The 232,338-nt window shown below is 34.1% G+C and overlaps 31 protein-coding genes, 3 long non-coding RNA genes, 1 other non-coding gene and 1 pseudogene across 56 annotated transcripts; 16 read left to right on the top strand and 20 right to left on the bottom strand.

The window, feature by feature from the left end:
- Nucleotides 1-6,379: 6,379 nt before the first annotated feature.
- Nucleotides 6,380-14,303, bottom strand: LOC105160535 (MADS-box protein AGL42). 5 transcript variants are annotated; one of them, XM_011077960.3, is made up of 9 exons: nt 14,036-14,303; nt 13,784-13,894; nt 13,021-13,212; nt 9,119-9,197; nt 8,532-8,593; nt 8,318-8,417; nt 7,827-7,868; nt 7,703-7,744; nt 6,380-6,702 (listed from the first exon to the last, which is right to left on the bottom strand). In XM_011077960.3, the coding sequence occupies exons 3-9, from the start codon at nt 13,200-13,202 to the stop codon at nt 6,580-6,582; spliced, it is 630 nt and encodes a 209-aa protein (XP_011076262.1). In that variant the 5' UTR covers nt 13,203-13,212; nt 13,784-13,894; nt 14,036-14,303; the 3' UTR covers nt 6,380-6,579. The 5 variants fall into 5 exon arrangements, with proteins under 5 accessions (XP_011076262.1, XP_088735971.1, XP_020548859.1 ...); XM_088879845.1 differs by having other exon boundaries at nt 14,143-14,303; XM_020693200.2 differs by lacking the exon at nt 14,036-14,303 and having other exon boundaries at nt 13,784-14,023.
- Nucleotides 14,304-29,258: 14,955 nt separating this feature from the next.
- LOC105160534 (TCP family transcription factor) lies at nt 29,259-30,793 on the bottom strand. The gene has a single exon (XM_011077959.3). It carries the CDS (start codon nt 30,567-30,569, stop codon nt 29,520-29,522), a length of 1,050 nt encoding a protein of 349 aa, XP_011076261.1. The 5' UTR covers nt 30,570-30,793; the 3' UTR covers nt 29,259-29,519.
- A 5,801-nt stretch (nt 30,794-36,594) lies between these two features.
- LOC105160713 (uncharacterized) lies at nt 36,595-37,658 on the bottom strand. The gene has a single exon (XM_011078192.2). The coding sequence runs from the start codon at nt 37,596-37,598 to the stop codon at nt 36,690-36,692; it is 909 nt and encodes a 302-aa protein (XP_011076494.1). The 5' UTR covers nt 37,599-37,658; the 3' UTR covers nt 36,595-36,689.
- A 2,770-nt stretch (nt 37,659-40,428) lies between these two features.
- On the bottom strand, nt 40,429-42,834 carry UREF (urease accessory protein F). Of its 5 annotated transcripts, none has more exons than XM_020693363.2 (3): nt 42,186-42,834; nt 41,962-42,036; nt 40,429-41,421 (listed from the first exon to the last, which is right to left on the bottom strand). In XM_020693363.2, coding segments are annotated over exons 2-3 (750 nt in total). In that variant the 5' UTR covers nt 41,963-42,036; nt 42,186-42,834; the 3' UTR covers nt 40,429-40,672. The 5 variants fall into 5 exon arrangements, with proteins under 5 accessions (XP_020549022.1, XP_011076254.1, XP_088735644.1 ...); XM_011077952.3 differs by lacking the exon at nt 41,962-42,036 and having other exon boundaries at nt 42,186-42,271; nt 42,361-42,834; XM_088879518.1 differs by having other exon boundaries at nt 42,361-42,834.
- A 150-nt stretch (nt 42,835-42,984) lies between these two features.
- LOC105160533 (Pyridoxal phosphate (PLP)-dependent transferases superfamily protein) lies at nt 42,985-45,091 on the bottom strand. Of its 2 annotated transcripts, XM_011077958.3 has the most exons (2): nt 44,687-44,926; nt 42,985-44,555 (listed from the first exon to the last, which is right to left on the bottom strand). In XM_011077958.3, exons 1-2 carry the CDS (start codon nt 44,789-44,791, stop codon nt 43,068-43,070), a joined length of 1,593 nt encoding a protein of 530 aa, XP_011076260.1. In that variant the 5' UTR covers nt 44,792-44,926; the 3' UTR covers nt 42,985-43,067. The 2 variants fall into 2 exon arrangements, with proteins under 2 accessions (XP_011076260.1, XP_011076259.1); XM_011077957.3 differs by having other exon boundaries at nt 42,985-45,091.
- A 4,344-nt stretch (nt 45,092-49,435) lies between these two features.
- On the bottom strand, nt 49,436-53,427 carry LOC105160712 (Glucose-methanol-choline (GMC) oxidoreductase family protein). The gene is made up of 5 exons (XM_011078191.3): nt 53,183-53,427; nt 51,868-52,512; nt 50,793-51,184; nt 49,930-50,483; nt 49,436-49,842 (listed from the first exon to the last, which is right to left on the bottom strand). The coding sequence occupies exons 1-5, from the start codon at nt 53,271-53,273 to the stop codon at nt 49,800-49,802; spliced, it is 1,725 nt and encodes a 574-aa protein (XP_011076493.1). The 5' UTR covers nt 53,274-53,427; the 3' UTR covers nt 49,436-49,799.
- A 2,950-nt stretch (nt 53,428-56,377) lies between these two features.
- LOC105160530 (uncharacterized) lies at nt 56,378-56,743 on the bottom strand. The gene has a single exon (XM_011077948.3). The coding sequence runs from the start codon at nt 56,741-56,743 to the stop codon at nt 56,378-56,380; it is 366 nt and encodes a 121-aa protein (XP_011076250.1).
- Nucleotides 56,744-63,948: 7,205 nt separating this feature from the next.
- On the top strand, nt 63,949-66,837 carry LOC105160529 (GroES-like zinc-binding alcohol dehydrogenase family protein). Its single transcript, XM_011077947.3, has 6 exons — nt 63,949-64,261; nt 64,404-64,471; nt 64,704-64,940; nt 65,373-65,663; nt 66,123-66,310; nt 66,420-66,837. Exons 1-6 carry the CDS (start codon nt 64,135-64,137, stop codon nt 66,610-66,612), a joined length of 1,104 nt encoding a protein of 367 aa, XP_011076249.1. The 5' UTR covers nt 63,949-64,134; the 3' UTR covers nt 66,613-66,837.
- A 428-nt stretch (nt 66,838-67,265) lies between these two features.
- Nucleotides 67,266-72,896, bottom strand: LOC105160528 (zinc finger CCCH domain-containing protein 48). Its single transcript, XM_011077946.3, has 9 exons — nt 72,134-72,896; nt 71,470-71,565; nt 70,962-71,051; nt 68,960-69,061; nt 68,483-68,629; nt 68,236-68,355; nt 68,073-68,132; nt 67,766-67,863; nt 67,266-67,668 (listed from the first exon to the last, which is right to left on the bottom strand). Exons 1-9 carry the CDS (start codon nt 72,584-72,586, stop codon nt 67,527-67,529), a joined length of 1,308 nt encoding a protein of 435 aa, XP_011076248.1. The 5' UTR covers nt 72,587-72,896; the 3' UTR covers nt 67,266-67,526.
- An 827-nt stretch (nt 72,897-73,723) lies between these two features.
- Nucleotides 73,724-77,681, top strand: LOC105160527 (calcium-dependent protein kinase 26). 2 transcript variants are annotated; one of them, XM_011077945.3, is made up of 5 exons: nt 73,724-73,982; nt 74,462-75,402; nt 75,484-75,780; nt 76,524-76,928; nt 77,025-77,681. In XM_011077945.3, exons 2-5 carry the CDS (start codon nt 74,814-74,816, stop codon nt 77,216-77,218), a joined length of 1,485 nt encoding a protein of 494 aa, XP_011076247.1. In that variant the 5' UTR covers nt 73,724-73,982; nt 74,462-74,813; the 3' UTR covers nt 77,219-77,681. The 2 variants fall into 2 exon arrangements, with proteins under 2 accessions (XP_011076247.1, XP_011076246.1); XM_011077944.3 differs by having other exon boundaries at nt 77,022-77,681.
- A 1,456-nt stretch (nt 77,682-79,137) lies between these two features.
- On the top strand, nt 79,138-80,361 carry LOC105160525 (ATP-dependent Clp protease ATP-binding subunit). The gene is made up of 2 exons (XM_011077941.3): nt 79,138-79,762; nt 79,926-80,361. The coding sequence occupies exons 1-2, from the start codon at nt 79,283-79,285 to the stop codon at nt 80,199-80,201; spliced, it is 756 nt and encodes a 251-aa protein (XP_011076243.1). The 5' UTR covers nt 79,138-79,282; the 3' UTR covers nt 80,202-80,361.
- ABCB28 (non-intrinsic ABC protein 8) lies at nt 80,281-86,574 on the bottom strand. 2 transcript variants are annotated; one of them, XM_011077943.3, is made up of 16 exons: nt 86,138-86,574; nt 85,823-86,010; nt 85,304-85,327; nt 84,501-84,602; nt 84,183-84,273; nt 83,589-83,689; nt 83,432-83,482; nt 83,187-83,315; nt 82,906-82,968; nt 82,548-82,827; nt 82,070-82,218; nt 81,897-81,986; nt 81,478-81,612; nt 81,344-81,400; nt 81,205-81,261; nt 80,281-80,826 (listed from the first exon to the last, which is right to left on the bottom strand). In XM_011077943.3, exons 1-16 carry the CDS (start codon nt 86,547-86,549, stop codon nt 80,590-80,592), a joined length of 2,166 nt encoding a protein of 721 aa, XP_011076245.2. In that variant the 5' UTR covers nt 86,550-86,574; the 3' UTR covers nt 80,281-80,589. The 2 variants fall into 2 exon arrangements, with proteins under 2 accessions (XP_011076245.2, XP_011076244.2); XM_011077942.3 differs by having other exon boundaries at nt 80,688-80,826; nt 81,348-81,400.
- A 2,070-nt stretch (nt 86,575-88,644) lies between these two features.
- On the top strand, nt 88,645-93,035 carry LOC105160524 (uncharacterized). The gene is made up of 5 exons (XM_011077939.3): nt 88,645-89,164; nt 90,902-91,163; nt 91,269-91,465; nt 91,887-92,074; nt 92,447-93,035. Exons 1-5 carry the CDS (start codon nt 89,070-89,072, stop codon nt 92,731-92,733), a joined length of 1,029 nt encoding a protein of 342 aa, XP_011076241.1. The 5' UTR covers nt 88,645-89,069; the 3' UTR covers nt 92,734-93,035.
- A 980-nt stretch (nt 93,036-94,015) lies between these two features.
- On the bottom strand, nt 94,016-95,023 carry LOC105160523 (dehydration-responsive element-binding protein 1D). The gene has a single exon (XM_011077938.3). The coding sequence runs from the start codon at nt 94,857-94,859 to the stop codon at nt 94,182-94,184; it is 678 nt and encodes a 225-aa protein (XP_011076240.1). The 5' UTR covers nt 94,860-95,023; the 3' UTR covers nt 94,016-94,181.
- Nucleotides 95,024-105,420: 10,397 nt separating this feature from the next.
- On the bottom strand, nt 105,421-106,449 carry LOC105160522 (Integrase-type DNA-binding superfamily protein). The gene has a single exon (XM_011077937.3). The coding sequence runs from the start codon at nt 106,371-106,373 to the stop codon at nt 105,777-105,779; it is 597 nt and encodes a 198-aa protein (XP_011076239.3). The 5' UTR covers nt 106,374-106,449; the 3' UTR covers nt 105,421-105,776.
- A 5,315-nt stretch (nt 106,450-111,764) lies between these two features.
- LOC105160521 (TraB family protein) lies at nt 111,765-114,697 on the top strand. Its single transcript, XM_011077936.3, has 7 exons — nt 111,765-112,284; nt 113,190-113,305; nt 113,387-113,475; nt 113,577-113,651; nt 113,761-113,865; nt 114,069-114,164; nt 114,318-114,697. The coding sequence occupies exons 1-7, from the start codon at nt 111,866-111,868 to the stop codon at nt 114,576-114,578; spliced, it is 1,161 nt and encodes a 386-aa protein (XP_011076238.1). The 5' UTR covers nt 111,765-111,865; the 3' UTR covers nt 114,579-114,697.
- Nucleotides 114,698-117,805: 3,108 nt separating this feature from the next.
- On the top strand, nt 117,806-121,686 carry LOC105160711 (uncharacterized). The gene is made up of 7 exons (XM_011078190.3): nt 117,806-117,958; nt 118,548-118,700; nt 118,804-119,211; nt 119,610-119,686; nt 120,009-121,028; nt 121,270-121,365; nt 121,567-121,686. The coding sequence occupies exons 1-7, from the start codon at nt 117,817-117,819 to the stop codon at nt 121,684-121,686; spliced, it is 2,016 nt and encodes a 671-aa protein (XP_011076492.3). The 5' UTR covers nt 117,806-117,816.
- A 141-nt stretch (nt 121,687-121,827) lies between these two features.
- Nucleotides 121,828-122,374, top strand: LOC148788479 (uncharacterized). Its single transcript, XR_016065057.1, has 2 exons — nt 121,828-121,896; nt 122,021-122,374. It is a non-coding gene; the product is annotated as an uncharacterized LOC148788479 (long non-coding RNA).
- A 1,059-nt stretch (nt 122,375-123,433) lies between these two features.
- LOC105160520 (serine/arginine-rich splicing factor RS31) lies at nt 123,434-128,013 on the top strand. 5 transcript variants are annotated; one of them, XM_020693213.2, is made up of 7 exons: nt 123,533-123,570; nt 124,495-125,304; nt 125,698-126,025; nt 126,245-126,357; nt 126,456-126,691; nt 126,821-127,360; nt 127,666-128,013. In XM_020693213.2, exons 4-7 carry the CDS (start codon nt 126,262-126,264, stop codon nt 127,700-127,702), a joined length of 909 nt encoding a protein of 302 aa, XP_020548872.1. In that variant the 5' UTR covers nt 123,533-123,570; nt 124,495-125,304; nt 125,698-126,025; nt 126,245-126,261; the 3' UTR covers nt 127,703-128,013. The 5 variants fall into 5 exon arrangements, with proteins under 5 accessions (XP_011076231.1, XP_020548872.1, XP_088735827.1 ...); XM_011077929.3 differs by lacking the exon at nt 125,698-126,025 and having other exon boundaries at nt 123,434-123,570; nt 124,495-124,620; XM_088879701.1 differs by having other exon boundaries at nt 124,495-126,025.
- A 10,315-nt stretch (nt 128,014-138,328) lies between these two features.
- On the top strand, nt 138,329-140,437 carry LOC105160519 (MATE efflux family protein). The gene has a single exon (XM_011077928.3). It carries the CDS (start codon nt 138,452-138,454, stop codon nt 140,072-140,074), a length of 1,623 nt encoding a protein of 540 aa, XP_011076230.1. The 5' UTR covers nt 138,329-138,451; the 3' UTR covers nt 140,075-140,437.
- Nucleotides 140,438-144,829: 4,392 nt separating this feature from the next.
- Nucleotides 144,830-148,720, bottom strand: LOC110011920 (uncharacterized). Its single transcript, XR_002287017.2, has 3 exons — nt 148,281-148,720; nt 148,136-148,193; nt 144,830-145,074 (listed from the first exon to the last, which is right to left on the bottom strand). It is a non-coding gene; the product is annotated as an uncharacterized LOC110011920 (long non-coding RNA).
- A 9,461-nt stretch (nt 148,721-158,181) lies between these two features.
- BAG1 (BCL-2-associated athanogene 1) lies at nt 158,182-160,522 on the bottom strand. Its single transcript, XM_011077927.3, has 4 exons — nt 159,454-160,522; nt 159,110-159,366; nt 158,851-158,997; nt 158,182-158,758 (listed from the first exon to the last, which is right to left on the bottom strand). Exons 1-4 carry the CDS (start codon nt 159,710-159,712, stop codon nt 158,339-158,341), a joined length of 1,083 nt encoding a protein of 360 aa, XP_011076229.2. The 5' UTR covers nt 159,713-160,522; the 3' UTR covers nt 158,182-158,338.
- A 10,170-nt stretch (nt 160,523-170,692) lies between these two features.
- CRR1 (Dihydrodipicolinate reductase, bacterial/plant) lies at nt 170,693-174,728 on the top strand. 2 transcript variants are annotated; one of them, XM_011077921.3, is made up of 10 exons: nt 170,694-170,956; nt 171,070-171,192; nt 171,477-171,551; nt 171,710-171,775; nt 171,884-171,979; nt 172,125-172,244; nt 173,880-173,972; nt 174,102-174,203; nt 174,283-174,369; nt 174,455-174,728. In XM_011077921.3, the coding sequence occupies exons 1-10, from the start codon at nt 170,849-170,851 to the stop codon at nt 174,485-174,487; spliced, it is 903 nt and encodes a 300-aa protein (XP_011076223.1). In that variant the 5' UTR covers nt 170,694-170,848; the 3' UTR covers nt 174,488-174,728. The 2 variants fall into 2 exon arrangements, with proteins under 2 accessions (XP_011076222.1, XP_011076223.1); XM_011077920.3 differs by lacking the exon at nt 174,455-174,728 and having other exon boundaries at nt 170,693-170,956; nt 174,283-174,423.
- Nucleotides 173,266-177,749, bottom strand: HCF208 (chaperone (DUF2930)). 5 transcript variants are annotated; one of them, XM_011077924.3, is made up of 8 exons: nt 177,313-177,745; nt 177,100-177,218; nt 176,861-176,932; nt 176,251-176,394; nt 175,950-176,103; nt 175,271-175,462; nt 174,777-174,838; nt 173,826-174,566 (listed from the first exon to the last, which is right to left on the bottom strand). In XM_011077924.3, exons 1-7 carry the CDS (start codon nt 177,491-177,493, stop codon nt 174,804-174,806), a joined length of 897 nt encoding a protein of 298 aa, XP_011076226.1. In that variant the 5' UTR covers nt 177,494-177,745; the 3' UTR covers nt 173,826-174,566; nt 174,777-174,803. The 5 variants fall into 5 exon arrangements, with proteins under 5 accessions (XP_011076225.1, XP_011076226.1, XP_011076228.1 ...); XM_011077923.3 differs by lacking the exons at nt 173,826-174,566; nt 174,777-174,838 and adding an exon at nt 173,266-173,494 and having other exon boundaries at nt 177,313-177,749; XM_011077926.3 differs by lacking the exon at nt 174,777-174,838 and having other exon boundaries at nt 173,826-174,227; nt 177,313-177,741.
- A 2,749-nt stretch (nt 177,750-180,498) lies between these two features.
- LOC105160514 (putative transcriptional regulator SLK2) lies at nt 180,499-187,149 on the top strand. The gene is made up of 10 exons (XM_088879484.1): nt 180,499-180,657; nt 181,316-182,519; nt 182,726-182,857; nt 183,052-183,100; nt 183,567-183,781; nt 183,873-183,941; nt 184,389-184,489; nt 185,620-185,713; nt 185,793-185,862; nt 186,027-187,149. Exons 2-10 carry the CDS (start codon nt 181,581-181,583, stop codon nt 186,905-186,907), a joined length of 2,550 nt encoding a protein of 849 aa, XP_088735610.1. The 5' UTR covers nt 180,499-180,657; nt 181,316-181,580; the 3' UTR covers nt 186,908-187,149.
- Nucleotides 187,150-187,832: 683 nt separating this feature from the next.
- Nucleotides 187,833-194,815, bottom strand: LOC105160513 (Threonyl-tRNA synthetase). The gene is made up of 20 exons (XM_011077917.3): nt 194,508-194,815; nt 194,172-194,409; nt 194,019-194,078; nt 193,698-193,787; nt 193,373-193,447; nt 193,132-193,260; nt 192,962-193,051; nt 192,754-192,842; nt 192,577-192,673; nt 192,412-192,498; nt 192,196-192,280; nt 191,887-191,981; nt 191,560-191,592; nt 191,394-191,480; nt 190,978-191,070; nt 190,723-190,815; nt 189,854-190,075; nt 189,091-189,162; nt 188,579-188,650; nt 187,833-188,134 (listed from the first exon to the last, which is right to left on the bottom strand). Exons 1-20 carry the CDS (start codon nt 194,771-194,773, stop codon nt 188,039-188,041), a joined length of 2,169 nt encoding a protein of 722 aa, XP_011076219.1. The 5' UTR covers nt 194,774-194,815; the 3' UTR covers nt 187,833-188,038.
- A 584-nt stretch (nt 194,816-195,399) lies between these two features.
- LOC105160512 (F-box protein At4g00755) lies at nt 195,400-198,422 on the bottom strand. 2 transcript variants are annotated; one of them, XM_011077915.3, is made up of 6 exons: nt 198,264-198,422; nt 197,844-198,040; nt 196,806-197,222; nt 196,554-196,732; nt 196,052-196,170; nt 195,400-195,910 (listed from the first exon to the last, which is right to left on the bottom strand). In XM_011077915.3, exons 2-6 carry the CDS (start codon nt 198,019-198,021, stop codon nt 195,637-195,639), a joined length of 1,167 nt encoding a protein of 388 aa, XP_011076217.1. In that variant the 5' UTR covers nt 198,022-198,040; nt 198,264-198,422; the 3' UTR covers nt 195,400-195,636. The 2 variants fall into 2 exon arrangements, with proteins under 2 accessions (XP_011076217.1, XP_011076218.1); XM_011077916.3 differs by having other exon boundaries at nt 197,844-197,992; nt 198,264-198,420.
- Nucleotides 198,423-199,730: 1,308 nt separating this feature from the next.
- Nucleotides 199,731-201,181, bottom strand: LOC105160710 (uncharacterized). The gene is made up of 7 exons (XM_011078189.1): nt 201,041-201,181; nt 200,731-200,950; nt 200,605-200,642; nt 200,460-200,516; nt 200,256-200,386; nt 199,918-200,026; nt 199,731-199,769 (listed from the first exon to the last, which is right to left on the bottom strand). Exons 1-7 carry the CDS (start codon nt 201,179-201,181, stop codon nt 199,731-199,733), a joined length of 735 nt encoding a protein of 244 aa, XP_011076491.1.
- Nucleotides 201,182-203,037: 1,856 nt separating this feature from the next.
- NRPB6A (RNA polymerase Rpb6) lies at nt 203,038-204,896 on the bottom strand. Its single transcript, XM_011077913.3, has 6 exons — nt 204,749-204,896; nt 204,553-204,586; nt 204,286-204,461; nt 204,115-204,166; nt 203,433-203,500; nt 203,038-203,350 (listed from the first exon to the last, which is right to left on the bottom strand). The coding sequence occupies exons 1-6, from the start codon at nt 204,778-204,780 to the stop codon at nt 203,281-203,283; spliced, it is 432 nt and encodes a 143-aa protein (XP_011076215.1). The 5' UTR covers nt 204,781-204,896; the 3' UTR covers nt 203,038-203,280.
- A 4,669-nt stretch (nt 204,897-209,565) lies between these two features.
- LOC105160509 (putative methyltransferase PMT15) lies at nt 209,566-213,342 on the top strand. The gene is made up of 6 exons (XM_011077912.3): nt 209,566-210,516; nt 211,477-211,687; nt 211,791-212,088; nt 212,202-212,594; nt 212,695-212,772; nt 212,871-213,342. The coding sequence occupies exons 1-6, from the start codon at nt 209,770-209,772 to the stop codon at nt 213,118-213,120; spliced, it is 1,977 nt and encodes a 658-aa protein (XP_011076214.1). The 5' UTR covers nt 209,566-209,769; the 3' UTR covers nt 213,121-213,342.
- A 1,898-nt stretch (nt 213,343-215,240) lies between these two features.
- Nucleotides 215,241-215,557, top strand: LOC148788478 (stamen-specific protein FIL1 pseudogene; annotated as a pseudogene).
- A 3,218-nt stretch (nt 215,558-218,775) lies between these two features.
- On the bottom strand, nt 218,776-219,548 carry LOC110011919 (uncharacterized). Its single transcript, XR_002287013.2, has 2 exons — nt 219,413-219,548; nt 218,776-218,988 (listed from the first exon to the last, which is right to left on the bottom strand). It is a non-coding gene; the product is annotated as an uncharacterized LOC110011919 (long non-coding RNA).
- Nucleotides 219,430-222,590, top strand: IQD24 (IQ-domain 24). Its single transcript, XM_011077911.3, has 4 exons — nt 219,430-219,949; nt 221,150-221,341; nt 221,424-221,492; nt 221,591-222,590. The coding sequence occupies exons 1-4, from the start codon at nt 219,587-219,589 to the stop codon at nt 222,347-222,349; spliced, it is 1,383 nt and encodes a 460-aa protein (XP_011076213.1). The 5' UTR covers nt 219,430-219,586; the 3' UTR covers nt 222,350-222,590.
- A 452-nt stretch (nt 222,591-223,042) lies between these two features.
- On the top strand, nt 223,043-223,116 carry TRNAV-AAC (transfer RNA valine (anticodon AAC)). The gene has a single exon. It is a non-coding gene; the product is annotated as a tRNA-Val (tRNA).
- Nucleotides 223,117-223,984: 868 nt separating this feature from the next.
- On the bottom strand, nt 223,985-226,637 carry LOC105160507 (RHOMBOID-like protein 3). Its single transcript, XM_011077909.3, has 5 exons — nt 226,140-226,637; nt 224,994-225,157; nt 224,738-224,901; nt 224,409-224,659; nt 223,985-224,281 (listed from the first exon to the last, which is right to left on the bottom strand). The coding sequence occupies exons 1-5, from the start codon at nt 226,433-226,435 to the stop codon at nt 224,167-224,169; spliced, it is 990 nt and encodes a 329-aa protein (XP_011076211.1). The 5' UTR covers nt 226,436-226,637; the 3' UTR covers nt 223,985-224,166.
- Nucleotides 226,638-228,492: 1,855 nt separating this feature from the next.
- Nucleotides 228,493-229,680, top strand: LOC105160709 (uncharacterized). The gene has a single exon (XM_011078188.2). It carries the CDS (start codon nt 228,598-228,600, stop codon nt 229,678-229,680), a length of 1,083 nt encoding a protein of 360 aa, XP_011076490.2. The 5' UTR covers nt 228,493-228,597.
- Nucleotides 229,681-232,338: the final 2,658 nt, after the last annotated feature.

Here is a 232,338-nt window from a genome sequence, read left to right as displayed (position 1 = left end):
AACAAAAAGTATCAACTTAGACACGTTGTTGATGTAGATATGCGTGCTCAGCTCATCGATGCCTCCCACGTTGAGATGGACCAAAATTGAAGCCAAACATCCCTTTGACGGTACATTTTCATTCACATCGATTAATACATGTAGAAAAGTCTTTTATATTTCTCATAAACATCCCATTTACCTGAAACAATCTTCACCATGCTGAATATACATTTGCAGCCACTATTGAGCTTTGAAAGACGGATAATTAGGAATGATAATGGACCGGATTTTATTGGATTCAAGATTCGTTCGTGTTTAACTGTAACAACTGTGCATCACTTGCATTTGAACCCAACCCGCCTCTACTTGGATCCAAAACCCGTTCCACCCCATCTCCAACCTGCTTATATACATCCCTCCCAGGCTTTGAATCATCAAAGTATCTATCTCCAACATCCAAACCAATAATTTGATTCCTGCTCTGTCTATTCCATTTGTCATGTCCGTAGAACAAATTTACTTAAAAGAAATAAAAATTGTGCAAGACCCAAGAATCCACAGGTGAGGGTTAAAGTTTAATATTACGAGGTATGCCTGATTCCAACTTGAAAAAATCTCAGTTGTTTAAGTAGCAGTAGCAGTGGCAGTGACCACCACTTTTGTGTCGGTATGGGGCGTCCGTCTGGATGCCCCCAGTCCCACTCCCACTCCCACTATCATTCACAATTTCTCTGGGACCACTGTTCATTTTTTTTCTTTTCTTCTCACTTTAATATCAACATTATCTTTTTTATTTAGATAATTATTTGAAAATATATGTAAGAAAATTTGGTGTTAGATCGATTATTTATTAATTAATTATACTTAAGTAAGATAGTTTAATATATATATAAATTTTAAAATAGATTTTCTTTTTTTCAGTTGGATTTTTTTATCCAGCTTTTTTTTATATTTGGTTCATGATAGTGTTTGCATCCTGAGTTTTTCTTAAATATTTAGTTCGTGCAAATATAATAATATACTAACGGTTGAATTACTGTGAATGCGTATGTATAATTTTTTTTTCTTATACTTATTTAATTAAATAAAAAAAATTAAAATAATAACTTATAGAAGTATTAAAATATTTTAGCTTTAAATATGCAGTAAGAAAACAAAAGTGAGTTAGTAAAGAGATTGTTATTTCAGATAATTACCTCCAATTTTAGTCTAATCATGCATAAATTCTCTGTGTTTTGAAAAATTATATGTAATGCCTTCGAGGTTTTGCTTCCATCTAACAATCATGTCCCTTTATTAGTCAAAATTAACTGAATTTGATGATTTTAACAAAACAACTGAATGAAAATTGATATTTATCGATTGACTTATTACTGACTCATTGCAAATCAAATAATTTTTTTCAAACTAAACTACCTTTATAACAGTAAAATACACCTCCTCGCATGCATTAACGTGTGAAGATGTAAGAGGGAATTGAAAGAAATAGTCAACTCAGTCAAAAAAAAAATTAATAAAAATTTAAAATATAAATAAAATTATAATTCATAAGTCTATAAGTGCATTTTAATTAATTGATTATAGAAAAAATAGATAAAAATTTAAAGAAGACTAACGGATTAGTTTAGTTATATTAATAATTTTTAAAATAATAAAGAATATATATGATTATGTTAAATTTTAAAAAAGTTGATTGTAATTTAGGGGGAAAAAGAAAAGGCACAAAGGGCACTATTGGGCGATTTGTGAGCATTATCTGCTTTGATGATTGTACGTGGTCCGTACATTGTTTAGTGCTTTGATTGGGAGTAGCATAAAACGGTGTAACATCAGAACCGCAAACAGAAAAAGGACTTCGTTTCCTTTGTCCCAATCTACCACTCGTCTTCGTTTTTATGATTTTCAAATTGGGAAAAAATGCAATTTAAACCTCTGATATGATAAATAAGTAAAAAAAAAAATTATAAAAAATAAAATGATAAATTATTTGTTTTTAAAAAATGAAGCAAATTACCTTCTATCAAAATCATTAATAAGTGGATAATCTGCTAATTCTTTTTTAATAAGAGTTTATATGCTCATTTCATATATCACAAAAGGTAAATTGCATTTAATCCTTTTCAAACTACATCAAATCCAAATTGTCAAAGAACATTAGAAAGCGTTGAGTTCCAATTATGGCAATCGACGTATTTTTGGTTCCTATAAATTGAGTTATTACGTAGTTGGGTGTTTGAGATATATGTATGTCGGTGTATTTTATTCATATTTTGTTGGTGGACGAACGGGAGAAAAATAATTGAAAAAAATATATTACTTAAATACATATATATATATATATATTAAATTTAACTGTGTAATTTTCTTGATTAAAATGTTACAATAACTGAAGGATATTAAGTGAAGCGTAATTGTAATCAAATCTATTGATGTGCACTGTAGTCGTAGGAGCACTTGAGAACTCGATAATCATTTCAGGGACTGACCTATAAAATAAGGATCAATATTTTTCAATGTTTAAGTTAGTAAAAAATTTGATAAGGATTAAAGCAAGAATATAGGAAAAACAATTGAGAAGCAGTAGGTTAAATGAATAAATTGATGAAAGACATGTGGAATGCTATGAAAATAAAAGATTTGATAGGTTTGGGAGCTAAATGGATTGAGTAAGTAAAGTGAAGTGAAGTTATGAAGCTCCATTACCTCCTTTAATTTACCTAGATGAGATAATTGGGGGGTTGATTGAGCATTTTTTTTGCATTTTTGAAAAAATTGGGGAAGTCTATTTTCATGAAATTATATTAGTCCAACTCTATGCTATATATATCATCTATGTTTCATGCAAGCAAAAATCGGAATTACCATCAATAGCAAAATCACGTATTAAGACAGAAATCTGTTATTATGTGATGAGGGCGCTTGTATATTATGTGATGAGGATGCTTGTATATTATGTGATGAGGTTGCAATGGAGACACATACTCATCTATTCTTTTGATGCCGTTATGCCATAAGCTGCCTGACAGCGATGCGACAGATTGTTTGATTTGAATGGCTAATAGAGAGTGGTCACGGGACGTTGAGTGAGCTGCAAGGAAATGGAGAGGAAAACATATGATTAACTTGACTTATCGTGCACTCTTGGCTACTTGCATTTACCACATTTGGAGGGAACGAAATTTGAGACGCTTTGAGCATACAGAGCGACCATCGAATATAATAGCCACCATTATTGTGGAAGATATTAGACAGAGGATTATCAATGTTAATTTATCTCGTTCTGTTAGTTCATATGCGTTATATAGATTATGGTGTATCATTTGGCCTATCGAGGGAGAAAACACCAGTTGAGTTTTCTTGTACTGTACGATCTTATTTTATAAATAAAATTTACATTTTACCCAAAAAAAATTATTAATTATTACCTAAACTATGTCCAACTAACTGATCTTCTTCCATTAAACAAAATTATTCACTAGAAAAAGCAAAAATAATTAAGTTTATAATATATTGGAAATGATTATATTGACGAAAATCAATTTGGACCAGACATAGAATTGATATATTTCAAGAAACTTTAGAATCCATCCCACAAAAAGAAAAAATAAAAAATTCATAATAAGCTGAAAAAACATCTCAAAATCATTTTTTTCTACTAAAAAGGGCCAATTCAATTTGTGCGGTTAAGACCTCATGAATATAAAATTGTGTTAGAATTTGACCTGTATGTGGGCGTTAGTCAATTTTATGATAATTATTTATTTACCGTAAAAGTAAATAATTTTGGAATTATTACTTTTATCATAAAAATAATAGCATATGTTAATCATTATTGATATGTTGACTTGTATATTTATTGACAGAAAAAATTTATAATTTATTTATTTATTTTTTTTTTAAAAAAAAATCTTTTATTTTTCCTCAGCCAAAGACCCAATTTTCGTGGTGGGTATAATTGTATTGAGGTTTGGGGGTATGAATTGCAGGATAATGACCCCATGAAAAGCCTACAATTATTAAAATGGTTACACAAACAAATTGTAAAGGTCCGAATCTCACGGTGCTCTATGTCAGTCCTATCACAAGCCCCTTTTTGCAAAATAGGGTACATTATCATTGTGCTCAGACCCTAATATTCAATCAATTTCAGATTTTATTTATTAGTCATTTGAACTTTTAGTTTTCCTTTCCCTTTCTTCTTATTATTTTTTTTCTTTTATAAATTTGAAATTGAATATTTTTATTTTTCAAAAGAATAAAAACTAATTCCCCAATTTTCGTCTTAGAATTTCAACCCATGACATATATTTCACAAGTGCTACCGATAAGTTATTTAAAAAGGGTGTGTGTGTGTGTGTGAGAGAGAGAGAGAGAGAGGAGAGTGTGTGAGCTAATGAATTGAGGATATTTTTGTCTCATAACATATTAATTCAATATAATTTATAAGATTTTATAAAAAAATTAGAAAAATTAATTTTTTTGTAAAAAGTTTATAAGATTCAAAATATCTTATTTTGAAATCTTATAAGTTCTTTAAAAATAAAAATAGTCAAATAAATATTTAAAACTTATAAGCTCTAAAACAACTTATAAGTTGAAGATTTAGGTCTCTTAATTCAATTTTCTTGAAATCGAACTATTTATTTCTAATTGTGCACTAGACAAAATATGATTTTTTGTTACAATTAATTACTATAGTCAAACGAAAAAAATCATTGCAAATACCAATCAACCACAACTCCACATTGGCCTAGCCGTTGATTCTACAAGTGAGCCCACAACATTAGCTTCGGCTTAAACCATTACAAATATTTTGATCATAACTAATAAAAAATCATTGCAAATACTGATTAATCGTAGTAAAAATTTAAATTTTCATATTACTTTATTTAACGTGGTTAATAATATTAATTTATCATAGTGTTTAAGTTGTGAATATAATATGCAAAATTTGAAATAAAAAACCCAATCTAAAATGTTTCATGATTTTTGTTGCATGAATAAGACAGTTGACGAGGTACTATACGATGGTCTGGATTCATGAACAGTCCAAGTTGCATTAGTTTCTATTGAAGACATGTATTTTTTCCATTGTAAATTTATGATAAAATATCATTTTTGTTTTTTTGGTGATAATACAAGTCTAAACGTTTGAATGTAAATTGTAATTTTAGTCCTGCAATTAAAGAAGTATGGTATTTTTTATCCTGTCTGAATCGATTTTTGCAATTTAGACTTTAGTCTTTTTGGTAGAAAATTTGCATGTGACTTGCACATAACCCAATTAAATTTTAATTTTTGTCCTGCATATTAATTCGTGCAGGATAAAAATATCATCTCTTATAAATTACAGGACTAAAATTGTCAATGCCTCCTAAGTTACAAGACTAAAATTATAATTTAATTGGATCCTACGCAAGTCACATGCAATTTTCAAACCAATTATAACAAAATTTAAAATTACAAAACTACACTATCAAAATCAATTCATGCAGGACCAAAAATATATGTCACCTCTATATATTACAAGACTAAAATTACAATTTTTGGAAACCTTTGGCAGCTTGCTACTGTTTGCTGCCTACCCTCCTCCTAAGTTATTTTGTAGGACAATAAAATATTTCAAAACAAACAACGTTTGAATTTTTGATCCCGAAGGATACTACTTACAACCCTAGTGCTATATACTTAATAAAAAAAAAAAAAACAACCCTAGTGCTATATATTTTGTAATTTCTAGCTATCTATGGTTTATATAAAGTATTTCGTAACGAACAACGTTCTATGTATTTTATTTACATCCTATATATTTTATTAAATAAGGGACCATAATTTTCATCATTTTAGCCAAATTTGAAGAATAGTTTAACTCTTAAAATTGCAACACAAGATTTATGTTTAACTGATGTAATTATGTAGTTCGGTTACTAGTAATATTGCATACCTCATTCGATGTGATTTTATTGTAATATCAGTTTATTGTAATGTGAGGTTATTGATCGAATAATGTATTGCTTATTTTTTTGATATTTATTTAATTATGTAGTCATCATTTTTATTCAAAACAAGTCCGATAAAAATAATAATACGTTAACTCCAATTTTCCCTTTTTTCAGGAAATTTTAGTTGAGATAGCATGTGCTCAGCTCAGCCATCAACTCAAATCTAAATCCGGACCTCCTCTTTTTAGGAAAACTAATTTTAGTTAAGATCGTATATGCTCAGTCAACATAGATCTAAATCAATCAAGTGAAAAGTATATCATGTAATTGGCATATATAATTCAAATAAAATAATCGTTCACAAGGCAGCCATAATTTTATGAATAATGTGATTCATTCTACCCTACCAAAATTTATCATTTTCTGAATTACAGTCTACATTTGAAGCTGCGAAATTAAGTAGTGTTAGGCAACCAATCTCTGTAATAACATGAATCTGTCCACAAGTTGTTTCCAACACACAGATATGGAAGGCATATATAAATTAACATATTCCGCTGGTACTGCATTTTATTTATTAATATATATGGACTATCTGTACCAAATTAATAATAATAATAATTACTATATGAAACTTTTGTGTAAGAAAAAGACATCAAGAGGCATTTCTCGTGGTTGGTAGGCCGATAAACAATTCAGTGACCACCTCTGAGCTCTGTGTACTTTGGCTGCAACTCCCAATTACTTTCCCTTTTTCATGCCTTTGCTTCAAACCCATCTGCACACCATTTTCACAATATATCAGAGGGAGTCTGTAGGTATATTATTGGAGTAGGAAGTCTGATTCAACCACTTGCCCCAGCCAACCCACATTCTTGACAAAATTGAAATTATGGTCCCAAAGTTTGTTTAGGATGATTTGTAATATTAATTCCATACTTTTTAAATAATTAATATTAGTCTAATTGATTAGAAAAATATTACAAAATTAGTCACACTGTTGCAATATTAGTCCCACGTTGTATGAGAACGTCGCAAAATTAGTTCAAGACATTGCAATTCTTTTTTATGGTGGGGACTAATTTGTTAATTTTTTTTTAAAATGTAGGACTAATATTAGTTATTTTAGAAGATGTGGAACTATATTGCAAACCACCACATACTTTGAGATAAAATTGCAACTTTCTCCATATTCTTTTCTTTGTTTTTCCTGCACATTTCACAATCTATCAAAAACAATTTCTTGACAATGTCTCCCCGTTAATCACTACAAAATAAAATTGGATAGTTCCCTATATTGTAAATGAATACTATGTGCTATCCACTATAGTTAAACAAACGAGTGGCAAATCGAAATATTGAACATACACAACTATTGTGGTCTTAGTTATAATTAACTAAAGTATATATTTGTTATAGTTCGTAGCTACGTCTAAAGCATTTGTGATGGTTTTTAATTATAACTAGTTTTTTGGTTTCATTTGTTGAAACAACGGCTAATTATGTTTAATTATTCGTCCACATAAGGTCATATGTCTTGCAGTGAATCTTGGATGATAGTTTTATATTTTTCCTGGAATGCTCGCTACTAGTTATGTCCCGGAAGTTAAATGCTCTAAGGTGAGAACAAATGTATTGTAAGAACCAACAGGATATGTCTCATCGTTATGACTAATCATTTGAACAAGACTTCAAGTAGATACGATGTAGAAGAATGTCAAGCTAGTTCGACATATTAAGCTTTTCCAAAGAAAAGGAAGCCTGAATTTAAATTTTACCTTTTCACATAGTCTTTCATTTTCTTCTAACAGACGCTTCTCCTGAAATTGTGATAGAAATTCAGGTAACAGAAATTTCGTAAACAGTATATAAATCAGTGATCAGTCAATAGTTTGATCGCACCTTTGCTTGTAATTTTGTTATTTCCTCCTTGTAAAGTTGAGCCTGGAATATAAATAAGAAAATATTAGATTTCAATTCAGTTTCAAAAATCTGTATAGTATATATGTGGGAAAATAACACTTTTCCGTCATGCACCCTAGGGCCTTAACACTTTTGGCCTTCTCATACACTTAACGGTCACATGGCATTTTTCGATAAATATCCAACATGAATGTGTCATGAGACCAAAATTGTTATAAGGTGGAAGATCCCAAATTACAGAACAAAAAGTATTATTTTCTATATGTAAGCCTGGTATAGTTAGCTTCATCAAACTTAACATTTGAATTAAATACGGTTTGCTAGAAATCTTATACATCTCAAGACTGCCAAGAGTAGTTACATCATAAGTAACCTTGTAATGATCATCATATTAATCATCAAAATTTAAGGAAACTGAAGTTTATCCTCAAGGATCAAACAGTAGGTAGAAAGATCATATATATACGTACCTTTCTCGACCTTATGTTGTTTAAGCTTCTTTCGAGCTGATTGTCAATTTCTTGAAGCTCCTCCAACGAACACGAGCCCAGATTATGCCCTAAAAGCTTTCTGATCATACGCCCAAAATTCATTTCATAAGTTACAATATTGCTCCACTTAGGAAAACTTTGAAACTATGTGCATTATGCGTATTTAAAAGGATAAGTAAGACTAATTAAGAACCGGTGGCAATTCTCTAGTAGCTCTATCTTCTTCGCCATGACTGCTGCTTCATGCCTTAAATGCTGCAACTCGGATATCAAACAACTGTTAGGAAGGGAAAAAATCGAGGTTTTCGTGGAAATATATGTATATATAGGGCTGATATCAATGGGGTAGTTTAAGAATCACACAAAGCCAGGAAATGGAAAACTGCAGGAACAAGATAAAACAAAGAGTATATTAGCATAAAAAAATTAGGTGATGATATTCTTGTCACATAATGATATTTATGGTTTTAATAGTGACAATTATTGTGTAAAACTTTATTATTTACAACAATTAGTACTCAAAAAAATGGTGCGTATAATTGTCACCGTAAATAATTAATAAAACATATGTATAATAACAACCCAATAAATATAAATATAAGTATTGTTATCTTTTTATTGTAACAATAAATGTGTCGCCAACTACCTACAGTACTTACAACTTATACATTATTGTCACTAACAAGATTTTGAAAATAAAGTTGGAGTGGTGAATGTATAAAATAATTAGTCTGATGTCTGAAATGAGATCAAGTTTTTACTAGGAAGTAAGCAGAGAACCTGTGTGTGATGTTCAACTTCTATGCCTGTATTTCGTTCTCTGGTGACTTCCAGATATCTCTGTACTGTCTTCTGCATGCTGAAAATTGCATGCATAAGAAGCCATGATGAATCAAATGCGAGCAATAACAGGAATGACATTCATCAAGTATGTATATAGGTCTATATATATGTTGTAAAGCGTAAAACTGCTAAATTTTGGTACTAATTGAGACAAGCTGCAAAAAAAGCAAAAGAAACATGCATAATATAATCCTAAAAGATCTGATATGTACTAAACACGGGTTGTTTTAAAGTGAGAAAAAAGAGAAAAATATAATCAGCATTCTTGTTCATGGGATTGATTAAGAATGCAATTTTCGTCTTGTAAATAATGGGTGTCATTTTTCATCTACTGAATATCAACACGCAGTTTTAAAAAAAAACATCTTTTAGTTAAGGCTTTCTTGATCTAAAAGCACATTTATATATGCTTTTCATTTTGAATCCCCGTAGAACACAAATATAGGTACACACACACACAAACATATATATATATATATATAGAGAGAGAGAGAGAGAGATGGAGAGAGATTTCTTATATTAATTCTTGACCCTTTAACATTTTATAAAATGGAGTCTTAGGGTTCTGAAGAGAGTTGGTTGACAAAAGTTGGAAGGTTTTAGGTTATATTGGCATTCATTTCAGGCTCACTGTAGCCTTTTCCTCTATAATCCTAACTCCAACTTAACTACCATTAGTCCGTTCAAACATTTTTCTTCATATCTGTTATTATTAGTTAAATATGTGACTAGATCATTAAATCAATTATTAATTTCAAAAGTGCAACATTAGGAAAGAGACATAGTATGTTTGACAAAGTTGTTGTCCGCAAAGGATAGGATTAAATGTATTTTTTGTGCTGTAATTTAGATTATTTGATATTTTCATCCTTTAATTTTTTAAGTTAGCATTTTGGTTCTGCGTCTTCTTAACTTTCATGGTTTTAATCATTTTTTTTGTCAAAGTTCAACTTCATTGGCGAAAAGAGTGAATTTCAGCGAAAAAAATAATTGAAATCACAAAAATTAAAAAGATGAAAGATCAAAATGCTATCTTAGAAAGTTAAAAGACAAAAATACTAGCAAGAATGAGCCAATAAAAATAGTAGTCCAATTTTAAAAAGCCTCGTGTGATGTACATGTATTTTCTCAGCGATGAGGGTGAGCTCCAGTGAAAAAATAACTGAAATTATAAAAATTTAAAAGATGCAAACCAAAATGCTACCCTTAAAAGTTAAAAAGACAAAACGCCAAATAACCTGAAATACTCGATCAAAGATGCATCTAAGTTGCGAAGGATATATATGCCTAGTATTGTCTTGCATTATATCATGTGCAAACACTAGAGTGTGGTTTATGACATTATATATGTGGTGATAAAAGTACAATCGTTTTTCCATAAAGGTACAAGAAACATGGTGGTCTCTTCAAATAGAAAATTTGAAAGGTCACATGTTGTTCAAGTAACTCCTTGGGCAAGTTTAAAAATTTTGCAGTCTCCATAGTTGTTCTTATGTGAAAGGAAAATCAAACACATGTTTGTCTAAAATTGTGACCTAGAGATAATTTGATGTTTAAAAAGGCCACAATCCTTAACTTGGAGGACAAAGGGGTGCAACTAATTTGCTGTTCATAATTCAATATTATATGATATTATACACTCTGCACATTTAATCTTCATGAGATTGTATAATACCTCTAGAAAATAAATCTCATCTAAATATAATCTTAATATTGAGTACCATTTTAACCAACCTTCATCCAATCCTCAATCAAAAGGCAAGAATTCAACATGTCATACCTCATTACATGTATATATAGGTAGCAATACGGAACAATTATTGAGAAGAAGAAAAAGAACAAGGAAGAAACGGAAATTTCCGATACAATTTCAAAGTAAATTGAAAACTTGATAGGATAAAATAATTTTTGAAGAAAATTTAGCCTATGGAAGTGAAACTAAGGGATTATTTGCGAATCCTTCTGCTTTTAGATAAGTAATTTTTATAAATAAAGTTGAAAGTTGTAGTTGAATCAAAAGCGAATAGCATTTTGTAAAAAAAAATTAAAAAAAAAATAAAAGGTACATTTGGTAGTGTTTGGAGGATAGAACGCTCTTCAAACAAGAGTTTAATTGTTAATAGTGTTTTTTTCCAAAAAATAATAATTCTTTTTCAATTAGTATATTTCATATTTAATTTTCTAGAGATATTTATCATTTATATTATTAAAATATTGAATACTTATAGAAAAACTGAATGATTAATTCAATAATGCATCCACTAAGTAATAAAATTATCCATTCATACACATTAAATAAACTTGCATGATTGCTAAAAAATTACTTGCATAGTTTGAATGACAAAATATAATTTACTCTAATTACAATGGTAAAGTGACATCCCAAATACTTAGAAGGTATTTTTAAACATTAGAAGTTGAAGAATGCTTTTTCAAAGCACTCGCAATCACTGCCTAAGACATCCAAGTTAGTTTGAGATAGTTGCAATTATTCACCTTCACTATGGAGCACATATGCATTAATTTTCCACCAAAATTCAAAGTTCCCAACTTTAGTGCAGAAGAAACCACCAAACCTACCTACATGATCAAGCATACTTAATTCAATAACCCTATGAATATTACAAAAAGTAAACTAGACGCCTACAAGAAAAAAATATCTAATGAAAAGAAATCCAACTAGTCTTTAAATGGTTAAGAATATTAATTTCCAAGGTTCAATCCCCTTCCTATGAACCACTTTCATTAATGGAATTCCTAGTATTAAAATTGAATATTTAATTGAAGGACTGAAATGCATTTAATATTTAATACCTCTACTATACGTCAAACGATATAATAGTATATAGTTCCTATATAAACACGATGATAATTGATATATGTCACGTAATTATTATAAGGTTCGTGGCATATATATAGTATTTTTTTAAATTTTCATCTTGTATATCTAAAATATTAAACTGTCAGAGAGAAGAAACGTTTAATATTTAATATCTTAGATATACAAAAGATAATACAACATTATTTCTCAGAAAAGGGTGTTATGTGTGATGTAATAATGGTTCAAAGAGTATAGAATATTTAATTTGTTTAAAGCAAAATTAATCATAAATTTCAGACAGAAAAAGTTTGCATGAAAATAATTGGACAAAAAGTAAAGGGATTTAGGGACATGAATTGCTCAATTCCCATGAGAAAATTGAGCTGTATGGGATACTACTAACAATATTGTCAACGAGGTTAAAAATATTAGTGAAATCTTATTAATTAAGAATTCTATTAGATATCAAGTATGTAAGACTTACATTAATTCCAAAACAGAAGTACCATATAATATATATACTCATAAATTAGTGTAATATTACTACACAAATACTTGCACAAAACCCCCCATCTAAGTCCAGACAACCTTTGTAAAAAGAAGAAATACGTATACATACATACATATATATACTTGGAATATCAAAGTACAATAAATTACCACAGTACAATAAAGAACAAGAATGGGATCGAAAATGAGATGATGGTTTGCATGTACATACATATACTAACATAATATGCATCAGACCTGTGGAGAACATATATATATGTATATAATCCTGAACTGACTAAGAAATGACTATACATACACACATGTACTGTAGTTGCTTCATCAAGCACAATAACACCACCATGCTCCTACCTCCTACCTCCTACCTCCTACCTCCATACATAGTACGTACAATTAGAGCAATTCAAGAAAGCACGAAAACAAACACGGTACATATGTACAAACATTGAACAAAGTGAATAAGTAGTACACTGCTGCAATAAAATTACAAGTAAAAATTATGACTTACTTGGAGCTTGAGAACTCATAGAGTCTTCCCTTTTGAGAGAAGATGATCAGAGCTACTTCAGCATCGCAAAGGACTGAGAGCTCATACGCCTTCTTCAACAGCCCATTTCTGCGCTTGGAGAACGTCACCTGCCGGCTCGATGCATTCTCGATTCGCTTCATCTGAACCTTCCCTCTCACCATTTTTAATTCTCTACATATATAGAAATATCATTCAAGAACTCATGATTATCATGCTAAGTAAAAATATTGAAAAAAGAAAAACAAATTTGGAATGATATGACCCTCAAGAACTCCAATCTCTCACCACAAAATAGCAACCCAAAGAAGTGGGGTGATGGAGAAACTTGTGCACAATTTAAGAAAGTTTGGTACTCAAAAACACCCTAGTAATTTTACATACCAAAATTTCTGATGCTGCTCAGTTAAAACGTGGTAAAAGCTACAGCGCCTGTGAAGTGAACCCTAGAGTTTAGGGTTAATTTTGAATAATTGTTTCAGGGAAATGGAAAGATGAACCCTAAAGCTGGAATGAGGTAAGAAACCCCAGAAGAGGAAAAATTATAAGGGGGAAATGGGGTGAGTGTATGGATTATTCTCTCAAGAGCATAAAAAGTAGGAGTCGGGAGACTTAGTTGAGAATGGGATTCAGAAAAGGGAATAATACTAATAAGAAGAATAGCATGAAACTTTTTCAAGATTATTTTTTTTTCACTTTAATGGCAAAAAATATATGAGGGGGAAAGGATGGAAGGATCTTTCACCTAAAATGCGATAGTAATTGATGCAGCAATCTCTTTATTTTCAGACCACAGGACCCAACATTTCCGTATTCGTCATATATCTGTTATTCTCCTTGTCTTTCTCCATCAAGCCTTACCCACAAAACAGGCAATACCCACAAAAAAAGGTAAACCCAAAAATGTAAAAAACAAGAAAGAGAGAGAGAGAGAGAGAGAAGAGAGAGAAAAGGGGTGAATTTGAAGAAGAAGAAGAAGAAGAAGAAGAGTTCTTACAGTAGTAGTATCTTGTTTTAGTAAATGATAAAGAATGATGTCCAAGAAAACAGTAGATTTTTAACAGCTATTATAGAAATTTTTGAAAATTGGACGCAACTACATACAGGGGCCTGGGTGGGGGGGTTCAACATCATCGTACTATGACGTGATGAGCCCACGAATTGCATGGCGACAACGCATACGGTGATAAAACGTTGTTGAGTGGACCAGTATTGTTGGATTCAAGCTTGCAAATTAATGGTAAGAGTTGGCAGCAGTAGTAGTACTCATGTTAGCTTGTTCCGTTGTGTATATATGCAGCGTCGTTACCTAGTACTTATATAATTCTACAAGTGGGCAACACTACTATAATGTTATAATTTTAATTCATTTAATGCACCCTACTTGTAAACCACGTTTTTTTTTAATAAAATTGAGTTTAACTTCAATACAGGAAAATTTTCATCCAATACGTCGAGTTTAGTTGAACTAAATTAATATATAACAAACTTACTATGTGATTTGTCACTATTTTTGTACGGTATATTAATAACAATATAAGTGTATTATTTTTGTTATACAATTGATTTAAATTCAATTAAACTTGGTCCAAATTAAAAGAAGTATACATATATATGTAACATCTCAGATATAATATGTATTTCCACAAGTTGATACCTAATTCAAGTACAACCTATATATCTTGGCTTACATCCAAACCTACACCCTAATCTCATTCTGCTGATTCGTAGATAATCGAAACAAAATTCCAACTACTACCTAACTTTAGCTAGTTGACAACATCAATTATTTAGCTTGTAAATTATAAGTCCAAGGTTAATTGGGTCATTATATATATACGACCCTTGGTAATGGATACTTGAAATTAATGATTGAGGCTGCCCTTTCTTGATCTCTTCGTTTGGTTTCTGCGGGAAGTTTCTACTAAAAATATTAGGATAGAAATCAATCACATCGCGACTATAAGTGGAAATTGTAATTTTTTTGGCGGTGTATTTAAAATCAGTATATATTTTATTCTATTAATTATGGGGTTTTCATTAATAATCTAATAAGTTTGAAAAGTAATCACTTTAGTTATTTTATCTGATTTTGTTAGTATTATGATAGAAAAAGCATGTGAGTGTTATCCAGAATCTAACAAAACGATTAAAAGTGATTTTTTTTAAACTTATAATACTATTAATAAAAACCCCGTAACTAGGAACTAAAAGAACTATGCGCATGACTAAAGTGGCTGAAGAGTTAACTAACATGTGCTTAGCACGGTCCTTGTCCACAATGATCAGATTATTATGAGAATTTGATGCAATAACTAAACGCAAGATTCTTTTTAAATTTATGAGACCATTAAAGAGAATTTCTTAACTAATGCGACTAAAAATGTACTAATCGTAAAATATAAGAGGAAAAAAGCTATTTTCCCCCAACTATATATAATATTTATCCTTAAATTACACACTAACCACAACCATGGACAATTAAATCGAGTCATAGACCTAATTTGGATTATAATTCGGCTGCTTCTTGGGTGTGTGCAAGTGGGTCTGATCACCTGCCCGGTTTGGTTATGGCCTTATCGATAGTCCCATGATTTAGGACCTTGACATGATCGAGTCTGGTGATGGTAGGGTCACTTTGGCCCTGTCGTCTCTTTTGTTGTTTGGCCAAATATTAGGTTGTCATGAGGAAGAAGGAATTTGAGACTCCACACCCACTTGACTTGTTTCATATCTTCCTACGATAGTACGTACATGGAAGTAAAAAGGTAAAGCGTGCCAACCTAACTCCATTAAATATTAATTAATTGGTACCTCTTATCTAACCTATTAAATGCATACTACCAAATTTTATACTAAGTTTTGTGTTAATTAACCTCGTAAATAGCAATAATGCTTATTATCCATAATTAATGCTAACTAGGGTAGTATTGCAATTGATGGAACTTAATTGGGCCTTCAACCTATCTAATTGCACTATGCTAAAGTCTTAATTACTTTTGCAAGGCTAGCACCTTTAGATTGAGTGGCAAATTCAGGGTCAGGGCATATTTATCTATTTATTTGGATAAATGCAGCTCGTTACATTATTTAATTAAGTAATAATTAAATATGATGATAAATTTTGAATTGAAGAATATATATTTAAAATAAAGAGAAATTACTATAAAGTAGATAATAATCACGTTTTTTTAACTCAAATTTAGAATCTCTTAGTCGTGTGATCTCAATTTACCATATGAATATAAAAGATTACATTTAGTAAAGTTAATGCATGTTTAAGGAATAATGATAGGGTGTAATTCATGCATGTGAAAGTCAAGAAGAACGACTTGGTGCGGAGAGCTTTATAGCAAATCTAAATTTTTTCTCGGCAACCCTAGTAATATTATAGTCCGCTATTAGATTTATCAAGGGACGAGCAACATTTAGACTCGGATTCATTAATAGCTACTATCCAAGTTCAAATTAATAGTTTTATATTAGACTTAGAGTCGAACTCATACTAATTGGAATAAGAGGGTATGGATAGAGTTTAAATCTTAAAATGAGAAAATTAAGTTTTTAATTAGATTAAACTGAATGAAATATGATGGTTTAGAAAATGAAAAATTCGTAAGAAATTTAAATTTGATTAATCATAGACTCGATACAGGTCAAGTTTCAAATTTATAGAAACTATGATAGTTTGATCTTCCATTTAAGCGCTCCAAATACAACTCGGTGCTATTTCCACACCTCAGCAAAAATTTGTTTAAAAGATTTAGAATAATACAACACATAGAAGATAGCATGAACTATAAGCATAAATCGAGAAATGGTCCAGTTCCCGTGCCTAGTGGAGACTAGAGGTAGAAAGTGTAAAAGATGAGAACTCTTGAATCCCAAAGTATTCTCAACCCGACATTCCCTTGCCAAATTCTAACAGCTAAACGACAGATGAATTGGGTCCATTGAGGCCCACGCAGCCCGTTGAAATCAAAGATGAACTCTTTCCTTTAAGGCCCATAGCAGAGAGAAAATATGGGGGACAGGAAAAAAGCAAACAAGAAAGCCGAAACAGAGTAGACGTCCATCCATCAAAACCAACTTTGATGATCTTTAAATCACTCGCCTTAAAGATCATCATCTGTTTGCTGTACGGCCCGTTCACTTTTCTGTATAGTGTATTGTTGCCTGTTCGATATGAATTCTTTTGGATGAAATTTATTTTGCACTTGATTGAGATTGGCCAAGACTATTGTTTCCGTGATCCTTTAATGGGTTCTTTTTTTTCAGTAGAATTTGGATGGTTCCTGTCATTGTGTTTGTGTGTTTCAAAATGCATGTTTTTGCCAAAATTTTGGTTGTAAGAAGTGTAACTTGTTTATGCAATGTGCATAAGATCAAGAATGCTTTAGTTTTAGCAGTAATTTCTGGTTCTGAGCTACCAGCTCTGGAATTGTGTTATTTCGTGGGGATACATTCTCTGTCTTCTGTAATTGTCTTACCTTTCATGGTTTCAACTGCAATGACTGAAATGGTTTGTGTGTGTGTGTGTGTGTGTGTGTTAAAATTGCATCATGGAGCATGACATTTTTTCTAAGCTAAAGTTCGACGTGACAGATAATCCGTTAACCTTTTGGTTTAAGGTGATCAGATTCAGAACTACTTTAGTTCTGCTGAATCAAAGGCATTTATCCATTTGTTGGGGAAAAATCAATATATTCCTAACGTGGAATTAGGATCAACTAGGACAGAACCAAAGCATTTGGTCGAACTCCTTTGGTGTCAACTGTCAAGGTAATAGCCATACGACTTCCAGCAAAGGGTAGTAGAATGAGACCTATTACAGGACATACAGTGCATTATGTCAGATCATTACGTTTCAACCGGGTTATTCTATTCCACCTCTTAGAAAGCTGCTGAGGCAAGCTGTTTTGTTCACCAAAGCAGCTTGGGTCCTAGGACAGGAGAAACTTACAGAGACAACGATCGAATATCTATTAATGATCCTGTTCTTGCACATGCAATATGGGAGTCTGGGCTCAACAATTCCTTTCCGGGCTGCAAGATCAGAGGAAAGTTACAGACGGGTGAATCCAAATGTTAGATTTTACAGGTCTGTGGAGTTTTTGCTTCTAATACACCACTATTTCCCTTTATATGACTTTATAGGCTTCGATTACATTCCAAATTTAGTTGCATTTACAGAAATGTGGTCTCTTCTGATGCTAAACATCACTGCTTGTTGTGCATAGCTAATCTAATTTAACAGTTTGTTCTTTGTTCGTTTACGTCGTATGTGAAAACGAAGTATATATATTTTCTTTTAGTGGACAAATAATGGGCCTCTTCAGGGGAGAAGAATGTTGCTCATCTTTCATTTGCACCGAAAAAGGCCTGTTTTCTCGTTGTTAATTTGATGAAAGTGTTGATGTTGGTGAATGGTAATGACAGCCATACATCTGGTGGTATTCGAATTTATGACTGCCCATCAGCTGGTTGGAGGAGAGACTGTAGTTTATGATCCAAGAAATGCTCTGGTTGCTGAGGTTCATTCTTGTCTGTTATTGATATTGTAACCGTGCTCTCTCTCTCTCCACAGACACATATATATAAACATATACCCTATGGATGTCGGTGTATCTTCCTATAGTTAATGTTTTGAGTACCTTTCACTTCACAACCTCACAGTCGAAGAGATATATCCAGGAAGGAGATCAGCAGACATGTCATAGATTTTGAAATATAGTTAAGCAATAAACAATATGACAAGAGGGAATTCACTTTGATTGAAGTGTTTGAACTAAGATCAAAGCCATAATAGCAAATTCATGTGACTTCTTGGATGGTTCCAACTTGTGCGTTGTTCTGAAATTTTAGCAAGAATTTTGAGCTCACTTTTAGATCACTGATGTATTTGAATTCCCCGACACAAGAACAACAAAATGAATCTCTTCACAGTTGTTTGAGCAAGCACCAATCCATGCACCAGAAACACCTCGTTTGATAAACGACCATGATGTTTTTTCTTGGTTCAATACTAAATGCTCGTAGTTGTACATGTACTGTGCTTATGTTACCTACTTTTCTGAGTTCTCTAGGTACCTCCTACTAAAGGAACGTCTGAATTGCATGTTCATGGCGACAAGTGCATGCTGCACGGAGTTAGGAATGTGAGTTAAAGACGTCAAGTATGTCTTACGAACTGATGTAGCATCCGTTTATGGATCATCAAGCAAGCTATAAATTTGAATAAGTTAGTAATAAGTCAATTAGAGGTATATAAGGAATTTTATTCACTTTTTTTTTTTTTTGCTTATATCGTCAAGTTCAGTGAATTTGACGAATTGAAGGATATATTTGTTAGACGAAAACAAATAGCATGAGTACTAAATATACTTTTTCAAACCACAGAGAGTTTTCGTATAATTGCACAAAACTTTAAAAATGAAGTCTAATTGTCCCTATTTATAAACATTCTTGAATTATAATTAGACGTGAATTATCAATCTCAAAATGACTATGTGGTCATCAAAACTCCGTACATACCCCAATTTAGAATAAGTCGAAGCAAAATCGATACAATCTGAATAAAATAGGTATAGATCTTTGACCATTATTACTATTTATAAGAATTTTGATTGCATTTATGTAATTCCAAGATAGCATCACAACTCTTAATTCATGGTTCACATAAGATTAACAAGACGAGGAGTGTGGATTGAGACCCTAATTAATATAATTACATTTTTTGATTAACTTCAAGTGCATGTATCTAAGGTTTACAAAAAAAAAAAAAAAGAAAGAGGGAGAGAGAATTTCAAGTTCATGCATCTTCAAATAAAGAAAAAGGGAAAATTCTCTATTTCCAACTTTTTTTTTTTTTTTTTTTTTGGGGTTGAGTCCGTCGCAATAAGAGTGGCGCGTGGTTGAAAAACACAGTAAAAGCAAGTGATGAGAAGATATTTTGAGGCAAAGAGAAGGAGGGTTCAAATTTGAATCCTCAGGAAGGGGCACATGATGAATGCGGTGACGCGCTGCCAAATCCAGTCGACATCTCTTGACCCCAATCTCTTTGTTCAGGTGCGAGTGCATGCACGCTTGTATGATTTTATCGACCACAAACTTGCGAAGTTTTGTTTAATGATGCCCCCTCCTTGTTTCGATTTTTTCATTTCCTTGTCTGTGCGTCTTTTTTTTTTTTGTGTGTGTGTGGTGTGTGGGTGTGTGGGTGTCACGGTAGAACATGTTTTATTTTCATTTTGAACATAGAAGAAGTGAGGTGTTGCTTTTATCTTCTATGTCAACGAATGCCATCTGCGTCTTGTTACATTTGTCATTCTCCTTCAATTTCTAAGTCTTCATTTCTATCTACACAACCATTTTTCTCGTGCAGGATGTCACCATAATTTCACAATATTTTATGCTCATTACGGGTATTGTGTGTCTTTATGGTCTATTTATGTCCTTTGTAACATTTTTGTGTACTTGCATATATGTGTATTCTCATTTTTATTTACCTGATATGAAAGAGTATTTATTGGAATAAGAGCAATAACAGGAGAGGAGAGAGTGCATTGTCCCTCTTCTTTTTTTCTTTCAATATATCTCGTTAGCAAGAGTGGTCTTCGATTGATTTACTTTACTAGAGGGGATATAGTGAGAGAAAATGAGTGGAGGATTGATAAAATCAGATAAATGCTTTGGGAAGAATCATCATCTGAATGATGGTGACTCCTCCTCGTCCTTTTCTCCTTCCTACTCTTCCTCTTTCTTCACCTTCGCTTCAATTCCTGCAATTTATACCTACAATTTACCTGATTCAGAAAAGTGCCTTTAAATCCTTAAAAAAAAAAACAAAAAAGAAATAGAAAAGTACCTTCAAGGTAATCCAACTACCCATACTGCTCAAAAGTAACATGAGATCAGAAAATAAACCAAAATCCAAAATGCTATAAATAAATGAGACGGTTAACAGAAAGCAATTAGCACCGGGTTAGCTATGTATTTACTAACGCATTTCAACAAATCCCAAGCGACAAGAAACATAAATCACATAAGACGTCTCAACCTTTAACAAAGTTAGCATAAAAACTAGTAATGGATTTTGATTACTTAATGAAACTTACCTCTCTTCCAAAAAGTTAAAGCTAGTGTCTCCTTCAGTAAAGGAATCATTCACTTTCTAATGAAGAGCCACACGAACAGCTGTGCCATTTATCGAGCAACACCACAGATTCAACAACTTATAGGCCTAATCTTCTAGTTTCTGCAATACCAAAACTACATTACTTGGAAACTGTTACCAATCAAATATGTATGAAACTGCCCATAAGCACCTGAAGGCAGAAAAATAACAGAAACTTGGGCAGGTGAAGATCATTACCTGATAAACAGTAAACCACATGTAAGCACAAGCATGAGTCAAGCATCAGCTACAACAAATATAACTGATTAATTGTTCCTGAGCAAAATGACCATTTTCTCTCTTCCATGCGAGTACCCAAAAATCAAGGTGATGCTACAGAAACTACCATTGATTCAAGGGTGAAAACTATACAGACCGCTATTAGCAAGAAGGAAATTAAAATGGCTAAACACACCAAGTCAGGGTTCAAAACTACAACATTTTGTATTGCTCACTGGCAACCAATTCAAGAATTGGTTAGCAGATCATAACCACCCAAGGCATTTATCTGATTTTATCAATCCTCCACTCATTTTCTCTAACTATATCCCCTCTAGTAAAGTAAATCAGTCCAAGACCACTCTTGTTAATGATATATATTGAAAGTAAAAAAAGAAGAGGAACAAGGCATACTCTCATATCCTGTTATTCCTCTTCATTTCAATAAGTAGTCTTTTATATCAGAAATAAGTAGTCTTTGATAAAATTAAAAAAGAAATGCAGTAGCTGATTAGAACATATAAAAATATATTCATTGACATCATGATCTCAACAGAAACCTGCTACACCAGATCATGATTTTCAGAGAGGTTGATCCAGAAACTAAACAATATTAATCACAAAATCATTAACCTAATACAATTACATATATAAAACACATTGGGAAATGCTGCAATCTTCTATACTCCAATAATAGCACTGGGTTCAAAAGAGCAAGCAATAATTAAGCTCGTCTTGATGCCCACCGGCAGGCTTCCCCCAAAGCATCGAACAGCAACCAACAAGCAAAACAACTTTAAACTCAATTAAATTCCAAAGCATTACTGCAATATTTCAACTAATAGAACCGATCACATGTGGGAATCACACATAGCATAGTTAGTAAATATCAGAATTCTTACAACCAGAAGAACAAAACAATTAAAATGATACATTATATCAAACTGAAAAACAGCAAATGCACCAAACTAATGCATTGTCCACTAAGCTAAAGTGGTTTTCATCAAGAAGCTTATGAACCACCAGATTAAAGATTGAATAGGGCACACTTAGCAGCAGTTTAGAGGAGCATTAAAAGCACATGACATATCACCCACTATAGAAGCTAGTCCTCTTCATGGCGATGTTTCCTGCTCTTCTTCTCAGATCGCTTCTTGCCCCTACCCAATCGCGAATTATCTGAAGTACTGACGTCGAAATCAGAGTCTGAATATGCCTTCCTACTCCTCCTTTTATGCCGCAGATCAGCAGAATCATCAGAAGAATCATCATCTGAATGATGGTGACTCCTCCTCGTCCTTTTCTCCTTCCTACTCTTCCTCTTTCTTCGCCTGCGCTTCAATTCCTGCAATTTATACCTGCAATTTACCTGATTCAGAAAAGTGCTTTCAATTCCCTAAAAGGAAAAACAAAAAATAAATAGAAAAGTACCTTCAAGGTAATCAAACTACCCATACTGCTCAAAAGTAACATGAGATCAAAAAGTAAATCAAAATCCAAAATGCTATAACTACATGAGACGGTTAACAGAAAGTAATTAGCACTGGGTTAGCTTTGTATTTACTAAGGCATTTCAGCAAATGCCCAAGCGACAAGAAACATAAATCACATAAGACGCCTCAACCTTTAACAAAGTTAGCATAAAAACTTATAATGGATTTTGATTACTTAATGAAACTTACCTCTCTTCCAAAAAGTTAAAGCTAGTGTCTCCTTCTAGTAAAGGAATCATTCACTTTCTAATGAAGAGCCACACGAACAGCTGTGCCATTTATCGAGCAACACCACATATTCAACAACTTATAGGCCTAATATTCTAGTTTCTGCAATACCAAAACTACATTACTTGGAAACTGTTACCAATCAAATATGTATGAAACTGCCCATAAGTACCTGAAGGCAGAAAAATAACAGAAACTTGGGCAGGTGAAGATCATTACCTGATAAACAGTAAGTCACATGTAAGCACAAGCATGAGTCAAGCATCAGCTACATCATATATAATTGATTAACTGTTCCTGAGCAAAATGACCATTCTCCCTCTTCCATGCAAGTACCCAAAAATCAAGGTGATGCTACAGAAACTACCATGTGATTCAAGGGTGAAAACTATAGAGACCGTTATTAGCAGGAACGAAATCAAAATGGCTAAACACACAAAAGTCAGGGTTCAAAACTACAATATTTTGAATTGCTCGCTGGCAACCAATACAAGAATAGGCTAGCAAATCATAACCACCCAAGTCATTTATCAGATTTTATCAATTCTCCACTCATTTTCTCTCACTATATCCCCTCTAGTAAAGTAAATCAATCCAATACCACTCTTGCTAATGATATATATTGAAAGAAAAAAAGAAGAGGGACAAGGCACACTCTTCTGCCCTGTTATTGCTCTTCATTTCAATAAGTACTCTTTCATATGAGGTAAATAAAAATGAGAATACACATCCATGCAATCACATAAAATGTTAAAAAAGGACATAAATAGACCACAAAGACACACAATACCCGTAATGAAGATAAAATATTGCGAAACTATGGTGATATCCTGTACGAGAAAAAGGGTTGTGTAGATGGAAATGAAGACTGAGAAATTGAAGAAGAAAGGCAAATATAACAAGATGCAGATGGCATTCGTTGGAGCAAAAGATAAAAGCAACACCTCATTTATACTATGTTCAAAATGGAAGTAAAATATGTTCTGTCGTGACACACACACACACACCGCACACGCACACACACACACACACACACACACCCGTAAATAAGCATAAAATGTGGCGAAACTAAGGTGACATCCTGCACGAGAAAAAGGGTTGTATCGATATAAATGAAGACTTACAAATTGAAGTACAACGGCAAATGTAACAATTCGCAGATGGCATTCGTTCGCGCAGAAGATAAAAGCAACACCTCACTTCTTCTATGTTCAAAATGGAAGTAAAACATGTTCTACCGTGAAACAAACACACACACCCTACACACTCACACAGAAAAAATGATGCACAAACAAGGAAATGGAAAAGCCGGAACCAGAATGGGGCATCATTTAGCAAAACTTCTCAAGTTTGTGGTCGATAAAATTGAAAAAGAAATACAGTAGCTGATTAGAACATATAAAAATATATTCCTTGACATCATGATTTCAACATAAACCTGCTACACCAGATCATAATTTTCAGAAAGGTTGATCCAGAAACTAGATAATATTAATCATAAATTATTGCCCTAATACAATTATATATATAAAACACACTGGGAAATGCTGCAACCTTCTTTGCTCCAATAATAGCATTGGGTTCAAAAGAGCAGCAATAGTTAAGCTCTTCTTGATGCCCAGAGGCAGGCTTCCCCCAAAGCATCGAATAACAACCAACAGGCAAAACAACTTTAGACCACAAAGACACACAATACCCGTAATAAACATAAAATATTACGAAACTATAATGACATCCTGCACGAGAAAAAGGGTTGTATAGATAGAAATGAATTTCTAAAAGAAAAAGGCAAATGTAACAAGACGCAGATGGCATTCGTTGAAGCAGAAGATAAAAGCAACACCTCACTTCTTCTATGTTCAAAATGTAAGTAAAACATATTCTACCGTAATACACACACACACATGCACACACACACACACACACACACATACCCCACGCTCACACACCCCACACACGCACACACACACATACACCCCACACGCACACACCCCACACACGCACACACACACATACACCCCACGCACGCACACATACACACCCGTAAATAAGCATAAAATATGGCGAAACAAAGGTGACATCCTGCACGAGAAAAAGAGTTGTGCAGATAGAAATGAGGACATAGAAATTAAAGTACAATGGCAAATGTAACAAGACGCAAATGGCATTCGTTGGCATAGAAGATAAAAGCAACACCTCACTTCTTTTATGTTCAAAATGGAAGTAAAACATGTTCTACCGTGACACACACCCCACCCACCCACACACACACACACACACACAAAAGATGCATAGACAAGGAAATGAAAAAGTCGGAACAAGGATGGGGCATCATTCAGCAAAACTTCTCAAGTTTTTGGTCGATAAAATTGAAAAAAAAAATGCAGTAGCTGATTAGAAAATATAAAAATATATACCTTGACATCATGATCTCAACAAAAACCTACTACACCAGATCATGATTTTCAGAGAGGTTGATTCAGAAACTAGATAATATTAATCACAAAATCATTGCCCTAATACATTTACATATATAAAACACACTGGGAAATGCTGCAACCTTCTTTGCTCCAATTAATAGCACTGGGTTAAAAAAAGTAGCAATAGTTAAGCTCTTCTTGATGGCCAAAGGCAGGCTTCTCCCAAAGCATTGAATAACAACCAACAAGTAAAACAACTTTAAACTCAATAAAATTCAAAAGCATTATTGCAATATTTCAACTAATAGGACCCATCACATGTGGGAATCACACATAGCATACTCAATAAATATAATAATTCTTACAACCAGAAGAACAAAGTAATTAAAATGATACATTACATCAAACTGAAAAACAGAAAATGCACCAAACTAATGTATTGTCCACTAAGCTAAAGTGGTTTTCATAAGAAGCTCATCAACCACCAGATTAAAGATTGAATAGGGCACACTTAACAGCAATTTAGAGGAACCTTAAAAGCACATATCACCCACTGTAGAAGTTAGTCCTCTTCATGGTGATGTTTCCTGCTCTTCTTCTCAAACTGCTTCTTGCCCCTACACACTCGCGAATCATCTGAAGCACTGACGTCAGAATCAGAGTCTGAATATGCCTTCCTACTCCTCCTTTTATGCCGCAGATCAGCAGAATCATCAGAAGAATCATCATCTAAATTATGGTGACTCCTCCTCATCCTCATCCTCATCCTCATCTCCTTCCTACTCTTCCTCTTTCTTCGCCTGCACTTCAATTCCTGCAATCGATACCTGCAATTTACCTAATTCAGAAAAGTGCATTCAATTCCTTAAAATAAAAAACAAAAAAAAAAAGAAAAGAAAAGTACCTTTAAGTAATCCAACTACTCATACTGCTCAAAAGTAACATGAGATTAGAAAGTAAACCAAAATTCAAAATGCTATGAATACATGGGACGGCTAACAGAAAGCAATTAGCACTAGGTTAGTTTTGTATTTACTAAGGCATTTCAGCAAATGCCCAAACGACAAGAAACATAAATCATATAAGACGTCTCAACCTTTAACAAAGTTAGCATATAAACTTGTAATAGATTTTGATTACTTTCATAAAACTTACCTCTCTTACGAAAAGTTAAAGCTAGTGTCTCCTTCCATTAAAAGAATCATTCACTTTTTAAAGAAGAGTCACAGGAACAGTTGTGCTATTTATCGAGCAACACCACAAATTCAACAACTTATAGGCCTAATATCCTTGTTTCTGCAATACCAAAATCACATTACTAAGAAACTGTTACCACTCAAATATGTATAAAACTGCTCATAAGTACCTTAAGTCAGAAAAATAACAAAAACTTGGGCAGGTGAATGATTAGTTCTTTACCTGATAAATAATAAACCACATGTAAGCACAAGTATGAGTCAAGCATCAATTGCCATTATTAAGTTTTGAGTGCAACAAATATTATTTTTGAGTTATTTCGCTCAAATTAAAGTAGATATATTTTACATCAATTTTTAGTTATATATTTTTAAAAAATCTGCTAAATTCAATAAACCAAAAGTATCTATACTATATTATAATTGGTAAGTTAAAAATTGTTGACGTGTATTTTCATAATTATCTTTTGGTAGTTCTTCTTTTTGTTTTCAATTTTCTCATATATCTTTATTTTCGTCTCCGGTCTTATATTTTAATCTTTTTTAATATTAAATTATCATTTTGTATGTAAAGTTAAATATTTTTTTATTTATAAGGTTTTTTTTAAGAATTATGTACACATGTAACGTGTGCCACATGTTACTAGTCTTAATCATGAATATCAAAAGTCATATATTAAAATGAAAAACTAAAATGTTCAATCCCTACGCACTAGCAAAAGTTGGCAATGTGTCGCCATCCAATGGGAAGACGATTACCCCCAATGACAGATAAGGAGAGGACGCGTGTCAGGACCTCGTCGTTCCTGATTTCTGAGTCCCCCGCGCATGGGGACCCCACCTACCTCCAAAAAGCAGCAGCAGCAAAGGGACCACCACGCGCCTGCCTCGAGAGTCGCACACGATTCCGACCCATGGCTATAAAACTGGTGGCCCCCATTGAACTCGGATAAAACTTTTTTTCTGCAATGACTCCCCACCCTAAGCGGTGGACCACGCGCACGTGCATCGCCTCTACTCACGTGCACTTAAATCTATTTGGAGTGCACGAGGCCATGACTCACCGCATTGCTATCTTTCTATGAATATCTTTTCATATTATGCTTTTTAGTAAAAGTTATTTTATAAAAATAATATCTTTGTATAGAAGAATCGATATGGACGAAAGTATTTTTTTAATTGAACTTTAATATTTTATTTCTTGCATATTAGTTTTTAAATTATTTATTTATTTTTTTCATTATAAAATATTCAGTTCGAACTATAATTACTGTCTCGTAATAATTTTTGCAACCTTCATAACTCATACGAATATTTTGTCTCAATCATAATTAATAATTGTGCCTTACTATTGACATTGTGTTGTTGTTTTTCCAACCCCCTAATAATAAGAGTTTTTGACTGATATGATTTTTCATTAACAATTATAATTTTATTTATTTTTAGTATTGTTTTACTAGTTTTGAAATAATATCAAATTCTCTATATTTTTAAGTAAATTAATTATAATTATGAATATAAATATTTATATTTAATAACAACCACTAATTTTAGTAATTATATACCAATCATCAATATCAAATAAATATTCAAATCAACAACTATTATTAAAATATAATAGTATCTAGCGTTAAAACTAACTCCAAATATTGGGAAATGGGATTGAAAGTCATATACCTCAAAACAAATTTGAATTTGGCATTCACATAATAATTGTTAGCAAATAAAATTATTATTATAATTCGTAAGAATTTAATTATTGAGGTGATGAAATAACTGTGTGACTAATGATGGTTTATCCTAGTATTGATGTTTTATAAATAAGTTTAAAATTGTAAATTTAAAATTCAGAAATATATAAATATTTATTTTATTTTATGTGAATATTATTATAATTTATTTATTATCGTATTAATACATTAGTTAAATAAAAAATTATTATAATTTTTGATTAATGGTGTTGGTCATAATATATTGATTGAATTAATATAATAAAAAAAACATAATAAGCATGGGAGGGGGGCCCACACGTGTGAATTCCCATTGCAGTGGAAAGCAGTGAGTTACAATGTACATTACATTAATGTATCGCCCAATATTATAATTGAAACTCCATTTCACCGTCTCTCTTTTCATAGGTCTTTCTCTCTCTAAACCTACAGCTAAGGAATGAGGCAGCCACGGCCACCACCACCAATATCATTAATGAATTCTCACCATCAATTTAAATTACTCTTTATTAGTGACCCTGTGATGCGAATTGATTATTAATTTTGCCATTTTCTGCATTACCATTTTCGAGTTTGAATTTCGACAAAAGTTGGATCTCCCCAATTTCAATTTTATGCATTATCAACCCACTAAAACTCTGCGATTCAGTGAGAGTTGAGATTGATTATTAAATCGCAATATTTGGAGGAATTTCTGAGTTGGGGATAATACTCATTTTGCAATAAGATTCTTCTTTACTAGTTGTGAAAGACACAAAGAATTAAATCCGACCTCATCTTTTTATAATTATCCAAAACCAAAAAAGAAAAGAAAAAAACAGAAACAGAAAAATGAAGTTATTTACAGAAGCATAGGTGGAGGAGGGAGGGAGTCGTAAACAGGCTAACTAAAAGTAGTTGGAAGAAGAAGCAGAAAAGGATGAAAACAGAAAAAAAAAGGGTGGGTTCTCTGTTTCACAATCACAACTCAGGAATTCCCTAAAACCCTAATCTCTCTCTCTCTCAGCCCCCCATTCTTTTCTTCAGGATTTAGGCGATGGGGTTTGATTGTTATTCCCTGAAGCAGAACCCACCATAAACTGAAGCTCCCTCTTGTCGTAAATCTCCAAGGAGAAGTCCCTCAGCATTTGTGTTGCGCTTGTGCTTGTGCTCATCGATGAACTTGAACTGCTTGCTGCTCCTCCCATCGTCCTCGACCCTTTCTTTTCGCCGCTCCCACTATTGCTGTTCGTCCCCACTTCACTCTCCGACACGCCGCCGTTCCCACCCCCGAAACTCACGAAATTAGATATCGGTCGCCCGGCGACGTTGAAAACTGGTGTTGCTGTGGCGGGTATGGCCCAGAACTGAGGCTGACTCGACGGGCCCGCGGCGCCTCCACCAGTAGGAGGGATCATGAAAAATGTCCCGCTAGGAAATACCGGGACTAGCCCTTGAGGTGCAATGGGTGCGACGGGGGCAAAACTGGAAGCATCATTAACCTCATAGAACTCGCTGTTGGAAGCCCTTTTTCTCCGCTTTCTAGGAGTTTCAGGAGCGGAGGCGGTGGCGGAAGTAGGAGTTGTCGGGATTTTCAGCGTACCGTTCACGGAGACAGCGATGGCGGGTACGGTGCCGGTGCCGGTGGCCTCGATGATGGCTGGCTCAGCCCTCTCTAGTAGCCAGCGAATGGTCTCGCCATCGGACTTGTGGCCGAGCTCCCGCGTCAGTTGGAATATACGAGCCGCGCACGCCGCCGGCATCCGGATTCTCCGGCCGCGCCCTTCCACCTTCGTGTGCCGGTCCTTGCTCGACCTCTTCGGGGGAGGCGCCGCCACCAGCGCTGTCTCCGGAGCCCGGCTCACTCCATCCTGAACGGACCCCTCCATATCCGACGGCTCCTCCTTCAAAAGGGGCGCACCATCAGAGGGCGGCGGCGGCGGTGATGGGTCAGTTTCGACCGCGTCAACAGCCGCGATTGTGTATTCATTGGGGAGGAGAGGGTCGGCGGAGGAGACATCGTCTTCTCGGGGTTCAAGATTTTGGTGGTGCGTGGGGTGGTGGTGGCGGTGTTGGGGGAGAATTGAGGCCATGTGTATAATTTTCTTGGAGGAGAAAAATTTGGACCCACTTTTATCTAACGGGTGATGGGAGCAAAAGAGGGACCCCCCAAGAAAACCTATATAGTGTGGGGGAACAAGAATCGACGGTCATTCGTGCTGGTGAGCTCAAGGGGGGCCGTAGGATGGTGACACGTCGTGGGCCCCACCTATTTAGGGGTTAGAATAGTTACCAGATTATATGTAGGGATTTTGGGTGGGTTTTTGCTAGGGTTATCTTATAGTGGGGAGAGTTGCACCATTATAAATGTGGGTGGTCCAACAACCCAATTAATGGGTGCGGGTTGCCCACTTATTATAATCATGGCCCATATTTGGACAAATGTTGAACAAGAATCATATAAATACTTCATTGGTTTCAAATTTATTTTTAAATACTTTGGTAAATTTCATATCACAAATCCAAATCTTTTATTTGCATTTGTAACAAATATTTATTATAAAGTTACTAATTAGCCAATGTGATATGAAAATACTTATTATATATTTCATGGGTCAACAATAGTACTTTTGATAATTGGATTGCAATGTTAATTAATTTAAAACAATTATTTAATTTTTGATTGAATGCAGCATGCGGCACTCACTTACAGCCAATTATATATTTCTTTAAGTTATATAATAGTGTGAATTAAAATGAGTTCTCTTGATATGTGCCATAATTATAAATTTTTCATTAATATTTAAAAAATTATAAATATTTTTTTAAAACAAATAATTATCTAATAAATATCCAATGTAATAGACTGTCATAAAAAGATATTGTTAGACGATCATAAATTATAAAAAAAAATATTTATAATCATATCAAAACTGTAATATATCCTGTACAGTAAGAAATATTTTAGATTTATAAGATCCATGCGACTTCCATTTGGTCACGGAAAGTTATGTACTATGTGAACTTTTTATTGTCTCTTTTTCTTTCTCTAAGGAATCGTCTCTCTCCTCTCTCTCTCTCTCTCTCTCTCTTCTATAGTTGGTCAACTGTTGATAGTCTCAACGAGAGAATATTCTTATTACATAAAAGTAAATAAACTAGTAAAAAAAAAGGATATATTTTACTTTTAGTGATGATCCAATAATTTGGCAAATATGTGAATGAAAGATTTATAAACGGAATTTTGTAGTAGAAAGGTATGTGTATAAATGTATTTTGAGTGAATTGACTATAATATTATCAATAATATTATGAATTATAATTATCAATAATTAATATGCACTAATTATTAGTATTATTTTTTTATTAATGAAAATGTAAGAAAAAGGAAAAGGAATGTTTGAATTGATTTATAGAAATAATATTACAATTGAGATGGAGAGGAAATGTAATGAGATTGGTCAAAATTAATTGCATTTAAAGCCACAAAACACAAGGCAATGAGCTTTATTTTTCAAGTGGTCAAAATTACCAATTCACAGGATGAAATTTACCTAATTTTGGACCTGATCTTGTATTTATTTTTATTTTCTTCCTCAACACATGCTATAAATGTATTATCCCTCTCGAAAAATTCGAATTCAGGCCTTATTTGGCTGAACTTGAATCAATTAAAAAGTAAGCATAATATATTTATTATGTGATTGGTTTACACTTCAAGAAAAGTGATCAATCACATAACAAGTACGAATACTTACTGTGTGATTGACTTAGTTCGATCAAACTTGATTCGGATAAGAATTTTCCTTCCCCTAAATTAGATTGAACCTAGCATTACATTCATGCAATCATTGAAATAATATACAGATTATATATATACATTATTTTTTCTAATTTATTATCGTACTATAATTATAATCTAAATTGGACGGATCATTTCAAATACCATTTCTAAAACCATCTCAAACAGGTACTCCAAACTAGTAGATAATCGTTCTAAATACCATTGTTATTCCAGTCTCTAATATGTCTTCCAAATTAAGAATGATTGTTCCTAATACCAATACTAAAACAGTTTTACAAACACGTTCCTAATTAAGCAAAATAGTTCCTAAACCCGTGTTAGATTATAATTTCAAAATCCGTTCCTAAATTTATCCCATTTTACAAATAAAAACAGTTTCAAAATTCAGGCATGAGTATTACAAAGCTCGTTCCAAAGTTCCCCGAGAAAATAATTTATTCATTCCAAAACCTGCCATAACCATTTCAACTCAAAAACAAATCTTTTTTGGATAAATTCAACATTAGGAACGATTTTTGGGGACAGTTACAATTGCCTTCCCAACTGGGAATGGTTTTTTTATAACAATTTATATATTTTTGTAACACCAATTGTAAGGATGGATTTCTATTCGTTCCAAAACCATTTCAAAATCCACTCCAAATAAGTTTTGTGTCCTGAAAATCGTTCTAAAGACAAAAAAAGAAAAAAAAAGAAAAAGAAAAAAATCATTCCAAAATCCCATATTTTTTTGTAGTATAATATACCTCCTTCGATAAGGCAAAACTACAACTTTTGGCTAGCATCCGCATCCAGTAGGGTCCAGCTATAACCCATTTTGCCTAACCTAGCTACGTTGACTCCCGATTGTTAATCAGTTTTGTACTTTGGAGCTCTAAATCACGTCACGTTGCTCTCTAGTAATACAGACATTTGACTCCATAAATATCCCAACACTTTTCAATTAACGGACATTATTTATTGCTTTCATATCACTTTATAAGATTTTCTTTGATTTTTCAAATTGACTTAAACATCGAAAATACTTAGTTTGGGACTTCCAACAAGCCTAATGTACTTATTTTTTTCAAATTCAGAACACCCGATCCAGACTACTCTCACAAAAACCTCGAATTTAAGTGGGATCATTTACATTCTTGAAATACGAGATAAATATAAACCTAAACCAACAAAGCCATCTTTAACATATTTACTATTATGAAATAACAGCTTCCAAAAATAATACATCAAATCTCTTTATTGAAATAAATAATTTCTTGGGAGTGAAAAGTATCTATTGTTGTGTAAGGACATCCTCGACAACAAAGCTTTGGTTATATACGATCTAAGTTCATGTATTTATCACAATCCATGGTCAGATATATGCATAGATTAGGAAATTATGATCACTTTTGGGAGCTACTTGTAATTTATCTTAATTTAAATGAAATTCTGTGAATTGCTTGCCAAAGTCAGGACACAACCAACATCTCCACCAAAACTCAAATTATATTGAAGGCGAAAACATTGGATGACCCACGACAGTTAACATCATATGTACTTAGTCTACCACTATTTTGGTGGGTTGTTGTGCGCCACCATTAAGTCAGAAGATGGGCTGGGGCCCAATTTCTCACAAATTAAAGATAAATTTTGGGGAGAAATGTCTTTCTCGTATGAAGCACTAATTTATTTTTGACGTATAATTGAATTAAAAAATTATTTAAATTAAGAACAGAAGCTGTTGGCTTTTTTTTTTTTTTTTCCTGAAAATTGGCAAGAACTAAAGTTCGAGAATTCAAATTGGCATGCTTTAGAATTTTTATCATTCATTCTCATCGAATTCAAAAATTCTTTTTGGGAGTTTGGTGTTACCCATCAACCTACTAACAATGGGGGAGAAAACATAGCATATCGCAATAAGAGCTTGATTCTTGCAAAAAAAACCTCTACTACCTATTTTGGTTTACATGTGCCGTTATGACTAGTGATCGAGAGGGTAGAAAATGATAGGGAGATTCGGCGTGGGATTCACTAAACCTCCGTAAATCTTATAAGTCGAGTCTTATGTTGGTCATATAGGTCACCGACGCATAGAAAAAGGGCTTAAGAAGCCAGTCCATTCACCCTCGTCTGCTAGCAAGATTAGCAAAGCGAGAAAAGACAGAGGGAGGGATGTTCTACCGAACTGAACTAATAATACTTTTTCATTTAAAAAGAATGGTGAAAGAGGCCTCCTTGCATTGCCCAACTAGAGCGAAAAACCTTATTCTGTTAGGTATCTTCGCCTTTTCGTCTAAGATTCCTTATTTCGCTCAATTGGCATTACCTAAGACAGAACGAATTGATGGAGAATCCACCATATTTCACTTAAAATGAAAGTAATTCGACGAATAGGTTTAGAGTAGTCAATTCAAGACTTATAGTAGGACTTTCTCTTTCGGGAGATTACCACTCTAACTAATAAATCTTACATATATATATTTCTTAAATTATGCAATTTATTACATCATAATGAATGAGTAAATACATCAATAATTTAAATAAAAAAATACGTTCAAACGAAACAATTGAACAACAAATCATTATAAAAGTAAGCATACACCTACATTAATTGAAATAGAACTCACGACTTTTCGATTGCGATGCATCAACCTAACCAATCAAATAATATCTTGTGGACGTAAATCATACAGATTAACTCCTCACTTGATAATAACATTTTGGAGTTTTACTAGCATGAAATAAAACTCAAAACAAAAATGTAGTTTTTAAAATTTGGGATATTTTATATCTACAGTTAGAGAGATATCATGTAAGTAGCACATATCAAGGTATCAATATTCATAAAAGACAAAATATATAAAGTGGACCACAACTATGATCCACCAACAATATTGTAACATAAGCAAACCATGATCAAATTAAGAAAAATATAAGAATATATGATTTTCTGGACATTTTTCTAAATAATTAATAATAATTCCAGAAAATAAATATTTTATCTAATTTTTATTAGAACCACTGCATAGAAGTAGTTTTATTACTAAACGTTGTGGCACGTCGTTCCTACATCTATATAATAAATATTTTTTTATATTTTAAATTATATTATAAATAAGAGCAAAATATATAAGCCAGTACATTATATTAATAAAAATAAATAAATAAATAAATAGTATTTGATCAATTAATATAAATTTTAAAAAGTTGAATAAATTAATTATTTTATTATGAAGAGTATTTTTTACTTAAAAAAAGATAGTGTGGTGTTATTAACAGCCGTTTGTGAGTGTAAAAGTGCATATCTTTTTACATTAGTATAAATATAAATAATTTTTATGCAACCTTATAAATATACATTTTTAAATATTTATTATTATAGTCAATATTAAAATTGAAAATATTTCCCATGCCTTGGCACGGACTTTATACTAGTAGAGATATAGTTTAGAAACCTATGTAAAAATATTGTACTTTCAATTGTAGTATTTAGCATTGTTCCCTACTAAATTTTGGTTTTGGCATCCAAATGTATAGTTGTGAGAAAATCTAAATAAAAAAGTAGTGAATCATGACTTGTATCATTGGTTTGGTGAACAATTGTGACTTTTGCATTGGTTCAAACCGCTAATAGTGTGTGTCTGAACTTGCCACCGCTGACAATATGACAGGTGCAACTCAACTTTAATACCCTGACAAAGACAAATAGCAACCTTTTCCAAAAATTCAACCACCTAGCAGTACCTAAACTAATTATTAATTATATATTTTATTTATTATATAATTGGTGTATAATTCAAAATTTTAATTATTATAATTTAATAAATTATTTTAAAATAAGAATTTTTCATTACGTAATGATGTCATTTTGACTAGCTTTATACTTTTAGGCGCATTCTACATTTCTTTTGGTCTACTATCTCAAAATCTTGAGTCTGAATTTTCTAGGAAAATGAATGTTCCAGATTGCATGAAAAATTCTATAAGAAAAGAAAAGAAGATATGTCTTGACTCAATTAATAAAAATTAAATATGTTCTACTAAAATTTTATGTATTTGAAATTCGTGAATTATATATACGTTATGTCTATGATCCTAAACCTATTCTAATTTTGAAAATATGTTACATATATTGTATTTTAATTATATAATCTATCTTTTGCGTTTATGAAATTTTGATGAAAAATACATGTTAAATTTTCGGAACGGAGATATTCGTACTTTTTTGCTACCACTCATTTCTTGATTTAGAAAAATAAAGTATTATCTCAAATAAAATATATTTCAAAATTATGCTAATTTTTTATACGTATAGTGATTATATACATTAATTAAATGAAATAAAAATGATCAAATTTTATTTAAAACTAGTGTTACTAATCAATGGTGAAAATGCTAATGAAATAGTACAAGAATATCATCATCCTCACCACCATTGATGAACAGCACAACCCTTGTTCCTCAGTTGCAAGAACAGATCATAACACTGAGCATACGAGTAATTAAACCTGTTAATCCTCTCACCCGAACAACACTTCACATACCGATCGAAATGGCACTCCATGAACAGCTCGTCGATCAAGCACATCGCCCCCCTCTCCACCAACTCCTTCACTAATCTGATCTCTGTCCCCTCTATATCCATCTTCACCACCACAAAATCCCTCTCCCGCACCGTCCTCTTTAGCCAATCCACGAAATCAAACGCCGGAACTCTCGTCACCGCCGAAAGCCCATCTGCCTCCGCTGTCTGCCCTTCGATTCGGCCGAACGGCCGCATTCTCCACACTTTGTCCTTCACGATTATGGGCTTGCTGCCGAAGACCACCGTCTCGTTCTTCACCCAGGCCGCGTAGGGCAAGAGGGTGACCCCTTCTCTTGATTCGTACTGTTTGTGGAAGGCTTTGTCGGCTTCGACGGCGTAGATTTCGAAGGTTTTGTTCTGTTTTGGGTATTGTTTGAGGAACCAGCTGCCGATGCTGGAGTCGTAGTCGCGGGCGCCGAGGTCGATATAGATGAATCGTGAGTTGGTGCTCAAGTCGACCATGGATGGGAGGTATTTGACGTTCTTCTCTTGCTTGCCGAGTCCCTCCCATATCTCCAATGGCTCCTCTGATATCAAGGGCTCCAGCTGGGGGATGAGTTTTCGCCTATACTCAGGAACACGGCATTCTTCCACCTGTTGCCGGCCCAGGGCGGCCGTGCTAAGGTTCGGGTAGGATTTGTTCCAGATCACGGCGAGGCAGGTGAGGAGAAGAAAGGCGAGGAGCATGCCGTAGATAATGAGCTTGAGGGGAGGGGCATATTTGGAAAAGACTGGTTTTCTTGAGTTCATGGCTGAATATACTGTAGGCAAGAAGAAGATGGGATGGGGGGGGGGGGGGGTACGAAAAGAGAGTAAGGAATGGCTGTCATTTATAACTGGTAGGCGTGATACATCGTTTCAATATGTATATGATAAGTATCATAATATAAATTATACTAGTGTTTGTGGGCAATTTGAGGATTTAGAAGAGTGGGAGGATGGAAAATAAATAAATAAAATTAATTAACTAAATTAAATATTAAAAATATATAAATTAGCAGATAATAAAAAATGAGATACCAAAATAGTGCTCTCACTTAATAATAACATATAAATTATAAATAAAAATAAAATATAAATCAACATATCATATTTTAAAATTAAAAATAAGAATAAAAAATAAAACTAATTTCAAAATATTATTTAATGCAATAAATAAAATTAATATCACATTAGGGAGTATTTGTGAAAATTTTTGCTTTTACAAAAGTGATTTTTATAAAGAAAGTTGAAAGTTGTAGCAGAATCTAAAGTGGCGCAATGTTTGTAGAAAAAATAAAAATAGACAAAAGTTAAATTAGATAGTGTTTGGAAAAAATCACTTTTAAAATAAACTTAATTGATTAAAGACTATTTTGTCACCGTATGTTAAAAAGATATTATTTTTTATTATATTCGCTTTTGCTATTTGTCAATAATACTTATTTTTCCTTAAAAATAATAAATTTTATTTTGCTTGGTATATATCATATTTGATTTTTTCTAAAATATTAATAAAAAAATAAAATTTTAATTTAATAATACTTCCACTAAGTAATATAATTATTGATTCATACACAATAATTAAACCTGCATGAATGAAAAAAAATATTTTATTAATTAATCATAGCCATTTAATTTATATTTTTTATGATAAATGAATAATATAGCAAATAAAATATAAAAATTATAAAATATTTAATTTGTAAAAGTGTAAACTTGATTATTGTTAAATTATTCAAATAATTTAAAAATTTTAATATCAACTTTAAGTATGAAAAAATTAAAAATAAAAAGGTAAAATTAAATTAAGGTTATTATAATGAGGGTAAAGTAATAAAACTAAAGTTGAATTTATTTAAAAAACAAGCCAAACTAGCTCGCGGATGCTTCTAACTTTTGATTTAAAAATGTTTTTCTTAGTAATTTTTAGAGTCAGAAGCTAAAAAGTATTTTTCTGAAACTTGCACAAACACTCCCAATGTCACGTACAATGAAAAATACTTTTTTTTTTTTTTTTATAATTATTTGTATAGAGGATGATGGAATTGAATGAGGTTATTTATTGTATAAGGGTAGGTAGTAGGTGGGGCATGGGTTGTGGGCTGAATTTTCAAGGGTTTAGGGCTGAAATCTCAAGAATTTGGAGATATTATTGTTCACCTAAGAAGAATTCCTGCTTCATTTGATCTTAACAGAATACTCAACTAAACCATAATCAGATTTGGAACTTTTGCCTTGATTTTTCCTTATTTTTTTCAGATTCTAATTCAAAAAAATAAATAAATAATTTGTATAAAATAATCACTTTATATGGTCTCACATACAGTGCCAAAATGAATAATTTAGAAAAAGGGCTAAAGGTATTGAAGGCGGTACTCAAATCAAATTTGATTAAAAAGAATATAATTGTAGAGTAAAATAGCAAAAAATTGCATTAATTTGTAAGAAAAATAACAAATATTTATAGTGTTATTTTTTATATGATTTTACGATTTTATCCATCATTTTCGCTATACTAAATTGTTTAATTTCTATTATTTATTCTAACAAATTGAAATGGATAATAATGTAATTATGCCTGAACCTGTTGTTCCTCCAGATTAAAAAATATTATCCTATTCGTTTTATAATGTATGGTAGCAGCTTGGGAAGAAGTGTGGACGTACAAAATATCTTATTTATTATGGTAAGTTGCTCATGTTTTAGCGTAAAAAACAAATAGCATATATCATTTTTGTTGTTTTTATTTGACAATAGATTCTCTTTTGATATAGAAAATATAAAATTTAATTAAAAGTCATCTTTTTAATTAAGATGTCTATGGGTGTTCGAGCAGGAAAGGGGCGGCAACGGAAATAAAAGATATTTCAAACTAGCCGTCTTCAAATATAATTTCTGAAGCAAGTAAGTTTAATTTAATTGACGAAGTTGATATCTTTATGTATAATTATAAGATTATGTGTTCCAAATTTTGTTGATGTGTGATTTGTTGTTCGATTTTCAATTAAAGGTAGTTGTTGATCAGTTAATAAATATTTTATATTGATTATTATTAATATATTGGTGTTATAGTTTGCAGTGATCGAAATTATGATATAATTGTTATTATTATCTTTTTTGAGAAAAGTAAAATTTCATAGGGTAAAAACTGAAAACAGACAATTTCAGGAGTGTTGACTGTTAGTTCGGTACCATAATATAATTCACATGTCATGAGAATGAAGTAAATTAACATGTGATTGGGCAACTGGTGACCTCACAACAAAAACTACTACCAACATTTACACAACAGACTCTGTATAAGTTTGACATAATTATACGTAATTGTTATAATTTAAAAAATTACAGATATTTTTTATAGTTTTGAAAAATTATAAATACTCTTTATAGTCTTGAAAAATTACAAATAGTCCTATCATGGGTTATTACGAGAGTATTTATTAAACAGTCGTTAATTCCAAATAGCTATTATAATTTTTCATACAACGAGTGGTATTTATAATTAAGTCAAACCTCAAGGGGAGCCTGTTGCAATTTACCCTTAGGTCTACGTAAAAGTTTCTTGTATTTTGCAAGAGAAGAGTAGGACGATGCGATGAAATGCCAACTCAAATGTCTTTACTTCAGAGATGTTTGTTCAGTTTTGTCATATTAATGGTAGAATTGAATGCTTTCCAACTCAAAATATTTGTAGAGCCTGTGAAAGCAAAGGCCTGAAAGATTGGTTTACCAACCTCAAAACTGTATCCTTTTCTTGAGCAGCCTCGGATAATTTTGAAGACTTCCATTCTGCCTAGGCAGCAAGAATGGCCGAACGCTGGTTTTGTTGTGACTTTCAGCCTTCAGGAACAAAACAGTCGGGAAAACAAGTAACTGTGACAGCCCTGCACGGTATCAAGCAAAGGGCATGTCTGACAAGCCTCCTCCACAGCTCGGTTCATCCACTTTGTCGACAAATCCTCAGCAATTGGAGCAACCTGATGTTGTAATACAGCTGCACCTAGAGGTCCAACCAAATTTAGCCTGGTTGCAGCAGATATAACATCTCTCATGGTCACAAACATGTACGCTTTCTGAGTGGTCTCGGCTTCAAATCCAAGAAGTCCACATACAAGCCCAAAAATGGGGGCGTGGTGGAAAGAAACAGCCCCACTGCTCAAAGCTTCACTTCTCATCATTTTGAGCGAGGGAATTTCTGAAAAAACTGAAGCAGCTACTCTCATAAGTGCTGATCCTTGAGCTATTGATGCTTTACGACCAACTTCGTTTGTCAGCATAGCGTTCAACAATCTGTCGAGTTTATGCCATGTTTGTGTATCAGGAGACATGGCTGCGGCATAGACAAATGGTAGAAGCAGGCTTCCGGTATTCTCCAATACATGGATTACATAAGTTCGTAGATCTTCAGGCGAAATGACCAGGCGAGCTTGCATGGCTGCCTCCAGACCAAATGAATGAGCAAAGCCACCAGTAGGGAGTATAGAATCTAACAATTGCCATTGACTCCATAGCCGAAGAGAGCCTGATGATGAAGATTTATCTTTGTTATCGTTTGCCTCCCCCACAAACTCCATACAAGGCACAGTTTGCACTGGCATACAGAAACATCAAACAGCAATTTAAGCAAGAATCTAGCAAACCAAACTATCATAAGCTGCCTTACAAAAGAAGTCACTTAGACCAAAATCTCATGCAAAATCAGAAATGAATTGACAGTCTAACAAAAGCCCACTTGCTAATTCAATTGTGCATCCTAAATTATCCTGAATCCATCCCAATAATAGTTCAGGGAAAGCAAATGTTTTACACATATGAAGAGGCAACTGAAGGATCATAGCCTCCACTGTTTCCTTGTGTTTTAACCTGAATTGCCTGCTTCATCTTATCTTATCAAGATACATCATTTTTTCACTCTGGCACTAAATTCATCACATTTCTCTCACATATTTTGTTATAAGCATTTTCATAAAATATAACTCGGATATAGAACACTCCTTTACAGTAAAATAAATGCTAGACTTATCTGAGTTGATTTCTCTAACTAGAAAACCACATCTTGCCCCCAACTAGTCAGCAGCAATCAAGGCAGTCTAAAGGTATCCCAGAATGTAAAAAACATAATCAATCTTACTGGGAAAGGGGAAAAGTAATCCAATTATCACTGTTCTCTATTGCAGCAAAACAAGGATAAATTTGATTTGCTCTCCTGGAAGGGAAAACAAAGAGAAAGTGAACAGAGGAGAAAGGTAAAAGCATTGGTCCGTCAGATTGTATGCTCAGGCAATCAAACATTAGATACAGAAATCAGGAAAGAAAAATGGGTTCTTGAAATGCTTAAACAGATAATAAATGTACCAAAAGGATCCAGTAAATTTTAACTCCACGGTTGGTAATTGAGTATGAAATCCATGAAAAGTCAAGAATTTATATGCCACAAGAACCTGATATATGGAAGTAAAAGGGGAGATATATCAAATGAATTTGATCGCAGGTATTCAAGTTCTACACCGGTTCAAGCACAGAGGATTACCTGAAAGCAGCTCTTGCTTTTGACGGGACAATTCCCACAGAAAATCACAAACAGAAGGTCAACAAAGAAAGAAAAAGAAGAATAAACAAGAGTGGGAGAAATTATACCGAAGGAAAGAGCGAGGACAAAAGGCGGTGGTTGACCGTGAACGTGAAAGCTCTCTTTATTGGTGTTTGGTAAATTGAGACGTAGTTTTGTTTTGGTGAGTGCAAGCCAAATGAAATTGTTGTTAGCTTTGGCTTGTTGAAGGTAAAACTAAACTGAGTTATGTAGTTAAATTTCTTGAAATGCTTTTTGTTTAGTTTGTCTCTTTAACTTAAAAGAAATTTGATTATTCTAAATCATACATGTTCTTTAGAAAAAAAGCCCTCGAATTTTTTAATTGTTTCGAGGCAAATCGTGGTCTGGAATCAAACCACTGATAATTATATTGTAGCGCTGTACGGTTAAAGTTAGGGAGGGTGATTCCTGATCCCGCTGATCAGGTGTTCGATGATATGCCTGTGCTAGATATGTTACGGATGAAGTCCCCTGCTTCTGTTTGATGCTTTTCCACGTTGTATTTGTGGTTGTCTTAATTTATTGAATGGTGCGTTCATTTATCAACAATGAAAGATAAATATATATGTTGAAACAAAAATTGCATTGTCAACACCTCAAAGATTTGGAAGATTACAGTTTGAGCTGATAGCAATCAGGCTTTGTGTTTACACTTCTATAGTCTTTTGATTCAGGGCTGTGTATCTCCATCTCTCCTTCTCGACAAAGTCCGCATCCAGGAACTGGGCTATGAAAGCCCAGAGCCTATAAATGTCTTCAAAGTTGGCCAAGAAAGTAAGTGCAACAGTAACCACTGCGATTCCCTGATCCGCTTTTCTGCTTTTGCTTCTTGCCACTTCGTTCTCTTTGATGTTTGTCTCTAATATTCTCTGCTTCTCTCCTTCAAACTTTTCAGGGAACCAAATGTGGTGCAACAATCCATGGCTGAGAGAAATATTATTCCGGGCGGCTAGTTTCTGTACTAGAGCGGGTTCAACCTTTTCTCCTTTCCAGTCATATAAATTGAAGGCCAAGGCTGGTCCGCGGTCAAATTTTACCTTTGGCCCATAGATTGTCACCAGGGGAAAATTATCCAATCTATTAGGATGCTGAAGCTTCATCAGTGCACTAACCAGCCAATTGATTAAGTACCTTCCTCTGCTATTGACGAGCATCAATCCCAACGAATCCACATGATCCAAGCATCTGCACTGAATAATTGAGCCTTCATTTTCTGTCAATGTGTGCCTTTCTTGGACTGAAACAATATGTTTCTTCAATTCGACTTGTTCTGGATGTTCCGACCTGTTCTCAGTTGGACAGGATTGCTTTTCACAAACATCACTGGTCTCATTTTCTTCAGATTGTCTATCCGTTGAATCTTGCTCAGTGTATGGAACAGTAGAGTTTGATATATTGTCACATTCTTGCTTTATCCCAAGTCTAGCGATTTGTTCAAGTTCTGTGTCTGTACCTGAAGAATCTTCAGGGAGAAGCAAGTTCTTTGCTGGTGTAATGGATACAATTCCTGCACCTGTTGCATCTTCCAGCATTGGTACAATGGATTTCTTTACAAAGAGGCATCCAAATCCAGTTGGGTTTTCCCCGAAAACTTTGTAGAAAGAGCAAACAAGGAAATCAGGGCGGAAAAGAGAAAGGCCAAAGCTGTCCATGTCTTTTGGTCCCAATGCACAGGCATCCAGCAAGACATGCCAGCCGTGTTCCTCTGCCATTGTCATCCATTGATATGAATAACTGGCTCCCGTCATTCTTGACTGAAGAGGGAACACAAATAGCCCTCTATGTTTCTTCTTCTTCTTCTTCCTCACAATCATCTTCCGCAGTTTTACTGAGTTAATCCTCAGCCTCGGCCACTTGAACTCTGCTGCCATGATACGGGCCCCTCTCTTCTCCGACATACTAATCATGGAGTCCACCGCCTCGCTCTCATGGTCATAAACTGTAAGTAGCTTTCGACTAGATTGGAAGGGGTATGATTCCGCTACAAGTTTGAAAGCCGATGATCTATTCGCTGTGAACACCATACAATAATCATTTTGAGAAATGTTCAGGAAATCCATAATCCTGTTCTTGATTCCAGATTCTAGTTCTGATCCATCTCCACCATGTAGGAGCTGCGACTTGAGACTCGCCGACTTAAAAGTTATGCCAAACAATGGGAAATCAGATGAGGTATCAGAGGCATTCTTGGACTTAACCTGTGATTGTGAAAATAGACCGACGCCAATGTAATCAAGACAAACATGGTTTGAAAGTGAGAGCTCACCATATTCTCGAGCTCGTATCTGATCAACTGGAGCAGTATCCGAGTACTTGGGATAAGTTTTGATGAACTGAACAAATGATTCTTGCAAAGAAGGGATGGATTCATGGTTGGTGAAGTGGGTATTGGGGAAGAACGAGGACGCCGTTGTGATGGCAAAGTTACGACGACAAGCTGCAGATGTGCTTGTCGTCTTTGCAATAGGCTGCTCAGGCTCAGACACTCTCAGGATGGGAGTTGGATAACAACCGTGAAAACACAACTGAGTTGCCTCCTTCACACAAGGTGAGTGCATCTTTCCTATGTTTTAATGCTCAAATACACTCCTGAATTTCTTGGAATCAGTATGCATTGTTTTTTATAGAACACTGATGCTTACTTGTTAAGACAAGTGTGGAAAAAGGTATTGTTTAAAGCATGCTGTCAACACTGAAACTCTTTGTGGAATGGGACAGGGAAAATGATTATATTGAATGAGTTCTTGACCTTTTCCTCGAAATTTATTAAAGTTTCCTTTTTCTTTTTCTCCCACTTTTATTTATATCTTTTTCGTAATTGCTGTCGCATGTTTGCCAAAGTTGACTTAGCATGATGACATTGGCAAAGGGGAAGCGGACTGATTAATGCTTTCCCACCCACCCCTATCTTCCTCTCTACACCCATACAGATATCCTCTGGTACATAAACTCGGCCTGAAATCAGGGTAATCGCTTTCTGATTATATTTTATTATTGGGATAATATTTGTCAATTAAAAGTGAGATTTGCCGTTGAAATTCTTGCTTAAACTAGATTTTAAAACCTTATTAATTTCTTATCAATGTATGTTATGTTATAGTTAACCCCGAAAAGACGGATCTCCACTCCAGATTGGAAACATAACCAAACATGAAGAAGATCAACTCAACCCGAGAATTTCAGCCATTGGTCACACTGTCATCCCACAACTTAAGTTCGTCATACAGTGATTAGTTATAAATATTCACCAGTATGTTCTGTAAAGGTATGCATTTATTAATTTGAAATTCAACTTTTCAACCCTATATTTATTTAAATCAGGAATCTATACGAATTTAAGCATTAAAGAATTATAATTAGAAATCACGCAACCAGTAGTTTAACGAGTTTGTTTGTCTTCATGTTAGTGTTTTATTGTGAATTTTACAACAAATAAAATCTGTACTAAAAAAGAGCTGTCATAAGATTAACTTTCTTCATTTAGAAATAAATAAAATGAAAAATGAATAAAAGCTAAAGGAAGACAGGGATTTCCGTAATGGCCGGCATCAGGACATTGAAGCTGGCCAAAAGAGGCTTATCACTATTACTGCCACAAAGAATTTCTTTTATAAAGTAAGTGTTTTACAGATTTTCAGCCACACCAAAGTTGAGTACGCGGACCATATTTGGTTAAATGCAAATTACTTCCTGCTTTATATAAAATGAGTAAATTAGTTTCTGTAAAAAAGAAATAGCAAATTATTCTCTAAGGAAAAAAAAAAAAAAGGATAATAACCCTTACACGAGTTCATGTAATTCACGTGTTTTTTAAAAAAATTATTTTTTTTTAATTTTTAATTATAAAATTATATTTATAGTCTTATTTAATGACCATTGGATCTTATTTGTATCTAAGGTCTAAATTGAAATAGTAAATCTGCGACCCGAATTTTAATTTATTTTAATCCACGGTTAATATTTAAACAAATATATAAATTTAAACAAAATAAATAAATATATATAAAAATATTATTATATATAATTAATAGCAATATTATATATATATATATATAGAGAGAGAGAGAGAATAGTAACATGAGGGCCGAAGAAGGGGGAGGGTAGCGGGGATGGGAAGAGGAAGGGGAAGGGGCAGGAAACGGAGACGGCACAGAGATGGAAGGGGGATGCGGGCGACGAGGAAGGGCGAGGGACGCGGAGGGAGAAAGGGAGGGGGAGGTGACGGCGACTGCGATGTGGAAGGGAAGACAGAGGGACAGAGGTGGTGGAGGGAGGGTGAAAGGGAGATATTATACAAAATTATATATTAATTATTTAATTAAAATAATATTTTATTTAATATATAATTTTATATGATGAAATAAATATTAATATATATTATATATTTATATTAAAATAATATTTTTAATTTTTAAAAACTATATCCCGTCACACAAGGGACGAGTGTATTACTCCTCCCCCTTTAAGGAAGTGATTGCTCATTTTTTTAAAAAATAGAAAAATAATTTGGTATTTAATTTTTTATAGGCGAACAATTTCCTTATTTTCCATATTACATGGAGGTGACTTGCATCTTTTTCTAGGTAAATAATACAAGTTTTGTTTACGTCTGATTGTATAATTCATGGAAGATTTATTACAAATTTTCTAGTGTGTGATTGCTAAATATATATATATATATATATGACACGTTTGAAACTTTTAATCATGTCATTTCACGCTCCCAGTGTGGCATATGCTTACTGTCTCCTCGAAATTTCATAATTTTGGTGGTTTGAACAAAATTATTTGTCCGAACTCACAAAAAAAAGAAAAGAAAAGTCAATGTAAAATTTCACTATCCTTTTATATTGTGTTTCTTTATCGTTTTTTCATTTTCCGAAAGTTAATTTGGGGATTTGACATGGTATTGATAATCAGTTCAGACAGTGTGAAATTAGTTAGTTTGACATGGTATTAATAATCAGTGCAGACAGTGTGAACTTAGCTATCTCTTAACTTTTCCATGTCTTCATATGAAAAACACACCAGACCTTAACAACCAAAGATATGACTCTTCTAGGCTGTCCGCATCCTTGCCTTCTCAAGAACTTGTTTCAAGAATTCAAATTTAATAAGCAGTAGGTTTCAAAGGTATTATATTTTATGGCATTTTAATTTGGTATTATGTCCCTTTCTTTGAGATAAATCGAGTTAGTTAATCCGTCAGCTGTCATCCTGATTTATTTAACACATTCGACTAACCTGATATTGTCTTCTATGTTTGACAATTAATTTTGACTACAGCTGATGATTTGAGGTACTCTTCACACTCATAATATATTAATCAAAGACATTGATATATGAATTATACAGTGAGAAAATAATATCTCAATGCTGACACTTAGCATTTAAAACTAAAGGTGTTACGTTACTGCAGAGGATTCTGGACTTGCATTATACATGCGTATCCATGAGGCTATAAAATTATTCTCGTTGCGATTATTAAATCTTGTTACTAAAGAAAGTTGAGTTGTTTGATTGATTCAAGTAGAATTTCTTGTCTAGGAAGTAAAACTAGTTTGAGGAAAATGGTTGCCCGAAAGAGTCATCAGTTCGGGATCATGTCGTATTTTTGTATCATACGGAGGGATGAGGTGCTGACTAGTTGAAATCTGTTAATATAATCTCTGTGCAAATGCAAATTGACAGGATACCAACAAAGAAGTTTGATGCACAAGTGTTTATGATACTAGGGTGTAGCCAAAATGATCGACTTCATGAGGGATCTCTTTCTCAACAGAAATCCCAGACATCCCAAAGTCGTTGCAAGAAGAAGGTTTTGAGGAAAATGACTTACATTAGGGACATGATGAATATTGAGTTGAAGTTAGGGAGATGGGACAGGAGAATATTGGAAGGAGATACATGACATTGACCGAAACAGAATGTATATACAGTAGTTGTAAAGAGGTGAATTCAATTGACTCGCCTAGCATCTCTTACAGTCTCCTGCCACACGAACACCTTCTTGAATTGCAGGAAGCGAGAGCAAGAGCAAGCACGCAAGCCATTTATCACCACCGGCAACGCATTTTAGCATCATCTTACTCCTATTACCACTGTGAACTGTTACCTTCTGCCTTTGGAGCAATGATTATTTTCGAGTACTTGGAATTAAGCTGAATCATTCACAGGGCAACTCTCCTTTGGCATGTTATGGGAATCAGAAAAAATACAACTCATCACCATCTGCATTGCAGCAAGAACCATTGCATGCCAAGTAAGAGAAGCCCTATGAATGGTTTGCTTACTGAGCCGTTGTCCTTTCGACTTGACTTCCCTATTTAGTGGCTATAATTATATATATATAGGCATAGATGGAATAAACCAACAGAGAAGCGGCATATGCTTGGAGACTTATGCTATGGATATCCACTGAGAGCTGCTTTTTCTTGGTCATAACATGCATTTGTTATCCATCCGTTGTTGCTGTCAGGAAAGCCCCTTTACTAGCATACCAGATTCCTCACCGTCCTGGCCCGTGAATTTGTTGGTAAAAATGGGAGAAAAGCGGTAGAAAGGAGATGCTGTCTAAAAGACGAAGTGGGCTTATTACCAGACCCATGAAATGGCATATCCTTCATGATATTCCTCCATTTTATTTACTTTGTTGCCTCTTCAGAGATTGGAATTCCACCCTGGCTATAGAAGATTACAGCACTCTTGAGGACAGAAAATCAGGTGCTTTTTTCTTCATCACTCTCTTATTTCTACTACAGCAAAGATTTTACTAATAACCATATGTTGTCTTTCTGTGATTCTTTTGTTTATAATCCTTCACACTTGGTATTTATGTTAAGTCTCGTGGTATATAACCTTATTTCTAGATAAAAGTTGCAATCTAGAAGCAGGATAAATCAAGAAATAGGTTGATTAGGAAACCAGGCTAGCTTCTATTTCAATATCAGGAACTCCCAAGTTCTGGTTTTCCTGATAATCTGCTTGCTTACCTCAAGTTATACTAATTTCAATATTCTTTGAAAATATTTGATCGATTTATAAGGATATGACAATGATTTTATCAATAACACAAATCTTTTTGACATCAAAACTTACAGTAAAATACTGCACAAGCTAAATTATACAGTAGAAAAGCATTTCTTGAGCATGTAAGCATGCTGAAGGTCTTCTAGGTTCTTTCATTTTATTTACATGATGCCCGAATGGTTTTTATTTTCTCCTAGGCTTTGTCACATATGGATATTTCATCATTGGAACTGTAGCAAAACCTCAGAAAATGTAAGAGGCTCCTAGTGCAGTTAACATATGAAAATCCATTATTAATAGCATCTCTTGCTCTTAGGTACAGGAGTGATTGACAAATGTATCTGCTTCAATCATCGAGCATTTCGCTCCTGTAGAATTTTCTGTCCCATATACCTGCACCACAACATATCACAACAACTTAGTAAAAGACTTACCATTATTGAGCATACCAATGACTATCTCAAATCCATTAATAAAGACCTTCCAAGCATCATAACGGTGGCCTGAGGATTAGTTCCCGGTGAGCTGTAAAACGTCGAGCCATCAATCACACGCAATGCATCCATACCAAGCACTCTGTAATCATGATCAACAACTCTATCCACTTGGCACCCTCCATGATAATGCCATATAGTCATCACAGTGTCTAGACAGAACTGCTCCATGGAATAAGCGGCTGTAAAGTGTTTGATCCTCAGGTTGTTGGGAACTGCCAGCATCATATTCATCAGGGACTGAAACGATGTGAAGGGGTATCGGAAGGGAGAGAAGGGCCGAGATTCAACAACCCGTTTGATGATTTCCATGCCTTGGACACACCTCTGGAGGTCCCTGGGGTCCTGGAAGTAGTTGAATGTGACTCTTGGATTGTCATTCGGATCCCTGCTTTGGAGCTCCAGAAACCCGGTGGAGAAAGGCCCCATGATCTTTTCCAAGATGACTCCGGCTTGTACGCCGGGGTTCTGGTATAATTCGGGTACTCCAGTAGCTTCTGGGATGGTTTGGTTGATTGGCATTGTGAAGGTCTGGAGAGTCTGCACATTGTGCAATAACATACTAAGAAATCAAAAATATTTTTACGGATAGTTATGTTCACCTCCCTAAAATATATAGTCTATTTATACAAATCACTCTTATTTTGATTGACTGCAAATTTCTCTCCATGCAGCATTAGGTTGTAATCCACATAATAAGAGAAAGTTTGATGGGAGCCGAAAAATTATACTTATGCATTGAGTTCACATTCCTACGTTATTGGAGGTTAATTAAAACAATCGAGCGGTCAATATATACACATACAATTTCAAAATTGATGCAGGAACAAGGTTGAGTTGAAAATGAACCTGGTTCACTGCCTTGGCAAAGTCTTGAGCCGTCCTCCGGAGCCAAGCGAGGTCCAAGGATCCACTGGCAGCTTCCACGTAGCTACCGACATCGGTTATGCCCACAACCTCAATCAGGGACAGTTCGACTGGCCTAGGAGAGGGAACTAGGACTGCATTCATTGGATTATCAGACATGCCATGACCCACCAATGGATGGTCCAATATCACTCTTAGTCCATGGGCTGTAAGTTCCGGGGCTGGCCCAATACCGCTCAAGAGCAAGAGCTGTGGGCTGCCCAGTGCACCTGCTGAGACAATCACCTCATTCATGGGCCCATTGTTCAAGTAGGCCATGTGCCTCTCGCCCTTTGAGTCTCTGAAGAAAACTCCATACGCCTTTGGTTTTTGCCCTGCACCACCATCGTCATGAATAACAAATAATACCAAAGGAAGACATAGGACTTGAATAACTTAAAAAAGGCAATTTCTACTATTATTGAGAAGAATAATTATATTTACACCTTTAGATTTATAGTTTATTTATATTTTTTTACGTAACATAGATCATTCGTGACACTAAAAAAAAATGAATAGTTTGTATAATAATATTAAAGTTCGAGGGCGTGTATGTGCAATTTTTCAAAAAGCGATGGTTTGTAACTTTGTGTAATAATATTGAAGTTTCAAGAGGTGCATGTGTATACAGGTGGTTTGTGTAATAATATTGAAGTTTTAAGGAGTGTGTATAATTTTTCATAAAGTAAAAATAACATGATGTTGACTTTTCTAACTGAGTATATGTATGACTTTTTAAAAAATAAAAATAATTTATTTAAATAGATCATATGTAAGAGGTGTAGATATAATTATTCCTAAATGAAATTTAGAAAAAGTTGACCCTAAAGAAGAGACAATGACAAGGGCAACAAAGTTGGGCAGTTAAACCTATATCCCTAGTTCAGAAATGAGAAGATTGTGGATAATTAATCTCATAAATGTGAATATATATTCTAATTTCTTAATATTATTCTATTAAAGTGTTGTTTAAATATATATATATATATATATAAAAGATGATGGGAAATGCAGTCACCTGGTGATGTCTTGATCAAGATTTGGTGCGCAACTGCATGCAAATAGACAGTAATGTTGGCGGGATCAGCGTACTCCAACAAATCAGCAGCCGTATGCCTATACCCGTTCTCATCAAAGATCGAACCCCCAATTTTAGTCCCATGCAGATGCGCATACGTTGTTCCCCTGTAGGGGGACACCCCTGCCTCCAGCAGCCCGTCCCGCACCGCCGCCTGCCACGCCTTTACCACCGGCCGGAAAGCCACCTTCCTCTCTACCCACGCGTAAGACTCTTCCACCAGCCGCGGCTCCCATCCCATCTCGTTCACGTACTCGCTGCTGGCGCGGGTGTAAAACCCCGCGTTTATGGCGGAGCCGCCGCCTAACACCCGAGCCCGGTGGTTGAAGACGCCGTCCGTCGAGACGAACAGCTGCGCTGCGGAGGTTGAAGACGTGTCCGACAGTGTCGCTGGGAAACCGTCAATGTGGGTCACGTTGGGGTTGTCGTATGGTAGGCCGCCCCTCTCCAGGAGTAGTACTTTCGCAGAGACGGAGAGCGTCGCCGCCAGCGGGCAGCCGGCGGTTCCGCCTCCGACGATTATGTAGTCGTAGAACCCGGATGACGGAGCTGTTCTTGCATCCTTCGCAAAAGATTTATATGGAGCTGATAATTATTGAATAAAATTAAAAAGTAATCAGCTCCAGTAATAAAATGTCAACTCCGTGTGTATTTTTGCCATAATTAGTTCTTAGGTTTCATAATATAATAATTACTGAAATCAGATTTTTTATGTTAAATTTTATTACATATTTTATTTTATTTAATATATACCAACGTATATAAAATTAAAAATAATCTATTTTATTCAAAAGAATTATATAAATAAAATAATTTAATTGCATTTTTAATTCTACAAGTATAGTTATTTGGTATTTTGGCTATATAACTTACTAGGGCAACAATTCAATACTGTACATTTTTTCTTTTCACAATTTCAAGATAAAATTAGAAGAGATTTCAAAGTTGGTCTAAAAGTAATGCAAATGGGTTGAAAAATGAGTCAATTTTGTCTTAAAATTATAAAAATAAAAAAAATACATAACTAAATTACGACCCTATAGTAAGTGTAGGATCAAAATGTCAAAAGCCCATAATAGGCCTAAATAAAATAAGATAAAAAAAATAGTAAAACATAGGTGAAGACAATTAGCATATTATAAATCAATTCCCGACAACAAATCCATGAAACCAAATTAAGTGCATCATTCATTTGTCACAAAAACACGCACTTTTGCGTGTTTGTATGTGTGTTGAGAGAGAGAGAGAGAGATACCTTTCTCTGCAAAAGAAGAAACAATGAAGAAGCTGAAAATCCCAAGAGAAGCTGCTGCAAGAAAGGAAAAGCACCTTGGAAAAGGCATCATGTTTTATTATAACGTCTTACTTCACTTACTGGAAAAAAGAAGCAAGAGAAGAAGAGATTGGGGTGTGTGTGTGTGTGTGTTTGTGTTTGTGCAAGCACAGAATAATCAAAGACAAGCAACGAACAAACCCCCACCCCGGCGGCCCCCTTTATAGGAAGAAATGATATATGAGAAAACAGCGACTAAGTCGGCCAGACATCTTTTCCACTTTCTTTAATTACAGTTGAACAAATCAGAATTAGCTCATCCTCATTTAAAGATTACAAGAGTTTGTTGGCAGCTGCCCCGGCCCCATGCATATATCTCTTCCTCTCTTACCTCCAACGTAAATGTCATTCCAACACATGATTTAAGGTTGGAACCACACAACACACATCTTCCAGCAACACCCCACAACCCCCATTCTATATCTATATGTTAATGTAACTGTAAATGCATGCTTTTTCATTAAATCATTATTCTTCCCTTCTTCAACCTTTTTCCTACGGAAACACTCCATCCAAAATCTCTAATTGCTACATTTATTAATTCCTTATCTATGTCAGGAATATTTTTATTTAAATTGAGTTTAGTCAATTCAAATTAATTACAATATAATAAGTGTGCTACACTTGCAATGTAAATGATTATTTTGCTTTAATTGTATACTAATCATATAATAATTGTATTACACTTGTCATATAATTGGTTCAGGCTTAATCAAATTTGATGTGGATAAATTTTTTTCTATCTATGTAAATCTACGACCAAAACTAAAGTAGGTCTTTGGGCTTCTACGACAGGTACTTCTAACCGTTTAAAATAAACATGTATCAATTTACTTTTGAATTTTTAATTTTTAATTTTAAACTATTTAAATTAAATTGAATTAAGCCAAATTTATAAATAGTTCACTACCAACTTCTAGTAGATTATTGATAAAATTATAAATATTAAACTGTTTTATCACATACTTCCAACTTAAACCTTCTTTTTCTAAAAAAAAAAAAAAAAAAGACTTTTCGTGTTTGATTTCAGACCCTGACAAACTTTCACTGCCACGATTTATTTTCAGCACAAAAATTAGAAGATATTGCTTAAGTAATTCTGATTCGTATTAAAATTAGATTTTTTGTGCACTAAAGGTTTGAAGATTGACTTATATTTTTATTCTTGAAAATAACAGATCATAGGGGTCGATTATGTATAACTCAGTGTACGAAGTTATAAATAAATAAAATAGAGTAATTTGGGAACTAATAAATCGGTATTTAATAGCATTATTGGAGTATAAGTGTGTCACCTAGTTTATGCGACTTTGTATAATTGGTGTTTAATTTCTATCATTAATTCCACGTTACCACTTACGTATATTTATGACTATCTATGATTGGTGTCTTGTCTGATTAATTCCTATGTACTACTTGAATTGTACCTTTATAATTAATTTCCACATAATAGGTTGGGTCTCCCGTGAGTTTATCAAAATTTTGACATTAAAAATATGAAATTATATTTTTTTTAGAAAAATTTTAAAATTACACGTACATCCTATATTCCCAATTGCCACCAAGGCAGGCTGCGGAGGCCTCTGGACCGAGCTTGATTCTTTGGAGGGGTCTCTTGTCAGGTTGATATTCTGAAGCCTGTGGTGGACTAATAAGCCTAGCCCGCTGGACTTAGACCATATGGACCCCCAAAAAAAATTTAAAAATAAATAACAAAGTAGTGAGGGTTTTGAAAATCTGTTGCATTGTCATTGCATAATTATGAGCGGCATCGAATTTAGGTAATCTCAAATTATAAATAAAATGAGCACTGAACCGACCAACACTGAAATTGAAAAGAAGGCAATAGACATCATCATGTGTTTGTTATATTTAATAAAGAGTGGTCTGAATTTCTACCACAAACATATCTTCAAGTGGGCTGTACCTATACCTATACCTATGCTCACTGTTTCACCACATACTTATCAATTTTAATGAGGGCCACTACTTTCCAGTTTTAGTGTCAGTAATGACCTATAAAATATATGCGAATCCACCTAACCCAACCAAAATCTTATATACTTGATGTTTTGTAAACTTTTAATTAATTGATCTATAATTAATATATTATAATTTTTAATCATTTCATCCCACTATATATATATATATATATAATTTACGGGCACTCCCCCACCTCTAATATTCTCCAAATAAATAAATATATTGTGTTTCATTATATTGAATCTCCATATCACAACTTTCTATAATGAAAATTTCATTTTTGTCTCACTTTATCAAAACTTATGGGGTTAAACACAATATTTTATCCATATAATATAAAAAATGCGCAAAACAAATGCTTTTAAAAAAAATAGCAAATTTATTCTATATGTTTTAAAGAATGAAGCAATTTATCATTTATTTAAATCATTGATATAATGTTGATTTGCTTGAGAGTTTTGCTCATTTTTCATATTATAAGGGTAAAATATATTTAACCCAAAAATTATGTGGAGTGTTAGCAGTTAGCCGCGACTGACATTTTTGTAGTGGATAAAAACTTTTTCTTTTTCTTTTTAATCATAAGTCTTATTAATATATTTATATTCAATTCTTATGGTTTGTATGTTTTTTTAAATAAAATATATAGAACAAATAAGTTTTGTACACACAATTGGCATTTACAAGAATTCGTAATAAACAAACTCCATGTGTATATACAGAGATTTAAATCAGCTTAGAGAAGGAGATGAGTGATCAATCATTGGCGAATTTTAACTCAGTTTGGATTTGATAAAACGTGAATCTATTATACATCAACTATAATATAATTAATGTGATTAATATATAATTTAAAAATAATAATACATATAATGCATATTTTGTAATTAATTTAATTAGGCAAAAACTGTGTTGTGTGAGAATTTTCCCCAATCATTTGAGAAGTCGCCCAATATAAACAGAGAGGTGAGTTTATAAACGCATGCACTATTCACTCTTCAACCACACAGGCATATATAAAGCAAAAGAAGAGGTAATATAGGTATATATATGAGGGTTGTTGTGTAATTTTGTATACATGCATATGATCGAATACTTTTCTTCAAAAAGAAAAAGAAAAAGGCAGGCAGGTAACTAGAGCATGGAAGGATAAGGACTGGGCGTGATCTTTATTACAAGACCAGGGAAGACGTCATCGGGATCGTGGATATGAGGATTCCGCTCCACGATGAAAGGGTCGCCGCACTTATCGCTGATCGTGTGCAGCGTCTCGCCTTCTCCGACTACATATATTTCATCGCAGGGGCGGAGGTGGTTGAGCTTCCCCCGGCTCGCCGCCGCCCCTTCCGCTTCTTCATCGTAGTGATTTTGATCCCCCACTGAACCGCCTATGAGGATGATGAGGGCCAGTAACACGATGGCGCAGTACCATGACGACGCGTCTGCTATCGGAAGACACGATTTTACCAACTTCAATGCGCTGGAGAGATAATTAGCCATATAGGTTACGTTTTTCTATATTCTGAGAGAGAGGAATGATTTGAGGGTTGGTGGTGCGTCTGTTGATATAAGCGTTTGTCTTAGCAAAGGGGTTTATTGCGGGGGTATGGTGTAAGTCTTTTGGACGTATTTATTGCGGGGGGGTAATGGGTTATGGTGTAAGTCTTTTGGACGTATTTATTGGGTGGAAAGTTGATTAATTTCAAATTCAACTATGGATATGTAATAACTATTGTCTACTACTAAATTCAAAAATTAATGATGTCAAAATTATTATTAGTATTTTAAACAAAAAAAATAAAGTGTTGTTGCACAATACCTCGTAGTAGATTCATAGAAGTAGTAGGCCACGAGTCTATTAAGAATCGACACAACTTTAATAAATGACAATAATATTTATAATATATATACTGTTCTCTGAATATTTTAAAAATCAACTTATAATTTAATTATGAAATAAATATTAGTTAGAAGTAGAGTAATCCTTATGTTGTGTTTTACTAATAATTCAGAATGAATGATGATAGAATTTTAAAATTAAATGAAGTATAGGGCGAACATATATATGTACAAATTAAAAAAGATATTATAATAAATAAAAAGTGACCCATACGACAGGAGGAAGAAAAGAAGGTCCGATGATCCCAGTTGACGGGGTTGGCTAAGCCAGACACCCTTTCTCACAATGCAAGTTCCAAAGTTGACTTGCTTTCCCACCTCACTTCCATATATATTAATTTAATTCAAAGCATTGCGTTTCTGAAAACACGTGTTTAGAAGTGGAAGGCAGATGATGGTTGGGTTGGACGGTACGCATTAATAGTCGTGGGCGGGCAACTAAAATGACACGAAGAAAGGCCAACATCGGAACTTCATGTAATAAAAACTATACTTAAATTCACAAAATTTGAATCCTCGATCTCTTATTATTACTTATTTCAGACGTTGCAATATTAGTACTTGATCGGATGTTGGTTCAGATTTACGATTTATATCTTTTATAATTAGTAATTATGTTTTATTAAGCATTTATTAAATTAATCGGAAAAATCAATATAAATTCCCAGAATTATTAAAAAACTTTACACGCCTAATAAAGTTAGAAGGGCATTGTTGTCTTTGTCCAAAAATAATTCTTTGATGCTCCTTTTGTTCCATCCCGGTTGGGTGCACCTTATCTTTTTGACTGCAACAGCACCACCTGCACCTATGTATTTTCTCAATTATATATATGATGTAGGTCACGCGAAATCAGGATCGTCGGGTCGGATCGCTGAGTTTAGGTCGCTGAATCCCTCTTTCGAACTACCTGAAGTGGATCCTGAGAACACAGCAAACATAAAACTAGTCGAGAAGCCCTCGGCGATTGCCCTCCGATACTTAAGTTAGAAAAGTGGGGTGGGTCGAAAATATAGTAATGAGATCGAGTGAGATCACAAATATGGCGGTAAAATGAAGTGGTGAAAACGTATTTGAATAATCATAAATGAGGCTATATATAGTTGTACGGTACCCTCTAGGTATGCGACACGTGGCTCCAATAAGAGCGAGCCACATCACCTTCTGTAAAAGCCTGCTGCCGCCGCTACTGTACCTGCACACTGGGCCCCACGCGCTCAGCGATAAAATGCATGAAAAGGTGAAAAAATATAGGGGTATTTTGGTAATTGTGCAACTTCCATTATCAATATAAGTGCAGAATAATTGTTATCTATCATCTCAATTGTCGCAAACATAATTAGATAGATGCTTACACCTCATTTACGTTCTGGACTTAAGTCTTTCCTTTTTCATTCTACGGATATAAGGGTTGCAAAAATAATAAAATATATTTAAAAATATTAAATTATTCATGTTCGATTCATATTTGACTTAATTAAAATTTTTTATACTCGATTAGATCAATATTCAAACACAATTTTTTAAACTCGATGGTAATTCAAACAAGTTCAAATAATGATGTGTTCAACTCGATTCGAATTGTTATAACCTAACACATAGCGACTCTTTCCTCAAACAAATCTTTTATTGTAAAATAATAATGTTTCTAATTAGTATCACTAAAACAAAATTTCTTATTGCCAGCAGTTTTATTGGTTGTGGATTAAAATGATTGGGGAATAATTATTACTAACTATGGTTAAATAAAATTGATGCAAATATTCAATTTATCCAACATCAAAATTATTTTTTTCATGGCTTTTAGTGATAAAAAATATTTTAGCGACACTTGCAGCAATCATGACTAACAACTATTGAGGTAATCGTGGTTAATGACTATTTATTATGATTATTTATTTTTAACTATGTTAATTAACTATATAGTTAAATTTTACATTTGTTTTAGTGTATATATATACATATATATTATATGTATAAAATATATAATAATGTGAATTTATTATACACGAAAAGGAGAGAAGTAAATTATCTTTTTTTTTATAAATACAGAATAGAGATCAGATGGAAGATGAGAGCAGAAGTGATTAATGATGAGATTATAAGGAAAGAATATCTTAACATCTTTGCAAGAAAAGGGAAGAATGTCATGTTCTTGAAGCGATCAAACATATGTAATTCTTGATTAATGCATGATTTAAGTAATGTTAGGGATATATATATAAGGAGCAGTTGACCCAATTGTATATATGATGAGTGGATAACTGTCTATGTATCTATTTTAATGTTGTTTGTTTTTTGTTAGAATAATGGGTGGATTCACTTAATAGCAACCCTAGCTAGATGATGTTCAGCATGTGTGTACGTGTCAGGTTTAAGAAAAGTTGTAGGAATTTTTTACATTATGGCATTTGATGAATCATTTCGGACATACATGTCAAGTAATTGTTGCTTTCACAAATAATTGTTCCATGCAATTTGTACAAGGACGCCAACCTACCTTCCAGACTGATAACAATTTGATGTTGGAATATTCATATCAGGCCTTCCGAAACCTTCCAAAAGTTATAATCATTTACTTTAGAGTATATCATGTTAAAGGCTCCCAACTTTTTGAAAATTCTTCATTAAGATCTTTGTATTTACGTTGTTCAAATTAAATACGTAAGATTTGAGTCAAATTTTTTATATATTTCATCAATGGATACTTTGTATGTCACTATGAAACACTAATATGTATGAATTATTGTAGCTCGTAAATCTTATCACAGATCAAGAGTGCATTTGAAATCGTACAATTAGATCGACAGCTATAAATATTGGCTCCCCCAATCAAGTGTACGTAGCTTATGCTGCCCTACGTACTGTTTCATTCTCTCTTAAGAACCGACTCCGAACACTGATTTGAGTGTCGGAGGTCCACCCTCAAGAACCTCCTCCACTTAGTCTCTTTGCAGGCTTAGCTATGTTCTTTAAAGAATACTTTTATTTTGGTAGCAAATACACAAAACCCGTCATTAAAATACCTTAAATATACACTATTGTTTTTTTCTGAACAACACAATTAATTTGAGAAATATTTTTTGTCAAAATTAGTCTATAAATTTATGAAATATTTTAAAAATAAATTAAGGACGATCTATTCCTTTTTTTTTTTAAATAAAAATCCTAATATTCTTTGGTACGGGAGTTTGTAAGTTTGTCTATTAAAAGCTAATTTTGATAAAATATTTCATGAAATATTTAATTTAAAAGGTTTGTAAACTGACCAAAGTTACACACTTTTGATAATAACTTGTTATTCACTTATAAATTAGGAGAAAAAGAAAAAAGTGGATAAACATTAAATCACTTTTCTTAAAGTTACATTTCACGTCGGATAGCTTAAGATTGAGTAGTACATAAACCTAAGTTTCGGCCACGTACAATTTGGGTAGCAGAAATAGTAATTGCATTTTGATTCAAGCTTCAATTTTTACAATACAATTATGGGAAAATTATATTTTTGTCTCATATATTAAAGTTTTTTTTCTAATTTAATCCTATTTGTTATAATTTTTATATATTACATTTCATAAATTATTTTTTTTTCAATTTAAATCCTCACGGGTATTTTTCATTAACAAAAAGTGTACAAACATACACATGAGACTGCTGTCGATATTGTTGATCATCGGACAATAATCATTAAAATATCATGAGCAATAATAATTTCTTTTTTTTAGAGACAGTAACCTCTGAACTAGAATACTGTATTTAACCATGTAACTATTTCAAGAAGACAATCATCATTGGAATTCCTAAAAGTATTATTGACAAATTAAGCATACAGTTTGAACGGTATTTTTATGAATACATCTCAACTGCATCTGCATGCTTTATTTTTTAAAATTAAATAATTAAATAAAATACATTATTACGCCATGTATTCATTAGAAGTTATTTAACGTACGATTAATTAATAGTTTATAGGTATACACTATTGCGTAATTAATCAATTAATATAAATACAGACAACTACGAATTATTTTGATAAGATTCGACCTCAGCATCTCAAATTAATTTTGTCTAATTTTATTAATTACATAATAAAAATAAAAAAAAGAAGAGAAAGCCCGTAATAATTATGTTGTATTTTTTTTTTTAAACATGTATGAGAAAATTAATAAAAATATATAAGTTTGCACATATACAAAGTAATCAAGGCGTAGATTTTAATGAGACAATTTTGATGACAAGACCCGGGAAGACATCGTCCGGGTCATGAATATGGGGATTCCTCTCAACAATGTACGGGTCCCCGCATTTCTCACTGATGGTGTGGAGTGTTTCCCTTTCTCCGACGACGTATATCTCGTCGCACGGCCGGTCCAGAAGCTGCCTTCCCCTCAGTGCCGCAGGTTCATCAACGACGCGATCGTTCATGAGGATGAGGGCTAGAAAAAGAATTGCACAACAGAATGAGGCTGCGTCGGCCATTATCATTGATATTCGTATGTATTTGTATTTTGAAGAAATTGCCATCACCGCGGAGGGGGTGGTGGTGCCGGGGGCGGGGTGCCGTGGTGGGAGGAGATGAATGGGCTGCTTGCTGCTGTGTTATATAAGGTTGACATGATGATCTAAGTGTGTTTATATAGATGGGTACTGGGTCCTCAGAATTTTGGTGGGGAGAAGTTTGGAGTGATTATTGGGGCAACTTGTGTTCGAATGCAATTTGCAAGGGGTTGACTCTAATTTTTTTATTTTAGGAAAAATAAATTTGATATTTTTAAAGCAACCTACGTACAATTATTACAATATTCAAGACATAATTTATCAATAATTCTAAATTAACCAACAAATTATAAGTAAACACAAAAAATAACATATATATTATTACTAGACTCGAACTTATAATATGTTGCTTGTGGGATCTAACTTGTCATTTTTTCATTTAGTAAAGTTGATTTTTTTATTATAAAGTAAAATAATATTTTGTATTTTATTTATGTATATATTAAATAAGATATGATACTATTTTGCAATAAAAGATGCAATCACTTATTTATTATTATTATTATTCCCATAAGGGAGTTGGTTTTTGGTTTATTATTGGTAGCACTAGTTGAATATACATGATGTGTGAAATATCTACTAGTAAACAAAGCGTCCAAAATTATGTACATGAAGGAAGTTTGGCCACCATCCCCCTACCCCAAAGATTTCTAACCAAAAATAAAAAAGATACTTTTTTCCATTTGTTGTTTTCTTATGTTTTTAGGTTATAATTACTATACATGTTGTTCAAGAACGAATCAAGGGTTTTAAGTTGACCAATAATTATGGCATTATTCGTCATGAAATGGATGTGAAAACCACTTAATATTTGGTCAAATTCAAAAAAGAAAGGTTTGTAGGTAGGTAATAGATATTTGGTGAAGGCAAATTGCAAGGTAATTATGGGGCTTCCTCACATCCCCCTACCCCAAACTAACTCACATTAATATAACACCTTGAAAACCAAATCAGACAACAACGGGGAGTTGTTTCAACCAAAACTATTATTCAATTATATTTATCTATATGTTTATTACAAGTTAGTTGATTATGTTGTATATTTATGCTAGGTTTACAATTATTTAAAGTTCGCGTGGGCAAATTAGGTGAAGTTACTAAAATATTCATAGACGTAAAGAAAAATTTTAACGGGTTAAAAATTTTATATCTTTGTATAGAGTTCAACTGGCATTTCTTCAACTAGTCGAAATATTAGATCATTGATTGATGGACACATAATAATAGATGCGTGATGAAGTATAGATTTGATACACGTAAAGTTTGATTAGTAAAGCAAATCTTATTGATAATTAATAAGTGATTATATTACTCATAAATCAGATGTTTGTAATAAGAGCACAGAGGATAACATGAATACCTATTTTAACGAGAGTAGTAAGCACAGATTAGATCTCACAACATTTAGGTATCAAGCAATCACCTTAACCTTAACCTTAATAGAAAAACACACTAAAAAGTAGTGGAATTCCATTAACTAGGCAATATATTAAAACTAAAGGAGAATTCGAAGATAAAATCGTTAATGCCATGGAATTGAGAGGTCCTCCTATTTATACTAAAAGCATCATACGAGTCTAGATATATGGGATGGTTAAGTACATAATCGGTTCTGAAAAGTTAATGAATCATTCTTTTACATCAACCAAATATACAAGAGATTCTTTCCAAAATCATAGGACAATCATTTCTTTTTCTTCCGCATAAATCGCATCTTTCTTTTTTTTTTTCTTCAGAGTTGACCGGAGCATTAAGCGTGGGTACGCCTAATCGGATCAGCAAATCTGTCAGGATTTATTCATTCCTTCATAGATGCCTTCCATTTCTGTTTTTAGTTTAATTTTGCCATTTTTACTCCTTATCGAATCTTTTGAGCTGAAAAAGTAATAAATTTATATGGTTAGAAGTATTTTAGCTCAAAAAGAAAGAGATAACTATCATTAAAAGATATAAATCTAGATACGACGTGTAAGTATTAAATAAAATAAAAAATAATATAATAATAATATGAAGAAGAAGGAGAATTGAAATAAAATTGCAATACAAAATTAGATAACATAAAATGAGAACGGAAATGCGAGGAAAGCCGCACAACAAGCGGCATAAATAATCAAGATAAAGATTATATTTTTGGATAGTCATCAAAGTATCATTCAAACTCCACTAAAATACAAATCAAGAAAACAAGAAGCCAACTTCTAATTATTAATAAAAACTCAAGGATGTAAGTTAAATATTCTGTGACTAAAATTTGATGGGCTTTATCCACCACTTGTCTTTTCCTGAAATTTCATCATCATCATCGGAAAGATCTTCACGAATTCACGATTTTTTAATACTTCCCATTAAAATAATAAATGGGAAAAACCCAATCATAGTCTCAAAATCTCACTCTTGATACAAGAGAGAGAGAAGATTACAGTCCTGTACAAGAAATGGGGAAGGGTGGGATGTCCCATGGAAACGTTGGAGAGGGGAAAGATGGAGAAGAAGAGAACATGGCAGCTTGGCTTCTTGGGGTTAACAATCTCAAGATTCTGCCTTTTAAGCTTCCTACTCTTGGTATTGGATTGTTCTTCTGTTCTTGCACTGTTTTCGTTTCTCTTTCTTTGGAGAGCTCAATTGTTTGATTCGGGGAACATAGTAAATAGCTGTATGGTTTTTATATCTGGGCTTTGTGTATTAATTTGATTGCTATTTTTAGGCCCTCATGATGCTAGAATCCGGATGAAGGCTGTGGGTATATGTGGGAGTGATGTTCACTACCTCAAGGTGAAGTCTTTTTCTTATTTTAGGCAATGATAATGTTCATTGACATAGATTACAGCCAGGTGTTTCGTATGTGTTTCTATGTGTATTTTATGTTGAATTTCTATGACATAGAGATTTGAACTTAGGATCTAGGATGCGTTGAGAGGAATTTAGGCTTACTGATAACATGTTTATTTGATTCTACTTAGTCAAATCTAATTGTTATTAAGAGGATGGTGTTCTCGTGTTTCAGGAGATGAAATTGGCAGATTTTGTTGTCACAGAACCGATGGTGATTGGGCATGAGTGTGCTGGTGTCGTTGAGGAAGTTGGGAGTGAAGTGAAGCATCTAGCGCCTGGTGACCGCGTTGCCATTGAACCTGGAATAAGTTGTTGGAGATGTGCTCTTTGCAAGGAAGGCAGATATAACCTTTGCCCGGAGATGAAGTTTTTCGCTACTCCCCCTGTTCATGGTTCCCTTGCAAACCAGGTTTAACCAGAGCTGAACTTTTAAATAGATTATTTGCCTTTATGATTCTATTTGTTTCAGAAGAATGCCCATTGCACAGATTTCAGTTTACTGGTGTTTCTGTAATTCTTGTTTAGGTGCTCTGCATTATACCTCTGTCATTCTGTGAATATGAGCAATTTCTCCCATCCATATAGTATCTTAGTACCTCCGTATTTCACTAGGATGAATGTATGAAAAATTTATTTTGGAGATTAGGTATGTAGATTCATTAGTGGCAGAACGATCATAATGCTCCATATTCGCTTGAATCGGCATCAGTTTATCGCCTGGTTGAGTTTATACGATTCTCAGTAGTTAATATGACCTTGTTTAAGTGAATGCTAATTCAATCATTCTGAAGCATGACTCTGTAATCGATAGTGTAACTTTCTTCTTCAACCGTTGTGGCAGATTGTGCATCCAGCAGACTTATGTTTCAAACTCCCCGACAACGTGAGTTTAGAGGAGGGGGCAATGTGTGAGCCCTTAAGTGTTGGGGTCCATGCGTGTCGCCGTGCCAATGTTGGTCCCGAGACAAATGTTTTGGTGATGGGAGCGGGACCTATAGGACTTGTAACAATGCTTTCAGCTCGAGCTTTTGGATCTCCAAGAGTTGTGATTGTCGATGTAGATGACCACCGTCTATCAGTTGCTAAGGAGCTTGGAGCAGATGAGACCATCAAAGTTTCGACTAATATTAATGTAAGTATCCTTGTCCATCAAAATATCCGAATTTATTGAGTTGAACTATTTATCAATCATTGAAGTTTGCATGTCAAGTCTCTAACTAGATTTTCATCTGCCTTGAATTATAGAAAGGGTGGAGTATATGTTGATTTCATTTACATCGAGTTTTACTTTTCCTCCATTTCTTCCCACTAACCAAACACCAAACTATTTCTTATACATTACTTTTTAACTTCCAGTTCTTTTATACTCCCACTTTTCGCTCCAACAAAACATACTCTTAATCTCTTATATCTGGCACTCTGACTTCTTGACTTCTTACGCAACAGCTACCTGACATCCAACTGTGGTGTTGTATGTCGGTAAACAAATAAAATCTTGGATGAGAAAGTTATAAACGCACACCTTATCTATTCTTCAGTCTACATCATCCATACCACTTTAGTTGCAATATTAGTAACGAATTATATACAGGATGTATCTGCAGAAGTCGAACAAATTAAGAAAGCTATGGGGGCTGGAATTGACATAACTTTTGACTGTGCGGGCTTTACTAAAACGATGTCAACAGCTCTAGGTGCCACTTTGTCAGGTGGAAAAGTTTGCCTTGTCGGGCTGGGTCACACTGAAATGACAGTCCCCCTTGCCCCTGCTGCTGTAAGGTATACAAAGCATCTGAGAAGAATGCTCTTATAATTTTTCTCCCTGTTTTCAACTGCAACGTTTGTTGCGGATTCATAATTAATGTGCTTAAACATGAAAATTCTGCAGAGAGGTCGATGTGGTAGGCGTATTCCGATACAAGAACACATGGCCTTTGTGCATCGAGTTTCTGAGGAGTGGAAAGATAGACGTTAAGCCGTTGATCACCCACAGGTTCGGATTCTCTCAGAAGGAGGTTGAAGAAGCTTTTGAAACCAGTGCACGTGGTGGTAACGCTATCAAGGTCATGTTTAATCTGTAGAAGTATTTCTGTAAAATAGTAAAAATAAAGAACAGAGGAAACCGAATTCAGAGTGAGATGGCTCGTGTTTCTTCTATTTTCTTTTGTTATTTTCCCAAATAACAAAGCTTGAACGAGAGTCAGATGTCTAAGTGAATCTCCCTCGTTTCTGGACCAAATGTTCCATATGTAAAACTGGGCTAACAGTACCAATCTTCTGTATTGGCAATGTTTGAATTTCAGGAAGATGGCGCCAATTAGTACAATTAGCCAAATGCAAAAAAAGGCCTTCACTAGAGCGTCGAATTGTCTAAAACACATGGGACAGTGATGAGAATCTATGGTTCGGTTGATGGGTTTCTGCATGATGGTATATGTTATCACGCATAGTTTATTGTTTGGTCGGTGTCTGATCCTCGATAGAATTATGCCCGTACAAAAAATATCACATTGTTTAATATATTCAAGTGTTCAACCAAACACAGAAACTAGCATGCATGACAATGCGCCGTCCATGCCTTCGAGTCTATCACTCATTATCCTATCCGCCCAACCAAATGGATCCTAATAATAGTGTATGTATTTGCCTCAAGTTACAAGGAAAAGAAGTGTAATTTTATAGATAAACTGCCCAACAAATTTAAAAATGATCAAGAATGTTAACACTTTGGAAGTGCAATGAAATGGCATTTCATTTACCTTAAAATGGCTGAAATGCATAAGAAACTTATTCAGATAACCATTATGATCACATTACATGGAGGCACGATTAGATACTCGATCACCTAACCTGACTACTGAAGGAAAAAGGAAAAGAAGAATGTAAAAAATCAAAACTGGCATTTTCTCATGTTTCATGGTGAGCTTGTACATTGACAAAGAATAAAATGGGGACAACACGGAGGGTTACAAAATGGATGCTATAAGTTTGCTTTCTATGATATGGGGGTTGGTTCGGCTGACCACTTCCATACTTTAACTTGACCGGATCCATCGCCAGTGAAAAATAAGCCACCTGGCCCAATCTGTATGGCGCGAACCTCTTTCTTTGAAAAGATCTTTCCTCTCTCAGAAAATCTAAGAGGAAATAAAGCAAATGTGTAAGGACATCAGATATAATAACAAGATTTCCAGAAACCAGCATTAATCTTTTTAGCAAGAGAAAGAGGCTCACGATGGCAAATCATAGACTCGGATGCAGTGGTCATTGCACGAGCAGAACAGCACAGGTTTGGCTTCTGAATCATGCATCCCACACAGTGTGAGTATGCCCTGCAGGAAACTTTTACATTAGATTTGGTATAACAAGCGATGGAAAGAAATTTGGGCAACTGCTGCTACTAGTACGACCATCTCCAAGTGGCTTAAAAGATTATTGGTGATAACGACAATGCTAGAGTAATATTTGAACATGTATATCTTGTTATTTCGTTCAGCTTAAGAAAGCAACAGTGGAGGTGATGAAAACAACTAGAGCATACATGTTCCTCGTTGTGGGTATATGTTACTTCCAAGTTACCGGTCTCAGTTGCAGCCCAAACCTACACCAAGTAAGGAAATCAGAAAATATTAACTTAACTATCTCATGAAGCAATTATACTGAAGTATACTAGGGGTGGAGCATCAAATTTGTGAAGGAATTACCTTTACAGTTTTATCCAATGAAGCTGACAAAAGGAAATGATCCCAACACAAAATGGACATAACAACATCTGTATGCCCTGACAAAGTTTGAATACACTGCAAAGTTTCAAGGCTCCACACCTGAACACAGATACAAAGAAGCAATAAGAAACCTCATAACAAGCTTACAATGACAGAAATTTGCATAGAAATTCTTCCGAAAAGAAACCATAGATGAATAAGAAACTGTTTCAAGAGACCAACTTACCTTTATAGAGTGGTCCATGGAACCTGAGTACATTCTGTTACCTCCGACAACCAGTGTAACAACAGCAAGACTGTGACCCTTGAGTGATGCAGCCGGTTCAAAGCAGTTGGCTGCTACATTGAATTTCCATGCCAATATTGTCCCCTCCTGCAGTAAATAACAATGATAAGACAAAAAGGTACTTCAATTTTTCAGTGCCCACCAACACAGAACTATTTCTAAAGACAAGAAACTCAATGACACAGAAATTTTAATTACAAAAGATTTTACTTTTGCAGAAATGTGCATTTTCAGAGTCAAACCCCAACAGAACTTAGGTAACTGAATGCAGATTTGCACATGGCAAGTGAAACTGTTGCAAACAATTTATTGACATTAAACAAACTTCTATGGCATACACAAATACAATTTAGCAACTGAGCTGCATTGGGGGAAAAAACCATGTAAATTTGTTAGCTATGCAATAGACTAGTGTACCTGTGTACCAGCAAAGAGTAAATCACCACCAACCACAAGGGAATAGACTTGTCCAACGGGTCCATTTAAACTGAGCTCTGTAGATGTCTGAATGTTCCATGCCTAGTACAGAAATAGAAAATAATTAGTAAAGATGGACTTTGAGGAGCCCATAGGGTAAATTGTGTAAGAGTCCATTTTATTGCAGTGGAATTGCAACAAAGTCCTCTCTTTAGAAAATAACCATAAATCCATCAAGTTAAAAAAAATTCTACACGAAACCCCCACCACCAAAAGCAGCAAACCCATAATATGCATGTGTTGAGCTGTAAATCACATAGTGCTCTAGCATCCTCTGACCCAATATTTACTCTTAATTGATTAATGGACCCTTCCATGAGATACACAGATGGGAAAAGACACAAAATCCACCTACTAAATGGCAAAACCTTCTATCAGAAAACTAGACATAAAACCCCTCGTGTTCACAAATTAACTTGGACAATAACCAAAAATATTAATATTCAGAATTGTATGTCAGGGGAGAACAGGCAAAGATTGGTGACACGACACTAATCTAATTGGGCTGGTTTGTGTTTTGGAGGCAGTGGTTCAGGCTTGCAGTCTGGGTTAGGATGGTGGCTGGTTGGTGGCAGTCTGGAGCAAGGGATGGTGTTACAACAGCTTCTTAGTTGAGGATAGCATGGCTGCAGTGATCTAAGGAAGGGAATTCAGTGGCAGCATGTGCTTGCGAGGCAGGCAGCGGTTGGGAGCAGATGGAATTACTGAGACAGTGAACAATGAACATAGTAGCAGCTAGATGATATAGGGAAGGGACATGGTGGTGCTGAAGGTGGGGTATGGGGGAAACAATGGACCCTGAAAAGAAGAAAAAGAGTAAAATAAGGAATAAAGGAAAAAGGAGGAAGGTGGTTTTGGTTTCCTCATGATCCAAATTAGGATTTTTTATCCAAATGCTACTTGATTTATTCAGAAAGAAATCTTTAATTATTTACAATTATTGGAAAAGAATAAAATGGAAGAAATACCCATGTTGCAAATTGAAAACAAATATCTAGTACCTATATTTTTTTTAATGTTTCCGCAAGAAATGATATTCAAGATATTTTAAATACTTTCTTTTCGAAAAAATAGTAGTACCCTCTAGATCTAAATCCTAATACGAGGTGTTGTTTGGATAAGAATCCAATTGATCACACATTCATACTTTCTACCTTTCTTGCTCAAATTTTTTATTTTCACTTTCTTGTTTTTCTTGAAGTACTGCTACCTTATTGCGAACACCACCTAATTGATCCCCTACCCAAGACTGCCGCCAACACCTTACCCAGACTATTGCCAGCCCCATTCGATAATCCACACTATTGCCATCACTAAACCAGGACCCAAACAACTGCCCACATCCATCCCTTGCACAACTAGCTGCCTGTATTGCAAATGCTACATCCCCTATCTCTAACTGTGGCCATCATCCCCTTTAACTGCAGTGGAAGGGTGTATAGTTAAGTAAGATTTTGTTTTTAAAAAAATAAATAAAAGCAAGCACAATTGACCTTTATTGTTCAGATATGATCTCATGAACTGATGGATGAGATAGAATAGTTAGGTGGTTCGAGGTCAACATATACCTCATAAATGAAGTGGTATAATGGGTATCTCAAAGTAAAAGTGGACAAACCAAGTTTTTTACCAACTGACGAAATATGAATGTACATAAAAATGAGCGCTTTCTACTAAGACTAAAATGAAAAGGAAGCCTCATAAATAAGTGGTATAATGGGCATCTCAAGTTGAAAGTTAATGGATTGAGTTTTTTACCAACTAGATCACTAATGAATGTTAGTACATTTTATAACAATTAGAGGTTTCGAGTCTACCCACAGAGGATACTTCTGTTGCAATTACTATAAAACATGGTAGCCCTTTAAGGCATTTTACAAGACAAAAAAGAAGAGAGTGCTCAATGAAGCAACAAAATCGATGCTTTGATTCTTCACATTACCTTGACAAGATTTGTTAAACCCACGAATACCCATGGACCTTCACTTAACATACAGCCCATAGCACCTCCCAAATTTATCAGGCCTGCCAGCTGTTACCAAAGTACAATCATCAACAAGATAGTTATATTACAACCATTATCAGGGGACAGGCATTAAGACTTGCAATGACAAACATACAATTTCCATATTATGTAAGATGCAGCCACATAAGAGCACTATATAAATGAGGATAAATACCATTAACTAAGCTTTCCTGGTACTAGTAGTATATACAAAGCACATAGGCAGTATAGTAATAAACCACCTTTGTCTCTTTTCTCCAGATTAATCAAAAGTATCAATCATGACATACATTAAACTATTGGCATGTGAGCGTTTGGCTCAAAATGTAATGGATCAAACCAACATGTCCATAAAACTATTCCCGTGTAGATATATAGAATGCACAGGACAATTGACAAGTAGAGAGAAGTAAAGAAAACGCTAAAAAAGAAATATGTAAACAACCTGACCAGATTGGCAGTCCCAAACTCTAACAGTCTCATCTTGACTCCCTGTGTAAAGCTTATCAGACCCCGAAGGCAAAGCAATACCTGTAACAACCTGATAACAAGTTCTTCTATCAGACAAATAATTACAAGAACACAAAAACCGAATTGCAAATTCTAGCCAATTAAATGCTATAACAATAATGCAACCATTACATAACCAAAAGAATTCATCTTTGTCAAATAAAAAGGAATTAGAGGAACTAAAAGTTTTCGCAATTTCTGGTCCTTTATAAAGAAGACATATAATAGATATTTGTAATCAATCATTTATTTATTTCCAACCATTATACAATAAATTACAAAGATAAACTGACGGATGCATCCGGTGATATGACTAGGTTCCTCCAAACAATATAACCGAAAAACCAACAACTTGAAACTAAAACTCCAAACGTGTCACCAAACAGAGTGTAAAATCTTCAACAAGGTGGAACAGCAAACCAAAAATCCGATAAAGGGAAAACTGATACACCATCCCAACTTTACTAAACTACAAAAGTTTGAATTGGATACATCCGTTGCTATAAATTAAACCAATAACCCAATAAGAAAACCATACAGTAACATCAACAACAACACACCCTTCATAAACAAACACGAGGAATCTAATAAAATCCCACCTGCTGGTGTCCCTCAAGCGGCGCCAATAGGGTAAAGCAATCCCCTGTAGACCACTGATGCAAGAATTTACAACTATCCCCGAATTTACAGCTCCCTTGTACCCAATGATTACACAATTTCTCAATCTTCTTCACAGCAGTTCTATTACTACTACCAGGCTGCTGCGATTGCACCCTCCCCCACGTATTACTATTACTAAAATTATAATTCCCACTCCTCCTCAATCCGCCACCTCCGCGATAATTATCCTCCGCCCCAAACCCTTGATGTGCCCTCTTACCACCATTGACCGCTGTGGGCAATTCGCTGTGTAAAAAGGGACACGGATATCTCGTGCACTTCCCTTGTCTCCAATGAAAACACACCTTTTGCTGCTTATTATTGCTGCTGCTATCGCTCGAAGACGATGATCCAAGCCTTTGGAACATTCGTCTTCCCCCATCCACATCCATGATGAATTATTACACTGTAAAACTGCGATAAAAAAAAAAAAAAAGGAAAGAAAGAAACGGAATATTTCTTTTGGGGTATCGATAAATATATGCGTGGGTTTGGGTATGATCATGTGATATTGGGGTAAGGCGACTTAATGACAGTTTGAACCCGAGTAAGAGAAGTGAAGAGTCGATATCTGAGATTTAGGGTTTTGAAGGGGATTTTAAGAACCCTAATTTGGGGATTGCAGACCGCAGGTTGGGGGTGCTGAGTTTGGAGAGAGAGAGAGAGAGGAGGATGTTTTTCTTTTTCTTTTCTTTTTTATATTTATTTTTAAGAAGAAAGCGTAGAATTAACGAGCGCCGGGTGAAGATTTTTCACGTCACCTGTTACGTTAGCTAATTATCCTTCCAGAGTGCACACGGAGTTTTTACGGCGTCGTCTGAACTGATATATTTCTGAAATGGTATATATTAAAGTATTTAACTTATATTATATATAAAAGTATATATTTCGTTTTATTTTTTAAATATATTAATAAATCTAAATCGATGAACATATTGTTATTATAATTCATAGTATGGTGTATCTTTTTTTTCTTTGTTTTCTTGTTTTGAGTGTGGTATAAAGAATTCATTTTCATGTAAATAAAATTCAATTTAAATGGTTTCTCGATAGGTTGGTCGAATGCAATTTGGGAACACAACTCGAAGTTGAATTGAAAATTATTTATATTAAAATAATTTTTTAATTTAATGGCTAAAGTTGAGATTTTATAATTTAAGTGTGCATCGTGAATTTGAATTTTATTGAGTGTATGGATTTTTGTCTTATATAAATACAAGTTTGATGTATTGATTGAACCAATGTATTGCCTAATTACTCAGTTTATTCAAACATTCATGTAATACTATAATTACCTTATACCTAGGAAAAATAGAAAATAGTTTTAAGTCATATTATGATTAATATTATGAAATATTATTATATTTATTTTATAATTGAAGGTCTCTTTAATAAATCATAACTATAATTTCGTTAGTGAAATGATATTTCAAATTAATTTAAATTCAATCTTAAAACAAAAAAGTATTAAGTGAAGTGAGATGAAGAAAGAAATTAGACATGAGAAATCAATTTCCACATCTGTGAAATGGAGAAGAGAAAGAGAGTGAGCAATAGAATTACAAACGTGAGAGCACAAAGGCACAAACAGAATAAGGAAAACAGAGGTGGGGGCTGTGTTCTTGGCGAGCTCAGGAGGAGACCAAAGTGCCCCACTTCAGGTCCCTCTGCCATTCTTTCTTTCTTTGTGGGAGGAGAATTTAATCACAGCTCCCCACATCCGCCTCTCTTCTTCTGTTGCTGATTCTCTCTCTCTCTCTCCTCTTCCCCGCCGCCCCCCCCCCCAAGGTTAGAAATATCCGTACACTGTCCCTCCATTTTCTTTGCATAAACTATGGAAAAAGTTTGCTTCTTTGCATGTTTTTGACAAAATTATGGATCTGGGAGGTGTTTCTTTTAGTCTAAATTTTGGTGGGTTTTCCTTGAGTTTCGTCTTTCTAGGCGGATTTCTTTCTCGGACTTCGTTATTTTGCTGTGCTGTCTGTGCCGTTAATTTTTTGTTTGGGGTTTCTTGTACTCGGTGTAATTGGTTTTGTAGTCTTTGATAGTTGTAAACTCCTGTGCTTTTGCATCTGGGTTTTATGAAGTTGTTGTTTCCATTTGTTTTGAGTGCTCAGTTTGAATTCTTTGTCCTTTGCGTTCATGAACTTTAAGTTTTTAAGTCTGCATCCCTATGTTGTTCAGTTAGAAATTTATGATGCAATGTGAACAAGACTGGAGTTTTCGTGTTTTCTGACAGTGAATTCTTGCACCTGCTGAATTTTCAGATCCAGGTAACTTCGGATGAAGTGAAGATATTTGAAGATATGAGTTACCTCTTATGGTTTCGTGAGGTTGATCTGATGAATACTTGTCTAGGCACATGGTATTACTTTTCCACATGGCTACCATTTTCAAAATCCACCAACTAGCATAAGAAGCTTCTGAGTCTTGTGACCTGGACTACGGTTTTGTATGTGTATATATTTGAGCAGAATCAAATATTTTGACTTGAATATATGCATAGCCTCTTGTGGTAAAGAGATTTTCTACTAATTAGGTTGTGACCGGAGGTTGCGGAACCATAAATCTGAGTTCTTGATAGGTGTTTCTGTATTGCTTGGGGGGCTGAAGCTTCGTATGGCTGTTGCTAAGAGCGGCAGCTATACTGGATTTTCATTTCCTTCTTGCAGTTGTTATGGAGACCCCAGCTTGAGAGAAAGTATTTTAGGTGCTAATGAGACAGGGAATCTGACTGACAAATATGTTCTTGGAGAACAGTTGGGCTGGGGACAATTTGGCATTATAAGGGAATGCATTGATAAGTTCAGTGGTGAAGTTCTAGCTTGCAAATCTATTGCTAAAGATAGGTTAGTCACTCGGGAAGATGTCCGCGGCATCAAGCTTGAGATTGAAATTATGACTCGGCTGTCGGGGCACCCTAACGTGGTAGATCTCAAAGCTGTTTATGAAGAGGAAACTTACGTACATCTAGTGATGGAGCTTTGTGCAGGGGGGGAGCTTTTCCACAAGTTGGAAAAGCATGGAAGGTTCTCTGAGCCTGAGGCCCGGGTTCTTTTCAGACACCTGATGCAAGTGGTGATGTATTGCCACGACAAGGGTGTTGTTCATAGAGATTTGAAGCCTGAAAACATACTCTTGTCCACAAAGTCCTCTTCGTCCCCAATAAAATTGGCTGATTTCGGTCTCGCAACCTACATCAGGCCTGGTAGAGTGCCATGTTCCCTGATATCCCTTGCTATTGTTTAATATGAATCATGGTCCTAATAATTTGCTTTTACCCAAACAGGACAGAGTTTGCATGGCACAGTTGGCAGTCCATTCTATATAGCTCCTGAGGTTCTGGCAGGAGGCTATGATCAGGCTGCCGATGTGTGGAGTGCTGGTGTGATTCTTTACATTCTTCTGAGTGGGATACCACCATTCTGGGGGAAAACAAAGTCACGGATATTTGATGCTGTTAGGGCTGCAGACTTACGGTTTCCATCTAATCCCTGGGATTTTATATCAGATTCAGCAAAGGGATTGATAAAAGGAATGCTTTGTACAGACACTTCCAAAAGGCTTACAGCTCAGCAGGTTCTAGGTAGGTTATATATCCTGTTTTCCCTGAATGATACGTAGCCAGTTGTAGTATCGAAATATTTTTAGTTTCAAAGTTTTATGTGATATTCCTTATTCTCTGGCTAAAAGAAACCAATCAATAGGAATAAGTAATTGTAGCATGAATGTTAATATAAAACGACTTATATATTCCACACAAGCTGTTTTGCAGGTCATGCAAACTAATTAAATCTATCCTCGGAATTCAGTCAGATCTCATGCATACTGACTTGGCACATGCTTAATTTATTTGTAATGACCCATCAAAAAAAGGAAAGAAATTGCCCACGAGAATTCCCAGGCAACAGATATTAACTTCAAACTTCTCTTATTATTCCTTATTTGATCAAACCAAGAAAGATTACACCGCAAAGAAAATGATTAATAAACCGGAGAAATAAAAGAGACAACATAAAATGCGTTTGCCTGAAGATGTTGTGCTTCTTTTAGCAAGTAAATAAAAAGTCTTCAGAGGTTCATTATGTTTGACTTAGATAACACCATAACTTTGTTGATATGAACCACGTGTTCTTCCTTCTAAAACTGTCACTGCATATACTTCATCATTCTTGTCTTTTATTGGATCTATAATACTTTAATGTACATATGACGTATCATTTATTTGGCTCGCAAAGAGACGCTTCATCATAAATGAATCGCTGCTGCATGTGCTTTCCTATTTGCTATTGTCAACACCTCTAGCCTAACGATGGCAACCTTTTACAGATCACTCCTGGGTGAGTGACATGCTGCCACTTTCCAGTGATCCACGTATACCTGGTGACCAAAGTTCTGGATTGGATTTGGGGCAAGCTTGTTTATCCCCCTCTCTAATGGCCAGGAGTCAGGATATTAGCTTTGGAACAGGATCACCCATAAGGAGTGAGGTTCAATCATCACTATTAACTTGCAAATCATCATTTTCTGCTTTCCTGGCGGATCCATCGACACCCTTGTTGGAAGCTGGTGGGTTTTCTTTTCATAGTAGTGCTGGATCAACTACCCTGGAATTTTCCACTCCCGTCCTCGCACTACCAAGTTTTGCATTCTTCAGCTCGGTCTGTGGGGTTGAACCAGAAAATGCTCTGCATCCCCCGACGATTTCATCTAGAATAGACTTAGTTCCTAGAGGTAATTACTTTTGCTCGATATGTCAACTTGGGTAGTCTTTTATTATATACAATAAATAAAAATAACACCAAATTCTCGTAAATCTTTATGCAGCAGGTGACGTAGTTGAGGATAGAAAGGGTGGATCTGGTGATGCTAGATTGTCAGGCATCCACGGTAAGAGGAACCACACCATCGGCCTTGGTGAATTCGAGCACCTTGATCTTGTTGTGACAGAATCAGTGATTCGATGGGCATCGTGCACTCATCTTCCAACAGCTACCTCATTTAGGTCTTCGCTCGTCTGCTAAAAAACAGAAGCAACTAATCTTTGTATCTGCTTTAACCTCGTGATGGGGTTAGATTCGCTCCCCTTTCATCTTGGTGTTCATGAACTAATGTAGAGCACAAAGTTTCAAGGAGCTTGCATGCAGAAACATTCTTAGTCAGGTATGGTTAAGTCTAGAAGCAAGAAGACATCCCCTTCTCCCCTTTTGTGTCTACGTCTTTTCATTGTCAAGAAAAGACGCTCGTCAACAGCCTTTCCACTTGTACAGAATGTGGTCCATCTAGAGTACTTTTCTCCCCCGTGTTAGGTGTCTAAATTCTTACTTGTTCTCATCCCTCGTAATGTGAAACGATGTTGGTTCTTCCCCTACGGTAGTATAATTTCCCCGTTCGTTCTTGAATTTGCAGTTTCATATGTAATGTAGCAAATGACTAAATTCGAGCTCTGTGTATTCATGAGTCGAGCAATCTAGTTTCTTCGCTTCAGTCTCTGAGCTTCATATTGCTGCATATTCCTCAACTGTATCAAGAACAAGGAAACATGGGGAACATCAATGGTGTTTGTTTACTTTTAGGAAAGTAGACATGTCTGTAGAAAGAAGTCATTACCAAAGTTAAATGTGGATTAGAGACAGGATTGTTTGACTTTAGAAAACAGTAGGAACGGCTAGTGGCGGGGCCATACAAGTTGGAGCACAACCTGCCCATCCATCCTCCACAATTATGATGTCTGAAACACTTCTCTCTGTGTCCCCTGCCTACAAAAAAAAATAAAAAAATTAATTGTATCAGAAATAGTCAAAAACATCATGAATGTTTCTCTACTAATTCAGAATTTTTTAAGTTATTTATCATATTTATCGTGTTATTGATTTAATTAAACTACACTTGATTTGGATAAAAAAAGTTCTAGAGTCAGCAAGTGGGTGATGACTGTTAAATTTTCTCAGTGGTTATTTGCTTATCAGTTTTCACCAGCAATCCAATAAAATTTTCAATCTTTGTGCTCTCTGTTTGTGATTAAAAGGCAAAACCACTTACTCCATTACGGCAAAAGGAACCTGCAAGTTGTGATTAACGGTCAAAATTATGCTTAATTGTTCTCCAAGACAAGCAGCAATCCGACATAGCCCCTGCCTGTTCTACCAGACATCCGAACATCTGCAGTTGGTGACGATGTTTTTCCCAAATCAAATTTAAGAATAAATTATATTGATATCTCTTAAAATTCATAATAATTTAAGATGTTTATTGTTAGTAAAAAATTATAATTATCTCCTTTCATTTAGATTTTGGTGAAAATTCTATGTGAACTTTCAATTTATTCTTTCATTAACGAGAAAATTATATTTACCCGAATTTATCAAATTTTTTGAATAAAAATGCCCTTCAAACTTAATTGTAAATTCTTTTCATATTCATTACAAAAATCCATCAATGATGGGACAGTACACATCTTGATGAATTTCTGCAGATTCCATATTTGCATACTCAGATAATTCATAAGTGAAGGGGTATATTATAGCCACATCTAATAAGGCTTAAAATAATTATATATACCTTTTTCATTATTTGAGAAATTAGAAATATTCCTAAATTAACGTCTGTCTAACAATGAGTCCTTATGTTAGCCTCAATTAGATTTCTATCCAACTCTTGTGGTAAATCGGTCAAAATGCCATTTTGGGTTATAAATTATTAGTTTATATTATTTTTTAAAATTATCTGAAATATTTTTATGTACTTATAGTCTTATGGATTATTTACTTTATGGGCTACATAATTATTTTTTATTTGAAGGAATTATTTATAATTTTTTAAATAATAAAGACATATTTATAATTATGACAAATATTAGAAGAGATAACTGCAATTTACCATAAATAAAAAAAGAAATTGTGTAAAGGACAATCTCAAATAGTCCAAGATAAGGACCGAACTCGTGTACTCAAATTGGCCTCATATCGAACTCTCACTTAAATGGAAGCCACAAAAATTCCCAACATTTAACTAAGTTATGAAAATCACTACACTATACTCTTCATATTTGTTACAACGAAACCAACATAAACTACAAGAACCAAATAATGGGGTGCCAAATTCACAGTCTGAATCCTCAACTTCTATCCAACAAGATCAATATTCAATCAAAACAATCGGCACGTTCTTCGTTCCGACCAAATTCTCAACTCCTCAGAACAACCCTTCTCTCGTCTTACAACAATCTAAACGAGCAGCAGCTAGTTTCGACAGCCACAATCAAGCAACCGCAAATCCCAGAATCTGATGTGTACAATGTTAAGTTCCAGACTCTAGGAGCTTGTAAACTCGGTATTTCTAGATACCCTGATTTTGAGTACAATGCTAAAGGAGGTTCAGGGTCTGGGACAGCTGCTAAAATCTTGGATAGTGGTGAAGTTTCTGTTGATTTTGACGTAAAACAACTATATATTCCTCCGTTGTCAGCTGCCACAACTAAGTTCTTGGGGTTGCCATTGCCACCATTTCTGAAGATTGAGATTGTCCCGGAGAATTTTCATGGAAAAATCAACCAAGAATCTGGCAAGGTAGTAGATTAGATAGATATGGTTGATTGATGATTCTGAATTGTATTCTACAACTCTTGGTAAAAAATAAATTAGAGTTATTGTGAACGTAGAGGCAGTTCTTGCATTCGATTATCCTTCTTGATGTCTTATAATTTCTTAACAGCTTGAGCTGTTCTTGTAGGTTGACCTCAAGTTCAGGGCGAAATTCTGCTTTTCAGTGGGGAGCGTGTACAAAGCTCCTGCTCTACTAGTAGAGACAGTATTGACATCCGAAGAATCAAAGGGAAAGATGAGAGGAGGAAGAGGCGACCGACTTGATAAAGACGGTGTTTGCAGGCTGGTTGGAGTGGCAACAGTTGAGCCAATTGATGACTTCTTCATGGATACATTCCTCAGCCTTCCTACTGAGTGCCTTGCAAATCTCAATGCCATAATCTCATTTTCAAGCACTGTATAGATACTTTAGAACCACTGAATTCTCCAAATTTAGATACAATTGAGTTTGTCTCCTTTTGACTCAGAAGGGAGAGAGCATCTGAATGTAGAAGATATATATCAATAAATACTCATGTACCAATATTCATGAAATGATACAAAGATTTGGAATATTTCTCCAACCAAGTGGTCCTTCCATGCCATCTAAGATCCTATGTCTAATCTTTGCAGTACTAAAACAACAGTAACAATAATCTCTGTGGGTAACTCCTTGTCTCCCTGTATGGGTTCAAATTCTCGTTGATATCGAAGCTTTAGCAGTTCTTCAGTCGGCAATAGGCAAAAGAAAAAAAACTTACATCCAGTATGGCAGCATAGGATTTTTGAGATACCGAAGGATATGGTGATTGTCACTCAAATGCAAGTCTTTGGGTGCCAACGAAAGAAGCGTATAGACCCTTCTTTTCTAACAACTCCGAGTGAGTTCCTAGCTCTGAAATCTTCCCATCAGAGCATAGAGCAATCTGATCGGCATTCTGAACCGTACTTAGTCTATGAGCAATCACCAGAGTTGTTCTTCCCTTCATTAGACGATTCAAAGCGTCTTGAACCAGACGTTCACTGACTGTATCCAGAGCACTGGTAGCCTGTAACACAGTCACGGCGAATTAGGCGGACAAGGTCTAAAGCATTTGATTGATATATTGTTAGAACTACCCGAGCTGCTTGAAACTAAAGAGAAGCGAGATAAAGATAAATTGCCCTGACATGGTCCGGATTGAGAAACATTTATAAAATTTAACATGTAACTGGGAACTGTTATCTTCCAGCAGAGACAGCAATAAGTGATCCTCATTGAGAAAAGACCCTTTACCATGATCGTTTGTATCTACTTTTTTTTTTTTGTGGTTGATTGGAAAAAACACACAAAAAGAATATTTAGTTATACCCGCTGACCAAAACCAGTCTGGCCCTGATAGTTTGATACTGAATGAACTCAGATGGGTATGTGGCATGATACATACCTCATCAAGAATCAAGATTGGAGCATTCTTGAGAAGAGCCCTTGCGATGGCAATTCTCTGGAAATGAGAAGATGGGATTAGCATATGAGTCCGAGATAGAGTGTGTGTGTGTGAGAGAGAGCAAATAAGTTGATAGTACCTGCCTCTGTCCTCCACTTAACAACCCTCCACGCTCACCAACTAATGTGTCATAACCCTGTAGAAGGATGAACGATTAGCAGAAACATGAGAAGTGACCATGTAGACTATTGAGAGGTACCAGACATGGCTCACCTGTGGCAAGGAAATTATAAATTCATGAGCATTAGCTGCTTTAGCAGCTTTTATCACATCGTCCTTGGAAACATAATCATCTGGGAGGCCATAAGCAATATTTTCTCCAACAGAAACAGAGAAAAGAACAGGTTCCTACAGCAGTTAGAAAATAGACTCATATCAGTAAAGCAGGAGATATGGTTGTTCTCGATGAAACGATCACTTATATAACTCTTCTCTCTGAATTAGTTAAACTTATCATCCATGAAATTATCCATGAGCGTCTGTGTGGATTTGTGTCCTTAGATTATAGCACTTTCACTTCCTCCACCAAGTTCTGATGGCAGATACGGGAAGTATATCGACAACAGATTCAGATGCATTATGCTTTAAGGTAAAACTTAAAACACCCAATGAGAAAAGATCCAGAGAATTACTTGATTCACTATGGAAACCACCCGAGCCCATTCACTCTTATCAAATGACCGTAGATCCTCTCCAGCAACGGTTATGCGACCTCTGGTTGGCTGCAAAATCGAAATTTGTTCTCCAGTTATTGACCAACGGTAATGTAAATTCTATCCAGCAACTGAAACTGATGGGACATAACCTCATAAAACCGAGCTAACAGCTGAACTACTGTACTTTTGCCGGCACCACTTGGACCAACAAGAGCAGTAACAGTTCCACATTTTAATGTCAGATCAAGACCTTGCAGGATTTCTACATCAGGTCTTAAAGGATATGAGAAATGAACATCTGCAAGACAATAAATTTGTGAAAAGAGTCAAACAAGGTGTGCATTTTTTCAGAAAGAAAATCCATTCTACACTGTGCAACCAAGTGTGATTCTCAAAAGAAATTAAGAGTTCTGCAAAAAATCTGAGATCACACAAAATGTCTCTGTTGATCTGATGAACAAAAAAATTCCAATCATAATCTTATTGTTTCAGCATCACAAGTTACTTTATCAAGTTTGTAAGAAACAGTTTGTCACTTTTGGTCTACCAAGCCAATTATGTCCTTGTTCCAAGCATCATCACTAAATCTCACAGCATGAAATACATCTAAAATGTATCAATGCTTACCTTCAAGGCGAATATCACCAGACCGTGCCAAGCTACGCACATTATTAGCAGATTTTAGGGAAGACATGTACCCTCCACTCTTCGTTTGCGTTCCCCCATTGGAACCGTTGATCAAAAGAGCTTCAAGGTTTGGATCAGGCAACTTCCTTCTCTTCAAGTCTTTTTCTAAAGCATAAGCTAGTGCTTCATCAATTTCAGCACCAGATAAAACAGAGTTAATTCTTTCAGCAGCAGCAAAGGCTCCACGAAGATCTCCAAAGGTGTTAACTACCCCTTGAACCTGGAAGAAATAGTTTATTTTTCAGTATTTGAAGGACCAGTATAAGAACAGATGAATGCAGCACAAAAGAGTACTCACAGCAAATGTTAATGTAAAAGTGTATCCGATAAAGGACACCATAGTTCCAACTGCAAGTTCCCCCTACACACAATAGATCAAAATTTGAATAGCCGCTCAAGCATAAGATAACACATCTAAGCCTGAAGGAGATCCACTGGCTAGCGATTGCACGATCAGGATTCCCCATATAAAAGATCTTAATGGGAATATTTTACATAAAGAATGAACAACATCCGTTCGGCTTCAAGAGAGAACAAGTATTTAAAATTTGGAAAAGTAGAAAATCTATAAATTCTTACAGCTTTTACTTTGCTTCCTCCGAGACAATACAGGGCCATTAAAGACACATAGACAGCAACTCTAGTGAGAGATTCATTGATGGACTTAAACATCCCGAGTGTTATCCCACTACTCTCGTACTCAAGAACCTGACAAGTTCGAATCGCATGCTTAGGCACCTAGAATCTGAACTTTAATAGTAGCATCGAATGTAATCTTATCTTGCTTTAGTAGCATTCAGAAACATATGTCGCAGGTTCTCTACCTGTCGACCAAAGAGAGCCATTTGGCGTTTTTCACCCCCAAATGATCTTACCTGCAAGAATTTGACTAGAATTAGCTGATACAGTATCCTATCAGATGCTATTAAGGGCCAAAAAGAAAGGAGACGTTATGCATGTACAAAGATAAGAGGAGCTTACAGTACGTATAGCAGCGAAAGTTTCAGTAACACAATCAGCTATTGTGGCTTGGGCAGATCCATGAGCTTTGAAGACATTTACAGTTGTTCTCTTATAGATAGCTACAAAATCCATACATGTTAATGGAGTGCTGTGGAAAATGATAAAAATCTAGGGAAACAAAGACCGCACTTCTTTTTAAACTATAACTAGACAGATAAGATCCACTTATTTAAACTTTCAGTTTCTTCTCCGAAGATCACTACAGAACACAAGTACAGGCTTCTGAAATTATGCACAAATGGGAAAATCTGGCCAAGCTGCTCACATGGTAAAAAGATATTTTGTTTAGGGCAAGGGCAGATAACTAGCACTCACTTTTCCCCAGTGGATGTGCAATGAAGCATTAACTTCTTGAACAGAAGTGCGAAAATATTGGTGAGATATTATTTGCTGATAGGAAGAAATGAATGGTGTCCTTTAGTTTATTTTCAGTGCAGGAACAGACAAAAAAACAATGATTCTTAGCATCCACACCAAAAAGATAGTCTGCTAATCACGATTTGAACTTATTCCAGAGAGAGAAAAAGAACACACTCTATGAGAAACATTTACCAACTAGTATAGATACTGTAAGCATAAGTAGGCCTAAAACTGGTGCCAGCTGGACGGAAAGAGCAAAGAGTAAGCACAGAGTGCCAATGACCTGCAAAGGAAAGGATAAACAAGATTCAAGTAAAAAGGTTGGCGCAAAAAGTTTACTAAACAGTATGATACTAGCAGTTGTATTTCGGAACTCAACCTTTCAGAAACTTCCAGAATATATTCAGAAAATAAGTGGTTTTAACAACTTAGTCTCTGATCAAAGAAAAGGTCGGAAATGGTATCAATATTAACATAAAGCTCACTTTTGCTTAATGTAGAGTAGCTTGCCTCAGAAATTGCCCTGAAACCACGATCTCGTGATACATTTTCACTCACAATGTTCTTCAGAGAACCCAAATCAGTTGTCAATAAAGCAGTTAGTTCACCAACCTACAAGAAGTACACTGAAAATCAGTGAACATACTAAGGGGACTGCAGGTATGGAGAGTAGACCATACAAAAGGCGAGACACTAAAGCAAGGAATATATAGATATACCATAGCATTCAAATAAGCAAAGAGATTTTAACTAATCTTTTATGAACGCACCATATAGAGGAATCTAATTTTCTATTTTAGAAATTGAAGTTTATGCTAAGGTTCTCAATTTATCTTGGCATTTATTGTATACGATAACTTGAATCATAAAAATCCTGCTGTATACAATGTTATTTGCAAACTACTTAAAGCATATTTAAGTAACCAAGAACCTGCTCTCTGGTGTTATTTACTAATTAGTAGCTCCACCTGAAGTCCTAACAGACCAGTGAAGTGGTTTCTTCAATTCACAATAACTTAGCCTCCTACCAGAATCCACTGAAGTCACAATGTCGAGACAATATAAGGTGAACACATATGAAAGATCTAAATTTGGTGGTCTAGAAAGTCATTGCATTTGCAATTCAAGTTTTTCAAAAGAGACATTAGCTAAAACGAACCATCGACACTGCCTCTTAAGAATAACAAGGATACTTATCAATCATCTGCCAGAATATATACATTGAGTAAAGAGTCATGTATGGAATAAACCTGTTATGAGATAATGAAGAGATGAATAATTAGACTAGTATAATACAGAAGAATCTTGAGTACCTTGTGCCTGTCAAAAAACTCCACCTGCAAAACAAATTAAAATATTTATCAGAATATGAACAGAAAACAAAATTAGCTGCACTATGTCATATACAAATTATAAGAGAGCAAAAGTATTGAATAATCAAAGCTCATTTCTTCAGTCACTGAATAAGTATAGAAAATTAATTTGTCCAAGAGTCAGAGGCCACTAATACTAAATTAGAAATTCCACGATGGCATCCTGTTGCTATTCTAGTAATGGTTGCTTTAGTATAGATAATGTCTGTTATGCATTTAATAACTCAGACACCTATGCATCTAAGCATCTGAATAGTTAACAGAAAATTCGATTTCGGGGAGAAATGATTTCGGGCAGAATACCAAAACAAAATTTTTACTCAACATAATGAAATTTACAATGTATATACGTGAAGCATGTTTTCATATAATACAAAAATGCTTAAGAGTAGCAAGCTAACATGATCTCAGGTAAAGGAAAATAGATGCATCAGTCATCATAAAAAAAAATGATTGTACCTTCTGAATCAACACCCTTTGAAATATTTGAGCTCTTAAGCTTGACATAACCTTCTCCCATATGCAATTCATGTTTATCACGAAAATAATTGTAAAAATGGGCTCCAACGTATACAGAATTCCCACTTTACTCAGCAGTTGCCACATAGGTTCTGGTCTTGCCCCAATTAGTACTTCGAAAAATCTACCTGTGATAACATTAGGAATTCATCTTCTTCAGTCGCAATGATTACTAGAGCAATAATAAGATGTTAAAAAGTTAAAAAATATGCACACACAATACAAGTTATCCCAGAACGTACAACTCCAACATACCAGAAAATATAGGCATGGCGAGAGTACAAGTGGTACAGCCCAAAAGAGTGAGAACCGAGACCAAGACTCTCCATTTATGCCGCGAAACAAGCTTCCACAACAGCCCCCATCTTATCACATCAATGGGCTGCATCTCCACAACCTCAGAACTGTCGATTTTCGGATCACTCTCCGACACGATAGCGTCGAAAGCGGGGCCCGAGACATAGGCGCGGCTGATGATTCCTGATGCTGTTCTTGATCTCTGTCCAGCTTTCGCCCAAGAAATCGAAGAGGGCAAGAAGGAAACTCTCTGAGCGGTGGGATTGTTGGCTAGTTTGAGCTTCAATCTCTGGGTTCTGCAGTTGGGGAAGTGTTTTGGGGAGTAGAAGTTGAGGGGAGGAGCAACGGGAGTGGCTGAAGCAGCTGCCATTTTCTGGTGGTTGGTGTAGCGCGTACTCCATGGCTTTATATAGGCATCCAAACAGGGGGAGTTGTGAATGCGTGTAAGAGAAAAAAAATTCTTGTTATCTTTAAAATTTTGGATAAATCTTTCATCATCTTTTTCTGATTATTATTATTATTATTGTTATTAATGCATGGGAAATTTAACCAAAATACATTTGAATGCATAAAAAATTGGGTGAATTACAATCAGCTTTTCCATAATTTGATATATTTTTATTTGAAAAATTATAATCACGCTCATATTTGATAAATTTATATAATCATTGAATGGAAGCCTAAAATTATTAATTTTGCTCTTATTATATTTAAAAAAATGAAAATGGATGATGTAGATGGAAATATTTGAAAAAAAATATAAAAATATATTGTCCACTTAGTTCATTTTGATCACAAAAATATTTTGGTCAGTTCATTATAAAATAAAATCTAATGAAGCCCAATAAATTGGGCTAATTATTGGAAGACTGAAAAATCAGAAATATCGATAATTTCTCTAATAATAATGGGTATTAATAATTATGCCAAAAGTCATGGACTTATTGTAATTTACCTGAAAATATTTTATTTATGAGCTTGGGATATTTTATTTAATTTTATTTAAAAACAAGTAATTAATATGGTCAAATGCAATTAATTATGATAAAATAAAATTATTATGTTGTGATTTCATTCTTAAAATATAACTAAAAAATCACATTTCAGTCACATGCAATAAGATGGTCAAAAGTTTGAAAAATATGTAATTAATATGGTTTTTTCTCTAATTAATTATGGGCTATTACATTTTGTGTACTGCAGTCCGTAATGCTTGTAGGTGATTTCCACTATTATTTTTTGGGTTTTAAGTCTTATTTTTTCAGGACTAAAGTATGATTGAGACCACTTGTATGTCCATATATTTAATAATTTAATTAATTAGGTCAGATTCTACCCGTTAAAATTAAAATATTTTAATTTGATGTGTATGTTATGAAGGAGAGGATATGATAAAATGTATTTGAATTACATAAATTAAATAATTAAAAGAATATACATTTATACAAAATATAATTTATTAAATAATCGAGTATCTTCAAATTAAAAGATTGATTTGATTTATTAATATTCTTTTTTCATAGAAAAATGAGAAAATACGCTAAGGGATGGATAAACATGATCTACCATATGTATTATGGGTTGCTCGATCAAATGGAATGGTTTGAATAAAAAACTATATACTTATATTTATAAAATTTAAACTCATAATCTTTTAATTAATTTTTTTTTTCCAAATTAACTGCTGGAGAAAGATGTGGTTGATCCCAGAAAATAATACTTATAAAGGGAAGTTTGAGGAATCTCTATAAATTGTGGTTGTTTGCGCAATTTCCTCTTCTAATTAAACCAAAAAGCAATTATGGAATTGAGGAAGGTCATCCAAGCAAAAGGGAAATACTCTCCACGTGTCTTTCCGGGATTCGTGCCCAAGAATCACGAGATTCCTACAACTTCAATTTCATACATTTCTCTGCGGTGCAAACCTAGCATAATGCCGCTTCTCTTTGATACCCCTCTTCAAGTCAATGAAAACACTCAATTATCCCTACACGTTACAAATATATGCAAACAATATATATATATATATATATATTGTTACTTTACAAATTAAAGTTCCCAACAATTGATTTGATAATTAATCTTTATGAAAATATAGGTACTTATCATCTTATGCCACCTTTCACGTATAGCATTAATATAAATAATTGAACTGTAAAAATCAGTTATATGATTAATATTTTGGCTCTATAGTATTTAATACTTACAACTTTATTGATATAATATGAGTATTCAAAAATTATATTTAAGGTCCATTAATGGTACGGATCATACATTAAATATAAAATTACCGTACATTTGTATGTAATTTGATCAAAGTTTAATCAATTAAAAATAAATATTATATTTAAAATCAAGAACTCAAATTTCCCATTTAATTGAAAATTGTAGGTTTTATGAATATTGTAATACATTGTGTGTGAGTGTCTTGTTGACGAATTCACAAAGCTCTCTCCTCCCACTCCAAAGTTGTTGCTGGCACATCTTAGCGGAAAAGGAAAAGGGAAAGGCTTTTTGCCAATTGTAAAGCATTGGATGGGAATGAACTGGAGAGGAGGAGTTGGGAACAGTTGTACCTGAAAATCTCTCGATCAGTACAACCCTCTCTTCGTTGCCTTCTCGTGCACCATTGTGTTCACACGCCCAAAACAAGAATTAGAAGGAAATACTGCTGTTAGGGACCCCTTTTGAATTATCAACAATCACCCTGGCCTTGATCGTTTTACCTATACATAGTTATTTTTTCCCAGTCAATGGGAAGTTGGTGAATTGAGAATCATATCTTTGTTTGATCAGTAAGTAGAGAAGTTGAAGCTTTCAAAAGCCCATTATTTCTCTGAGTTTTACTTCCTTTTCTTGGTCTCTGGCTCTGATTATAGTCACAAATCTGATGGAACGGAGGCGGTTTCTTCTTTTCTTGGTTGCCCTCCTTTGCTTTGCCGGATTACTCGAAGCGAGCCCCGGTGATGCTGATCCGGTGTATCGGTAAGTTTTTATTTACCAAGTTTTAAGCTGGGAATCTTGAAATTTTTGTTCTCTTCTTTGGACTTTTGGTATCTGAATCTGAATGTTGTTATGGTTTTTGAACTTCCAATAACTTTGGGGTAACTGCTCAGCAAGTGTTTGAAGTTTTGTGTGTGTGGACTGTAGCTTGAAGTAGAATTACTGGGTTGAATAATTTCGTCTGAATTATGTTAAACCAGAAAAGTTGCAAATGATTGAACGTTTTTCCTTTCTTTTCTTTTTTTTTTTTTTTCAATTCTTGTTGTAGATGAGGTGGTAATTATAAGTCTTCACTAATTTCTATATTGAACTTTGATCACATGCAAATAGCAGTAGCAAAACCATCCTAGATTCAAGTATTCGGGATATTGGGATCTGAATGACATTATTTGGTGTCCTAATTCTCTGTGATTGGTGCTGTACATGCTGATGAATCTATGATGCTTTTAGTGCTTCTTTAAGGTTCACCATTAAATCTTCATCTTGGTTTTTGAAATAAAAACAGTTACTATGAAAATAAGAAGGCTGTTGGCAAATGCATTTTTAGAGATTCCTAAGGATAAGTTTGTTGAGTAACTGCTTATGTATTTATAGCATGGTCTTGGATCTAAAAGCCAATAAAGACTTTCTGCTTAACTCCTTAATCAGAGAAGTAGGGACGATGTTTCTTGAAGACTCCATATCCGGAAAGGCCATTCTAGAAGTTGTACATCCCACTGCTTAGGAAGAACCAGTTCTCTGTCAAATTTCACAATGGGACCAACTGATTTGTGTACAATTTGGGACACTGCATCTGCTGACTAATTAATCAGAAAACTAAGATGACAGTTTGAGATTAGCACATTGTACATGAGTTGATTGAATCTTGTCAGTTGTCTACACAAAAACATTGACCCTTTAGCATGAGATGAGTTTCTTTTAAGATAATTAAACTGTCCCTACCCTGCTTCTGATTTTCCTGTCAGTTTTCTCTATTGACTATCCAAGAAGATTTATATGTTTAATGTATAACATGCTCTCAACTTAGGCTTCAATTCTTTGATTGTAAATTTATCAATCTCATCCTGCATTTGATTAGAAATTGGTGTCTTAAATGACTCTTTATCAGCTGTACGAATCATCTGAAGGAACTAGGGGGCGGTGCTGTTATCCTTTAACCTTTATGCGTTTGAAATTTTTTGGTATTAATGATAGAAGGCATATTTTCAATGGAATCTGTGTGAACCCAACCATAGCCTTGGCATTATCATCTTGCCTGTCTTACCCCATGTAACACTTCAAAATCCCCCACAGTAATTAGCCATTGCACGTGTCTTTATAAATTCTATCATTGGTGTCATGGCTCACTGTGCAGGAGTTGGAGGATTTGCCATTGCCTCTTTAGTTAGAATAAACAAATAGCAGCCGTTAGTCTTGTTTCGGTTGCCAGGTTTACTAGCTGCAATATATTGTCATTTAATATTAAAATGCCATTGTGCTCTCACTGGTTTCAAAGCTTTAGTTTGTCATTATTAATACAATCATGAAGCATCTAAAGCATTCCTACTTTCGTGTGCTTCATCGTGCCTTTTATTGTTAACATCTTAATAATATTGCATTACATGATTGTGATAATTGGCTAAATTAGAAGCAAAGGTGGGCTTCCAACAGTAGATATATCTTCATATGGTTCATCAACTCATGCCTCTGTTTATTCTTACTATTTGAATGTTCTCCTAGGGCTTGCGTGGAGCAATGTGAGAAGACTGGATGTGTGGGAGACAAATGCTTTCAACATTGTAATTTTTCCTCTGAGGGAAACCCCATTGATGGCCCATGGTATCTGCAGGAGCCACTTTACTTACAGTGGAAACAATGGGACTGTCGTAGTGATTGCCGTTACCACTGTATGATCTCTAGAGAAGAAGAAAGACAGAAACTTGGTCACAAGCCAGTAAAGTACCATGGGAAGTGGCCATTCAAGCGTAGTTATGGGATCCAGGTAAAATGAGGTGTTTCTTTGAGCACCAAACCCTACACCATGCAGTGTTGGCAATTAGCCACTTTACTGTTTGTGAGCACACTAAAATGTAGTTAATGTGATCAGGAACCAGTTTCCGTGGCTCTCTCTGCACTTAATCTTGCTGTACACTTTCAAGGGTGGGTGTCCTTTTTCATCCTTGTCAACTATAAACTGCCTTTTAGGCCGAACAAGAAGACATATTATGAGTACACAGGCCTGTGGAACATATATGCTATCTTTGCAATGAATGCCTGGTTTTGGAGCGCAGTTTTCCACAGTCGGTGCGTGTTGATTCTTCCATTTCTTTTCTCTCTCCTGTGTATCTGCTTATTCGAAGCATTGACTGAGAGGTTTTATTGAATTGTTCCTCACATTCAATGCTACTACACTACCCTTATATAATATGAACAAGACTTTCTGGTTTACTCATCAATCTTATGTTTAGAAGACACATGCATCTCAATGGAATTACGATGCTCTTGTTTCCCTTTTGTCTCTGTATCTTGAATGGTTGTCTTATACATTTGGCAGGTTGGTGCCTAAAATTGTTATATCTGTGTGATTATTAGGTTCAACTTCAACATGCTACAGCTTATTTGAGCCTTTTCACAGAGTGTGAGAGTGCGATGGTTTATGCAGTTTTCTGATTGAGACCTTGATAGTTTCATTTTTAATCTTTAGATCTTCTGAAATCATATGCAGTGATGTTGATTTGACTGAGAAGCTGGATTACTCATCAGCTGTTGCATTACTTGGATATTCCCTCATTCTAGCTATAATAAGAGCTTTCGATGTGAGGCTTGAGGCTGCCAGGGTCATGGTTGCTGCTCCCTTGATTGCTTTCGTGACTACCCATATCTTGTATTTGAACTTCTATCAGTTTGACTATGGTAAGCCCCGCTAGATATATTTTCTTTCTGGGTTACAGTAAATCTTTTTCCTATTATTCTAAACTTGTAGTCACCTGCAGTCAAGTTTTCTGTTTTTACATAGAGCAATCAATTTATCTATTATTCAGAACAAGATTATTCAGACGAGGATGTCGCTAGAACCAGTTTACATGGATTCATATTTCAACTTCTATTCCATCATAGAAAAATATTATTGTTGCCTTCTTGAGAGCTTCCAATAAAAGACAAGAATAAAAATAAAATAAGGTACACAAATATAAGAACTACTGAAATATGGTTGTATGTTTGTCAAAGTTAAATTCCAAGTCATGTAATATTCTGAGGACCAATCAAGCTATCTGCTTTTTGCAGGATGGAACATGAAAGTTTGTGTGACAATGGGTATACTGCAGCTTGTCGTTTGGGCAGTTTGGGCAGGTGTTACTCGTCACCCATCCCGTTGGAAGCTGTGGGTGGTGGTAATTGGAGGCGCACTTGCCATGCTCTTAGAGATATACGATTTCCCCCCGTACTGGGGCCTTGTTGATGCTCATGCTCTTTGGCACGCAACCACAATCCCTCTTACCTATCTGTGGTGGAGTTTTGTCCGGGATGATACCGAGTTCAGAACCTCAGTTCTCATCAAGAAGAAAAAGTAGCATCTTAGCTAGTGCAATTGTATCCACATATTCAGAGCATCATATCTTTGTCAGTCTTGTTCTTTTTCCCCTCGCAATTGATGCATTCCCTGGAATGCTAGTCATTGCGGGTTTTCTTGTCCAAGTAGATTGAGTTTATGTACTTAATTCCACTTGACTATGAGATAGGGTGTTGTCGTGCTGATAACTGGGAAAGGGTTAGGGGCAACCTTAAGCCCTTCAAAGCTTTGGTCTGTTTCGGATTTCACATTCTGCTGATGATTAGCTATCTGATATCTTTGGCACACAAACAAAGTTTCTAATTTGGGGATTATGTTTGATTCCAAGGTAGCCATATTTGCACAGATTCCACATTATCGCTTCATAAGCTCATGATTTTGTCTCTCATCTTTCTTAAACGTGAAAGCACATCACACTGGAGTAGGATACTTGTTATAACTAAAATAACTCACTGAAGTGAGCATTCTGTAAATATATTAGTTGATTAACACACACACACACACACACACACACACATATATAAATATATTATTTTTGTAATAGTGAAAAGTACACCGTCAGGCTTTGCTTACTAATCAGCACTGGGTTGGATATCCAGCCTTTTCTAAGTGAGTGGCCGTTAGCCTCGTGTTTTCGGCCTCTCTCAATTCACTTCCTCATTTTCCCCGAACCTTTTGGCTGCCAAATGTCAATTTTGTCCTTATCTTTCTCCATTTTTGGGCCAAATCAATCAGAGTACATTCATTGCACTGACACGATAAATAAAATTTTCAAGTGGCCTTATTTGTGGACAACCAAGTAAAAGCACTTTGTAATCCTTGTGGCAAAATGGCTAATAAAATGTTTAACTAGAATCAATATCATTATCCAATTTTAATTAAATATAACATTATTTACCCAATCCCAATCAATATAGGAAGTAATCCCGATTCCATTTAGGCACCTATTAATCTTATCCTGTTAGTAAATAAAGCATTAATGTCAAAATAATGAGTTTTGCATGATTCAATCTTAAACTAGCAAACGTCCTCAATAGCATTCAAGATTCTTAGCAATAAGTACCTACAAAGAAAGACATACTAGACTGAGTCTTTAACATCCATAAAAAGCTTTCACATTTGTACATACGCCTCAAATGTATGTAATATTGTCTAAATATATATTTTAAGAAATGCTTTTATATACTCATCCAGCATATGTATATATAACATAATCTGAAATAAAAGAATCGAATTGAATCATTTCAGTTGTGAACAAAAGGAGTCTTGTGCAAGAGTATATGTATGGGCCAAAAATGGAGGTCAAGATTCAAGATTAAGATGTCCATACACTAATAAATTTCTCTATTCTTATATTTACACTTTAATAAAGCTGAAAGCCGTATCCCCCTTCCGTACTGGCTAGTACAAAAAAGATCCCAAGTACGGTTTAAAAAGATTCGAAAAGATTTAAATTGAATAACTCCATAATGACACGTCAGCCACAGCTTCCACGTCATCAATGTACTGAGGAGGAGGCAGCATCAACCCCTCAGCCATTTCCTCCAGCAACCCATGCATCCCGAACACCGCTTCCTCATCAATAAACCACCCATCATCTTCCCTGCCTCCGCCTCCTTCCTCCCTTGTTTCACCCCTTGACTCCAATGCTTGTGGCCTGAAAGCCTCTGCCGCTTCCGCCGCCGCCTTCCTGATGTCCTTAGCATTCGCAGACGCCGGAACAGGCAGCCGCCACGCTGAATCCGCGAAGTTCAGGCAAGCCGACCGCCCTCTCAATGCCATCGCCGCCACGTCGTGCGCACGCGCCGCCATCTCCACAGTGGGGAAAGTCCCCAGCCAGATTCTTGATTTCTTGTTGGGCTCCCTCACTTCGCACACCCACTTCCCGGAATTCCGCCGCCGCACACCGCGGTACACGGGGTGCCTCGTCTCCCGGAACTTTTTCCGTCCCGCCCGCTTCTTCGGATTGTTAGAAGCTAAAATCACTTCTTCGTCCGAAAAGTTTGTGGCTGTGGTTGTGGGACTCCCACTTTCACACGATGATTCAGCTGACGATGTCGTCGTCGCAGGCCAGAAATCTTGCATACGAGGAAAAGTCTCTGTGTAGTAGCTCGCAACCATCTGCATCCTTGACAAGCTGTTAAATCCAAATAAGTGCTTTTGAGGCAACAATCAGCAGTAGTATAAATTAAGGTAAAAGCGAGTGATCAATATTCTTGAGTTGTGTTTGCTTCTTAGATAAGGAGCAAAAGTGATTATATAGTGATAAGCTGAAGTGATGAGTGAGAGTGAGAAGCAGAAGCTATAAGTAAGCAGGTAGTGAATTATTGATAAGCTGAAAGATTACGCTCCGGACGCGAACATCCACACGGAAAAGTAGTCCATAAGGCTCCAGGCTGGTACGGGAAGGGAGGGAGCTGCCCACGGTTTGTACCTTTTACTTTGAAAGTGATACGTGGAGAAGTTTTAACATACAAGTACCAGCTGTTTTGTGGACCAGGGTACAAGTGTCTAAAGCAGTTGAGTTGAACACGTGGCTAAATCTTGATGGCGCAACTTGTGGTGTTTGACCGTATCTGGGGATTTTGTCATGAATTTTGATTGAAATATCCCACGCAAGCGAAACACCCAGGAAGTCGCTTTTTAGTTCAAGTGTATCAGTTTGCAGCTTGTCAGAATTTTCCTCTTCGGAGACAAACTCCCAAGTGCGTCTCTATTGGACATATTCTTTTCATTGGAAAAAAAAATTATATTATATTTAATATATAGATATCAGGGCGTGTAAAATTTATATCAACCATATCTTTTCAAAGATTATTCACAAAATAAAATTTGAAATTAATTTGTCCAAATAAATTAATCAAACTCCACATGTTAAATATATTTTAATTTCCCACTTGATCATCTAGGTTGAGGTTAATGATGACCTAACAAGTTGAGGCAGATGGAATCCACTTGAGGTCCTCAAATTGAATGGTAGCATCGGTCTGCAATACAAATCGTTAAGCTAGCTGTTGTTCTTAGCTAAAACCCTCAATGTCTAAATTAGAATCTGTTTAAGATTTAATGTAATCGTAGAATTTTATCAAAGTGATTAATACATACCTTCTAAAATGGACCAATTGGTACTTATAGAGAGTTTGATGTACGAAGTCAGGTCTCCCTATGAGAGCCTTTAAATGGTGAGAGCATCAATGATCATCATTTCTAATTTTCGATAAAAGTTGTGGCGAAAAAATTCTCGTTATGTTTGGTGTCCTTGTAATTTTGGAGGGATAAAACTGTTAAGTGAATTTTTTTTGAACTATTTAGCCTCCATCACAACCTCTTTTCTAAGGGAACTTTTTCAAACTGTCTAATAAACACTTAATTGCATTTTAAAGTTAGAGGCGTATCACTTACCCTAAATCTCACTTCCTTCCATATGAACTTTTATTAATAGTAATCCTAAGTAATTCTTCTTAAAAACTACAACACTTGAGTAAGCAATACTACACCATATAATTCAGCCATTAATTCAAAACAAACACCATTTTATTTAATATTAACACACACGAAAATATTATTTTTTTGATTAATTATAATGATTCATGATGCCTCCTCAGATATCTTTTCTCAAGAGTCCGATGATAAGAGTGAGTCCCCATTGAGCAACCTAAATAGATGGTCTTTGCAGGTCCATAAACAAGGTATTAAGCCCATAATATATTTTCATCTTCACTAACTTGATAGGCCCGAAAAATTAGCTTAATCCAACAAGTTGAGTCAGCATACAGTAGGAACGATATGTCACACAAGTTGCTAACATCCTATGACACAACATACTGAAAGATATCCAACTAACTCCAACCTAGTTGGAATTAACTCCTTAACTAGCAAGTAACATATTCCCAGATTAACAGACTGGGCAAGCTTAAATCAAAGTATCGTACCCTTGTCTAAATAAGTTCAAATCACGAACCGTTGTTTTGTTCAGCAGCTAACATGTGTACTTGTCCAAAGGTATATGATTCACCTTAGTCACTCTCAAAATCTTACTCCACGGTCGTCTATAAATTGACTCTTTGTGTAGTCATTTTGGCAACGCATTCTATCACACTTTAACACTTATTCTTTCTCGGTTCCTAAGTTTCTTTTGGCTAACTTTTTGCACTCCACATGAGCTTTGTTACTTTATCGTCATTTTCAATTGTTATTATCACATTGATTCAAGTTTTCTCCTTTATTTCTTCAGTTGAACATTATTGTCTTAAGTATCCAAGTGTTAACTTCTATTTTGCAGGTTGATCTTCTTTAATCTTAAAATTTCTTAAAGATCCTTCGACTCTTGTGATCATGTAATTTGGGTTGAACTCCTCAGTGCCCTAGAGTTGATCCGACAATTATTTGGAACGTAACTTGGATGAGTATCTAGAGCTAGACTAGTAATGATTGGTTTGCACGCAAAAGTTGTTAAGTTAGTTGAGGTGGCCCTCAACTAAAATACTCCAAAGTTTAAGCGAGTTAGGTTCGATGTTATATGGGTCACGTAATACAATCTCGCTACTGAGTGTATTCTCATAGTAATAAATGCATACTTATAAAATAGACCCTTCATGTACTTATAAGCACTTATGTGGCAGAATTCGTACGAACCACATGTCAATAAGGTAGCCGTAAGAAAAGTTCCAAATGAATGACTACTTAGTCAGGTCACTGGGTCAACACCCGACCCACTAAAAAACATTTGAATCTTTGGAGTGTAAGGATATTTCTTTTTTTCCTTGAGTGCATTTTGGTCGGATGTATTTTTCTTATTACCATGGTAAATATTTTGATCATATGTAAAATTATATCAAATACTGATTAATTGTGATAAACAAAAATTAAGTCTTCACACTGATTTTGTTTTGACATAATAGATAATATTTATTTGCAAAAAATTCTAGTGTATGAGATAATATATTTTCTTTTAAAGTAAACCGTCGTAACCAGGTGATATGATAAATTAATTGAACTTACAATAAGTTTTTCTCTTTTCCACTGTATCTTAGATTGAGTATTAAATATATGCTGCTTAAAAGATTCTGAACAGCAATTTGTGATAGTGACCAATTGACATAACAAATGAAGGTCAGAGGAAGCTCCTTATTCTGAGTGTGGTGTGAGGCTACGAAACGGGTTTCGGTTGACAGATATACGTGCAACCCGAAAAACGACAAGGACAAGCTTTTCGGGAGATTTGACCCGATTTTTCTAACACACGGGGTTGACCGTTAATAACTGCCACAGCCTCCCTTGGTTTTCCCGCGGAAACGCGTGCGCACGTGTTAATTTCCTGCTCCTGTGCGCCCAGTAATATGTGTACCAAGGAAAGCAAATCATAGCCTTCCAAGTTCCAACTTCCATTAGCTGGCAATTTTTAAGTAGGTGGCATGTCTAATTATGGCCCTCAACAAAATCAAATATTTGTCGCCGATTAATTGATTGAATTGATATCGCTCTCTCATTAATTGAGAGGGTTCTGACTTCAGATTTAGATATTTCAATCCCCTATCTCAGGCCATTTTAGGGGGAATAGGGGGGGAGAAGTGAGTCTTTGCTTTAGTTTTTCTTTTACAAAAATAATTCTTTTTTTTTTCAAATATTCTTATGAAATTAATCAATGAGCACATCTCTATACTTATTTTACTCAAACGAGAAGAAATTGGTCCAATGGCATATTTAATTGTGAGTGTACAGTAAAACTAAATAATAATCGTATGCAATAATTTTTTATTTGAACAGACAATTCAAACCATTAATAAAAGAAACTATTTTGATTTTTGTGACTTAATTATATAACATCTGCCATTACAAGTGTGAGTATACATTTGTTATATGATTCTATATAACTATGTCATCTATAATAGGACCAAGGTTTCTTTACACAAATGAATTGCTTTTTCGTATAGTATAAGAGTAGGCCGTCATTCAGAGCAAAAGGTGTCTGGCTTGTCTAAAAATATAAATTTATTCTCTTTTTTCGGTAAGCACCCACGCTTAATTTTCATAAAAAAAAAATTCAAATAACTCCATATAAAAAAAATAAAATCTTTTTGAAGAATTTGTAAATATAAAATTATCTGAAGAAATTTGAAAATTTTATTCTAAGGACTCAATATTCTTATTTTTAAATCTATCCATCCAAATATAACGTGAAATTCAAAATCCTCCCATAATTTGTCTTTCTCTCGAGATTTTGACAACAGTCATTCAAAGATCCTGAGCCACAAAAACTCTTACAAATTCCTGTTTTTAGTTCATATGCCACAGGAGGTAAGGCTTTTCGCAGAAACTTAGGACAAGATAATAATGATTGAAGTGGATCAAAACCACACACGTACTCAAGGGACTGTTTGGAGAATGTCTTTTCTGCAATGACGTAGTGATTTGACCCGGTGAGCAAGCACACGGGTTGACAGTTAATAACCGCCAAATACCAGGTTGCTTTCCCACGGAAACGCGTGGACCACGTGCTAAATTGATGGGGATCTTTTCTGGGCCCAATACAAGGCCCAATGGCCCACTTCAAGAATGCCAGACTCTTGTTGGCTTCTGCTTTGAAATTTGAATCAATCATAGAGAGAGAGAGAGAGGGAGGGAAGGAGGATCCGATCCTCCAACTGGATTCTTTGTGATTGCATGATCTGATCATCAGATCTTTGGGCCCTTTTGGGTATGATGTTCAATTGCAGGATTTTGTTTGTTTTAGTGACTAATTCAGAATAATAAATCTTAGAATAATATTTTTAGCGAATATTTTATGTAGTTATCGACAATTGAGAGAGTAGTTTAAGTTCATATATATTATTTTTGGATCAATTATTGAAGAAACAAACTCTTTAAGTGCGATTCACGTTCTTAATATTATTTGGACCAATTATTGCATAAACAAACGCTTGAGGCCTTCTTCTGTTATTTCAAAAAAGTAAGGAATATTTAATTTATTTTTAAAATTTTAATAGACTTTAAAATAAAATTTGAGATCTTATAAGCTTCTAAGATCTTTCACATAAAGAACAACCAAATATCCTCTTAAGTCTATAATTTTGAATTTTGGCATGATACTGAATCACGTTGAATTGGTTGTGATTCATTCAACTCAGCCTGACCCGATAATATTTTACTTCTATCTAAAATACCAGTCTTGACGTTCGAATTTAATGTTCCAATTTCGCTCCAAAGGCAATTGAGTAATCATCCATTATATAATTTTCTTGGTTACCTAATAATTAGGTAAACATGTCAGTATTGATAAATAAACAATTATTGAGCAAAATTTACATTCCAAAAATACAACAAATCATCACTTAATGTGGTAATCATTATTCTTTTGAACAAAGTGTCATGTTTTCATCATTTTGAACATTTCCACGTCTACTAAGAATTAAGACTTGCTTGTCTCATTAATGGCAAGAAAACCTTCTCAACATCATCATAAACCCAAACATCTAATAAATCAACTTTTGGAGAAATGTCCAAATCTGTTGAATCAAAAGCACAAACACCCCTAGATATTCACCAAAAGTGGAAGGTATATATATATATATATATATATATTGTACCTTTTGTTTTGTACAGCAGCTTTTGCAACAGTTTGGCCCAGGTGAATTGAACTTACCCTTTTTAGGTAGGTTCAATATTTAATTATAGGGCAACTTGTGCCTATACAAAAAAAATTGTTGAAATCAGATTTAATCGAACTAAATTAATTAAAAGATAAATATATTACACTTTTTATATGATTAGTTATTTTTTTAAAATTGTACATTAATTACACGACAAGTGTATTGTATTAAGATAATTGATATAGGTTTGACCAAATTGGATTCAAACTAGAATTTTATGTACCGATACACATAATTTTTGGTCACCCTAAATTTTATATTGTAAATTTACCTATAAAGCATATTCATCAAGAAAAGAAAAAGTAAAATTGTATATTTAAGTATATATTTAAAGATCATTTATAGGTAACTTTGAATAAATTATTTTACAGTAAAATGAGTACAAACTAGTGGTGTTTTCTGGTCATCCACTCCTCTCGATTATAGTACGTAGTGGTAACAGTAAATGAAATAAATATTGCATCCAATCAATTCAAGAACTTTACTTTATTTTTTTAAAAAAAAATTATAATCTCGAATTATCCGATATATTACCATATTTCAGAACACATATAATACTTAAAATTTTCAATATAGCACTATAAAAGAAATAATTTTTTCGCTACATTATACATGATTATATGACTTAAAAATTATGAAAAATTAATATTATTAATTATTGTCAAATAAAATTAATACAAAAGATTTAAGTTTTTACCACGATTAATCCATGATTATCATAGTTGGTATTACAGAGCCATGGCTAATTTGTATTTGTCCTAATTTGATTATTTTTTACCAAATTAACTAGTGTAGCAAAAATATCATATTTCTTCTAGTGTAATACAGACTAATTTAATTAGTTAATTTATTTAGCAAGTTACAAGTTAGAACTATGCGATATTAAAATTTAATTAGAAAGTTTATTACTCATAGTAGTAAAATTTCAATCTACAGCCATAGTAAAAATATGGAAAATTCTAATTCGGACCCGATTCGATTGAATTTGAATTAATCATATAGCAAGAGTATAATATACTTGATATGTGATTAGTTGATGTACAGTTCAAGTAACCAATCACACAACAAGTATATCACAGTTGCTATGTGATTAGTTCGGTTCGATCAGACCTGATTCGAACAAGAATTTTTCGTAGAAATTGTACTAATCATGTTTCGTGTTGATATATATTTTTTTCCAGAGCTCTTTTTTTCAAAAGTGAAATCTTGTTTAATTAATAGAACAATATGAAATAACTTGTCAATATTGTTAATTTCAAGAAGAAGAATTATAAATATACAAGAAATTAAAAGGTCATTTATGATTTACGTACACGGACCACAATATGAAACTTCTTTACACTATCTTTATTGGTCCTTCTTTTTGTGGTCTCTAAATATGGACCATCCCCTTTATTATTTATTTTTATAATTAAAAATATTAGGATATAGATAAATGTATAAATAAATAACCCCCACACTCTACAGTATGGTGCATTATTCTCAGGCAGTACTATCACAACAACATCATTAGCTTGTAATCATTAATTTCCATCCTCCTCTTTTATTTTTACTTTTAATTAATGACTACAACATATATAGTATAATATTAGGAATAAAATATTAAATAATAATTTAAAAATATATATTAACTGATAATATATAATTTTGATCTTTTCATAATATAATGTCAGTTTGTCACTAATTATTTTTTAGGGATAATTTTTTGAATATTTTAAAATTAACTCATATTATTAGAATTATAAAATTTATTATTGTAACAAAATAAAATTTTTGTCACCAAATATTTGCACACACTGTTATCTTAATCAACAATTCAGATTTTGATCAAATTGAACATAGATTTCATTTCAATTTGTGTTGTTCGATACGAGAAAATAATATTCCAAAATAATATATATTAAAAGATAAAAGGATATATATTATTAGTTTGATAAAATGGAACGGATAAATTAAATACTTACATAAAAATATTTTTAATTATAATACGAAATGATATTTTGATTAATTTATCATAAAAAAATTGAATGAAAATTTAATAAAATTGACTCGCTATTAAATAAAAATATTTATAATTACACAAAATTTGGCCAGAATGGTATTGTACCACAGCATGTAGAACCACATGATCAGCATCACGCAATATTGATGAGGTACAACTGCAAGTTGATGAAATAATAATAGTATTGTTATATGTATGTATAATAATGTGAATTGGACCATTCATGAATGTGAACTGACAGTGGCAGCAGGACTACTCATAGTCACTGTCACTGTCACTGTCACAAGCTTCAAATTAACCCTACCACCTCAAAACTCCACCCTTTTATTTTATTTCTTTTTTTTTTTTTGGAAAATTACCAAAATCTATTTTTATTTATGTCATTTTAATTCAATTTTATGTTTCCATTTTTGCTCTTCTTTTAACTTTTTTCTACTATAGGATATCTATATATGTAAGAAAATGTAAGTAATTAACATTACGGCTAATTAATTATATTTTTTATGTGACATTATATTTTGTTCTGTCATTGCAATTATTTTAATTTACAGTGACAATTAATTATGTAATAACTGATAATGTCACACTACAAAAATATAACATTTAATTATGGTAATTATTACGATTAATAATAAATATGCGTAGCAAAAAATAGTTGACCACGGACACGTAATAGTTATTGGCCGTAATTTTTCTAAAGGTGGCTAGAACTAGACATAGCAAATATTTTAACACGTCTCTTGCTGTGGCAAATATATATTTTTTATGATGGAAAAAAATTAATTTCTTATATCTATTTTATTTAATCATAGTTAATAATAGTTATTTACACCATGATTTATATTCATAACTATTAATATTACAGCCAATAATAATTTTTTCTACTATTATTAGTTATACATAGTAATAAAAATAATACATAAAATCATCATTATAAACAATTCGTGACACGTATTTAGTAATTATATTCATGTAGTGACAATTTATATATATAAAATTCATGTTACTAATAAATTTATTAAAATAATATAGTCAAAAATAAAAAATATCGTCACTTAATATATATATATATATATATTGTGATAATTTGAAGTTACAGTATAATATACAATTTTTTTTATAAATTTTCAATTTTATTGTAGCGTGAAATTTAATGAAACAACAGTACATATACTTAAATATATATCAATTTAACACTACTAAAAATTAAAAAAAAATATAGTAGCAAAGGAAAATTCAAATATATCAAATTTTTTTTTATACAAGAATAAAATTAAACACATCTTCCCACTTAAAAAATAGAAACAATAGTAATAATATTTTTATAAAAAAAAAAAAAGTACAAGTGAACATTGCTTACCCTAAGGTCTGCAAGAGTCACATAATAATGAGAAATTTTATATCAAATTGAATATGACGATATTAAAATTAATTATATAGTAAGTATAATATATTTATTTTGTAATTAATGTAAAAATGATCAATCATATGATAAATATATTATATTTATTATTCGATTAAAATCTAATTTTGAAGAAGAATTGTGGGACACCAATAGTAACTTAGAAAGTGAAGTTTCTGCGTCCGAAAATGTGTTGGAGCTTATCCTACGTTGCTACCCACAACATCTCAAACTCATGTACAGACGTAGGCACCATATCAGCCATTGATTACTGTACGGACTTGTACGTACTGACCTTAGAATTAGATATTACACCTTTTCTCCTTCAGTACTCTGTCCACTTAGCAACTGTTTTCTAACACTGACCTATGAGTGTACGATTGTTGTTATGTATGTAAGACTTAACTAGAAAAAATAATTCAACAAATTAAATTATAATTTCAAATTATGGCGGTCGGCTAAGAGGGTGCTTGGGTGAATTTATAATTTCTTTAAAATATTATATAAAAAATTTGAGATCGACTTATATGATATTATAAAGAAAAAATATTATAATTTTAGTCATGTAATTAAGGTGTGTTGTCCTTTTTAGTCCTGTATAAATTGATTTTTTTAGCAATTTAATTCTATAACTTTATAATTTGAATAATTTTAGTTATTTTTTTGGCTAATTTGATTGAGAAATTACATATAACTTGTACACTTCACAATTAAATTGCACTTTTAGTCCTGTAAATCAATTTGTATTGAAAAAAAAGTGTCAACTCTCCTAAATTATAGGATTAAAAATATCAGTGTCTCATAAATTACAGAATTAAAATTGTAACTGTAATGTGCATGTGACATACAATTTTTTGGCGAATTTGGTTGGAAATTAAAGGATGAAAATTGGCAAAATTTTAAAGTTAGATAACTAAATTGCGAAAATCAATTCACGTGCCACACTCCATAAATTACAGGACTAGAATTGCTTCTTATTTTTTTTCGTTATAAAGTGTTTGGTAAATATTTTAGGAAAATAGCTTATCAGCTCTCAAAATAAGATCTTAAAAGCTTAGAAAGCTCTTTAAAAAAAAAAAGTAAGGAGTTGTTAACTTCTTTATAAAATGTTAACAAATTCCTTCAAATTTATTACAAATCTGTCATTATTAACATCTTATAAACTCCATAATCTTATTTTATCTAAACAATAATAAAAATTTATTTTTAAAATAAGATATAGCATCTTATAAGCTATAAAAACATCTCATAAAATGATTTAGATATGCTTAGCCAAACACCCTCTAAGATGGACATATACGGTGAACGAATTTACGAGAAAAAATTCTAACTCAAACCAAGTTCAGCCTAATCAAATCGATTATAGAGTAAATGTGATACACTTACTATGTTATTGGTCATTTTTTCTGACTTAATTTAGATCCGATCAAACCCGATTTGAATTAAAAGTTACCCATTTAAAGATGGGATTGTAGCTAGAAGCTAATTAAAATGACTTATGTTAATCACTTAAACTATAGTCCCTGAATTATAATTAGGTAGAATTAATAGCAGACGGGCACGAGCTGTACTAAATTAGCAATTGATTATAGATATAATAAGGTGGTAATTAATATAGTGATGGTAGAAAAAAAGTAGAGAGATGTGGGTATTTATTATAGATGTATACACTAGTAAAAATTGCTTGCTCAAGCGTAAGCAGTTTTCACAGTGGAAGAGTTTCTGATGCCTTGGCAACAGCAGTAGTAATTAACGTGCAGCAGGTCTCTTCAGAAAGCAAGCCAGCTTCCCGATAAGCAGGTAAAAAAGCCACAAGCCAGCTTAAAAAAAGCTGAAAGAGGAAGATAAAACAAGGGTATAAACCAAGGTAGAGGATTTGGTCTTAAAAGGCAGATCCAAACACGCCCTACTACTGTACATATATTTATAAATATTCATCAGGAGATTTTGTTGATCCGCTTAGCTCATCATGATCTTCTCTTGATTCAGGATCAAGGGTAGCTCCAAAGACTATCGTTTCTTGAATAATTCTCCGGCGACTCCTCGTCCTCTGCCCCGGATTTCATCAGCCGCGGCGGGCTGACGAGCATTCCCTCCGCCATGTCCACCAGCAGCTTCGGCATGTCGAACAATGCTTCCTCATCCACAAATTCGTTTCCCGGCGTTTGCGCGCTAGATGAAGCTTCGTTCCCCGGAGGCTGGAATTGAATTTGATCCCCCCCGCTTCGTGGAGCCAGAGCGGCGGCGGCGTTGGCCGCCGCGGCGCGTATGTCTCCAGCAGAGTGGGAAGCGGGCAGAGGATACGAAGAGGCCAAACCAGGGAAGTTTATCAAAGCGTCGGGGCCTTTCAGCGCCAGCGCCGCCACATCATAGGCAGCAGCCGCCATTTCCGGGGTGGGGTAGGTCCCTAGCCATACCCGCGTGGTCTTACGCGGCTCCCGGATTTCCGACACCCATTTCCCACTCCGGCATCGGATGCCGCGGTAGACGGGGTGGCGGCGGGAGGTGGGGGAGGCAATGGCGGGCGGAGGAGAAGAGTATTGCTGATCAGAAGTGTCGTGATTTGTAGACACGTCTTCAGTAGCCATGCATCAAAAATTGGGAGGGAATGATGAGAAGGGTTTAGGGTTGTAATTAATTGGGACATGTGTGTGAGATATTTGGGGAATATAAGAAGGGGAAAGAAAAAGCGCGGGGAAGTCGCGGAGAGCACTCAATTATGTAAGTATGTGTGTGGGGTTAAGTGAAAAGGGGCGGGGACATGAGATAGAAATTTTAAGGAATTAGCTGTTAGCAGGTAAGGTTATGGGTCACAACACCCACAACCTTGTCCGCTCATCTCTTTCCTTCCTATTTCCAAATCAATCTTTCAACTCTACTCACAACCTTCTTATTTCCTTTGTTTTTTTTATCATTACTAAACCTGCTGTGCTCTACTCACTATTCAACTCACACGTGCATGTAACCCCACCCCCAGCTCCAGACCCCCCTCATTTCTAGTCCCCTATTATAAAAAGAAGAGGAGAGGTGTTGTAAACACAAAGTGACGGTTTCCATACATTTTTCATGATTCAAAAAATATCCTTCAATTGATAATTAAGGTAGCTGATTTATTTAGCTTTTCAAGTTTTACATTAACTTAATTGTTCAATTAATATATTTTTTGAAATATAAAAAATTATTTATTATGTTTATGTTTCTACTATGACTATTAAATATTAAAGTTGAAGTCTTATCAAGGAATATAAGATCATGCAACATATGTATATTATTAATTTGTTTAATGTGTGAATTTGATGAGATTTGTTATGCAATTTTATTTTAATTGGGGGGTAATTGTTATTTTCTTGTAATGATATTGGAACGATTTAACTGTTTATTTTTGTTAATTAGACATGCTACTAATTATTCTAGTTGAAAAAGTTAATTACTCCATAGGTTGAGTCAGGAAGAGCGATATATCGATATTAACAAATACGATACCTAAGAAAAATTCAATAGACGAAGTACTATTGATTTTTATGGATAATTACACAGTCCTTTCATGAGGTTTGGTGACATATAATTTTTTTATAATTTAAAAAATTATATTTAGTACTCCTAACTTTTATTTTTGTTTGACAAAAAAAGTGTATTCGTCAGTCAAGATTCACGGAATTTCCTGATATTAGTAAAACAATTCTATGAAAAATTCATATTTTTCCCGATTAACTTACTATAGACTTATTAACAGTCAAATAATTTTTTTTTAATTAAAAGGAATGTATAAGGGAAAAGATGTATCTCCGCACACATGCATTATCGCATCTGAAGATGTATAACGATAGTCTTAATCAAAAAATATTTGTTTGATCTACAATAAATAATTAGTAATAAGTCAATTAGCCAGGTAAATATATATTTATATTCAATTGTTTTACTAAGAAAAAAATTATTTTTTTCGTCCTTTAATTTTACCCTCATTAGATTTAGTCCGGTTTTAGTCCTATAAGTTTGCAAAATGATGAAATTAAGTCCGATTTAGAATTTTCTTGTTAATTTTCTGACAACTTTTAAAATTTATGCCGAAAATTGCACGAGTGGCAAATTTTTGTTGAATTGTCAGGCCACTTATCCAGTTGTATCCTCCACGTGTAATGAGTTTTGGAGGAAAAAGAATGAGGTTTCTCCCCTCCAAAACATGTCCATATGGCTTCCAAGTCAAGTCCAATGCCACATAATATTAAAATTCCTAAATATTTATACAACTCAGCTACCATGTCACTTTTTTTGAGCATAAATACAAATTTCCGACCACGAAAGGATTATTTGCCATTATTTTTCAAATTTATAAGACTAATTAGTTAATTGACATACTTGCATGATTAAATCTAATAGAGGATAAATTAATTAAATAACGAAAAAAATAATTTTTTCTTTTACTAATATCCACAAATTCGATGAAGTTTGACTAGTTGAGGGATCTAATTTGTTGGACGAAAACAAATATTAAGAATACAATATGTAATTTTTCAAATCACAGAAGGTTTACATGTAATTACATTAAACATCATGAAATGACAGTATAATTATCCTTAATTTTTAATAATTGTAATAATTAGCACAACAATAAACATGAATGTGTGCCAATTATTCTACTTTTTTTATTCTTTAATTGATAAAGAACTATAATTTCTAGTGTTAACTGGTTCAAGTTTAGGCCGTGGAATTTAACCTCACCAACCGTGCCTTCTTCTGCATTTTTTTATTTGACATTGGTAATCATGAAATATGTACGGTCAGAGACAACTGATTAATGGCCCTAAAAAGCCAGTTCTGTGTCATAATTCATCCAAACATTAAGAAACTACTTATAATTAGTAATCATATTGTCAGAAGGTGAAAATTGTGGCAATAATGTTAGAATTGGTTTACTTGAGTTGTTTTATTTGAAGAGTAATCAATAGCTGCTAAAATGAGGTTGTACATGTCTACAATAAAAATACAATTTCTAACACATAGAGAGATTTTGGATTAAAATCCAAACACTGTTGATGTTGGTTTCTATGATGTATGGATACGGATACAATAACTATGTAATTATTTTAAAAAGTCTTTGGGTATAATTCGATGCATGGACAAATGGCTGTTTTCACTATAAAAATATGATTTTTTTATTATATTTAATTATTATGATAAAAAAAAATTATGCTTGATACTGACCACCTATAATCGTGCCATGGATTATAATAGTTGTTGTTTTTGCAGTCGGGGTTATAACATTAGTTATAGCTAAAATAATATGAAAAATATTTAGATCATAATTAAAACCATAATATATATACATATTGATTAACTATGATCAAGATTTTCACATTTTGATATGGAATGAAAACAATATGATATGATAGGGAAGAAAAAAAATACAATTTTAGTCCGTAAGTTAGGGAGAATGAAAATTTTGGTCCTATTCAAATTAAACTTCACAATTTGGTTTTGTAACTTTAAAAATGGTAATATTAGTCATTTCAAGTCAATTTGGTCGAAAAATTCAACATCATCAGCCATATCAACACTTAAATTGGGGTTTTGGGTGAATTCAATGACATGGCAGTCTAATATATATATATATTTTAGAAAATGATCTTGCAAAAAGAAAATTACCACTTGATGATATGATAAATTTTTTCAAGTTGGTAATATATTTTTGTTTTGCCGAGTTATTTTGGAAAAAAGAAATAAATATGTTGGACCGATAAAATTCGCCAGAAGCTCCAATTCAAGTGTCGACGTGGTTGATGATGTGGAATTTTTTTCTGATCGAAGGATTAAATACGTGCATACTATATAAATATTTTCTTTTAATTCAATATTTGAAAACACGGTAAATAACATCTAAAAGGGCACCAAAACTTAGACTAATTAGCGCTATATCCTTATTTAAATACTGTCCAAAATAATTTTTTTGAAGTGTTCGGCCATCACAAAATATTGTGATGAACTATTCTTAATATTTAAGAGAAACTATAATATGTGGGTTAACTGGTCCAATATTGGGCTTACAAAACCAACCCCACCAACCATATATATGTGCTTTGCATATTTTTATTAATTTGGAGCAATTATGGAATATGTACGGTCGGATTAGTGCTTAATGGTCCTAATTAAGACAGCCCAATATTGTATTATTATTAGTATGTCAATAATAGCAAGTCTTGTTTGAGGAGTGTATATATAGTTCACCCAATGGGGAAGAAGCATTACCCAACTACTTATTATAAGTAATCGTATTCCCATAAGGTGAAATTGTGGCAACAATATTTTTTATTTGAGTTTTTTTTTTTTAATTTTTTTAAAGTAATTAATCAATTACTATGCTAATAATGAGGTTATACGTACTTAAGTAGTAAGATTAATACCCTATACTTAAGAGCATTTTTGGGTTAAACAATTTCCTACTTGACCAATATGAAATTTGGATAAAATAAAGTAATGATATATAATACCCAATTCGTGGAATCACTCACTGTTCTTTATCTTCCTTTTTTTTTTAATAAAAATTAATAAAATATTTTTAAGTGAAAAAGAAGAAGTTCTCCATCACGTGTAAAATTAGAATTAAAACGAACTTAAATAATTCTTAATAATTATGCTTCTCATATTTAAATTTAATTTCCCGATTGGTTTTCCTAAATTTTGAAGTACGCTGATAGAGTGTTTGCAAAAACTTATGTTTTGAAAAAGTGATAATTTTAGAAGAAAAAAAATTGAAATAAAAGTAAAAAAAATATTTACAATGAAATTAATAAATTTCTTCCTTTATTTAATGCAAATTGAATTATCATAGTTATTATAGAATTCAAGTCCTAATTGTAAACATTAGAATAAATTAGAATAATCCAATCTTATTAATGCGCAAGGGAGTTCATGTTGCATATTGATCGAAAAATTTGAAGAAAATTCTAAAATCAAAGAAGGATTGACATATAAAATAAGAGTTAGCACTTTGATACTTAAGTTAGTAATTGAATTATCGAAAAAAGAATTGGGAAAACTTGAAAATAACATAAGATGTGTAATAATTGATGTGAAGTGATGAAATATCATAGATATCATCCAAGATTAAGTTTCTAGAGTGAAGAAAATGAGCAGGGAGCTTGTATCCTTGCTGTTTACGAGAGAAAGAGAGATGAGTGTAAGTGACTCAAAATGAGTTATTGTTTTAACTACACAATAACCTCTATTTATAGGAGGATTTGGAGCAGAATTCGTGGGTTTTTTTGGGGCAATTTGCATATATTTAGAAAGCTACAGATGTTGACTAATTAACAAAAGAATCGAAACGTGATTTGGACTTATCTAGATTGAGATATGACTGTTTGAGTGAGTCCGTCCAGTCCACCCAAAAATTTAGGAGTTTGTTACTATCTGATTGATAAGTATTGATAAAAGCGGAGTTAGTTGAAGATCTTTTAACATGAAGTGGCCTAAAATATTGAGAGGTTGTTTGTCGTGGAATTCCTATTGTTGGTTGAGTCAATTGGATATGTATTTGGGCTGTATCAGGTTAGTGTAAATAAATGCAAAACATATGAGCTTAATTACTTCATCATGGGCCGATAAGATCAGGCTGTTGGGCTAATCGATGGGAACCCACTTCTTTATTTTAAGCTTCTAGAAAAAAAAAAATACTTGATGGAGGTATCACTTATTTTTTTAAAAATAATTATTATTCATTAATATTTATAAGCATTTAAATAGTAATCCAATCTAAACATATCATCCAGCGTTTAAAAAATCTCAAGCCCAAGACTAGAATCAGTATTTATGAGGTGGGCAAGTTGTTCTGGTTAGTGGGCCGATAGCCCAAGAGAGAATGCTTTAGTGGGGTTACGTTATATTTACTTATTGAGCCCAATCAGCTGGCCCATTAAGTTTTTAATTACGATTATTTTATTTAAATATATTAAATGTGCCAACACAAAAATTGAACTCCCAGTGCCGATATTTGTCCACTAGAGGAGAGGTTCTCGCTTCATATCCCCTCATTGCCTGCAAAACCACTCTCTCTCTCTCTCTCTCACACACACACAGTGTCAGCATGAAAGCTTCGCCGTCTCCGTTTCCAATCTTCAGTCCGCGTCTCAGAACTCTCCAGCTTCCGCTCAAATCCCACCTCCTAAAAGTCACCCCTGTCACTATGTCACCATGCAAAGCGGCCTCCGTGGTGCCTCCGCCACCACCAGACTTCAACTTCAAGAATGAAATTCTTGATCTTTCCACTGCCGCGATAGCTGAAACCCACCCGGAATTACTTGATTTGGCAGAAAATGGGACCCTGGTCCTGATCAAGAAAAGCCAATACGGCCCCGTTCCACCCTGGAGAAGTGAGTTTGTGGAGCCCGAGGCTATTTGGATTATTGGGACTACGCATATTTCCAGGGAATCAGCTTCTGATGTTGAAAGGGTTATCAATGCTGTGAGGCCTGACAATGTTGTTGTGGAGCTTTGTAGAAGCAGGCAAGTCTTGACCTTTTCTTTTTTTTTTGTTCCAGATTCTTGTGGCTTTTAGTTCAGTTTTCTTTATTGTCACTTACAGTTGATTATTAACATTTTTGATTGATTTTGTGCGTAGAATCAATGTGGTGGTTACATTTTAACTACTGGATATTTTCAAGAATTTTACGTTCTGATTTATAGTTTCCATTTTTCAGTTATAAAGTTGAGGAACTTGTTGTGTTGGGGAAGTATTTTTATGTAAATTGAGAAGTCCCTGGTTATAGTGAACGGTGGTGGAAGAAAAGAAATGGGATATGTGACTGAGTAATGCTGTGACTTATCATTAATACATCTGCGATGCACATAGTAGTTGAAATTGAAAATGATCCAAATTTTATTATTCAAATTTTGTGTAAATTTATAGTAACAAGCAGTAGGATTTGTCCCTGCAATTAGATTCAGTTTACCAACATCAACTTATGGAAGGAAGAAACTTTTGGCATATTATAATTGAGCACGCTACTTATTAGTTATTTTGTTGTTGCTCCCAAATAAAGACTATTGAATGATATGGAGCAGTATATTGGTTAGTAGGACTGAATTTAAACCACAGAACTAACCTGAGCTTATGTGATAAAAGATTCTGCACTTAGAAGCACAAATTTGGTAGGAAGGATCTAGTGTATTACGTGATGTTAAAGCAACTATGTCGAAGTTCAGATGGGTTCACAAGGAGATAAGAAACCGTAAACCATAAAGCGTGGATGCAGTAATGGGGGATTTTGTTGGGAAGGGGTGTTTGTGTGTCTTATACTACTTGCCTTTGCAGGATAAAGTTACTTTCATTTGCATAGTAGCTTACGTTTTTACACTATTTGATTTTCAATCTATGGCTTAACTTCACCTGTTGCAGAGTTGTTTTTCAGAGCTGGGATCATGTACATTCCTGAGAACGCTGACCAGAATCCGCAGCTAAGGTCCAGTATGTTCTCTCTGAGTGGAACTGGGTTCTTTGGTGCCATTGGCCGAAGCATCAACCTGGGTTTGTATTAATTACTTTATCAGGTAAATGGACACAGCATTTTTCTGAAGGAAAGTTGTTTATACTTTTCGTGCATCGCAGGCGGTCAAACTGCTTTAGCATTACGGTTGCTCTTGGCAACTTTCTCTTCGAAAGTATCTTCAGATATTAATCGTCCCTTTGGTGATGAGGTAGATTCTTGTAAATAAATTCATATCTTTAGTAATTGGAATTCAAAGTTTAGTTTAATCAAGTAACTCCTAAGCAAGTTTCTGATGCAATTGATTTCCAGTTTCGTGCTGCTCGAAAGGCTTCTGAAGAAATTGGTGCTCAGTTAGTCTTGGGAGACCGCCCAATAGAGATAACTGTAAGCAACTTCTTGGGCCATATAACAGAAAACAACGTTTGTGATACGCAGATAATCTTGACTGATTTGTTCAGAAGGAAACTTAAAATGCATTTCACATTCTTTTCAGCTTGAAAGGGCATGGAGTTCACTGAAGTGGAAGGAGAAACTGAGCCTAGTCTCCTCTGTCATTCGTGGAATAACATCATCTGATCTCTCCAATAAGACGTTGGAGGTTTGTCTCTCAAGTATTTAAAGTCATTTGGAGATTAAACTTGTTTCTGTTACCTCTGTATCCTGTAAAGCATATGTTGGTTAGGTTATACTTTCTCAATAAAATCTTGCGCTGCCACATTTGATGATTCAAAGTTCGCTAGTGACTGTTTATCCTTTCTATCTCTATAGATCTTAATATCAATATGGCCATTCGTGTCTCAGGAATCTAGTTCAGGTGATAGCAGCTTCCAGCTGTATGAGCAGCTGAGTTTTTCATATCCATCGCTTCTGCCTCCTCTCGTACACGAACGAGATACAGTAAGTGTTTCCAACATTTAATTTCAACAGTAACCAAACAGGAGAGACGTATCACACAACAAGAAATGACTAAACTTCTCTTGAACATAACTATTTAGGCTACATCAGGTGACTAATTTTCTTCTCATCTTTCTCGTATCAACGTGCTCTCAGTTTCTTGCCTGGTCCCTGAAAAGGAGCAAAGCTGTGAATAATAGTAAGAAAGTTGTCGGAGTTATTGGAAAAGGCCACATGAACGGAGTCGTATACTCACTTGTCTCCGATACAGGGAACTTGCGCTTCAGAGACCTTGCTGGGAAGAAGCCTGGAAATGACTACGGTTGGGCTGGTTCCATTGCCAAAGACTTGTTGAGAGATACCGTAATTGGCGCTCTACTATGGCTAGCATATGAACAACTGAAGTTAATATTATAGAACACCGAGTTTACAATCCTCGTCTTACCGTTACAATTATGCAGAAAAATCTGAAACTGGAAAGGATTCAGTGATATTTCAGTTGGTTCTCTAATTTGATCATGATCCAATTTTACAAATACTTCACTCACCTACTTTCCAGTATTATCTAAAGTTGCAAAATTCGCTGCTGCTGATGCACAAACCTGAGCACCCGTAAGAAATTACCCTAACCCACTTGTTTAATTACGATTAACATGTATTTAAAAATATCACTAGCACAATGATTTAACAATTAATTAAATTATTGATTCGTTATTTGAATGTCACGATTTTAAATCTCATCGCAACCATATGATTTATAATCCTATAATGTGTACTATGGATTGGAGATGACCGCTTTATCTATAGAGACTAGACTTCATTCTATAGCAGGAATTGAGTTTTTTTGTCAGGGAAGAAACAATTCTGGTTCTATGACTACAGGGAGTGATACTTTTGGTGCTCTTGAATTTTTAGTTTGATAATTAGGATTATGATTAAACAAATAGGATATTTAGTTCAGATGGAGTTGGAAAATGTTAAATTCGTCTGGAATCAGCAAACATTTAAGAATTTCTAATTTTTGATTAGTTTTTCTGATGTGATAATTTTGCCTTAATGATTTTTGGACTAAATGTGCCGCCGACTCTAGGACCAACCTTGTGTTCATTTTTTCTTTCAGTAAAAGTGGCTAAAAAGATTAAAAATTTCAAATTAATTAGATCACGTCCAACGCATATAATAATTTCTGGCCAAACATAGCTTTTCCCACCAAGATGTCAACTAGATATGCCATCTTTTTTTAATTATAATCCTCAATCCCAATTCAAATCGGACAAAATTGAGAGTGCCACAACTCTATAATTAGTGAACCAAAATTGCATTCTTCCTTGTTTGGTCACGGACTAAGAGTGGATTTAATCCATAATAACTTTTAATGATAACTACACCATCCTCTTCTAAAATTTGGTATAATTACATATAGTTAGATCTATTTATTTGTTCAAACTCATCAAATTTGCTGATATTAACAAAAAAAAAATAAATAAAAATTCATATTGTCCTAAATTGACATATTAATGACTTAACAAATCTTTTATGACCAAGCTTGTGAAGATGTATAAGAATAGTTTGATCAGAAAAAAATTGTAAGTCAATCAGGAGTAAATATGAATTTTCATTCAAGTTTTTTATAAAAAATTCAATAAATTTTGATTAACAAAAAAATTATTTATTGTATAAAAACAAATAATAAAATTTCCGTATAATTAGTCCCATTCTTAAAAAATAAAAAAAATACTGCAATTATTCCTAACTTTTAATTCAGCAAAAAAAGAAGAAGAAAAAGAAAAACAAGTACTGTAAGTCTGTACTTGAAAAACATCATATCTGAGTTGTACGACTGAGTTAATTATCGTACATCACAGGTGACATCAGTGAATTCACAAGACATGAGTCAAAATATTCTTTGCACATAACCACCAGTGACGTTGGTGAGTGAATTTTTTACAAGACCAAAAACATTAAAAGCAGGTAATAGGTATTATTATATTATTATAAATTACTTGTGAGAATTTCCCATTGACTTTGTTCTCCTTTGGTGAGTGAGTGAGTGAGGTGGCAGTGGGGATAAGGATGTCTCCTCCTCCTCTGCTCACTCTGTCTTTACACTGACAACATTGTCTTCCCAACCAATTCCTAACTGCACAATCTCTACTTATTACTCACTAATCATCGCATATCTCTAAATTTATTTATCACTCTCATCATTCATACCTCAATTATTACAAAACCCAACAATACTTTCTTGGGATTTCCCTCTTTTTTTGTATAATTCTACACCTTTGTTACCTTTTCTGCCCATTTTCCTACTACTTGACAGCATGTAATTTAGGGTTAGTGTTTTTGCTATTGTACGAATTAATTTTAAAATTGAATAGAAAAGAACTAAGATTATTAAAATCTTAAACTTACATAATTAAATTGTAAAAATTAAGCCACGTCGGACAAAAAACATCATTTTACTAAATTACACGATGAAAAATGTATTTTTTCCCCCTCTACTTAACATCTCTTTGGAGCCAAAAAAAATAGAGTAATTATTTTTGTTGTTAAAAAGTAATTAGTTTTGGCAAAATATATAAATATTTGTGAGCTTATTAGTTGTTTCATTTATTTCCGACATTGTTGATGTTGTCGAGACTCTGATTCAGTGTCCGTACCTCAATTAAATATGTCAACGTACACTATAGTTGTCGCAAATGTTGTTGCTATGCCGATAGGTACTTAATATACACGACGACAAAAATAAAGTCATGGTTCATTTAATAATTCGACTAAATTTATCAGGCAAAAGTGAAAGTTCTTGACAATATTAATCAATTCTCTCAATGAACTTCCTAAGGCATACTAAAGAAGAACAATGTCCTCTTTTTTTAGACTTGGCACGAGGAAATCACGAGTAACTATATTCGTCCAACTCGTATAAATATCTGTCACTAATCTACTTAAAAATTCACAATTAAGAGCCCTTCGTAAATTAATATATCTAAGCAATATTACGATCTGACGAATTTAGGATTTGTTGCAAAATCTTCATTATATATATGGTACATATTTAATTAGAAAAAATATGAAACATTTTAATTTCCACAACCATATAAAAAATCATGATTATGTTCCAAAGAAAATGGATTTATTATATTATACATATATATATATATATGTATAATATACTCACACTTAAGTATGTCAAAATTGAAAAAAAAGAATTCCAAGAAAGGTAAATATTGAAATCCATGACACAATTTCAGCAAATCTTCTCAGAAAAGAAGCCTACATATGAACACGTTATTATTTGGTAAGATGCTTTAAATGTTAATTTTGTATTCAGATCTTCCAGAGTAATAACATCATGAAAAATTAAAAGCCCCACACTGGAAAATAATACTAATCTCCCTCTCAATTTTCAAATTTATTCTGAAAAAATGTAGTTTTATTACAAATGTAACTTCAATAGAGTGGGAAAACAAAAATAAGAATATGAAGAACAAGAGACAAACATCTATAAATTTCCTGTGCATCTCTTTTTTCACAGGCATTTTTTCTTGTATCGCCTTTTCTATATCCACAGGGTTGACCAAACTGCATATATATCCCTCTTTGTATATATCATCCTCGACAAAATTGTCAACCCCTCTTGACAAAAAGGAAGGACATGGAAGGTGAAACATTAATCACTTTAAGCAACTCACCTGAGTCTAGAAAAGCAGTCGACACGATTAGTATTTTGGTCGTGGATGATGATACGACGTGCCTCTCCATCGTTGCTGCTATACTCAAGAAGTTCAAGTATCAAGGTATACATATATATATATATATACACATGCATGAGACTTGTATCCTTTTTTTATAAAAAATTATTCTTTATTATAAGTTTCTTTTGAGTTGTTCAAGGTTTTTGCATGCAAGAATTTTTGTTTTTTGGGTTTTATTTCAGCCCCTTTCTTTTGAAGGGTCTGTTATCTTTCTTATCTCTCTCATTTTTTTTTTAATTTTTTTGTTCGTTTGACTTAATTAGTTTAACAATTATGAATAAAATTAATTAGATCAGTTCGTGTCCTCATCCAGCAGTGTATGCAGATGAGTTGTAATATTTATGACAAAAATTAAATATAGAAACAATTCAAATTTTATTTTCAAGATTGTCCCAAATTGAACAAGCATGCAAGAGAAAATGGCAAGAATACATTAATCAGGTGAAAATAGAAGTACCAATTCACATGATCTATGTTAGATTCTGTTAGAGATGAGTACAATGGTTGTGTTAGTTTCCTTGTACATTTTTCTTCAATATTGTGAATTAAAACTTTTCCTTTTATTCAACAGAATTAATAATTTTTCTTTTGTTCTAATAAATTGTGGTTTTTTCCACACAATTGAGTCCAGTTGTGACAGTGAAACACCCAAACGATGCTCTATGCACGCTCAGAATCAAGGGGGGCGCGTTCGATTTGGTCGTGTCGGATGTCCACATGCCGGATATGAACGGATTTGAATTGCAACGAGCCATTGCACAAGAATTCAACTTACCTGTAGTCTGTGAGTTTCTTTTTTATTTATATTTTTCCATTTTTGCCAAACAATATTTATTGTTTATGAATTTCTTCATAAATTTATCTTTTTATTTTTTGTGTCATTACAGTAATGTCAGCTGACGACAAAGAGAGTGTTGCTTTACAAGGGTTGGAGAGTGGGGCTGCATTTTTCATATATAAGCCGGTGTGTCCGGATGATTTGAGGGATTTATGGCAATTTGCAGCTATGAAAAAGAAAAGTCAGGTTGTGATTGAGGAGACTGGGAACTTCCCTGACGAAAAAACTTCCACAGACAAGAACAGTTCTGATGAAATGGCGATTTCTGCATCGTCGTCTGTCAGTGGAGATGTGGTGAATAAGAAGGAATCGAAGAGAAAATCCCCGCGAAAAGAGGGTTCTAATGAGATAAAAGGAGACAATTCTCAATCATCTTCGCAGAAAAGACCAAAAGTTATTTGGACTAATTCGCTACACAACCGTTTCCTCGAAGCTATTAGGAGCATCGGCCTTGATCGTAAGCATCAAGATCTTTTGCCCTATTTCGATATGTCGTATGCATGTAAACGTAAAGATTTATAGTTTTATTTATGCATGTGTATGTTCATAAGTGCGATACTATCGTAATGTATTAACACTCGTCATAAGTTCACGTATAGATAATCGATCCATGGTTATAGTAGTAAGTTTTGAAGTAAAGTTTTTTCAAATTATTAAATGATAATTTTTCATAAATATATACCAATTTTTATCTTACTATATCATGCATGCTCGATTTCATGTAAATAAGGCGATCGATGTAAACGTTTTATGGAAATAATAATGTTTTCATTGAGCGATTATGTATTTTTGTATCTTGTTGCTAAGTTTTCTTACCTAATCTTATTTATCTCATTTCTTGCAAATTTTATACAGGAGCTGTCCCCAAGAAAATTCTCGAAGTTATGGATGTTCCAGGGTTAACCAGAGAAAATGTTGCAAGTCATTTGCAGGTTCGAATTATCTATTAATTGCAAATATTATCCAATTATTGGGAATTACTTAATTTGCATAAAATCATTGCATAAAAGGAAAAAAAATCAAAATAAAGTAATTAATAAAATTCTAAAATATCTCAATTCAAGAAAAGAAATATTTCTATTGCTTTTCTCATTAAACCATTTTTATACTATTTTTCATACTTTAATATTAAATACCTCTATAGTTTCTGGTAATTTGAATTTTTATACGAGATGATTGTTCAGTACGTTTAGTTTCTGGTAATTTGAATTTTTGGACGAGATGATAGTTGAGGACGTTTCATGACAACTGCAGAAATATAGGATCTTCCTAAGGCGAGTTTCGGACGCAAGCTTCAAGATTCAATATTCATCCGAGAAGGGCTTAAGCAGGAACTACTCAAGTTTTCAGACATCAGCAACAAGCCCTTCAACCCTAATGCTCAACAGATTCAGCAAATTTCACTATCAAAATCCTGTCCAATTTCCTGCTCAAAGTGTTGCTGCCTTGCCAAATCTGGAAACTCCATCTGGTAGTCTTATTAGCCAGTCAGGATTCGGACAATCACGATTGCTTTCCAACAAAGGAAATTTGCTAAAACCCAACATTGGAAACGCAAATCTGATTCATCAGAATGATCGATCATATGTCAGACTCGCGCAGAATGATTACCAGACGGCCCCCTCTAGTACCTCAATCCAGGGGCATCATGCCAATATATCCCTTGACGATCCATCAACTTCCCTGTCAGCCAGTTCTGATTCTCCGTTGGTTGGCTCGACCAGGATGAATCCTTGTACTAGTTATGATCATCCGTCTCGGACAACTATTGGGACGCCAAATAGCGTATCTTTGGCCCCGTCGAAGAATTTCACGTACAGGACGAACTATGTGGGATACAGTATCTCGAACATCAAACACCTTGCTGAATCAGGACACAGTGAGAAATACAAGGATTTGAATTCTTGCACGAGTACGATAAATTTTCCCAGCAATGAGTTCCTGAGCAACAGTAATACTGTTCTTGCTGCAGCAGGGCCAAACAACAACGTTAACTTCAACCAGTTGGCTCATAATCTGGGGGCTTGTAGCACTTTTGTGACTAACAATAATGGTGGAGAACAATTGTCCGATGTCGTTGCTGATTACCTGCCCTCAAATCTACCTTTGGTTTGTGGTACTGTGGGAAATGGAGGGGACATCAATGAGTCTGCTGCTTTTAGTCCAATGTTTGATTTGTCTGAATTCGATATCTTGTCAACTCAACAAGCCCTGGAGGAAACTGATTTTGACACTACTTTCGCCGATCAAGTGAAAATTCAAAATCAGACACAGGTACTTTCTGCGCTTTACCTTAAATTCAACACAGGCCCTTGGAATATTTTTCTTAAATGTGCAGGTCAATTTAGCATTTCTCAACTTTGGATAATTTAATAACTCATAATTCACAGAAGCAATCTTAATTTCTACAATTCAATGTTTTCTTCCAAATGTTATAATTGATACATTTTTTGAAATTATTCATAATTAGCATAAAATACTTAACAATATTTTCTGCTCTTGTTTCATTTGACAGCAGAACGGAGGTGAAACTATTACAAGTTCCAACTTTTATGGCGACATGAGCCTCTGGGACAGCAACATTCGATCTTTTGGTCAAGCTCCGAATCAGGTAATTAAGTACTATATATAACTATTACTAAAGTTCTATTTCACATACTAAAAGTATTTCATTGAACTAAGTTTGCTGCATATGTATAATTTCATATTTTCACTTATTTACAGGTTTCTTTCATGTTTTTGTCTATGTATGTAGCAAACATTAATATAGTATTGCTTGTAAGATTTACTTTCTTTTTGCCTATTTATGCAGCAACAATGCAGCCAAAGTTTGGTTAACTCTCAAGATTTTGGAGCTTCATCTCAACACAATAAGACAGTACTTCTTCCACCCCCTCAGGCATGCTTACTGTACTATACTAATCAAGTTTAAAACCCTAATTACCATTAATCATCATAATTTTTAATTTAATTCTATAATTAAATTTGTCCCTTATATATATATATGATAGCTATTAATTATATTTAAAATATTTTTCTACTTATTCTTCTTTTGACCGATGGAACGTAACATCAGGCGCTAGTCTGTGAAGGTTTCGGCACTTCATCCCATCTCAAAGCCCTTCTATCTCCTGCTCATGAGGTATATGGTTGTCTTTTTACTTTATCATTTTTACATTAATTTAAATCAGTACAAGCTGTAAGAATTTCATTTAATTAAGTAACCGAGATTTGTTTTCTGTTTTTTTTTTTAATTTTTGTTACAGCGCGATGACGATGATTTTCTGGAATCTTTACTTGCTCCATTCGGAGAGGATCATCAAAACCTCGAAGGGATCTAAATACAGAAAAAATTGTATGATTGTACTAAAATAATTAGTGTGCAATTAGTGCAGTTGGGACGTAATTTTACTGTTGAAGCTGATCACCTCAATAGGATGAATTATTCCATAGTACTAATGAAATTAGACTTGTAATATTTTCCATGATAACATATAAATCGTGTAATGTCTATGTTAGTGTTAAGGAGGATGATTTGCTATCACATTTGTATAAATCATATTTGTAGACATTTTCAATTATATAAAATTTTGACTTGAAGAATGTTTTTTTTATTAAAAGGTCCTAAAGTGACTTACTTACTATATTAATGTCGAAGACCATTAATACATTGAGATTTTTGTTCTGCGTACGTATATATGTAGAGTAACTCAACTTATAGCTGCAGTATTATTTATTTAAGTTGCAACGACATGTTGATTTACGAGGAAAACAATCACATAACCGTCTCTTAATTATGAAATGAAATATATATATGCTCAAGAGAAAAGATGATAATAAATTTATGGCTCTAGCACAATCAAATCAATAGATATACACATTATTGATGACTATTTATGAATAACATTTAATATTATGATATATGTTACCAATAATGCGAATATCTTACTCCCATATTCTACATTTTTTTATTGTTATAATATACCTATTTTGGGCTAAATTTAGTAACTTACGGCACACATCAATTACAAGACTGATGCTTGAATGCAAAACTATATCCAATATTATTTTGATTAAAAAATCTAACTTGGAGCGAGCATGCACGTCCAATTCAATTAAAAGAATGTCAGAAAGTAAACAGGAAGACAAACTGTTTCCCTTAGGCCATGTTTACTCTAACGAATAGGTCGAATATTTCAGAATATCTGGTCTTGTTCCTCGTTTACTTGCTAGGTGGCAGGCTTGTGATATCGCCTGATAATTGATGGATTGCCGTCTCACTATAATCAAATCTGGGCAATGTGAGTAGGATTAAATGTTGCTATTCTTAATATATGAAATTGTGTAAGAACAACTTAGGAAAAACAAAAATTGTCACAAATTCACATCCCAATTGAGTCCAAGAAGCAAACATGAGATAATTCAGTTCCCTATAATTTTCCATGCAAATAAACATTCAATTGAATGTGATAAATTAGTTACTTTATCCATTTTTATCCCTTCCCTTTAAATGAAGGCGGGCATAAGTGGTATAGATGGGCTGGGCCAAGAAAACACAACTTAATGAGTCCAAATACCTTTTCTTAGTATACATGGGCTGGGCCGAGATGAACACAATTACCGGGTCCAAATAGGATTATGGTCGGGTAGGATCGGATCCGGTCCGCACATAAGCCATGGTTTCCAATGACCATTTAACCCTCCCTCTAGATATGATTACGTAGTCGTATGTATTTAGCTGACAATCTCATTTGCACAAGAAGATATTTTCTCTACCATCGAGTTCTCAACGGCTAGGGTTTCGACGTTACCGAAGGTATTCTCTTGTCCTTTGAATTCAACTTTTCTGTAGTAAATTAATAGTTTCTTTTTCCGTAAAAATGCTTGTTTTTGACGCCGATCTGTTATTCTGTAACTCTTGGCGTTCTAGTTTTATTTCTTTTTCCAATCATTTGTTAATTCTTTGTGGTTGAAGTGCTGTTTGATTTTGGTTGAAATTAATGGAGGTATCAAATTATTCTGAAGCTCTGAGTATTAGTTAGAGATTTTTTTTTCTTCTTTAGTTTGAATTTTTTGGTATAAATTTATACGTTTTGTTTCTTTTAAGTTTTTGTACTTCATCTCGGGGAAAAATATGTTTTGTTGGTGCTATCGATTTTTTCTCATTTTGATCGCTGAAACTTCGGATATTTTTTGCCTGCGATGTGGAGAAATTGCAAATCTAGATATTATTTGTACTTTAAACTGTAGTGATGGTTGTAAATCTAGAGTTCATTTATATTTTAAACTGTAGTGATGGCAGTGCAGGGAAATTGAGAACTGAGTTCACTTACATAGTTTCCCTTCTGTAATCTTTCCGGAGGTAAAATTTTAAGGAAGATGTGGTTGCTGAAAATTTGAACAAGAAGCAGTTGAGAATATTGCTTGAAATATCAAGTCTTAAGAATAGTAAAGAGCTACTGGTGATTTTTTTTTTGTTTAACTGCTTTCGGATTACTGAAATTACTATAGTTTTCAGCTCTCATTTTACAATGTGCTGTTAAGATATTAGCTGGAAGTCTTCCAAATTGCCAACTGATTTTAGTTGGGCAATTTTTGATAAAATATTTCCCAAAAAAATGAAGTGGGTGGATGAATGCTCCAGGAGATGTTTTACTAGAAAGAATTAGAAATTGATATTATAAAAGATATGGCTTTTGATAATACTGAATTGTGTTCTCTCTGTGAATGTATGTCTTAGTATATCAGAGTTGAAGTGAAATGAGGCCGATTTTCTGTGGGAACTTTGAGTATGATGCCCGACAATCTGACCTCGAGAGGCTATTCAGAAGATATGGAAAGGTTGATAGAGTCGACATGAAGTCTGGTACGTCTGACTGCATTGAAATGTTTGTTCAAGAACATGTAATTTGTTTGCTAATAAACTTGATTTAAGGATCAAATTCAGTCATTTGAATCCTATGCAGTCAAGATTTTCTGAACATCTTGGTCATTTGTTAAGGGAATTATGCAATAATTTTCACATGCTCTTATATATCTATTGGAGACAATGCTCTTATATTTACAAAGTTTGGGAGAGCTTGATGGATTAGATAGACATACTCCTATACGGTATAGGCCTGCAATTTGTCAAATTAATGGAGGTGATATATCTGAAAAGTCAGATTATTAACTATTTCAATGTCATTAAAACTGAACCAGTTACATCAAATACAATGTAGGAGTTGATTATTCTATGTGAGTAGGAATAATACATAAATACGACATATATACATGCACTGTGTTTTGAGGGAGAAGCATCGCTTACCACTGGCTTGAGTCAACATCGCTTTCCACTGTATTGGTCTGCTTGCGTGAAACACTTTCGTGCCACTGCTGCTTCACAAGGTGTTCTATTGGAAAATTGGTTGAGACAGGCTTCTCAGCTGAATGAGAGACTGCAGAGACTGACTAGGTTCCGTGCCAGAAGCAGTATATGCGGCAAACTTACACATTTGATAATAAGAGTGACAGTTCTATTGATTTTGGTGTGGATAGTGACAGAGTGATGGTAAGTGTTTCTAATTCTGTTAGGTTCCATTACTTGTTTTCTTTAGTTATGCGGAAAAATAGTAATTATGCATTCCATAAAGTTTAATGTGCAGTTCTGTAATATAGACGTGCATAAAATACGATTATATCGTGGTTAAAAAAACCAAAAGATTTAGTGGATGCCGAGTATCACCTTCTCAGAGGACAAAGGAGTGCAAGAAGGCTGTCTGACAAGCTTTGGGAGAGTCCTGTGCATACAGGAGCCACCGCAGCAGACCACACATACTGCTTGCATGTTGACGACTTAAGTGTTTCCTTGTTGAGTTTCATGGGGTGTCAGGATGTGTTTAAAGCAAGAAAGTATATCTTTATAAGTGTGAGACCCCCATACTCAACTAATTCTTTGACGCAGGATCTCGTTGCATTGTCCATACGCTCCCTGGCTGATGGAAGGGTTTCTTCTGCATTTCATTTCCTGGCAGTCACAAGCGACCTCTTCTAATTTCCTAGAAGAGCCCTCTGATCATCCATGGCATCACCATCCCACATTTTCCTGAGTCATAATTGAATTCATTCCTCATGACTTTTGCCCATCCTTCATTTTTCCACGTTACACGCAGACCTAGAAGCTGAGGCAGCCGAATAAATTGGAGCAGGAACTCACTTTACATTGTGATGTCATGAGACATCCACCTTTGGATAGTTGTCCTCCATTGACATCACTTAGTTCACTGGCCAAGGTCTGTTACTGATTTAACTGGTCAGTAATTTTTGGATAGACAAGACTGGTCTTTAGTAATGTTACCTGGTGACATGGTATATGGATTTCTCATTGATGGGCTGGAAGAAACATTAATGACGAATGAATAATGTAATGGGATAATGCTTCATGCAGGGCACTATATTGACTTAGAAGAAGTGATTTTGATACATGGATGTTGTTTGTTTTCTGTTGGCAGGTTTTGCTTTTGTTTACATGGAGGATGAAAGAGATGCAGATGATGCAATTCGTGCACTTGACCGAATTGAATTTGGTAGAAAGGGCCGTAGACTCCGAGTTGAGTGGACAAAGGTAATAAAATGTTTCCTTCTGTCACCATAGAGCGGGTCCACTATTTTGAAATTTATGTTCTGAATGCTTCTTACTCGCTCCCTTCTGTTGTGCCACAGCAAGAACGAAGTAGCAGGCGGCCAGAGAGCTCTAGAAAATCTTCATCCAACTTGAGACCCTCAAAGACTCTGTTTGTCATAAATTTTGATCCATATCATACCAGAACAAGAGATTTAGAGAGACATTTTGATCCATATGGGAAAATACTAAATGTAAGGATCAGGCGGAACTTTGCCTTCATACAGTATGAATCTCAAGAAGATGCAACAAAAGCTCTGGATGCGACTAACATGAGGTTAGTTTAACCTTACAGATTTCTCGGAACTGCAGTTATCATGTATTGAACATGGCTTCTTTCCTATTGAATCATCTGCTATTAGACTAGTTGGGAGCTTGACTTTTACTGTTTGGGTATTCTACGCAGCAAATTGTTGGATCGTGTTATCACTGTTGAGTATGCTATCAAGGATGATGATGAGAGGCGGAATGGATATAGCCCTGACCGAATTCGTGACAGATCACCGCGGAGAGGCTATGACAGGGTCAGGTCCCCCAGTCCATACAAGAGAGAGAGAGAAAGTCCTGATTATGGGCATGGTCGTGGCCGTAGCCCGAGTCCGTATCGCCGAGCAAGTCCTGACTATGCTCGTGGGTCTAACCGGAGTCCCAGTAGGAAAGAAAGGGATCCGAGGCGTGGTCATGACCTAAGTGCAAGTCCCAGGAAGGAGAGAGACTCTGATTACAAACATAAACACAGCCCTAGTCCTCAGAGGGAGAGGTCCAATGGTGATATTGGTGCTCACACCAGTCCAGGAAAGAGGGTAAGTCCAGATTATGGCCGCGGTCCCAGTCCAAGCCCTCAAAGAGAGCCAGGAGAGAGGGTACCAAGCCCTGATGATTATGCTCGTGATAGAAGTCCTGCTTACAGTGACGCAGAAAGCCCTAGGCCTGAGCGTTACGGGAGGTAGACCATCAATTTCTGGCTTATATGTTATCTTTAAGATCTGAACAAAGGGATTGCATAATAAACTCATATTGGTTTAAGAATCAAAATTATGATTTTAGTGGAGGTAAGGTAGTTCAAAGTCGAGCTTGAACAAGCTTGTTTTTAGATGAGCTGAGTTCAATCTCGTTTTTAATTAGACTTGACCCTGAGAATTTTTAAAGCTCAAATTGCTTGCTGCCCTAGAAACACCTACATTATTAAGCTATCAAAATGATATATCTATTATGCAAATTATTTACTGGTTCTTTAATTTGGTGATGCAGTCAATCACCCCCAGCACGGGAAAGGTCTCAATCATAATATGCAAGGCTTGCTGTGTCATGGAAGCAGATGCAATGTGCTGCAGTTCACAAACTTCATACAAGCATGGCAACGTAATCATACCCATGACTTAGTCGTTAGCATATTTTAGATCCTCTTTGGTTTTATTTTTGTTAGCTCTGTGTTGTGAACTTTGCTACACTGAATGTAGTTTGTGTGCTGTCTTTGGTCTTTGCAACAAGATTTTGAACTGCCCATACCTTTGCTCGGACATGTGGTGTATGTATCTCTATCGGAGTCTTTGTTAACTGTGTAAACATGTTACCAGTACAATCCCCTAGTTAGCTTAATGATGGGTGGAAGGGCGTAATCGTTACCAATGTCTTATTCGTTTAGGGACAGATCCATTGCGCAGATGATGAATTCAATGCTATCGAGTTCTTACATCATAAGGTGTTGAATTCAATGCTAAAAGAGCTCATATATAATAAGTTCGCATGTGATGCACGTTTCTCGAGTTAATCTTATTATATACAGCTATGGAGGTTGGGTACCAAAAAACTGAAAGCCAAATTTGTTTCCTTCTTATTAGTGTGAAATGCGAACATCTTTCCTGCCAGAGGAAAGCGACTGTTTTGGCGTTCTGGTGGTTTTTTGGACTCTCTTTGCAGTCGACAAGTATCCTATCTGTTAGGAATGTAGTACGGTGCTTATAATCATTTCCAACTGGTGCTCTTTCTTTAACAATCACTATGAGCAACATCCATATTCTCTAGTGTGGTAGCAGTATTATATTTAAGCTGGGCGTTGTTAGAATTTTTTTGATTTCATTCATCATCTTCTTCTTAATGTATTTAGTGAACTGAGAATTTAAAAAAGCTTCACAATTCCCTCCTGCGGCAATATTTTCACATTTATGATGCAGAAGATAGAGGCCCACTCACAATGACACTCGAGACTTTTCTGAAACCCATTTCTCACTTGTGCACTTCTTTTCAGATTTTACGTAGAAACGAGAACCAAAATAGGCCAATCAACATTTACAGATGCAAAAGGATACATGCCAATGGCCCCCCCCTGAAAAGAACTCCTAACCCCTTTCTTTTTTTCCCATTTGAATCGACCACAGGAAAAGTTACGGGGACTGAATGGTACTGATGCTGCTTTCGCAAAAACATAAATGGCGTTTGGCTTTTCAGACGGCATATTGCAGGCTGTGCAAAAGTAGTTCAAATTCATCAAACATACCGCATTGGTGGTGCATTGCATGTAATGAGAGGATAACAGGCTTTGCACCGCACGTATGTCAATCAACCCCCCTGCCCCTGTCCACTCACTATTTATGGTTGTGGTCTGGATTGAGACTCCACTCTCTGCCTCTTGGCTCTCATATCTAAGTCCTACTGCATACTCCATTCTTCTCATGCCATGTTTCACATTTTGCTTTTTGATTTTTTAACAGGAAAAAAAAACATATATTATATAATATATATTTTCAATTGTTTCAATACATCCCAACATTTTTTTACTATAACACTACGTAAGTTGGATGCCATCCAACATACACATGTTTATTTATATACACGTACCCAGTAATTAAGAATATAATTAAACTTCCAAGGCGTGATGCTGATGCATATATGAACAGGAAGCATTTTAATTGTTTTCGATGCACAACAATCGCGATCAAAATGGGGCAGAAGTCGCTGTCTTTTATTGCAGCTGTACAACAGTCTTACATCATTGTCTCAAGACACGTTTCGAAATATGAATAGAGATATACTGTACTTTTTCCGGTTGTAAGGGGGGTAAGAATCTTTGGCAACTGTATGCACCTTATATACCTCTGGTTATATTTTCAGCAACCTCCTAATAATAGTTTGAAATTCTGAGAGCCAAATTGAAAGAAATTTTGCAAACCATAAACATATTATTTGTCTTTAATTTGCATTAAGCATTTAAACTCAAGTATAGTGACTTTTTCAATATGACAAAGAACATCCTAATTCTCTCAGAAAAATGTTATTAGTTTGAAAGGGTGTATGATCATAATAATGCCGCTACTTTCTTGGGTTGGGGGGCGGTGTTGGTGGTCAATATCTCATGATTCAATCTGATTCAAATGTTTGTTTTTGTAGGCAAACACATCCCCCCAAAGCTTCTCACCTGCTACTGTAGGGTTGAGAGAACTCAAGTATACGACAGACGTTGCGTTTCTTATAGGGATAATTATATTGCACTCTTTTAAAGTTTGGTGTAAGTATATGTATATTTCTCGTGGTTTTGGAGGTCACATATAGTATTCGACCCGTTAATTAAATTTACAGAATTTACTAATAGCAGTAAAAAAAATTGACTGATAATTCATATTTACCATCGAGTGACCTATTACAGGTCAAACAAATTTTTTATGACCAAACAAGACTTATAAGGTGAAAATATAGTTCTTACATGCATTAGCGTATAAATATATTTAAGGATAGTATGGTTACAAACAGATCTGCCCGTCTTCAAACAATTATCATAAAAAAGTAATATATTAATTGTTATTAATAGTATGCTAATTTCAAATATTAATTGTTTCCTTTATCCAAATAGTCAATAAATCAAAAAATAAAATAAGAAAAAACAGTGGAAGAAGATACACAAGAATCCACCTTTTTCTGTGATGAGATTTTCAATCTTGATCTCTACATGTGAATGTAATGATCACATTCGACCAACGTATACATATTCCCACTTTTTTTGAAATAACAATAGTATTATCATTATTTAATGTTGCATCCATACTAAAATCCAATGCAGTGTTCCAAAATATTGCAACAGGCGCGGTCTGGTCAGTCATGTATTATTAGAGCTTTATTGGAGTTTGCAGAATTCTTATGATTGTAAAAAATGTCGCATCAAGAAATTTTGCACATCTATTCACCAATCACCCACCTAATCCATACGTCATAATAAGTGCACAACGTTGCTACATTTTCATTTTTATTAATTTATACTCGTCATGTATATAAAATTTATATTAGTTTTAATTAAATTTATAAAAAGACTCAACATACATTACGTACATGTATAAAATAATATATATGGGATAAATTACATTAACGTTGCTTGAGGTTAAATTAAAATATACAAATATTTTGTGTCTTTTATAAAATTATAAATACATGACTTTTGATATTATAGTCGTAATTAAAATACACCCTTTCTTTAGAACCAAAGTTTACACAAAGGCCCCTAAAAAATATTACTAACATTTCTTAACATTTTATAAAGACAGTGTAATTTGCCCTATAATATAACATTTAATATCAATTTATAATAAAATATTCTAATTGGACCTCACATTTTATTTGTAATGTTCAATTATATAAAATTTAAAAAAAAAATTATTTCTTTAAGTCATGAAATTGTGTTTTTCGTATAAGTCGAGGTATATGTTACCTCCCGCGGCCCACGTTAGAAATGCATGAAAAATGAAGGGTTGAATAAGTATAATAAAACGACCACTAAAGTGGTACATAGTCCATTTACTTTGACTTATTTCATTCCACGACAAAGTTTTGATTAATATTTTTTAATAATAAAATTGTGGATTCAATAGTCTCATTGTCTGTACGACCGAATAATTCTGAACCCAACTACTATTTTGAAAAAATGATAATAGCATAATTGATCTGAACTACAGGTGTCGACTGTATTTGCTCGAAAAATCTAGGATCAAGTGTTTTTTTAATACATCATAAATGGTTGTTTTTTAATTAAAATTTTGTTACGTGAAAAGGATCAGACGATATCAAGTTTTCAAATTATGAAGGACAAGGATTTATATATGGTCCAAATTAATACTATATTATAATAGCGTAAATTACAATCGATTCTTTTAAAAGTTGTTATGATTACAAATACATTCTCGTTGTTTGAAAAATTATATATATATACACATATCGATTAAAATTACAAATATTCTAATAAATACTCTTTTTGATAGCCCATTGTAGGCTGTATTTGTTAGGATATTTATAATTTTAAAAAAGTATGTACAATTTTTTAAATAATGAGAAAGTATTTATAATTATGATAAATTTTTAAAAAAATTATGGTAATTTACCTTTTATAATAGGATGACCCTATTTTCCCCAATTGGAAAAAGGAGAAACAAAATTCCAACAATAAGTGCATGGCATGTTTTAGATTCAAGAATCTAGAAAGGGCATCGGACATGTGTACAATTCCCAAACCACAACAAAAAGGCAGTAGCAGCGGGACCAAATTGGTTTCACACTTCTTTTGTTCTCTATTGTGCCGGGGCACGACAGCTATGATATTTATGAATATCAAAATACAATTAAAAATTTTAACATCTCATATTTAGATTTGTTGCCATCTTATTTTGTGTAAATAAATATAAATGTTGAGAAATACACACGTACTCATATATATACATATTTAGCAAATCTATTAACACACTTCTATAATTGTGCTAATCTGTTGGCTCAGTTGGTAAGGATAAATCACACTATTTTACAACATTGGCGTGAATGTGGTATTCTGCACATTTTTTAAAAAGGGCTAATCACGCTCCCTTCTCCTGAGTTTGGTACATATAGACCCTCTGTGGTTTTGAAAATTACATTTAGTATCTTTGAGGTTTGCTTCAATCTAATAAATAAGTCCCTCATTTAGTTAAAATTTGTGCATTTGTTGATATTAACAGAACAATGAAAAAAATTGATATTTACTCTCTATTGATTTATTACCAACTTATTGCAAGTCAAACAAATCTTTAGTGATTATACTACCTTTATAAGGGTGAAGATATCCCTCCTCATATGGATTAATGTGTGAAGATGTATAAAGGTAATTTGGTTATAAAAAGATTTATTTGATCTGGAATAAGTTAGTAATAAGTGAATTGATGGTAAATATGAATTTTTATTCCTTTTCTTTAATACCATCAAATTTAGTGAATTTGACTAACGAAGAGATTTATTTATTAGATAAAAACAAACCTTAGGGAAGCGCGCTAAGTGTAATTTTATATTGAATTTATGTGTAATTACACTAAACTTCACAAAAGCGCAACGCAATTATCCATTTTAAAAGTTGAGGAGGGAGGGGAGGGGTTGTAAATTGGTGTTTTTATTTTTTCACACGAGGTTTTCTGCCTATTTTCCATATCACATATAAACAGACTGTAATTTTTCTTCAATTTTATAGTCGTGTGTTCTTGATTCTCTCTGTCGACGTGAAAAAATACATGTGTGATAATATAGAAGTATTTATTATAAGCAATTTATGATTTAAGGGGCATATCCTAACCCATGACAGTATACAATAAGAAAAAGAAAAAGTGTATTACAAAAAAAAAAAGATAGATTTATATAAAGAAGCATAGTAGCAGAATTAATGTAATCAGTATTATTACATCTTAATTTGCTTGTTTTGTAACGGAAAGATTGATGAATAGCGGCTGCCAACGCCTATCTATTAATGATGTGGATGGGATGATGATGTACAGTACATGTACTGTCTGATCAGTTCACGTTGTGAATCCGTCAAGAATTACCTGTCGTCGAACAGTCCAAAAACGGAAACTCTGCTTGTTACGTGTAGACGACAGCACAAAAGTTGAACTGCAAAATGAAAATCACACATGGGCCTATTCTTTTTTTTAATCTTGTCTTTGTTGTTTGAACAAGAGAGGCCTTGTAGTCTGAAGGCATTTTTGGAGGATTCTCTCTCTTTTTCCAAACTTCTCTCTCCCTCTCTCTTGCACACGCTTTCTAATTCCATCCATTCTGCCCTTGATTTGCTGTTTTATGGAAGACTGATGATGCTACTACTGTATCTTTCTTTCGTATTGATTATAAATGAGTAGCTTGTGGAGCTTCTGTACTCCAAAACTTGGTCTCTATACTCTACGCAATATTTTAATAGATGATAATCGTGAGACTCGTATGAAATTAGAACGAACAATATGTTACTCGATAGGGACCAATTGCATTGCATGCACATTGCATTATTTGGGACTGCTGATGATTCTGTCACGCATCTCACATTGATTGCAGATGAGAAAATTCCAACGACTAATAGGTCTTAATACCTTATTTCCATACGACAAAACTGCAAGACCTAAATATAACTAATTATTGAACATGGCAAAATATACTTTTATTACTACAATCTATTTCCTTATGGTATGCCAGAGCAGTTTACTAGACTTTTTTGGTATAAACAAAAATTGTTCACATGTAATTAGAGGGATATATTGTGATAAGACTAATAATTAGACATCATTTGACCCGTCGGTCCACACAAAGAAGCCCATGACTTAGTCCACTTTTTAACTATATATAAACAAAACCTTAATTAATTCCACATTCTTAATCTTCATCACTGTCTCTTTGATTGGCGTATTTATGGTCTAAGATTGAGCAGAGATCGATCACACATTTTCTTACATTCTCTTCTTGTCGGCTGTTTTGTCATTAAGTTGTGCCCTTTTAAACCCATTTTTAAATCCATGCAATTTTCATTTCTCAAATTTATTATATGGGCAACTATATTATATTTTACCATCAAAATTATATTCATTTTTATATTTTGCTATTTTTTTTTTGTCAACTTATCATTTCATTTTTTGCAAAATTTGCACTTTGCGATATATAACCATTTTTTTGTTGATTTTTTTGCTAAAAAAACATCGCATGCAATGCACATGTGAAAAACATTACATCACATTGTCTTTAAATATCACATATGACTACATATGATTCTTTTTTTTTTGAGCAAAAAGTTTAACTAAAAAACAACTATATATGACAAAATGCAAATTTTAAAAAGTTGAGATAGTAAATTAACATAAAAAAAAAAGATGACAAAATAAAAAAAAACGAATATAGTTCGAATAGCAAAATATAATTATCCTAATAATAATTGTAACTCTGAATGATATCTTTGTTTGGTGACTGAAATTAGTGTCCTGTGAACAAACTTGATATCATCATGAACTCGGGTCACGAGACGTGTGGGTATTCATCTATGAGCTTATTATATTTTATTTTTATTAAGTGCATTAATGTATTGATACCACGTATTCTTATGCTTATTTAAATATTAATATAATCATGTATTTATTTTATAAACAAAAAAAATTGATTATTTCCTGAGTTATAAATTACTACGCCTTAATTCATAATAAATCAATACTATCTACTACAGGCAGATAAAATCAATATCAAAACTTAAGTTTCAACGACGATTAATCAAAATTTGTCATAATTTTACCTATAGCTAAAATATTTTACCATTGCAAGTGTTTTGACCTAAATACTCATTATGCAGTTACGATTAATTAATATTTATCATAATTTTGTATAATAATTAACCATATTGAAAAGGCGCATTTTTCTAGTGACACCATTTCAAAAGGATTGTAATTACTAAAAGAATAATACGGTGAAATCCTTGTAATTGGTTAGAATGTGGTGCAACTGAATTTGGTTCGAATTTTCGAGGTCAATATACTCAGAATTGAAAGTTGAATACTGTAAAATTTAAAATAGTTTCACCAACTTTTCAAATTTTACTTATTGCAATTTGTACCCAAAATGTCATAAAAAGATGGAATAATAAATTTAAAGTACAATTCCGCCGCATTTTATAAAAACTCAAAGTCATACACCAGTAAGGTTGGGACCAAGAATTTGAGGTTAATTCATACGAGATCATAGGAATGAAACCCCCTCAAACCTGTGGATCTTGATCATTTTTTTAATTTTTAGACTTAAACATGACTTGATTTAGTGTTTTTAAGTAAAAATGATCAATATTTTTTTAAATAAATCAATTATAATTATCAATATGAAATATTTTTTTGGATAATTATTTTTAAACGTTATTTCTTACTATTTTTAAATTATAAAGTGGATCTAGCAGATCCAAATCGTGGGATCCGAGTTAATTTTTAGGGGGTCGTTGAACACTAAATTTTGATAAATCCCCCATTTACGAATAATATTCTACTTTATGATAATTTCCTTTGTGTTTCACTTATATAATTATTTTGATTTAAAAACTATTGATATAATTAGTTAATTTTTAAAATACATATCGAATGATCTAAAGAATTATTTCCATTTATAAAAAAAAAAAAAACAAATGGCGAAGTCAACCACTCATAGTCATGACCAAGTTGATTTAGACAAAAATGTTAATTTCAAGAGCACAATGGAAATCAACCACTTTGGACGCTTCCTAATAATGGAAGTAGAGTCTTAATGAATTAGTGGATTTAATTATGTAAAAATATTAAATACTATGAATATTTTTTTTTAATTATTGATATGATGATTTAATTTTTATTATTTAAAATTTCCAAGGTTTGGTGCATATAATTTTTTCTAAAAGTGGTGTGAGAAACCATTTATAATTTAATGGAACCATCTTTTAGTAATTAAATATTTTAGTAGTCAATTTATGTGGTAAAATCGTGAATGTCCTCAGTCGCGCTTTTCTAGATGTTTCAGCTACTTTTCTTTTGATCCTTACTATATTTTTAAAGTGTAATTTTCGTCACTTTGATTCAAGAAAATTGACGAAATAATGCCGTACCAACTGAAAAATTCTTTTATTATTATTATTATTATTATTATTATTATTTATAATATAAAAATAATTTCTTTGAAAATGGTGCTTTTAAATCCTGCCAAATAAATTAGTCATGCATTACGTTACTAAAACAAATTAACTGTTAATTAACTCATTGTGTTTCTTTTCACTATACTATTTTAAAATTTGTTCTTGCATTTAATCAATATTTGAATAATGTACGAAAATACAAATGAGACTGCTAATTAAAGATGTCGTTAATTATTGGACCAAAAATGCATGCGGATTGAAATTGAAAAATATAATAATATAAAAGATGTCGTTAATGGTTTGTAATAATAATAAATAAATAAAATAATGTGGAATGCACCTGAAATAATGTAAAAGGAATATGATTAGTGAGGAAATATGAAGTGATGAAAATCGGTGGGTAAAGTCAACGAAACGAAGGGGAAGTCTTAGGCATGCAAAATTTTTGCTTCTTATTCAAATTTCCACACGCTTTATACGACCAAACCATTGTTGTTACTTGCTAAACCCATAATCTTGTCTGAATCAGCTTCTGTGTTGGTGGGTCCACTGGACCCTGCACGTTAAGGCCAATTGGACTCTCCCACTCAGCGTGGGTGAACCGCGAACTGCCGTCCACTTGCCCCTGGAGTTGGCGCCACTGTTGCGCCGTTGACTGGTTCGACCATATTAGTATAGAAGTACGACTTCATGTGATATTCCCCCACACCTGAAGGTTTACTTCAAATTTTGAATTCGAATCGAATTTGATCATATTAAAATTTCTTATACCGTGTATTTATATGATAATTATATATATCATATTTGTCATATAATTAATTTTATTAAATCAAGTCTGATTTGAATAAAAAAATTTCAGTCTGACTTATCTCTCCTTATCCGTTATTGAAGTTGACAACTTTAATTCCATTGTAACTCCCATTTTAAGCCACATTCCTTTTTCCTTTTTGTTGGGGTTGTGAGTTTATAAAACCCGTACACAATTAACTATCAAATTAAACCTAAAAAAAACTCATATCTTAATCATTGTACGTAAAATACTAATGTTGATACAGTATTTGGAATTTACAAAAAGCACACAATCCAATTATCTTCAATCAATATGGGAAGCGACCACATTATCAAATATCTTTCTAAAATCATGTTATTCATAAATAGGGTACAAACATCAATTCAAAACAATAAGATCAAAGGATCAATAATTGCAATGATTTGAGTTAGAACAAGGTAGAGCTTTCTGAAATGGTTTCAAGAAACCGAAGCAGCAAGCAAGGCATATATAGAGACCTCGACACTTTCGGTGCGCCGTGCCACAACAAAAATGGACTAAATTCCGGCTGCTATATCTAAATGCCAACACTTTCCTTTTGTCCATTGTGTGGATCAAATGTACAGCATGGCTTGGGCCCTTAACAGGCCGCTGCTTTGTTTCCCTTGGGTCCACGTGTGACCGTCCACACACATTTTGTCTCCTCATTCTACTCTTCAAATTGTCTTCTTCATCCCTTCCAACCCTAAACCTTTGACATTATATTTTCTGACTCAAACTATACCGTTTTGTATGTATAATCACTAGCCGTTGCGTTTTTTGAATTGAAATTTTTCTATTATAAATTAATGTTATGTTCGATATATGAATATTATGTTGTATAAAATTTATGTTGTCTGTATGGAATTATCCGTCGTTGGGATTTCTTCTTCGTGTGAAGACAAGAACCATGTAAGAATGAATATAAGTGGTTTAGTGGCTTCACACGGTATGGGGTACCTATGTCGACTGGTGTAAGAATTTAACAGGATTTATGTTGATCATGACTCACTAAAATCCTAATTGCTAAGTGGAGGAGTGACAAAGAATATATATACTACGTAGAATCTTAGTTCGATTAAATATATGGTTTGTGTATCGTAGCGCGTGGCGGCCGGTCAATACAGTACTGAAGACACCCACTACCCACCAAGTGCTCTTTAACACCAACTTTCCCAAGCCGTCCCTCTAAACACTATATATACACCCCTCCCCACCCTTTCTATAACCCCCCAGCAATTCCTCTCTCTCTCTCTCTAGATATAAATATATATATATATATTTATATCACGCATACACATACACACGAAGTGCCCGTAAAAACACACACAAGAATGTGCCAACAGACAAGCAGCACATCGTCACCCGTTATGAAATGCTACACAGCAGATGATGATCATGAACCAAACCATAATGATCATAACCACCCCAAGAAAGCCCAGGACACCGACATGTTTACTTCTTTGATCCCCAAAAGCGCAACAAAACAATCTCAAAAACCCCACAACCCCACAACCCATCTCTCCCTTGTCATCCAAGAAGCCATCTCCTTGTCCGGAATAGCATTCCCCATGATCTTAACCGGTCTACTTCTGTACTCCCGCTCCATGATTTCCATGCTGTTTCTCGGCCGGTTAGGAGACTTAGCCTTAGCCGGTGGCTCCTTAGCCGTTGGCTTCGCCAACATCACCGGCTACTCCATCCTCTCCGGCTTAGCCATGGGAATGGAGCCCATTTGCGGACAAGCTTTTGGAGCTAAAAAGTATACCTTACTCGGGCTTTCTCTACAAAGAACAGTGCTTTTGCTCGTTTTAACTTCGTTTCCAATATCCCTTTTGTGGCTCAACATGAAGAGAATTCTTCTGTTCTGTGGGCAAGACGAAGCCATTGCCACACAAGCTCAAGCTTATTTGTTCTACTCGGTGCCCGATTTATTCGCTCAAGCTCTCTTACATCCGCTGAGAATTTACCTCAGAACGCAGTCAAATACTTTGCCTCTAACTTTCTGCGCCGTTGTTTCAATTCTTGGACACATACCAATCAACTATTTTCTTGTTTCCAAGCTTAGTCTAGGCATAAAGGGTGTGGCACTAAGTGGGGTTTGGACCAACTTCAACCTCGTAGCTTCGTTGATCTTGTACATACTCTTGTCGGGAGTGTACAAAAAGACATGGGGAGGTCTGTCAATGGAGTGCTTAAAGGGCTGGAAATCACTGTTGAATTTAGCCATTCCGAGTTGCATTTCAGTTTGTCTCGAATGGTGGTGGTATGAAATCATGATCTTGCTTTGCGGGCTGCTATTAAACCCCAAAGCTACAGTTGCATCAATGGGGATATTAATCCAAACCACTTCTTTGATCTACATATTCCCATCTTCTCTAAGCTTCAGCGTCTCAACAAGAGTGGGCAATGAAATAGGAGGCCGAAGGCCTGAGAAGGCGAAGCTCGCCGCGGTTGTCGGGCTTTCAGGAAGCTTTGTGCTGGGATTCTCTGCCCTGTTTTTCGCAGTATCAGTTAGGAATATTTGGGCCAGCATGTTCACTCAAGATAAAGAGATTATAGCATTGACGTCCCTTGTTCTGCCCATAATCGGGCTCTGTGAGCTCGGGAACTGCCCGCAGACTACGGGCTGTGGAGTTCTACGAGGCACTGCCCGGCCCAAAGTAGGAGCAAACATCAACCTGGGATGCTTCTATTTGGTGGGAATGCCGGTTGCGGTGGGCTTAGCTTTCTTCTACAAAATGGACTTTGAGGGGCTATGGTTGGGACTCCTGGCGGCGCAAGCATCGTGTATGGTGACGATGATGGTGGTTCTGCTGCGGACGGATTGGGAATTTGAGGCCCGAAGAGCGGAGGAGCTGACCGGAGGATATGAAATTCTTGATGAAAACGAGGGAGTTGATGATGAGAAAGATCAGCCAATTAAAGCAGAAAATAAGGGAGATTGTTTGTGTTAATTTTATTTTTAAATATTTAATTAGGGACTTAATTAGATAGCATAGTGCTTTATAACAGATTTTTTTCTTTCTTTTTTTTGGGGGGGGCAACTATTGAAATGTAAAAAGGGGAGGGAATTAAGGAAATTAAGAGGAGGGGTAGTCTAGGTAAGATATAATTTTGGTAGGGGCAAAGGCGAAATTTCGCTTTCTCCTTAGTGGGATTCAAAAGTTAATTTGACGATGCAATTAATTTTTGAATATCATAATTAATGGGAGTAAACATATTCTTACAGCCTTCAACATTCATTCAACCGCCTATTTGTCTCCTCTACTGCATACCTTATTTGTGTAATAGAATATAAAAGTTCAGCATTTCTTTTATTTTTCGAGATATATACTACTATTTGTCCTGAATTATTTTAACTTTTCTACTGATATCTAAGTTGATTATGTCCAGTTCGATGATAATCTTATAATCTAATTGGAACTATTCCATGACGATCTTGCAATTTAATTGGAATTCATGTGATTTTAGACGTCTAATCTTCAAAATGATTCAACATGTTTATATCTTCGAATTAAATAAATAATCATATTGACCAGCAAAACAACCTAATTATTCCTTCTCATGCACATGAAAAAATGAGGCTAATAATATGCACAATTCATCGTATGTGCCTAGGATATATCATGCATGTATAGTAATAAAATAGAATATTTAAAAGCCTTATCAATATATAAATAATTTCATATCGTATTAATTTGTTTACAGGCGAAAGCATTTTTTTTTAATATTTAAAATGTTCCATGTTTCTATGGAATAAAAAATTTGAAGATTTCAAAGTCCATGGTCCATTTTTGAACTACTTTTCACAAAAATAAAGACAAAAGAAGAAGAAAAATCTGAGACATAATTTTCCTACAATATGAGCCCTATTTTTGGCCCTTCTCCGAGTCATTCAACCACCTTATTTATTATTAATTAATTTTGAATATTATTCTATAATCACTTCCTCATTTTTGGTCAAATCCCTTTACAAACATAATTTTTTCTCACAAAAGAAAAAAAAAAGTTGATCAAAATTGATGCACCCGTCTTCCAATATTACAACAATGATCATGAACGAATATACTTATTAATTTAATTTTAATTACCCGTTGCGGGATCTAATTAAAAATAATAATTAATAAATTGAAGGTAGGAAAAATGATAAATGTTGATGATGTGGAGTGGAAATAAAGAGCAAATTAAGCAGCAGCCATGCAATACGCATATCAATATATATCAATCATTCCTTGGAGTTGGAGGGAGCAACATCTCAAGTCAACTATTTCTTACTATTCTGGGCAACATTTTTTGCTACAATTGTGATTTTCTACACCTCTTACATACCTTAAAATACTTTGATTTTCGTGCATTTTACTACAAATATTATGGCTCTCACGGTAAGAGAAAACCCATCCAACTTGCCAAAATTAACTCTGCCATTTGAAGTCAACCAGATTCCACACACCCAAAAATTAGATTCCTTCCTTTTTTTTTTAATTTTATTTTCGTACTGTTGGGAAAATAATAAATTTATAGTTAACTGATCTTTATTTTTTAAATAAAAAAATAAATTATGTATAAGGGGTTGTTTGGTCAACGGTGGAAGTGGGGGGATTACGAGAGCTGGAACCCGTGCATCAATTAGGGTGCGTATCTGGTGAAAATCCGCGTACGTGTGTCCTAAACTACTGCGTGCAGGCGCGCAATAATACACGCGGAGTGATTTGGGGTTGTCTTTTTTCATGTTAAACATGTTGACTGCTTTTTTCCTCCACAACACTTTGAATTTTTCTCCATGTATTATAGTCTGAGTGTATATTCAAAAGAAATTAACAGAGTATTAGTATAAATGTAATAATATTAAAATGAATTTATTTGAGTGTAATATTTGATGTCTTTTATTTCATTAGTAAGTGTAGCATAAATTCACAATAATTAAAAAAATAAAAAAAGCAAGTATGCAATTATACTGGCTCTGTGTCAAGCTTATTAATACAATGAATAAATGGTCTCGGAGGACAAATTTGCACTGCGAAAAAAGAGAAAAATACTAAACACTCTTGAGATCCACGTCTTTTTGAGTGACTCCATCCGCCTAACCAGATGATTGCCTTACTGGTTGGGGATTCACGATCATCCGACTGTTACTAAGCCGACACATGGCCTAAATTATGACAAGTCTATATAAATATAATTGCGGTCCATTTCGCAAATGTGCATGTATGTATATAGTCAGATCGCACTTTAGCACCTCAGCAAACCTAACATTCTGTGTGCAAGCTAACCAATATATCATTGAGCCCCACCAAGTCATCACTAGCCATCACTTCGATCTGAATTACTTATTTTTTACAATTTCACTAATTTATCAATGGCAGGTTTACGAATTATAAATAAAGGATAACAAGCTCGGGGACGACCTATTCGATTTCCACAAGCCATCCCCATACATACATGTATTTGGTTAATCACATTTTATCCCTTTGTGAAAACACTAATAACATATATAAAAATGAATTTGATTAATAAAACCAAATTTCAGTGCAGAGAAATTTATAAAGAAATAATTTATATAGACGTAGGCAGCAGCAAGATTTTTGAGCAAATGGTTGCGCCTCGAACAAGGAACAGCAAGATCATCATCATCATCATCAATCCAAATTAACAGCTAATCAAGATATGGTTTACAGTTCACAAAATTAAGGTTGCTATTGTTTCCTAGGATGGGGTCCGCAGTATTACAACTCGCATGTTTATGTTAGTAATTATCTTGAAATATTAATTTTGTCTTATCCAAGAATTTCCTCACCTTGCATTACTACTATCTACACTATACTCCAAACACTTAATTACAAATCAAGCCTAGCCTTGCTGATTTCACCACACATTTTTATTTTTTATTTTTTTATAAAAAATATATACTTCTTATTACTAAAAAAATAAATTAATTTAAATATTCTCGTTAATTGATGTAATCAAAGCAATAGGGATTCGGTATCTAGCTTAACTAAAAAAAATTAAATAAAATATTGTATAAATATAATCATAAACGGCAGCTGATCAGAAGCATGTCCGGAATTAAATTACTTGAAACTCAAAAGTCAATAATTATGATTTTTCCTTAACGATATCAAGCCTTATATCTGCCTCGAAAGGTCAGAACCCAGTTGACCCTTTAGGCCTGAAAGAATCAAGAATTTTAAAAATAAAAATTAAAAAAAGACTAATTAGTTAATTAATTTCATAATTATTAATTAATTAAGAGAACTGCAGATCCAGTATCTATATATGATGCTTCTTCACTCATAATTTATTAATCTCTTAGACGCAATCTCTCACATGTGTTTTAATTATGCAATTTCGTCACTGCTTCCTCTGCAAAATATATTTAATTATAAAAGAAAAAGTACATTAATTGTCGCCAATTGACGTCGACTATATACCTTATTAATTAAATAATTAGTTAATTAATAATTAAGATTGAGGTCTCACAAATAAATTCGAGTCTCATAAAACGTGTGGATATTTATCTCACTCTATGTGAGCCTTTTTCTGATCTCATATGAGTTGTTGTAATTTTTTAGTCTATTAATGTATTGTTCTTTTTATCGAAACGTTGATATAATTATGTATGTTATTATTACTTAAAAAGTAGCTAATTAATAATTTATAGTCTTATGGGAATTTGATAATATAATAATTTTCATGCCACCACATAACAAATTAATTATTGTACGTACATAATGTAATGCAGAAGATTTGATATGCTATATATATATATTAACTAATAATGAGAATTGACATAGGAGACAGTGTCCTATTATGATAATAATATTAATTAACTAGTACTTTTGATATATATATATATATATATATATATATAGTTTATCATGAAATCTAGTACGGTACATTTTCAAGAGGTTTGAAGGTTACCTTTTGCAATTAATTAATAACAATATGGATTTTTTTTTATGTATTTAAGTTTACAAGGGTCATTATTAAACCCAATTGAAAAGTTGAGAACTTTTTAATTATTAATAGTGCTATTATATCTTCGTATTAGCTAAAAGTTTATAATTAAATCCGAAGAAAAAAGATACTTCGCATTTATTATCTATTAAGAAATCAATTTGATGATTTTTCTAATTAGGTGAATTGAATTTTAAATTCTTAATTAGATCTCACAGATTATATCATATCAACATAATATAAACTAGTGTAAATTATAACGAGCTTTTTTGAAATTTGTCATAATTACAAATATCATTTGTTGTTTGAAAAATTACCAATACTCCTTATTTTGATGAAATTATATAATCCTTAAGTACATAACCTGATCATCGACTTTACAGTTACTTTAATGTTTTCTTTTCTTAAAAAAAAATATTTTTTTTTAAAAGAAAAGGGACAACGTGGGTGAAAAATTATAAAATAATTATCCACTTAGTTAGTTAGTTCACAAAAAAATAGATGAAAATTTGACAGAAAGTAACGGATTAGGCTAGATGGCCGTTAAAATCATATGGTATGGATAAGTTTTCAAATAAGAGAATATTTATAATTATGACAAATCTAAAAAAAGTCTATTATAATTTGCGCAATAAATTATATTACTGACATCAAATGAATCACATAATTTCGTGTTTCATATTCGATTTAATTAAAGAAAAAAAAAACAAAACTTGTTGAGTCGTGATTTAATATTAGTATTTAATTAAAATGCATTTAAAGAAGTTAAAATTTTATTTTATAATATTCCAATGAGTTGCATATTTTTTTTAAATCAATAAACCCAACCTTGCCAACCAGGTGAGCGAAGGAGAGAGAGGTGGGAAGGCGATGGTTCCATAATTCGGTGCAGATTGGTCCACTGCTCTAATGCTGAGCTGTGATACTAAGAGCGTCCGCAGCTGTGAAGTCGGAAGCTTAAACGGCTAGGATGAACTGGGCTCGCACATCATCAAACTTTCTGGTCCAATCACATTAAGTAATCAACAGAAACGTATTCCAGAAATAAGGACGTGATGGGTCTATGAAAAGGATTACGCATTGGATGATATTCCTGGTGTAGATTATAACACGATTTTGTGGTTTAAAGCAGATATCTAGGTTTAAGGTTCTCTTTCGATGCTGATTTTTATGTAAAATTTGTGTGGATTTTTTTATCATGTTTGATTTTAAGTGGCAAAATTGTCATTGCACCTATTATTAATATCAAATGATAATTACTAACTACTCTTAATGTGTTTAAACATGCAAACAACAACTAACTATATTATTATGATTTAACTTGCGGTAATTAAATTACATCGATAACTCTTGAGATTACATTCAAACACACAAATACTTCATGTCTTTTACAAAATTATACCCCTTAACGTTGTAGTTATAATTACAAGTACACCCGTACTCAGTAACAAAAGTTTACGCAAATACCGATAAGGTATGTTACACTGACACCCACAAAGGGGGTTTGCGTATTTAAATCTAACTTTAAGGATTATCAATGTAATGTATCCCTATAATTATGAGGTCTCAGTTTTACCAACGGAATTATTTATCATGTACCATTAAAGGACAAAAAAGAAAACATAAAAATGAAAAGGAAATTTACATATGGCATGCAGTATACGTAGAGCTGCCAATATTGAAGTTATTAAAATTAAAGTAGTAACAAACTAATAATAAAAAAAAAAAAATAGTGCACAAATGCGGCGCCTGAAACTCAAACTTAGTTTATAACAAAAAAAAGTAGATGTAAGAATAGAGATGCTGACTTCAGTGATTACGTCCAAATAAATGAATTAAGGGGCCTCCTAATCACTATTAATTATTTGGTAAGTAATGTTTAATTAGGTGTTATTGTTTAGAAAAAGAATGATGTCGGCTGCATTTTATTTAGTATTAAAATGATAATATTAGTGTGTAATTATCTAAAAGTGATGGGCAGTTTGGATGTCAATGTCCTTGTCTCCTGTTCCATTTCTCCATATTTGAAACAGACTACATATATTAAAATAAACTCTCAACTTTTTGTTATTTAAATTCATATTTATGATTAAAGAGCAAGAAAATGCGTGGATTGATAGAGAGATAGACCTCATTGGAGAAGATACAAAGTGAAAAGGGTAAAATTTCAGTTTGAGTGGAAAGTTAGGTCGGATGAGTCCAACTAGTTGTGATTACGTTCCATTTATTATTCTATGATTTTTTTTTAAAAAAAAAAGGTTGTTCGAATCTTATTTGCTCAAAACTCAGGCTAGAATCGACAACTTAATCAACGAGTTTCAAACCCAAGCTAAGATTTCAATTATCTCTCCAATAAATAAATGCATCAAAGCTCAACTCGTCCTTAATTATACTCAAAGTTCATAAATAAAATAGTTATATACATAAATTACCGATTATAAAAATCTTATAAACAACTATTACTGAAATAGGCAAATAAATACCTAAGTATCAGTGGAGTTCGAAGCCATATATATGTATATATATATATATATATATATTTCCAATATTACTAAAATAGGATTTCTTTTTTTTTAATCACAATTTTTTGTAATTAAAATATATAAATGGGATTATGCATGCAATATTACATATAAATGTGATAATTATATTTTTATGTATAATTTAATAAACTAGGACCCCTAATTACCCGTTTAGATAAAGCTTTGTATCTTAATTAAAAATTAAAAGATTGTACATACATACATAGGTAGCCATTCACCACCACATTGTGCCAAATGGACCTTTAGGGTGAAGTTGAGTTCATTTATGAATTTTGTCACAATGATTAATTAATTAATCCTAAGCAATAGCCGTCCAATTTTATTAAAAATTATATGCGGCCCAATGAAATCGCCCATCCAAATTATAATTGTAGCCACTCACACCACACTAAAATTAAATATTTCTTAATATATATATATATATATAGCTAGTGAATATGTTCATGACATGCTACCCTTTTGATTGCCCGTTGGGATTTTTAGCAAACATGTTTACACTTCACATATATCCTTTGCATGCCACCAATCACTATGTATCCCTAATTAATATACTTTAGGACAATAATGCACTCAAACTTCTATGATAATAATTACTTCATATTATTGTTAATTAAGAAAAACGAAATTCTTTTGATAGAATATATATATGCGTCCATTATAACAATGACGATGAATAAATATTTTAAAAATATCAAACAATATATATGTGTATATATTATTGTAATAATTTTTGTAACAAAAAATATATTATTTAATTTAAAAATAATATATAATAGTAATCACATATGTAGATGCTTAATTATATACTTATTTGACATTCATAAGTGATGGAGCTCATACTATATATCTATATATACTATATTCATAATTTCATATAAATGAAAAGTAGTGAAATACTGTCATGAGAGTTTTTTCTTTTTTGGAAAATGTTTTTTTTTCTTCTTTCCAACATTATACCATTATATTTTAGTATCAATAATTTTACAAATTCAATATTTATATTTACTTATTATTATAGGTGTATTCTTTTTAAGTATTTCGTTTACCTTTAAAATTTATAATATAAATTATATGAATATTTTATTTTAAATAATTTTAAAAAAATTATGCAGACACAAAAGTGTGTCCCGAAATTACTAATACGCACTCGTTACGTGGATTAATCAACATAACATACTAATTGCTGCATACAAAGAACATATCGTTACATATAATATTTCCAAAACAAGATACTAAAATTTTGCTTGACCTTCACATATATTAGCGACGACATGATTCTCGTGAATATTTGTACCATTATCATAATCTCAGATGGATTTGGATCCTAGGTACCTCCTCCTATCCCTAATTAATTGAAAAACATTAATAATTGATGAAGAAATTTTTTGTATTCTGTCACTTTGTTAAAATTTCTATTTTATTAAAGTTCTGATATCCATATCCAATAATTAACCAAAAAAAAAAAAAGAAACAAGTCATAATTGAAGCAATTTATGTACCAAATCTCAGTTTACGTACCTTAATCTCGTAATTTGGCATGTCCCTGCTTCTTCCATTAACGATCACAGGTCCAATACTGAAATTAACCATCAAAATTGCAGAAAATTTAATTCTCCAATAAGAATAAAATTAAAACGTAAATAAAAGGCGAAACCCGACTTACAATTGATTTTGCTGCATCATAAACACTGAAAAAAGGCAGAAATTATTAGCATAAAATGGTTAAAAATAGAGCTAAAAATCATGAACAAGTGGGAGAATTTTTGCCTTGAGAACATTGGATATATATGTTGTAATGAAAAAAAACATAAAAAATTAGGGTCTGAGATTTAAAGGTGTGTAGTAGGGCAGTGCATCAATGGACAAGAATTTCAAATTGCAAGGGGTATTGTGCAAGTGGATCCAACAATTCACATGGAAGCCAAAAACCAATTAATTTGCAGCATGCAAAAATACAAATTAAAATCGATTTTTTTGATTATGCGAAAAGGCACTAAGTAGTTCGATTTATGAATAATTATGTATGATGGATCATGTGCCCTTTTAGATCGGACCAATAGCAGGATGATTTGACCCGATTAAATAATTTTGGGTCCTTAAGCAAAGCCATGAACATGTTGATTGAAGTGCAGGTTGACCCTTACTAGACCCCATAAGCCAACTGCCTGCCCTACATCTCTTTAATTATTTCCAATTTGTTACTCGGAATTATGGACCATAAATATAGATACTTCACATTCATCAATTTTATATTTATAAGCAATTTTATATATATATATATATATATATATATTGAATAGTGGGACGTACAAAAGAACAGCAGTTTGCGTCAATATATTTCATGTAAAGATATTGTTGTCCTCGTAAGCACATCGTTGGTCCTGGATTGAAGTCACCTTTTAATGTTGCAGGGAAATTAATGAATCAGCTTTCATTATCTTTTAAAAAAAATAAAAAAAGAATAATTAATAATTATGCACCTCAAATTAAGCATCCAAATGTCAAAGCAATATAGATGTCTATTTCCACTATCTATCAAAGCAAGATAGATGTCAAAGCATTATTTATTTTTATTTTTTAACAACAACAGAGATATTTACGTTGCAAGATTGAGTTGAACTGATCAGGCAACAATTAAGTACGACCAAAATCATGCATGTCAACAGCCCCGGCTCCTACCACATGAACAATATTGTTTATATATATGTTAGAAATTTAATTACATGAAATATATATGTAGATGGATCGAATATTTAATTAGATGGTTAAGTTTTAATCGTACCTATATATTAAATTATAATAAAATTCAAACTCAAAACCTTTGTCTTAATTAATGCTGAGCTGTTTTCTTCCTGAAAAGGGGTAGCTGGTACAAGACAAGACAATTCATTACAGCCATGCAACCCTAATTCCTTATCCTTCACAACTACTACTACTACTCCTCTTCTTTTAGGAAACAAGATGCAGATGTATTTGAAAACACATAAAAACCGACGGTTCTGTCTCTCTTCACACACACACACACACACACATAGAGACACGTGTATATATATATATACATGTATGCATGTTCATGCATGAAAATATACAAAAATGGTTTCTTGCTAATGAAAGTAAGAGGGATTGACATTAATAATCCATGCATGTACAGATAAACATAGTGATCAACTAGCTAGCTAGCTTTATGATGTAATAATCACATGTATGTCTATTTCGTACACCAATTTTTGAGATTAAAGTCAAAAGGGCTGCCCCCCCTTGCTTTAATTACTCATTACAAAATTCCAGAAATACAAGCTGTTATACATACCCTAGCACCTACCTACCCTCTCTCAATTAATTATACAGCACAATACACACACACACACACAATTTTAAAAAAAAGAAAAAAAGAAAATGGTGGGATGCATCCTCTGGAGGAGACAAAATTCGTATTAATTGCAATGAAAGTGAAGTATATCTGTGGCTTGATGACTTGAACGGCCGCAATTGAATGTCAACATTTTTGGGCTTCTGGATAACATGAAAAGGCACTCCTTTTTTTTTTTTTTTTGGATCTCTCCAATTACTCAAACCCTAATTAATTTCCTTCCTATGTACGCAGTGATCTCTGTTGAGGAATGTTCCTTTCATGATTTTTCAATAATATCATCTTCATGTGAATCTGCAGCTGGTTGAAGTCAAATGCCGGTCGAATATCTTACACAACTTGTTATTTTCATCATTAATTCATGGTTTTATTTAAACAATAATATACATATTAGATTTAATTAAGAATTTATGTTTGGTAATGGTGACGGATTCCCTCCATCTAATCCGTTGCGGATCCATCGATGTTCATCCATGTAAGGATATATCTGTGTCTGTAGCTACGCACAAAATTAGTAGTTGTAGCTAATTAACATCATTTGATCTTGATCAAATATAGTCTGCTGATTATAGTTATAGTATTCATATTTGACTAGGAATTCAAATACCTTAGTAGTAGTAATAGTCTAATATGCCGTCCAAATTTGAATTTTAGGGTAAGTGGGGAAAATGTTAAAAAAAAGCAGCATATAAAATTAGAAATCAACAGTGAATACTATATAATAAAGAATAATAAATTAAATTATATATAGTTTGGATGGCCTTTATGTTATAACTATTGAAAAATAATTAAGGGGCCGGGCATGCACGAGGGGATATATTTTTGTAGTATTGATCTGCATATATATAGATATATTTCAGTTGCAGGAAATTTTGGTCTTAATTTCAAAGAGAAATAAAGTAGAGTCAAAATTGGACTAAATATATATTGAGTGGAATACACAGAGTGAAATGACGTATCTTAATTTGCATGCCCAGCCGCCAATCCAATCTCATCAGGGCTACCTGCGGAACAAACAAATGCTTGGTTTCTTTACTTCACGCCTGACCAAATTTTGCTTCCCCTTTTGGGATTTATAATAAAATTCCTGCATGGATAAGTTCATAGTACACAATGGTGGGCTCTTTCTGATATTATTCTTTTAAATTTTATTTAAATATGAGCTTGTATGCCCTACTGTTAACCGTCAGTTCTAGAATGAAACAACTTTTTAATATATAAATGAAATCTTACTCAATTAATAAAGTCAAGATCTCACAATCAAAAAATTGTGAGTTCGAATTTTATAAATATAGGTATTTATATGCTAGTTGTAAAGTAGTTTCTTACTAACTTGAATAGGCAAACTAGAAAAGTAAGATACTGATTATATTAAATGGGGTGGGGTATATTTATGAAGTTAATCGAATCATATTAATTATAAAGTAAGGTACATTTGTCATATGATATATCATTTTTTTTTAAAAAAAATATATATCAATCGCACGACAAGTATATTACACTTAATTTTTAATATTTATATTCAGGCTGGAATAATGGCAGCAAGACGGGTGGTGGCGCCCCCTTGGAGAGCCAAGAGGGCTACTTCCACTTGGTCTTGGTGTTGGCTTTTCCGCCACCAAACACAATGTCCGAAATCCAGGATACGGATCCGGATCCCGGTCCATTTGCATGCATGGAAATTGATGAAGATGATGATGATGATATATATATAGTATCTTAGATCACTCTTTAATTACTCCCTCTCAAACTTTGCCTTATAAAGTATGGTCGTATGCTACCTCGATAATGCTCCTTCTTCTCTACAGTGGAGCGCTTTCGTCAAGGATTAAAGATACTAATCATAAAGAAATGGTTAAGGATATTAATAACTATGTTATAAGATATAATTATTAAATAATTAAGGGTATTAATTACGATGTTAGATAATGTTCTTAAATGATTAAGAATCAGTATTAATAATAATATAAGCGGCTCGAGTATTATGTCATGTCTATAATTAATGGTGTTCTTCTTTATAAAGATCAAGATATTAATTTTGAGTATTATAATTATTTATTTTTTGTACAAATAAAAGAATTTGAATTTAAAAAAGAAAAATTAAAAGAGAGAGAATGAAAGTGAAAGTGGCGAAAGAGCGACAAGTGCCTAACTACCCATATGGAAAAAAGTAAAAAAAGACAACTTCCTAACCACCTTAATTTAGGATTAAGATTAAAGAAAAGTGGAAAGGTTTTGGACACTAATAGGGTACGTGTGATGATGTCGGGCAGATGAAGATTGGGCTTTGATTTGATGGCCCCTATCCTCTCAAAAAGTGACCTGTGAAAGTACTCCACTAGTACAGAAAGCTGGGCTGTGGATGATCAATTCAAGTATGACTCCTCATCCTCAGATTGTGTTGGGATCTCTGAGACACACCACCACCCTTTTTTCTAGATTATCATGGGAATATTTTTTATTTAAATTAAATTAATTATAGAACAAGTATAATATATTTAATATATGATTCATTATTTTTTAATTATAAAAAATTATATATTAAACATATTATATTTATCATATAATTTGTTCAAATTCAGCTAAATTCAGTGTGAGTTATAATTTCTTATTTTCGCAAATATCCATTTGTTCTATTAAAATCCTTGCTTTCTCACTTTTAAAGATTTAACCTTATCCCTATAATTAGAATAAAAGGAGCTAGCACATGTGATTGGGTTTATAAGATTTTCAAAATATCTTATAAGATATTGTGAATTATTCGATAATATTTTTCAGAAAGTAAAAGCCTATGAGTCGTTCCATAAGAATAAAAATTCTTGATTTATTGTTAAAATCTTAATAAATTCTTTTAATGTTTATTTTATAACTTATGAAATTACAATTAATCGAATTTTATAATCCCAACACACTTTAGAATTAATTTTTTTTAAGAATACTTTATACAAATATATGAGATTAGCGTTGTTAGGGTAATTAAAGTGTGATACGTGAAGTGATGAAGGCGTGATAATGATAATGACGATTTAGGATAGAAATGGGTTGAGTTCACGAGGGATTTCTTCTTCTTTTTATATATATCTCGTGATTATAATTAATGGAATGACGCCTTTGCTTTTGCAACTTTTCTGAACCCTCCATTTGTACGTGCAGTTGGTTCCCCTTTTGAAAACAGCTGCCGTGTTTCTTTGCACATCTTACTAGTTTTGCTTTTCTTTTGTTTTACGTGGGTGTGTATATGTCTACCTTTTTGTTGATTCAAGAAAATATATTTAATATCGTTGGTTCGTGAATAGGATTTGGAGATTGCTACAGAAATATTCACAGATGATGCCAAAATGATGTGGTTTCTTCATAAATAAACTCGGAGGATCATCGATGCCAACGTATTTGAGTTCAAATAATACATAAGATTCTTAAAAAGATCAAAAAATAGTCTGAACTTCTGATCCACGAACCAAGAACCCTAGCATATGGATCCAGATATGTCGTTAGTGTGCTGGATTGATTCCCGAGCAATGAAATCACTATTTCAATTTCATAACTTTTTTTATCTTTTGAGGCAAAATCAAGTACGTTAAAACAATCAAACAAAGGCTTACACATAAACAAGACTCAAACTCGAGACTTTTGTTAAAAACAAGATCTTGGATTTTAATATTAAATTTGAGGTCTCAAATTTATTTAATATAATTTTTTTGTCTACTTGAATAGTAGTTTCTATCTATTGGCTTTGTGTGCTTTTACTTGTTACAAATTAATATTTGTGTATTTGATGAGCCTTGAGTATACTGTTTAAATTGGGTTAGTCCAAGGCCCAAATATCAGCTAGCCCAAGAATTAGCAATGATCTATCAAAGATACCTACACTTGGGCAGATCCAATTGAACTGGCCTGAGCCTTCTTATACCCAGCCCATCTTGACCAAAGTGGCCCAACTGATTGGTAGCCCAAGTCATTTCAAGCAACACTTATAACAAATCATAGTGCCCAAAATAACATTGACAAGCAACCAAACTCGCAAAATTGTTCAGTAAGTGGCCCATCTCAAGATCTAACCTTGAGGTATTGCAGGCATTATTGATGCTTCAGAAGTTTTTTTTTTTTTTTTTGATAGAGGAAAATAAAGTATACTGATTTTTCAAAAGCACTTCAGTTTTTTTGTTTACCCATAATAATAACTTCCATGAAATATTTTTAAATGGATTAAAGCATAGTATCTTGTGGTCGATTCTAAAATATCTCAATAGTAGTAGCTCCTTAAAATATAAAGTAAATTACCATGAGTTCTTTTAAAATTTAGCATAGTTATTATTTGAAAAATTAAAAATAACTCCTATAATGAGCTGTTACGGTGGAGTATTTGTTAGACGGTCATTAATTTTAAGAGAGTATTTGTAATTTTTAATACAATGAAAGAATATTTATAACTATGGCAAAGTTTAGAAAATTCCAGTGTAATTTGCCGAAAAATATAATCATAGAAGTGGTCACATTTGATTTGAGCCGTAACTATGATCCAAAAGGTGACCCGTCTGATGTATGAACTACTCAAGGTTTTGGGAAGTTACAGAAATACTCTCAACTCTTTTATTAATCACAAAATATGTCAAGATTTGCTCTTTTTGTATTCCAGTGCTAACTCAACTGAAACCTGAATATGTATGGACTCAATATAAGCACCCAATCACCTCGGAATCAATAATTCACATAAAAACGTATAGCTCAGAACATCTATATGTTGAAATTTAAATAGTTAAATAATATAATTAATCAGAAATGATAATTATTTAATTAACGGTAAGAAATATTAATATTTTGCTAGAAGCCACTTAATATTGTTGGATTTAGTCCCTAACTTAGTGTTAATTAAATTCTGTTGAGTCACACATTATAGTAACAAGTTATGGGTTATTAACATGTGGTATGTATTGTAATGGAAGATGATAAGGTGAGTGACTTGTGATAATGTGGATTATGGAGACCTAATTACGATGAGGAACATTAAAAGACACAAACCATTTTTCTTTAGGGAAGAGTGTGGCCGGCCAAGTGAGGTAAAAACCACACCAACTGTTTTTATTTAATCTTTCCTTCTCTTTTTATATTATGTCGGCCATTTGAAACTTTGTGGATGTCTTATTTGCAGAATCTGCTACTGCATTCTAATGATAATCATCCATTATTCTTTTCCATATTTTTACCAAAAGTGAGCAGAGTGGTTCCAACCTTCTAAATTGGTAAAAATTTTAGTAGATCTCCATAGCCGATTGTTGCTCGTTGATACCAACAGAGGAGCTTCACTTTCATCATGGTACATTGTATATTTATTAATTGAATTTTGGGAAGATTATAATTTTCTGTCCCATAATAGTTACATGTCTAAAATCCTAACACTATATATTAGCTCTTTGTGCACTATGTACAAATTTGGACATCCTAAATACTGTTTTCATATTTATTTTTTGTAATCTCACTAACTTAAGCATCAAAGATTATATAATCAGAACTGTTCTGCATGTGGTTCTTACGATTTCTAACATTGCAAAAAGTTACAAGATTCTCAACTTACTTAAGCATATTCAAATCTTTTCATATTTGGATCAGACCCATTAAATTTTTTAAATTCAAACACTCAATAATTACTACAACTATAAGAAGATACAAAATAATTTAAAATCACTCCTTACAATCAAGTCAAATGGATTCGTATTCAAATAAATTCGATCACATAACCTATTTTACAAGAAAGTATTAAGTTGTTTTACTTGTAGGATTGCATGGATGACAGTACAAAATATATTCATATTAAATTGGAAGTGGGCCTCTCATTTTCAGTCGGCTGTTTTTCAGGCCAATGTTTTTTGTTAATGGACATTAAAAATGAGCGAATGTTGTCTATGCTTTATGTGGTGCATCCGTCAAAAGAAAATGACGAGACACAGACACGGTTTTAGGACAAACTAAACAGAGAAAAATTCTTGATATTTACAGGCTCTTTTACTTGGGCCCTTGTATGTCGACAATTTTAATGCATTAGGTCCGGGTAACGTTAACATAATACATATATCTGTCCGAGAATTTTTATCGGGATTGATTTGGTTAAAATCTGAATCAATCATATGGTAAGTATAATACAATTATCATGTGATTGGTGTATAATTTAAAGATAGTGATTAACTATAAAGCAAGTGTGATATATTTGCTATGTGATTGGATGGACTCGACCGAACCAAATTCGAGCAAATTCAATTTCTTACCTGTTACCCTTTTTGATTATGACAAAGAGGGACCTAACCATAACGAAATCAAATTCCACACCAGAAACAAAGATGCAGACAGTGTCGTCCACTCTTCATTTGGTCCACATGAAACCATGTTGTTATCGTTAGCAATATATTACATCTTTTCAACATCTCGTGTCAAATACTATGTTTAATTTGGAAAACACCAGCAGAGTAATACTCGTATCTCCCATCGAGAAACATACTGTTAGGGGTAAAAAAAAAAAAAAAAAACCTCTTGAAGTATTTTCTTGGTACTTATTTCAATTTTTTCTCTTTAAAAGTGTCCAATTGATTGTATTTGTTACACTTACGCCTTTTAATAATTATATTTTATATATCATATCGACTAAAATTACGATACATTTGTTTCACATTCAAACACACACTAGAAAAATAATCCTCATATCTTTAAAATATCTTATCTCACTTTTATTATAAAAATACAGTATTTAGAAAATGGGATAACAATCAATCCCTAACCGTAATGGTGATGTCCCCACCTTGCTAAGCTAGACTTTCGTATTCAGCTGTAAATCTATGAAGTATCCGAACAATTATGACAAATATTGATTCATCAGTACAGTACCATCAACAGTCAAATATAAGGGGTATTTGCAACCACTTTTTGTAACCGTTTATTAGCTTATTCTTGAAAACAAGCTGGAAGAATTATTTTTATTTTACAACTTCTACTTTCAAACTTTTTATATTAAGTTGATTTAAACCAAAAACTATAAACAACGTCCCACCAACTTCTGGTGCCTATTCCAAAACTTGCAAATATTAAATTATTTTTTCAAATACTTTAATTTTTTTTACCTATATCTTTTATTTTCAAAACTCTCAATTTTTACTGCTTTACTTATAATTTTTTTTACAATTTATTTCTACGATAAAAATAGAAGTTATTGCAAAATGCCACTATATTCCATTTGTAAATATAGGGAACTGTTATCAATGCAGCAAGGGATTCAGCACCAAATTAAGCTTTTTGCTTCCTCACAAATGATAATTTATAATAGTAATTATGAAAAAGTGATAAGCTAGATGCATAGCTTATTCCAACTAATCAAATCCAGGTTGCTAAATGTAGTAATTCTTAGTTCTCAAGGGGCAATCATCTCAGCCGAAATGCTAAGTTCCCACATCTGGAAAAAAGTGGAGATAATATTTTTGAGTAAATCCTTTAAAGAAATGCAATCTCATCATTTTCTTACACCCACTTATGAAGAGCTGTCCTTGTATTATTTGGTTGGGTTAGTTATTCAATTACAGATATCCATCCTTCCTAGTTCATGTTCTCTTTTGTCTTTATGTACCCTAAATAGGAAGCAAGGTATAAAGATTAATCATTCTTACTCAATAATGGCCTTTTCTTCTACTATATGAAAAAATATATAAAAACTCAAACCCTGCTTAATGGCCAATTTTAGGATTAATAAATAACATAAATTATTCGATATTCGATCCATAATCGATTTTTACAACCTCGTTTGAGTCTAATTCATTAAACTGATACTCAAAGTCGAACATTTTTTCGTATAATAGTATTGTTTGAATCCTGATTCAAACTCATATGTGTGCGGAAAAACTTGAATCATGTTTGACTCGAATAAAACTCATTCAATATATACAATATTTTTGAAATTCGATAACAGTGTAAGAAGGAAAAATTCAACGAAAATCCCATTCGATTCGATTCATTTTTACCTGCTAACAAATTTAGACAGCCCTTCTCTAAAATGACTACCCTTATTAAATAAGAAAAACTCTAATTCTCAAGTGAAAAATGTATATGTAGAATGGTAATATGTTGAGTAGCAGAAACAATACAAGTGGAAAATTAGTTCAAATGGGGGGTGGATGGAGAAAGCACCAATCTCATCATGTAGTGTAAACACCAGTCATTATAACAGTAGCCCCATTTATTTCAGAGAAGCAAATGACACAAGAAATTTAGGGGATTCTAACAAAACTCTAAATACAGAAAAGAATGGAGAATAGATACCAAACCAACTGAGCAAACAAACCCAAAATGCACATATACTTTGGCCTACTACCTACTCAAAGCAAATCCCATGTAAAACTCGGTTGTGCCGGACGGGTCGCGCTCGTTCCCGTTGTCGATGTTGAAGGTGCACTGCCCATTGGTGCTGGCATAGTATCGAACGTCTCCCATTGTGTTGTTATTACCACAGAGGCACCCGAGGCGGAGTGCCTCGACGGTTGCTGGTGTTGGTTTGGTGAATCAATTAATGAATGCCCAAAAGAATGCCTGGCTTGTTGCTGCTGAACCGGTGATGAAACGCTCCCGTTTGATTGCCTGTGTGGCTGGACGGGCGATGAGACGTGCCCGTTTGAGTACCTCTGCTGTTGGTGTGGTTGAGTGGACGTCTGCTGCAAGGGGACTTGATTGCTCGGTGGCATCGAGTTCTTGATCTTCAACATGTCTAGAGTTTCAACATACTTTTGCACTCTTCTCACCTGAGAATTTGAATCACAACATGAGATTTTTCAGTCAGATTGTTTAACAAATAAGACTGAAGATTTGAATTTTATTTCAATGAAATCTTTACCTGCATTTTCCTCTGTAATTTGACATCACCATCAGCAATGATGCCATCCAATTTAAGCAACTGATTCATTAACAACTCAATGAGGTTCACCACATCCTTTTCAGCAACTTTCCCACCTTTAGAAATTACAGATTCAAGTGCAGACACCTAACCACATGGAACGACAGACGAAGTCGATTAAATGCTTCATTTATTGCTACAAATCTATAGAGAAATAAGTAGAGTTTAATGAATTAAGCAGTAGGAGTAAAGCAATTACCTCCCCTGCAAGCCTATCCACTTCCAAGCTGATCTCTGAGATGGACTTTGCAGCCTTTTCCATTTTAGCATTCTTCCTCATCTCTAGGTAGCGTTTCTCTTGGCTAATTGGATCCTCCTGAAGCACGATTTTGGATTTGTCCTTCACTCCTGATGTGTCAAGAAACGCATTTGAATCCCTCTCTTTGTCCTTGTAGAACAGCTTCTGATCCTGGTGGTGCAACCCTGTCGGCCCGGTTAACATCTTCTTCAACTCTCCTATAATTTCCCCACAAAATAATCAACACATCAATTGTCATAATTATACAAAAAAATACATGAAAAACACAAGAAAAAGAAATTTACCGAAGGTGGCTTGTGAATTGATGCGAATTTCATGATATATCGACCCGTATTTGACACGCACGCGAATGGTTGGTGGTGGGACGCGGTTCTGATCCACGTCCGTCCGCTTCTGGACCAACATTCCGCCGGGCCTAAGCTCCCACTCTTTCTCACCACCTCCACTGCGGCCTCCGCCGCCGCCTCCATCTCCGCTCCTGCCCAAATCGTCACCATTGGTTTGTGGCGGCAAGTAGTCGTTCTTGGTCCTCATCCGCATCATTTTTCGATTCTCGTACAACACCAAAAACCTCTGAGTTGGCTGCCTGGTTAAATAGCCGCTAACAGGCGGTTGAAATTTCGAGAAGATTGAGAGCTCAGCAGATCAGAGCACTGACTCCAAGTTGATCTGGAGTTAATTCATACATAGCCCATCTCACAAAATCAGACAAATCGAAAAAAATACCAAACCTCCGAGGGAAAGCCAAAGCTCTTTTACGGACTTCTGAACCTCAGCATTACACGAATGCAACGCCGTAGCCACGCGTCCATACAAAGAATCTCTATCCTAATTCTTACAACAGCATCAGTAACTGTATCTAATGGCAGGTAACAACCACACAAACCAAACGGATTTTTGTGTTCTTTTTTCACTTTAAACAGAAAAAGAAAAAACAAAGTCAAACCCGTGAATCTTGAGCGGTAAAAAAAGATCGCCGGAGACGGACCGTCGGCGGAAGGAATTCAACTATGTGGGCTTGGAGCTGAAATTGTGAAAGAAAGAAGAAAAAAATCCTCAGATCTCTTACAAAAAAACCCGGAAATGTAGCAAGAATCAGTTGTCGCGTGAAATCAGCCAAGAATTTTGAGCCTGCGAATCTTGCAACCCCGATGGAAATGAGCCCTGAGAATCAAACGACTACTGATGAAAAAATTAAGAGAAAAAAATTAAATGAATATTGAGGTGATTTCAGTGTGCTCTCTCTCCGCTTGGCTGGAGAAAGAAGACTCCAAGAAGGAGAGAGAGAGAGAGAGAGAGAGATGAAAATGGGGGAGTATTAAAAAATTGTATGGACAGCGAACAGAACAGAACACTGAGCTCAGATTATTACTATATATAAATTTTAAATATTTGTTTAATTCAGAGCTTTGTTCCTAATCAAAGGGAAAAAATTACAACTTATAATTACATTCAAGAAACTACCAAACAAAGCCGCCAAGCCTTCTGTTCAAAGGGTTGAAAATAATTGGAGAAAGGCCCGCAGTTTAGACACAGTCTGTAACTTCAATTTTTCACTTTTGACATTCATTACCAAAAAAAATTTTAATTAAAAAATACCACAAAATTTCATTTAATTTACGAGGAGCCCATAAAATAAAAGGAATTTCTGTTTTTCAATTTGACTTTTTTTTTTAATTTGTATGGCAGTGATAGATTTTTGCTATAAATAATAAGGCACAAGTGCAGAGGGGCATCCTGGGGTGCCCGCTGACCTACAGTAAGAAGATGTGGGCTAGGGGTTGAGTAGGTGACATGTGGGTGAAGGAGGGGTGTTATGGGAATTTCAAGCTGTGCTAATGATTGTATTGTTGATTATGAGGAGTGGGGCCCATGAGAAGGGGTAAAGAAAAAAACTAGGACAGATGTCTATTACAATGATGACTGGGAGAAGCCGGTGGAGAATCTTAATCCACCGGTCCCATGCTTTTCTCTTTCCTCTCCTCCCACACTTATTATCTTCTCTCTCTCTCTCTCTCTCTCTCTCTCTCTAAAATTTTTAACTTTCTTAATTTTATTTTATTTTTACCGTGGTGAAATTGAGTCAACGTTGCTGCAATATTGTGCCTTCTTTTTTATTTTACTAATTCTTAAATAATCAAATTAATTACACTTAGGCCCATATATAAATACAAAATTATATTTGTACGCCCTTCAAAAATTCTTCATGTACACATGACTCTCTTTTTATTAGGGTTTGAACAAAAAGCTGATGTTAGAAAAAAATTACAGAAATTTTTAATTTTATCATTCATTCAACATTTTCATGTAATAATTTTATACTTATAGTGAAAAATGTAGTGATGTTAACCTCACTCTCTCTCTCTCTCTCTATATATATATATATTATATTTATCCTTTTATAAGTACAAAAACATATTTGAGAATGTTAAATGAGGGATAAAATAAAAAATTTATATAATTTTTTTGGTTAAGGTCACATTTTTCATCCAAATCGTAATGAAAATAGGCCAGATGTAAATGGAGAACTTTTTTTAGGGAGTGTAAATATAATTCAAATTTTTTTAGAAAAAATTATAATTTGTATTTTTAAAGAAGGTCTAAATATAATTAATCTTTAATAATAATGTATTAGTTTCCTTAAAAACAAGTCTGGCATCACATATGAAAATGGAATGCACAACTTGTTGGGAATTTATCCCAATAGTGGTGAATCCAAAAAACCGAAACTCTAGTCAAATTATTAGAGAAAAATGATGGATTATAAAAATTCAAATATTGAAAATCAATAATATAGGAATAAATAACATAATTATAATTACAGAACTAAATAAGTAAATGGAGAACAAAACAGAAAAGAGAGATTAATGGCTTAGAGAGCCAAATCCGTGAAGGAGGAAGCCCAAACCCACCAAACACTGACAACCACTACGGTTGCTTTGGCCAATACCACAAAGAACCACTCACTTGGATTTTATCAAAAAATCAATTCACAAAGAACTTTTAATCAAAAATAGGGAGAAGGGGTTATTTTGTCTGGTTCTTCTTACCAAAGATACATATATATAGTTGAGAAACATTGATTTTAGAAAGTGAGGAAGGCGACGGTGGAGAAAAAAGAGAGAAGCATGAGGGAGAGACGAGGCGACTACATAGTTTGATTAGGACTTTCATTCTATAACAAGAGAGAGTGAGAGACCCATTTAATTACGTAAAGAATTGGGTCGAGTAAGGAGTGTATCGAGCCAATGGGGCGGGTAATGGGCCAAGCCATCTAGTAACGGATTTGGGCAGATTTGGGCGGGGTCTACTAAAAAAAATCCGAGGCTACAATCAATAGTGGTATCAGAGCCACTGGCTTCTGATTTTCTCCAGTGGCATTTTGATAAGATCTAAACCTTATCCCTTTTACTATTTTCTGCTGAAATATTACTGTGGGATAAATTCCTTGGTCCAAATAATTTTTTTCTATTTCGTGGATCCATTTTATTGTGCGTTGTGTGCGAAAAGATAATATATTATAGATTTTGTTTTCTTTGAAAAATTTGAGATTTTTTGGGTACTGTAGATATTTCTGCTGTGTGCAATCTGTTTCTGGTTAGTGCTTAAAATCTGCTATATTTTCTAAAATTTTTCTGCAATATATACATTCTCTGGAAATTATTTTTCTGAAAATTATTTCTGCAAAATATTAAAGTCCGCTTTTGTGCGAAAAATAGTTTAGTGAATTTTTTTGAAAGAAAAAATTTTTTGATGTTACCTGGTACCGTGTTTATTTTGCTGTGTGGGATCGCTTCAATCTTTTGCTATCTTCCCTGAACGCTTTGTACGAAGAATAGCTTAGTGCGAAAATAACTTAGTATCGGCTATTTTTCTGAAAAAATTAATTTTCTGTATTTTTCTTGCTGTGTTGATTTGTGGTTAGTGCATTATTGCTAGTTTTTTTTGCTTAGTGCATTATTATTGCTATTATTATTCTATTGATCTGCTGAAAAATAATATTTCTACTTAGTGCGTTTATTTATTGCTTTGTGCATTTTTCTTACTGCTTGTTGTATTCAACCTAAGACCAAAACCCTGCTAATTTTTTCACCTGACCGAGTCCTTGAGGCTGACGGATACCTGGTTGAGATTTTGCTAAGAATCTCTTGTTAAATCTATTGATATTAATCTGTTGAAAATATTTTATATCAATTGTTACCTCTTGCTTTGCTTAATATTATTTCTGCATTTGTTGCAGTTTTCCCTGTTTATCTATTAATATTATTTTCTGCGTTTGTTGCTATTATTGGATCTGTTGAACATTTTCTGGATTTACTGCATTGATAATAATTTTTGACTAAAAATTGGTATTTCTATGTTTTCTGCAATGAGTGTATGAGTTACGACAGTACAAATTCACCTTTAGAGATTGTCAAACCAAATTACATACGAGCTCTAAAGATACGAGTCTCACGACTTGCACACTTGATATTGTATATCCTCTGCACCCAAACTTAACCTTTTTATAAATACTTGAGTCTATTACAACAAAGACATCAACATTAATTCCAATTAATAGAAGAAGTACGCTTTTGGTTATCTATCCTTTAAACTTTCTTGTCTTATTGTTTGAATCTATAGGGGATTTTTTTTATTACCTAAATAAATACATATTATTGTATACTGCATTCTGATACTTATATCCATCAAACATAATTTGATTACAATTGTAATTAAGAATAATGATGAATTATTCTTCTACTTTTTTGTCTTAACAAAGATAAAATCTGTTTACTCCTTTAATTTCTAAAAGTCCCCTATTCATACCATTGGCATAGAAAAATCCATTTTGCCAACTTGGAATTGTTCTTGTCTTTCACCCAAAGTGTGTAGCTCTGTTTTTTACCCAGGGAAAAACCAAAAACCAAAAAAAAAAAAGGGTTATTGCACAGGGACAAATCCGTCATTCAATATTCATAACCTTCCAAAATTAGTAGCATAGCAAGCAATAAATTTTACGTGCTACGTCACCGTCCCCCTTGCAGACCACACAAATGAAGGTCTGCTTACGTCACGGCCACCCCACGTACACGTGTCGGTCAACTGTACCACCAGTCGAGCCCGGGTGCTTTGCGTATAATCTCTCTCTCTCTCTCAATCCCACCGACACTTTTGGACCGCAAGATTAGCACGACGGACACGTGGTCGTTGCTCGCCCGCAGATGGGGCCTTGCGGGTGGAAGATATCGTCTGCGGTAGTGGTCCGACAGAGACGGTACAACCCACTTTTGGTGAGTAAATAAAACGGGGGCCGGTCGTTGTGTTGACTATTTTAAGAATTAAATTATAATTAATATTATTTTATGTGGGAGTGATGAATTTTTAATTCCGACCAACACTTAATTAATTTCGGAGTTCTATTGCCCTAAAGATTTTTGTGTTTACGAGACAGCGTAACGACCGACACCTTGGAATGGTTTCACCAAATACACTCTCTACTCCTTTTGATGAATATATTCTGTGTATGGCAATGCTACACATACTCTACAATAATTATAAATGAAAAGATTTATACCTCATTCTTCTAACTGAAATGTATTTTCAAAAATAGATTACGAGATTTTTACCAACTTAGACCATTTAATATCTTTCAATAGGACTTTCATAATAAATTTTTAACTGTCATTTTTTTGCTCGATATTACTTCTTGACTTTGGAATTGTTAGTGTATTTTTGTGCTGAGTTAATGAATCGTATAATACGTAAACTAGTACGAACCTTGTGCAATGTTTGAGAAATTGCAAATCTTATAATATTTTTATGATTTTGAATTATATAAAGGTACGTATCTCATATTTTAATTACTGTCTTACTATAAATAACAGTGTAAATTTATTTATACAAAATTTAATATTGAATATTTTAAATAGGCAAAACCCTGATTGGTGGTGGTGTTTTCACATATGTGGGCACTCAATTACAAACTTTTGTTGTGAAATTCTTGGCCAATTTGGGGCCTACTTCTAACTGTAAGAGGCCATAACCACAGATATGTTCCTGCCTCAATCACGAAAAGCTGTTGGCAACTTTCAGAGTAATTTCGGCTCTAAACATTTATGAGCTAAATATTTTTGTTTTGATAATATTTTAATGATGATGAGTATTTATCAGAATAAATTATGAATTTATGTATATTTTAATTAATTCCTTCACATCAGCTTTAAATTATATATCAATACTACGTTATTAAGGTTGAGGATTGCAGAATTGCTATTTTAGTATGTAGTACGATATCAATTAATTGTTTGGGATAATTATATTTATACCTTTTTATTTATGATATATTTATATAAATTATTCTTGCTTTTTATATGATTACAAAAATCATATCCATCACAGTAAAAAGATAAAGATAGTTTGTGTGATGCTACTAATGTTTTTGGAAAATGAGGGTTCATACGTGTAATTTTCCAAAAAGAATGAGTGATTTTCATTAATAATGTGAAAATAAAAATCCAACATGATCTGGGTCGAAGGATCCAATCTGTCCAAAGAGACCCGAATAATGCAAGGAAACCTGGAACAAAACATTAAGCTCGCTAGATAGTCCCCAACTAAAACCCTCTAATATATAAGTTAGTTCGAGGTCGATGTAGAATGTCTGGAACTGCAATGGTAGTGGTTGCAGTAAAATATGTCTTACCATAAATGAAACATAATAAAGGTATTTATAAGGCCAAACATGAGTACTTACTTGGTCCACATGGCGTCGTCTTCAGTTGGATGATTTGTGGTTTTCCGATAGGGTCGGGTCAGGCGACCTGATCTGAAGTAGGAACGCGAATCTTGTGGCATAATTGATATTTTTTTTAAAAAAAAAAAAGAAGGTATTTATAGCTTTTTTGTGAATAATCATATTATATACTTATGACAACAATATTGAAGCCCAACGGTCGGACGAAACTGAAAATCTAGCAGTCATTGAAAGATGCAACCTACGGATACTCCATCGTTCAGCCACACCTAACCTTAACAAATCATTTGCTTGCACGTACGTCAATATGAACTAACTTGAAGTTGATGTGGAGGACAATCTATTCGAATCATAGTATTCTTCGCATTTTTTGGTAGGCCTAGTTTTTGTTAAAGCTTTACATCAAAAATATGTATGTCAAGATTGATAGATTTAAAGGGTGGTTGGCTCAACTTATTTGAAATTTTTTTAAAAAAATTATATTTTAAAATAAAATTTTAAAGTGTGTGGATAAATAAAATACCAGATCTTATAAGATGTTAGAGTGTTTGGCATAATAATTTTTTATACTGTAATAATGACAAAAAAAACGCCATCAGATTATCAAAATTTAAAATTATATAAATAGATAATTTTGCTTAATTTTGAGAGGAAAAATGTCAATTATATGAAAGATAAAAGTGAAATACTAACAAAATTATTGGTGTGTTTTTATTTAATAAATATTAAAATTAATGAGCTTATAAGACGTTTTAATAAAAGTTTGATGGAGGTAACTTTTTATTAAAGATTTTATAAGACTGGAAATATTTTATTTTAATATTTTATAAGCTCTTCAAAACAAATTTTGCCAGACGATTTTAAAAAATTTATAAACTTTGGAACGTTTTTGACGCGAGTAAAACAACGAGCTCACTATTTGAATAATAATTGTGTGTCATAAACGTGTTCAATATGGTCAATGACCTACAAAAGAATTACTATATATGTTAGTCGTATTTACTTCTCCCACCTTTATTCCTTTAGCTATAGGGGATTTCCCATAGCATCCAAAACACAAAGCAATTTAAGAATATATATATATATATGATGTTGTAATGATGGGGAAAATTAAGTATGATTAGGGGATGAAGTCAGATGTGTCTTATTAATATTTAAAGAATAATGTAGTAGAAAATACAAATAAGTAATAAGTAGCTATATATGTCTATAGCACTCCCTTTCCAATTAAGTATGTGTCATCACATCTCCAACATTGAATATTTCATCATTCTCCCTTTTTTCTTTTTTTCTCTAACCTAATAAACTAACTTTTTATATACATATATATTGGTGCTGATTTATTGCACACCATTTGTTTTATGTAATTTAATATCTTAAATATTATCAATCATATAATTATTTATATATTCTTTTATATTACATAATAAAGGTGACGTTCTACAGACCCATTAAGAAGGATTATGCATGCATTATATGTATCTGCCAAGATCCTTATAGTTGATAAGTATTCGAATCTAAACCACTGAGCCATAATTCTAAGTGGTATGTAATTGTTTACATTTGTAAAGTCTGAAATATGGGTGAAATAACACACAATTCAATTTTCTGCTGCCAATGCAAATGAGTCTGAAATTCAGAGGACATAATTCATAATTCCCCTGAAAATAAACTCAACCCATTTGCATTATAATAGATTATGTAGAGCCAAATGTCTGTAATTTAAATTAAAGTATAATTATATTTACATCCCCTTATTTATTATTCTTTTACATAAATCATTCCTACATTTTTTTAAAATTACAGAAATCATCCCTGACAGTTTTTAAAATTCTAAAATACCTCGTTGACTTGGTCAAACTTTAACTTAATTTTTCAATGATAGAAATGCTGTCAGAGGTGTTTTGTAATTACCAAAAGGTGAGGGGATGTGAAAGTAATGTTTATGGGGATGAACAATATGATCCCAAATATTTTTTTATTATTTATACTAATTTTTAATTTAAATTTAAATTATTTTATTAAATCTTTATATAAAACTACACCTTTTAATTATTAAAACATTAATATTCATCTTTTTTTATTTATAACTAAATTTTATTTAAATTATTAAGTTATACATATATGTACATAAGTTTATACAATATAAATATATAAATATGTATATAATTGCACATATTTATATATTCATACATACATATTTTTATGATGAACGATGGTAGAAGAAGGTAAAAGGCTGGGCAAAGCCATAAGCCGCAATGGGATGGTGGGAACGAGAGCACAAGTAGGAGTTGAGGTTGGGCACGGCGATAGGACTGAAAAGAAAAAATACTTTTAAAAAAATATATTTAATAATTTAAAATATTTTTATTAAATAAATTATTTTATTTTATTAATTCTAATATAATTTATATAATCTGCGTAAATTATTTTAAATTATAATGTATTAATTTTAGTAAAATTTAATTATAAATAAAAATAAAGAATAAATAATCTTTTAATTTTAATAATTTATAAAAGTGTGATAGACTTTTAATTTTAAACTTGTAATCTAGTAATTAATTTTATTAATATATTAATTAAATAATTTAATATTGTAATTATTAAAAGTATAACTTTATATAGAGATTTGATTAAAAAATTAATAAAATAATTAAAAATTAATATAAATAATAAAAAAATATACAATGTCATATTATTCATCCCCATAAACATTACTTTGACACACCCTCTACCTTTTAGTAATTACAAAACACCTCTAAGAGCATTTCTGTCATTGAAAAATTAAGTTAAAATTTGACCAACTCAATAGAGATACTTTGGGGTTTTAAAGGCTGACACGAATGGTTGCTGTAATTTTTGATAAGGCGAGAGTGATTTGTGTAAAAAAATAATAAGTTAGGGGGTGTAAATATAATTATCCCTTAAATTAATGTATAATCATAATAAGTCAAACCTCTGTTATTGAGAGGATATATGACATAATTTGTGAGCTGTCATGTAGGCCTATTATTTGCTCAATTGCTCAAATTCAAGGACTTACAACTCATCAAATAATACTCTTCCACTCAATCATCTCAATAGGATTTGCTCATGCTTATATAGGCCTATAATTAATTTCTCTCTCAAATTTTGATTTGTGAAATTAAAATTTCAGTGGTAGGTTGCCATAATAATCTTAATTAACTTTACAATATTCATTTATTATTCAATTAAATTCATCGATATTAGTTTCATATCTTCCATCATCAAATATTAATATAAAAAACATACATTTCTCAGTCAATTAAATTTTGTGTCCATAGTTGATATATGTTTATTGGAAAAAAATATCTTTTTTAAAATATTAAATTATTAAAAAAAGCAATAGATAATTTAAATATTATCTCATTAATAGATCTTATATATAATTAAATGATTATGTGCACACAAATGTTAATCATATAAGCACATAATTGTAGATCGAATTAACCTTAAGTAGTGAAAGCATGTTGATCCCGCATACGGATCAACCTCGTCTACTAACCCATGTCCTTTATGGATCACGAACGCATTATCTTTCTCGTTGATTCAAAGTCAACCCACAAATATTTTCAAAATCTACCCCACGTTGAATCTTGCTCAAAATCTTGTGCACACCACGTACCTTACTCGCTTTAGTGGTTCACCTTTAGAGTAATCTACTTAACACATCAAATCTAAGGAGCCTATGGTGATACTCCAAGGAAGAACATAGAGAGAGAATTGAAGAGAGTATTGTGATCAACTCATTTTGTATCACATTTGTATTCCTGTATTGTAATTTGATCACAACCATGCATAGGTGTACATAATCCTATCCTCAAGAGGAGTACATATCCTAATACATAATTGAAAAATTACAGACTCTATCCTAGATATGGTTTATCTCAAAGAAGTTCTTATTCCAATATGTATTTGGGAGAATCAAACTCTATTTCAAACATGAATGCATTTTTAAAATGTGTGATATTTTATATTTTTAGTCCCGAAAGATTTTGATGAAGTAATTAATAGAGGAAATAGAGCTAAAAAGGTGGGACTGGAAAGGCGAAAGATTGGAATGTGACAAATTTGCATCAATGTCTAATACAATCAGACACAACAGTAAAGTATGAATATTAATTTGGATATTCATAAATTTTTATACTAGTTTTTGAATTTTATAATTGATCGAAACCTATTTATCCTATTAAATAAATACTATTTTATTTTAGAATTTCCATACATATAAATTGTAATCAAATTTAATAAATCCCAACAAGCAAAGAGAAAAGCTCGTGACAACATGGCAGACAAAAGAAGCAAATCCAAAGATTAAGAGCAACATGCCCTTCAGCCAAACAATTCACTTGGTCCTTTTTAAGAGATTGACACGCACGTGATGTTGGGATAACCCCACGTGCACCCTCCATGTAAGCCGCTTTCTCCTCCACTCATCACTTTCTGAACTTCACGTTCTACCCTTGATAAAATTTAGGATTATTTTATATTTGACCCCAAATTTTATGGAATTATAATATTCACTCAAGTTCAATTAAGAATTGCAAAAATAAGTCCAAAATATTTTTAAAAAATAAACCCACACAGAAAGAGTCTTTTTTGCAACTTTTAACGTAATATGGAGTTAATGTAAAAATTTTATAAAACATGGTGTCAAGCATAAAACGATCCAAACTATGGGATTAATTTTGCAATTTTGCCTTCTATTCTTACTCCATCCCAACTTTATCCCTAATATTCCAATTTCATAACATAATTTTATCTTCAACCCCAAACATGGGCCAACACTCCCCACGTCTCCCTCCAAACAAAAAACACACAAACACCTTATCTCCAATCCAACCACAAGGTAATACACTAAGTAAAGTTATCCAATTCCCTGTTTGGCAGAGAGCTTCCAATATTCCTCATCACCACCATCCATGGCACCTGCATTGAGCTGCAAACTCCGTCACACACCCTACAGATGTATCAAGAGAGTTCCGTACATTTCTTGCTCCATGCAGCAGCCCTCTCAGACCAATATTAAGGTAATATATATATATATATATATTACGTCAAATGTATGTCCTTATAATTAGTTCTATTTTTGTTTTACTACAAAAAACTAAGAATTTTGGTGTTCGTTGGATGTGGGGAAGAGGTGATCATAAATGGAGGAGCTAAGGAAATTGGTAGGGCAGCTGTGGTTGCTGTGACAAAGGCAAGAGGGATGGAGGTGGCTGGTGCAATTGACTCTTATCTTGTTGGAGAAGACATAGGAAAGGTTCATTCTCTTTTTATGTTAGGGTAAATTACAACAAGCTCTCCAAAATTTACTATAATAATAAATGTCCTTATAGAATTAATGATCGTCTAACAAATACTCCTTATTATATATTGTCAAGAGAAATATTTGTAATTTTTCAAATAATAAGAAAATATTTATAATTACGACAAACCTCAAAGAAATTTGTTGTAATTTACCAATTATGTTAATTATTTAAAATATTCATAAATTTGAATTTTTTTTTTTTATTTTTTGGGGTTGGATACAACGATATTGTTTAGGTTTGTGACATGGAGGAGGCTTTGGAAATACCCATAATGAATGACCTTACTATGGTTCTAGGGTCTATATCCCAGGTGATCATGATCTTACTTAAAGTCGCATTCTTTATTTAATTTTTATATATAAATTTTATATCGTATTTATCTAATTATATACAAATAAATATTACATATTACATATTACGGTGTCTAGAAGAACATAATTAAAGTTTTTGTATGAAAATTTTTGGCAGTCAAAAGCAAGTGCGGTTGTGGTGGATTTCACCGACCCTTCAACAGTTTATGACAATGTCAAACAGGTATGGTACCACATCATTTTCCTCTACATAGTATTACTATTAATTTATTACACTAAATTAAGGTTAAGGTTAATTAAATTTTGTTTATATGTTAAATGTAATAATCAGGCAACAGCATTTGGAATGAAGAGTGTAGTCTATGTGCCCCGTCTCAAAATGGAGACAGTTTCTGCATTATCAGCATTCTGTGAAAAAGCCAGCATGGTGAGCACAGGGTGAGCTGCAATTTCACATCATCATCATAAATCATATAATTATTGCAATAATCTTTTGCTATGAATAAATAATAGGATTAATTATTCTAACATGTATGTTTTTACATTATAATGATACTGCGTATTTTAATCAGGGTTGTATAGTAGCTCCAACTCTGTCCATCGGATCCATTCTACTTCAACAGGCTGCAATTTCAGCCTCTTTTCATTACAACAATGTCGAGATTGTTGAATCAAGACCTGCTCCTGCTCTTGTAAGTACTCCTCCCATTCTCACTTAATGGGAATTCTTAAATCAGCATAGAAATTACTCGAAAAGTAAAATAAATATTAGAATTATCTATAGAAATAGAACCCACAAAATCTTGTTCTTGTTTTCAAGACAGAATCGATAATTATTTGAATATATTAATATTTCAATAAACTGTTTGATACATCAATATAATTAAACATTATGAAACGAAATACAATACTTTTATATAAAATGAGACAAACACTCATACACATAAGATAAAACTCGAATTCATAGTTTCAAACTTGTTCATGGGATTTCAACCTTAATCACTAAATTAAGGCATCCTCGGTACAAATCTTGTTCTTATAAACTACTAATTTATGGAATAAATAATTAAGAAATGAGAGGGTTAAATTGGCCCAAAACGTGTAAGGCGCCAAGCTTAAAACTTTAAAATTGAAAGAAACATCCAAATTAGGTTTGAGAATTCCAGATTCGACACCGACAGTAAAGAGCCGGTCCTGCCGACAATGGATCGGAGACACTATTTTTACAGACCAAATTGGAAAAAGCTCTTCTTTAAAATTATATTTAGAGCACAACACCATTTTTGCCTCTCATATTCTGTTCATGTAGACTTGATTCTTGACAACGTTGAGACCTATATTATAAATTCACAACCACCCAATATTGTGATTTTCATTTTTTTCATAATATGAGAATAATTGTGCTTCAATACTAAGATAAAACTGGTATAACTCCACGTATGTGTGTGTATATATATGTGTATGTAACTTTATGGTATGAATAGAGTACCGTACAGTTTTATCTCTTTGCAAATATATATAAATCGGGAGTTAGATATAGGCAGCCTCAAGTTACAGGACTCGAGCGAATTTAGTTTTTGTAATAATTTTTATTAATATATAATAAGAATATATTTGATTTCCACTGTATATGCATGTACAAATCATTACTCAATCCCAAATCTGGAAAAGAAAAGGATTAGTATATAGTATTTGAGATGAGCACATGAAGAATGAGGCCAAAACTCCCTCCAATCATCCTTTTCATTTCCATTAAAACAGCAATAAAGCAGTGTTTGTCAACTTTCCATTCGGCCCACCTCAGAGCTGGACCAGCCTGGAATTCTTTGATTTCAATTTCAAACAACCTGTACTCCGTCAAGCCTAGAACCTCTTAATTTCACCATAATTTCAGGCATACCTTTTACATCCTTTGGGCCCCAAGACAAGCCCCCCCAAAACCCTACAACAGTTAGAACTTGTAATTTCTTTCACATTGGAGAAAATATGTTCAGATAAATCAAAGTAAGCTCAAAGTGAAACATGTAATTTAAGGAGGAGGAATATATAATGTAAAACATGGGTGCAGGCAAAACAGTGTTATTTTTACAAAATGGAAAGTATTGTTTTATAATATGTCTAAACTTCGGGGATATCCATGTAATGTTTTCATTCACACTTATTTATGTTATTGTCTTTTATATGAATTCCCTAGAGCAGATGGCAAAGCAGTTGAACACATGACTGAAAACGAGAACATATTTGTGGTTTGCATAATTGTATGCGCAATGCAATAGCAAAGACATAACAAGTATATTCTAAGCAATCAGTTTATGTTCATGGAACAGGATTTTCCATCACAGGATGCAATACAAATAGCAAACAATATCACCAACCTTGGTCAGATGTACAATAGAGAAGATATTTCAACAGACATTCCGGTAAGCGGAAATGCAAACTTAGTTTAATATTGCTCATACTCAAATTATACCGAGTGTATATTCAATTGGAAATGCATACGAACTAATGTGTCACTTTACCCTGCAACATTATCATTCTTGGTATGCCAGGCGAGGGGTCAAGTTATTGGGGAAGATGGAGTGAGGGTGCACAGTATGGTACTTCCTGGCCTCCCATCCAGTACAACAGTCTATTTTTCCCGACCAGGCGAGGTAGCTTGTCTAGAACACTTCATTCTGTAAGACAAGAATCTGCAGGTTTATACTCAATATAATTTGATTTTCTGGACAGGTTTACACCCTGAAACATGATATCACAGATGTTCAATCTCTCATGCCAGGACTACTTCTAGCCATCAGAAAAGTTGTGCGCCTCAAGGTAATGGAATTATTAAAATTTCATGTTTCTATTTGTCTTAAAAGCTTGTCTTAATCCTAGACGAAGTTGATGTTTCCCTTTGCAGAGTCTAGTGTATGGTTTGGAGAAGTTCTTGTAGAAACCAAGCATCAATGAACTTCATATTGCACTGGAATTCTGATTTCTATGTTTGAAGGTGGGAAGAGCCCATTGTTATCCTACAACATGAGGGAAAAATATTAGATCAAGATCTTGGGGTAGAGGAAATGTTTCTTGTAATAGTCTTTTGAGGAAACATGTAACAAGTTTTTTCCTTCAAGAACATTATGCAACTATGAAAATCCAGTAGAGAATGCTATGGCATGATTTTGAATACACAATTTAAGGCTTATCAAATAAAAAGATTTTACAGATAAAAAGGTATATACCTCTGATTCTTCAAGGATAAATTACCTCTAATCCCTTTTTGAGGGTCTCAATGTCCTCGTACCTAGGAGGTACAACTTATACCCAGTAAAATTTCTAAAATAAAATTCATTCTAATTGCATATCAAAGAATGTCATGTACCCTTCTTTTTTCATTCTTTCCTCTGTAGTTTTTGTTTGAGTTGGGGGGGGGGGGGGGTTTCAAAGGTTAGTCAAATTCATCCTGATTTATTTTATTTTATTTTTTTCTGATACACACTCAATGAAAGATCTGCCAGTTGCAGCACCATATAAACATCACTAGGGAACGTTCAGAAATGGCAATTGCAGTGGTAAATCTAACTATTAAAGAATATAAGACAACTAGTTATGCAAAGACAAGCGAACATATCTTTAATGGAAGTTAAATGATGACCGAGGTCCATAAAAGCATAGACAATAACTTAATGAGATTAATAATAATCTGAAAGAGGTAAACATTAAAGCACATCCCTACCGCCAAATTTGTTCGCAATAGCAGCTATCCATGCCTTGTCTTTATCAGTATATGCATAATCAATGCTAGAAGCCAACAAGAGAAAACCCTCGCGCTTCTCTGTTTGATTGGGGCTTAGTCTTGGAGCTCTCAGAATAGGTTGCACAAGGAGAGACCTTGTCCCCTCAGGAACCATCTCCTTCAGTTCAGAATCTAAATTGTTCATACATTTCATAGAAGTAACACATCAGAAATGTCAAAATATCTTAAAACCAATAGCCCTAGGCTAAAATCACTTGAAGACCAGAAATTCTAGACTTGACATAACTAAAGAAATGGTCGTATCAAGTGGAATATAGAAGGAAAATAAATGAAAATTTGCAACTTTTACGTTATTTTCTCCTTTTCCCCACTATACCAATGAAAAGAAAAGGTGCCTAAGGAAAAGAGTCGACAACTGGCAATCAATTTTGCTGTCAGCTCATCACTGGTAAATAAAGATAAGGTAGTTATATGATTATAATCTTCTTGATGCAATTTTGCTGTCAGCTCACATTAAATATCAGAAAGAAAGATAAACCATAACTTGAGAGGCAGATGTTAATTAAATTATCAAGCTGATGATATTTAAATTAAAGTTAAAATGAATCAATAGCACAAACATGATAAATGCACTATGTCGTCAATAACCAACTTATACCTGCAGCCTGCTGGAAATACATGGTATCTTTCAAGTTGGAGAATCCAATCTTTTTAATCTGCTCTCTGAACCAATCAGGAATGTTTTCTTTTGATAAATCTTTGGGTGTATTCCAATAGCCACGAACACATAATGCATCTTGAACTGAGATAAGCTACAACATTTACAGGGTTAGGAAGCTTAAGAAAGAAGGAGCTCATACATTTGATAAATTATGTACGCGTCATTTTTTTGTTGGTGATTTCATCTTCCTGAAAAAATCTCAATATGCAATTGCTAAGGGCTTAAGGTGGCAACACACCACGGATATTGAGTTTGTATTACGCAACAGAATGTAAGTTCCCCAAGCCAAATCTTCCTTCATGTTATCCGCAATATCCTGTGACATGGCGAAGATTTGCTCAGCACCTTCTGGGAGACTTTTCTGATCTCTAGGACTAGCTCCCTGCATATCCAAGTAATGACATTATAAGCATTTCTATTGCATTCAGTCAATGCTCAAATGGAAACAAGACCCACAATTTGTGATATCTGCTACTCACATACACCTTATATATGAACATTTCATCAAAAATTTATTCTCCAGCCGAGACACAATAATTCATCCTCAGAATTTCCATTCTGCACATCTGTGTTCCCTATAAATCAAGCTCGGAACAACTTCTCTTTCAAATTAAACAGGATATTCAGACTAGCTAACCAATAGAAACTCTTTAGGCATTTGGATGGCATTTGGGACCATTACCTCACATCAAACATGATATTAAAATAGCTTATAACGATCCTACAGCAACTTTTAGCTTCTTCCCTACCATTAATGCACTCACAAACCTGAAAACTCTAAAGGCTAAAGCATACTTACAGCACATCATCTTGTTTCCAAAGCTCCAGTGAATTAAAAAAGTTGTTACCTTGAGAAATTTTCCAAGATACGGAACCACTGCTGAAAATGCAGCCAGAGAAAGTCCGAGAACCTCCGTTCTCTACAAAATACCAAGAAAGCACAAGTAGTAAAAACATATATTAGGTAAATTACCATACTTTTAACACAGGAACACACAAAAAAACAACAGTTATAGAGACCCATTTCATTCAACAACTCAACAGAGCAAGCAAAAAGAGGATTCAAAGACAACCAAGAAACTCTTACGAGCTGAGCTGGAGTAATGGATGAAGAGTCCAAGCCCACAAAATGATTCAACACCAATAGCGTCCCAAATGCATATCCAATGTATCTCGGCAGGTAAGACTCATCCAATCCAGGTATTCCTTACAAAAATAAGAAAAAAGATAGAAATTCCCCAATAATTTCACAGAAAACACGATCAAACGAGGAGAAATAAGTGAAAAAAGGGGATTATACCGAGAGTGAAGCGAAGAACTGAAAGGTTGACTTGTTGGTGTTCGGGGGTAGAGTTCTGGGAGCAGCAAATTTTAGCCAGTGAGAACGGCTTATTGATGGTGAATTTCGAGGGGAAGTTGAATTTGGGGCGAGATAAGGGAATTAATGGACTTAGGGGGCGGACGGCAGTGCCACTGCTCATTTTTGCTTCCGCCTTATGTTGTGCTATTAATGTTGTCTATAATGGAGTGTTTTAGGCAGCGAAAGAAGAAGACAAAAGGGGCGTGGATGGAGCAGTGCGGCGAGAGGAGGAGAGGGGAAGGAAAAAGACAGTTAAGATGATGGATGCTGGTCACCAATAATTATCACATTTTACTACTTAGTTTCAGTAACTCAACTCACATTCCTCTTCACCTATTCAAACCCTCCAATCACTTCTAATTCAGACCTCCATTCTCATAATCTCTGTCCTTCCTAATCCCAGTTTGAGGCTAGCAAAATTTATGAATCACCTACTATAATAATTGATCAAACAATATTAAAGGAAAGCAATGCTGATTCCCTCCACTCATACTGGAAAATGCATTTGGCTTCTCTTTCTCTGTTTTGGTCAAACCCAAATCACATATGTAGTGGCAAATACTAAAAAAGATATGCACATTGTCATGGCCTGCAACCAAACCATACTTCACTTTTGATAAAGTTCCTAAGTATTATATCATTTGTCCGGATGGAATAATATTTCCTTAGCAACATGTTGTACCATTTAGTCATTTGGTCCAATATGGCTATTCAATAAATAAGCATAATAATAATGAATGGTGTGGGATCAAGATTTTTATCAACTTTAATGCACACACTTTTTTCCTCTTCCCCCATTCCTCGGTTGGTTTTTCATGCCTACATCTTTCTTTCTTTCTTTGTTTTATAACTTGTTGCAAGAATTGGACATATTGTTTCTTTCATCGTTGCACGAAATACATGTGACATATATTTGACACACGTAGAATAAATTGAATGTCTCTGAAAGATAAGATGTCGATCAACATATTAACGGGCAAAAGTTAATTAGAATAATTTTGTTCTATCATATTAGCAAAAAAATTGTGAAAATCCTGTCATTTCACTTCATGAAGATGCACATTCACTTACTAACTGCTATATTCACTCTTGAACTTTTTGAATTTAAGATTGAGTCGAGCTTTATATGAATTTTACTCAATGACTCTCCACGTTTTTAAAGGTTATATAATGTATAAAATTATTTTGAAAGACAAAAAAACTTAGTAATAGAATCTCCCACTTTAATAACCACACACCGATATTTTTTCCTTCTTTTGGGCAACAAATCTGAAACGATTGTATAACTTGTTGTGTGATTGATATACAATTAAAAAAAGTAACCAATCACATAATAAATGTATGATGAATCAGATATTGAATAAAAATTTTCAGTTGACAAGTTACAACAATTTGGTCCTTGATTTAGAAATATGTTGGTTGTAATTGACAAAGAAAAGCTGTCATGTCATGTTCACAAATACATGTGATGGATACAAAATACTTTTATTAATTTAGTTAACTTAATTAATATTATTATAGATAGATTAAAAAAAGAGAAAGTAAAAGGAAGAAGGAAACTGGACCATGTTGTTATAACTTGTACTTAGATCTCTCTCTCTCTCTCTGTCATACGAGGTTTGGATCAATGAACACTTGCTGCCAGAACCCGCACACGTGAGTCTGTCTCTTGTAGTTGTCCCCCTCCTCTCAACTCACCATACACCATATGATAATTGATATGAACAACACCGCCCAAAATCACAGGCACAGCCATGTGCATTGGGTGCTTGTACCATGCCAAATCCATACTCCTTCATGCTTGCCATCCCAAGGGATATGTGTGTTTTTTATACTATGACATGTTTTTTGTAAGAGGCTTTAAGAGCAGAAAGTTATAATTATATTTGGAAGGCTCCAATTATATATAATCCTTTAATGTCTAAATTAGATCGATCGTAAAAGAAAAGTGTTTAAAGTCGTAAAAAATACTAGTCCAAGTTACTTTAAGGCATAGAGAGTTGTTATTTATAAATTTCTCCAATTGTATGATTTCATGTGAATTAAATATTTAAAAATGATCAAGTATCCACGATGAGTCCATACATATAATTAGGGTTTGGATGGAATGGAGACTAGGCTGTAAGGATTCGAGATAAACGATACAAATACAAAATTGTCCATGGTTTGAAATAAAAAAATATTATAAATCTTGGTACGACCTTCAAGAGATTATTCTACATTAATATTTAATAAAACTTCATGGTTGTAACATAACTCGTATTGTAAAGATGTTTAACAAAATATATATATATATATATTTATATGATTATTGGGGGGTAATTAAGTGTAGTTCAATTATTTTGTGGAATATATGTAGACTCACAAGTACTTGTGAGTTCTGAGCTAGCTTCTAGTGAAGGACCCAAAATTTATGATGCCACGGCATCAAGTGGCCAAAAACTTAAACTGACCAATCACTAGCTACTATCTTTATTACTATAATTATTCTTATTGTTTCAATCTTGTAACACACATATATATATATATATATATTTCAAAATAATATTCTTTAATAAATAAACTTTTTATTTAAAACTTAAGGCCAAAGAGAATATGAATATTGGAGATGAGTATCTATAGTCTATACTATTATAAATAAAAATATTGTTGTCGTACCAATTTTTTGAATATTCAAATTTATTTATTTTAATTGATTTAATAATTTTAATAAATTTTTATTATAATAGTAATTTAAAATTTTAAAAAGCTGTTAAATTTGCACACATGTCAATTTTTGACATATTTTTATATTCTCAAGTCACCGTTTCATAAATGGTAATCAGTCCATTAATAAAAAAAAAATGAATTATTTAGAAATATATAGACATATTAAAAGTGTGGCGTGGCGTGTATCGGTATTATTAAAAAAGTGGACTATTACGCAATTTGCTACCCTTATAATGCAGCCTAGCGCAGTAGATAACAGCCTCCGGACTCCATCGAGACCTACCAGTTCAATCCCCCAGTTTCCAATCCAAGGACGCCACGTAGCCCGTCAACCCCAAACGACCTCGCGTCGTCACCGTGAGATCTTGCTCGGATTTTATAGACCAATCGATCCACCGACACGTGTGCCTCATACCCACCGCCTGTGTCTAGTCTCTTACAATCCTCCACCGGCTGTAGCCGGTGGATCTCCTTTTCTACTCCCGCTAGGTATATAAACACCGATCAGCAGCAGAAAATCTCTCTTTTTTTTCCCTTTCAGCAAAATTCTCTCCCGATTACTCTCTCTATTTCCAGGTTAGCATATACTAATCTCTCTCTCTCTCTCTCTCTGTTCTTCAAATTAAGTATCTTTAGTTGGAAGTAAATTTCAAAATTTGCTACTTCCAGTGGTTTTATCAAGTAGGGAGGTTTAATTTTTTTCCATTTTGATATTCGTGGGGAGTTGTTTAAGTTTTGATCTTTGATTTTAGTTAATGGGGGGGGAGGGGTTAAGATGTGGTTAATTGGAAAGTTAATTTTGGTGTTATTTACTGCTGAGTTCTTTTGCGTGAAAGAATTTGGTTCGTTGAAGTGAATTCCTGTTTGATCGCGTTGTTTTATTAAATATTAGAAGTCTGCAATTCAGTTGGGTTTTTCTCTTTTTGGTTGATTTCATTAGTTCTGGTTTAGTTGATTATTGATTCATCGGCTTTCAGCTCCTAGTTGCTAAAGGTTTCTGCTTCGTTGAAGTTGTGTCTGATGTTAGTGGTAGTGAATTAGGGTTTTTTGAGTTTATAACTTGGTCTAATTCGAAGTGGATTTCACAATGAGGTCTTTAACTTAGTTGCTGAACTTTTGAAGCCACGACTTGCTGACTGGGTTTTGTTTTATTTTTTTATCCCCATTTAATATGAGTTATTTTATTTGCTCTATTCTGTTATGAGCTGATGCACCTGTTTATTGTTCCTGACAGAATCCAAACATTATTCTTTTCGGAATTCCTTTGTATTGGTGGGAAAACAGCTGGTATTGAGAGAAGGTCCGCTGCAAAAGCAGACATACTTCTTGTTAATTAGGACGTGGGCGATTTAGTTCAAAATGGATGTGGATGAGCTAAGCTTTACTTTGTTTTGTCTGGCTTGAGTCTTGTCTACTTCTGTACAATAAGTATAACTATTAAAGGGCTGTCATACACTGGATAACCATTTGCATCCCAGCCATTAAGCACGGTCCCTACAATGGTGCCTTCTCGGGTGGCCGGGGGAATGGCACAATCATCAAGTTCAGGAATATTTTTCCAAGGAGATGGCCAATCCCAGGTTGCAGGAAATTCTCAGTTGAGTTCAAATTTTGGCAACCCCTCACATTCAATACCTGGACATGCACGTGCCAACATGAGTGCACTTGCCGGGGAAGTTAGCAACGCAGTCTTAAATAGTGTGGCAAGTTCTGGACCTAGTGTCGGGGCCAGTTCTTTGGTCACCGATGCCAACTCAGGACTTTCAGCAGGTCCCCATCTGCAGAGAAGTGCTAGTTTTAATACAGATTCTTACATGCGCTTGCCTGCATCACCCATGTCATTCACATCTAATAACATTAGCATTTCTGGTTCTTCTGTCATGGACGGATCCTCTGTCGTGCAGCAAAGCTCCAATCAAGACCCAGGTTCACAAGCTCAACAGAGCCAGCAACATCAAGGGTCTTCAAGTGCCACCTCCTTGCTTACATCACGGATGGGCCAAATCCAGCTACCTGGTGGTCCCAGGATCCCTAATTCTTTCATTCCGGACCCAACAACCATATCCCAGTTACAAAAGAAACCCCGCTTGGATATCAAGCAGGAAGATATTTTACAACAACAGGTTTTGCAACAACTATTGAGACAAGATCCAATGCACTTACAGAACCCCAATCCTCAGTTGCAAGCTCTGATCCAGCAGCAGAGACTAAGACAACAGCAGCAACAGCGAGAACAGCAACAACTTCTTCAGTCTATGCCGCCAATGCAGCGAGTCCAATTATTACAGCAACAGCAGCAGCAGCAGCAGCAGCAGTTAAGACAGCAGATTCTGCAGCAGGGACTGCAGCCTGCTTCAGGAATAAAGCGCCCCTATGATGGTGGTGTCTGCTCGCGTCGACTAATGCAGTACCTCTATCACCAGAGACAGCGGCCTGCTGTGAGTAATCTAATAGCATCCAGCTTAATGCCAGCATATAATTTATTGCCAACTTGTTTCTTCATTTTGTCAACATTGATCACCCAGCTGCTGTATCATCCACACGACTATGTCATTTTTAACTTGCCTTTCCCGTTTACTACCTAAAGTCAAAGCTTTTTTTGAATACCTTGTGTAAGATATCTCATTTAATTGCATCTTTTCAGGAAAACACTATTGCCTATTGGAGAAAATTTGTGGCTGAGTATTACTCTCCACGTGCAAAGAAGAGGTGGTGCTTGTCCTTATATGATAACGTTGGGCATCATTCACTAGGAGTATTCCCCCAAGCAGCAATGGTATTTGTTAACCAAATATTTGTGCTTTTGGTTTGACCTTTGTCTTATAAAGAAGCTTTTTGGTGGTTGTTTCTATGAATCATACCAACTTATGTGCTGTTTCTAACCTTTTTTCTATGTCACTACGGGATTTGCACTGAGTTGGCATTCATCAAAAGTATGAATTTGTAACTGGTGTTGCTCCTTTTTTGCAGGATGCATGGCAGTGTGACATTTGTGGTTCAAAATCTGGAAGAGGGTTTGGTGAGCCTTACCTAAAATTATATGTTGACTTGCCTGATCTTTTACTCTTGTCATATAAGGGTTTAGCCTGTAATCTGGCCTTGCTTTTGGCTATAGAATAACTTGAACTGTGTGTATAACCAGTCAACACTATGCGCAAGATATATCTAAGCAGTAAGCAGGCTTGCATTTCTTCAAAAGCTAAAAAGCCTTTTGTTCGTTTTCTGTTTTTTAATGATCCAACTGTGAATGAGATTTAATTGAGCCCAAGTAGTTCAACAATTGAAGTTATTTGTTCACCATCCTGAACTTGAGTTAACTTGAAAATCAGCACATGATAAGAAGGGTTCAAGTTGGTGCTAAAAGAGCATTCTTTAACCGAAATTGGGTCACTAAGTTCCCTTTGAATCCCCGGTTGAACCTTGCATTTATTAGTCACGTGCACTTATGTGCTCTAAAACCATCTATTCTTTTCTGGTTCTGACAGAGGCAACTTTTGAAGTGCTCCCAAGACTTAATGAAATCAAATTTGGTAGTGGTGTTATCGATGAGCTTCTGTTTCTGGACTTGCCTCGTGAATGTCGATTCCCTTCAGGAATGATGATGCTGGAGTATGCAAAGGCAGTTCAAGAGAGTGTATATGAGCAACTCCGGGTGGTTCGCGAGGGTCAGCTACGCATCATTTTCACCCCTGATTTAAAGGTAAACTGTGAGGACTACTTGACTTGAAAGTACTGTCAAGTTTATCTACTTGTATATATTGGTTTTTGACACTTGCACCCAACTGCTTCAGATTTTATCATGGGAATTTTGTGCGCGGCGTCATGAAGAACTTCTTCCACGTAGATTGGTTGCACCACAGGTAGACTTGCCCTTGAATGAATTTTCACTGGCTGATCTCAAATTTGATCGTTTTGTCGTATGAGAAAGTACAATTTTTAATGATAACATGGCATTCATTAATTAATATTTCATCATGTAACTTCCTTCATAGTTTTCTTATGGATTTAATTGATCTCTCAGATTAAGATTAAGTGTTTATTTCGAATGTGCATAAATCACAATCAGTAGCGCTATTCATACTCAATTAGGCAGTAGTTAGATGAATTTCCTGCTTTTTCAGACTACCTAAATTTTTGCTGTGTCATTGATTTCCCTTTGTAACTCTTGGGTTTCTTTAGCGATTATCCCTTAAGTTATAGTAATCATGGGTCATTGGGTTGCTGCACTATGTAATTGGATCTGCCTTGAAAGATGTATAATGATTTTCTTGCATATCAATTTGATAGTAGAATCACTTGTATTGCAGGTGAATCAATTACTGCAGGTTGCACAGAAATGCCAAAGCACAATATCTGAAAGTGGACCTCATGGTGTTTCACAGCCAGATTTACAGGCAAACAGTGTAATGTGAGTGAAAATTTCAAATCCGCTGCTCTTGATTTTTGTTTTTCCTACTTTAGTTTGCATTCATATTTACCTGAGGCATTATGTCTAATTATGTGACTAGTTGGTGCTTAAAGGTCTACAGGATTTTCCAATTGATCGTGCTTAGTCTGCAAGATATATGGAGATATTTCTTTAAATGGTTAGGGAAAAGGAAGAAGAAAGGTTTTGATTTAATAATTATCATCAGAAATTTCTAGCTAACCTAAACTCCATCTTTCAATAAAGATTCATGATTTTCTTTTATTGTTTAGCCTGGTTGCAGAGCTATTAAGCTCTTCCTTGTGCCTGTTGGTTAAATAGGGAAAAGTTTATCTCCTGCTGCAGGCTAGAATTCTGGAGAAGACTTATTGGCTATATTTTGGTGTTACCAATAGTCATGTACTTCAATGTGTTGTTATAATTGACTGAGTTTATCCCATTCTGAAAATTTTGGATGTACTTGAACCGCGGAAGCTGGAATCTTCTGCTCTGGTTACCAAAGAGCAACTGAGGATAATCATTGCCTGGTCCATGACATAAAAACGCATCTACACTCACCTGTTGCCATCCTTTTGAACTTTTGGATGTGTTATAAAAGTAGCAGCTGGGTTAAAACTAAATTAAATCAAACTTCAAGGTGGCAACCTAAGTTAAGCTTGTCTAGGAAGATAATATAAGTTTAAGCTCATGCTTCTATTACAAATATATGGAGTCTCATTTGGCTTCCACTATCTTGTTCAATTGAGTAGCTTATAACTCCAGTATTTGGTTCTCCTTTCCTCTCTTTTGTCTGGTCATGGCAAGCTGGTTTACTCTGTGAGGACTGACTCTATACTTGAAAGGACTTGAATCAAGTATTTCTGCGAAGTGATTGACCACCATAAATTATATACTTCAACTGCTGAATTGTTGATATGGAAGATAAAGCCTGCTTGACTCCTGTCATCCAGGCAAAAAGAAGAAAAGGAATGACAGTATGATGAGGCAGATAATTCAGAAGTAGCTTTAAATGATATGTAGTTTTGCTGTAGCTTATTTGGATTTAGTCTTTTGAAACATATCAGGTCTTTACATAATCTACTATTCTTCATTTGATGGCTATTCTATTTCAGGGTTGTAACAGCTGGACGTCAGCTAGCTAGGAGTTTGGAGTTACAGTCCCTAAATGATTTGGGCTTTTCCAAAAGATATGTGCGGTGCCTACAGGCATGTCTCGATATTACTGACTTTCTTTAAGCTCATTGCTTGTATTTCCGAGGTTTCTCATACTTTTTGTTCTTAATAGATAGCTGAGGTCGTCAATAGCATGAAAGATCTGATGGATTTCAGCACAGAGAAAAAGGTTGGCCCCATTGGTAAGAACCTTACCATCATTTTCTTTCATTCTTCTCTTTTTCTTATATATATATATATATATTGGTGGGACTAACAACTTAGTTGAGGCAATGAAGTTTTGTTATTTGTGGTACGACCGACCATGTTAGCTCATCAGTGGAACTTTGAATCATCTATATTGCAGAGGGCTTGAAGAACTTTCCTAGACACGCCTCTACTCCCAAGGTTCAGATGCAAGAAACGGAGCAGCAGGGCGGTGGTCCTCAGGGTTTGCCAACTGATCGCAACACGCTCAACAAGCTAATGGCAATGCAATCTGGGCTCAGTAGCCCAATGACCAATAACCAACAGATGGTTGGTCGAGGACCCTTGACTGGCTCAGCACAGGCTGCTCTTGCTTTGACCAATTACCAAAATTTGCTGATGAGACAAAACTCAATGAACTCAACCCATAACAGTTCACTTCAGCAGGAGGTGTCTTCTCCTTTCAGTACCTCCAGCCAGGCTCCAACAACTCCAGGGCCTTCTGGTGTTTTACCCGGAACCTTGCAAAATTCACCTGTCAGTGGCTTCTCGAGCGGCCAAGCTTTGCAGCAGCAGCATTCACCAAGTGGGAATGGTTTGTTACAGCAAAATCAATCTTTGCCTGCCCAAGGCAGCCAAGCATTACAACAACAAATGATCCAGCAACTGCTGCAGGACATGAGCAATAAGAATAACGGGACAGCAATTCCGCAGCAGTCCCTTTCTGTGCAAAATCAAGCTGGCAATACATCCAGGGATGGTCTTGGTTTTAGGGGCGCACCAGCAACTACAGCATCTGGAAATGGGCCAGGGAATGCTGTTGGAAACCCTCCAAGCCGAAGCAATAGTTTTAAAGCTGCATCAAATGTTGAATCTCCCACTCCTGTTGGCAATATGGGATTCAGCCAAAAAACATCGGATTTGCAACAGAATCTTCATCTACCTGATGAGCTGGTTTCAGATGTTGCTCACGAGTTCACAGAAAATGGCTTTTTTAACAGTGACCTAGACGACAACATGAACTTCAGCTGGAAGGCATGACTAACATAGTGTGTTCTACTATAAGTTAAACAGTGAGGGAGTGGAATCCGAGAATGTTTTTGTACAGGCTGCTTAAATTACCTTGTCATTTTTCCCCCTATTTTCTTTAAGTTTTCTGATCATGGAACCTCTTGCATGTAGTACATTAGTTGTTTGTTTCTTGAACTTGTGGATTTCACCGCCGAAGATTCTCCAAGTGTAATCTATTGATATGAATTTCAGATTATCTTGAGTTTATTGAATTGCTACTTGTGTCCCAATATTATCACACCTCATTCTTGTTAAAGTAATCGTATATGGAAAGAGAAAACTGGGAGGAATCACGTCAGAAACCACCCACTCATAATGCGTGTTTTCAATTTTTGATATCATACAGTGTCATCGCCCAATTCACCCTTGTGACAGTTACGCATAGACGCAAGGGAAAAGCTTCCCTATATTAACTAGCTGTCTTCTCTGAGTAATAGCACTTGTAAAATAGCCGGCATATGGACAAATGTTATCAGTAGGTGTTGAGCCGTCAAACTCGGTAGGTGAAAACCCAGTCCATCCGCTAAGGGCGTACACCGTTTACAGGAACATTCTAGTCTTCACCAGCAATGCCACAGAGCAGGTATGTATAGGGTGCACATTCTCCAAAGACAATTCATGTTTATAATGCGTTTTACAGAAGAGGCATTTAACTTGGTAGATATATCCTCCGACTTAGCAATGGAAGTTTATGAAGGCTCGAACTAATTCACCAAACGAACTCGAGTCAAAACATAGTTATTTTAAAATTTGTCAGTAGTCGACTATGCGACATTAATTTAGTTTAGGCACCAAAAAGTCAATTGCTAGCTTAGCATTTCACAAGCAGCAAAACATGAATCTGTAAATCATAGCAAACGCATATGAAAAGATAGCAGGCATGTCGATAAAAGTCTTAAAAGGAAATAAAGCACACAGCTAAATCATCAGTGATAAATCAGCACAAACCACTGTTATCTAAAATTAGAGAACAAATGGAAGACAACTGGTTTTTTCTTGTGTATCTGTTAATTCGTTTCTGTTTTTCTTTCCATACTTTCAGATAATCCAAAAATCAATTACAAGAAACTTGAAAATTTCCACATCTGGTATATAAGTCCGCTACCTAAAAGCTGCTACTTCATCCTTGAAATAATTCAACAGATCATCGATGCTCTTGAGGTTAGCATCAAAGTTGTCTCTGACTCGCACAGCCACCTGAACATGCAAGTCCATAATGGAAGAGAATTTGATACAGTATTTGATGAATATATTACAAAGAAGTATTTAACAAGATCCTAGCAAAATCAGACTGCATGTAACACACGTCTATCCCACATTCATACCACTAACACTTGGCTAACTTTTTAGCTTTACTTTTTTACCAAACGTACATACATGCAGAAACATAAATGTGTATCTATGTACCCCACTTATTTGATACAGGAAAAACTTTTTAACATTATATACATTATGCGGCACTTTGTTTGGTAAGCATGCAATTCATATCAAGGTTTTTCAACTGAAGTTGCAGACTGAATGAGGGCAAAATATAAGAGGCATAATTATTCATTGGCATGATAGCAATCAATAAGTGTATGGCAAACTTCTTGTCCCAACAGGCATACTGCCTTCAACATTTAATTGCAACGTAGATCTCACCTGCCCGGTTCCAACTTCTTTCTCACCAACAACTAATATATAGTTGTACTGTGCCAGTTGAGCTTCCCTGACCTGCAAAAAGAATCCATATCCAACCAGTTAGTATAAACCAAAATCATCGTGGTGTAAGGTTGAACTCCTAAAATCCGAATTCTGAGGTCTAACAGGCCAACTTCAACTCTTTTGATGAACCTCCTGCTTCTTATAGAATATTAGCTAGAGAACAACATTTCCTGCCACCTTTTCAATTGAAAGAATCAAGGAGTTTTTAAAAAGAAATATATATTGTTCTGTCAAGCCCGACAATCTTCATTGATGGCAGAAGATTACTTATTTAAACTTAGAACCCAGAAGGGAGTTCTTGAAATGAGATAGGGCTACTGGTGACCACAATGCTTACAGGAGCAATTCATGATTCCCTGCCTCCCAAAACTAAATAATAAGAAACTAAAATAATCATCCATGGCAATACCAGGAAAAAAGAAAAGAGTTGGAAGTAGCTTTATACACACCTTCTTATTAATTGTTCTGTCAGTTGTGTCAACATCGACATAAAATCCAGCATCATGTATGCGATCCCGGACCTACATCAACAGTTTGACCATAGGAAGTAAACACACAAGATTAGAACATTCATGAATACAACTTGTCAACAGACCAAAACAATAATCTTGAGCTATGTTCCATAGCCACACTTTTGGCGAGATTATGTGGGGTGATAACTAACAGAAAGATGAGCATGAATGCATGATCAAATTAGCACCCAATGATAGGAGAACCTCTATAACTTCCACCAGGGAGATACTTAAAACTGCTTAGTAACACCCAAAAACTTCCTGTAGGCATGCAGAAACAGGGTTTACCATGCCCATGATATAACTGGCAATTATCATAAGCAGGATGGGCAAGACTTGTCAACTTACTATTTATAATCTATGAACTATGAAGAATAGTTGTAAGAAGCCATGCGGTTTCGCAAAGGAAAGGCCAAATATGATTCATGAGTACGTAGACCAAGTAAAGGAGGAGGCACCTACTGTAATCTCTATCCAGGAAAAGAAAAGGATTTAAAAAACTCTCAAGTATTATTCCTAAATTATAGAGCAAACTCATACAACATACTTGTAATGAATATATAAGTTATCCATTCTAAGAGAGAATAGATAATGCCATGGCTCACCCCCACCAAAAAAGCTTGACAAATTTCGGAAAAACTGTGTATGTGTGCACGTGAGAGAGAGAGGTAGAGCATAAAGGCAGTAGATGCCAACTAACCTGCAGCGCATACGAATGGGATTTATCAGAGACAGGGCACACTATTGCTTGGCGTGGGCTAAGCCAAAATGGCCATTTACCCTTGTAGTGCTCCAAAAGTATGGCAAACATTCGTTCAACAGAACCAAGAATAGCTCTATGTATCATAACAGGCCTCTCCCTCTTAGTTTCATCTTCCGCTGAGTAAGATAAGTTGAAACGAGCAGGGAGTTGGAAGTCCAGCTGAAACAGAAAAATACTTGACAAATTATCAATACTTTACTAAAACCGAATAACCAGCAAATTTATCATGAACCCTATAAAGAAGCATGAACTAGGCTAACATGTACTCTCTTTGGTGCCTTCAAGACCTCAGGCATTCTAAAATTGTCTGGGAACAGGTAGCTCAGACAGCGCTCTTGAAATGAAACTTTTAGAATCCAGGGTTTACACCTCAAACTCAACTCATGCAATCATTGACTCTGAACCTCAGAGCAGATTTTGACTTTAGCAGATCCATCCACACAGTTTTCCTAGATAATAACCTCCTTAACAAACTTAAAGAATCAGTAACTAGCAAACTTCCACGAGGGAAGTAAATAAAAACCCTCTCTAACTTCTTATCTCATATGAAAGGAAAAGCCTGAATGCAATCAAACCTACGGAAATCTTGGGGGTTCAAGCTTCTAACAAGTTAACCTTCTTGAAAACTCTTCTTTTCCGCATTTTAATTATTCCACTTAATTTATCTTTATTTTTTACAGGGTGTTTAAATATTACACCCATGACATGGGGCATACATTCAACTGTTAGGCAAGGCATTTCACCTAATACTTTCACTTATTAATTCATTTACATGATAAAATAAGAACCACAGTACAAAAATAAACCTGCAATGTCGCACACTGAAATTTTCTTCTCATTGCATCCGAAACACTGATATCAATCTTTGGCCCGTAGAATGCTCCATCACCTTCATTTATCTAATGAAAAGGATCTTAATCAGTTCTACAACAAAAGGAGTTGCCAAATATGCATACATGAGGACAATCTAGACATAAGAAAGGAATTCTTCATGAAAAATCATTTACTTGGTACCAGTATGGATTTTAAAAGGTAAATATCAACTGATATAAGTAACTAACCTCCCAGGGCTTGCCAAACTCATTTAATGCATCTGCAAGGGCAGCTTCTGCCCTTTCCCATGATTCCAAATCTCCAAGATATTTCTCTGGTCTCTGGAACATGAAGAAGGCACTGGTTATTTTTCCTTCTTCAATAGCTAGAATCCATCAGGTTTTACCACAAGCGCAAGCTTGTGACATATGTGCTTACAGCCATTATACGCTGTTTTCTTCCAAATTCACTCTAACCATTCTTTTCACATGTTTTATCTTTTTTTTGAGAGAGAGAGGCACACAAACAGATGAAAGAGATTGGAATACAAACAGATTACACTAAATAGTACTACACTATGTTGGTTTGTGCCACTGATACATAAACGAACATATGTGAACCCATAAATGAGAGCACAGATAAAAGAAAACAGTAAAACTCATACCGTAGACAACTTCAGGTCAAAAGTGAAGCCAAATATTTTGTACACATAACTGATGAATTCCAACACACCCTTGACTTCATCTTTAATCTGTGAAATGTACAATAATATCAAAACAGTACTTTGCAACAATTACTAACGCGAAAATTGAATGAGAAATCCATCTTACCTGAGACTCCCTGCAGAAGATATGAGCATCATCCTGCACCAAGACCCTAGTGTCAGATGCATACTGGCCTCACCCAGTCACAGAACAAAAGCTCGTGGCATCTACTTCTAAAATACTATTATAGAATGTCCACCTGATCTACAATAGCTACTTATTAAACGGAAAAATTACTATAAGAGGAGGAACCTATGCCCCACAATGGCTATTAGGCAGTAGTTAAGAAAGAAAAGGCAAATGTCTGTTTAGACACAAAACAAGCTTCTGCTGTTTATGAAATAATGAACATTTGTCATCCATCGAACAATTCATAATAAGATCTTTAGTTACCTGCTGAAATCTCCTGACACGAGTCAGCCCAGTAAGTGCACCACTTGCCTCATTCCGATGCAAGACCCCAAAATCAGCCAAGCGAAGTGGAAGTTCTGTGACATGGTATTGCACATAGTTAAAAAATATCAGTGTGCTACCACTTTCTTTTACAGTCTTAATGTCTTTCTTCATGTCTTAAAAGGCAAATAAAAACCACACTCAAGATTCATCTTATTCGCAAAAGCATATAACATGTAGGAATACTAATACAAAGAACTTAAAATACAATGAATGAATCAATCCTCCTGGAGGAGATGTCAGGCTCACCTCTATATGAACGAACTCTATGATCAAATATTAAACAATGGCCAGGGCAATTCATTGGCTTTAGTCCAAATTCTTGTTTCTCCACCTGCAATAAGGTCCAGATATCGCAGATAAAACAAAACACAAAGTTTGACCTAAACCTCTGTTTAAGGATAGAATTACGAAAACAAAAATCTCATACTTATCAATCTGATCTTTCAAATAACATGATCTTACATCAAATACAAACATATTCTCCTTGTAGTTTGCAGCATGACCAGATGTTTCCCACAGCTGCATATTGTACATATTTGGAGTCCAGACCTATACAGATCAAGTAATAGTTGTCATGAAACGATACACTTGTATAACATACCCATGTGCACTCTTCATGAGTTTTACCTCTTCATAACCTCTCTTCCAGTACTGACTTCGTATAAATTCCAGCAATTTGTTGCAAACTCGAGCACCATGAGGTAGGAAAAAACAGCTTCCCGGGCTAAATTGCATATTGGATATCCAATTATAATGATGAATTATGCTGACAAATGTGATGTAGTAGTTAGCACAAACTCTTACCTTAGTGGGTGAAAAAAGAAAAGCTCTTGCTTCTTGGTGAGTTCTCTATGGTCATATTTCTTAGCTTCTTCCAGCATGGCCTTGTATTCCTGCAAGGATTACCATTAAGCAGAACAAGATAACTGATGCTGCTCAGATACAAATATCAGGTAGTTATAACTGTCGTATAACGACAGCCTTATAGAGAAAATGACAGACAGAATGTCACCTTCAAACGTTTCTGATCAGGATAAGATATGCCATATACTCTTTGCAAGCTTTCACGGTCTTTATTCCCACGCCAATAAGCAGAGGAAGCCTATTTTGCAAAATAACAAGAAATAAACAACCTTTCCCCTTGAATGCAAATATTTACTTCCAGGCAGTAACAGATCTCACCTTCAAACAACTAAATGCTTTCACAAAGGATGTATTTGGTATGTGGGGTCCACGACACAGATCAACTAAAGGACCACATCGATACACTGTGATAGTTTTGTCCTCAGGTAAATCCTTAATAATTTCAACCTAATACGGGGGAAGATATAATAAACAAGTCATCACAGATATATTGGAAGACATAAACACATTTCCTTTACATAGTATGTAGATAAATAAATAAAATTGTAAAATCATTGACCTTGAACTGATTCTCCGCAAACATTTCAAGAGCCTGATCCCTTGTAACTTCAATGCGCTCAAACGGTTGTTTTTCCTAATGCCCAAGGAACATTAATAGTACTCTCAAAGTAGAGACAAAAGATCTAGAGTGAGACGCAACCTATAGACACAGGGAAAGAGGGAGAGTAGTGGCCTTATGACCATGATCACAAGTACCAACTCTGTAAAGGCAAAGATACAATCTACAAGCAGTGCCATTATTAGAAATAATGCATGTTAGAGAATTCGAACTAGCATCCACTAAGATTTAATAACAGCAAAATTCAGAGAACAAATGACCATACATCAACTGCTTTTTTGGCAGCCGCTTCAATCTGTTTAAAGTGGTCCTCATTCAATCCTAGATCACCATAAAATGCGTCATAATAAAATCCCTGCAAATCATACAGCCAAATCAACATAAGTGGCTCCCAATTTTAGCACAATGGGTTAAAATGTGATAACCAATCAAAACCCAACATGAACTATTTAAGGTGTAAAGGTAGAAGTGCGCACCAAATCTTAGTCTAAAAAATTTCAAAGAATAGTTTCAGAAAATATAACGTTTAGAAAAGAAACCATTCTCATGTAGGAAAAACAAGGAAAGCAGAAGCCTAAAATTTCACCTCCCCTCTAGTGGTGCATGGCCCGATACATAATCGGCATCCATATGTCTGCTCCAACGACTGGAAAAATCCGCAAAACCAATCAAACCATTAAGATCATAATCAAACAATATCATATTTTACTGAAAAATTCATCAAATTCATAACTTTTACCTCGCCGAGAATGTGCGCACTCGAATGCCAAAAGGTATCACGGCCTTCATCAGTATCGAATGTGAAAAGCTCAAGCTTGCAATCGCCTTCCAAAGGCCGGTTCATATCCCACAAAACCCCGTTCACCTTTGAAATCAGGGCGTTCGACGCCAAGCTCTTGGATATCTCCTTCGCGACATCGAAAGGCGTGGTGTTCCATTTCTTGCCTTCCTTCACTTTACCGTCCGGCAATGTAATCCTATTTTCAAGAAATCAACCAAATTGAAAATCAAATTTTCGGGGGAAAAAACAGAGGAAAGAGTAAATAACGCCAAAGAAATAGCTAATGGAAATAACTGGATTTGGTCGGGAGAAAGCGCGAGGCGACTGAGATTCTGTTGATTTTTTATGGATTCGAAAAGCGCAATGCGTTTCTGAATGACAGATTGGAGATATGCTTCATCCTTGGAGTAGGCTGGTGGAGCGGAGTTCGAATTAGGCTTAGCCTTAGCGCCGGCAGGAGAATCTCCCATTGGAAAGAAGAAGCGGCGGCAGAGTGAGAAAGAGGGCGGAGGAGGACGGCGGAGGGATAAGGGGATGCGCCACCAAATGGAGAATTGCATAAAATGAGTGAGATTAGAGGGTTTTCAGTTTTCAGCTTTCGGGGGTTTATAAAAAGTACGACGCCGTTTGGACTGAAATACCCTTAGCTGCCCGATGCTTTCAATTTTATTTCAGAACCATTTCTCATATTTCAATTTTAGGTCAATATAATCCCTCTCCCCATCCCAAAAAAAAAAAACTTTAAAATACCAATATAATAAATTATATCTTTCAATATTTTATACCAATATAATAAATTATATTTATTTTAAATATTCTACTCACCATTCATATATTAAATAAAATATAATTAATATATAAAAGAGATTATTTTTCTCTCCTAAATAACTGTTATGATTGTCGTCCATGAATACTACTATTTCACTCCCAACAAAACCGCAAGTAATGATGAGAACAGGGAAGAACATATTTTGAAATCCCATTCAACATAAACCAATGTTTGGAGGATCTTTCTTCACTATGTTCAGTTCAACTAACAATTGTTTCCAAACATGAAGAGATCATCAATTCAGCCACAGACATGGGGGCAAAAACGCTCTACTTCATTTGCACGGCGGGCCCCCTCGACATCATTTCTCAACTTAGTTGGAAACAAAAAACTGTAAACTGATATCCAAAATCAAAATTCAAGAATCAAACAAACTAAGATTTTCTGAAAAATATTTTCTACAAAACTTTGAAAATGACATGATTCCTGCCCTCCCAGGACGCACTATCATTCCCTACCAACTGGAAACATTCGCCACCAAACGGTTTCATTCAACTCGCTAGCATGACACCTCACAAAAGAGTACAATTGGAAAGAAAGGGTATTCAAGGGTGGATAGATCTAAAGAACTCATGTCACTTGATAAGCCTGCAACTAATCAAGGTACTCATGATCAGAATCATTGTCGTCTATCATCAAAGGTCCAGCTCCCCGAAGTGTGCTGATGATCACTTGCTCCCAAGTCCTTATGCTTTCGCTGAATCTACGAAAATGTGATTGACTACTTGATTCTTCTTTTATTAGTTCCACACGCTTCAAACTGAAGGTGTAAGGGTTGTACGTTAACGTGCATTTTCCCCGTTCATCAATCATCTTAACGTCAAACAGTGGAGAGAGTGGTCTACCAATAACGGCAACATGGTTGATGCTGTCACACATGGAAAAAAAGACTTAATTGCATTCAGAAATCATCGTGCCTGTTGCTCCTTACAAGTTCAGGGACTACGTTAAGGCTGTTAGGCATTTGCATTACTAGTTCAAGAAATGACCAAGGATAAGAATAGCTCACCATATGTAGTAGAGTCCATCCATTTCTTGAGTCTGCACTCTGCCCAAAAGCTCCACTTTCAGGATTCCTCCAATGCAAAGGACAGGCTCTGGCAGCTTAAACTTTTGCAACCGATTCTCCTATATACCATCAACAAGATCAGTTGAGTGTTTGTTACGCATGCATAGCAAAAGAAGATGTAGAGAAAGGAAGAAGACTAAGTTTGATTTAGATAAACAGTACACCATAACAACAATTATCCAAGCTTTCAACTACTAGTAGATGGTTATACTTAGATAGTTATCAACTTCAACAAAATCATGAAGATTTTTCAGCTAAAAACTAGGAGGCCACAAAAAATTATCCAAGTTGAGGAGCATCCAGTAATGTAGATAATTTGTTTCATATGAATCTGAAAATAGAAAGAAATCTTGGGAAACAATAACTAAAAAACAATGAAACTCTTTTACAGACAATTTAGGTCAGAACCACGGAATCAAATTTAAAGCCTCTCAAAACTCACCTGAGCCATTGGATATTCTGGAGAATGATACGTCCACACAAACTTGTCATCAGAGAGATCTTGTTCATCTAGAAATTTGTCCACTTCGTCTCTGTACTTCTCCAAAGGAACCTTCGGGTGGCCCATCTGAAATCTTACAGCCTTGGCTGAGTATATAGGGAAGCCAAACTGAAAATATGCTGGTCCATAGCAATTTTTTTGGGATCAGTTGGGGGTCACATAAAGGATAAAAATTAACTGGTCTAGAACAACCTTGAAATGGATGGACGTGCACTTCAGTGATCAAACATAGTTGTGAAGACAATTTATAAATCAATGTCTCAGGAGCGGCAGGATCACTTTCACCCTTGCTTGACCAGTACGTTGCCCTGTTGTTAACTCTGTCACTTTGTTCCAGGGTATTCTTGATGCTTTCTTCTGGATAATTATCCGTGCTTGACGCAAAGATTGAATCTGACATGCAATTTTTTTCTCTTGTAGAAGTTGTAAGCCCTCTACTTAAGAGTGCATACACTTTGTGTTCTGTCACCAGAGAGGTCCATTCAGCTGAATCATCCGTCCCGGTTGCCACACTTTTACCCATATGGTCACATTCAATAACACGAGTGAAACTTGATGCTTCAGGAAACATCCTTAAACAAAGTTTCTTACATAGCCCATGTGTAATCACTGCAGAAGAGTCCAATTCAGTATATAAACAAGCAGCCTTAGTTTCCTAGATTGACATCACAAGGAGGACAGAAATAAATGAAGAAACCGAATACTGATCTTATTCGTGAACCAATCATTGCTTCAGTTATGAAAAGGATACAAGACAGTAAATAAGCTGAAAATTATCCAATCAACTCCAAAATGGTCACTGAGTTACGGGTTCTGATGACGTAGGTTGGTCAGTTTCTGTAATTCAACCCCCAATCACTACATTATATTCTTAGCATAACCATTCGTGTACAACAAATCAGCGGTCTCCCCTTTCAGCTCATTAAAGGCAGAACACCACTTCCCATATGTGAACTTAAAAGTAACTCTAATCACACAATCCAAATGTCATCCAGATCTCCCACATGCAACAACCAACACTTAATCCGACACAATACAACAAAAGGATTCCACATACAAGAAAGTCAATACACACACAAAATCAAAGTAAGTCAACACATTAAAACTTCCTGAGAACACACCATAAACAACAAAGTCCAAATTTTTCCCCAAGAAATCCAACATAAACACAGAAATAAACAAGTGAGGAAAACAACAAAAAATGAGATAATTGAACTTCATTAAACTCACCAAACTGACGCCAAGAACTCGAAACCGCACCCGTGCGAACAAGATCAGAAGGGTCTTCCAAACACATAAGGATCTTCAGCGACATGTCCTCTCCAACCCATTGTATGAAATCCAGGCTACCATCCATTTTTACTCTACTATTTTTATCCCTGTCACCCAAATCACATCCAAGAACCATTTACCCCAGCCTCCAAAACCTAACCAAAATCAACCCACATACAGAATCACTAAGAAACCAACATCTATCTCAATTAAACAAAGAAATTAACTTGCAGAAGAACATCATTTCACCAGAACTAAATCAAAATCAGCATGATCATCATCCAAAAAAACCGAAACCGCCCCATCAACAAAAATCAAACCCATCACTCCAATTAAATAACAGTAAATTAAAAAGGCAGACAGAAACAGAGAATTCACCTTTTACAAAGATGGAATAAAAATCTGAACCGCCCCCAACAGCCCGCAGATAATTTTTTTTTTGTAGTTCTTGTTCAGTTGTTTTCGAGATGACGACGTGAGAATCCCAGAAGATGAAGCAAGTAAAGAGTAATAATGCTGTAAGCAATTACACACACACACTATATCTATATAAAAGTATTATTTAGGGTATCAATATTTTGCAGGAAAGAACGATGGACACGTGGCCTATGTGAGCCGTAGGATTCAGTAACTTAAACCTGATTATAACGTCATTATTAGGTTAATTAAAATTAAGTAGGTGTAGTAAATATTAATGATATTGATAAGGCTTATCTGGAGAAATAAGGATAAGACTCCTTTTATGTTATGAGTCACTGAAACCCCACCCTCCTTCGCTTTATTCACACGCAATTTTACCTTCTTTTTTTTAAAAAAAAAAAAAGAAATCATTTTTACATATTTGTTAAAATAGTTTTGAATATTTTTATTGGAATCTTATTCCAAAATTAATTTCCTAATTAAGATAATTGTACGAGTAATTGTGTAAAAAAAATTCTCTCTTCTTTTCTTTTTTTTCTTAACTCTAGACTTAAATGAAATATCGAGGAATATAGTACTTATTAGTTAAAATTATTTAAAAAATACACAAAAAAATTATGAGAATTGGGTGGTTTTAAAGGTTTGATTATATGGGCAGCAATGCTACCTCTTTTCGTGGCGCTGCCAAATTTTACAAAAAAAGACAAAAATTATGAAATAGCCTGCTTTGTTCAAAAAAATTAGCAGCATCCTGATTTTTTCAAGAAAATTAATATGATCAAAATTGAGTTGTTTTCTGTTGTTTATTTATGGAATTTTTGTTCAAATTTCAAAATTGTAATGTAATAAGAATTACACGTTTTTACTGAATTAATAATAGAATATGAGTTAGAATAGTCTTGTCTAACGGGATTTTAGAGTGTCACTCCTGTTGTTGTTTTTCGGTTTTGTTAACTTAAGAAAAATAAATATTTTTCTTCCTTCAAACTAACATATTCTTACAAGTTTCAACATTTGAATATTGGAATTAAGACCACAACCTAGGAAAATATGGGTTGATATAAGCAGTTGAACTTACATAGTTCTTACAAGTGTTGATATCATGTCAGTAGAAAAATGGAGCAGAAACTGTAAGAACAAATTAGCCACCTCTATACCATGTCTTCATAATTCAATAACTATATATGCCCAAATAAATTTTTCATTGATCCAATTATTTACCTAAGTAGATTAAATAACATATGCATGCTATATATTTGTTCAACTTCTCAGTTCTCACAATGCAAAAATGTAAAGACCATTTATGCATAAGTACATACTAAATTTCTTACAAGAACTTGAATCCATCAAGTAATAAATTGTAAATTCTAATAAAAGAATAAGTCCATTCCAATGAAAATGGTCGTCGTCCGTCCAGTTGAATGCTTACTCATCTTTCACTTCTTTCTGACAAACTGGACAATGCTGAAAAACCAAATCACCAGATCAGAAAAATATATTTTGATCCCAATTGATTTGTTCGCATTAACCACTTCGTTATGAATTCTTATATAGATGTAATTAAGAAAGGCGACAAGAACCCTCCTAAAACAACGAGACTCTTATAACTCACCTTCTTAAGTTGCAACCAGTGTGTGATGCAGTTTGAATGGTAATGGTGCGCACAAGGCAACGTGGTTATCTCAACGTTATTTTTGAATTCAACACAACATATTACACACCTAAAAAGTAATAAAGACAAATACGCAAAAACTAAGTAAACAATTTTGTTCTTTCTTTAGTACATAAATGAAAGAAGTATGATGTATATGATGTCTTAAAGTTTGATGCTTACATTAGTTTGCCAAACTAGTGCTCTCAAGATCAGTACTAGCAGGAAACAAATATTGTCGTTTGTAATAATATTACATATAACTAACTCATATATTAAATATGGAAATGAAATCATACTCTTCCTTTTGTATTTTCTTTTTCTTTGACGACATCCCAGCTTTGTACTTAAAAGTCGGTAACCGTGAGATGAAATCGGCAGAAAGTCCTTTACTCTCATTGCCAATAGATTCTCCAAGTGATTGCAATTCCTAAAAGACACAAATGTCAGAAAGATTTTCGGGCTTGTACATAGTACTATGAATCGAGAAGAAAAACAACCACCTCATAAGTCATCCTATCAGGATCGATATTGTCCTCCCTTGTATTTTGTCCCGAACCCTGCAAATGGTACGTAGCAAAACCATATGTCTAAATTTTGCGATGCATTATGTATTAACTAGGATGTGTACAGGAGATGTACAAGTACCACGATAGACGTTTCTCTGGAAGATGGTCCAGCTTTATCTATAAGTGATAGTCGCTTATTAGAATATGCTACTAATGAAATAAGTTCATACTTTGACAAAAAAAAAAAAAAAGAAAATTTCATTACCTCCTCCACTAGAACTAATGTCAGAAATGAATAAATGATCGAAGTCATCCCCTAACTCCAACGATAAAGCTAAGGCTTCATCAAGAGCCAATTGTGAATTCAAACCTTTTCCATGATGGGTCTCGTCTGTGAAATACACGCTCCTATCTTCAATTTGATCATAGGGAGACGCTATCATCCCATGCTGATCATTGTGTTGAATATTTAGAAAAGCGTTTTCCTATTCCACAATAATAGATCTTATTAATAAATTTATCATAAAAATAAAAGCAAACGTTAATATTATCTATAATAACTTCGACATATATACCTGTTGCACAAGAACTTCCTCAATGTCAAGACCTGAAAATTCAGGGAACATTTCCCTCAGATGTTCCACTATTTCTGCTAGTGTCATCGTACCATCGACATAATGGCTAAAATCCTCGCTATTCCTCATAGGTGTTTCCATGTTCTATTTTTGCTTCTTTTTTTTTTCTAGTTGTCCGATCACTGAACATAAGAAGAATGAAAAATAGTGAATAGTTTAGAATCGAGGTGTAAGGTTACTCCATCAAAGTCAAATTATAAACTATGTAGTACGAATATAATGACGTATGCTATATTTTCACCAAGTCGTATGATGTATGTAAAAAATATTGTTACTTTTATTTAATTGATAAAAATCTTACATTATTAGAATGTAATTGGAAATAAAAGAGATATACTAAAATGATGAATGAACATAGAATTTTTATACTAAATCTTGATTTACATCATGTTCTTTTTAGAAGATCGTGAAATTCACCTTTAACTCTTCAACTCCTATGTTCCTGTGGTTGACGTTGTCCTAAGGAATTGAGATTACAAAAGTTATGTACAAAAATGTGATGATCAAAAACCTTTTTATCAAGATGATCATTTAAATAGTCATAACTTCCAAACGTGAAAATATTTTATTGAGCGGAAATAATAGTGGGGAAAAGATTAGAAATTATAACAAATCTTAAGCATTAAGTGCAATAAATATATCTTGATGCATCATATATACAATAGAAAACTAAAAATGGAACAAATAAGATGTGACATAAAGCTATTTTGCTTGAGAATGAAATTTCTTCCAAAATTAATGCAAGAATAATGTTCACGGTATTGAATCTCATCAATAATGCTTGCACATGCACTTCTATCAGTATTAAAGGGTAAATTACATCAATCTTGGTATAAAATTTATATTACAAATACTCTCTCGTTATTTAAAAAGTATAAATATTATCTTAATATTTGATGTAATTATATAACTAATGGAGATGGATGGTAATCATGGTACGGTGGAAATATCAAATTTACTGTTAATTTTTTTTTCATTTTTTTTCAATTTTAAAAATTATTAACAAGTCTGATGCTGTGAAATGACGCATTTGCCGCTCTGTGTTTATGCTTTGTGTATTTCAAAAGGGGCATTTTGGTCCATAATTTTTTTACAAAAATATATAAAATTGTAATTCAAATTTTAAAAGATCTAAAATTAAATGTCAACAAGCGAAGCATATGAATCTTGCTTAATTATTGTGTAAATCAAAATTCATGAAGATCTTTCTCAAGCATGAAAATGAAATTTGCATTAAACACATAACCTGTACCAGAAATGAAATCCAAACTTCACTTCTTTGTCCAGAAAGGTGTGTAATCGAATTGAGATTACATGCATGGAGCTATAGCACCGAAAACTTTTGTCCACTTTGGTTTATTATTTTTTATAATTTCCCGAGACATTTTTTGTTGATACAAACAGAACTTGTTTGCATCTCAATACTTTAGTCAATCTTAAAGCCGCACCTAGATTCAATTGCTTTCCTTCTTTCTTTCATGAATTTTGTTATTCGCCCTGGTTGTGGGTGGATTTCGTCTGCAGTTATCACAGGCAAATACCTTACATAACACCTTTCGATAAAAATTACAGAGTGTGGACGGAGCGAGGGATAGATTACAGTTTTCGAAACTCTTGCCCAAGGTGATGTCAAGAACAGTTCAATCAACCAAGAATTTGTAAATTGATGCATGCACATTCTTCGCAAATGAGCCCAACTTGTATATAATCACAAGCATCACATCACAAAGGATTTGTGGGGCCAGAGTTCAATCACAACCACAGAACAAAGGCAAATCGACACCATAAGCAGCCTAACGGTTTGATCTGGTATATCATGCAATGTCTTGTAATGATAATTGGGAGTTTCAGGAAGATCCTGCTGCATACTCTACAAACATGACATGATGTCAAGAACAGTTCAATCAACCAAGAATTTGTAAATTGATGCATGCACATTCTTCGCAAATGAGCCCAACTTGTATATAATCACAAGCATCACATCACAAAGGATTTGTGGGGCCAGAGTTCAATCACAAGCACAGAACAAAGGCAAATCGACACCATAAGCAGCCTAACGGTTTGATCTGGTATATCATGCAATGTCTTGTAATGATAATTGGGAGTTTCAGGAAGATCCTGCTGCATACTCTACAAACATGACAGACCCCAGACCTCTTGGGCGTGAAAGAACAAGAATCTCAGTCGCCTCCAACTTGTCTTTTCCAGGAGTCTTCCACTATCAATTCATCGACTCCCCAGTCTTCATAGCTGTGAATTACATTAGAGAATTTTGGTAAAACAACTAAGAGGAAGAAGTCAGGGAACAGTGAGTAGATACAGAGAATCTTACCTTCCATCAGGAAGGTAGCGACGAATGGTGAAAGGTATTTTTCTCTCTCGTAGCTCTTTCATTGCAATCTAAATGAGAGAGAACAAATGAAAGACCGGTGAATAAACATATTTTTATAACTTCAAGAAATGTGATGATACAACATCCTACCCAATATTCAAGAAAGGTGATGACCATAAGTGCAGGACAAGTTTCAGATAGAAATTGCAACAGGATGAAAATCTCATGTCAACTACTGTAGCTTGAAGAATGATAAACAACCGAAATATTAGCACAAATATAACAAACTCATAAAGTACACAGATTGGTACTTGAAAATGGCTTGCAACAGAAAGCCCTTTGATGTCTTAGAAACTTTGCAGAACATGCCTTACGTCGTGAGGAAGAACGAGTACAAGTCATGATATTTAAGCATTTTATCTCGCATAACAATTTTTTCTGCCCTGGCATGATAGCTAACTAGCAGACATATACCCTAGCTAAAAACATCCTTGCATCTAGTTATCTATCCATTCTTGGAGTAATCTTCTCAGCACATCTTGTAATACAAGAACCCACAAAGAAAGTAGAAGAAAGCCATCTCACTGCATTCTAATTACACGGTGATCACTAATTTCATGAAAAAATGCCAAAAAGGAGAACACAATAATCAACACTATATGCCATATTCACGAATATTTACCTCAAGTGGATCAGTCTCACCCTCCAACTCGACCATCACAGGGGCATTCATACTGTCCAACCAAAAAGAAAAAATAAACTCCCCGGATTACAGAAACAACTCAATCAATCCAAAATTAAGCACAAATCCAATCCACAACCCACCAAAAAATAAAAGAAAGAAGAAAAAAACCTTATCTGCAGAGCACGCGTGCCCAAAATCCTCGCGCGCTCGTATTTCGTCATGTATTTAGACGTTTTCCGCGGTCGTTCCACCGGTTCTTGCTCCTGCTTCTCATCACCGTCACCTTCGATTGGGTCGGGGCCGTCCTCATTGTTATTGTTCTCGTCTTCCACCTCTGCCCCTTCCTATACCAATTACCATAGCCGAAAAAGTAAAAACCTAAAAATAATCCCCAGCATCAATACTCAGGACAATTAAATCAAATGAGATTCTCACATCAGGCTCAGGCTCCAACGGCTCATCTTCATACCTAAACACAAAAAAATAAAAAAATCAAGGATTTATGTTGGTAAAACAATAAACCCTATAAAAAACCTAGTTCCAGAAAATCTGAAACTTGATTAATATAAAAGTAACCAAACAAGCAAGAAATTAAACACAATATTCGGAGAAAATGACGAATCAAACGTACGCTCCGTCCATGTCATAGTCCTCGTCAGCCATGGTTTCAACCGATCTTTTTCCTCTCTCAAACTTCTCTCTTTCTCCCGCTTGCTGCAATCCGAGGATGAGTCTGGAAGCAAGAATGTAAAATGAGACAGAGTGGAGAACTTTAAACGGACCGAGTCTTATAGTCTGTAGGCGGCCTAGCCCATTTAACAAAGATATTCGGACACAGGCCCAGTACAGGTGACAGAGTCCAATTATTACACCCTTAATGGCCCAAAATATGCTGAAAATTCTGGTCTTTAGCCCAGTAAGTAATTATATACCTTTTGGGCCGAGAATCTCTGATGATTTCGGGCCTATCCTGAAGGCCCAGATGAAAGATTACTCAGATCTAATTGAAATTCTTTGTGAATGGTTGATTAAATAATAGATGTAGCATCTTCATGGTCACGCTTTATGATGGGCTAAATTTTAGTTCGATTTAGGTTTAATTTTAACTAATTATTTTGTCAGTTATAAAATCAATCAATTACATAACAAATATTATACACTTATTATGTGGTACCCTTTAATTGCTTTCTCTCTCCATCAACAAAATAATGCGGTGACTTACAATTCAATCAACAATTCATTATTCGAGACATTGTCCACTTTACTTTGTAATAGCCTCTCGATTTTATTCTCACACGCCTCATTAGAGAGACAAATTGGGGCTTTTAAGCCGCTCAAGCTCCTCATCTGCAATTAATATGGAGCATTTGTCTACATCATCAACCCTCCAGACAAAAGTGCTTAGGACAGGCACATGGTCGTTCCCACATACGCTACCAAATGATGTAATTTGTGACTCAATCGTTGATATGTTGTGCAAATTGTCCGCTCTAACAGCTTTATAGTTTATTCTGAAAATCTGTCTCGCTAGGTAGATGAGATTTTGAGGACTTATAATTAGCAGCTCAAACTCTCCGTTTGCAATCAATACGAAACATTTACCTATATCACTAAGCATATAACAAACACACACAAGATTAGGTATTAAGAAATTAATTTAATTGAACTTTATCCCGAATGCAATTCCACCTAGAATGCGGAGCACAAGTACCAAAACAAAGAAAAAGGGAGCAACCATGTTATTAATACAAGAGCAATTGCGGCAGTGGATGTGGAGGCATGATCCAAGAAATACTAATCTACGTAATTAACTTATGCAAGATCCAAAGAAAATCCATCACTCTTTTAATTGAGAAAGAAAGCGTGAACTTGATATTTTCGGGAAATAATAATGCGCTTTCATTATATTTAGAGCATAGGAAATAGCTAATGGTCAACTTATTAGACATCCACAGGAACCTAAAAGCGCTAGTATTTAAATTAAACCGTGACTTTAAGGCCACGTTGTATATATAAGGTAAATTAACAAGTGGTGCCACTATAATAGTCTGATGACGTCGCGTTTTGAGTACTAGGCAGGAGTTGAGGAAATATTGGGAGAGGGTTTGGAGAGTTGAATCTCATACAATCATCTCATGTTGCATTAATTCACATTAATTGTACTGAAATTTAGGTTGTCATAAGTCAAACGTATAGCATCCTAACAAAGGACCTAAATATAATAAAATTTTAGAGTATTCACACACATCGAATCTGTGTAACCACTAATATATGGCAATCTTGCAACTTGTGATTAATCATGTCAAAAGATAAATTTCTTGATAAGACCGAGTTGATAACACTCTTCATCTGATAGAGGTCTTGAATTTGAATTCTACATATTCAGTGTATTATATCTTTATTAATTAAATATCATGAAATTATTGATGTACAGGGATGTATTCTTTAATATCTTAATGTATTATATGATGCGAACCAATTATTTCTAATTTTTTTTAAAAGAATATTCATTCTATTTTCCACACACGTCAATCCCTCAATATTTTGTGTCATTTTGCAAAATTGTAAGAACACCCTTTAAGTGGTGTTTGTATAAACTTTTTCTATTAAATAGAAAATACACGTATAATTATAATTATAATTTTGAAAAAATTGTATAAAACTCTCATGTGTTTTCAAAATTTAACTAAAAAAATCCCTGTGTTAAAACTCTCATTTTCCCCATGTGTACAACACCTTCCGTCAGTTCTGGATGTAGGGGGTCCTTTTTGCAGGGTTTCAAAATTCACAAAATTTTTATGGCTATTTATTTAACATATGTAACTTTTGTGCAATTTTAACATAACACAAGGGGTATTATGCAATTTTTCCTATAAATTTATAAAATCTTGAAGAATCAAGTGGTAATTAAAAAATGATTCAAAATTGCGTTATGCTCCCCATAGCAACCCTCATCCTTTCTCTTTTTGGGCAATTAGAATTTCACGAAGTCTTATATAGTTCATCCCAACGATCACCATTTCTCAATAGTCAACTCCCAATTAATCCGCACGCAAATCAAAATTTTGGAACCCATCCATTTTAATCTAACTAATTAATTAGTTAGTAACATAATAATTTCCATTATTGAGATTGAGAATTAAACTCATTCTTGCAAATCAAAACTAGTATTTTTATTAATCTTCGTTGCCTTGACGTTTGGCTACTTAATTTTTTATTGACATTGTTAAAACCATATGTCTAATAGTGCTAATTTCTTCCTTCTTAAGAGTCATTAACAAGTTATCTAATAGATATGATATGATTGTCATCTAATTAACTGTCTCATTTAAAAGTTTAAACGTTAAAAAATATAATTATTTAATATTAATATCTCTTTGTATTCAAATTATTTACGTGAAACTTTTATTTTATAAATAATTTTACCAATGAGTTTGAACGCAAAATCTCTTGTTTGATCCTAACTCATATATCATGTTAAACGGCTACCTCATTTAAAAATTTAAATTGTTAGTAAGTAAAAATCATTTAATATTAATATCTGCTAATGAGAAATTGCTCAAATAACTAATAAAAATAAGATTTTGCGATTGAGAAGTCGCGGGCCTGACTAGTTCACATGTGAGAATACAAATAATTTTTATAGTAGCATTTATTATTTAGTTTGAAAAATTTTAAAATATTCCATTTTATATGACACTTAAACATATTTAATAAAGTAATGTATAGCTATTTAAAAAGAATTATATAAAACTGAAATGAGTATTTAGAGTAAGATCTACTGCACGCCCTTAACAAATAAGATTGGGTCTCGAAATATGAACACATTGGCGATGAAAAAAATTAAATTAAATTAATATTGTGGCAAAGGAGTAATGCGAAAGAAATGTGCAAATTGTGGGGGTCTAGGGATTTTGAACTTTTGATATGAAATTACATTTTTATTTATGGACTTAGAAAAATAATGAAATATGCTATTTTTCGGGCAGATTTAGTTGAAAACGTTGTTAATGGGGAGTGATCAGATTAATCTCGTATCACTGGAAGAAATGTTTGTTTGTCATAGATAATTATCTTATAAAAATAAAAAAAATATTATGATAAATACTAATTAATTATAATTACTCAATAATTATTAATTATTATTTTTGCAGGTAACATTAAAATATTAGTTATACTTAAATACCATAGTAAAATTCAAAGCGGTGACTTCTACTTTGTGAAAGAAAAAATAGTATAAATGGCCAAAAAAATGGCTATTGTGATGTGGGTTCCACCCATACATGTGCTGAAAAGACCATGATACCCTTCACCAAATGCTGACATGATTTTTTTGTCATTATTTCCAAAATAATAAATAAATTATTTCCAAAATAGACATATACCCTCACTTAACAAACTAGATTTATGACCTAATTTTGAATTTATCATTATTGTAAGATTGAATTGACAAATCAAATGCATTTGTAAATTAAAAATAAGCCAAATAATATCCAAAAAAAAAAGAGATATTAATCTTAAGAAATTCTTACACAAATAATATTGGATGGAATCAAATCAATCACAAAATTAATATTATATATTTATCACATAATTAATTCAAATTTAACTTAAAAATATTCCATAGAATTGGGCCCGCTAACCCCACAGAATCTTTGACGCAAAATGTTGACAAGGACTAAGCTGCGACTGGATCTATTTAGCTGCTTCTGGACCCATCATTTTCCACAATCATTATTATTATTATAATTTTCCTTAGTCAAAAGGGCAATACCATTATTACTATATCAGTATTTATTCATGTTATATTATTATTAATTATTGCACATTAATATGGTCATAAATTAATAATACCACCTTTTCTACTTTAGATATGTCAATTTGCTATGTCATCTGCTTTTCTTTTATTCCTCTTAGCTTTTCTTCAGATCAGAGTATAGTTATTATGGTATTATTTACAATAATTATCTGTGAATGCAATTAAATTTATTCCCATGAAAATTTTTTTTCTTTTGAAATTTGGTCCGAATCAAGTTAGTTTCAGAACCTATCCCCCTTAATTCCTCTTTCATCTCGCCTTCCCTACTCCCATTCTTGAAGTTTTTAGAAAATCATATTTTTGTTTTTATACGATGAAAATATAATGTATTTTTATTCCACAATTTTATGAAGTTAATTAGGATATTTGGTCATATAGACTAAAAAACTAAAGTATTTGGAATGAAAAAATATTATAATTTTTTATTTTATGAGATCTAATATGCCATATTTTATTATTCTATAAAACTAGACATACTATAATTTTTAATTTTACAAGAATAAAAAATACAATTACCTCTATTGTGTGGATAAAAAATACAATCTTGCGCAAAAATCCATTGCCAACCCGTTTAATTAAACAACCTTAATCTCCTCTCTCTCTCTCTCTCTCTCTCTCTCTCTCTCTCTCTCTCTTTCTCTCTCTCTCTTACACAACACACACCTCTCACATGTCCAACTTGATTCTTAGCTTGTGTACCTTCCACACCTCAAATCTCTAACAAGTCCCCCACCCCCAACTAGAGTGTTGCTACTACTATAAACTCGAACATAAGTTTCGTTCATGTTCAGTTTGAAAGGAAGTGGGGGAGAGAAAATAGAGATAGGACAGCAATGGGGGGTACTCAAAGCCCACCATACTACACCCCACTCTCTAAACCTACGCCCACCGCCCCCTCTTACTTAAAGAAGCCCAAACTCTACTCTTTAGCCATCATAACCATCCTCTGCTCCCTCTCCTACCTCTTCGGTGCTTGGCAACACGGCGGAGCCACCTCCTCCTCCCCCACCTCCAACCTCGGCGCCACCATCCCTTGCTTCTCCACCTCCCAGAACAACACCATCACCAATACAAACACCCAATCCCACTCCTCCTCCTCCTCCAATGCCCCGAAGCTAGACTTCGCATCCCACCACTCCGCCGACGACGGCGGCGTCACCACCCTCTCCCCCGCTATCAAATCATACCCCCCGTGCGACATCAAGTACAGCGAGTACACCCCATGTGAGGACCAAGAAAGATCGCTGAAATTCGACCGGGACAGGCTGATCTACAGAGAGAGACACTGCCCGGAGAAGAATGAATTGCTGAAATGCCGGGTGCCCGCTCCGTACGGGTACAAGAACCCGTTTCAATGGCCGCTGAGCAGGGATCTCGCTTGGTACGCCAATGTACCACACAAAGAGCTTACGGTGGAGAAAGCTGTCCAGAATTGGATCCGATTCGAGGGCGACCGGTTCAGGTTCCCGGGTGGCGGCACCATGTTTCCTAACGGTGCTGATGCCTACATTGATGATATTGGCAAGTTGATTAATTTGAAAGATGGGTCTATTAGGACCGCTATTGATACTGGCTGTGGGGTAAGCTTTTTATTTTCCACATTTTTTAACAATAAAGAAAAAAACATTTTTCTCACTTTTTTTCTTGAAATTTTTTAATTTTGTTATATGTGATGAAAAACGGCATTCCTTTTGTACCTTGTGAAACTTTAATTGTGTGTGTGTGTTTTTTTTTTTAACATTCACGCCACCAACACATACAAAAACCTTAGACATGAAAATTGATCGAGAAGTCTTGCATCCGAGCCATTGCGTCTTTGGGTCTAATTAGGATTTGATTTTGAGGGATTGTACTTAATTAATGCAATCTAATCTATAGAAAGGATTCTGGCATCTAATGATTTGTTTGGGTGATTATTAGGGATAAGATTTGGTGATTTGACAAGACTGTGGTTTAAAATTAGCAAACCTGTAGGTGGAAATAGTGTGGGTGGCTGCCATTTTTGGTTAGATCCGCACACGTACAGACTACAGTACAGTTTGCCTGAATGATGACAAAAGAGGTTGTCTTTGGTATTATAAATTACTGGGGTCGTCAGAACACAGGAAACCGACTTTTCCTTTTTCTAGATTCTTTGTATTTTGCCTCAAGAAATCAAGCACCTTTTCTGGACAAGAAGTCCGTGCATGAAGCCTTTATACACATTGCACTCCATCCACATTGTCGCTTAGTCCTAGGCTCTGTTTGGTTCCAGGGAAAGTTGGGAAAAACGATTAAGAGTATGAAAGAGAATTTTCTAGAAAAATAAAAAAAAGGGTTGTTAGGGGCTAATTTTTACTGTTCATTAATGCCAATTTTTCATTTTTCTTAATTTATTGTGCCCAATTTCCCACCTAACAATGTAGGAGTTCTTGTTTTGTTAAACTTGGAACGAACAGGAAGAGATGACAACATTTGTGCTGCTCCTAACCTTGTGTTTTGGTTGTCGGAGTTGGAATTTTTCTTCTCTTGATTAATGTTTGTAATTCTAAATTTTCCAGGTTGCCAGTTGGGGAGCTTACCTTTTGTCCCGAAATATCCTTGCGATGTCGTTTGCACCGAGAGACACACACGAAGCGCAGGTGCAATTCGCGTTGGAGCGGGGAGTTCCGGCTTTGATCGGTGTTATTGCCTCCAAGAGGCTTCCTTACCCGTCAAGGGCTTTCGACATGGCTCATTGTTCACGTTGCCTCATTCCGTGGGGGCAATACGGTAATTTCCTTGCTTTATGGATCATATTGGTGTTTCATCTTATACAGTATTGCATTTGTTCTTGGATGTCATAATAATGCTAAAAGATTATATGATTGAATAGACGGTGCCTACTTGATTGAAGTCGACCGAATTTTGAGGCCGGGAGGATATTGGATCCTCTCCGGCCCGCCCATCCACTGGAAGAAACACTGGAAAGGGTGGGAGCGGACAATGGAGGATTTGAATGCAGAGCAAATGCAGATCGAGAATGTAACGAGAAGTTTGTGCTGGAAAAAGTTGATCGAGAAGGACGACATCTCTATATGGCAAAAACCAGCCAATCACTTGAAGTGCAAAAAGTTCCGGACTGTTGTACGAAATCCTCCGTTTTGTCCTGCCCAGAATCCTGATCAAGCTTGGTTTGTTATGTTAACTGCTTAGCTCAAAAGTTTTACAATAATTACTCCAAAAACGATACCGAATTAACATCATGTATGTTTCTTGCTAAGTCCTAATTTTGCAATCCTTGTAGGTACACAAACTTAGAAACATGTTTGACCCCTTTGCCTGAAGTTTCCAACAAGGAAGAGGTTGCGGGAGGCCAACTTGAAAAATGGCCAGAACGATTGAACACTATACCTCCTAGAATTAGTAGGGGGACGGTAAATGGAGTTACTGCTGAAACTTTTCAGCAAGACACGCAACTGTGGAAGAAGAGAGTCTCATACTATAAAAAGGTTAACAACCAGCTCGGCCAAGCAGGGAGGTACCGCAACATCCTTGACATGAATGCCTTCTTGGGTGGATTCGCTGCTAATTTGATTGATGATCCGCTTTGGGTGATGAATGTAGTCCCAGTCGAGGCTAAAGTCAACACACTAGGTGTTATCTATGAACGAGGGTTGATCGGGACTTACCAGAGCTGGTACATTACATCTATTTTTATCTATCTGTCCTCATTCTTGCTCTTTGATTACTGATCACTTGATTGTCCATTCTCAACGGCCTTGATCGCTTCGGTGCAGGTGTGAGGCAATGTCGACTTATCCTAGAACATATGATCTCATCCATGCTGATTCAGTTTTTACACTCTACAAGGATAGGTAAACCTGTCTATCTTAAACATGTTATCCCTTTTCCATTGAAATTAAAAGCAACAAAAACTGAACAATTAACTCAACTACACGGTTGTGCAATTTAGGTGTGAAATGGAAGACATTATGTTAGAAATGGACAGGATTCTAAGACCGGAAGGTAGTCTGATCATCCGAGACGATGTAGATATACTGGTGAAGGTGAAGAGAATAGCGGACGCATTGAACTGGGAAAGTCAGATCGTAGATCACGAGGACGGGCCGTTGGAGAGGGAAAAGCTTCTGTTTGCAGTGAAGTTGTATTGGACAGCTCCAGCTTCTTCAGCAGATGATGAGCAACAATCTAAAGCTACTTAGACATCTTCTTCCTTTGCAGCTAATCTATATATGTCCTTTTAACAGAAATTGTTCAGTTCTCTTGTTATTGATTATCTTATAGTTATAACTCTTTCTTGATCAAGCCCAAGTCAGATGAATTTTAAATTGTGATTAGTTGATAATCCATTATTTTAAGAGTTTTGATCAGGAACTCAGGGAATAATGTATAATTAATTTGCCACATGCATTATATTTGAATCTTGTATTTGCATATACATATATATATATAGTTCTTCTTTCTCTTGATCCAAAATCAAACCTTGGATCATGGATGGCCAGCTACCACATGATCAGGCTCTCCAATTTAGGGGGTGTTTTTAGTTAAATTTATTAAAATGAATTATGAACTCATACATTGCGCGTACACTGTTTTTATAATTTATAAGATATTAAATTAATGAAATATTAGATTGAATATAAAATATTGGGTTAAATACATTTTGATCTCCTATAGTCGCAATCACCCCCCTAAAGTAAAACAACAAAATATACCAAGTATGAAAGATAATAAAAACCCGTATGTCAAAATAATTTGTCATTAACAGTACAAAATGCCTTTCTAACTTTCTATATTTGTCATTTTACTCCCTAAAGTATGTTTATTAAAAAATCTTCCCCAAACTATTTATAGTGATTTTAAAATTTTAATCACTCATTTTTATTTAAACATAATATTTAAAATTTATAGCTTTTTTATAATATATATAAGATAAAAAAATTATTTTTAATTACAAGCCAATCTATGCAAATATGTTTCACAAAATAAATTAGTGATGTTAAAAGAATACATGTAAATACAGTAAAACCTCTATAAATTAATAATTTTGGGACCATGAAATTTTATTAATTTAGAGAGATATTAATTTATCGATAAATTAATATTTTATTAATTAAAAGAGAGATTTTTTAAATTCAGCAAATTTAGTACATATGTATTGAAAATAAATGAATTCATATATGTTTCATTGATTATATTCATGCATCAATCAATTTTTTATAACTAATTAAATATGTTCATGTATAATATCAATTCATTGTATACAATTAACTATTATATTCATAGACACATGTATCAATTCATTGGAATTTCTTAAATATACATGTTTACATTAATTCGTTGCACTTAAATAACTATTATAACCAATTAAATATATTCATGCATGATGAATGAAACATATACTACATAAATCTCAATATGATAATAAAATAATTCATAACACCCAACCATGTTTTCTCATCTAAAAGACATTGCAAAATCATTCATGAATGATCAAATGCGTAAAGCATTATAAACTTCATATTTTAGAAAATTACCATAATATTTATAATTGTATATTTATAAATTATTAATTTAGAGTTTTAATGGGACCTAATATTTATAAAGGAATTTTTCAAAAAATTATTATTTTATTATCTTATCGAATTTGATGATTTTTTACAAAGGCCCAAGTCGGGACCGGAAGATTTTATTATTTTAGAGAGTTTATTAATTTATAGAGTATTAATTTATAGATGTTTAACTGTATGTTTAAATTGTAATGTAACTATATATAGAGTTTATACATATTTCCATACTAATTATAAAATCATAGTATCATGGGTATTCATTTTATAATAATCCAAATTATGTTTTAGGGAATGATTGTAATAAACATATTTTAATGGGTGTAAATAATAAGGGCATTTTAGTTATAAATTTTTTGACCATATTATGAGGGTTTTTTTCGTTACCTTCTATAGCTTAGAAGAATAAATGCAAATATACGTATACTTCAGGGGTAGAAAGTGTATTTAACCTTAAAATATTTTTAAAAAATTATATGCTCATCCAAGGCTCTATATATGTCAAGATCTGCATCATCCACAAATTTAAAATAGAGAAAGCAAAACCTAATCACTGCAGTATATCATACTTAATTTTTTTAACCTCTAAAAATTACGTGCAAACAGCCACTCCAAAATGAAATTACCCAAAGCAAAAATGTCATGAAACAATTAGGTCACTCATGCTCAATGTTATGTCCATCCCTCCGTTTAGTGACTAAATATAAATACAGCTGATCACAAACAGAATAATCATAGGAAAAGACACACAGAATTTTAAGGAAAGATGATGAAGTCTGTTTTTGGTCTTGTATTAATACTGACAGTAACGGTGGTGGTTGCTCAGAGGCAGTTCATGGCTCAGCACTCTGAGGCTCATGATGCACAAACTTGCTCTTCTTCACTTGCAAGCCTCAACGTATGCGCACCCTTTGCCGTGCCAGGGGCGGCGCCGCCCAGCGCAGACTGCTGCGCCGCCCTCCAAGGGGTGGACCATGGCTGTTTTTGCGACACTTTGAGGATCGCCTCCCGCATTCCTGCGCAGTGCAACCTCCCTCCCCTCGCCTGCGCTGGTTGGTACAATCTCCTTTAGTTAAAAAACTAAACATTTTAGGGGTTAAATTGCTTCATTTTAAAAAATATGAGCGTAAATTGCTATTTTTTTTTCATAGGGAGATAATTTGCTTATTTGCAATATCAGATGAGGAAAAATTGCATTAAACCCAAAAATATTTCACTTGTAAAAACATTCTATTTTTCTTTTTTTATAATATATAAAATTTCAAGGGATCAAAATATAATTTGCACCTGTGGCATTATTTTGTAATTCCAGACTGTCGGAATAGAATATCTATTTTAATTTGGTAATGAAGTGCCTTTATTTGCAACATTTTGCGGTTGTGGATATGGTAACATACTTTGAATAATTCTGGTTGGTTTGCAGCAAACTGAGTTGGATATTACTGCTCATTACCAATAATGGGAGGAACCTGCAGTTCAGCATTTCCATGTAATAATGAGGAAGCATGTTTTTTCTAGACAGAATATTTATGTATTGAACCTTAATTAGAGCAGTGTTGGTGAATCTTGTAAAAACCAATGGTAGGAGGAGGACCATGTTTAATCTAGTGGCTGCCGCTGCCTTATTTTTCCACAAATAATAGGTTGAAACTTATTTATCATACTGGTCAGATCTGGTTGATGAAATCAGAAATATTACTCTTAATATCTCCTACACTTAGAAAAAGTTAAAATATAAGCCAATGCGAATTATAATTTAAATAGTGTCTGTTTGGGTCAAATCCAATCATATAAATGTTGCATACTGGGGTCCAATAGATTCGAAGAATTTTTACTAAAATTCTAAAATTTACGAGGACTTGACTTACAAAATAATAGTTAGCATTCCGATGCTTAAGTCAACAACTGAATTACGAGAAATAAGATGGGAAAAACTTGAATAGACGTGAGATAATATCGAAATAGTTAATGAAGATGGTTTGAATATGAAATACGAGCTCAAATGTCAGAATAAAGACAGCAAGAAGGTCACGTTGTGTTTGGATTTGTAGTTTAAGTAGTTTGTTTTCTGTTTTGGAGATAGAGTGGGAAAAACTTGAATAGACGTGAGATAATATCGAAATAGTTAATGAAGATGGTTTGAATATGAAGTACGAGCTCAAATGTCAGAATAAAGACAGCAAGAAGGTCACGTTGTGTTTGGATTTGTAGTTTGAGTAGTTTGTTTTGTGTTTTGGAGATAGAGAGAGAAAAACAGAGATAAATAAATGTGTGTTGAAAATAGATGATATGTTTGGATTTGTATTTTGGGATAATTTAAAATTTTAAAATAAATAGTGTAGGTTTGATGTTGGGATTTAGGAGACAAAATCATTATTCATTGTCAAATTATATATATTTATATATAAATATGCATATATATAAATATTTTATATTTAATGTTGTATTTTTGGGAGACAAAAATTACTGTTTATTGTCAAATCATGTCTATTTTATATTATGTATATATATATATATATTATATCAAAAGTTGAAAAACAAAAAACACGCAAATAAGTGTAAAAACACAAAAACAAGCATTACATGTGTTTTACTTATCTCGAAAAATACAAAAAAACACATATCCAAACACATCCTCATAGTCTTGCTGGTTGAGAGAGAAATTTTGTTAAATAAAGAGTCACTTACCTTTCACGGACTTAAATCTCCATTAATAGATAAATATTTAACAGGGCATCGATGAATTCATTATACTTAAAATGTAATTAAATACCCAATATTTTTTTAGAAAAAAAGGATTAATTACACAATAAAAGTATTTTGTATTGTTTGAATATATATTTTTTGGTTTAATGCAATTTAACTCTGTGACATTATAAATAAGAAAATTATTCCTGTATGAAAAAAAAAATAAATAGCAATTTATCTTTTTATTTTAAAGAACACAAAGGAGGGATAAATTTATGCATTGTAAAAAATTACAAAAAGATAAATTGCTAAGTGTTTTTTTTATAAGGGATAATATACTCACTTGCAATATTACATGAAGATTACTTGTATTTTTTCCTATATTGATATCATATCTAAAGGTATTTTTATTATTTAGAACGTATTAAAAAACAATTGGATGAATATAATAACATCAACGATCGATGATTTAATTGCATAAGACTGTTGGTATTTGTATAGAATCTTTAACATTGGAATTGGGTTCTACTTTCTTACATATATAGAGGTTTTTCAACATCTCTAGATATGCGGACAAGACAAGAAAACAAGAATCCTCAAAAATAGGGAAGAAAAGAGGTAGAAAAAAGTGCACTGACGATTTCGTGTAGTACGTCCATACCGACATCATACTTGAGATGACTGCAAAAATTAATAGAAAGATTGGTTTCTGTAATTCAATATTCTAAACTAGATGTTCATGTTCAAATACATTTAATTTTCCACTTCCAATCTTGTATTTCTCATTATTTTTTTATTTTATAAATTTTATTTTGTCATTCAAACTATACTCATTTTTACATTTAATTATTTAAACTTTTTTTTATATCAACTTATTATCTCAACTTTGCAAAATTGCACTTTGAATATATGTCCGTCTTCCGGTCAGTTTTTCTATCAAAAAACATCAAATGCTGTGTTTTTCCAACAAAAAACTTGACAAAAAAATGATAATATATGACAAAGTGTAATTTTATAAAAATAATATTACAAATAAAAAAAAAGAAGCAAAATGTAAACACGAACACAACATAAATAGCAAAATGTAATTCACCCTACAAAAAATCATAAATACATAGAAAGTCGTTATTTGCAATTGGCAGAAACCATATATTGTTAGAAGTTTGAAAGTAATACGCGCGACTATGTTATGTTATCAAATTAAGCAAAGAGCTGTCCTGTCGGAGTCTTAACCACCAAGTTCACGAGCATAATTACAAGTACAAAACAAATGCATATCAAAACAATAAAGTTGGTCATCATAATTCATGTGGTTGGGTTCCCACTCTTTACTTAGACAAATTAAATAACCAAAAACATAATAAGTGAAATATGTTTGCAAATGTTTAAAGTAAATGTTTTATCAATTTATTACTGAAAATAAGTTAAAAGTATTACTTTTTTTAATTATACATTTTTGCAACTTATTGGTAAAACTATAGAATATTAAGTTGTTTTTCTAAACACTGGAACTTTTTCTTTTCAATTTTGTTTGAAGCTCTTCCAACTTTTACTCTTATTAACTTACAAAAAAAACATAATCTATTGAAAATACCCCCTTAGTTATGAACTAAGTTTATTACATCAATTCATATATTTTATATGTTGGTTTATTGACATTTAAAAATGATAGAGCGATCAACAGGACAGAGGTATAAAGTTGGTAGAGTTCTTGATTTTAAGACTCTAACAACACCCTCACCACTTTTTCGCATCAATTTTCTTGAGGCGTCAATCACGAGGGCATCTCTCAGCTCTAATTCACCACCTAAATACCTGGTATAACAAAAAATATGACACTTTAATTCTAAATAGAATTACTAAGTATAGACTTTTGGTATCGAGCCATTGTCACTTCATTCAACTTGAGGCTCTATGCATAAAAGTTAGTAGCTAAAAAATTTCATTAAGAAATAGACAGTATAATAGCACTTTGAATAAAATATTTGGTTTACAAACCTGATCGATCAATTACATAATAAGTATTTTTATGCTGACAATAATAATCAATTATTTTTTTATTTATAATTCTATATATAATGAAATCCAATTCGAACTAAAATCTTATTCTCCAATTAAATACTAATATTGAATAGAAATATAAAATTTTCATCTTTTTAAAATTTAAGATAATTTATCCAATTAGAGTCATAAAAACCTCTTTTTGGTGAATAGAAAAAAATTGGACCAGAGGTCTTACCTGTCAATCGTCGTCTACTTTAAAACTCCCGGGTCCCAACTTCCAACTACCGCCACAACTCCACCGTGCGTCATCCCCACTCGCCGCCTCATCCCGCGTCCTTCAATACTCTCCTCCAGTAAATACCCCCTCGCAATTCCCATCAAAAACCTCACCACTCTATGATGAGAATTAATGGGTAAGACTAGCAAGTGGTTCCGTTCATTTTTAAGCTCCAAAAAGCCTCCGCCGCAGGAGAAGGAGAAGGAGAAGAAGAAGAGTAAGTGGGCTCTCTCGAAATCAGCTGACAGTAATGAAGACACTGTGGCGAGCCCCTACGTTGATGGTCTGGACGCTAACAAGCATGCAATAGCCGTGGCGGCGGCGACTGCAGCTGTGGCGGAGGCAGCTCTCGCGGCTGCCCAGGCGGCTGCCGAGGTGGTTAGGCTGACCAGTAGCGGCCGTGGAAGTGGGAGGAATGTCGCAGCTTATACTAGCGTAGACCGGCGGCGGGCGGCTGCTGCTATCAAGATTCAGTCCGCTTTCCGGGCCTATTTGGTTAGTATATACTATTATTGATCTGATTTTCGTTTCAATTAATGACTCAACTTGAATTCGCTACATTTCGAGTAAGACAACTATTGTTGATCAGCGTGGAACATGAATCTTGGAACTTGTTTGGTTTTCATAAATCTTTGTCATAAATCGCATGTTTTCTCTTCAAGTAGTTTTTACCTTACATATACAATGTTATAATATGAATGTAAGAAGCATTAATGAGTTAGGACCTTTGGCTGCTAAAAATTCATTGCAACCCAAGAGTAGGGCTTGATTTGATCCCTTTAAGATTAGCTCTCATCTTGTCTTTCTTGCATATGGTACAGACAAATGGTTGATTGAGCAATTATCCCAGTTCATTTCTAATGTTTTATCTTGTCTTTTTGGGTTCTTGATATATCAAAACAAGTGTCCTTACAACTAGTGGATTCACAATTTTCATATGTTGTGAGAACTTTGTTATCTTCTGGAAAATAGTAGCTGATGTTGAAAGAGTGTGCACCATGCTAGTGGGTGTGATACCTCACAATCACTGAGAATTGATTGTCTTGTCCTCTACTGGGCTGAGTTGATGTATACAGATAGAGATGAGTTTGTAGAAGACAGGCAATTTGTGAAGAATTTCAATCTTGTTTCTCTTTTCTCATCGTGTGGCTTTCAGGTCGTTGTCTGTTCGACTCACTAGTTTTTCGACCCCTTACACCAATGAAAACATGGCTAAATTCAGAGTATCGTACTTTTTAGTGGTGGGATTGTGTCGGATTTTGGTTTAAAAAGCCCTTGCGAAAGCTGCTGATTCATATAATCCGTTGTTCTTGAGCAATGATTGGCTTGAGTGGCCACTGCTCTATAGCTGGAGTTATGATGAGATGCGGCTTTCTTTTATCTAACTTTTGGCTAATGTCTGAGGCTTTTTCTCTTAAGCAAACAATGCATGAGGACATAAGACACATCATATCTTTTACTAAGATATTACTGGTATCTTTTATTTTTGCCTTTACTTTGTACTTGTGAGATGTAATGATATTGTCCACTAAGAACAACCTTCCACAAATCATGTAAGTAGATTCTGGAACAACACTAGTTTGATGCTGAATTGATCATACTGATTTAATTGGTTTGTGAAGGAAATATTATGTATTTTCCATGTATGAAAGTCAATCAAAAGGTGTCTGATTCTTGGTGAGTGTGTTGTTAAAGGCTAGGAGGGCATTAAGGGCACTTAAGGGACTGGTTAAGCTTCAAGCCCTTGTTAGAGGCCACATGGTCAGAAAGCAAAGCGCAGACATGCTCCGTCGCATGCAGGCAATGGCACGAATCCAGGCACGAGCCTCTGCACATCGTTCTGAGTCATCCAACAGCAACACCAAAATCTCTAAACCTGGTCATCCAGTAAGTGATAGAAAGAAGAAAGCATAATTCTTGTAGAAATTTAGTTCACTCTGACTGTACCTGCATATGCGTTTTACTACAGGGAGTTGTAAGTTTAAGAGACTACAATCATCGATCGGGTAATGCCAAACACGGTGGATCTGGCCTGAAGGTAACATGATTGTGATTTCCCTTGTTTGCACTGTTATTTTACATTTTCAGACAACGGCTTAGAAAGTGTGTGTTTGAAATGTGTCCTCTGGCTTTCAGCAACTGCAGCAATACAACTCCAGACCAAGTATGAACTATAATGGGAAGAGAGAAAGCTCCACCCTAGCTTCCAACTGGTTAGATCACTGGATGGAACAATACGCATGGAACAACCACCACCAAGATGATGAGAGAAGTGACAAAATACTCGAAATAGACACATGGAAGCCTCGCCAGACCACCCGACAAACTGATAAAACCTTCTCAACATCACAACATCTTTCAGCAGGCAACTACTCAGGTCAAGAGCATTCAAATACCAGCTCCTTCTCAAGACTCTCAGCAAAGCTTCAGAAACCAAATCCCAGTACATCATCGGAGGAAGTGTTGTCCGTAATATCACCAAGCTTTCCACCAGAACGAGATCAAGTTGTGGTGGTTCGAACAGCTGAGAACAGCCCAAGAGTGCACTCTTCTGCTTCGTCTAGGCCGGCTAGCAATCCAAGAGGGCCGTTCACTCCAGCGAGAAGTGAGTGCTCGAGAAGCTTGTTTGGTGATTATCTCAGTTACCCCAATTACATGGCAAATACAGAGTCATCCCGGGCTAAGGTTAGGTCCCAGAGTGCGCCCAAGCAGAGACTGCAGTTCCATGAACTTGGGACGAGTGCGAGTTCTGGCCACGGGTTTTGGGGATCCGATGCCAATTCTGAGAAGGGCTTTGCCCTGCCGGGTAACTACACAAGGAGCAGTACTTATATGCAAGCTGGTCAGTTAAGAAAGCAAGGGACTCCTATCCCTGGTGATCGCTACCGGTTTTAGCTCCAGTGACGGTCACGGTCTTTGGTGACAGATTTCTTTTATGTGCCTATTATATATAAATTCATCGGTAGAAAAAGATTGACACAGAACTGAAAAACTGGTGTGATGTTGCCTAGTTTCAGGAGTTGGTTCGTAATGCGTGTGTGCTGTTTGTGGTCGATCAATTGTGTGTAAAAATGTTTGACCACACAAATAAAAACTCGTCTGTCTGATTTCTTGAATTGAAACAACTATGTATGTATGTCGCTCCTAATCTTCACGAAGTGAATTTTCACTGCTTAATCGGCCAACTTGGAGGTCTTCAATGATGAACGAGAGGGAAACTTTTACTCAAATTAGATTCGATCGAACTAAACCAATATTCATCAATTTTGTTTTTAATTATACACTAATCACATGATATGTGCATAAAACTTGTCGTATAATTGATTCAAATCTAGTTAAAGTCGATCCGAGTTGAAATTTTCCCTCACAACCTTTGAAATACTTATACAAAAGACATTTAGACAACACATGATGTAACAGAAAACAGCAGCAGCATGGGATGATATGCTCGGATTGCAGACAACATTCTTTTATGTATGGAATTTTCATAAATTCTTGTTGCCCGGCACATCATTCGCGATGAGACAGGACAGAGTTCACGGCTAATTATACAAAACTTTAAAGAGTTACGGCATAAAATCCTGTGAAGGTGTCGTGGTGTAGTTGGTTATCACGTCAGTCTAACACACTGAAGGTCTCCGGTTCGAGTCCGGGCGACGCCATTTCAGCATCTCTGTTTTTTAACTAGTATTTGTTTTTTTTTTTAAGAAAAATATCTAATCTATAATAGTAATATAATAATAATAATGATAAAGTCATATATATTTGACCTCTGAAAAAAATTGTGGATAAAAGAAGATAAGGGCATAACGTTGGAAAGATTAAAAAAAAATGCATGAATAAAAGAAAGACCACCTAAAGGTAGTTTATGATTTATATATACAAATTACCTTCAATTTTTGTGTAATTACAAAAATCATCCATAACATCAAAAGGCATTGGTAATTTATATAAATAATATTGACGTTTGCAGTGAATATATATAATTACTCAATAAATAAAAGTAATTTGTGTAAATACATCATAGGAAGGAATGTAAATCTAATTATCCCTATTTAAAAGCACATAGCACTCTTGTGTGCATAATTAAATTAATTACTTATCATAAAGATTCATTTCTTTATTCCTTTAATATATATATATATATATAAATTAAATTTTATCCTTTTTTATTATCTTTTCAAAAGAAAGTTCATTTCGTCTCAGGAAAAGGTTCCCATTGTTTAATATAAACTATTTCTCTTAAACTATATATCACTCACACAACAAATGTATTATACTTATTGTATAATTGAATCAAATCCGAATTAAAATTTCTTATTTAGAAGAAAAGCCTTGAGACGTGGCCTGTAAAGACTTTGGTATCTTGGTACGTTGTTGTATCTTGGGGTGATTTGCCATATAAAATAAACTCGTAATGTGACGTCGATGATTATTTTTGTTTCTTTTATATTGTTTGATTATATTCGTGAAATATTAATGTGTTGAATGAGGTATGATGTTGATACAAAAAATCAACGAAGCTACCAATGAAACAATGATGGCAAGAGCATGCTTCTCTGAAATACACAAGTGGTCTGGATGAAGACACACTAATGAACACATCCCCATAACAAACCAACAACCGATTAACCAATTCCAAACTACAACTCCCATTTACACCTGTACTATAAACCTAAACTTAAAGCTTCACACCCCAATTGGAGTAGTTCTCAACTTTCATCACACTTCCATTTGGAGGTCGGGACACAGCTTAGGTATCGACACCAGTGGCATCGTTCATATCCATTTACGCCCCGGAACAGCATGGCCAGCCCCACGGTAAACCTTCATTCAGATTAGAGATCTTCGTTACATCTATAGTATGTAATTCAGTTATCTAAATATGCAGCAATAAGGTAAATAAGCATTAAATGGAAAGCCGTCCGACGATTGTTTGGAGACGACAACTTACCCTGCGATAAGTAGGGTCAGAGAAATCAGCCATAGAACATACTGATAAGCCTTATATTTCGACCTTGCACGAACACCGACCGGGAGACTCCGGCGTTCTAGCCAACCAAACTGAGGACGGAGCAGCAGGATAAAGCCGAGGAGGAATCCGGTCAAGAATCCTCCAATATGCGCAAAGTTATCAACATGAGGAAGAATTCCCACAGCCAAGTTTATTACAACTATCACCAAAAGCGTCAACAGTGCTGCGACCTGCAAACCGAATGCAAGAATATATAAAACGGATGTGAAAATATTCTCATGCACAAGAATAAGGTAACAGTCGTTCACCTTGTTGCTATATATAGACCAGTTGGTAATTAACTCGGAAAGCATGGCTCCAAGAAGCCCAAAAAGTGCACCAGATGCACCAACGGAAATTCGGTTGCGTATAAACAAGGAGGACACTATGCTGCCACCAAATCCAGATAATAGATAGATTACGCCAATGCGCACTGCCACACAGATCATAAACTGTTAAAGAAACCGCATAGACGTGTAAAGACAACATCGTTTGTCAGCTGCATTTTTGGATGACAGCTCTTACCGAAGCCGAACTGCTGCTCGAGGCGAATACCAATGAAGACAAGACTGAGCATATTTGCGAGCAAATGAATAACACCAGCATGTAACCAGATACACGAGATAAGCCTCCACCCTTGATGCTGATGCACCACCTTTGCCCAATTCAGAGCACCCAATCTCTGTAATCTTCAGTATTACAAAAATAAAGGTTGTCGATCAATGAAAATCATTCGGTTCTACTCCAACTTAAGGAATAAACAAAGTTAAATTTCAAAATTTTGAAAAAGTGTTGTTCTTTTCCAAATTTCCATGCTTGCTGACCCTCTCAATCTTCCCATTATCGACATAGATAGAGAACACAGAGACCAATGATCAAGAGAGGATTCCACACCTCTTCACATAACACCAGCTTTAGAATAAATTTCCAACTTTGAGGTAGTTCATATCAAACATAGAATCAAAAAACTAATTCAATTTACATCTCAACGGAAATCTATTCACAAGTACTTTGGTCACGAGATGGAAAATGTATCACGCTTGCTCTGCATATTCATCTGGTACCACCAACCGGTTTAGGTAAGAATTCCCTCACCATAGTTGTAGAGAGGAAGACAAGGGGGTCGAAAAGACAGTCCCATAACTTTCCCGGGGACTAGGAGGACTGCCAGGAAATACCAAATAAAGACTAACACGAAGAATAGGAACATGACTCTAAACAATACAGTAATTAAGAAATATACTTAACTGGGAATCCACAAGCAAATTTCACAATTTGAGCCATTCATAGACAAAACACGAAGAATAGTCAAACGTAAGCCATGGATAACATCTTCACATGAAATTCAAAACAAAAATATTACTTTGTGAAAAAGACAGCCATGCTCCAAACAAGAAACACAGAAGGCAGCCCATAATAGCTCAATCCTCACCAGAAAACCCCAATTCACAGCACAAAATGAATCATAAGCCAGGATTCAGAAAAGGGTGCCAACAAATTCGCAAGAAGAAAAAAGGGTATCAACAAAAACACATCCCTGACCAATAAAAGCAATCAAGAATCCATGACACCACCACAAACCAAAAACAGTAAAGCCACAATCTTTAAACAACCAAACCCAAAATCTGCAGTAAAAGAGCAAAAAGGGCCAGAAAGAAACATGATCCTCACGTGGAAGAAGACGGCCCAAACAAAGGATTCTCCCTCAGAGGCTGGAAAGACAACCTCCCAAGAAACCTCGCCACACACTTATCACCGTCATCTCCATAGCTGAAAACCCTGTTCTTGATACGCTTTGGGCAGTTATTCAAATACATCTCCACCACAAACATCACAACATTAGCAACTACAAACAGCGGAATCAACCACGAAACCCAATTTCGGTCCCTATCTTCTAGCGAATACGCGCTTGCTGTAGACGAATGATTGCTCTTCCCCACCCTGCTCTCGATATCCTCCCCCGGCATAGCTGATCTCTGTTTTCACTCCTATAAACCTCTTCTCCACACAAATATCACCTGAAATTCTTCAAGTTATAGCTGTTAAAATCCAACAAAGAATCGAGTGACGTGGGTTTATTAATGGGGTGAGAGAACGTGGATTGTGGCGTAGAGAGAGAAAGAGAAAAACAGGGGAGGGGTTTGTTACTCTGTTGCACAGTTCATGAGAGTCGCGGTCCCGATCACCTGCGCCCATGCCCACACAACCTTCCAAACAAACCGCTTAACATGACTGCCACGTATACTAAAGTGATGACGTGTTGGATGGTTATAGGAGAGTCACAGAGAAATGCAGGTCAGCTGAATTCCCCATGAGATGAAAAAGGACCACTCTCCAAAGCTGGTAACTTCAAGTACTTTCGCGTACTAGGAATTAAGATTCTGTCCTCTTTTCTTTTTTAATTTACAGATTATTACGCCCATTTTTCTAAAATTTATTATAATTATAATATTTTTATTATTCAAAAATTTTATAGATATTTTATTATAATAAATAATCGCTCAACAAATACTGATTGTGACGGTCCATTAAATAATAATATTTATTATATAATCGTTAATTTTAATAGATATTTATAATTTTTTAAAATATTTATAATTAATAAAAACTTTAAGACAACAATTTGTAAAATAGCTTTAATTTAAAAAAGTAATAAAAGAGCTTTGACTGATTGTAATAAAAATGTGTGTTAAATACTTAAGAATGTAATAAATATTAGTTGTTAGATATAAATAACATATGAATAATTTAACAACGGTTGTTACACCAAACATAACTCTTATTTTGGAGTCCAAAATTTATAACGTGATAAATAATAATATTCTATAAGGAAAGAATTGCGAGAGTAACCGTATCATATAAATTGGTAACCAAACATTATATCAATTACACTTATTGTCCTAAAATATATTTAATGTTGCATATGCTCCCTTAATCTTCAAAATATGTTAAAAAGGCCTAATTGACTTAATATATATATTATTATATATAATATGTATATATGAATGCATACACCTCTTCATATTCTTTTTTAATACCCATTATGTTATACACCCTTTTGTATCCCTCATTATAATTTGTAATTAAAATAGTTATGATTTATTTTGTAACCACAATTTTGGTGGTCTATAAATACCACCATGTATTTCATTTGTAAAGTGATTTTGGAGTGAATAAGAAAGTTTGTTGGAGAAATACATATATTAATTCTTTATATTCTATTAAGAGTGATAGGCCAATAAACTTAGAATTTCTCTAAGTTTATAATACGTTATCAGCACGACGTTACGTTACGATCGATCAAGGTAAAATATTAATTATATTAGTATAATTTTTATTCTTTGTTTGTTTACCTCTACAATATCATAGTTACTTTTATTTTTGAATATTTCATAATAAAATATGCGTAATTATATTATATATTTCGATGTCTCCTGAAGTAGACATATATATATAAATTCTCGATTTTATCCCCTGAAGTGGATGATATTGCCTCCAAAAGTAGGCATATAATTTTTGATTTTATCCCCTGAAATGGATGTGATATTGCCTCCAGAAGCAGGCATACAATTCTTGATTTTATCCCCTGAAGTGGATATGTTCTATAAAATTTCATTGCTTCTTGAAGTAAGTAATGAGTTAAAATCATCTCCAGTAGTAGGTGAAATATTTTGTACCAATTATGTGCATTATCATCCCTGAAGCGATGATAAGTATATGTTTAATTTTCTCACCACCAGAAGTGTTTTGAGATAATGGCTTGATCAAGAAGCCCGATGCTTCTTTGTTTATTTATTTGATTTGTGATAATTTTTCGATAACATAGTTTTGTTTCATATGCCCATGTATGTATTTTACATGTTTTGCTAATATATGCAACAAAATTTATTTATTAAGAAAATGATTTGGCATGAATACCATTTAATTACTATTTGTAACATTATAAGATTCAAGCCATGTATACATGCCATTATAATTCATACTAATTACATGGTAACTTATATGTAACTTAATGTTAGTAATATTTCATGTCATTTTTAGTTTATATCATGTGTAATACATATTATTTTACTTTTATGTATATGTTGAATATTATGCTAAAAGTGCATATTAAACTTGTTGTAGCTTAATGGCCAATCTTACAAAATTGGATTTCGTTGCTCTTGATGTTTCTGAAAAAAACTACCTATCATGGGTTCTTGATGCCAAACTACATTTGGCAAGTAGCAAATTGGGAGAAACCATAAAAGAAAATACTATTGCTTCTGAGCAAGACTGTGCTAAAGCAATGATTTTGCTTCGTCATCATCTTCATGAGAGCCTGAAGTCTCAATATTTAACAGTCAAAAGTCCTTTTCAACTCTGGAAGAGTTTAAAAGATCGATTTGACCATCAAAAGACTGTAATCTTACCACGTGCAAGATATGAGTGGATACAATTGCGACTGCAAGATTTCAAAACAATTGTTGAATATAATTCTGCAATGTTTCAAATTGTATCAAAGTTGAGGTTATGTGGAGAAGATGTGACGGATGAACAAATGTTGGAAAAAATATTTTCTACTTTTCATGCATCCGACCTTGTACTCCAGCAGCAATACAGGGAACGTGGATTCAAAACCTATTCAGAGTTGATTTCATGCATGCTTGTTGCAGAAGAAAATAATCAGCTTTTGTTGAATAACCATCACACCCGACCCACTCGTTCCAAGTCACTTCCTGAAATTTCAGCGACATTGCCTGAAGCAAATGCTACTTCTTCACGAAAGGGGCGTGGTCGTTACCATGGCTCACCACGGGGCCATTCTTATGGTCGTGGTCATGGCGGTCGTGGCCGTGGTCGTGGTTGCGGTCGCGGTAATGGTCGTGGTAATACATGGATTAATCTCATTATTCAGAAGCACAATGGGAACAAGGCAAAGAATCAACAAGAGAAAACTACAAATGAAAATCTTTGCTATAGATGTGGGATGTCTGGGCATTGGTCCCGTACATGTCGTACAGCACAACATCTGGTCAAATTGTACCAGGTTTCTGTAAAAGCGAAGGGTAAAGAAGTTGAGACTAATTTTGTTGAGGCTGGAATCTCAGACAATACCCACATGGATGCTTCAAATTTTTTTCAGTCTATTGAAAATGAAGATAAAAATCTCCCTGAGCTGCCCCTACAGTTTGGTGACATTACTGAGGATTTTGACATGCTTGTTGATTAGATTTGTCTCATATGTCATTAGTATGTTTCTATTATTCAGTTAAGTTTACTTTCATTGATAGGATATTTCTTTTAATCTTATAATTTTTTATATTTTATGAATGAAGTGTTTCTTTTACTTATTATATATCTATCTCATGTATATAGAATGGATCAAGCCATTACAAATCTCAATGACAAGGAATATTGTCTTGTTGATAGTGCAACTACGCATACAATTTTGAGAAACAAGAAATTTTTCTCAAACTTGTTAATGACAAGAACAAATGTGAGTACTATTTAAGGAGTTAGCAATCTTATTGAAGGCTCCGGAAGAGCTACAATCTTGCTACCTGAAGGAACAAGATTACATATCAATGATGCCTTATATTCTAATAAATCACAAAGGAACTTATTAAGTTTCAAGGACATTCGACAAAATGGTTTTCATATTGAAACCATGAATGAAAATGGTATCGAATATCTGTACCTTACAACATATAAAACTGGCCAGAAGCAAGTTTTAGAAAGAATGAGAACATATACTTCTGGCTTATATGACACATTGATAAGCTCCGTTGAAACACATAGTATCACTAACACGAAGTTAGTTGATCAAAGTATTTTTACTTTGTGGCATGATAGACTTGGCCATCCAGGTAAAACAATGATATATAGGATCATTGAAAATTCACATGGACACCCACTAAAGGACCTGAAGTTCCTTGTTAAAAGTGATTTTATATGTTCGGCTTGTTCTCTTGGAAAATTAATTATAAAGCCATCTATGACAAAAGTGAATGTAGAATCTCCTATGTTTCTTGAACGAATTCAAGGAGACATATGCGGGCCAATAACACCGTCATGTGGGCCATTTAAATATTTTATGGTGTTGATTGACGCATCAACACGTTGGTCACATGTAAGCTTGTTGTCAACACGAAATGTTGCTTTTGAAAGACTGTTAGCTAGAGGTGGGCATCGGGTCGGGTTCCTCGGGTTCGGGTTTGTCGGGTCGGGTACCCGACTTGTCGGATAGTGTATAACACTACCCGACCCTGAACCCGAGTAGGGCGGGTACCCGGTTAGTCGTTTACCCGACAGTCGGGTTCGGGTAGTTGTCCTCAAGTTTTTTTTTTTATTATTATTATTATAAAGCAATGAAATTTTATTCATAAAATAAATTGCAATGGCAAAGAATCACAAGAGACATTCAATTTTTGCAAACATCATTACCAACCAACATGAACAAAATAATCCATCAAGTCATTACATTCAAATCATCAATTTACAATTACATGTGAAGTACTAGATCTAAAATAGTCCAAACTCCAAAGTAGTCCAATCAAATATCAATTATGGTTGAATCGACTCCCAATTTTGTCAGCTCTACATGAAAACAAACAAAAAAAAGATTGAGATTAATACAAATAAAAGTATATAGAATTTAATATAAAACAAAGCAAAAGAAAAAATAAAAAGTACCTTGCTCAAACATTTCAATTTCATTTAAATCTTCTTCTATGCTTATTGGCTTGGAATCTTTACGGATCCAATCTTGAGCACAAATAATAGTTTGAACAATTTTAGGAGAAAGTGAACAATTATATCAGTGAAGGGATCAACCAATTAACTGAATAAAAAGTATCGAAATATACTCCCAACAAGAAAATGTTGCTTTGGCAGATATAGATGTGAATCATGTGATTACAAATATTTCCTCCAAAATTTGGGTATGAAAAAAGCACAAACCAAATTACCATGAACTTAGATGATATAAATATTTGGATTCTAATCTCAATCAAAATTCACTAAAACAAAAAAATAACAGAAGCCCATTAAACCTTTAACTTTGAGAATTTAAGCAGAACTGAGACCCTATACATGAAATTCAGGACTTCATAATGATGGAAAATGGTGCGTACACAGTAGAATTTTGTTTCTCCTTCTTTCAAGAATTTTGTTAATGTGAATTATGTGATCAATTTATTGTTGGTTGTCCTTCCGTCTAACCAATAATTGACATTCGTCTTAACCCAACTACAGAACACTTGAGCAAAAGCAGTATCTTTCGTTCGAAAATGGCTGCCGCAGGTGTAAAACAAGCTCTCTCCAGTATTCTTTAATTTTCTTAATGTGATCTATAGACTACTATTCGTTTTTCTTTTGTTTATATTTTTTTGTTTTTCATTCTATTCCTTAAATTACTTGAACCGCTTGGTACACAGAAATCTGTCTTCCAAGTTAGCCATGAGGAGCCTAATAATTCTGATTTAAGTTAGCTTCTGTAAAATACTGACATTAATTTAAAGAAATCATTCAACTAAGTTTTGATTCTCCAGTTCCTACCATTAATGCATAAATAGATTTCTAAAGATCATATGTAGAAGTGTAGAACAGTAGAAGGGTGCTTGAACAAATAAGCATGCTGCGTATTGACACCTGAGAAGAGTATCTTGTATGAGACAGACAGACAGTAGCAGCAAACAGAGAGCAACTTCATCACTTTGAAATTTGAAACTAAGGAAGAAGGCAAAATTGCAGAAACATTATATCATATACAGATTCCTTACCGTGCGGCGGCGACAGGCGGCGAGTGACGGCAAGAAGGCGACAGCGAGTCTTGTGTGACAGCGAGTCTTGTGCGATAGACGACGAGAAGGGTTAGTGAGAGAGAGGG

Source organism: Sesamum indicum, linkage group LG4, assembly GCF_026168435.1.
Source record: "Sesamum indicum cultivar Baizhima isolate 11 linkage group LG4, ASM2616843v1, whole genome shotgun sequence".
Classification (NCBI taxonomy): Eukaryota; Viridiplantae; Streptophyta; class Magnoliopsida; order Lamiales; family Pedaliaceae; genus Sesamum; species Sesamum indicum.
This window is presented reverse-complemented; position numbering and strand designations above follow the sequence as displayed.

Excerpts from the sequence above, each read along its gene's own strand:
- HCF208 (XM_011077923.3), bottom strand. The coding sequence starts at position 177,493 with ATGAGCAGTGGCACTGCCGTCCGCCCCCTAAGTCCATTAATTCCCTTA. Across the intron at positions 176,395-176,860 it reads ATCTTGGAAAATTTCTCAAG|GGAGCTAGTCCTAGAGATCA; the intron begins GTAACAACTTTT and ends TTGGATATGCAG. Across the intron at positions 175,463-175,949 it reads GTATTTCCAGCAGGCTGCAG|ATTCTGAACTGAAGGAGATG; the intron begins GTATAAGTTGGT and ends TGAACAATTTAG.
- LOC105160534 (XM_011077959.3), bottom strand. The coding sequence starts at position 30,569 with ATGGCCTCAATTCTCCCCCAACACCGCCACCACCACCCCACGCACCAC.
- LOC105160521 (XM_011077936.3), top strand. The coding sequence starts at position 111,866 with ATGAAAGCTTCGCCGTCTCCGTTTCCAATCTTCAGTCCGCGTCTCAGA. Across the intron at positions 113,476-113,576 it reads ATCGTCCCTTTGGTGATGAG|TTTCGTGCTGCTCGAAAGGC; the intron begins GTAGATTCTTGT and ends ATTGATTTCCAG. Across the intron at positions 113,866-114,068 it reads TCTCCAATAAGACGTTGGAG|GAATCTAGTTCAGGTGATAG; the intron begins GTTTGTCTCTCA and ends TTCGTGTCTCAG.
- LOC105160530 (XM_011077948.3), bottom strand. The coding sequence starts at position 56,743 with ATGGCTAATTATCTCTCCAGCGCATTGAAGTTGGTAAAATCGTGTCTT.
- LOC105160519 (XM_011077928.3), top strand. The coding sequence starts at position 138,452 with ATGTGCCAACAGACAAGCAGCACATCGTCACCCGTTATGAAATGCTAC.
- LOC105160514 (XM_088879484.1), top strand. The coding sequence starts at position 181,581 with ATGGTGCCTTCTCGGGTGGCCGGGGGAATGGCACAATCATCAAGTTCA. Across the intron at positions 183,101-183,566 it reads AAAATCTGGAAGAGGGTTTG|AGGCAACTTTTGAAGTGCTC; the intron begins GTGAGCCTTACC and ends TGGTTCTGACAG. Across the intron at positions 183,942-184,388 it reads GTAGATTGGTTGCACCACAG|GTGAATCAATTACTGCAGGT; the intron begins GTAGACTTGCCC and ends CTTGTATTGCAG.
- IQD24 (XM_011077911.3), top strand. The coding sequence starts at position 219,587 with ATGGGTAAGACTAGCAAGTGGTTCCGTTCATTTTTAAGCTCCAAAAAG. Across the intron at positions 221,342-221,423 it reads TCTCTAAACCTGGTCATCCA|GGAGTTGTAAGTTTAAGAGA; the intron begins GTAAGTGATAGA and ends GTTTTACTACAG. Across the intron at positions 221,493-221,590 it reads ACGGTGGATCTGGCCTGAAG|CAACTGCAGCAATACAACTC; the intron begins GTAACATGATTG and ends TCTGGCTTTCAG.
- LOC105160712 (XM_011078191.3), bottom strand. The coding sequence starts at position 53,273 with ATGATGCCTTTTCCAAGGTGCTTTTCCTTTCTTGCAGCAGCTTCTCTT. Across the intron at positions 52,513-53,182 it reads TTCTTCTTTTGCAGAGAAAG|CTCCATATAAATCTTTTGCG; the intron begins GTATCTCTCTCT and ends AATAATTATCAG. Across the intron at positions 51,185-51,867 it reads CTTGATCAAGACATCACCAG|GGCAAAAACCAAAGGCGTAT; the intron begins GTGACTGCATTT and ends ATGGTGGTGCAG.
- LOC105160509 (XM_011077912.3), top strand. The coding sequence starts at position 209,770 with ATGGGGGGTACTCAAAGCCCACCATACTACACCCCACTCTCTAAACCT. Across the intron at positions 212,595-212,694 it reads ATCGGGACTTACCAGAGCTG|GTGTGAGGCAATGTCGACTT; the intron begins GTACATTACATC and ends GCTTCGGTGCAG. Across the intron at positions 212,773-212,870 it reads TTTACACTCTACAAGGATAG|GTGTGAAATGGAAGACATTA; the intron begins GTAAACCTGTCT and ends TGTGCAATTTAG.
- BAG1 (XM_011077927.3), bottom strand. The coding sequence starts at position 159,712 with ATGATGCGGATGAGGACCAAGAACGACTACTTGCCGCCACAAACCAAT. Across the intron at positions 159,367-159,453 it reads CAATTCACAAGCCACCTTCG|GAGAGTTGAAGAAGATGTTA; the intron begins GTAAATTTCTTT and ends GGGAAATTATAG. Across the intron at positions 158,759-158,850 it reads AATTACAGAGGAAAATGCAG|GTGAGAAGAGTGCAAAAGTA; the intron begins GTAAAGATTTCA and ends TCAAATTCTCAG.
- LOC105160520 (XM_011077929.3), top strand. The coding sequence starts at position 124,515 with ATGAGGCCGATTTTCTGTGGGAACTTTGAGTATGATGCCCGACAATCT. Across the intron at positions 126,358-126,455 it reads TCCGAGTTGAGTGGACAAAG|CAAGAACGAAGTAGCAGGCG; the intron begins GTAATAAAATGT and ends GTTGTGCCACAG. Across the intron at positions 126,692-126,820 it reads CTGGATGCGACTAACATGAG|CAAATTGTTGGATCGTGTTA; the intron begins GTTAGTTTAACC and ends TATTCTACGCAG.
- ABCB28 (XM_011077943.3), bottom strand. The coding sequence starts at position 86,549 with ATGGCAGCTGCTTCAGCCACTCCCGTTGCTCCTCCCCTCAACTTCTAC. Across the intron at positions 83,690-84,182 it reads TACAGTATCTATACTAGTTG|CTATCTATAAGAGAACAACT; the intron begins GTAAATGTTTCT and ends TGGATTTTGTAG. Across the intron at positions 82,219-82,547 it reads TGGTGATATTCGCCTTGAAG|ATGTTCATTTCTCATATCCT; the intron begins GTAAGCATTGAT and ends ATTGTCTTGCAG.
- LOC105160713 (XM_011078192.2), bottom strand. The coding sequence starts at position 37,598 with ATGAACTCAAGAAAACCAGTCTTTTCCAAATATGCCCCTCCCCTCAAG.
- LOC105160533 (XM_011077957.3), bottom strand. The coding sequence starts at position 44,978 with ATGCACTCACCTTGTGTGAAGGAGGCAACTCAGTTGTGTTTTCACGGT.
- LOC105160522 (XM_011077937.3), bottom strand. The coding sequence starts at position 106,373 with ATGGCTACTGAAGACGTGTCTACAAATCACGACACTTCTGATCAGCAA.
- CRR1 (XM_011077920.3), top strand. The coding sequence starts at position 170,849 with ATGGCACCTGCATTGAGCTGCAAACTCCGTCACACACCCTACAGATGT. Across the intron at positions 170,957-171,069 it reads CCTCTCAGACCAATATTAAG|GTGATCATAAATGGAGGAGC; the intron begins GTAATATATATA and ends TGTGGGGAAGAG. Across the intron at positions 171,980-172,124 it reads TCTGTGAAAAAGCCAGCATG|GGTTGTATAGTAGCTCCAAC; the intron begins GTGAGCACAGGG and ends TATTTTAATCAG.
- LOC105160711 (XM_011078190.3), top strand. The coding sequence starts at position 117,817 with ATGGAAGGTGAAACATTAATCACTTTAAGCAACTCACCTGAGTCTAGA. Across the intron at positions 117,959-118,547 it reads CAAGAAGTTCAAGTATCAAG|TTGTGACAGTGAAACACCCA; the intron begins GTATACATATAT and ends AATTGAGTCCAG. Across the intron at positions 119,212-119,609 it reads TAGGAGCATCGGCCTTGATC|GAGCTGTCCCCAAGAAAATT; the intron begins GTAAGCATCAAG and ends AATTTTATACAG.
- LOC105160523 (XM_011077938.3), bottom strand. The coding sequence starts at position 94,859 with ATGCAGATGGTTGCGAGCTACTACACAGAGACTTTTCCTCGTATGCAA.
- NRPB6A (XM_011077913.3), bottom strand. The coding sequence starts at position 204,780 with ATGGCTGACGAGGACTATGACATGGACGGAGC. Across the intron at positions 203,501-204,114 it reads GTGAGACTGATCCACTTGAG|ATTGCAATGAAAGAGCTACG; the intron begins GTAAATATTCGT and ends TCTCTCATTTAG. Across the intron at positions 203,351-203,432 it reads CGCTACCTTCCTGATGGAAG|CTATGAAGACTGGGGAGTCG; the intron begins GTAAGATTCTCT and ends TGTAATTCACAG.
- LOC105160525 (XM_011077941.3), top strand. The coding sequence starts at position 79,283 with ATGGGGTGCCAAATTCACAGTCTGAATCCTCAACTTCTATCCAACAAG. Across the intron at positions 79,763-79,925 it reads TCAACCAAGAATCTGGCAAG|GTTGACCTCAAGTTCAGGGC; the intron begins GTAGTAGATTAG and ends CTGTTCTTGTAG.
- LOC105160709 (XM_011078188.2), top strand. The coding sequence starts at position 228,598 with ATGGCCAATCTTACAAAATTGGATTTCGTTGCTCTTGATGTTTCTGAA.
- LOC105160710 (XM_011078189.1), bottom strand. The coding sequence starts at position 201,181 with ATGGAAACACCTATGAGGAATAGCGAGGATTTTAGCCATTATGTCGAT. Across the intron at positions 200,517-200,604 it reads CCAGAGAAACGTCTATCGTG|GGTTCGGGACAAAATACAAG; the intron begins GTACTTGTACAT and ends TACCATTTGCAG. Across the intron at positions 200,027-200,255 it reads AAGAAAATACAAAAGGAAGA|GTGTGTAATATGTTGTGTTG; the intron begins GTATGATTTCAT and ends ATTACTTTTTAG.
- LOC105160507 (XM_011077909.3), bottom strand. The coding sequence starts at position 226,435 with ATGCCGGGGGAGGATATCGAGAGCAGGGTGGGGAAGAGCAATCATTCG. Across the intron at positions 224,902-224,993 it reads CGAGCAGCAGTTCGGCTTCG|TGCGCATTGGCGTAATCTAT; the intron begins GTAAGAGCTGTC and ends TCTGTGTGGCAG. Across the intron at positions 224,282-224,408 it reads CTGACCCTACTTATCGCAGG|GTTTACCGTGGGGCTGGCCA; the intron begins GTAAGTTGTCGT and ends ATCTGAATGAAG.
- LOC105160527 (XM_011077944.3), top strand. The coding sequence starts at position 74,814 with ATGGCTGTTGCTAAGAGCGGCAGCTATACTGGATTTTCATTTCCTTCT. Across the intron at positions 75,781-76,523 it reads TACAGCTCAGCAGGTTCTAG|ATCACTCCTGGGTGAGTGAC; the intron begins GTAGGTTATATA and ends AACCTTTTACAG. Across the intron at positions 76,929-77,021 it reads AATAGACTTAGTTCCTAGAG|CAGGTGACGTAGTTGAGGAT; the intron begins GTAATTACTTTT and ends ATCTTTATGCAG.
- LOC105160528 (XM_011077946.3), bottom strand. The coding sequence starts at position 72,586 with ATGGATGTGGATGGGGGAAGACGAATGTTCCAAAGGCTTGGATCATCG. Across the intron at positions 68,356-68,482 it reads CCATGGACCACTCTATAAAG|GTGTGGAGCCTTGAAACTTT; the intron begins GTAAGTTGGTCT and ends ATCTGTGTTCAG. Across the intron at positions 67,864-68,072 it reads ATACCCACAACGAGGAACAT|GGCATACTCACACTGTGTGG; the intron begins GTATGCTCTAGT and ends AGTTTCCTGCAG.
- LOC105160513 (XM_011077917.3), bottom strand. The coding sequence starts at position 194,773 with ATGCAATTCTCCATTTGGTGGCGCATCCCCTTATCCCTCCGCCGTCCT. Across the intron at positions 194,079-194,171 it reads GTGCGCACATTCTCGGCGAG|TCGTTGGAGCAGACATATGG; the intron begins GTAAAAGTTATG and ends GGATTTTTCCAG. Across the intron at positions 192,674-192,753 it reads TTCTTTTTTCACCCACTAAG|CCCGGGAAGCTGTTTTTTCC; the intron begins GTAAGAGTTTGT and ends TATGCAATTTAG.
- LOC105160535 (XM_011077960.3), bottom strand. The coding sequence starts at position 13,202 with ATGGTGAGAGGGAAGGTTCAGATGAAGCGAATCGAGAATGCATCGAGC. Across the intron at positions 8,594-9,118 it reads AAGTTGAACATCACACACAG|CATTTAAGGCATGAAGCAGC; the intron begins GTTCTCTGCTTA and ends TCCGAGTTGCAG. Across the intron at positions 6,703-7,702 it reads ATGAAAGACTATGTGAAAAG|ATGGGTTTGAAGCAAAGGCA; the intron begins GTAAAATTTAAA and ends AATGGTGTGCAG.
- LOC105160524 (XM_011077939.3), top strand. The coding sequence starts at position 89,070 with ATGGAACGGAGGCGGTTTCTTCTTTTCTTGGTTGCCCTCCTTTGCTTT. Across the intron at positions 89,165-90,901 it reads GATGCTGATCCGGTGTATCG|GGCTTGCGTGGAGCAATGTG; the intron begins GTAAGTTTTTAT and ends ATGTTCTCCTAG. Across the intron at positions 91,466-91,886 it reads AGCGCAGTTTTCCACAGTCG|TGATGTTGATTTGACTGAGA; the intron begins GTGCGTGTTGAT and ends AATCATATGCAG.
- LOC105160512 (XM_011077915.3), bottom strand. The coding sequence starts at position 198,021 with ATGGTTCTTGGATGTGATTTGGGTGACAGGGATAAAAATAGTAGAGTA. Across the intron at positions 196,733-196,805 it reads GCACGTCCATCCATTTCAAG|CATATTTTCAGTTTGGCTTC; the intron begins GTTGTTCTAGAC and ends GCTATGGACCAG. Across the intron at positions 195,911-196,051 it reads GATGGACTCTACTACATATG|CATCAACCATGTTGCCGTTA; the intron begins GTGAGCTATTCT and ends CATGTGTGACAG.
- LOC105160529 (XM_011077947.3), top strand. The coding sequence starts at position 64,135 with ATGGGGAAGGGTGGGATGTCCCATGGAAACGTTGGAGAGGGGAAAGAT. Across the intron at positions 64,472-64,703 it reads GTGATGTTCACTACCTCAAG|GAGATGAAATTGGCAGATTT; the intron begins GTGAAGTCTTTT and ends CTCGTGTTTCAG. Across the intron at positions 64,941-65,372 it reads ATGGTTCCCTTGCAAACCAG|ATTGTGCATCCAGCAGACTT; the intron begins GTTTAACCAGAG and ends CCGTTGTGGCAG.